Below are 288,358 nucleotides of genomic sequence, written 5' to 3' on the forward strand. Positions count from 1 at the left end.
ACAGCAGCTATAAGGCTGCCGGAAGACCAGTAGAGGAGGTCTTCTTACAGCTCCAAAGTTTCTATTCAGCCACTAACACACTGCATGTCCACAAAACTCTGGCTATTGCCCATCCTCTAGAGTCAGGTGAGGTCTGAAACTTTGTAACACAGCCCAGAATACGGATCCAAACTTCTGCAAGACAACATTAAAATCACAGAAGGATTTAGGCAGCAAGCTCCTTTCTTTGTAATATATCCACATTTAATGCGCTTGTCTCTCAAAACAAGGCAGAAACACACCCTGGAGGGAGCGCCAGTCCTCCACAGTGTGACACACACATTCACTCACGCCAATTTATGAAATACAGAAAGATAAGATATCTGAGATTAACATGGCTGACAAATGTAACACTTATTTGCATAACAGTTTAACAACCTGTGCACAAACAATAGCATGAAAAGAGTCTCCTGAGAGATTTGTTGGCCACATTTATTTAGCTGTTCCTTAGAGAGACTGGTCACAGCTTTACAAGTGAAATTAAATTACAGCTCTTATAGTATTATTAAATCTTAAATATTGATAATAAATAAATGTTAACGTAATGCAAAGAATTAAATACTAATAATTACCAGTAGACCGATAACAACGTAACTATTCTACAATATAGTACTTACAATACAGCAAACTATTCTACAATACTCCTCGCCAGTCTATTTTTTGTCTCCCAATCTTTATCTGGTATAATATAAATGTGTCAGCAATTATCTGTTTAAAATATTCGCAAAATCAAAGTATTGGTCTGATGCCAATAATCTTTAATGATCTGACAATACCAATTTAATTCTGATGTAATCATACATCACTATTTGAAACATCTGCTGCATTTTCTTTCACTGTAAATAAAGTTCTATTAAATTACCCTTTTTCAGATACATGTTTTTTTTAAGACTAGATACATAACAGTGTCTTCTCCCTGTGTCCGTGTGGGTTTCCTCCGGTTGCTCCGGTTTCCTTCCACAGTCCAAAAAACACACGTTGGTAGGTGGATTGGCGACTCAAATGTGTCCGTAGGTGTGAGTGTGTGAGTGTGTGTCGCCCTGTGAAAGACTGGGTGTATTCCTGCCTTGCACCTAATGATTCTGGGTAGGCTCCGGACCCACCGCGACCCTGAAGTGGTTACAGACAATGAATGAATGAATGAATGAATACATATTGGATCAAATATCATAAAAAAATGATAAAAAATGATAAAAACTTCACAACTTTTTCTGAATATAAAGAAAAATCAGCAACACTGATTATCATTAGTTCAGCAGGGAACCACATTTATCTGATGATTTTACGTCTCTAAACAACAGTGAAGGAGTGATTCCTAACTGATTCACTCATCTGTGATTTTCAAAGTCCTCTCTGGTGCACACCCTTACCAGGTCCCATGGCAGGAGGGGCCATCTTCTCCAGGATCACATACTCGCTGGGGTTGAGGAAGGGCAGCTGCTCCATCATGGACTGTTTTGGGATGAGGTAGAGCACCTCAGCTATGTTCCCATCTTCAATGATAGACATGCGACGTACAGAGTTCTTTCGTCTGGCGCGATCCTGGATGATGGATTCATCGCTGCGTCCAGAGCCACACAGCTTCCCCAAACTATTGAGGTTGGGCAGGTTGGGCATCGTGAGGCTTTCTACCCACAACTTCAGAATATTCAGAGGCAGAGAAAACACCATGCAGAGCTTTGTCTGGGAACTGTTCGCCCGCCCAGGACTGTGGAGACTGAGGACGGCAGAGCGTCTAGTAGCAGATTAAACCATTGGATGAAGGGAAAGGCTTCGGTTGGCGAAGCAGCTCTGAGCCACTGTCGTGAGCTCCTTCCTGCTCACCTTAAGCAGCTTAGGCCTGATGTATTTTTAGTAATTATCTTCCCAGGAGGGCAAAACAGAGCACCTGGGTCAGCCAGAGTCACGACTGATGACCTGTGTCCACTCAGCCAGAAGCATTTTGTAAAAATGAGACATTACGAAAATCCCAGAATAATAGGGAGATCTTTAAGAGGATTATAAAGCTCATCTTGCTGCGTTATTATTGTTTTTTATTACCATATACATCCGTTCTTTTATTAAAATCCAGAAAAATCTAAATCTGGACAAATCTGGACAGGTAAAAACAAAGCCCCAGCAAGCAATCTGTCCAGCAATGGGTTTGTTCATGAAGAAAAAGAGCTGATCACACTTGCTTCTGAAGACTTACACTGAACATGGAAATTGTGCTTTAAAGGATCACTGGGTAGTATTTTTACCTTCAAAAATCATTGTGATGTTTCACTGAATATAGAATAGTGTCTTTGCTACTCTGGGCTCAGCACTGCAGAAACTGCACTGTGTAGGAGGAGTGTAGGACACCACCTCCTGTCTCTTGTTTCTAGAAGGCAGTGCTGTAAATGAGATTTACAATCTACAACTGTAGGGGGAGCCCATGAGCAAAATTAATATAAATGCATTTTTATTCATTTCTGTAAAAGAGCTTAAGCCCTCATTCCTTCAGCCGCTCAACACATTGTCACGTTTCATACTCAGAGCACCAACTGCCCTTATCTGTTAACAAGAAGATATTGGCGAAGATATTTCACCTTCAATGCACTTATTAAAATACCAATATCACTAGGTAACCAAGCCAGAGCAGTTGATGATTACCCATTAAAAATGTAGGCGAGATTAAAATAATATCAGTACATTTTTGATTAACCTGGTACAACCATTGGTCACTGGTAGTACTTATTATTTGTACAGTATACTGAACTTTGTACTAATATATTAAATACATGTAAGTAAACCCTGATAGTGTTGATAACACCGCACTTTCAAGGCCATAATTATTTCCTTTTTTTGAACGGTATAGAAGTAATTTTTTTTTAGTAAAACCAGTCATATGGAAAATATGAGGAGGGTCAGAATGATCAAAGTACACAATCAAAAATTGAATAAATAACAAAAAATATTTTCAGCATTTTTTATTGTGCACCTGCGTGTTTACAATGAAATCTTTTGATTGACAGAATAGATTGACATTTCCAGGAAAAGCCGTGCATTTAAACACACTGTGTCCTCACTGCAGCTAGATGAGTATCCACATTTAACCTGGCATTTTACCAAGACCTCAGACAGGCACACTCACCATGGACCGTTCACTGTTCCAGCAAGGTCCTACAGTTCTTCAGAGAGCCTTTCCAAACCGGTCAAGAAATGTGCTTTTTGGTTAAAGCTGTGATAGAGGAATGTCTAATAAAACTGAAATAAGTTTCCTAACCTCTCCAGCTTTTTGGTATTTTTTTCTATCCACCTTAAATGGTGCAGTGGTTACATTTTGGTGCCCGATTCACCACAAAAAACGGTGCTTCAATTACTTTGTTCTGCCACTGTTCCACAGTTCCATGAATTGTACAGCAGTTACATTCCCTCACTACAGCACCAGAACTTAAATACTGCATAATTTTAGGTGGACCACAATGAGACACCAACGGATTAAGGGCCAACTCTAGCTTTGTCAAAAACTAGAATTACCTTCGAGTCTTCTCTAATATGTACATTAGACTGCTGTCTCCCGTCTGCTCTAAAAGGCTGGCACACTTCTTTAGTGCCATCATTTTTACTTTGCTCTGCTGTGGTCTCCTTCTGTGTTGAGAATTGTGGTCCATTTGTGGTAGAACTACATTTTTTTGATGATTTAATTCTGCAATCTGTGACCGAGTAACGGCTGTGATGTTATTCTCAGCTACACACTCCCTCTCGTGTTCTACTGCTGAATAGGCTGCTAGTTTTATGTGTGTGTGATTTGTGCAAGGCCATAAAGAAGCCTTTCCTCAGCAATACGTAGAAGAGAGTTAATTGTTAAATCAACTCACTTTGAGACGCTATTCATAGGGATTATTACACTGCTCATATAATAACAGTCGTCTCAGCAGGATATGTACAGTGTGTGTCAGTGCTTTTTGCTCGTCTGCTCACAGGAGGGCAGAGTGCATGATGTCACCGCAGTTATATAAACCCACACTCAGGATCAAATGTAACCTTATCCTGACGTAAAGTACACTGATAAAATATTCACTGAAGACGCTGCGTGAATGAAACCAGGCATTCAGAGGGTGACTTTGTTTGTGGGCCTTTAATGTGATAATCAGAATCTGCATAATCTAAAGTTTTTCTAAAGGTCTCCTTACTGTTGTAAATATTTACTATGGGTGATAATAAGCTATGGAGTTTTAAATGAAGCTGCTACTCCTATGATAAACACTGTGACACATAGGAATGACGCATGATGTTAGTCCAGAACCACTTTACCCAGTTCATGTACAGTGAAAAATATACTTGTGCATCTAAAAGCAAATTAGTTAGGGTGACCAGACGTCCTCTTTTACCTGGACATGTCCTCTTTTTTAGATGTCTGGGCAGAATTTCACAAAGGTTTTTGTTTTTCTAAAGTTTACATAGAATTTAGAGATTCATTTCGTTCACAAACTAGTCTCGCCCTCCCCCACTCCGTTTGGTTCGCTTGAGTGAGAAGGGGGAGTGGTGAAGTGGCCTAAAATCTTCGGATTGGACGGTCTGACTGTAGCACTACCATTATTGGTCGATAACCTTCTCTGTAAACATTTAATTGGTCAGTCTGCACGTCAGTAGTCCTTGTTTACATCAGGGAAAGCTCATGTACCCACCCTCATCTGGAGCAGCTATGCCGAAACGTAAATGTAAGTTCTCGGATGAGTTAAAAAAGAAATTCCCATGTTTTGTGTAGCAAATAAAAGTGTAAAGGACCTAAAAGCACACATAGGTTCAGCTAAGCATACAACAGCAGCGAGGGGTGAGAGACATGTCCTCTTTCACCATCTCAGATCTGGTCACCCTACATTAGTGTACATATAGGTGTCTCACAACATAACTGTGCATACTAAGAAAATTCCACTACCTCATTTTGGAGATCAGAGTTGCTAACAGACAGGTTATTTCACAAGCTTAACTAGTAAAAAACTATTATTAAATAAAAACCAACAACTATAGACTAGCTCATCGTTCCTCCTGACTAACAGTGTATCAGCCCACCTCATGTTAATGTACTATTTTATACAGTAAACATGTCATGTTTACACATGGCTATTAATATTCAATAATACATTGCAACCAATTATGTTAATAAGGAAAAAACTATTTTAAAAAACTCGTATTGTGATGATAATAATAATAATTTGTTTACCTAATGACGTCAGGCAGTTACAAATTATATAACGCACATTCATTACGTGAGTCATTTAGGCACAGCGACAAGTATGGTGGAAAGTGGAGGAGTTTAGTTTTGTTGTAGATTTACTGTTACATCATTTATTTGACACAAAATCAGAATCTTGGTAAGTTATTGCTGTTTACAAAATAACCAAATGCTTGCAATTTTATTTTGTTTCTACTAAAAGTTTGATATGGGGACTTTTAAAATAAAACAAAACTAACATTTATTTGGTTGCAGTTAAATATTCTTGAAATTATTCAAATGATTTTCAGTGTTTTGTCAAATTGCCAACTATACCTTTATCGCAAAAAATCCCTGATATATTGTGATGTTATTTTAGGGCCATATCGCCCACCCTTAACACTGATGTGAATGCGATTTCACCAAAGAAATTTTGCCACCTAATGTCTAGTGTGACCACAGTTTTATTGTGATATATATTGGTTGATATATGATCAACATTATGATTTTTCTTTTGAAAAATACTGACTCACTATTTTGTGGTGTGGTGCAGTATGTGAAAGAAATAAAAAAAAGAATTATATTATGCAGATGCATTTCTATATGTTTATATGATCATTCTTCCACATTGTCCTCTCTCAGGTCTAATGCTGAACTGTAGAGAGTGGGCAGAAGTAAACAACAGATGTAATAAAAAGCTTATACTTCTGCAAAGCCTCATCTGTTCTATTCTGACTTTGAACTAGTCCTGGTTTGGGATAAATATTGTGTGGGCTGCAATTTTGACATTTGCTAGTTGTTCTCAAAAAAAAAAAAACACACACACAAAGCCCCACACACACACATAGTTCAGCTGGATGGATACGTGGACCTCCATGTGAGGAGTACACACGTCTTGCATAACACACACCAGAGTAGTGGACAGGCAACCCCGTGTCCTCTTGGCATTTTGAGACATTGTGCCATTCAGTCATTGACAGCTGTACACAAGACTGTGAAGCATTCATTACAACTGACACCCACCCTCAGAGGAGCTGACTCGCAAGGTTAAACCAACAAACAAGTACGGGAGGTATGTGGAGGAGAGGTGAAGAGCCCCTCTAACCTGGTTGAACACCCCCAAAGACAACCCTTATTTTGGCTCTGCTTTTCTCAACATTTCTGTCTCTGTGACATCATACCCACCGCGACTCTGAACTAGATAATGTGGTTACAGACAATGAATGAATGATTTCATTTTACTAAAAAATTACAAATACGTTTGGTCCTATGTTTCCACTAACTAACTTCATTGTAGTTTATAAATATGTACCAATGTAGAATTTGATGCTTGTAACAAGCACACCATTGTTTTTCTTGTGAGATTCCCAGTAAGTTTGATGTGTCACATGACCCACTTCCCATTGAAAAAACAAATCTTCAAAATGGCCGCCATGGTCACCACCCATCTTGAAAAGTTTTCCCCCTCCCATATACTAATGTGCCACAAACAGGAAGTTAATATCACCAACCTTCCCATTTTATTAAGGTTTATCTGTATAAATGGCCCACCCTGTATGTTTTATATATATATGATAGAAGCTTATTTACTCCTGTATTACATCACCTTTCCTTTTCATCATTTGGGAAATAATAATACTAATTCTTAAAAAAATTGCAAATTTAGGTTTGCCCATTCTTGCTTGATACAAGACATCAGCTGCTCATAAATCTGTGGTCAACATTTTCTGATTCTTCTTGGTGTACCATACATTTTCAGCAGAAGAAACATGCAAGTCAGTCAACACAGCCTTCTGCCTTCCTGCTGAATCAAACATGGATTTCCCATGAAAAAAATGGCAGCATATGTCTCTAAAAATCTAATATACAATATATGCATCTACATCAGACATTGTCACATATACAAGTCACATGTGCTGAGCACTGATGCTTCCCATACCATGACAAATGCTGTTTATTGCACCTTTTCTTGATTACAGCCTGGTTCTCTTTGGTCTAGAGATCCAGTGGTGCTTCTGCATAGTATTCATTTATGGCTTTCTCCTTGCATAATCGAGTTTGCAGAAATACTAAAGAGCCTATGTTACTAAAGGTCATGTAAATTCCACAGTTATTTCAGAAATATTAAAAATAATATTTAAAAAATTCCAGAAATCTCAAAGCAAACTTTAAAGCATGAAGCCTAAATGTGAAGAGAATATTCAATACATTCATGTGAATTCCCTGTGGGTGTTGAATGAAACATGTGGCCAGCTTTCCTTTTCTGACCGCTTGATGAACATGCGTTGACTTAAGTCATTCACCATCACGTAACTCGCCCCAAAGCCTGTTCCACATATGTTCTGATCCAGGCAGGGTCAGCACAATCAAGCAGCTATAATATGCCCACCACAGCAATGTCCAGCAAGCTCCAGGGCCTGTTCCTATGTACCCAGCACACAACTCAATCACACTGCCACTGGGATTTCTACTCCTCTGCTCTCACTATATGGATGTGGCTTATTCCTGACCACATTCAACGTGCAACGTGACTTTAGTCTCCAGGGTTTTCTAGTTGGCACCGGACTTACTTGAAATGCCTGTGGGAACTCTTGGTTTGTGCTGCCTGAACATTGAATATCTTCATAAACCATCACACCAGTGCAGTGCCTACTTCCAAAGACGTATGTCACATAATAATGGGGCCTTCTGAAACACATAATCACAAAACAATCCGTCCTTCAGCTTAAACTTGGGCCCTGCATGAGTTGCATAATGTTAGCCCTAACATGCAACAAATTACGGCTAAGGAATTCACACTGAACAAGCCTCAAACCTGACAGTACACTGCCCACTGTTCACTGAGGCAAATTCTGGCTCACCATGTCCTTATATACGGCACTATGAGTGTTTGAACAATTTCAACACATATTATGAACCGTCCTGGAGCTGTTATTTTGAGATCTGTGGAATTCTTAGGGAGTAGTGAGCTATTTGAGATTGCTAAAAATGTCTAATCTCATTTTCTGTCTATTTCTAAGAAACAGATAATGAATCACTGACTATTCATATTAGAGATGAATATTACATTATCTCTCTTGCAGTTCACTGTAATAGAAAAATCAAAATTATAAATGTTAAACACCTGTTTACTTCTTTCTCCAAAGACGACTGGTTAGTTTTGTCTATAAATGTGGCTGCACATGACCAGTCACTTCCCTCTTGTAAAACAGGCATGAAAACTGCTCAGTCACTTCCAATGAATTATCCTCCACTCCACCTGGTGGAATGATATGGAACTGGAGGAATTTTAGAAACACACTTGGGCCCTGTTTACCATACCTAGATTAAGATTAAGCTTTTATATATATATATTCCTACCCTCTTCCAAAAAGTACATAGTGCACTTTCTCTAGTGCTGAGCCTAGAGTAGCAACAACAGAGGCTCGGTTCCTTTAAAACAATGCCTTATAAATTGAAGCAGTGGTCATTGGCTTTTACTCTGAGTGAAGGCAACAAGGCCAGGGCTTCAAAACACCTCTGTGATTCGAGCTTCACACATCATGTTTTAAAGTGAAGAACTTTAACTGACATCTCAAGGCTCCAAGACTGGAACATCTGCTTGTGTGTTTTTTCCCTGGTTTCATGACCTCAATTCAGCATCCCTGTGGGAATATAACAAGAATGAGGTTCTCTCAAAAGGCCATGACAGATATGTGTGTGTGTAACATGTAAGAGAGAGAGTGTGAGTGTGTGTGAGAAAGAGAGAGAGAGAGAGAGAGAGAGAGAGAGAGAGAGAGAGAGAGAGAGAGAGAGAGAGAGAACAAGATAGCAAGCATTCATCAGTGTTGAGAAATCTGGAGCAAGGCGCTTGCGTCATTAAGGTACACAAAGTTAACTCCCGTTCTCATAGCTGCTAACTCTAGAGATCTGAATGTTGCCACTGCAATCTCTCGATTTTACTCCCTAATAACACACCCACACACACATCACACACCATTCATTAGTAACTACTTACACAGTCACATGTGAAAGGCTTAATTCCAAAACCCATTACAGCCAACTTTCAACAATGTGGACTTCACACAAACACCATATGTCTAAAATAGTTGCAGACACCCCTTATAATTAGTCAGTACCGCTACTTTAAGCTGCACCAATGTGGAAACAGATGTTCAACTGTGTATGCACCGCTTGTACGATTTGCAGAGGCAAATAATGAAATGGGGCACAATGGAACCCAGGTTTGCCATGCTCAATGCCAAGAATGTGCGATAGAAAGCCCCTCAGGCACTGGGTTGTGGAGAAGGGCATCTCTGGATCTCTGGAGTGAGGGAGCTCCTTCCAGCGCCCATGGGATGAGATTGAGGGGCATGTGTGGTACACATTGGATTTTAAGACCACGGTTTGTAGCTTGATCACAATAATATAGATCTATAGTGCAGTTTTTGTAAAGGCTTTCATGGTCTGCTTTGCTCTGCTGACCTCTGCAGCCATTCTCACATGTACAGAGATGTGCGCTGGACTGGGAAAGCTGAGCACTGCACTTCAGGGAGAGGCAGCTGTGTGCCCTGACCACTGTGCTACTGTATCAGATTAAATGTGCTCATCAAGAACAGCCCTGCAGCTGACCAAGTACGACTGTCCCACATCTGTGCTGAGTAGCACTTCAGTTGCTTTCATACACACACACACACACACACACACACACACACACACACATACATGTGCATTAGAGAGAGAGGGAGGCAGAATGAGAGAGAAACAACACAGAAAGAAAGAAGTGGGTGGGTGGGGGGGGGGCAGGAGGTGGACACACAAGTATATAATATAACACTTAGTTGATTAATTTGTATCTGTACAGACTACTTTTACTCAAGTAGGAGAATATAAACAAGTGCCCTGCCTTCAGTCTTAAACCCACAGCTTCACCAATGCTTTACCAGGAGACCTCACTTTGCCTCGGAGTTCAGGAAATGTTGGGGAAATTCTTCCTTAATGTCGTCATCCTCTCCAGTTGAAAGATTGTTTTCTTCTTGCTCCTGTCTGTTTTTTATGGAAGGCTGCTTCAAATTAGACCCTAACTGATAGGTTTCTCACGAACCCTTTAGTGCAGGGCAGCAAGCACTTGTTGCCTGGCAACCAGGGAGGCGCGTGTATTTGTTTAGATAACCTTCACTCTAGCGTCAAAGCTTGATGACCCTTGAGAGTGTCCCTTCGGTGGTCTTGCACTCATGTCTGGCCGTTAAGAAACAGAGCCTCTGTGGGATAAGACTGAATGACAGCACTTAATCATGTGAACCATTAGACAGGCATACTACTCCCTAAATGTAGTGTCTTTAAATATATGGCAGAAACGTTTAAACTATCTGCAGATATGCCCTCAGGGTTAACTGTTCATGACGTGCTTCCACACATTAAAAGGGGTGGGCTTTAAATGGGACATAACATATCCGCTTTTCTACAAGTTAACACAGTCCCCTGTGGTCTTAAAAGTGATGTTAATGGTTTTATTTAAAAAATAATGATAATAATTTGATAGCACTCCAGTCTGCTTTCGTGCTCAAAATCAGACAGATATTTTTACAAAACCTAGTGTCTGTAAACAGCTAAAATGGTTCAGTATCTTAGGCTTTCTCTCGCTCAGTTCATGGCAGTAAAACTATATTTTGGAGGTTTTTAGACAACAAAGAGACCTTCAAACGTTGAAAATCACAAACCGAGATGAGTATATTGCCCTATTCCTGCTCCATATGTGAGTAATATTAAATTATTTTTGCTGTAGATGGAACTGAATATAAAATTGGCAAACTCTAACTGCATGAAAATAAACACAGACCAAATTCGCTACAAAGCTAAATTACTCAATTTTAGAAAGGAAAGAACTTTTACAGCTATTTATATATTTTCTCTTATTATTATTATATAATTATATACGTTGTTTTTTATACTGAGCTCCTCTCAGTGGGGGGTCCATTCCAGAAGAGCAGATTGTTGCTTGATACTGTTAGGTCCAGCTTATGTATCCCTAGCACTTCAACGCCATTTGATCGTCTCTTTTCAGCAGCAGGCCATTTATCTTCCAAAAACAAGGGAGCCAGCCATAACCCAAAACAACTGTTCTGTAATGAAAATTCCTGTAGAAAGAGGCATGCGTGAGTGAGGGAGTCATCTGTGTCACCAGTGTAACCACAGAACCTCTTCATAAAGTTCTGACTCCATAATTATTTTAATATTTGTAAATATATTTCATTTTCAAACAATGCCAAATGCAAAAATTGGACCCTAGTGTACCGCCCTGTCCTGTTTCTACCTTGTGCCACAATTTGGGGTAGGATTCAGACTCAGCAAAGGATTCAGCAAATCAATTACAGAAGAGGAATGTCTGTATCGGGCATTCACCCTGGGTTCACCAGTTTCCTCCCACGGTCCAAAAACACATGTTGGAAGGTGGATTGGCGATTCAAAAGTGTCCTTAGGTGTGAGTGTGTGAGCGAATGTGTGAGTGTGTGTCACCCTGTGATTCCGGGTAGGCACTGGACCCAACGCAACCATAAACTGGATAAGCGTTCACAGAAAATGAATGAATGAACGTCTGCATCTGATCTATGTGACTCGAAACATAATGAGTGATGTCAACAGTCAGTGTGTTGTCTGAAAAATAGCACTTTTTCCAAGTTATATCACGGATACACATCCTTTCAAACCCATAGCGCTGAGCTGTCTTTTCAAAATGGAATTATATTAAAAAAAAAATATATATATATATATAATATATATGTATACACACACACACACACACACACACATTGCTTCACCTCTAAAATTAAGACTGGATTGATAAATATGTATTTGTAAGATTAATAAAAGTCCATATTCTCCATATTCAATTATACACATGGCCCATGTCCTTTCATCATGTAAATCCAAGTGTACATGTGCAGTGTGCCGGAATATCTCTTAGTCTGTGACTCTATAGCTGAAATAGCTTCACTTTTAAAATGATGTGAGTCAGCCAGAGGCAATGGCCTTGTCCTATGCACACAGTCAGTCAGATCCTTTCCCTTGACCCAGTGCTATTCTGCTCTCTTCTTACTCCACTCTCTCTTATGTAATCACTGCTCAGATTGGCCAAGGCACGTGACTACTCACAGCCCGAGTCACAGGAGTGGCACTGAGCAATAAAATCCCTCTCCTGAGAGGCATCATAGGGGCATAACCCAATACACCTACATTCAGCAATAACATATCGTTCCTCAGCAGCTGACACTAATGTTTACTCTTTTTTAGCCTACAATAATATTACACTATTGATTTGGCAAATTCAGTGTCATCATCATCTTCCTCATCCATCAGCAGATCAGGACAAACTGACAAAAAAAGGAACAGGAGTTTCCAAATCTGGACTTAATAAATAATAATATACAGAACCGGACTCTCAGTGAGTGAAAAACCTAGAGCTGACTATCATCATAAATGATAAACAGTACATACACATTGAATCTGTTAAAGATACTAAAAAAATCAAATCATTGAATCAAACCAGTAAATGCAGCCAGCATTTAAGACCCTTCTGTGTCTGGAATGAGAGAAAAAATATATAATTACATAGACACTCGTGATGAATTGTGTCACCTACTAGCCCTACTGTAAACTACTAATGCAGAAATATTACAGAGGGAAAAATGTTCAAATGTGGCACTGTGGCTTGTAATTTTACTGCCACCACTGACCTTCTGAAGATATATCTGAGTACTGTGTACCATGCAGTGCATTTTATTAGTTCAAGTCCAAACGCCCTTAAAGAGCATCATGTCATTACGCATCACTGCAAATGGCTCTGAAACAAGCAGAGACACTCGTGACCACACATCATAATGATGAAGGAGCAAAACCCCCTGAACAAATGCACCATATCCACAACATATAATGCTGGCAATAACAAGTGCATGTGTAGCATCACATCAGGGCAGAAGGGTGAATGAACCCAGAAAAGGCCCTTGAGCTGCAGCTATGCAGAACAGGCCCTTGGTGGTTTGAGGAATGCTCAGCCCAGTGCAACGCCAGAAACACATTAAGGGAAGTCAGGGGCACTGGGAGACCCCCTCTGGCTTCAGTCAGTTCTGTCTCATTCCATTAGGGACATGTCCATGTCGCTAAGTCCCACTCAGCGAAGATGTTATTAATTTAATTGCACCTTCCTAAGATGTAATTAATGTGATTGCGCTCTCTCTCATTGACATGAAGCTCTGGGAGCAACAATTAAGTCTTCATACTGGTGCGACCTTGTGTACGCCAGTTCCGACTGGAAACTAGCATTTGCCAGAACTTCTGTTCCCAGAATACTCCGCAATTACGTTCCAAACACTGCCATTCTGACCAGAATCTGTCTTTAATTTGCATGCACTGTTGCTTGCCAGTGTACATAACATTCCCAGGCGGGTAAAAGAATTTTATTGTTATGCTACTGAAGCAATGCCCAAATACAGGCAATCTCTTTAGCACTTTTCCAGTCTATCGCATGAGCATTCGGACTTTTTCAAAAAACTGATTTTTACACTTTCTTGTTCTTAAACTCTACCTATATTCAGACAGCGCACAAGAGGCAGCGCGTTCTTGTGAGAACATCTGTGGCATCACAGCTGTGGCATGAGCCAGATCCTTTAATACATTCATTCATTCATTCATTATCTGTAACCGCTTATCCAATTCAGGGTCACAGTGGGTCCAGAGCCTACCTGGAATCATTGGGCGCAAGGCGGGAATACACCCTGGAGGGGGCGCCAGTCCTTCACAGGGCAACACACACACTCGCACACATTCACTCACACACGCACACCTACGGACACTTTTGAGTCGCCAATCCACCTACCAACGTGTGTTTTTCGGACTGTGGGAGGAAACCGGAGCACCCGGAGGATACCCACGCGGACACGGGGAGAACACACCAACTCCTCACAGACAGTCACCTGCAGCGGGAATCGAACCCACAACATCCAGGCCCCTGGAGCTGTGTGACTGCGACACTACCTGCTGCACCACCGTGCCACCTATCCTTTAATACAGTTATGCAAAATAAAAAATAAATAAGTAATAGAACATATAATGGCAGCAGTATACAGAATTGACATTGTGCAAGTTATAGAAATAGATAATGAAATTACACTATACATAAGAGCTATAAATATTAAATACTTGTAAGTACTAAGTAATGGAAAGAAACCCAAAATAATACTTCAAATCTACATCCAGGCAAACTAATAGATCAATAGAGGAACTAGCATCTGGTCAGATACAGATAACTCAAAAAGTCAATTTCAAGAAGCAGCTGCTCACAATCTGGATTCCTTTATGTTGCCTTGCTTCCTTTTATGTAAGGAACTGCATATGTAGATAACATTTTTACAATAAATAAATAAATAAATAAATCGGGCGGCACGGTGGTGCAGCAGGTAGTGTCGCAGTCACACAGCTCCAGGAGCCTGGAGGTTGTGGGTTCGATTCCCGCTCCGGGTGACTGCCTGTGAGGAGTTGATGTGTCCTCTCTGTGTCCGCGTGGGTTTCCTTCAGGTGCTCCGGTTTCCTCCCACAGTCCAAAAACACACGTTGGTAGGTGGATTGGTGACTCAAAAGTGTCCGTAGGTGTGAGTGTGTGAGTGAATGTGTGAGTGTGTGTGTTGCCCTGTGAAGGACTGGCGCCCCCTCCAGGATGTATTCCCGCCTTGCGCCCAATGATTCCAGGTAGGCTCTGGACCCACCGCGACCCTGAACTGGATAAGCGGTTACAGATAGTGAATGAATAAATAAATCTTTCTAAAAACTATTATTGAGTTACTGTAAACACTGATTTAGTTATAATAAAGTAGTTATAAGTAATAAGTATATATATGATAATTAATAATTCCCACCTCCTGGAATCAAAGGATCAATTTTATTTGAACTCCTTGCTCCACTCACATGAAGAGTTCACAGAATCCCGACACAGAAATACTACTGAATACTTACTGTTAATTAGCTTTATCCCCATGTACTTTCCTCCTCTTTAAGATTGTAAAGTCTTTATTCTTTTGAAACGAGAGTAAATCTGGTTTGGGAGGCTTAAGACCTCAGAGCCATGACTCTAGAAATGTGGAAGCCAATCAGCTTATTATGCAGCTCAGTGAATGCCTGACTGATCTGTTTTAGTATATGACCAGGAAGAGTGATCCATTTGCCTGAAGCCTGACCACTCTGTAGCTTCTTTACTAAATTCCCGTATGAACTGCAATGTAGCTGTACCCCAGGGAATGGCTTTGTGTCATGGAAAGTAAAGGACCATAGTTACATTCAATGAAGGAATAAAGCCCAGAATCCCAATCACAGGAGGGTTTGTATTGTTATTTAATAAATAACAACTAAAAGAGTACGTCCAATAAAGAGGTCACGTCAGAGATCAGGTGGCAGTAAAAAATGTGTAATGAATTTTTGGTTACAGGGCACAAGATAATGGCTCTGTATTATGAGCAGAATCACTGGGTTTAGACATTGCCACACCTCTGCAATAACACAGGAAATAATTGAGACGGAATAGTCTGGCTGCCAAAATCACAGACAGCCTGTCTCCCATGAGACTTCAAGTGGACTTGTGTGTGCCAAGTGATAATCTCGGGAAGCTGAATGGGCTTCAACTTGAAACACCACAGACCACAAGATAGTGAGCCCCGGAGCGCTCACGAGCACCCTGTAAGATAAACTGAGAAACGAAACAGAGCATTTATTTTAGCAGTGAGCGAGTGGCTTTGGGGCCTGGCGCAGATGGAGTGTTAGTCAGGAGGGCAGTTTTTTAGCGTAGAAGCACAGAATCAGCAGCCCAGGGGAATATAGAGCACAGGAGTGTGTGGTCAGCTAGAATCAAAATGATGGCCTCCATCCAATGCTCACACACCTGCAAGAAATATATATTTACACCCACACACACATTGGCCATAATATGTTATACGAATGTGGTGGTGGTGCATTGTGCTGGTACTAGTGCACTAGTTCAGACACAGCAGTGTATAATACAGTATACTTCATACTTGTGAATGCATGCATGAGTGAATGAATGACAGGTATGCTTATACGGACACCTGAATTGTTTTACATTCTTTAAAACGTTGTGATATTAATGTTTGCTAACGGTAGGAGTGTTTACAGTGTAAACTGGCACCATTGTATCCACAGGTTACAGACTATACATACAATGCAAAGCAGGGGACTTACCTTTGCATTGTGACTGGCCACTTCCAGGTGTAGCCCGTGGCATGTGCAGAGCAAGGGAGTAGCAAGGGTGGATTATCAGAACAGAAAACAGAACAAAATATCACATGAACTGGGAGAAACAAGACAAGAATACGTGACAACCCCTCATTTATTTATTTTGTGGGCCATAAATACAAGACATGGTTGATGTAGCACAGAGGTTAATATTAATATGAATGCTGCCTTTCTCACAAAAGATCGGGGGTTAACTCCCTGCTCAGTTCAGTACATCATGCTACACATAGAAGAGTCCTAGAGCAAGACTTAATGCAGCAGGATGCTGTAACAAGTCTAAAAATTATAAACTGCTCTGGAAAATAGAGTTGACCAAATATATTTATAGTAGTACACCTGTCTCCACTCTATCAAAACAGGTTCAATCTGAGCTCATCACCAGCACGCCACAAACAAACAGCAAACGGCCACTGATCTGGCTGAGGCCCAGCTCCTGCCATTGTCCAGACACAGGGCATTGATGTCCATAGAAGCTCGGAACAATGTGGTGTGGATAATCAGCATCTCCACACACAAAACACTGTGAGTGACACACAGAATGAGTTTGGCCTGGAGAATGTTAAAGGCCTGAGGTTGAGTAAAGGGGCACAGAAGTGGTATTTATCATCTGTTGAGTACTGGAACCTCTACAACCACATGTTTCTAAAACAGTCCTACAGTCATCATCGCTCATTGTGAGGCTGTGGCACTTGTTTTATGTGAATGACCTCATGGATGTTTCCTCCCTCTGTCACTAACAGGTCTACGCAGCAGTGCAGGGGGTCTTTCACTACTGTTCAGTGCTATATTTAGAGATTTGGGTTTTTTAAAAATATCACATACATTTAGTATTTAATAAGTGCACATTTATAATGACATTCATTTGCTGCATCTGTGCAATTTCACAGGGTTCCAATAATAAACTGAATAATAATTAATAAATCCTGATACAAGTTCAAATTAAGTTTACGACCTGGTAATGTAATGAGTAATTACAATCAAGCAGTGACAATCTTGCACAATAATGGGGTGGGGTGGGGGTATGGAGATACAGAGCAAAGCTTAAGTCATGATGATGTCAGTGGGAGTGTCAGGCTAAACACTATGGCGACTCAAGTGTTAACACTACTGTGCAGCAGGCACACTATTTGCTTTCTCATTTGAAAACAGAAAATGAATATTTACAAGGAAATTAAAACAGGAAAATACTCCGCCTCTTTTATTTACTGTGGTCAGCGTGACTGGAGACGCATTGATTAAGATCTGACCCCACTCTTTCCTAACTCTGTCCATGTATCTAAGGCTCTGGTTAAAACACACAGCAGCTCTGTGAAGTGATGCAGCCTTGGTTTCCATCAAGACTGTTGCAAACCTGGGTCAGTTCACTGGAGAACACGCGGGTTTATGAGTCCTGGGCTATGGTAGAATGGAACTAACAGTCCCGCTGTGGTATAACTGCAATAACACATTTGAGGTTCATGCTATAAGTGAGACATTGATCTTCACAGCAGAGCCAATATCTCAGGTTGCAGCACAAACCTTGAGCATATTATTGATTATTAAGTTTTTGCCTGTATATATTTATCTGGTCTGCCGGGGTACACTCAAATTTCAGACTTAGACGTGGGCTGCATTTCCTTTCAGACTCATAGCATTGCGTTGTCTGATCACTGATGAATTTTAACTCCTGTTCATTTTTTTATTTGTATGATTTGCTTGTGGGCCCCCATTTAATTACAGTGTTGTTCACTCTTCCAGCACAGACTTGAGATCATTTCTTCAGTCGTTAATTCATTAGTTGAAGGTGCTTGTCCATCACAGGGCTTCATGCGAAAAACCAGATCTTTCAGCTCAAGGGAATTATCTCATTCATTCATTCATTCGCGGTGGGTCCAGAGCCTACCTGGAATCATTAGGTGCAAGGCGGGAATACACCCTGGAGGGGGCGCCAGTCCTTCACAGGGCAACACAGACACACATTCACACCTACGGACACTTTTGAGTCACCAATCCACCTACCAACGTGTGTTTTTGGACTGTGGGAGGAAACCGGAGCACCCAGAGGAAACCCATGCCGACACAGGGAGAACACACCAACTCCTCACAGACAGTCACCCGGAGCGGGAATCGAACCCACAACCTCCAGGCCCCTGGAGCTGTGTGACTGCGACACTACCTGCTGTACCACCGTGCCGCCCGGAATTATCTCATATCTCAAAAAAAAAAAAAGAAAATGTAACAACTTGTACATAATGATTGCTTTGACGGTAAGTGAAACAAGCAGAGTTTTAAACAATAGTGCACAGTTTGAGATGATAACACTGAAGCTCAGAATTATTTCTTGTCACTGGCACTTCCATATCCTCTTCCACCAAACGACTACTTATCCCGGCCTGGCTGCCGAGAGGTGACATCGCTGTGACAGGAATGCAGTGGACCCAGGCCTTGCATACTGGGCACAGTTTATGAACAGAGCAGGAGTAAGGGGGCTGCTTCCTGGTGGGATCAAGCCTAATTAAGCCTGAAACAACAGCCAAAGCCCCACTGCTTTCACTGTGCTCCAACCTCAGCAGTCAGCAGCCCTGCTGCACATAAACGGGTTGGCAATATGGCCATAAAAAATCATAATAATTAAAGACAATTTTCCAATAAAAACATATTAGGACTTTTTTGTCATAAAGACACAAAGCACTGGGACTGTTACATTTAAAAACGTCATACACATAACTCTCTAAGGGTGGGGTTTGGGCCAATTCTTTCTGTATACAAAACTTGGAAAATTGCTCAACAGTCTGTGGTCATTGCTGTGTGATACTCCTCTTCATGAAGCATAACAGATTTTCAATAGGAGACAGATCTGGACGGCTGGAAGGCCAGTCAAGCATTGACTCTACAAATGAGGCCTGCTACTGTCCTGCTCAAAGAACATAGAGGTGACTAGGGGGAAAAGAAGTCATCCTGATGGCAGCATATGTCTCTCCAAATTACAAATATAAGCCTATGCATCAATGACACTTCATGAACCCCCATGACCTCACATATACACTTTTGTTTTGTAATAGTCTGGATGATCTTTTTCACCTTTGGCACGTAGTATATGACGATCGCAAAAATAAATAAATAAATAAATACATAAATATACAACCAACCAACCAAACAAATAAATATTAATAATAATTTTAAAAAATATATTTTAAAAGCTGAATCCTGGACTCATCTGACCACAGAATACATTTCCACTGTCTTTCAGTCTATTTCAGATAAGTTTGGTCCCTGAGAACTCTGTGCAAAATTAATATAAGGCTGCATTTTTGCATAACAAATTTTCAGGTTGCATTTCTTGATGCAGTTCGACTGTTAAGTGACAGAGGTTTTCCAAAGAACTCCCGAAGCCATGAGGCTATATTTACCATATTAACATGCTCGTTTCTCATGCGAAGGCTCAAAATTCACAAACATTTAAAGGGGTGTCACAGACTGAGATTTGCCTGGGTTTCATGGCCGTAACTAGCTGTGATGACACTGAGGTCCGGACCTTGGTTTATTTATTTATTTATTTTTACATTTTCCCCATCTCTTATTTCAAGGTCTGTTTTCAACAGACTTTGGTCTGGATATTTTTGCTGGACTTGGCAACCCTGCTCTCAATTTGCTGTTAGAATTGCCAACCTGCTCTCACAAGACCTTTCAATTACTGACCGTCTTTAAGTGCTTGTTGAGAGGTATGTTATGCATATATTAAAGACTATCATACGACACTGCTGCTATGACATAAACGTAAGGACTCTGTGAGGGCAAACTGAAGGTTTAGACAGAAATGTGTGTGTAGTACTGCTATTCAAAACCTGTTCTCCAGCTGCAGCAACGTTAACTGAGCAGACTTAATACCTGTCAAGTTCTGCTACCTTATCAGATCCTGCTACCTAGTGTGTATTCACAGGTTTAACTCCCAAAATACAAAGACATCTTAACACAGGATAAAAACGGAATAATACAAAAATGCTTTCAGTAGTTACATGTTTTATAGTTACATTATATTTATCTTAAATCACTTTATTAAAAAATCCAACACAAATAAAACCATACGTAATAAAGTTTGTAATTTATCTAAACATGATTCCAGCATCAGTTATTTATATAAGTTGCACATTTCTGTATCGTAATAACTTGTGTACAGCTTTAAACGGTTGTTATTAAAAGTAACGTGATATGACATAATCTATGCAGTATATTAGTACAATATAAGAACATTAACTGTTTTAATTACTGCATTAATACAGTCGTTTTGATTGGTCATGCAGTATATTACTAATATTATTACTAATATACTGCATGGTCAATAAATACAACTGTATTAATGCTGTAAACAGTCAGTGTTGTCCCAATCCTACATGGAGTACTACTGTATGTTTATGTTAATGAGGGACTAAAGACTTAGTGAATGTGATTGTGATTATTAATAGTATTTTATGTATGTTTTTCTTTTAGTAATCAGTAGGAAGAAGTGAGAGAGGAGGATGAGCACACAGTGAGAGAGAGAGAGAGAGAGAGAGAGAGAGAGAGAGAGAGAGAGAGAGAGAGAGATAAAGGTAAACGTAAAACAAAACAAAGTCTAAGTGGAGTCAAAGCAGTTTATGGGCGAATGGATGGGTAACACAAATTAGAAGTCAGCATTTGAAGCTGTAAACATTTGGCATTGTTAAGTGAAAGGGGGTTGCATTCCCGCAGTGTGGACCTCACTAAATTTTTAATTCTAGTTATGGCCCTGCTAGGATTCAACAATCTTTTCGCAGTACTTTTTACAGTTCTATGTTTGGTAGATGGTGAAAGACACACTGTTTGCAGGTTTGTTCTGAGAAATGTCTTCTATAAAGTGCCTGACAATTCTCTCATTGATTAAAAATGTGGTCAACCATGACCCACCTACACTTGCAAATGCTGTAATCTTTGTATTTTTTCAGTTAATCACAGTGTCACGTCCTGTGTTTGTTTTCCTAGCCATGTGCTCATTTAGCACATGACTCTGTTTATTCTTCCTGTCTCCGCCCTAGTCCCGCCTTAGCTCCGCCCTCTTGTCTGCGTCTCCTTTGTAGTCCTGCCCTCTCGTTATTGTCCCCAGGTGTTCCTTATCAGTGATCTGTGTATATATAGTCCCTTTGTTTCAGTGTTCCCTTGTCGGTTCTTGTTTGTGTAGATGTGTGTTTCTCTTTCTTGGCGTCTCCCATGTCTACCCCTGTTCTCGGTTGTTTGTCAGTCTTCCTGTCCATTCCTGTTTTGTTAGTGTGGTTAATTTGTGAAACTCCTTGATCGTCTTTGTTTTGTTTTTTGGTCCTGTTAAATAAAGATTCCTTGCATTTACGTCCACCTCCCTTGTCTGTCCTGCCCAACCGTGACAGAACAACCGACCACCTCTGCACCCGTGACTGTGGCCCCGGCCGCTTCAGGTCGTGTCCGTAGGTCGGCCCCAAGGACTCCGGGGCCGATCCCCAGAACTGTGCCCAGGCTGGTACCTCAGGCTTCCCCACAGACTTTTACCAGTCCTGGTTACCCTCCTGTTATTTTGGTTCCCGTGTCTGTCCCTGTTCTGGTCCCTGTCTCTGTCCTTGTTCCTATACCTGTGTCTGCCTTTGTCTCTGTTCCTGTCCCTGTCTCTGTGTTTGTGTCTGTCCCCATAAATGTCCTAGTCCCAGTTCCCCAGCCAAGTCCTGTCCAGTCCCCTGTTAATAATCCAGTCCAGTCCCTGTTTCAACCCTCTGTCCAGTCTCCAGTCCAGTCTTCGCTTCAACCCTCTGTCCAGTCTCCAGTCCAGTCCCCGCTTCAACCCTCTGTCCTGTCTCAAGTCCTGCCTCGTGTCCAGTCCCAGCACCCAGCCTCAGTCCAGTCACCTGCCCTGTCTCAAGTTCAGTCACCCGTCCTGACTCAAGCCTCAGTCCTGTCACCTGTCCTGTCCCCTGTCCAGTCCTCGTTCCCATCCAGTGTCCTGTCCAATTTCAAGCACCCTGTCCTGTCCCCTGTTTAGTCACCTGCTCCTGTCCAGCCTTCTGTCTCTAGTCCCGTTCTGTCCCCAGTCTTGTCTCAGTTTAATGCGTCTGTTCTGTCTCAATTCCCGTCCAATGTGCAACCCGTCACCCATCAAGTCTTGTGTTTCTACTCCTGTCCTGTCTAGTCCGTTCCAGTCCTTAGTCCAGTCTCCTGTCCTGTCAAGTCCCCAGCTTCATTTCCTGTGTCTGTTCCTGTCTTGTCCTGAGTCCTGTCTCCAGTTGGTTTCTTGTCTTGTTTTCCTTGCTCCTCTCCTGCGCCAGCTCCTGGGGGTTCTAGGTTTACACCCCATGAGTTAACTGAAGATTGACTCATGGGATTAATCCACTGTAGATTTTCCTGCTTATTCCAAAACACAGGTAAGAAGGAGTGACCGAGTATGGGGACTGGGGCACTGAGGGGTGGCCAGTGTTTGCTGCATTCCCTTATATAGCAATCCCAACCCCAACTTCACACTGTCAGTCACTGGAGACACATATAAACCAACTACAGCCAAAACTCCAAAACTCATTATGTCCCACATGAACTCAGTACATGCGTAAGGCCACTCTAGGGCTGTCACTATTGGATTATATATCAGAGATTAACATTAAGCCAATAACCATGCATTGTCTTTCAAAAATGTATAATATCTTATTGTGAAATCTTTTCAGAGAACTTCACAATATATTGCAGTCACACAATGCATTTAAATATACACATTATCATTATTCAAATTCCAAATGAATCATTAGTGATTAACCATGAAGGTATCATTATATCTATAATTAGTTTAAATTGAGTATTAAAGTTAAGAAAATATATTCATTAAAGCACCCACAGAAAACAAGTCATAACCAATATCCACAATTAATATCAAAATCCAAATTTGGTGTCATTTATTTTGGTGTAATTTGATCCTGCCAGGTTAATTATATACATTTATCTGTAAAAAACATTTACAATCTGTTATTTGGGTTATCAATGGTCTGTTGGGTCTACTAGACCCTGGTGTTGTTTATTTGTCACGATTACGATAACGCAAACGAGACTCCGATATCAACATCTGATACCTTGTGCCTAGTGCACTTTGCTGCACTAATGAGCAGACAACTCAAAATGTCGGTGATCTGGAATTATTTCGCAGTTAGTGATGGCAACCTAAGTAAAGTTTTCCTCTAACAAAATCATTTTTTGCGCTCACAAATTCTGAATTGGATCTGATGTCATTAGATCAGGCTGCTACTCTTAAATAAACACTCCTCAGTGCAGAACTTCCCAGGTGTTATTGTATGACGGAAACTGTCTTACCAACGATGTACAACAATGCATATCAAGAGCTTGTTGCATCTAATGTAACTAATTTATAGATCGATACTTTACTGATCCCAGAGGGAAATTCTAATTACTGCTGGTGTAATGTAATATGGGAAAATACTAAATAAAAGATGCGAATAAAGTTTTTAATTAAACATAAATGTTTTACCGCGTGGGTTTCCTCCGGGTGTTTCAGTTTCCTCCCACAGTCCAAAAACACACGTTGGTAGGTGGATTGGCAACTCAAAAGTGTCCGTAGGTGTGAGTGAATGTTCGAGTGTGTGTGTTGCCCTGTGAAGGACTGGCGCCCCCTCCAGGGTGTATTCCCGCCTTGTGCCCAATGACTCAATGTAGGCTCTGGACCCTGAACTGGATAAGCGGTTACAGATGAATGAATGAATGAATGAATAAATGTTTTAATTAATAACTACACTATTACACAATGTCCCTGATTGCTTAATTTTAAGTAAGTATTGGTATCAGTATGGGCGGCACAGTGGTGCAGCAGGTAGTGTCGCAGTCACACAGCTCCAGGGGCCTGGAGGTTGTGGGTTCGATTCCCGCTCCGGGTGACTGTCTGTGAGGAGTTGGTGTGTTCTCCCCGTGTCCGTGTGGGTTTCCTCCGGGTGCTCCGGTTTCCTCCCACAGTCCAAAAACGCAGGTGGATTGGTGACTCAAAAGTGTCCGTAGGTGTGAGTGTGTGAGTGTGTGTCGCCCTGTGAAAGACTGGGTGTATTCCTGCCTTGCACCTAATGATTCTGGGTAGGCTCCGTAGGTGTGTGTCTGTGTTGCCCTGTGAAGGACTGGCGCCCCCTCCAGGGTGTATTCCCGCCTTGCGCCCAATGATTCCAGGTAGGCTCTGGACCCCCTGCGACCCTAAATTGGATAAGCGGTTACAGATAATGGATGGATGGATGGTATCAGTATTTGGCAAATACAAAAATACTGGAAATAAATTGTATTTATGTACAGTGTTAATTATGAAAGAGAACAAAACAGAACAATCTAACCGTGTCAGGTTTGGAATCTCCTTTAGCATGGAGCAGCAGCACTCTAGAAGCTTATTAACATACACCTCTACAGTAATAGCATGATAAAGCTGGACAATATCATGATTGTGACTCATATCATTATCAGCCAGGACTAAAGAGAAGAAATAAAGCAGAGTCAGGAGTTGAAACGTATTAATAATAAGACATTGGCCATTTTAATCAAAACAAACGTGAAGCAAAACTGGCCTAAGACCAATAAAATGAACAGAGCCAATTGTCTGTGTGTGTGTATGTCTGGAGATTTTCGACAAAACTGCACCTACCTGAAAAAGTGTAGCATATCTTATTTTGTTAAGTCTCTACAACCTTAATTAAACTTTACTGTTGGAAGTCTGACAGCCTGAAATCCTGTAATAAACCAAGGAAGCAGATTTATTTTCATGAAAGCTAAGAGGACAGAACAGACTGATAAAATATTCATACTCCTGTATAAACACCAAAACACTGACTTCTAGAAATTTCCTCTCTGGATGTTATTAAAGGAGGTTTAATTTTCAGATCCATGCACTGATTCCATCTGACAGCTTTAACTGGGCTTCCCTGCGGGTTGACAATGATCCAGGGTCACAAAGAAAGAAACCTAGAGAGATAGAGTGTGTGTGGGTGTGTGTGTGTGAGAGAGAGAGTGAGTATGTAATTACTCTCTCAGTACGTATAGAGAACTATTGATCAATACATATATAAAGTGTGTGAGGGTGACACACACTCACACATAGAGCTATGGACACTTTTGAGTTGCCAAACCACCTACCAATGAGTTTTTTGGGGAATCTCCCAGAGGAAACCCACACAGACACGAGGAAACACAACAAACTCAAGACAGACAATCACCCGGAGCCGGACTCGAACACACAATCCCAGGACCCTAGAGCTGTGTCACAGCGACACCACCTGCTGCACCACCGTGCCACCCGTTATTGCTCTGGCAATGTTGTTCTCGTAACCATCATTCCAATAAAACAATCTGAATCTGAATCAGAGAAAGACATAAGACACAGCCAGAAGGGATGGATGTCCAGAACCATGTCCAGGAATGCGGCTAAGAAAAGGCCAACAGTTGTGTCAGTGTGGATTTATTTGTTTTGCTCGTAAGAATGTTTAAATGTTTGAGATGTTTTCTCAGTCTCACTGCAGCCTGGAGCCGAAAGCGTGACCTCGCTGATTAAACGTTAATGAGACGACACCTGAGTAAAGTGTTTGGGGCACAGAGGCCACAGGTCAAAAGTGAAACGTGTGATTTCCTGGCTTGTGGCTACTAAGGAATGAGGGTGTATTGCAGAAACACACACACACACACACACACACAGAGGCTGTTACATAGATCAGTGAGGGTTGTAACTGGGGCTTTGCCCAAGTCAAACAATTTGGAAACTGGACATTTCCAAAGCTAAACAGAACCTTCAAGCCAAAACTCAGTTCAGTGACCGTGATGGAGCCGCCATCGTATACCAAAGATATCAGAGAGAGAGAGAGAGAGAGAGAGAGAGCACATAAAATAAGCTTTAACTGGAAATATTTCAGAATTAATCCACTGTGTGGAAACAGACTTGGCACAAAAAAAATCCTTTGAATAAATGACAGAGAAAGAAAAGAAAGAAAATGTAGCATGCTGGAAAACCAATGACTTTTGGTCACACTATATTTAGACACATTCCATGAGTGCTCACACTGGCGTTCACCCACATTTCACTGCGTAAAACTCCACTACCATCAGTTCTTAAGGAGACTGACTTAAAAAGGCCAAAGTGCACCGATCAAAACAACAACAAAGAGAATATTTGGAGAACCTAAAACACAAATGTGATTGTTACAGTGCTAGCGTTTTTTGATAAATATCTGGCTGATGCTGCACTGGATTTCACACAAACTCTCAGACAAAATGGCAGTGTTTTGATAAACCTCTATCTCGCTAATATCCCATAGGAAGAAATGAAGTAAATAAGCAGTGATATTGATACTGTACTGGTACACACACTGCCACAGGCTGTTACTGTAAATAGAGTACGTACTGGTATTAGCAACTGGAGAATACTGATTCTATGAAACAATGTCTGACGCATTTCTGAGTGACACATGCATATGCACCACAGAACATATCTCAAGCAAAGCAACATGTCCCTGGGTGGAATTCTTTTACATTTGAGAGAAGCATTGGTAAAAATGTTCATAGCGAAAAGGATTCTAATACATCGAACCTAATTAAGTTATTCTAGATAAACCACACCAAAGAACAGAGTGAATTGTCATAACCATGAATCCATTAACAACCAGGAAATCCCATTCATTCATTCAATCTGAGTGCGTTTTATATGAGACAGAGTGACACTGAGTCATTTAAAAGTGGAATTTCATAAATATCAGGATTCAACGATCAAAAAGGATCAGTTTGCATTTGGTATCAGTAAAATCTTGAAGATATTTGTAGTGGCGCATCCTTAAGAGAAATGAACTACTAACAGAAAGAGAACACAATGCTATTTCAGCACAGATTTGTTACAGAATTGATTGAGATTCCTTATCTTTTTTTCTGCTCATATGGATACCCAGACTCGTGTATATGTTTTTAATGACATAATCATTCACAAGTTGCCTTTAGTGTGATTACCAATAATCAAGTCCCAAGAAATTATAAAGAAAATCATTATGAATTTTGAAGAAGGAGATTCATGTAGGGTGAACATAACAGTAGCTGCTGATAAACACTGAAAAAAACCCTCATAACAAAACACAGGGATATTATTCACAAGCTTATTCCACCACTAACACCTGCCACCTGCCTATGCAAGTTTATTATAGATCACTGCAGAGCCGGTACGCTGTAGGGTTCTGATACACTCAGGGCATCTGTGTGACGGCATAATAGTTTAATATGAGAAACTTAATGGTTAATAAGGGAACCATTATTAACTGCCGTTCATTAAAGCACTTATTTTATTAGTCTTATGAACATTAGTGTCCAGTTCCAGGTGGACGAAAAAAATGATAAAGGGCACAGAGCAGCATTAAACCCAAAGTTTGAGCTTGCAGAGGGTCTATACTCAAAATTAATATAAACACCATCTTACCTCTGGCAGACATGAGCACGGGACAAGAGGGAGATTTCCTTCTGGAAACAGCGAGTCTTCAGAGCTCACAGTAGTCTCCTCACTTCGAGTATAGCGCCGAGAACCGAGAAAGGACGAGCTTGTGTATTTCCATAAGCAGGACGGCGGTGTACCAATCCACACACGAGAGAGAGAGAGAGAGAGAGAGAGAGAGAGAGAGAGAGAGGCGTGGCCACTCTGACAGGATTTCCAATAAAATTTCTCGCCGTGTGCCTTTATTTCTATCTCATTTACAAAATCAGTTAGACTTACACTGGACCATTTCTGTACCACAATTCCCTCACTACAAAATTCACACGGATATCTCTACAACCGACTTTCATTAAGCACAATCCTATCGATATAAATACTGTTCCCAATATTTCCACAAAATGCCAAAAACTTTTATAGTCAGTTGTACCCGTTATTTCAACTTTAAACTCGTTAATGTGTAAACACCGCCCCCGTGTGGTCATTATAAACCTACACCGTTTTCCTATCTATAAATGTCATATATTCATGATTATTCATTTAAAACACTTAATTCATTTATTTATTTAAAATTGAATTATTATTATTATTTGGGGTGGTGTGGTGGCACTACAGGCACTGCTTCCACTGCTCCACAATCTCAGGGTTTGATCCATGCCGTTTTGAAGAGATTGGTGTGTTCTTCTCATGTCAGTGTGGGTTGCCTCCCACAATCCAAAATGCTGTATAACAACGTAATATAACATAACATATCATAACACGGGTGACACGGTGGCGCAGCAGGAAGTGTCGTTGTTACACATGGGCCTGGAGGTTGTGGGTTCGAGTCCCAGCCCGGGTGACTGTCTGTGAGGAGTTTTCGTATCCATGTGGGTTTCCTCCGGGTGCTCAGGTTTCCTCCCATGGTCCAAAAACACATGTTGGTAGGTGGATTGGCGACTCAAAATTGTCCATAGGTGTGAGTATGTGAGTGAGTGTGTGTCACCCTGGGAAGGACTGATGCCCCCTTCTGGGTGTGTTCCTGGATGATTCCGGGTAGGCTCCGAACCCACCGTGACCCTGAACTGAATAAGCGCTTACAGATAATAAATGAATATAATACAATGTGACTGTTTTATCCTCAAAACAGAAGCTTTGTAAGTCCCCCTTTATTCTAACAGTGAGGAATTATTTTATGCCATTAGAATTGATTATGATAATGTTTCGAGCTTTAAACAGTGCAAAATAAATTAAAATGGAGACATTGTCTGCATGTGATATAGTCATTTGAACTCTTGTTTTTAAAGTTTGTGTGTGGAGAGATGACTGAAGGAGTGTGAGCTGTCACCTCAAGGATTAACTTCTCACTGGTCGTCATATATATAGTTAAATGTTTAACAGTGTAGAGTTTCATATGTAATTTAACGCACAAAGGTAATTCTGAAAAAAAAAAATCTCCTTGAAGAATGAGGTTGCTTGAATGCTGCCTCTGCTTGTTTGAGGGATCTGTTGGCCTGATGTTGCTCTGCTCACTGAAAATCTAACCATGAATGTTGTAATTACATATATTTCTCATACTTAATTTACACAAAGAATTTGTATTTTCTATTCAAGGCGAAATAAGTGATTAAAACTTACAATCCATATGATTTAGAACATTTTCTTTAAACTTAAAAAGAAAATCTTAAATTTCATATATGAATATGAATGAGGTGATAACACATTTTTGAGAAGAGTGTCTTCCATTTTTTCCGTTATTTTCCATATTTGTAGTTTTGATGTTTTGCCGCGCAAACAAAACTACAAAACTACAAATACCGGCTTTATTTATTTATTTATTTATTTATTTAACATGGGCAATACAGCAACATATGCACACAAAAAAACAGATGTACTGTATACAGTGTTTGTAGCAAAATGCTAATTTTGATGTTTGTTTGGAAGGGAAAGGGGGAGGAAGGGAAAGAGCGGGAGAGGAGAAAAAAATGACATTTCAACAATATTGTTATACGTGACGTAATCACCGTGCGCCCGGTACTAGTAGAGCATGGATGCTACTGAAGGCATGGCTGCAGCTAGCAACGTTACGTTATCAAAGTTGCAGGCTTTAAATGGGATTTTTGCTATATACAAGAAACAAGGACCAACGTCAGCCGACGTGTTAAACGTGCTTAAAAGCAAACTTTTAAAAGGTGCTTAAAAGAACGGAGTACTTTGCTGCTGATTTGTGTAGAGAGCAGTAGCCTTTCAGTGGTCGGGGTGCAGCAGAAGAAATCATAAAATTTGATGGAAACTGGTTTGCTTTGGTTTCTTATTTTGTGCATTTCTTTTTCTTTCTATGTTCAGAGGCTGGTGTAGCTAATCCAAACCCTAGAAAGAGGAAGAAACAAGCATTAAAGCTCGGCCACGGTGGGACTTTGGACAGCAGTGCTTCAGGTGTTCTAGGTATGTATCACATTTGTCCCATTCAAACCAAGAACTGAAGACAAACACGTTGACCAAGGTGAAGTTAAAGTTAAACCAATTATGTTTCTCTTGCAGTGGTGGGCATTGGTGAAGGCACAAAGATGCTCACCACCATGCTTGCTGGATCAAAGGTACATATATTCCTACAGTATTTATGGGTGATATGGCAAAATATTGCTGGCATTTTTATAATACCCTGTATACATCTTAATATTCTCTTTTCATGATACTTAATGAATTGGAAGAGACAAAAAAAAGAAAACATTCCCTGCAGTTGTTTTTAAAATTCCGACAATATCATATTCGTAGATACATAATCCAGTTTAACAGGAGAAGTTATACTCTTATTTTGATGAAACTTGCAGTTTCCTTCTGTTCCTTAGTTACTGACAACATTTGAATGTCCGTGTTCCCAACCCATGTTAACATACTGGTTTAGTGATGCTATAATATTTTTTGAAGCTAAACCTCAAAACATTTACAGAAATACACAGCTGTTGGAGAGCTGGGGAGAGCAACTGACACCCTGGATAGCACAGGAAGTGTTGTTCAAGAAAAGGGCTATGGTATGTGAGAGCACTAATGTTTACTTAAAAATGCCAGCATGGTGAGATATTCCAATTTATGTGCGTTTTTTTCCCCCAAGATCACGTCACGAAAGAGTCTTTTGAAGAGAAGCTGAAGGAGTTCACTGGTGAAATCATGCAGGTTCCCCCTCTGTGAGTCACTGACCAATAAAACTAACTGATTGTTGATAGACAAATGGTAGATCCGCAGTTTATGCTCTGATACTAGCATCGATAATACAATTGTCTGGCTTGACATTATATCAGAACAGCAAAACCTCTGCATACACTCATGTTTCTGTGTATAGTTTTTGGTGTTGTTGAATTACTCTGTGTAGTGTAGTCATCCTGGTTTGTACTATGTAAGACAGGTCATATGTGTATATTGTTATACCTGGATGTGGTCAAGGCTGCAATAAGTTCCCTTTACTTTTCATTATTTTCTTAGGTATTCAGCTTTGAAGAAAGATGGCAAGCGTCTCTCTGTGTTGATAAAACAAGGGCATGAAGTAGAAGCTAAGCCTGCACGACCAGTGACTGTTTACAACCTTTCACTGAAGGACTTCAGTCCACCGCTTTTCACTTTGGGTTAGTAGAAATATTAAAGCCCTATTTGCTAAAAAGCTATTATACAAAATTCTTATGAACATGCTGCCTCTTCCAAGAGCATACCATAGGGATATGTTTGTTAAAGATATATGCAGGATAAGTCATAATAATAAGAAAACACATTAATGTATGTATTACATGTTTGCAATGAAAAAAGTATGGCATATTTTGCAGTGTTATGGTGCTTTTCCACTGCATGGCTCCGGCATTCGACATGGCTTGGCTTGGCACACTTAAAGCTTGTCGCTTTTCCAGTGGCAGGGCTCCACTGTGAAATGGAGCCTGTGACGTTGCAAAACCCTGTCTCTAGGAATTGCTGGCTTTGAAAACCACAATAACGGCGGCGGTAAAGTTAGGCTTATTTACTCATCGTGTAAACAAGTGTGTTGTTTTTGTTTTTTGGACTGAACACGGCTCCGCACCCCAGTTCTCACACAGCGCTAGTATTTGTTGCACGTTCGGCTTTCACTGGAAATTTTCTTCAGTCATCGGTCCAAGGAGCTTATAAACCTCTTCAAAACACCTTGAAGTAAAGTTACAAGCTGCCATTGTGAGTCCGATAAAAATAAACGTGAAAGCTGCTGTAACTTTAGAGATTTAACAAGTGGCGGTTTGTGCTGGATTTGAATGAGCTCTGCATTTTGTGGTGATAAACATGTCTCTCTGGCCGAGTCAAGTAGAGTGTTGTAGGTTCCATACAGTGGAAAAGTGCCATTACTGTCTTCTGTATAGTATAATATATATAGCGTATTAGCTTGGACTGTAGCTGGCTGAACAGGTCACAGGTGTGTGTGTGTGTGTGTTTTTAGTTATTGTTGAGATTTTTTAGTTATTGTTATCGGCCCAATTGGAATTTTAGCCGATATTACAACAGATAACTTGGGGCCGTTTTTGGGCTTACACTGTTGCCTGTAAATACACAACTATGTCTGCCGTGTGGATGTTTTTCACAGTTTTTGCAAAGAACAGTTTCTGAGATAAAATATCTCTCTGATGAAAACTAATTAAAGATATACATATGAACTATAAATATAAATAAATGAACTACAACTAATACACTTAAAATAAAAAGTACAGATGTTACAAATGTGCAAATACTGAAGAAAAGGCTTATCCTTTGACAACCTATGGTAAAAAGAATTAGTTTTGCTCTAATCCAGTGTGATTTAATTACAAAAAGATACAAATATTGCTTATTAATATTGGTATCGGCTACACCAAGGTGTTAATTATCGGTTATTGTATCGGCCAAAAAAATTCAAAATCCGTGCCTCCCTACTAATGAGTAAAATATGTGTTGTGTTAAAAGTAACACTGGGTATTTTGTAATTCACTTTTACAACACTGCACTGAAATATAGGGGGACGTGGTTTCCTACCTGCCTCCAAAAGTTACATAGTGCAGTTTCGGCAGTGTTGATCCAGAAGTAGGAACGACCAAGGCTCTATTTTCCCTATTACAGCTCAGTGGAAAATCCTACTGTTAAATTTTACATAATATTCCTTTAATCAGTAAGGTCACTTAAGTTTCTTATTATTTTGGTTAATATTTTTAAATCCTCTTTTGCTGTATTAAGAATTGTGTGGAACATAAATTATATTTCATTATAGTCTGTTATATTAACTGCTAAGAAATTAGTAGTATTCACTGAGTTTTTTTCCTTTTTTCATTGGTAGATATTGAGTGTGGCGGTGGCTTCTATGTCCGAAGCCTAGTGGATGAGCTGGGAAAAGGTAGGATGCTAAAATGTGTCCTTGGACAGTATTGACCATGCTCAAAAGTGAACGTTGTCATTTGCATTTATTGAATGTTTGTTATCCTGTTTCATTTGAGGTGTCTCTCTGTCTGTCCTCTACAGCTCTGTCCTCATGTGCTCATGTGCGAGAGCTGACGAGGACTAAGCAGGGGCAGTTCACGCTAGAAGAGCATGTGTTAAAGGAGGAGTCCTGGACCTTCCAGGACATTTCTCAGTCTTTACAGCCCTGCCCAGAGCCCACGTCTCAGCAAAACAACAGCAAAAAAGGCAAAACACAGGGGAAATCCGCCCAGGGTGGCTCTGAAAATGTTAGTGGAGATCACAGTCAAAACAAATCTAAGGGAGAGAGTGGAGATTACAGTCAAAACACAACTAAGGGTGAGAGTGGAGATCGCCGTGACTAGAAGTGCTTGGAAAGCCTCAGAATGCTGGAATGAACTGCCTTTATCCACTAATTCTGGATCATTGTTTTATTTCTGGTGATGTGCGACGTTAGTTCTTGTTATACTTTACTTTTTTAAATTCTTGACCAACAGTAGCCTGATCCCATCCATACAGTACCAAGGAGAGACTAAGATAAACTGTAAATATAACATACATCTTTATTTTGGTTTTATAAGAGTGTTCTCTTGGCTGCCATCCTTGTACAGAGGCACTGATAATTATGTTCCGTGAACTGTAAGCACTTTGTGGTGAGTCTAAACGGCTCTGTTATTTTTTTCATGGCAAAGCACCAGCTGGCAGCATTTAACAGTCACTGTGATGTAAGCAGCACTGATGTGTATGCAGTTTCTCTGTTTTGGTTCTACTTTGTTTGTTAATTAAGATCAAAATGTGCTGTAAGAGCATTGATGATATTTCAGTTGAATAACATTTGAAATGGGCGGCGCAGCAGGCAGTCACACAGTCACACAGCTCCAGGCACCTGGAGGTTGTGGGTTCGATTCCCGCTCTGGGTGACTGTCTATGTGTTCTCCCTGTGTCTGTGTGGGTTTCCTCCCACAGTCCAAAAGCGCATGTTGGTAGGTGGATTGGTGACTCAAAAGTGTCCGTAGGTGTGAGTGAATGTGTGTGTTGCCCTGTGAAGGACTGGCGCCCCCTCCAGGGTGTATTCCCGCCTTGCGCCCAATGATTCCAGGTAGGCTCTGGACCCACCGCGACCCTTAACTGGATAAGCGCTTACAGATAATGAATGAATGAACATTTGTAATTAAAGGATGATCATCACACTGTGCAAAAAGCTAGTACATACTGTAATACAGACATTAACATGCAAACACATATTTGGAATTAAATAGGGAATGCCACTTCATTTTATTTTGAGAAGAGATGCCAACATGAATGTGAAGAGAATTGTTTTCAGTGATTGTATTCAGTCTCATAAACATTAGTAAAACACAGTTCTGACCCTGCAATGTGATTTGCTGAGAGAGGTTTTAGGAGTGGCATTATTGCACTATAATGACACTGACCTATGCTCTTCTGGTATTACTTTTTTCAAAAAGTCTGGAACCAGTTCAGGTTTCTTCCTTAGAGTGAAGAGTTATGGCGCAGTGAATTTCGGATTCAGCTTTCAGATTTGAAAACACAAGAAAATCTTATTCATAAGCTCAGCTACATGGCTCTGGAGCCAACCTCTGAAGTACTCAATTTTATCTTTGAGAGAGAACTTGGCATTGTTTACGTGTATATGATAGATCACTACGATCTGAACCTGCTGTAAACAATGGTTAAAACATGACATTTTTCGACACTACCCATTTATCTCTGGCCCTGTCCTGATTTAGACAGTGAGAAGCTCTGAATAACACAGCCTTGGATCCCATCAAAACTGGTGCAAATGCAGACTGGCTTTGCTGGAGATAACCAAAGTTCATAAATCCTGGACTTCATCAGGTAGGCAGCCCACCCCTTATAATCGTCAATAACCGTAAATCCACACTGGACTCCCTGATGACTAAGGCTATACTAGCCCCACTGGCACCATTAAAGCATACTCAGTGCCACAAGTTCCATGTGATCTTTACATGCTACATCACCAAAAACCACATCCACTGTTCATTAAACATGCTAATGCCCTAAGCACCTGATTGTCTCCATGTATAACGACCCTGTGACAAACTAACCTTACATGTTGATAGAATATGCTTCAGCATGCCAACCACTCTATATAATCTACAACTAGGGTTTTCACCTACCCACTGTCCAGGACTTTGTTATGCTATGATCGCAGTAATACACTCGAAGTTCGTACTTTAGCATGAGATTTTGACACTGGTGTACTAAGCGCACCAGTGCCAATGTGTCACATTATAGAACTCCCACTCGTGTATTGCCTAACTGTAAATGCTGTATATATTGGACTGAACGCCTGTGTCATCACTGGGTGCACATTATACTAATGTAGCTTACTCAATAGGAGAGAACACAACATTTTTTACATAAGGTGTATTATTGTAAATAAGGCAATGCAGGTTAAAAAGGGTTACAGAATGTTGAATAGGAACAGTAAGACATATGAAAGTGTTCGGCAGAAATATAGAGTGTGCCACTTGGTGGCAGTACATAGCTGGACGTCGTTAATTCCTGCAGGACATATCACAAATGTTGAGCAGTGAGATTAAAGTCATTTTACTGCAGGAGCACGTGAAAGGGCATGGTAATCCTGCAGGTCACACGTGTTGCATCACTGACCTGCTTTGACTGATGAGCAGCACATGCCAGTACAGCCACTGTGCTCATGCCTCTGTGGAGAGTCATTCATCATGTTTAATGCTGAAATATGAACATAGTGATCTTAGAGCAGCATTAGTTCATTATAAAATTGTAGAAGCATGGAACATGTAGAGAATATTTTGCTGGGCACAGAAGTGCAAACAAAAAAATGCTTATGTCACTGTTAAAAGGTTCATTTCCAGTTGCAGGACAAATCTAGGCCTATATCCATCACATTTTCACAGCAATGTTTTAAAATCTAGTCAAAGGATTTTCAAAAGAGTAGGAGCTGTTACTGCAGAAAATAACCTAGACAGTCTACCTATTGATACACGTAATTTAAGACGGAATATTGCATGTGCTGCAAATGACTGTTTTTGAGGCCTTTTTATGAGGTGTTACATTTGACATTGTACATTGTTTTTAATACGGTGACCAGACGTCCTCTTTTACCCGGACATGTCCTCTTTTTTGGACTTAGAAAAAACGTCCGGGTGGAATTTCACAAACGTCCGGTATTTTGTTTTTCTAGAGCTTACATAGAACTTCGAGAAGCGTTTCGTTCACAAACTAGTCCCGCCCTCCCCTACTCCGATTGGTTCGCTTGAGTGAGAAGGGGGCGTGGTGAAATAGTCTAAAATCTTCTGCTTGGACGGTCTGACTGTAGAGCTACCGTTATTGGTCGATAACCTTCTCTGTAAACATTTAATTGGTCAGTCTGCACGTCAGTAGTCGTCCACATCCCCACTACAACAAATGAGTGTAAAATATTTTTTCACTGTAACTTAATATTTATAGATTCACGGTATATTAACAATATACTTCAATACATTTACTTTGAACACTGATGATATCACAGTAGTTCAGATTATTATTTCTAGAACAACTCAGCAAGATTTCTTACTACAAATATTTATTACAGGCATGATATAAAGTACAAACGTTCCAAAAATAAATAAATAAATAAAATAAAATAAGCATTGGGGTAGCACCATATGTTACTGTTGCAGAATGTGAGTCTAATAATAGCATAGCAGCAAGAGAACCAGCAGGAAGAAGGGAAAAAAAGTGTCTCTGTGTGGATGCTGTCATCCAGTATTGTGGTTGTAATTATGGCCCTAGTCTCTTGGTGTGGGTGGTGCACAGTGGAAAGGGCAAAGTGTGTTATTACCCAAAGCTGACCGAAACCTGGGGAGATGGGTAAATTTCCACAATTAAGACAGAGGCCTAGACCTAGGAGCAAAACAAAGCTCAAGCTTAGCTCACATCACTGTGCTGAGTAACTGAGTGTTTATTATTCCCAGACTATGAAATAATAAACTATATAATAAACATTAATCAACTATGAATGTTCTCAGCAAATGCTATATTGTCGCTGCAGCATTCATGGAACTGTTTGTCTGTCACAAAATAATTAAGGTGAAGCATTAATTTTTAAAGAACCAATAATAAAAAATGAATCAACAAACAAAAAATGGAATGAGCACAACACAAATCCATTGCACCACTATAGATAGCACAATACTCAATGACTGCTATTTAAATCACGCCTCTGACCTTCATTTAAAGGTGACGTTTATGAATGTAATTTAAAAAAACACTTTTTATAAAATTCTAAGTATATTGCCTATATTTGCTGTTCTCCAATCTGTTTTTGTGCTTGGAACTGGTCTAACATGTTTACGAAGACCCAGTGTCTTTAAATGGGTAAAAAAAAGCATCTCCACCCGGTATGCTAGGTTTTTTCTCTCTGCTCATTACAGAAAAGTGGCATTTTTTAATATTTTAGACAATGAAGAGACTGCTAAATATTGGAAAGCATGAACTGAGATGAGGATATTGGTCTGTTCCTGCTCCAGAGGTGGGTAATATTGACTTATTTTTGCTCTAGATGGAACTGACTCTAGATTCAGGACAGAACTAACTGTATGAAAGAAATCACAGACCTTTATGGTGCCATAAAACTAAACAGCTCGAGTACCAAATGAGTTTCTGTGGTAATTCAAACAGTGAATATAAACATACAGACAAGTTAAATTTCAGCCACTTTACAAAACGAGGAGCTTCTGAATGTAAACAAACAGAACAGCATTGGGCAGTGGAATGATGTGCAGTGTGCATGGACTTCATCTATTTACATAAGAAATACAAAGGGAAACAATGACTTTCCTCGTCTAAAAGTGACATAGACATTTGTCTATATTTTTAACAGAACTTGTTCTTACGATGTCTTCATACAAGTCAGCTCCATCAAATATTCATAGTCATCAGATATGCATTATAATACATTTTTCCGCGTATCCAGTTCAGGGTAGCGGTGGGTCTAGAGCCTCCCTGGAATCATTGGGTGTAATACACCCTGGAGGGGGCGCCAGTCCTTCACAGGGCGACTCGCACATACCTACGGACACTTTTAAGCTGCCAATCCACCTACCAACATGTGTTTTTGGACTGTGGGAGGAAACCCACGTGGACACGGGGAGAACACACCAAACTCCTCACAGACAGTCACCCGGAGCGGGACTTGAACCCACAACCTCCAGGTCCCTGGAGCTGCGTGACTGCGACACTACCTGCTGCAACCCCGTGCCACCCTTGTAATGATACAGTTTACTAATAACCTACAACCCTGTAGATTTTATAGAGAAACAGATACATCTGTTGTATTACAGCCACGCCTGCTGAAGGGAAGACAAAAAGCAGAGACCTCCATGCTGCTCAGGTTTTGCTGCACCCAGCAGGGTCATGATGTTTGACCTGCGTAACAACATCCAAATAACATGGTCATTTTGCTAGTAGCTGGTCTTTGCTGTTTTTTTCTAACAGAGAAAGGCAATCATTTTTGACAAGCATTGCTGGTTGTCCTGTATATAAGTATGGATGGCCTATGTTATCTCAGTGTACAACTGTGTGCCCCTGCTTTGCATCTTGTTTCCATTAAATACTCAAGTGCTAATATTTATCAAAATATCATTAAATGGCCTTAATTTAGGTTCCCACAAGATTAGTCAGAACTGTTTTTTTTGTGATGGTATATGAACCAGGGAGCTTCCCCAACTTAAGAAAAACATTTAGGAAACCTTAAGAAAAATGGACATTCTTGAACTCTGATATATAATCTGTATTTGATAAAACAGCATTCATAGCCTTGAAAGAGAGGCAAGGACAACATCTGCATTTAATGTGGTAACTGATATTTATTGAAGCTGGCAAACTTCCAAAAGCCTTTGATAAGGCCCCATCCAGTGCATGAATAAACACATGAACTATGTTTGAGGAGGGAGGCACAGCTGGAGAATGAGTACCTTCACAAAACACAATCACCGTTCCCATAAACAAAACAACATAACAAACATGACTAAAACTAAAGCACACAAACAACAACTGCAAAAATACTGCATATTATGCCTCTTCCTGGGAGGAGTAATTGGACATGCTGGGAGACACATTACATAGCTCCAACCTTTACCTTCTCCTTGGCTGCATGGAGAACTGTGGCAAATTTTTATTTTACTTTTATGGTGCACCCCACAGTGATGGTATTTCATAGAGCAGGATTTCTAACAGCAAGATAACTTATGTCCAAAGCTCACTGGTGTCTAATAAGTATGTCCCTCTTTTACAGGTTTGACTTTGGGCTCAAGTTATCTGGCTAAACTGAGAAATCCTGTATTGAGTATTATTTTATCTGTCAGCACAGTGGTTACATTAGGGCAATTCCTTCCTTCCTTCCTTCTTTTTCTGTAACCACTTCACCCTGGACACTCTCAGAGCATCACACAATTTTACACAGCCAATCAACATGAATTGCAGGAGGAAACCAGAGCACCTGGAGGAACCCCATGCAGACACAGGGAGAACCCTGAGCCAGAGTCACCCGAGGTGGGGGCTCCTCAAAGTAATACATAGTGCAGTTTTTACAGTGCTGAGCCCAGAGTAGCAACAACAGTGGCTTTGTTCTTGCTATTACAGCTCAGTAAACTATCACAACATTGAAGCTGTAATTTTAATGTAAAATTGTAACATAATGTTCAGTTAATAACCACTTCCAAAGTTGAAGTCGGTGTGATTGAGCAAAGGGCAATCAGTCAGGGCAATCAGTCAGGGCAATGGCCCAGCAGGTCCAGGACTTGGAACCACTGATCTTCTCAATTTTAGTGTGTATTCACAAAATAGATTATGTGGGGCATGAGGGTCTGTGACATGTGGCATAGAATGTTCATCAATGAATGTGACAGCCGCACTGTCTTTATCCTATCAGGCCTCTACAGAACAAAGTTTATCTGGTTGTAATTGTAGAGCAGCTGATTCTTAACATCATTTCCATGCCCTCAACGAAGCGCCCAACTGGTTAGCAGAGCAATGCAATATGGAAAGAAAACTGCAGGTGGATGCCTATCATAACATAAACACCAAAACAGAGAAGGTGGGGGTAACACAAAGGCCATACCCCTCCCCCCGAGCTCTGCACCACATGTGAAGCCATCTCTATCACAGTAGCTTTTTGAAATTACTAATAACCTACTTTAAAGAATGGCTATTGTGTTTTGTTTTGCTATTATTTTTTTGTAACTGTGAATATGTTATGGGGTAATACTTGTGAATCGGACTATTTGTGAGCAAATAAGTGTGTATATATATATATATATAAAATAAAAAACCTCAAGGCAAAAGTGCTCAGGGCGGCACGGTGGTGCAGCAGGTAGTGTCGCAGTCACACAGCTCCAGGTACCTGGAGGTTGTGGGTTCGATTCCCGCTCCAGGTGACTGTCTGTGAGGATTTGGTGTGTTCTCCCTGTGTCGGCGTGGGTTTCATCCGGGTGCTCCGGTTTCTTCCCACAGTCCAAAACACTCGTTGGTAGGTGGATTGGCGACTCAAAAGTGTCCGTAGGTGTGAGTGTACGCCCTCCAGGGTGTATTCCCGCCTTGCGTCCAATGATTCCAGGTAGGCTCTGGACCCACCGCGACCCTGAACTGGATAAGTGGTTACAGAGGATGGATGGATGGATGGAAAAGTGCTCCTACAACAAACCTGAAATATGGGTTAATGTTTGTTAGTTGCTCCTGATATATTTTGAGTCTAAAATGTCTTAAAACCCTCTCCGCTCAAAATCAGCACTTTTTAAAAACCTTGTTAACATATTTGTGCAGTGTTTTTCATTTTCTACAAAATGTATCATGTATGATATATTCAGTCAAAGGCCATGGCCAAGTATTTTGGCTTCTGTGTTCAAAGACAATCTTAAACAGGTGAATACAGAGAGCTAGGGATTCCTACGTCAAAATCCTAAGGCACTAATCCTGTGTCTGAGCTTTAGAGCTGCAGACAAATGGTGAAGGTGTAAGTGGAAGTGGAGGTGGAGAATAATTGCATATTCATAGCTCTGTAAATACCAAATGAAGGCGGCTGTGTAGAGTTACGTCTAAACTACTTTTGTTATTAGATGGTTATTCCTTTACATTTTTAAAAAGGTCATATTGATGAACAGGAAAGCGATTTTAGGGGTTTCGTCGATGACTGGAGGAGAACTTCACAGTCCGAGTTCCCTTTAAACGCACGGCGGCGCCCACTGCGCATGTGCGGTCTTGTCTGTGTTGAGTTTGCTCCAACCTGAGGAGCTCGCAGCGGCAGCAACAGCAGCTAAAGCCCTGCTAAAGCTCGCTGAAGCCCGCTAGCTCAAGCTAGTTCACCCGGGTTCGACTCCGGGGTCGAGGGACCAGTCCGCCGGAAAACTGAGGAGTTTTAAGTTAGAGGACTAAGTGTGAGTGCGACGGCGTATGGCTGTTCTCTGAGACGGGGAGTCCAGTCGAAACAGAGGAGGTGAAACGATGAGAAGATGTGCGAGTCCCTGAAATGCCCAGGTTCGCCACCAGCAACAACATCCATGTTATTCTGTACTGTCGCCACATCAACGTTACCGTGCTTCGGCCTCTTCTGCGAAAGGAATGGTCTTCTGTGTTTACCCGCACAATTTAAGAATATGTTAAACGTTGGTGACGAATGCTGCTGAAAAACAAGGGTCGCTGTTAAAGGCTGAGACGCTAGCTAGCTCTCTCGCTAGCTACACCGTTGGCTACAGTGATAGTTAGCTAGTTGTTTACGCTTTAAAATGGCTGCTGAGCGGGTCTTCTGCAACAACTGAATTAATTTTATTTTGGAATGCTGCGAAGGCTTTACATTTCCTATTTGTTCCCTGTACCAGCTGTTCAGAACAATGCGTCCCACTTCACATTTTTGCAGTAGTGTTCGCTACGGGAAATTTTCCAGCCGTAACTGCAGGAGGTAGCGTTAACTAACGGTAAGGAATTCCTCCCCCTTGTTCAAAAGACAAACAAAAACGTGTGTCAAAGCCACCAGCTAACGTTATCTGAGCACATGAAATGAATCCCACCACCAGCGCGTTATTTCTGTTATTTAGGATGGATTTTATTGTGACCCATGGAGTTTGTGCCACGACCTGAGCGATTAAATTTCAGGTAACGTAAAGGCAAAGGAGGATTCGGATTTGAGCTTGAGCTGAGCTGTCATTCACTTTGTATCTACGGTCTCTGGGCATTCCTTCCATTAACTGATACAACCACGAAGAGGAGAACAGAACACACCGCAGTATAATCATCACCAAGCGAGATGGATGGTGTGAACATGTGGAGGACTGGGCTGTGTGCTCTCCGACAGACCGCCCTCACACGCTTTGGACTTCAGGGCATGAACAGATACCTACTGCTTTGTGCAATGTTTTACCTGGTGCTCATCACAGATGCCTCACCTTCTAAAACGTGTGAGAAAAACTGTCTGTCTGGCAAATGTGTCAACGGATCTTGCGTCTGTGATCGAGGATGGGTCGGGGACCAGTGTCAACACTGTCAGGGCAGATTCAAGTGAGTATAAATATGACTTTCTGCTTCCCGTTGTATCCTGTTTCGTTTTGTTTTCCGGGGAAGGTGACTTAACTTCTGAATGGCAGAGCATGCGATGTTTCACGTCGTCTCATTATCAAGCTCTTCATGAGTTGCATCTATAATGGAAAGGCATAAACTTTGTGATGCAGTGGCACTCTGACGCATGAAATTGGTTCTTCTGTTTTTGACCTGTTTTTTTAAATACTCTGCCTACCCTCACACATGCACTGACATTAAAGTTTCATATACTGAAAGCTTTACAGAAGAGCAGTTGGCTTGCATTGAGTTGTCTTCTACAAAATTCAGAAGTAAATCAGTCTGAAGCAGTTTAGGAAGTCGTCTCTTCCACTGTGTAAAATAAGACCTCAGATGTTTGACTGTGTTTGGTTTAGTGAAGTAAAGAAGTAATCTTTTTGGGGAAACAGTGTTTGAGTAACTCTTTTAGTCCGGTCAAAACAGATGGTTTGGGGGAAAAATAGAATTACTAATTGATTTAATTTGTCATTAGTCCAAGGTTCCTACAATAACTACTTGTTTTATCTCCAAGGTGCTTCTGTTAACTTCTCACTTTTCTGCTGGTTCATTATTCCCATATAAAGAAGCAGCTTTGTACAAAAATATGTCAACGGTGAGAACTGGGTTTTTAGGATGTGCAAAGGTTCTTAGTCCACAGTTGCAAAGGAAAATCAAGTGATGCCCTGCCAGTCTAATTTGAAGCACTCTTAAAATGAGAAGTAAGGTGAAAAGGAGAAGTAAAGAATGACTTATTTAGATTTATTTCACTGTTTTTGATCTGTCTATAGTGTGTTTATTTACTCTCCAAACTGTGAAGTATCTTTCTTGTAATCTATTAGGAATTAAAAAGGAATGGATTGATCGTCCATTTTGTAAAAGTTGCTGTAATTATATATATATATAAGGTTTTTGCCTAAATCAACTACTATTACATTGACAACTCTTGGTGTCAAAAAGATTCTAAATAATTTGTGATATTTAATTTATTTTAAGCCCAAACCTATGCATACCTTTTCCAAATTTTGATCAAAGTGCATTTTTTTAATTAGACCTGGAAATTTCATCTGGCTGGAAATGACACAAAAAACGGCCATATATTTTGTGAATAATTTATGTTGGTTATCAAATTTATCTCCCACACTTCCTTGTTTCCCCTTTCCGATGAAGTGCTTGTTGGTGCTTGCCAAGCTGCCATCATAAATATATAAAAAAACATGTTCATGAATAAATTTAATTGAATTTGTTCATAAAAAAACAGAAAAGTTTTGTTTTTTCTAAAACATTTTCCTAATCATGCCATGTTCAAAGATGTTCATGCACTTTTTCCTTAAGGTTTTCTTACCATCATTCTGGTCTTTAATTTCCTCTAAAGATTCTCAATGGCTACTTGATGATGACTACTTTGACTGTAGGTTTCAGATCACTGTTTTATTAGAAGGTCCAAAGCCAAGTTATTCTGTAGACTGACTGCATGAGGTTTTTCTTATGAACCTTAATTCTTTCTTTTCATGATGCTGTTTATTTGATGAGGTTGCTTGACCCACTGATTGGGGGAAAAAACCCCCCCAAATATTACTTTCCTACCACCATGCTTGACTGTGGGGATGGTGTCTTGGGGTTTATTGCTTTTCCTTTCTTTCACCAAAAGAAAGCCACATCACATTTTCCAGATAACTATTTTTTTTGTTTCCTACAACCTCAGAACTGATGACCAAAAGTGTTTGTGTTTGTGTTCTGTGGTTGGATGAGATGGAAACTGTTTAGATACATGGACGTGGCTTTCATATATTGACAGAAGGAAGAAGCATTCAGTCCAAGTACACAATCCCCGCTGTCAAGCATGGTGTTGGAAATGTAATGTCTTATTTTCCCCCTCTTGTCAATCGACCAGGCAACCTTGTGAAAGTAAATGGCATCATGAGAAAAGAGGACTGCATTAATATTCATGAGGACAACATCATGCAGTCTGTAAAAGAATTTGGCTTCAGGCAGCATTGAACATTTAAATGAGACAATATTCTGAAATGGACTGTCAGGAAGTGGCAAAATGAAAATCATACAAACATTTTGGAGTGTCTCAAGCAGATTCCAAACCTGTATCCAAGACAGTCTTTCAAGGGATCTAAAGACCAGAGTGATGGCAAGGAAAAATTCAAACTATAAAGACACGAAGATCCTCACAAAAGAGTGGTCTGAAATCCCAGTGGTTTCATTGTGGTTAAGGCAAATAAATGCTTTGAGGTTAAGTACCTAGAAGCGGTATGCATGATTGTTGGGCATGGCAGTTTTATATAGCATAGTTTAAAACATTTCTATGAACATACATAACTTTCTTTTGTCACTTGGTTATGTCATTTCCAGCCAGTAAAGGATGTATCCCATGTATGTGGTGACAGACTGCACTGCGGTGTCAGAGTTTGAATTAGAACCTGTTTTATTTTCAGAGTTTTACAGATGCATTAAAATCTGGCTGACCAATCAGAGTGCCACATTTAAGTAGTCGGCATGTTGCTTGCTCTTTTAAGCTTTTGTCTTATTTGTAGTAGAACACAAAAGCTTAAAGAACAAGTGACACGCTGACTACTTAAATGCAGCAGTTAAAGAAAATATAATGTTTTTTAATCAGGAGCAAAACACAGAAGAAGAGCCTCAAACTCCCCCAGTGACCCATGAAAACGCTGCGGAACTTGATGTGTGGGGTAAATTCAGTTTGTGTCATTTAGTTGCACTGCTTAAAGAAAATGATAAATTCCTCATTGCTCCTATTCAGTGAATACATTTCTTCATTCTCTTTCAGTGTCTTCTTTTGATTTCAGAAACTTGAGACAAAAACATGTCAGTGTTAATAGACCCTTAATTATTATTATTTTTTAAAAATCTGAATAGGTGTAATTTATGGCTTTTAGCAAATAAATTATTATTTTAGTGACTGTTTTGCAGAAATAATTTCTGTGCATAATTTCTGATATCTTATGATTCAAGGATTTTTATTTTCAACTGCACTATATACCTAGGACACATAGGAGAATCAAAATGCCCTTTCTCTCTCACCTTCTACACAGATTTACAGACAGACATGTATGTCAATAATACAATACAATAAAACGAATGAAGGGGGAGGGGGGGGGTTGTTGAATTGAATGTGATTTTTAATTTTTTTTAAATATTTAATTTTCCTGGAAATCTGAATGTGTGGGAATTTATGATCTACATATCAATGCAGCAATAGGGATAAACTAGCAAGTGTCTAAAATTGACTTAAAAAGCTCCCTCAAGCAATGAAACTCTAAAAGATCATCATGTTACTTTGTGAGGTAAGAAATTATGGCTATCTGAATCTAGCTGTTGGCGACTATTATTAGTACATTTCAGCCTCAAAGCAGAGATGCTCAGCCATGACAATGCCTCCAAGCAGTTAAAACAAATAAAATAATTCCCACAATATGGACATGTTAACAAGTTAATGAAAATTATTGAAGAGGTTCAAACATAACCCGGGATGTTGGGATTGGTTGTTATTTAACACAATATTTTATTAAAAATAGTTAAAAATAGACTTTTATAAAAGTAAGAGAACATTTTACATTGGTAAAATGGGTGTCCATTTTTATCTTAATATCAGAAATAAAAAAATGTTGCCCTCTAGCAAAAGAGTCCCTTAATTGGCAATGTGCACATTCTCCTTAATACTGATATCCTATAAAAGGCAGCTGTTGGCCACTGAGTAATGTTGGCCAGCATCCTCTAAACTGTTACTCTAAACCCGTCTTTTATCGCTTCTGAATGTGGTTCCTTCTAATAGACTGTATGAGTTGTACTCTTATCATATGCCTGAGGGTCTATCACTTAGGACTCAAAGCCTAATTTGTTTTCTTTTATATGTATGGTAAAGGCTGTGTGTTTTTTTTATTTTTACACAAGACAGTTTGATTCAATTTGGCATTTCGGATGGCTTGGTAAGATTACATATGTGCAATTATAGGTAGGCATTTACAATACATTTTATTGGATTCTCTTGTGTTGCATCATTTGTGAATGGCTAGTTTACTAGGTACTTGAAAAGGTTCAGTATTAAATTCTTTGTCTACTCTTCTGTCTTTCAGCTACTCATTGCACTATAACATTTGTTCCCATTTCTGTGAAAAGAGTAGTATTGTATGAACATAAAAGTGACTTTGATTAAAGAGATGGCAACGCTGTAACACAGCTATGATTATTTTATTTATTTTTTTCTTGTGTTTTAGACAAAATTAGTTCCCTTGGATCGTTCATGAATTATACAGTAGAATATGTTGCCCTACTTGGATTGGATTATAAGTAATAATATATGCACAAATATTGCCAAAAGTATTTGCTCATCTGCCTTCGCAAGCATGTGAATTGAGTGACTCAATTCTTAATCTGTAGGGTTTAATATGATGTTGGCCCACCCTTTGCAGCTTTAACAGCTTCAACTGTTCTGGGAAGGCTTTCCACAGGGTTTAGGAGTGTGTTTATGGGAATTTTTGACCTTTCTTCCAGAAGCGCATTTGTGAGGTCAGACACTGATGTTGGACGAGAAGGCCTTTCTCATAGTCTCCGCTCTAATTCATCTCAAAGGTGTTCTGTTGGGTTGAGGTCAGGACGTCTTCCACACCAAACTTGCTCATCCATGTCTTTATGGACCTTGCTTTGTGCACTGGTGCCCAGTCAAGTTTGAACATGAAGGGGCCATCCCCAAACTCTTCCCACAAAGTTGGGAGCATGAAATTGTTCAAAATCTCTGGAACAAAGGGACAGAGCCTTACTCCTGAAGAACAACCCCACACTATAATATCCCCCCTTCCACCAAACTTTTCAGTTAGCACAGTGCAGTCAGTCAGTGCTGTTCTCCTGGCAACCACCAAACCCAGACTCATCCATTGGACAGCCAGAGGGAGAGTTGTGATTCAACACTCCTGAGAACATGTCTCCACTGCTCTAGAGTTCAGTGGTGGCATGCTTTATACCACTGCATTCGACGCAATATCTGAATTATATTTTAAAATTATAGTATGTATGTTTTAATATACATTTTGGCAATATCGTACTTTTTACACAACAACGTTAAATTAAATTGCTTTGCTAAACTATTGTGGTATGCAATTAAAATTTGTCACAGCGTATTTTATTTTATTTATTATCCAGATAATGGAAAAACTGACACTGAAAAATGGCAACATAATGGTCTTACTATAAAACTTTTATATGATTTTATATGTACAAAACCATCAATATCCTCACAGTTTAAGGTGCAGGCTCTGCTCTGGAGACCATAAATTCCATATTTGTCTAAACACAAACGGAGCAGTTCTGTTTCACAAGCTGTAAATAAATGGATGTCATTTTAGAGCAGTCTTGAAAGATAATAAATCATGTTTATGTTGTTGACGTTAGCTAATCGCTCACTTTTTTTGAGTCCCAATCGCTTAGATTTTCCTAGATAGTATGGTTGCACAGTGCACACTTTAAGTAAACTCAACCCAGTGTATCTGCTAGACGCTGAATATCTCGCATTAAGAAACAAACTGTCTGGATCCAAGCTTTATTTATTTATTTATTTATTTATTTATTTATTTTATAACAAAGTACACAAACGGTGTCTTCCCAAACAGTTAATATAAATATTTTAATATTATATTTAATCTTATATGAAATGATCAAATTCGGTTTTTTATGTATAAAGAATTACTTTGATTCTTAAAGTGGGTCAGTTTTAGTGCCATCACAGACGTGTTGAGGGAAAAATTAAATGTAGTTTCTTCTAGACGTGGTGCAAAAAAAAAAAAAAAAAAAGGTCTTTTTAAAAAGCACTTACCCGTTTCTCTCAGTGCTGCCACAAATCCAACAAACCCCTTTAGGCGGGACTGTGACTCCATTGGCTGCAGCACTGTCTGGCTGCTGGTTGGATACATAAAATGATGACCTATGAGAAGCTCATTCTCTGTTTAGAAGCCGTGGAGTATCTGCCCCTCACTCGGGCTGAGGGAGAGCAGCGTGTCTCGAATTATTCATGGTCTTAACAGCGCTCTTTTTTTGGAATTAAAGCTTTGCCACTGATTTCATTTTTGTCCTTTGTCGACTTATTCACAGTTATCAGACAGTGTAGACCTGAGTGTGAGTGATAAATGGGCTGGGAACTGCTCGAGCGGCATGCACGAACAATGGCAGAACAGCGTGGTGTGTGGGACATTTGTGCACTGTTTTAAATGTACTTAGATGGAAATGTGCGTATCCTCAGCATACTCGATATAATGAATATGGTCATTTTAAGAATCGTGTAGTAAAAAAAAAATGTGTAGGTATTTGTGATGTATCCCCCAGCTGTAGCTTGAGCTTTTGTTTCTATCGCGATATGGCAAGAGTCTTATCGAATTGAAAAAAACATACAGGCATTATCGTGAACGATATTATATCACCCACCTATGGGGAACACATCTGTTGTTGCCCAGCCAGTATCATCATTCCTTTAGTACTTACCCCAAAAGAATTTGGTAGACTTTGCTAAATGTCGTCTTTTGATCACATTTTATATTGGTGAGCAAGTGAAAGAAATGTCTTTCTGTATGCATGTGAATTAAATCAACATGTTTTCTTTTATTAATGTAAGCTAAAAGCATATCTTATTACAAACGATAGCAAAACGGTTCAGTTTTGACTACAGTCTTATCTTTTGGCCTAAACAAGAGCTGGGGAAAAATCCATAATAGGCATTGTATCATACATGTTTATTATTTCAAAGCTGAAATATGTGGTGCAGAGATGTATTGTCTTTTAGGCTTTGCGCCATTTAATCATTGTTTTTGTTTTTTCAATGCACATGCAGGCAATTCACAGAATTTTTTTCCCCCTCCCCTCAAAGGCAGCTTGTAGCCATATTTTTTTAGCCCAATGTAGCCAGCTGTACTGCATTTTCTTGGTAGATTAAATAAACCCAAACACACTTTGTCATGCTGCGTTTTTGGTGTCCATTGTTTGAGAACACTAGCAGGTCCCTTTGGGATTTGATTAGCAAATAGTTTTAAATATTTTATTTATTTATTTTCTGTGTATTGCTTTTTTCCTAGTAATTAATTTTGTTAGCTTGACAGATGGACAGATTAACCAAATTTTTGATGCAAGATTGGTATTATTTTTCTCCTATCTCTCAAATATGAGTGCTTTGAATATTGTTCATCAGATGGTGATATGTTTGGTTGGTCAGCAGTTGTTACATCGATACGAGGAGCCTCTCCAAATATCTCTTGACATTTTTGGAAACTCTTGTGTGTCTAATATGCGAAAGCTGGTCTCTAACTTATGCATAGTCATATTTTCTGCCTTTTTAAAAACCTCTTAATTTTTCCTGATTTACTTTTCTATTGAGTCTTACAGTTGCAGGAGCATTTCTGCTGCTGTTCTCTTAAATTTATTTGTCAGATGTGCTGTAGTTTCTTCCTTGATCAAGTGCCTGAGAATGTTGTCTGAGGTGTTGAGTAATCGACCATGCACTGCGCTGCTGACTAGTGGCTGAGGCAAACCAGACTAGTATTTGGGCTAAGCTGGGGCAGTTGTAGTTGTCATAGTCCCTATTCTATATTTAGGCTGATCTTTGCTTACGTGTGTCTAGGAAGACTTGAAACCCTAGTCAAGTTCACACACATTTTGCATCCTTGATTTTAAAAAAGGGAGCACAAACACACCAGATGTTGTGTTTAAAATACACACCAGATGTTGTGCTTAGTCATATAAATGTAGTCTATTCATATGTAGTTATACTGGTGCACTGTTTAGTCCTGAAGATTAGGGCAGATTTTCATCTTAAGGTCACCTAAAGGTTTTCACAGGGTTCAAATAGAGGCTAGTGAAGCAACAAATGATGTCAGATCAGCAGAATTTCATGAAGTCTCAATGTTTTTCTTAAGATTTATGGTGTTGTTTTTTTAACAGACCCTTGTTCAGCTGAGAGCACTTTCAGACACTGATTCATGCCTTAAGGACACTCCCTTTCGCTCACTTCCCAGATGTAGACACTCTTAACCGCCATAAACAAGCTTTAATTCTCCAGAAAATTAGCTATGTCGCTTGCCTCATTTGAATTAGTGTGTGTTGTAAATTTGCCTGTGAGTGAATTTGCCTTGAATGAGACTTTGAAAATTAGGCTAATTAAGTACTATACAAGTGTATTTAAATAGTGGGGGTTACTTACTGAATCAACCTATGAAGATGGAGTGCCTCTGTTGAACAGGCTGTTTATTGCTTTATTAACTCCATTATGTTATGTGACTCAAGTGTCAATAGGTGTGTGTGTGTGTCACCATATGAAGGACTGGCGCCCCCTCCAGGGTGTTCCTATCTTGCACCCAGTGAATCCAGGTAGGCTCTGGACCCACCATAAGCGATTACAGACAATGAATGAATGAATTATGCTATGTATTCGTTTTTTCGATTCATCTTGTGAGAGATGCCAGACTTTGAGTCACTGATTCTAGAGCCTTGGAAAAATCTGAGAACGGTCATGATTTGTTTACTAGTGCCTTACACTTTTGGAAATAACATTTTACATGATCATACACTTTTGAGTCTCAGTTTCAGTTAGTTCCAGGTAGAGCTGCACGATACTGGAAAAACGCATATTAAAAACATCATTTTCTACAGTATATATATTTAAATAAGGAAAAAATATACAGGACATTTACCACATGGTTTGAAAATCTCAGGTTGGAAAGAATGAATAATTCTAGAATGATTAGGGAGAATCTGTAGGGGAGGGCATTTGACTACTATTCATAAATGATTTTGGAAGGGAAAATGATTTAGATTAATGCCCTCTGTGTGGTTGGTGATGGGACCGCACTGGTCTACTCCTACAGCTGTTAGGAATAGAAATACATTTGTCCAGTCTCTCACTCTGTCACTTTCTCTATATTTCTCCTCTCTACAGCATAATAAGTGTTTGCCGAACATTACGGCTGAATCTCTTGAATTTAATGGCATTTTTAATTGTATGCATTATTCATGTGTGCATCCCCTTTCTTCACAAGTTTGAGAGTTTACGTTGCTTCTGTTTGCAGTTTGGTTATCAGTGTTGTCTCTCTTTAGTACCCACCATGCACTGTAAACAGTGGTCAAATTTTCATTTAACCGTAAAAGGATGACCCCTTTTTAAAGTGTAGATGTGTGTGTAACTAGTGCAGTGTAAAAGTCTACACTGATAATCACAGGAGCAAACTACAAGCAGGTGTTTCTTCTATTGATCAAATATGTGCTTTACCACTTTCTTCTATGATAAAATTGCTTGGTAGGTAGGTTTAGCAGTTATTCAAAGACAGTAAAGCCTTCATTATGGCATACTGAAAGGTTTGTTGTACAGTCAACATGAAACTGAGGTGCTGATGTAAATATCGTCAGCAGTATTCTCTGCAGTAATCTGCAAAATGTTAAATGAAATGCTATCCTTGTCATTACACTGAGTGTATATACCATCTGCAGTGAGGGGATTTCAAGGTGGTCATGGGCACTGATTTACAGGTGAATATCAACTTCTATATTGTTTGGCATGAAATGGAAGTTGTCTACTGCCACTGGGCCCAGAGTATCCACAATTGGGGCCTTGCCAATATGGCCTCGCTGCCAGAGTATACGCTGGGGTCATGAACGCTGTCCGTTGCCTTGACCTTTTTCCGTAGACCATCAACACTGAGGACAAGAGATGGTTTGTGTTATAGCACTGGGCATATGTTAGAATACCAGCCTTTGTGTAGCTCCTGGCCACAGTGCCCGAAGCCTGCCCAGATCCTGGCTTAGCAAAACTCATCCAGCAACAGCCCCAGAGCTGCTCAGCTAGATATAGGGTTCTGCCTGGAGGGTGTATCTGCTGTAAAAGTGCCCTATGAAACATTCATGAAGACTCTGTGAATAATTGAACCATCGACTCACCTAAAGTTCTCCTCACTATCCCTAGTCTCATGGCCAGTCTGTCTACTCGCATTCCAAGAAAGTGTGTTTCTTTGAGTGCTTTTTTCACAGCTCAGCCAGAATATGTCCTCCCCTTTGTGCAGGCTAGAGGAATCAGGAAGCCTTAATTATGGTCTTTCACTGCTCTTAAAATCTCTCTCTGTCTGATTATAGACATCAGAAATATGGGGAAGAGACAGCAGGGCTGTATGTTAATTGGCTGCACTTTGTACCAGGGCGTCAAGGCCAGCTTTTATATTGGATTAAATATTTGAATACAGTTATGTCTGTTATAATTTCTTCTCATAGCTTAATTTTTACTATATTCCAGGCTTGTGCAACAATGACATAAAATTAAAGATTCTTGATTTTGTTATATTTGTTGTAAACAAAGGCATCAAGTGAACCAAACATAGGATATGTACCTCAGTTTTCAGAGGAGATATGCTATCCGTTACTGTTTTTTACAAGCATTGGAAATATTGCCTTCTCTTTCTGGCATACATTCTTTGGTACATGCATTCTGAGGAATTTTTGGTGCTGTTTTTGGTTGGGTTGTTGCATGTTTTTGGAATATTGGTTTATTGTGTTCACCCTTCTAGCGGTTGTAATTTTTTAGCCCATGCTAATTGCCGGTGGGGATATTTGTACAGAGAGGAAAGCAGAGTCAGTGTATGGGTGAAGGCCTGGTGGAAAGTCTTGTTTTTCTTCCCAGAGGGTACCACTATATAGTGGGCCTCCTGGCTGTAGACACATTTTTTGAGTGCTGTTATGTCATAGACTATAAACTGTACCCCGTGTAAATCCAGTTTTAACACGTTTTCCTTTTGAGCAGGTTTTCCTTTTCTCTGTTTTTGACATTCTTTTGGTGTGAGCTTTAATGAAATATTTCCTTAAATCATCCAGTGGTCTATATGAGGTGACTCCCACTGCTTGTGCTGTGTTCCAGTTGAACTCTGATGTTGGCTTTTTGCAGTCCCCAGTAGGATATTTCAGTACCCACAACTCGGAATTCCTAAATTCGGGAGAGCCTCACAAAATCCAAGATGGTGTTTCCGCTGTATTTAAATGCATAAAACATTGCATAATGCGCTGCTATCCACTGCTATCACTAACAGTGCTAACTGGGATCAAGCTAACAATGAAAAGCTAGTGTATGCTTTCCATATGTTTAACGAGGACTTTCTCAGTTTGTGTTTGACGACATTCCCAGCTCCCATACGACTTCTGATGTACATGGAACGCAGCATTAACCTTGTGTAAATCCTACTTTTCCAACTTACAGTGACATGACTGGGATTAAACAGTGTGTCTCAGAGAGGCCAAGTCTTTCAGAAGTAAAAATTGAGGGTTCTCCTCTGTGTGAAAGAATATGCAGGCAGATCAAGAATGTTTCTCAACTTGAAAACAGCAGAGAACCTAAATATTTCTTCACCTATAGCACATAATTATTAAAATACAGAGAATCCAGAGTAATCTCTATATGCAAGGGACAGGGCTCAAAACCAGTATTGGCTGGCTGTGTTCTTTGGGCAATGGCACTAATACACTGCATTAAAAACATGCATGTATCTGTAGAGGAAATCACGGCATGGGATCAGAAACGCTTCTCAGAACACAGTTTGCAGCTGAATCCACAAATGCATCTGCCTTCTCTGAGACTGACCTTATTTAAGATGGACTGAGGTGAAATGTAAAAGTGTCCTGTGGTCTGACCAAAAAACAAAAAAAACTGTCTTGTGGGCTGTTGAGGAGAGGGCCCATGTGTTTAGTGATAAGCACAACTTTTCAAAGCCAGCATCTGTCATGGTATGGGACAGATTAATGTACATGGCATGGGCTGTGAAGTCACCATTTATGCTGAATGATATACACAGGTTACATGTATGTGTATGTGTATGTGATATACACAGAGTGACGTGCTCCTGTTTCTTGGAAGGCATGGTTTATTTCAGTAAGATGAGGCTTATTCACCTTCTGCATTGATTATAACAGCACGGCTCCTTAGTAAATGTCCAGGTGCTAAACTAGTCCAGACCTGTCACCCACTGAAAACAAATAGTGAGTTGTGAAACGAAAAACCCTCAAACAAAAACCTAAGCTGCTGAGCCGCTGAAATCTAATACAGCTACAGGTTTCCTCAGTTCCCATATTCTTACTGAGAATGGTTAAAATAAGAGGTAATGCAACACAGTGGTAAACCTGTGAACCTGTTACAACTTTTTTTTGCAATGTGTTGCTGGCATTAATATAAAATGGACAAATATTATAACAAAAACAATAACATTTCTCAGTTTCAAAATGTTAAATATATGGTTTAAATAATTTGAGTGATTGCATTTTGTTTATATGTACATTGTACAGTTGGCTAAATTTTTGAAACGGCTTTTGTAATTTCATTAATTTAATTTCATCAAAATTAAATGTGCTCTATATTTCTTGGCATGTAGTTTATGCACCTTCCACATCCTTGTACCTTCTCTTTTCCATAATCCTGTCTCTTGGTTTAAGTTCCTCCTACAGTAGTGTAATTTTTTTTTCATATATCACTCAAGTTGAAGGTGTAGTTCCAAACTACAGTTTGTCAGTTCAAAAAGACAACTGCTAAATTATTACTTATGCTTATTACTTATTATTACTTATATATAAACATATGCTTCATACCAAGGCAGTCACTTTGGTATATTTTGCAACTTTGTTTATCAAAGTATTTATCAAATGACTGCATTTATTTCTGCAATAATGTTCTCTAGAGTAATTTGCAAGCAACAACAGGAAAATATGGTTTATAAAGGAAGGCATGGTTTGTCAAACTTTTTATGAGCAGTGCAGTTCTATGTTTTCCTTTTTGTTATTTAGTGTCATTTTCAAAGCACAGCATGCACAGTATAATGTATTAGGCTGTTTCATCTGTTGAATATAAAGTTATCAATATTTCACGACTTGCTCAACTGAGCCGTGAAAGTGGTCAAGCTTGCAAGCTCTTGGATGCTAATTTATGAACAACACACCCCCTCCTCCTCATTTCAAGGTGTCTTTTACAACTTCAGCACACTATAGAATGAATTGTAGGGAGAAGAGGTCTCAGCAATGTCACTCTGATTGATTTCCTTTTAGAGTTAGCCTGGAGGAGGTTGTGGCTATCTGAGCGGCATTAAATGCGTTCAATTAAGAGCATGTCTCCAGAATATTGAGGTCATTGTTCATCAAGATTCGCCCTCTTAAGCCGACATCAACAAACAATAGGCCTTCTCTGCTCAAACAATGCAGCCTGCTTGCTTTGGGCAGTGAAGGCCATGGCACAGGCAGGTTGAGTGTTCTATGGTGATGCAACACAGAACCAAGCTCTGCCACTCCACAAGCTCCATGTCTCTCACTGGTGCAGCGTAGGGGGGCCCAGAAGCTGATTGGCTGTGTCTTCTGTCCATGCTGCAGTGAATCATCCTTGAATTTCTCCCACATAATCTTGAGTCCATCTGGTCATGAATAACCACAGAATCTAGCACTTCCATAATGAATACTTTTTATAAATAATTCGACATACTTCTCACTTTTGATGTGGGATTTTACAAATATAGTACTTTTGAGAAATTAGAATTTTGTTTAGCGAACCAAAAGTGATAATTCTCTAGTATCTTCTTAAAGGTATAGGAGTCATTAGGAGTTAGGGTATGTGTGTCCTTTTCTGTTCTACTGTAGACCTTAGGCATTACCAGACTGGTAAACTGAGTTGTTTCCTTAAGATGAGATTTTTGATTTCAGTTCAGGATTGTGTGGACATGTCAAATTCGATCTTTCCGAATCAGATTTGTGTCACTTTCATATGATGTCCCAGAAAAAATCTGGGCTGGGTTCCCCAAAACCATCCCAAAATAGCAGAGTCTTAAATGGGAGATCTCCCTGTTGAGCTGATCTTAACACTAAGATATTTTTGGAAAACTGGGCCCTGATCAGTGGTCATGCAACATGAATGTTAAATGTCAGATTTCATGTATCTGTACACCTTCACTTAATGCTGTGGTGATCAGCCAGCACTGACAGCATTGTGCAAGCTGTGTCTCAAATGGCTCCCTGCTTCCTACATAGTGCCCTGCGCAGTTGTGGATTTGTGTTACACATATTGTGCAGTGCTTGAGAAGAGCAGTCATTACTGAAAGGCCTACACAATGCACTATGCATAGTTGGGGCACTGTTCCTCTGCGTGATAAGAACTATACACGACACTACTCACTACGCTTTGCTGTTTGGCTTAGGTTACCTAGTAGCTATTCTATTAGCACAGCAACCCCCCCCCCCCCCCCAAGTGAACCGTGGACCTTGGATCTATTGCAGATGTAATGTTAAGTGCTGTTTACTTATTGTGCATTCACATGTTGTTTTCTGGGACTGTGTAAATCTGTGTAATTCCTTTGTTCCTTTTTGCACTGTCCATCTCTTGCTGGATTTTTCTCATCTGCCACCAATCAAAGGAACGATTGTACCTCTTTAAAAGCTGCTGTTGTGAGTTGGATAAAAACAAATGTTATCCCTTACCACAGCTAACCACTGCTTAATTTGTTTTGGATTTGTCAATTTTGTTGGGATTGACAAGTCTCTGTGGACATTCAGCACCCTGCAAGGTTTACATTTCATGTTAAATCCCTACTCTGCTCACCTGGACCCATGAGAGAGCATGTACTACAAATGTGAATAAAGGTCTCTTCTGCTTAGATACTGTATATCATGCCCAAATGTATTTAGAGTATGTCATCTATTTGTGTTCTTTGTATTATGTCATGTTTGTTCTTCTACTGGTGGTGTTCAACTTTAGTTTGTTTTACTGTACATTTGGGATTTTGTCTTTCAGGTTGACCGAGCCGTCAGGGTACCTAACAGATGGCCCCATCAACTACAAGTACAAAACAAAGTGCACCTGGCTTATTGAGGGCTAGTAAGTGTCCTTCTCTTGCTTCACCTAGTAGTTAACATTTGTATGGTCCAGATTCTGTACACCAGTTATTTACAGCCATTACAATAGTTCACGCAGGCTGCTATTATCTGTGCTTTGCTGTCAGAAAAGGTGTGGTGGGCCACGTTCTGAGTCATAGTGTCTGGACTTGGCAGAAACATGTCTGTTGAAACATGTTTTGAGAAGAGATGATTCAAGGAAGTTTGAATAATTAAGCCGTTGCTTTTGTTTTTCAGCCCAAATGCAGTCCTGAGGTTACGCTTTAACCATTTTGCCACTGAATGTAGCTGGGACCACATGTATGTCTATGATGGAGACTCCATTTATGCTCCACTAGTAGCTGTGTTCAGGTGAATCATCCAACAAGTGCTATGTATTAACATCTAGGTTTTCTACTCTGTTAATGAATATGGATATTGGTCCTCCACTGTATTGAGGATAAAAAGTTATATTTGGTTGACTAATGTACTTAATTGTTGTTGGCCTGCAGTGGTCTCATTGTGCCAGAGGTCCCAGGGAATGAGACAGTTCCTGAAGTTGAGACCAACTCTGGCTATGCACTCCTGCACTTTTTCAGTGATGCAGCCTACAACCTGACTGGATTTGAGATCTTTTACTCGTGAGTTCGATTTCCACTCTGAGCGGCCAGGTTAATGGTGTTCTGCTATGAGCTTTCTGAAAGTTACCAGTGCAGTGAATAATCACACAGGGGTCTTATTCAGTCTCATCCTCTCCCTCTACATCCATTGTCATTTAATCACAGGCTTATCCACATACTTTTCACCTGTCTCATCCTTAGTACAGCCCTCCCTCTGTGTTAGGAATTGATATTTTAATCTCTTTTGGTCTTAGATTATTCTTAAAAAAAAAAAGACAAACAAACCACCCATTTTAAAATTTCTCATTTACCAATCATATATTAATGTCCCATCATTTTTTTTTCAATCCCTTTGTTGCTATTTATTTAGTTTGTTAGATGTTTTAACAAAGCTTCCACAAATTGTACTAGTGGCACATCCAATTTAATCTTAATACATTGCTTTGCATGTTGTCTTTTATATATATTTCACAACTACATTATTTATTTTGGCTTAAGTTGTTTTACCTGTTTGTGTCCCATCTCTTGAAAAATTGCATAATACAGATTATCTGATAGTAATTTATCTCCCTATCATGCTGTCCCAGATTTTCTTTTCCCAATGTTCTCTTTTTTTCTGTATATCTTCCATAAGGATAAACTCCTGCCCAAATAATTGCTCAGGCCATGGAAAGTGCACCACCTTCAATTCCATAGCAAGCCGTGTGTACTGCGAATGTGATAAATACTGGAAGGGTGAGGCGTGTGACATCCCATACTGCAGAAACAACTGTGGTAGTCCGGACCATGGCTACTGTGACCTCACTGGGGAAAAGCTTTGCGTGTGTAATGATAGCTGGCAAGGTATTCCAGTTTCTTGCAGTTTTTTTCTACCCTCTTCATGCATTGTCTAGGACAGTAAGAATGTGGTGAAATCTATTTGACCACCCCCTCCGCCCCTCAAAGAGCAGTGGGAGAGCAAATGGCAAATAGTTATGTGTTCTGTCTCCTCCTACTGGTCATGCTGTAGCTGTACATACCCTTTCCACCTCTGCAACACTGCAGCATCCGCCTTTACCCTATGGACTCATCACTGTGTCATGATGATAACTATGTAGCAAAGCTCCAATTAGTTGTGTAATGCTATGACATCAGTCAGTCCCACTAGAACCAGCAAAGAGGGACTTGTGCAGCTTGCGCAGGCTGTGGCCCTGTAAGAGGAGACATGGAACAAAGACCTTGTTTGTGTAAATGGTACTTGTGCTTTCTGTAAAACAAAAATTCCCAGATTACGGCTCAATTTAAAATAACCCCAACTCCATAACACAGTGCAGTGAGAGGATAATGAAAAGCATTTTCATTAGAATTAGAATATCACCAGGTGATTTGATCCTTGTTTTTTCTTATCCCTTTCTCATAGGTCCAGATTGCTCTCTCACAGTGCCCTCTACTGAATCATATTGGGTCATGCCCACAGTGAAGCCTTTTGGCACCTCATTGGGAAGGGCGTCCCATAAAGCAGTAGTTCAAGAGAAGGTCATGTGGGTGGTCGGTGGCTATACGTTTAACTATAGCAACTTCCAAATGATTCTGAAGTAAGTATTATAAACCTGAATTTCCGTATGAATTTAATTGCTCTATGTTTTTTTGCTGTGTTCTTTCCCTGTTGTGCTATTTGAAGATTTTATTTTTATTTTCATTAGTTATAATCTGGATGCTGGAACCTGGAACACTGTATCCAGCAGTAGTCAGCCTCTGTCGAGATATGGCCACTCCCTCACACTCTATCAGGTAACATGACTATGAGCTTGATATACTGCTCAAGTAGTAATGTAAAGTATTTTAGGCTGCATTTTAGGCTTGCTTGCAAATTACTTGACATAACTAAGCTTTCTGGCATGGACATTTCAATTGCATCTGGAATTTATATCAATACCACCTCCAATTATTGTGAAACTATCCAGCCTGTGTTGGATCTCAGTTCCCAATATGTCTATAGTGCAATGCGATTGATTGATTATTGTTGTCATCGCTTCTGTTCATTTTCCCTGCAGGATGACCTTTACATGTTCGGAGGGAAGTTGGAGATGGGCTCAGGCAATGTAACAGATGAGTTGTGGGTGTTCAACATACCCAGCAAGTCTTGGTCTCGACGGTTGCCCAGCACACCAGCTCATGGGCAGGTCTACGCTGTGGAAGGCCATTCTGCACACATAGCTGAACTGGACACAGGAGATGTCGTAATGGTTGTCATCTTTGGCTACTCCTCCATCTATAGCTACATCAGCAATGTGCAGGAATACAACATAAGTGAGTGTATGATTAAGTCACCTGCCAGGAAAATTAGTACAAATAATTAAAAGCATTACTCAGAGGACCATATCCATTTTGGATTTTACGTGGAAATTGAGTGATGTGTTCTCCACTCCCCTCAGGCTAGAATCAATGAGCAGCTTTCGCTGTGGGTGTGATATTAGGCTGATTTATGGTAAAGACTGTTTAGGGTTATCATAAATCTTGTATGTGATGGTTGTGAGTTCACTGGGAATTGAGTGCACTTAATTACATGATCAGTAGATGGCAGTGTAACTCTGTTCTGTATCCTGTTGTATTCTTCTGAGCACTCTGGTGGTAAAGGTGAACATACTCTGTTAGTCAATTTAAAAAGAGTGAATAAAAATTTTTATAAACACTTATTTATTCACAGTGGAAAAATTAATGTAGTTTACAAACTCTGTGTAAGTTTCAAAATATACCATTCAGTCCAAAAATACTACCATGTTGCGTCTTAAAAAATTAAATGTATATACCTGACCCTTTTTACTCGCTCTGTCACTCACAATGATGCTATGAGAAGTGTTTCAGCTTGAAGTGTTTGTTGAATGATGGGGCAGCTCCACAGATCAGAACAGAGACCATATAATTGTATCAGTCTTAATGACACTAACAAAAGCAGCCTATTTAATTCCAATAGATAAAGATTGTTGGAAATTAGAAAATGTGTAAATGAGTTATTAGTATTTTTTGTGCGTAAAACAACACAAATGTGCGAGTCTACAGAAAAATTAAAATTGTGTATGGAAATTTTTACCAGCCTCTAGGCTTGTGTTGTGTGTTGGTATGTCTAAGTGCTATGAATGTGTATTACATATATTACAAAGCAAATAAATAGACTGGAATACCTATGCAGAATGATAAATAAGTAAATAGCCTGTAAATTCAGTCTCGTAACTGACAGTGATGTCTCTTAAGAGTGTAGGTACCATTCTAGGTGATGGAAAGTGTCAGGTATAATTGTGATTTCATTTATGAAACAGTATTTTGTTGGTTCTTAAACAATATTGTTATCATTTGAAACCTTTTAAGGCCAAGCATTGTCTTATTGCCATCAGGGTAAATCTTGTCCCTTTTTTTTAAACATATACAAACATACTCTGTCAGAACACTGATAATATTCATAGTTTTAATGGTGCAGTACATCCCCCTAAATCTTGTTTGCTACTCTGTATTAAATGTCATGGTTTTCCCACTCTGCCCACAGAAACAAACACCTGGCTTGTCCCGGAGACGAGAGGAGCCACAGTTCAGGGAGGCTATGGCCACAGCAGTGTGTATGATAGTGGCAGTAAGAGTGTGTATGTCCACGGAGGCTACAAGTCCCTGCCTGCCAACAAGTATAGCCTTGTGGATGACCTGTATCGTTATGAGGTGCACACTCGCACCTGGTGAGTGACTATGATAACACACAAGCACAAACAAGTGTCATAGATAACAGCCTTCTAATTGTGGATCATTACAGAAGAAAAGGTGGCACAAACACAATTTCAGCCAGCCATTTTTACATTTTCAAAAGGCTGTTTGTATAGCAATGTGTCTGCCACAAAGTCTAATCACTTGAATTGGCATTGATTTGATTGCAATTGAATTATCATTTGAAAACGAATCTAAATAAAAGAGATTTTGGCCTTTAAAGTGGAGACTAATGAAGAATAATTTTACACTGAAATAACGATGTACGTTTTGTGTAAAATGTCAGCAGAATATGTAATGTATATAGCCCTTAATTTTCTGTGCATAAGTGTCAGGAGAATATATATAACACAAACTTAATAACTGACTTTTAGCATTGTTCATAAAACTGCATATGAGGCACACTTTTCTTGTTTCAGCACCTTATCTCCAGAGGGTGCCGTATTTTTGGGTGTAGATAACTGGTTGTGTATGCTGTGTGAATTGAGAGAAAATTGTTATTCTGCTGCATTTTAGGACTATTCTGAGAGAGAGTAGTTACCCGCGGTACCTGCACTCAGCCGTCCTGCTGGGAGGCACTCTGCTGATCTTTGGAGGAAATACTCATAATGACACATCGCTTAGCAATGGAGCCAAATGCTTCTCTGCAGATTTCCTGGCCTATGACATTGGTATGTGGTTGGCTTGCTATAAACCTGGATTTTCAGTACTTCCTCGCAATGTTTAATTGGTTTTGTGATATTTAGAACAGTTTCTAAGAATATTTTTCCGTTTTCCACAGCATGTGATGAGTGGAAGGTTCTGCCCAAGCCAAACCTGCACAGAGATGTTAATCGCTTTGGGCATACTGCTGTCACCAGTAATGGGTAAGTAAGGAAGTTGTTGAGCTCCAAACACACATTCAGTTTAAATTTTTCAATTTAAACTGAAAATTTGTCTATAACACTTCAGCTTTATTATGTGTAGATAAATCTAGAACCCAGCTGGGTGGAAATGTATAGGAGTCCGCTTTCTTAGTATATAAACAAACGATTAGTCATTATTTTACCTTCACTAATTGCTTCATTTAGCTTTTCAAGTGTATAAAGCATACATATTCTAATGAATTTTTCTCTCTCTTTTTCCCGTCAGGTCAATGTATGTGTTTGGCGGATTCTCCAGCGTGCTTTTGAATGATGTGCTGATCTATAGGCCGCCCAGCTGTGAGGCCTTTGTGGGGCAAGAGCGATGTGAGGCTGCAGGTCCAGGGGTGCGCTGTGTATGGAGAAGATCACACTGTGTTTCCTGGGAACCCAGCTTCTCCAGTAACACCATACCTGCTGTCTTCTGCCCCGAAAAACCTGGTAGGTGTTGCCGCAGTTTCTGTAGTAGTTTAAACTAGTGAATGAATCCCATCATTTGGCTTATTAATATCAGCTGATATTGGTTATTGATTGATTTATTCACTTTGGCTGATATAATATAAGATTAATTATGGACCTTCAGATTATGAACTTTCAAATATATGAACATCTAATTGTCTACTTGTCTGAAGTGCAACTGTTTGTTTGCAAGTTTGTTTATATATTTGCTGCTTGATGACGTGCAGGATCCCATGCTTTAAGTAAAAGTTTATAGCAGAGTGGTAGATATATCATTGTTCTGTTCCCTCCTCCTCCTCCTCCATAAGTGAGTAACACATTTTGCCTTGTAACTCAAAGACAATCCTTGTACACGAGCTGTTTCATTTTTTTCAAGGTATGATTACAGATTTTTGACTATTATAAACTTTATATGGTGTAGTAACACTTTATTTACTGTACACTAATAACATTTTCCATCATGGCAAATTCAGTCCTATGTGCTCTAGGCTAACTGAAATGCTGGATGCCTTTGTAGGACTTGAGAATGCTCCTGCCTTGTGAGCGAGCTGTTAGAAAGGAACACTTTCATAAGAAAAGGACTGTATAAAATTATATAAAATCATGTGATCAACGGAAACAACAAACACAAAGTTTTCAAGCTAGCTCTGTCTAAGCCTTATAGTATTTAAGATTGAGTTTCTGTAAGAACTGACGAATATAACAAATTTAACTATTAAAATCTTATTTCAATATTATTTAATTAAAATTAAGTAATTACAAATCTATATGGTAATATATTGGTGATTCCTGAAACTAATGATCTCATAAATTTGGTATCAGCCAGTATTTATTCAGGCCCACACTTGCTGATTGTCCCATAGAGAAGTGTAAGAAGTTTAATGAGGATGTGTGTGCTGCTCACATCTATGGAGTTTTCTGTCAAGCATTTTACGCAAAATAAATCTGCAAACTACTTAAGATCAAGAGGTGAAAGTATATGTTTTGCGTGCAACAGTAAATATATTAACAAATACAGTGGAACCTCTACTTACGAACTTGATCCGTTCTGTGACCTGGTTCATAAGTAGAAAAGTTTGTTTCTCGAGTCAATTTTTCCCATTTAAAATAATGGAAAAGCAATTAATGCGTTCCAGCCCCCACCCTGAAAGTCACCCGTTTTGAACTGATATATTATTACAAAACTCTCAAATTAGTAAAAAAAAAATACATGTAGCATTACTAAAAATAAAAAAGAAATACAGTGCTAACAGTAATGAGGGTGAATGTGGGGAGACGAAGCGTAGATATGGCTTAACTTAGCATGAATTTCGATGTCTGCTATTTACACTAATGCTAAATTGATAAAATTACAATTTGCTAATCTAAAAAGCTCGAGGGTCGAGAGAACGAGAAAATGGGTCAATGACTCTAGTCTGGGCGCGCTGGGAGATTCGCCTATTGGTGTCAGTGGCCATTTCCAGCCGCCGGCTCAGCGGAGGCTCGGGTTCGTTTCTAGAGTCATGGTTCGTTGGTGCAGGCAAAAAATATTCAAATGCCCAGTTTGTATCTTGGAAAGTTCGTTAGTATAGGCGTTCATTAGTAGAGTTACTTTAATACTCATATTACTCTGGAATCGTTTGGATTTTGCCTATTTTTGGTATTCTTCCAGTAAGATCTTTTGCTTCTGGAATCTGTCTTTAGCTTTTGCTTTATTTTGTTACTTCTGAGCTTTTTGAGCACTTTTCACGGCTTGGTATGTCCTAGAAGAAGGCCTTACCTCAGTGTTCTCTCTTCAATCAGTTCACTAGACATTTAAAAAAGCTCATATTAGTGAATTGTGCTAAATATGGTCATGCGTAATGTAGTTATTATACTGTCTAGATAAAGGGTTATATAATTTGTTTTGTTGAATCTATACAAGGACACATTTATTACGACAAAAATGTAGCATTAGCGCCCCCTCCAGGATGTGTTCCCCGCCTTGTGCCCAGTGCTCCGGACCCACCGGGACCCTGAACTGGACAAGTAGTTTCAGACAATGAATGGATTAATGAATGAATAGTAGCAGGTTTGTCCAGAAAAGCCTTATTCTTTTAACTAGCCTGGGGTATGGAGGACATTAAATAAATTAATACACAAATAAATCATGAAATATATTTTGGTCATCAAAAATGTACAGTAATTATTTGAATTAGTTTCCAAATGTTAGAAATGTGGAAATAAATAATAAATAAAATCAAAACATTGAAATTGTGCCGTTTTTCATGACATATATTTGTTTATTTCAAGCTTTATTTGGGGTTATTGTGATAATTTTGTCCTCTATACATATACACCTGGCTAGTTAAGATATAAAATAGTGTGAACCCTCAAAACCTGCTAAAAGTTAAATTATTTCTGCTGTTCTCCAAAGCAGCCAACAAGCTGTAAAAATGCTTTAACCTACACTTTAATAGCTCATGTACCAATATTCTAAAAGAAAAAATAAAATGACATTGTTAGCCTATATGCGATTTTAATAATGTTTTTAATTTTCAGTGCATGGGTTTATTTCACCTTGCCTCTAAGCACTGCTAACTGCAGCAGCATTAAATACCACCTTCAGTTTAATTCTTGCTATAATTGCAAAAGTTGCCTTTTGGCAGTAAAACCATGAGGGTGGAGCTTTGCTACACTGGATACACATTTCAGGGCTGTTTCTACAGGTGTAGTGGCTATGACTCCAGATTTGGAGGATGAGGAGCAAGAGTATGGCATCAGAATAGGTTCTAAAATTCTGAGAACCAAAATACAGAATCCATAACCAATAAATGCCATTCTATAATTGAGAAAACTGTGATTAATATTGAGAGTTATGAAAACAGGTTTGTAAACAGAATATTTCCGTTTTTGCTTCCAATCCACTTGTTCTCGGTTGCGCTTCTCTCAGTCTCGCTTTCACCTCCAAGTTTCTTGCTTTTGACTTTTGATGGTGTCGGGATCTAGACAGTCATTGGCTGCTAAAGTTAAGCCCCGCCTACCCAGCTGATTCTGCACACCCTAACCCTGATTGCAAAATGACTGTAAACCTCTGAGGAGCTGTGCATTGCTAAAAGACATAATCGTTAATAAATATGTGATATGTCTTACCTGTGTTTGCCGGTCTTTTCCAATCAGGGTAAGATTGGCGCGCTCTCGCTGACGTAGCTGGGTGTGCTAAAACAGATGGGCGGGGCTTAACTTAAGCAGCCAATGACTGTCTAGATCCCGACCCCGTGAGAAAAAAGTGAGAAACTTCTGGAGGCGAAAGTGAGACTGAGACAAGCGCAACCGAGAAAAGGCGGAATAAAACAAAATGAAAACGTATTCTTCAAGAATATTAAACTCAGAATAGTGGATTTTATACAGAAATATTCTGGTTACAAAGCTGTTTTTATAACTCTGAATATTAATGTGGGCGGCACGGTGGCGCAGCAGGTAGTGTCGCAGTCACACAGCTCCAGGGACCTGGAGGTTGTGGGTTTGATTCCCGCTCCGGGTGACTGTCTGTGAGGAGTTGATGTGTTCTCCCCGTGTCCGCGTGGGTTTCCTCCGGGTGCTCCGGTTTCCTCCCACAGTCCAAAAACACACGTTGCAGGTGGATTGGCGACTCAAGTGTCCGTAGGTGTGAGTGTGTGAGTGAATGTGTGTGTGTCTGTGTTGCCCTGTGAAGGACTGGCGTCCTCTCCAGGGTGTATTCCCGCCTTGCGCCCGATGATTCCAGGTAGACTCTGGACCCCCCGCGACCCTAAATTGGATAAGCGGTTACAGATAATGGATGGATGGATCCTGTGTTTTGGTTCTCAGACCTTTACAACCTATTTTGACGCCATACAAGAGGCTGTGATTTTTCACTGGAACCCCCAAGCACCATTCATTTGAGTGTAATTACCTAAAGAAAGCAGTGTATGCAAAGAATCATATTTTAGAAAAACCTGCCTTCATGACTTTTCGCAGAATTAAAAAAAAAAATAAAAATAGGATCCCTAAATTCTTGAAATCATTTATGTGAAGACTATTTTAAATCGATTTCTCTCGTGTGACCCCCCCCCCCGCATTTTAAAGCTGAGAAAATAAGTATCAGATAACTTCAAAGAGTAATACATTAACTAAGTATCTTTTTTAAAATATATATATATATTTATTATATATAATTTTCTTTTTTGCATTCCAACATATGTTTTCTCCTCTTGATTCTAAGAATAGTGGTTTTGCTTTTGTTAAACTTTCGTCACAAAATGATCAAATTCTTTCCAAACTCCTAATTGAGAGGGAGCACAACTCTCTCATTCCCATATTTTTTTGGTTACGAAAGCCATCGCAGTATCTTCAGCTACATACCGGCACACAAACATAATTGGAGGCTCGGTGACTCTGTATGTACTGTTGTAATGCTAAGCCTTGCAAATATATTATTTTAAATTCCAGCATGTTGTTTAAAAATGGAGGCATCCCTGGCAGTTCTCAGAAATGTAGAAAGACCTTTAATTTAGAGGAGAGGAAATGAGTGCTTTTTCTGTAGTGAAACGGGGAAATGGGGAGAATCTTAATTATTGAATAAAGGGCTGTCTGGGGAAGAAGAGAGAGGTGGAGGGGGCGGCTTTGATGCCTTATTGAAGGCCAGCAGTATGAAGGCTGCTGATTGGAACTAAAGGCAGAGGGAAGGAGGGCGTTTCAAGTGCTGAATGCTTCTATCTTGCCTTGATTCAACCTCTGTGACGTTTAAACAGTTCCTGTGGAGGTTCATTTATAGTTCTTCCCTAAACATATTTGAGGATGTCTGGTTTTCTTCCTTAAGACTGTTTTGTTTGACAGCAGTGAGGCATTATTCCATTTTTAACCCGCCTTCTCTCATCTCTGGTCATTTCCTCATTCTTCCTCTGGACTTGTCTCACTTCATTTGTTTCTTCTGCAGCAACGATTGACGAGAGGTGTCACAGATTTTCCGACTGCACCAGTTGTACAGCTAACACCAATGGCTGTCAATGGTGTGAAGACAAAAAATGCATCTCGGCTCTCAGCAACTGCACTACTGTAAGTAGTCCTGTAGAGGGAATCAAAGGCCACGCTTTTTTTGTATGTTACTCACAAGCAGACTTTAAATGCAGGCAATTGTGGGATATTAACCCATTTAAAAGGCACATATCATGGAAAAATTGTTGTTCTTTGCTTTTTTAAAACTGTGTGATCTAGTGTTCAAATATTGCTGTAAGTCTATATAAACAGATACTCTCTTAAATCAAATGGTGTACATTTATGTATGGTTTTATGTCATGGAAAAAAAAAAAAACTTTACGTAAAACAGCTTATTCAGACTAAAATATTTTAGCCTCACCAATTTAAGCTAAAGTTATAAGGAGTGTTTTGGCTTGGATGGCATTCTGAATGGTATACAATTTAGGACAGCCAATCAGAATGGTGATGCAGGCTTGCAGGGCAGCAACTGAAACCTCCGTTTAATTCTAATGCATAATATAAAGTTTGGAAATACATGATCTAGAGTCATCCAGTGGTGGGAGTGTTGACCCTATGATCGGGAGATTGTTGGTTTCCTGGTGATACCTCACTTGATGTGAAATGGGGGAGTTCAGTTTCAACAGGGTTTTGGTGATGGCTAATAATTGGGTGACAATTAAGGTACTTTTGAAGAATACAAAAGCAGTTGGTTTTAAGGGAATTTAAAAGTAAAATACCAGAAATGTTAAGGTCTGTGCTTTAAATGGTCTATTATTGTATTCGTATTTAAACCAATTATGTGTTAAGTTCTATTAAATAATATTTTTACTTTAAGTGGAAAAGTATTGATAAGCTACTAAACGAAGTTCTGAAATACAATTCTACAAATTCTGACTTTTTTCTTCCCTGTTCTTGCAGAGTGTGAAAAACTTCACTAAATGCTCCATTAGAAATGAACAGATATGCAGCAAGCTGGCCAACTGCAAGAGCTGCTCTTTAAATCTCAACTGCCATTGGGATCACCAGCAGCATGAATGCCACGCTCTCCCTGGTATGGTGTCTGGACTGTCCGATGTTGTCATTACCTATTTAGATAATGTTTGCTTGGAATCGTTTAATTAGCAGTTATCTCCTTACCCAAGACCGGATAATGGGTTTGTGATCTAATTGCTTCCAAGTCTCAGTAATGGGTCAAATATTCAATGTGTCTTGATATAGTTGTGGACAGTGTTCTGTTTAAAAATGTTTTTTTTTTTTTCTTTTAAATTTTTAAAATTGAAAAGGCTCTGCATGCGCCAATTCCAGGTGGGTTAGGTCAAATAATAGACTTGGGCAAATCTTTTTCGAATATCGAATTTGATATGAAGAAATGATGCCGCTATCTGATACATAATTCAGACTTCATGCCTCACTGGCCTCATAGGAATTGTTGGTATTCTGTCTGTGATTCGGTTTTGATGCGCAAGACAGTGTGTGCCTCATGCGCACACACACACACACACACACACACACACACACACACACACACACACACACACTTACATGCATGCATTTTTGCTCTTCTTGTAGTGAAGTGGGAGAGCTTGTTTTGCTCATTTCATGAAAACTGGGTCTCTGCCGACTAACAACTTGAGTGGTTTTTCTGCTTTAGATGGATAGTTGAAGCTGGTAGGCTCTGTGTGATGACTAGCTTTGTGCTCAGAGCTGCTTATGTCTGCTCTCTGGCTCTCTGATTTCCCCACTAAAACCTCTTTAGTGGTGCATAGGAACCCAGCTACTGACTAAAGAGGCAATTACATTGAGGAAGGTTCAACTCTTTTCTCTCAGACTTCCTTTTCCTTCTCTTGTGACTTGTTCATTTGTGCAATCATTCAGTCTGTTGGTGTGCTTTCAGAATTTTCACCTATGCAAGTTCATTTTATTGGCCACTCAGCTCAAATTAACATTCGGTTTGTTGTTGACTTAGTTTAACGTGGAGAGTTAGTTTTGGTAATAGCTGAGGTTCAGATATTCATTATATGCAGAGCTACGTTATGAGTTCTTAGGATAGCACAGTGGGAGGAATCAAAAAGATTGAGTGAGCTGGACTGATGAACTCTGTGTAAAGATATTCAAGGGCCTCATGTGATTTGGTTTTCTGTTACATTCTACAGCCAAGCTGTGTGGAGATGGCTGGAGTCAAGTAGGAGAGGCCTGCCTGCGTATTAACTCCAGCCGAGAGAGCTATGACAATGCCCAGCATTACTGCAAGAACCTGGGTGGTATCATTGCCTCCCTCTCTACTGCCAAGCAGGTGGACTTTATACTAGAAGAGCTGCAGAAGTACCAACAGCAGGATAAGGTGTGTGCTAAGCACTATCAGAGCAACAGAAACCCTCTCTTCATTCAAGAAATCATTGAAAACCCAGCTCTTCCGAGAGTATCTTTTGCACTGAATGTCTTTCTTTAATGCACTTATTACTTCCTGGCATATTGCACTTAATGTAAGGTATTTTGTATAATTTGTGCTGTAGTTCGAATGTTAGATCCTCTTTTGTAAGTCGCTTTGGATAAAAGCGTCTGCCAAATGCATAAATGTAAATGTAAATATCAGGGGGTAAATCTATGACCTTAACCTTGTTTGGAAAACTATTCCGTGTTTCATACAATTTCACTTTTCACCCTAGTTTAATTTCATGTTTGGTACAGTTCAGAAATATAAAAATAAATTATAAGTTTCATTAGTTTTGTTTTGTTTCAGTGTCAATTACAATTAGTATTAATGTTTCAACCTTGATGCAGTTGAATTGCAAGTTTTGCCATGATTCATTGTGGTCTAGTGTGTGTGTGCACCTGTTGGATTCCATCAGTCTACCTCTATCTGCCCCCATGTGCAGCCATGCTATATCCAATGCTCTCTACATGATGGCTGCTGACCTGGAGTGTGTTTGTTTCAGAAGTTGTCCCCCTGGGTGGGCCTGAGGAAGATTAACGTATCCTACTGGGGCTGGGAGGACAACACTCCCTTCACAAACACGTCTCTGCAATGGCTTCCGGGGGAGCCCAGTGACTCAGGCTTCTGCGCCTACCTGGAGAGAGCGCAGGTCTCAGGCCTGAGGGCCAACCCCTGCAATGCCAATGCTGATGGACTCATCTGCGAAAAATCTGTTGGTCAGTCTCTCCTTCATGACAGTCTTTTATGGCAGTCTTTAACAGTGTAGATGGATATGGGCTCACTATTTGGCCAACAACTTTCCATCTATGTGTTAAAAATGATAATTAATGACTTTTAATGTGTTTAAAAATGAACAAATGGATTGGTATAGGTGCAGCCTATAAATATTTTTAACTCCTGTACTGTAGTATTCTCTTTGATGTGTATACCATGCTTTTTTTGTACAGAGAGCCGGAATGCTCGTCCCTGTAAGACTCCCTGCTCTCTTCATGTCACCTGTGAGAACTGCACCAGTCAGGCCACAGAGTGTATGTGGTGTGGCAGCACCAAGCGTTGTGTGGACTCGAATGCCTACGTCATCTCCTTCCCATATGGCCAGTGCCTGGAGTGGCAGACCGGAGAATGTGTGTGTGAGTATTTCACCTTCTTGACGACCTCAGTGTAATGTTCGTTGGGATGTTGAATATCTGTCAGCGTGCAGTGTGCACCTATCCCACTTTTTGCCAAGAATGTCAGAACGTGTTTGAGCAATAGAATGCCTGCCAGTACAAGGTGAGTCAGAAACAGGACAGAAAATATAAGTATTTGGAAAAGTGAGGATGTGATTTTCTGTTGGAGAAAGCAAGATGGCAAATCTGCGGCTGCTGTCTGCATTGGGTGATTTGAGTGGTTGATGGTGTCTGAAGTGAGACTGGCTGTAAATGTATTACACGGGGAAGAATAATGGCCTCAGTACTGTGCTGAAATGAGCAGTACATCAGGAGCTTTGCACAAGTGAGACATCAGGATCAGGAGTACAGCTCAGACAATGACAGATACCACTGGAGCTCACTCTGATCTTTGTCTTCACTGGAGATGCTTGATTTGGAGTCACAGCTGCACTTTTATGGCAGTAACTGTCTGGCTTATTAAATGGTTTCTGATGTCAGCACGCCAGCACCATATAGCCATTGGAAAATCCCAACCCGGGAACCCAGATCAAAAGTCTGGATTTGAAGACCTCTGGACTAGAGGATGACCAGCAGAAACTGCGTAGCATTAAAAATTGAGTATATACAAATACAGACAATTTATAACCTGTCAGTTTCAAATAATCCACAGCAGGTGGCATTCGAGTTTTTAATGGAAGATAAAACAGTACAATCATTATTTTCTATGTGCAAAATGTTAAAATACTATTGGGAAAAAATGTAAGATAAACGTGTGCTGAGTCAAACTTGAGCCATAACCTCTTAGTGTCGAAAGGACATGCTTCTGAAGAGGTCTATATTTCAAAAGAAAACTCCTCTGTTGCTTCATATTAGTGCAAACAACTGGCTTCAGATGAGTTCATAATGTGCAATTATCATTTCAATTTGTCAGATTTCCCTCCTGGCCATCTAAGAACAGGCTCTCATGGCATGCGCTGGTTCACCTGAATTAAAGAAACCCACGAGCATGGATACTTACTGGATTTATTTATTTATTTATTTTAATTACCACGCTGGCCTTGAAGGTGTTGCTGGTATATTCAAATACACAGAGGCCTAGTAGTGCTTTTAATTGCTAATTACAGTGCACAACTGAACACATCTACAACCAGTTCAGTATGTTCAGGGTAAAGGCAGTTGCAAAAGAACCTGTACATGTTCAGATGTTAAGAGTATTTGGAGGTCCTGTGTCGTCAAGGGTGACTCCAGCTGAGCTCCTAGTGTCTCACAGTTTTTATTCTCTTTGACAGAGAGACAATTTCATGGCAGACACAATGACACTGGGGTTGTGTGAGTGTGTGTGTGTGCATGACAGTGACTCCGTTCACTGATAGTCCGGCCATTATGTTCACTCTGATGGAAAATGAATTAAAATCTCTGAGCCAGAAGTGGGTGGTGAGTCTGTAAATCTGTCTGACTGAGGAGAAACATTTTGTCACCAAAATATATCTCTCCATCTTGCAAAGTGATGGTTATTTACCATTTCCTCAGCTCCCCCCAAACTCGGGCCTCCGTCACTGCCCCTTTTAATATTTGTTCCTGTGTGTCACTTTTCTTCTGAGCCCGGAAGGCACTTTGTCTTTGTCAGGGCACGCCTGGATGAATGAGCCTAGGTTTACAGCTCAACAGAGTGTATTTGTGACAAATATACTGTATCTGATAAAACACATACTGGGAGCATTTTTAAATATAGGTATTGCATGAAATAACCTGAAAACTATGTATTTTCTTGTCCTTATAGACCACTTAACATTTTTTGCTTAGTGGAATGTTTTTTCCATTTAATATTAATGTGTAAATATCAGTATGACATTGTGTCGGGCTTATTACAAAAGCTAAATATTAATTGAATACTTCGATTAAGATTTACTTTTCATCTTGTACAACCATTTGCCATTCTCAGACTGTCTTTCTGGATTTGTAGAAACACAGTTACATGAGTAAATTTTGTGTCCCAGTGTCCTCTTAAATGTATGGGTGAATGTGTATTAGATTTGCCAAGGAGACTCAAAACAAAAGGATCCTGTGATGAACAGCAGGGACAAAGAGCCCAGACACTTGTCCTTATGGCGCTGAAGGTTGTGTGAACAAGTGGTTGTGCCTTTTTGTCCTTGTTTTTTTTTTGTCAGATGGTTTGGTGTCACCTCTTTGTCCCCCACCCCCTCCCTCTCCCTCTTGTCCTGTCGCCATATGAATTGGCTGTGGTCTGGACTTGCATGTGGTCATGATTTTAGATGAGGAATCAGCTGGAGAGGCTGCTGTTGTGGGTGGGGTCGTTTGAGTTGTGCTCAGCATGTACAGCCACTATTCCACATGATAGGAAGGGATGCCTTTCTGAAAATGTGACTCCCAAGTATCAGGGTTTCTGAAATATATGGGATTTTTCTTGGTGGCATGCAAATACGAATTATTAACAGCTGGTTACTTTTCTCTACCTGTAGTTTGTACAGCGTCCCTAAAGCTTTACGAAGCAGATTTATCTTTATTTTATCAATTCAGTCATTGTAATTAAATGATAGCAATAATATTAATAAGATATCTGATAACAGTTTAGAGGTGACTGATAATTTAAGCTAGAGCTGCGCAATATGAGCGCATGTTCAGTATCACGGTTAGTTGTACATTTTACGATTAATGAATCATTATTTTGTTTTTGTATTTTTGACCCTCAGTTCATTGATGCGGCTTGTAGATATGCTCCAGTATTAAATATGGGATATATTTTCCAATGTTGCTGGGAGCTTGCTCTCTTGTTTTCTGAGCACTGTTTATATTTGGTGTGTGATTGTGCTTTGGTCACTGAAGCTGTTTTTTCTCAGCTTTTACATTTGGCTTCTTCTTGTTCATTGTCATATTAATTATAGTCGAAACACAACACATCCAAACCACAGACGCTGTTTTTTTTTCTTTGGTACTAGCTGCTCGAGTCGCTTGGTCAGCCTATGTGTTTAGATTGCTTCCATGTGGCAGAATCACATGAATACAGCTTGATTTAAAGGGACAGTACATAAACAAACAGAGAAAATAATCAATATAGACAAGATTGTGTTGATTATAAGTTCTGAATGTTGATAAATTTTCGCCATAATTTTAACCCTTATATGGTTCAAGACTACAATAAACACACTAACAATTAAGTTGTAGTTAAAGTAGGTCTCGGTCAGATTTCTTCATTTTGTAAATGATTTTTCAACAGTGATGTGCATATATAAAGAAAATGGTGAATATAAATATTGGCCCAGAATTCCCTTAGAATTGTATTCATAGTGATGCGTTGGTGCAGTCAGTGAGGATCCTGAAAAAACATTAATCTAAATGTTAGTTTGAAGGCGGTTGGGACACTATGGCATATGAAGAAACAGCGTGAAACCATAAATACAGTGATATTTTAAGAGTACAGCTCTGCAAATGAACTGTAGAGTGGAATCACTAACTAAGATTTAACAGGCAAATTTGTGAATTGCCATCTCACTCTTGACATTTATTATTTCTCTCTGTTTTGTCCTCTGTCTAACTCATTCACTCATTATTTATTTTTCCTTTTTTCCCCCCCAATCCTTTCAGCTCAAAATTGCTCTGGTTTCCGGACGTGTAGTCATTGTCTGGAGCAGCCAGATTGTGGCTGGTGTGGAGACCCCAGTAACACTGGTAGAGGACAGTGTGTGGAAGGCTCATACCGTGGCCCTATGAAGAACCCTCCCAAGGACCGTCAGGACATGGTGCTGGACACTGGCCTCTGTCCCAAGGATAGGGGCTATGAGTGGGCATTCATCCAGTGCCCTGGTGAGAATGCATATGTACACATGCAGTTATCATTATGCCACCAGACCCATTGACAATGAAAACTCTTATCTCCTGGGCACCAATGTTTGAATTAGTATAAAGAAGCAGCATGAAGGCTAATTTACTTGTGTACACGTCAGCTGATAATTTGTCTCTTTTACAGCATGTCAGTGTAACGGCCACAGCACATGTGTGAACGGCAGCATGTGCGAGCAGTGTCGTAACCTCACCACTGGCCCTCACTGTGAGACCTGCATGCCTGGTTTTCACGGAGACCCCACCAATGGAGGAAAATGCCAAGGTCAGTTATTTAACACTTTCAGCCAACAGAGGGCATTGTGAGCCTCTGGTTAGAGTGAGCGGCACAGACAAATTAATATTACACATAGCGATACAACTGAACCTTATTATTACACACAGTAACCAGTCCCTGGGTTTCAAATTGAAGTCATATAAAAGCCAGTGCAGTTAAACATCACTAGTAAGGGGGACAAGCTCCTTTTGTAGCAGAAACACACCCACACAGGCACACATTTTCATGTGTTGTTGTTGCCTGCAGGTGTTGTAATTGGAGCTGCCCATGTTGTGGTAGATAAAAGCGGTGTTGTGTAGCCTCTAGTTCTGTTCATTTAAAACACAGCTGTCTGGCACTGTGGTAAACCAGGTCTACTGTCTGAGCTTGAAGGCATAGGTAATGTCTGAAAAAGTGGCACAACAATTTCTTATCCAAATATCTAATTCAAAGAAAACAGGTTAATGTTACATAATAAAAGAATATTAATTTCTCGGCATCTATGTAGGTCGCTAGAATAAATTTGGCATCAGGGTGTAGGCATGACCAATAGAGCAGGGTTTCAGTGAAAGATGAATTGTAGTGGCAACAGGTGAGGATGTGACAGATACTTTTTTTTCACCAACTGCTGCCTTATGGGAATCTAAAAGGGCCATTTTAACCACAACTGAAGAAATAATTATAGTACTACTTTTCAGTAGAGGCTAAAGTAGGTTTCTGTTGAGATAAAAGGCTCAGGCACTCCAATTAGGCATATTTTACCAATGGAATCTTCATGCTTTGGTCCATTTATTTATTTATTTAAAATAAAATGTCCCACACTTCCTCATGCATTGTAACTGCATTATGGTACTGTACCTCTATACTGTGCAGAATGTATTGATTTTAGCGTGCATTGGAATACAGTAGATTGCATTGTTGTTGGAAATATTAAAATGGGTGAATCATGAGCCCAGTTAAATGAATCCTATTTAACTGTGGGCTGCGTGTTTTATTAGGCATCCAGGATATAGATTATTACTATTACTTTTATTAAGACTACAACATGTTTGCTCTTATAGCTAAGATTATCTCCAGTGTTTTCATAATGGCATGGCAAGGGGTATACAGAGAGAGAGCGAGATACAGCATTATGTTTACATGCCTAGCATCTCCTGACCTCAAAGGTGAAGTACAGCGGATTTATGAGTAGAGAATTGTTAATGCTTCCATGTTTGTTGTTCTTTGCGTTTCCATCAGTAAGATCTTATGGCCTGGGGATAGAGCAGCATTCTTCACTCATCCCCTATTGTCCTGCTTATCCGCAGAAATTCAGTCTTCCACTCTTACTCATGCAGGCATTCTGTGTAGATACAGTTAATAATGAAACAAGAATGGAAACAAACGGTGGGCCTTTGTCATGTTTGCCAAGGCTTTTTATTTTTTAATTGTACCACAAATAGCAGATTTTTCTTTAAATCAGTAGATCAGTAAAACCCAACGTTGAAAGGTACTCCTGTTTCATTAGTGGAATTTTGGGGCGGGGCGGGGGGGGGGGCAGATGAACTGTGCAATAAAATGCATATAAATACCAAAATGCCGTAGTCTTTCATTCTCTGTAGATGTTAAAGCCACTGTCCCCACTTTTTCATACTTCACTTTTAACCATGATCTTAAGGACTTAAGAGGAATGTGCTCGGAATTGGCTCAGAAAAAATGACCCAGATTTAGTCTGCAGCAGAACCAGTCCCTCACCTTGATAAAGACACTGCCTTCCAGCGCATTCCGCTGCTAAAGCCCAATTGGGAATGGAATTTTCGAACGTTTTTGATAAAACATTGAAACACCTTTATCTGGCCTGCATTATAATTACTACAAAAGGACTTTCTCAAAATCTGTTTCAGTCCAGCCCCCTCAATTACACTGGCAGTGCCCAGGCAGCATTTGGCACTCTAGATGTGGCATGTCTTCTCCACCATTGCCCGCCTTTGCTGTGTTTCTTTCGGCAGGCAATGTTGTGCTGTACTGGGGCAGTGTACAAAGCTGGTCTTCAGTTCACAGTTCATGTCACAGATGCACAGTGTTTTATCACAGACTACCTCTCATATCGCATGTGCTGGGGCATCCAAATCCAGGCTAAACCCCTTTTTTGTCCAGAGGTACTGGTTAACGTTAGCAAACTCCCATGGTGATGTCACTGTCAATCTTTGTGTTCATCAGTTCAGAGCAGGCAGGAGATTGTTGCAGCTTTTAACTATTATTAAATGACTTTACTGTATGTGTATTGTACATGATGCACAGTAGCACTTCTTATGGAGCAGTCTCTAAATGTCAGTGAGTATGTTGAATATAGTGCTCACTGGGGCAATTCCTAATATTGAGTTACAAGCCAGTTCTATGAAATGCTTTGCATGTAAATTGACAAGAAGCATGCACATATTTGCATAGGACTGTTTTAAGAAGCAGTGGGTCCGAGTCCTCTGTGATTTTTGCCTCTCACTTTTGTTCTTGTTGATCATATAAATCTTGGATTCTAGGATCTCTTTTACAGTGTTGACAACAAGGATTCAGCACCTAAATGAACCATTACATTTTCATTTCAGTGAAGGCTTGAGCTGGTATTTTTTCCATGCTTTTGTTGTGTAGTGCGGTTGAATGTGCTTTGGTGGCGCAGAGATGTATTTACAATAACATACTTTTCTCACAAATATAGTCTTTGTATTTGTGTAAAAAGCAAAAATACCTTAAAATATCTGAGGTCATTGTGGCACAGGGAGATTGCTTGATGGAGATGTTGACTCCAGTCGATGTGCCTCACAACTAATTACACTTATTGACTGTAATGTATAGTTATGTCTCATGTTCTTAGAACTGCAGATGTACCGCTGAGTCTTGACTGTTGAAGTAGCTTGTCGACTCATTTTCTGCAGTTAAGATCAAGCTTTCACTTGCTCAGAAGCCAGCCATCTGCAGGTTTAATTAGTTTAATTGCCTGAAAGGTGCTGGGTGTTCAAATAATCTAAACAGTTCTCTCTATTTCTCTCAATCTCTCTCTCCTTCTCTCTCTTTAGCTTGTAAGTGTAATGGCCACGCCAATGTGTGCCAAGTGCTGACGGGGAAGTGTTTCTGCACCACCAAGGGGATCAAAGGAGACCAGTGTAACCTGTAAGTCACACACACATCTCTCTCTCGCACACACCTGTTCCTATCTCAGGCATCCCTGCATCAGATTCTGCTTTCATTTACCCTTGGCTAAAACCGACTCATGATGTCACGTCTATAGTGCTGATACGGCAGTGTGGGTAAAGAGCTGACTTGCAGCACTGCAACGCTGCATGATCTTAAATGCCTTTAAGACAACTAATGGGGATAGCAGTTAAGTACACGTGTGGACTCTGAATGTCTGAATGTATTACATTTCCTTTAAAAACCTGGAAAACCTAACATAGATATCACATTATCACACAAATGAATTTGACAATAAATTAAAATATTGTGTGCATCTTCTTGAAGGGGTGTGTGTGTGTGTGTGTGTGTGTGTGTGTGTGTGTGTGTGTGTGTGTGTGTGAATGTGAATAATATTGTCAACTTGATCGTTGCATGAAATCCAGATTTCTATTTTAGTATAGTTATTTATTAGTTGTCTATGGGCATACATTATTTTCATGTGTGTATATGTTTGTGTGGCCACTTTGCCCTCAGGCAATCATTGGTGCTGCTGATGTATTTATGCACTTGTGTTCATCAGGAGGAAAAATGAGTGTGAAGGTAGCAGAGAGGAGGCTGATGCCTGTTTACTGCTCTCGTGGTCCATTTTTTTTCAATTCTCTCTCTCCCCCTCTCTCACACTCTCACTTTGTCATGTTTTTATTTTTTTTACTTGTTCTCTCACCCCTCATCACTCAGAGCAGCCAGATGCCATTTCCTGTCCCGTCCCCTGTAACGAGGCTCGTAATGAAGCCCAGGGACCGGTTCAGCCACATACAAATAAGATGCCGTTCATAAACGCTTGATTAAAACTTGATGTGCTGCAGTGGCCGCTGGCTGTGGCTCCTTTGTGTGTTCTGACATTGTGTGGTGGGGTGAAAATGTAATTCTGAAGTTTCCATTTAAAGCAGTTAGCCGAACCTGCAATGAAAAGGAGCTCATTACTGTGCTTTCAGAAATGTACAAGAGGGTGGATCATTGACAAAAAATAGATACAATTTGAAGAAAAAACATTTTTGATTGAGGCCTGTCATATAAGTGTGTGTGTGTGCACGTGTTCTCGTGTGTGTATAAAAATGGCAAAGGTGTGACCTAATTGGGGATTAGATTATAGAGGCGCAGAAAAGACAGAGGGCTAGTGTGTGTTCGCTGTGTGGGTGTGCACTCACTGGAGATTAAATTAAGATACATGGAGTAGAGTGCATTATGTTTCATTGCTCTGGTGTAGGTTCGCGTGTACGTGTGTGTGTATCTTCATTTCTGAAATGTCATCCAGATGAAAGGCAAGGGGAATGATGTGTTCAGGCTTTAAAACGCCAGCAGTGCGGTTTGTCCTCTGTTCTCTCTACCGTAGTCAAAGTACACTCTACCTTGTCCTCCCATATTTATCACACACTCTGAGCATGGTGAAGACAAATCAGAATTTTTGCACAAATGAGAGAGAGAGAGAGCGCAAGCAACTATGAATGTATCTGTTTAGGCTGCGTAAACTGCATAAATGACTGTGCTTATATAACAGAATTGATGGACACTTTATTTCTATATTCCATGTGACCTGGCTAATGACGATACTGCATGGTTTTGATTAAAACAAGACATTTATTTGATCCCTTTCATACAGAGAACAGTAGTAGAGAAGTGTTTAAGAAACAGTAATGCTTTGAATACGTTCTAGTTTTCTGGAAGAAATTAATTCTGTAACAGAAAATTTTATGAAATATATATTTTTTGTCACTGTAGCAACACTTGCCAAATGTATATTCAAATGTATATATGTTTGATCTTGATTTAAAAAAAACACCCTGCAGATTAAATTCCCAGTTCACCCAAAATATTAAAGGTGCAATCAGTGATTTTTCTCAAATATTTTTGTACATGTTATGAAACAGCATATATACTGACAGCTAGTGGCCTGAATGTTTCAGAGATTCTGTACTAAGCCTGATGGCTGCCTCCATGTGGGGGCTCTACTCTACTCTATGGAGCATAACCTGGTTCTTTCAGGGACTACAAAGCAGTCTGATACTTGATTACATGGTTTGAACTTAATTACATGTGTAATTAATAAATAAGCCCTTTCACAAAAATGATTTACTGTTTATACCATGTTGAGTAGACATTTTATTAATTATACCACCTACTGGGGTTGCATTGTTTAAACAATGTTTGCAAACAATCAGCATGATTTAACATTTGACTACAACTCTCCTCCAGTTTTATAATTATAGCTATGATTTATTTTAAAATCCTATTGGAAACAGTGCCAAGAATCAAACCCAATGGGGGGAGTGGTTCTTTAACCCTGCATTTAGGGAAGAGTCCACTCTCTAAACGGCTTACATTTAACAGATTTTCGCTTAGTTCACCTTCAAGTTCAGTATTCTACTCTTAGGCTCCATGCTGAGTCACTGGGTTAAGTGAGACGATACAGGACAATTAAAAAAAAAAATAATGCTGCACCTAATGACTGAAGTTAATGTAAATATTGTTCCAGGTTAGTTTATTTCAACTTTGTCGTCTGGTAATTTACTGCATAGACTTTTATATAGTTTCACGATTACCGCTGTTATAAATGCATGCATGTTCCTCAAGGCTCTGGATGTTGTGGGGCTGCCTTGGCTGACACATCTTTGCAACATCGTGTGGACATTGGGGGCAGTGCCTCTGGACTGGCAGACGGGTTGGTGGTTCCCCTTTTCAAGAAGGGGGATCGGAGTGTGTGTTCCAACTATAAGGGGAACACAATCCTCAGGCTCCCTGGTAAGGACTATGTGGGGTTACTGGAGAAGAGAGTCCGACTGATAGTTGAACTTCAGATCCAGGAGGAACAATGCAGATTCTACCCCGGTCGTGGAACACAGGACCAGCTCTTTACCCTCGCTAGGATCCTGGAGGGTGCGTGGGAGTTTGCTCAACCAGTCTACATGTGTTTTGTGGATCTGGAGAAGGCATTCGACCGTGTCCCTTGGGATATTCTTTGGGGGGTGCTCTGTGAGTATGGGGTACTGGGCTCTTTGCTACGAGCTATCCATTCCCTGTATAAACAGAGCAGGAGTCTGGTTCGTATGGCTGGCAGTAAGTCAGACAGGTTTCCAGTTGGAGTTGGGCTTTGTCAGGACTGCCCTTTGTCACTGGTTCTGTTTATAATTTTTATTGACAGAATTTCTCGCCGTAGCCCAGTCCAGGTCGGTGGTCTCAGGATTCCATGTCTGCTTTTTGCAGACTGATGTGGTCTTGTTGGCTCCATTGAGCTGGGACCTCCTCTTGTCGGACCAGTTTGCAGCTAAGTGTGAAGCAGTAGGGATGAGGATCAGCACCTCCAAATCTCAGTCCATGGTACTCAGTCGAAAGGCTGTTGGAAGTGAGATCCTGCCTTAAGTGGAGGAGTTTAAATACCTCGGGGTCTTGTTCACGAGTGAGGGAAAGATGGAGCGGGAGATTGACAGGCGGATCGGTGCAGCGTCAGCAGTAATGCGGGCTCTGTACCAGTCCGTTGTGGTGAAGAGAGAGCTGAGCAGAAAAGCAGATTTCTTTACTCAGACTGCTTCCCCCATGACCCAGAACCGGAAAAGCAGTGGATAATGAATGGATGGATGGATAAATGCATGCAGATTTTATGAACATGGATATAAAAATAAGGTTATTTAAATTAGGTGTTTTACGTTACATTACCACCTTCAGCCTGTGGCTAGAATTGTATTACAGTAAAACCTTGACTTACGAGTTTAATTCGTTCTGTGACTGGGCAAAAATACAAAATAAATAAATAAATAAAAAAGAATGTTAAGAAATAAAATGGTTCTGTTAAGTGTATTTACCTTGAAGATCAGACAAAGATGCTGGCGGATGTGTAGGAGATTGGGTGAGGTTTTCTTTTCGTGCTTTATCGCTGAACTGAACTTACTTGCTACACACTTAATGCTACAATGCTACAAAAACCAGCAATATAACAGATGCTTGCTTGGCAAGATAACCAAGTGAACTGAACACTCACTGGGCTACCTGGTGGCGTAAGCTCGCTCGCTCGCTTGTATCTCAGATCTCGGCTCGCATCATAAAGTCTCCATAACAGGCAACAAAGTTCCAAACAGCAGCTGTGCATTTTTTAACATGCTGCATATGCAGCACATGCACAGCTTCATGACCTTGCAGGAGATTTTGACTGTCAAAATCAGTGTATCGTTGTATGTGTGTTGGTCATCTCAGGGGTCAATTAGTTGTCTTGGCTGTAGATCCAGAGGAGAGCTTCAGCTGTGCCACAGTCTTGGACTTATGGCTGCAGATGGCATTTGAATTTAAGTTCTGGGGATCAGGCACAAACCCTTTTGTCCGTAATGCCACTCAGAAACCCATTATGTTTAATGAGTCTTTTTTTCCTTCCCATTATACCAAATTGTTTAACAACCATATTAAAATGAAATATGATGATATAAAGATATTCCAGACATTGCAATGACTGTATTCCCACTCAGATGGAAAATGCTGCTTTTAAAGCAGCTTAAAACCTTGAGTCAAGGCATTTAGAAAGAAGGAAAGACATTCTCTGACTATGTACATTAATGCTTGTAATTTTGTTACACTTCAACAATGACAACTGAGATAAATTCTTATGCGCAGGTATCGTTTGCTTTACGTTTTAGAGTAAACGTTCTAATAGTGAAAATGTATTAGAAATGTATAATTCTTGAACGTTCAAATAGAGAAGTGCGTCAGATAAATTCAGAGATGTTAAATTATGCAATATTTAGTGAGACAATGATCCCACAGTAAATAGTATATGTATTGCATACTTGAGCTAAATATAGAACTAGCATCATATGTCATGCTCTTGTTTGCTGCTCATCATTTGCATAACGCTTCATAATATAATCATAATTGTTTGTAACTTGAAAAAAATGAATTCCTGTTTTTACTTCTGGGGCGGCACGGTGGTGCAGCAGGTAGTGTCGCAGTCACACAGCTCCAGGGGCCTGGAGGTTGTGGGTTTGATTCCTGCTCCGGGTGACTGTCTGTGAGGAGTTGGTGTGTTCTCCCTGTGTCCGCGTGGGTTTCCTCCGGGTGCTCCGGTTTCCTCCCACAGTCCAAAACACACGTTGCAGGTGGATTGGCGACTCAAAAGTGTCCGTAGGTGTGAATGTGTGTTTGTGTGTCTGTTGCCCTGTGAAGGACTGGCGCCCCCTCCAGGGTGTATTCCCATCTTGCGCCCAATGATTCCAGGTAGGCTCTGGACCCACCGCGACCCTGAATTGGATAAGCGGTTACAGATAATGAATGAATGTTTTTACTTCTGCACGTGTGCCATCAACTTGATATTTGCATTAATATCAAAGTATTTTGCATTATCACATAGAAGAAAAAACTGAATAAAAGGGCAGTGAATTGCCTACAATAACTGAGGAGAGGTTACTGTGATTTCTGCAGTGTTTAGCACTTCTGGTATCCAGTGGACTTTTTAGGCACAAATGAGTAGTTGTTTATTATGTGGTAAAATATATTTAATTTATATTTGTGTTAACACAGATACAATAAAGATTTTTCATTAAGCAACAGCTTAATGTAAAATCAGCTTAGTGGATTCTGATTTGTTTACTTATTATTATTTTTTCCTTGTATTTATTTTTTAAATATATTTTTTGTGTTACAGTTGATTTATTTAATTTATTTTGTGGTTTAAAGAATCAATTGGGAGATTTTTAGATTGCTATCAAAGGTATTACACTGTTTGTGTTATTGCATTACAATATCCAAATTGTAACATAACATTTGAATTACTGAGGTGGTGGTAATTGGTTACTTATTTCCACATTGCATTAGTCCTTACTTTTCAGGACAATTATACAGGATTTAATCTTTCCAATCCTATCCCACAGGTTCCACCCAGTGAACACATCACAAACATTAAAGTATTTGGAATAGGAGCACAATACGAGATAAGCGCTAATGAGTCCTCTGTCTCACATTACCCCATTGACTTAATATGACTGCATTTACCATTAAGGTCGAACATAACATTTAAACGCTAATTCAAACAACAGTTTAGATGGGATTTATGGGCAGATAAAGCCCACCAAGATAGGCTCCCTACTGTTAGAAGATGCCTGGAGTTTTTTATTCCTTCTCTAAGAAAGGAAGGCCAAGGTTGTTGCACTCAGAGTGACTTTGCTCATCAGAGGCCGCAGACTTTAATCAGGCTTCCGGTTCTTTGCTCAGTAGAGCAGAAGGATGTGTAATCTGCTTAGTGCGAGAGAGCGCTCAGTAGGCAATGCGGTGTTAATTGTTTACCCAGTTTGTGGAGGAATCTAGTTTGTCTGACTCACTTTAACGAAGACCCGAAAATAAAGGAACACCACAGTAGACCTGTATTACATTAGACTGCTTCTCATGAGCCGAACGCTAGAACAGGAGGTCCCACACACTCTTAAGTGCCTATGTGTTTTGCCTGGGATTTCATAAATCAATTCCAAATTAACATTACTGACGTACATGACCAGGGAAATTTACAAGTTACTTCTTCCTAAGCTGCAATGTGATTGAGTCAACTAATGACCAAATCCTCAGTGACATGCAGTGTGGAAAATTGGGTTTCTAGTCCTGAAACAAACTGGCCATCCTTGAATATACATATTAGCTGTAATAGTTACAGCAGTTCAGGCACTGTCTAGCAAGGAGGGCACTTTGAAGGTGAAGCAAAGCAAGGCTCTATAGACCTCATTCTGTACTCCCACTTTAAATGCCATTGTGTTGTACTGTCATTTAAATATTCCATTTACATTTCTTTTGCAGCTGTGATTCAGAGAATCGTTACCTTGGCAACCCTCTGAGAGGAACCTGTTATTGTGAGTATGCTGTCCTTTAAATTTAAAGTTAAAAAATAAATAAATATATAAACACTTTTTTTTTTCTTCTTCAACCTTCGGTTACTGGTTTTGGCATTATATGTAGATATTTATCATCCTTACCTTAAATTAAACCCTGATATTTTGAGACTAATGTCAGTCTAATATTATGCATTGGTTTCATACCAATTACCTAGGCATTTGTTGAATTCCATGACCAGATATGTAACTACATAATGCAAGGCATCTCTCTCTTTCTCTCTCTCTCTCTCTCTCTCTCTCTCTCAATAGACTAGAACCTAATTTGACTCTTAACCTAATTTGCACTGCAGAATAGCTTGAGGAACGCAGTAAACGTTTACTTTTTAAAGTGCAAAGCACTGTTGAGTTTCAGCTTAACTGTACGTAACAAAGACCCTATTAGTCAAAAATAGTTGAACACTCCACTTGAGTGGTGCTGTAGCAGGGGAGGAGTGGGTTGATGTGTTCAGTTATATCACAGGTTGTGTGACACTGGTATGCACACTGAGTTTTACGCATGCTGTGGGGAGGACATAGAGGTGTAGCACTAGGTGGCAGCATTGCAGTTTGTCATAAGACGGAGTGAATGAGTGTTTGCTTTTTACATTCACTCTCAGCCGTCATCATGGAGCCCATCCAGCCTTAATGCAGTCAGGAGCATTTAGAACATCAGATTTCACTCAGTCTGCAAAAGCTGCCAACATTATCCCCAAGCTATCATCAATCCACATTAAACAAACCCATCAATTTATCAATCACTCTCCTGCCACTCCACTCCTAGTATATCTTTTAGATGGAGTGCGTAGGCTCTGAGCGACTGGTTCAATTACTCTGATTAGAGGAAAGCTGGTGTGCCTATACTGCACTTCCCTCAGAGTGTGGTGCTGTACTGCTGCTCGAGAGCAGTTGTAAAAGAGGAGTAAAGTCAGTGATTGAGCTAATTAAAGGCATGCGAGTAGAAATTAGGCATAGATGGTAGTTTTAAATAGCGCTCTCTCTCTCTCTCTCTCTCTCTCTTTCTCTGTCTTCTTTTAAATACTTGTTTCTTAAATTGCAGCCATGTTCACACAAGCTGCTTAACCCTAATCTGACGCAGCATTCTGCCTCAATCCAATGTCCAGCACTTTCCAGGATGGAGTAGAATTACTAATTGGATTGTTTACTTAATATCCCCCTTTGTGGGAACTCTCTCAATGTCAATATGAGATGGCGTAACTCAGTCTGGCCCCAAGGGGAAATCTATACTGATCAAGCTATAGATGTCCACAGTTTAGCTAGGGTCAGAGCAGCTCTTGACCGGAATGTAGTCTGTAAAAATCGGTAGGCATGATCTTTACTCTCTAGCAGTCACATCTGGAGCTTCACACTGGCATATCTGAGGAGGACATTGACTCACCTTTGTTCAGTTTAACTCTGTGGATTATGTGAGCTACCCATGCATGATATGGATAAGAAATAACAATGGATGCATTTCATTGGTGGACAGTTGGTGTGATGTTTTTCTAAGATTGCTTTGCCTGCATTATTTGTCAAAATGATTTATAATTGCCTTGTCCCAATAGGTTTGATATACATTCTTTAACTGTAGCAAGGTTGGGAGATGGGGTTAAAGTCTTCCAAAAGTGTTCTATATTTCAGTCATGTAAAATTGATAAGATTTATGATTTTTTTACATTTAGCGAAACCCCAACTGATGTCAGAATCAAATACAGCACATTTGAGGCTGCACTCTGTGTAAAGAAATATTTCATGAACAGGTTTTCACTATATAGTGTCATATAAAGCTGACACTGTGCTGCTTTTGTTTTTATGGAATGCTATGTGAGATTTGCTTTTGAGCTAAAAGAGTACTGGCCTTGAATATTCCATCATAACAGCCTGCAAATGGGGTGTCTATGTGTCCTTCACTTTATTGGACAGGTAATTACTCATTACCTGCCCAGTCACAGCAGTAGTCCAGATAGAGGCCATTCTAAAGACCGTGTGCTCTGTATTCTGATGGAGCACTGCCCACTGACTGTTAGGACATTGTTGAAGACAGAAAAACATAAAGAGAACATTGTGTCTGGATTATGAATGATTTCCTAGCTATTTGAGTGCTCTTTTTAGTATGTGAAAGATTGTTTTATGTAAGCCAAAATGTCAGAGCTCAGACGTTTGTAGATGTCTTAGAAACAATTGAGTTCACGCAGAAAGCATGCTTTTTAGAGCAGTGACGCATTCAGAAGGGGACATGTTTATTTAGAACATTTGAGGTGATGGATGACTCATGGTAGCGCTTTAAAGTAATCTTCATGTCAAATGTGCAGAAACAAACTCACACCAGTCTTTTATAATGCCGTATATTTAATCAGTGGAGATGTGAGGGTGACCCCAATCCTGAAGTGAATTGTTTTGCAGGTATTAGCCTTAGCAACAGTTTCTTGATTAATGAGTCTTCATTGAACTTATAATTGATCAACTGGATTGCTTACTGTGCTCCAGAGTGGTGCAGTTGTCTAAATGACCATCCAGAGACAGCAAGTTTGGTATATTCTAGGCTGGGAGCGCTGGTTTCATTCTCTGTGTCGGTAATGGTGCTGTCCAGTGGCAATACATTAGTGACAGTTCAAAAAGAAGTGCTCATAGCAAACTGGATGGACTACGAAAGCATTAATGATTAGGAAGAATATTCAACTATGCAACTTTTTGAAGTGTAATTAACACACACATGATTATGAAGCAATAACATTTTTTAATCTTTTGAACAGACAACCTGCTGATAGACTACCAGTTCACCTTCAGTCTGCTTCAAGAGGATGACCACTATTACACTGCCATTAACTTCATGGCCACCCCTGAACAGGTTAGTCATATTCAACTGGTACTGCAGAGTAAATATGCTACTCAAAGGCTGAGTGGTAGACTGTTCAAAGCTGCTAGTCTTTACGTACATGTTGTCAAATGCTCTGTGTCAGAGTAGTATAACTGCAATTTAAAAAAGTTATTCTGGATATCCAGTATCTATGTTCTCAAAGCATTTATTCTGAAGAAGAGCTATTGAGAATGGTTAGATTTTATACAGTTAATCGACATTATGAATAATTCATGTGCCACAGAATAATTTACTGTTAATTCTGGGCAGAAAATATTTCTAAAGAAATCTGTAGATATTAATGGTACCCTAAGCCAGCACTAAATGCTGTCATAAATATTTAAATTATTAGTGCTGTTAGTGCTCTTGCTTGTTTTTTTTCTCATTGTTAAAGTGACAGATGGTTCCTGTCTTTTTATTTTTTTTAATTCTCCTAAGCAGGGATATAATATTATTTTTCAGTTAAAACACCATAGAAAACACTTCAATATGCTTTTTAATTCTGTGAATAAAATCTACTAATTCACCAACTTAGGGTGAGTCTAGAGCTAGTTTTTGCCATGTGTTGCTATTTCACTCCTCAGTGGTTTTATATATAGCTTCTGAGTATTGTGCACATTCACATTTGAAATTAATTTCCTTCCCAGAATATCAGTATGTATCAGTATCATTGATGCCAAAAATGTTGTTTTTGCAGTGTATTGAATAGTGATTTTTTTTTTTTTGCATTTCTGAGTATGTGAATATTAGCACCCCCTTGTGGTGCAGTACTGAAGAACGAGAATTAGCTGCTATGAATACTGCTATGAGAATTAGCACTTCCTTGACGTGTAGTTCTTAGTCAGTGAGTGAGATACAAAACAGATCCATGAGATGCTTTGCTTTAAAAAAAAAACATCACTCTGAGGATTAGGATATGGGTATAATTTCCAGTGAGTTAAGATGGATGATGTGATTTATTTTGTACTTCCTTTCTTTTCATTCTTTTTAAGACCAACAAAAATCTGGACATGTCCATCAATGCCTCGAACAACTTCAACCTCAACATCACTTGGTCTGTTGGATCAACAGGTAACTACATCTTGACATGCTCCCTTTTCTGCTCTGTAACTGGATAATTTGGAATATTTCTGTCCTTTAGTATTGGGCTGTTTTAAATTGTTGTTTGAACAGTAAAATTAGTTTTGTCCATGTAACCGTGGTGCATGTTTACAGCTAAGATTTACAGAAGACAATCAAGAACATTGCTGTAATGCAATTATTTTCTGATCTTTTTTCACTAGCCAGTTTTTGCAGAGATTTTGACATTTTAACTCCTGTTAAACAGGTTCACCCTCTCTCCTCGACCTTTCGCTGCTCTGTCATTAATATTTGGTGCATCGACTCCCCGTTTTAAGATACTGTCCCCTGAGAAAGGCTCCTTACAATAGTCTGGCCCACAGCTCAAAATTCTGGGCCTAAGACGTCTTCAGCAGAACTGAATGATTTCAATTAAGATAAACCTTTCTACAGAGCAGCACTTGGGTTGTCATTTTGAGGGCTTTGTTTCATAGTGGTGGTTTGGAATTGCGAACATGTGGCTGAAAGAATAAAAAAAAGAAATAGAGGAAATTAAAACCTTTTTTTTTTAATACCACAATCTGCTTTTGAATAGTTTAGTTCTAGCACTCTTTTTGAAAGTATGCTTTCAGGTGCTGTGTTCTAACTGCATTCAACCAAATTTAAGTTCTTGTGGTCAAAGTATTTCTATCTTGGTGGTAATTTTTCGTATCCTGGGGCTCTTGCTTTGTATTTGTGATTGTATAATTTGTATTTTAGCATTCAGGGGTGATTATCATAGTAATAAAGCATTTTCTGTGTAAAATCTGGTCAAACTCTCACTTATATCTCAACCATCTTCCTAACAGCTGGTACCATCTCTGGAGAAGAAGTTCCCATTGTGTCCAAGACCAACATTAAAGAACACAGGGACAGTTTCTCCTGTGAGAAGTTCAGCTTCCGGAGCAATCCCAATATCACCTTCTATGTCTATGTCAGCAACTTTTCATGGCCAATCAAAATACAGGTACAAGCCCCACATGCATTGGTTTTGTTTTTATTTTTGTACTCATTTTAAGTTGCACTTGCTTAAATATTTACACTGTACCCTTCATTAGAACACACTTTATTATAGGATTTATAATTACCCTCTCAGAAGTTTCAAATTCCAGAAATCTCCTATAGTTAAATAATGAATGTTATTTAAACTCTGGCAGGTGAAGAGAGCTTTTTGCTTACTAAAGTTATTCTCACTGTCATCTGAGCTCACAGAATGTAAGTGTAATACAGTGGTAGCTTACACATCTTACAGAATAACTGATCATCTGATTCATCATAGTTTTTGGGGTTGTCAGCTATGGTTGCCTGACAATATGTTAGTCATGTTTCTGCTTCTTTGAGAGTTTTGGTATTTATTTAGGCTGTCACTTTGTCATGCTGTTTGATAATGTAGCATAGCCCACTCTACTGCTTTTTAAAATAAACAGCAAAGTGATTTGCATGCTTGTTGCATAACCAATGCGTGTAAATGCGTCACCCCAGTGTTTTTTAAGTCACCGAAGATCCTAAAGGGTACTTATTATGAATTATGCAGAAATTGATCACAGTTCTGTATTTTAAAATTATGTTTTTAAGAATGAATTCCATACATTCATCTGTGATTCCTTAAAAACAAAATTCACAGTTTACTGCTGACATTTTTTTCAATTATTATTATTGAGTCAGCATGCTGAGTTTTTAGATGCAAACTCAAATAGATTTGATAAAAATAGAAATGGAATTCCTTGATCACTCAGCAGTTAAGTTGGACTTGTATTGATCACTTCATTTTTAAAATGCTTCTAGACTAGAGACACTCTTAAGAAGATCCATGGCTTTGTACGTTGTAATGTAGACATCAGTTGTTTAGGTGTATGATGGGACAGGTTTAAGTGTTCATTCCTTAGTCTTATGATCCATAAAATTAGATCAGCCCTGATGTGAATGTGTTTTACATCCCCAGAAGCCTAGATGACTGCTACATAATAACAATCCCAGGGTGATGTTTAAAGACGGATGGGATTGCTAGGAAACATTAAATTTAAATTTAGGCTGATGTACATTACTCTTTATGAAATATGCTTACTGTCTTGATTGCCTTCAGGCATACACAGGCAAATGCACATATAGGAAATTGAGTTTGAAGTCTTCATCAGTGTTTGATGTTGGTTTAGTTTTAGAAGAATGAAAAAAGATCTTGGCATCAATAAGTGGGACTCGCAGCTAATTCTCTGATATTTTCTTGTCATTCAAAATGGATTTCTCTCTCTAAGTCACAAGAATGCACTTGGGAATTTGTCCTTATTCAGAAAATGCAGCACACATTTTGAGGTCCTTCTCTAACTGTGACGTAAATAACAGAAAGCACTGTAGCGTTATTTGAGCACATGGACTTCAGCAGAAGACTGTGTGTTCTGTCCAGTGCTGAGCCCTGAGGGGAGTGACCACACTTAGAGCCTCATCCATTCTGACTCCCCCCTCGCTACATAGCTCGGTGTCCTGCCTATGTTGTGCTGAGTGTGACGCCCAGGGCTAGCTGACATCACTGCTAGGTGGCAGTGGGGCCTGTGGGGGTTGAGCTCTATGGGAGGATGGTAGGGACTTGGCCATGTGGACGCATGATTTGATCAGGCGTTGTGAACTCACCTTTTGTCACTCTGGCCTTAAAATCATCGCACTTCAGTGATGGCGCATCAGTCAAGCTTGTTTTGACATACAGACACTAACCCAGGGTATCATTTTCAGGTTAGGTTGAGGAATTCTAGGGTGTAGAAAAAAACTCGGATTGCAGTAAGCTGAGTTACTTTAATTATTAGTTGGTTAATTGAAGAAGTACAGTGCACTTATATGGTCAGTGAAGCTGATGAAATGACAAATGAGTGTAACAGTAATTATTTTTTTTACTACATATTAAGTAGCTAACGAGATCAGTAGGTTGCTATACATTAATGGGTTCTTTTTGGATATAGCAAAGTCTTGACTTCCACAAACTACTGTGAAAAACCATACATATGATTTAAGCTTTGTGAACAATAATCTCATAATTTGTCAGTAACTTTAAACAATCTTAAATAAAAAATCTGACACATTCACCTATTTGAATTAGACAAACACAATTTTTTTTCCTCTAGTGTAATTATATTGATTATGCCAAGAGACAAAGAACATTTCAAGTAGCTCTTGCGTAATAATACCTTGGGTCACATCCCCTTTTTTTTAATTAGTTTTTTAATATAACTGAATAATAGGATGTAACCTAGTTAGTAGTTTTCCTAGAGCTTGACATAGTTGTCAGAACTCAACAGGACTGACTCCTCATGTTAGGTTTCGATGTTATCAGGCTTGTGTGGGATTCAAATTTCATGATAGTCACCCTCTGCTTCATACTTTTGCCCATTTTAAAATATTTTCCAATTATTCTTCGTTCCTACCCTCATTAATGTTATGCTATTTAATTTTTCTGTGATAAATGAATGATATCAGAACTTTCTGCTGTAGGTTGAGTCAAGCTTAGACAAAAAATGTTCAGGCTGTTAGTGGTGCCCCCACTTGAAATAAACCTCTCTTCTACACTTTATGAAGGTAACTACTTTACACTTCTTAATAACCTTGCACATGGTTATTACTGCTAATAAGGTGTGTCCTATTAAGCTTAGTGACATTTGCTGTCTATTAAATTGGCTGAGACACTCTCCACTAATGAAAAAGTGGCTAATATTGATCAGTATTCGTTTCCTTGCGTTTATCACATGCGAGATGAGTCTTAGATAAGGTTAATTTATTTACAGCCCTCCATTTCTGCTGAGTTGCATTCAACCAGTAATAGTTTTCTATTAGATTTTCCTAAAGCAGAGGTGCTTATTTACAGTGGAGGAAAAGAGCATCGTTAAATCATATGGCCTCTATAACACTATGAGCTTGTTTTGCGCTTGTGTTTATGATCAGAGTGTCCGATCAGCATTTATTAGTTGACGGGGGAAATTGAGATTGCAAATACAAGCGCAGGCGTTTATGTATGAAAACCTGACCCCTCAGAAAATATGTGAAATGGAATCTAGAGAGGCAGAGTGCTCAGGCTGTGCGGGAAACCCAATCTTACAAAGCATTTACTGCACTGCAGTGAGCAGACTGTAGCAAATGCTTACCGCTCACCAACCCCCATTTTGCTCAGATGAGGTCAGCCGCTGTGCTAATGTTTATGCTCTCAATATCTGCCACCTGTAGTTGCTTCGGTTTTGAGAGTATTTTGTATTTTCTGTTTGATAGCTTTACTTATTTTTTTTTTTTGTGCCCAGTATTTTGTAATGCTAAATCTCTTAAAAATATATATATAAATGAAAAAAATAAAACAAACCAACAAAGAAAAAAAAAACATATGGTAATTCCAGAACTCGTTTGGGGGGAAAAAATAAAAAAAAAAGTATTTTACTGTGTGAAATGTCACAAAAACTGATCATGTTTTTGACAGTTCTTCCAGCCGTCCCTGTGTGTATTCTAGCTCAGAATGCATTTTTATGCCCTTGCCAAAGTGAATGAATCATGAATTTTTGTGAGAAGTCTTGGGAAAGGTCCTGCTTATTGTTCCATTTAATGAGTAACATAAAAAATAAATATGTTTTCTGCCTCGCCTCAAGGCGTCCTATTGCACATAGTCTACTTTGAATAGGAATACAGTGAGATAGTCTTACGTTTTTCAGGGCTTAGCTTCAGAACAACTGAGACCTTGCACTGAGGACAGCAGAGAAAGGACTGATGCTCACGGACATGGACAGATCATCCGGCTTTTATAATGAGCCTTTAGCCTTAGGTTTACAGACAGACCCTTTAATGAAGGCGGAACACTAATCTGATGGTCTCCCACTGTCCCCCTCCCGTACTGCGAGTGAAATATTTGGACACACTTTACTGCAGGCTGCATGGTTTGAAACATTAATCTTAAACATTTTCATTTAAAAATCTCCACTAAGCATTACATAATGTTTAGTTGTTTTAGGTCTCTCTTAAGAAGGCTGGCATTGTCCTCATGACTGATTTAACAGCTTAGTTTAAATAGAAAAACACTAGTGGGTTGCATACATTTTGTATTTTTTCTGAAGACTTTACTGGTTTATATACAAATTGCGTTTAATTTGACATGAAAGCTAAAGGCAGAATTATTTTAAATACCATTACTGATTTTATGCTAAATAGATTGCTGTTGTATCATGGTTAGACACAATTATTAAGTTGTGGATAATTTTTCTGAGCATAGTCTTGCACTGGGCAATAAACAATTTTGATGTTATGGTCCCTCGCTTTCTCTTTTTTTTGTGCATTTGATCTGTTTGTTCATTACAATAATAGTATGTGTATATGCACCTGAAGTGTGCCGTGTGATCAGACTACTTCCACTGGCAACAAGCAATTTAGATATTTATTCCAACAAGCCTTGTAGTTTTCCAATGTATAGTTTTTACTTTCTCTACTGCTTTAAATGCTAGAGATGGTAACAGAAAAAATTAACGTGGTGACGTTTTTGGCCATATCGCACAGCTCTAGCTTTATGGCATATATTTACAATGAATACTCTCCAATATGTCTTAAAAAATCCTTCGTTACCCCCCTGTATTATGCCCTCATTTGAACCTCTGAAGTTCAAACATACAGATGAACTGTTCTTGAGAAGCGTGTTGTGTATGTACGTGCTGCAGGTGTAAAAATCATCCCTAACTCTTTCAGAACTTACAGCACATTGTATGACTGCGGTCAGTTGGTCTTTTCCGCAGAGGCATCTCTGAATGACCTTTCATGGAGAAGTAGAGTTATTGCACAACTGTAACTGTGCAGGCTTTCTAATATCCCTTCACATCCACCACAACATAGTCTCCCTGGGAGCTGTGCCCTAATGGAGTAGGCAGGGGTCTGGAATATAGCTACTCTTTTCAAGCTCAGACTCTTGCTGAAGGGTGTTTGCTGTGGAGATGGTTCAGCCCTAATGGAGTGTTAAAACTTTCTTTAGCACTCCCACTAGATCTGCCTCAGCTCAGCTCCTGTGACGGAGCCAAACACCTAATGAAATGAATGGTCTCTTCAGAGGGTCTGCCCACAGCACTATTGTTGCATTATTCATCCTCTATTTCGGGGTGACTTACAGACGCTTACATTTTGGAACATTAATCTATTTATTTTTGCTGGGTATTTACCCAGGCAATTCAGTGGCCTGCCTCTCGGGATGCTGTGACAGTGCACATTGTGACACTATACTTGCCAGACTCTTTTTAAGTGAGCCAATGCTGAATTAATGGCTCTGCGACGCTTGTTGTTCCACTTGTGTTATGCTGCTCTAAAACATCTACAGCGTCTGAAGGAATCATTTCAGCCAGTGAAGGATTTCATCACGTCTAGCTGACTCATGAATAACATTGCGGAGACCTAGAAATTACTGCCACACTTAACCTGCGGATAATATGTGGGATTTGGATTTTCTTCTTCACTCTTGCACTCAATGGAAATCTAATCCAGGCCATCAGTCATTTAAAGCTGCCCTCCAGCCACGAGCAGACACATTCCAGTCCATTAAAACCAGCAGAATTGTGAGCTTTTATGTTGTAGTGTAACTCTTTCTTTATCAGATCTTTGTAGAGCAGTGAGACAGTAGACCACAAGCCCACAGGAAATATTTCCAATGTATAGGTAATATACCTGAGAAATATCAGGTTGTGTGTCTGTAAGTGGCCTTAACGACTGCAATATTGCAATTACACAGCTGTGGGGAAGAATAAGGAAGCAGGTCCTGTTGGTGTCTTAAAGGCAGTTATTTCACACTCTTGTGGCTCTGGACCATAGTTAGTGGCAAAAATATTTTCCATGTTTATGTATATAACCAAACAATTTTTTTGACTCTTGATCTCCTGCCTTATTCTATCTTTCTTTGTCTGTTCCCTCACAGATTGCCTTTTCTCAACATAACAGTATCATGGACCTGGTGCAGTTCTTTGTGACGTTTTTCAGGTGAGTCCATTGCTACAGTCTAACATCCATTCACTGTATCAGTGATGAGGCAAGACCTGTCTTAAAAGGTCTGTTGGTTGGTTAAATCAATATGAAATGTATTATCAATGACCTACATTAAGCTATTTACCCAGTTTCTTGATATGTAATATAACTTGTGCACTCATTAGTGAGCTGGTAAATAAATATTAGGCAGGGCCTTGTGACTGATGTTCTCAAGTCTATGTTGCTGCTTTTAGTGGAGGACTGTGCAGCCTATATTTGCTAACATTCTTTAAACGTGTGAATGGTTTAAAGAATTATTTTATTTTATCATATTATGTGTTTTATGAAGTTTATGTGGAAAAAAGCCATCACTGATTTTTCCTGTTGTTGGTAAAGAAGGTTGTACACTGCTCATTAGTAGTCAAAAGTTTTTAAATTAGCTGGTTATAAACATGACAAGCAGTGGGAAGTGAATAAAAGAAATGTCATTGCTATGTGTGTACCTGTAGCTTACAAAGTTAGAGTTGTGTAAAATGTATATTCTCATACACTCATTAGTTTGTAGTAGAAGTAGCAATCACCTGAACATAACATCATGTGAACATGAAGCTAAAACTGCAATGCCCAATTGTAATCCCCAGTGTTCAGTGTGAACAACAGTGGCAGCATCTCCAACTCCATAGTGATGCTCTCTTGCACTCATATCTTAAAATGTTAAAAAAAAACAAAAAAAACAGCAGTTTAAAAAATAAATTGCTGATATGATCAGGAAGCAAGTAATTTCCAAAGAAACAAAAAACCCTTCTAAGTTTTGACACTTAAAATATTGTCTTTATACTATTTTGTCTGAGTTGCCTATTGCTGCATGTTGTTTACATTTTGCACAGCATCCCCACTATTTATATTTTTTATAATGTATTTGCAGTTTGTTGATGTTTTACAAGAGAAAATATATATAATATGTAATGTCAGGATTATATCTTACATTAAGTCAACTTTTAATGTGGTCATTTTAACATTACCACTAGGTCACGCTTGTTTTAGTCTTACTTAATGGATACTACTTGCTTTCATTGCTAAGAGGGTCTGTCAGCTAAATGTGTTCATTTCAGAGCTATTGATGCTTATATTCATTTACACTTTATGCTCATTACATTTGATTAAATGTTTGGAAACGGACTAGACCCATTTTGAAAGTGAACAGGTCATAGTCAGGCTGTAAAGAATCCCTTTGGATGAATAAATGTCACAGGGAGTTCAAGTACATCTGGAGGAAAAGCTTGATTCAAGGGCCATGTGTGATGACATAATGATGACATGTGTGAAGACAGGGAATTTCAGAAAAATAATTGTATTGATGCTGTGATATATACCCCTGTTTTGTCATCTTAACCAAAGTCACCATCACTACGTCATACCATCACAAGGCAAAACATGAAATGCAGTAAGCGTTATTTGCATCATGTTTTCAGACGTAATTTCTCAAGGCAGGCAAGGCCAAAATAACCAAACCAAAAATGTTTGTTTACAGATGACCCCTTGTTCATATACAATATAAGGTGCCAATTTCCAGAGTATGCTTGCAGCATTTGGCTTTCAGCTAGTTACAAAAATCAGCTTTCAGGGGTTCCACATTAATGGCCTGCTCTGATATAATTTTAGTATGAGTGAAATCTGACTGCAGCCTGGCTGTGTAGAAAACACTTGGCTAAGAGCAGTGTTTCAGCGTCCATCTGCTGTGTTTTGCACGTTATTTGTGAAACAATGTGCTTTTGCAGACAGAAAGATGGTCACAAATGCAGTAACTCTCCACACAGATGCCCTTCACTTGGACATCTCCCCAACACACAAGATAATATTAGCAGAGAAAAGAAAACATCAGTAGTGATGAGCAAGCGGTTTTATCTTAGCTTCTGTCAAACATCGCTCTCTGTTCACTCTCCGCACCTGATCTCCGCATTCATCATCCCTTCAGGTCAATACAGCCACAGCATGAGCAGAAATAAATGGCAGTGTGGAAATACATATCTGCTGCCCACATCCTCTCAAAAGATTTTTTTTATTTTATTTTGCGTCCTGGCAGATGACCAGATGTCTGTTTGGTAGGTGCCCGTTGAAAGTATCAAATCTAGTTACTACCTTCTCAGCAAAATGCTGCATTAAAACATTGGCAATGGAAATTTGCCATTAATTAAGAATCATGCATTGTGTAACCTGAAATTACCCAGTGTTCAACAGAAGTGAAAGCAAACTCAATTTTTCCTGCCTGAATGGCTTTTTAACAGTCACTTTGTCATTTCTGCAAGTTAATGCGTTTGGTTCAGTGTCTGAAATCCATTTGCTGTGTTTGTCATCTGGCTTGTGCTATTAGGGCCTCAGAGTTCAACAAGAGCACTTTTCCTGACAGAGTAAACAGGTTTTTTAAAGGTGTGCTGCAGTCTCTTTTTAAGAAACGCTGGTCTGCATCTCTTTATATCATCCTCCCTGCCATTTACCGAATGTGTTTGGGTATATCCATTACCTCAGAAACTCTCATATGTGATGAGTAAAAGCTAGGACATCAGTCCAAAGATATCGCCACCCCACTGCTTTAACCATGAGCCTAAAATGACTCAGTAAATGATATTTGTAGTGTGGTCCTGCTCCCATGACTCACAATCTAGAAGTGATGAAGGGTTTGACTGGAGACTGTAGTGACAGACTCAGGGCTTAGCCTAGTCTCTATTCATCTTCTGGTCTTTGGCCTTTTATGAGCTGGGTGGAAAGATGGAGCCAAGAAGAGACTAGTCGAGTAAGAATGCCAGGACAATACTTGGAAATAATAATTTTACCTTGCCTGTAAATCTGTAATGAGATATACAGCCAGCTGTTAGACCTGAGAGAAGGCAGATTCAGGACATGAAACAATGAAAGAATGTGTGTGAGACTTTTTTCATGCCTAATCATATCTTGGTACATTTAAAATATTTTATTCCTAGTAACATAACTGCCTCAGTTAACAGTAAAAACAACTGAAACCTTGCAGTGAAGAGCCATGTACGCGAAATTGTTTATAACTACCTCTTAAGCCTGAAATTACATTGTTGGATGCCTTCTATTTACAGTTACTACAGCATATCTTCTGGTTATCTCCACTTCTAAAACTGAACAAGCAAGCAGTGCTGCTAAAAATGGAAGTGGCTGATATATGGAGCTTTGTTGCAAAAGCTCAATTAAAATCTTATTTATGGTCGTGGTCACAGAGATCCACTGCACACTGTGCCAGACACTCAACAACAGTACCAATGAAGAAGTGTGAGCTTGCACTCCTACATAAACCAGTTTTCTGGGCTTCTGAGGATGTTTGGATCTTCCGGATTGTAACTTGTTTGTTTAATATTGTGACATCATATAAACATTGCAATGGTAGTAGTTTTGAGTTTTCCTTTCCCCCTTTTTAATATGGTGATGCCAGTCCTTTGCTACTTTCTAATGATACAGTAGAAGATGTGTTTTGATACATCAGATTTAGGCCTTTTGGTAGAATTTACGTTCTATTGCCAGATGATTTTTAATATTCAGTACAAAACTGACACTGGAGGAAGACACACTATGTTCCTTCTCCATTAAGCTTCTCTTTTAGCCTTAGAGCTCTGAAAGTGAAAGTGAGTGAAGAAATAGTTTTAGTGAAGAGCATTATCTGCCTAATTGCTGCTAATTAGCAGAATAACGCTTGACTTTACTCCAGCCATTGCTGCTTCCCTTCTTTCCAAGATTGCGGTTTGAGGCTTGGATCCTGCACTGGAGCACTTGTGATTGATGGGTGGGGGCTGCATTTGAGAGTCCTGGGAATGAGTAGCTGTGTTTTTTATTTTTATTTTTTTTTTTTAATTATAAATGATTCTTCACATGAACTTCACATAGGACTCTGTTTCCACACTGTTTACCTAAATGCAGCCAGGTTTTACTTGCACCTTTTGTCACAGGTTAATAGTCTGCAAATAGTCATCCTCTGTTAATATGTCCCCAAGCTCATTCCAGCTAAATCACATTCTCCCTGGCTTTGTGCTCGCCTATGGACCCTTTCCCCCTGCTTAATTTCCTTGATTCCCCCCAACATATTTACTTGAATCTCCTCATCCGCTCCAGCAAGAGAGGAGAGAACCTTTTAATTGCTTTATTTCTCTTATTAATTCTGATTCCAGGTGGAACTGTGGAGGGGATTAAATCCTGTTTACTGTCTGAAACGCTGGGGATGAAAGAGACAGATCTGAAGAGGGATTTCTCTCGCACTGCTACTTAATCGAGCCATTCAAGTTTTCTCTCTTCCCCCTTCGTCTCCAGTTCGGCATTATCTTCAAACGAGCCCAAGATGGCGTGCGTTTGAAAGCATTAAAGGGATTTCATCATTCAGCTTTTTTTCCCTGTGTGAACTGTGAATTAATTTCACTCTGAGATGTTTACGAATGCTCACATATCTCCACAAATACAGATGCTGAAAACCAATTTGCCTGCAGTTCTTGAGTTCACCGTTGGCATGCTTTTGAGGAGTTGCTTTTTGAAGTGCATCACCTGGCTTGACTCTTGACCGAGACCCGTAGATTGCTTTGCTTGATCTTGGGCACACAAAAATTCATGCCGTTTCAGGTGTCTTTGTGTATGTGCAAGCTTACTGTTGGGTCATTTCAAATAATAATGAGTTTGCACTTGGCAATGCTTTTTGACTTTTTTGCCCCAATTGGTTTATTGTCATCACAGGCATGGCTTTCAAGGAAATTAAAAACATGCTCCTTATGGAAATGCCTTCTGCATTTATGCACTTAGCATTTATTTGCTGTGTTGAAATCATGTAGCCGTACATTTTTGATTTACCAAGTTTAACATTTACGCTATCTGTGCATCTGTTTATAGTAGGGATGCATAAATATCATCTTTTTTTCCCCCAAATGAGGAAGAGTACAAGTATATGTATTTTGTACTTGCCGATACCGATACTTACTTAGAATTAAGCAACCAGGAGCATAGTGTGGTTATTAATTAAATATTTTTTTAAATTAAAATCTTTATTGTTAATTTCTGGAACTACCCATTTATTTCTCATTTTCCCCACATACCATTACACCACCAATAATTAGAATTTCCCTCTGGGATCAATAAAGTATCTATCTATAAATTAGAAACATTAGATGCAACAAGCCTTTGATATGTACAGAGCTGTGCATTTTTGGGAAGACCATTTACATTATATGATAACGACTGGGAGGTTCCGCAGTCAGGAGTGTTTATCTAATAGCAGTGTAAATTTAAGAGTAGCAGCCTGATCTATGGTGTCAGATCCAATTCAAAATTCACGAGTGTAGAATATAAATAGGAAAAAACAAGTCGGGCAATGAACAGTGCTCTCGCAATCGGGAAAACAGTTCTTGGGAGGAAAATACACTTGGAGTGAAGAAAACCCCACTTGTTTGAGGACGGTCAAAATTCACTTTGTTCGAGGACACTGAGGCATATTCACTGCTCTCAGGTTCTCCCTGCAGTCCACTTTGCTTGGGTTGTCGTCACAGATTGTGAAATAATTCCAGTTTGCCGACATTTTGAATTGTCTGCTCATTAGTGCGGCAACGTGTGCACTAGGCACAAGGTATCAGATGTTGGTACCGGAGCCTCATTTGCGATTGAGTAAATGAACATGGTATCGGGTAAATACCTGATACCAGTATTGGTATTCATGCATCTCTAATTTATAGATTGCCTTTTTTCCCCCACTGTTCTTACATGTAGTTTCTGGGAAGCCCTTTATTTATTATTTTTTCAAAACTGAAGGTGATTAACACATTGTGTTTGTTTGACGTGACACACTGAAAATGTTTGGGGAACTATTGATCATTGCGTTTATTGGAGCTGTCAGCAGGCACTGTCTAATCTCAGTATTTTCACTCTGAGGTATTTCACTCTGAGAAGAATTGCTGCAGCATTGCAGGAAGAATTCCTCAGCTGTATGACAGATGTTAGGGCGAAGGGGCAAAATTATATTAAGTATGAAACCCTTTATTTGTGACTGCACTTTGAAGAATCCTGCACATTGCAACTGCTGTAGACCTATTTGTTTTTCGTTAAACACCCTGTCCCTCCCAGCGAAACTCAGTTTAAATGCCAGCAGAAATGGCACACTTCGTAATTAAAATAATAATGGCGCATGCAGAGTGATCATATAGAGGATCGTCTGGCAGTTGTTCCCGTTTGATGTAAGGTCTTTTACATTTGATGAATCCTTCCCAATATGCGGATTGAGTACACGTGAATATTTATTTCTGCCGTGCACCATGGCCCTCTCTTTGTGGTGGTAAAGTGCAGTCCTAAAACCCATCATCATTGTCTGATGAATACTGATAAGCTTGCTGTGTGAATGCAAATAAGCTGCATACTTTGACCCTTTTTAATTAACAAGTATGTTGTCCATTCTCTCTTCATTTCACAGATCCACCAGTATGATAACTGTCAGTGTTGTATCATCGATATATTTTACTCATAGAAGTGTTACCTTGCTACATTCTTCAGAATCCTTCCAGAGAGTAGTAGTCAAAAGCACATGCAGAGAGAAAGTTTATTCACACAGAGACTCTCAGGGAAAACACTAACACGTGTTTACTAGAGTCACCTGGCAGAAAGCAGTGTGTTTTAAGTGCCTTGCCTCTTATTTAAAAGTCTAGTTTAAGTTCAAACTGGGTTTTGTTTTGATGAAGGTGATGAGACAATAAACACACAGTATATGTCTGAAGAATAAACCCTTTCTCCCCCCCCCCCACCTATTTCTCCTACAGCTGCTTTCTGTCTCTCTTGCTGGTTGCTGCAGTGGTGTGGAAGATAAAACAGACCTGTTGGGCATCAAGACGGCGAGAGGTAAGTTACCATTGTACATCCCCCCCTCTGTTTATAATGAACTTAATTAACTCTTTCTCAAACTATATTAGCCAAGGTAACAGCTAGGGATATTCTGGTTACCTTTTGCCCCAGTCTACTCTCTAATCAATACAGTTGATAATTATATTTAACAGTCACACAGTTTAGGATAGACCTCCTTGCTGTTGTAAAATGTTGTTTCATTTTCTGCATAGTTTGACACACTGTTTTGGACTTCATTGTTTTTTAATGTTGACTTTTGATTGGCTGATGTAATTTTGTCCGTTTACAATACTGTAAAATTAATTTTGGGGATGATTTAGGCAAAATAACCAATTTATAATGTACTAAAAATCTCTGTTGCACATTGTGAATTATATCCATTTATGGAGCCTATGTAATATTTATCCATAAATAGTAAACCAGAAATTAGCAGCATGTATAGTCTTTTAAGTCATGACATATCAATCTTGTGAAATGTCACATCCGGGTCCACCGCTACTCAGTATTGCCAACGTAGTGATTTTACTGCTAGATTTACTGAGCTATTTAAAAATAAATAAATAAATAAACAAATAAATGATGATGATGATGATGATGATGATAAACTTTAGTTTTTATAGAAGAGAATCGCAGATAGCAGAACTCGTCAGTACGCTGGGACTGACCATGAGAGGCAGACACTCTCTGTCTCGGTCTCGGTCTCTGTATGACACTGCACCAAAGACTTGACCCAGAAATGACGTCACACAGGTGTGAAACGTAGCAAGCGAATATAGGATAATATGACCTCTACCCAGTCCATTTAAAATGTCCTGGGATTGGCCGGGATGTAACTTGATTCAGGACATCCCTTGAAATAAAACATGGTTGTCCTCACCATAAACTTTTGATAGGAAATGTGGGTATACAATTAAAAAACTGTGTCAACAACATAATTACAGTGCTTTATGCAGGAAAAACATCCAGTGCTCATCTTTCTAATTAAGGGGTCCTTATGAACCAATTAGTTTTGACAGTAGTTTTGAAAGCAGAGTTGACTGAATAGAGATAACAGCAGCTTCCCTTGTTTTTTGCATCAGAAAATAGAACTCTAATGTGTCATTGGCTTTTTGTCGTCAGGAACATTTTACTCAGTGTGATAAAGGTGGCTTCAGTGAGGGATCCAGGTCTAAGAGGCCTTCAGGGACAAACAAATGCACCGTGTTCTCAAGCCACAAGCTCCGCTAATGTAAATTACAGCTGCAATAGTCAATGTCATGATCTCCAGTTTGCTAATAACTGTATCATATCCTGCATGCTGTTTGTCCGTTTGGTAGGATGGAGCTGACATTGGTAATCAGAGAGGTTGATCTCTTTTGCTCCCCTGCTAATTGACATATGAAAATAAACATGAGCGATGACTGCAGTGATCCAGAACCATATTCATCTAAAGAATTAAAGCCAATAAGGCCTAATGTGGGCAGATGGGCTTCAGCTATTAGCATTCCACTCGCTTCAACACTCCACTTCCCCAATTCAGATCATCTGTTTGTTTCTGCCCTCCAGCACCCTCTTGGGAAAAAAAGAGGTAAAGAAAGCCCTGAAGTTTTATCTTTTAATTTGAAATGATTGAAAAGTTTAAGGGAGGCACTCTAGGAAAATAATTGCTTCCAAAGATTTATTTTCTTCCCTCTGTTTGTCTTAGTTTTGATCAAGAAAGTGGCAGAATAAAGTGCCCATCATTTTGCCATGAATCATTTGTCAAGGTCGTACCTGTGATTTGGCCTTTGGAGTTTGTGCTAGAGAAATGAGGCTAGTGGTGTTTCTGTGCAGACTCATTTTCTCTCATTCCCTCTTGGTAACTAGCAGTTATTTATTGTCTTGTTCTTAGCATGGCACTTGATATTTAGTTGTCAGCCACAGCAGTTTACTCTTGGCCTGCAGACCCATCCTCTAACCTGTTTGTCCTTGCTGATGGAATGAAAGTTTTTCAGGCTGTGAGATCAGAAAGTGCAAGTCTAGAAAGCAACAAACATGACAAACATCAGGAGCTGTTTCAGTAAAGCACAGATAAGCAGTCTAGTCTGAGTGCAGCCTCAGCTTAAATCTCACTGGCTTTTGTTTGTCAGAGTTATCAAAGTATGTCTAGCTCATAATTAATAATGAGAAGTAAGCTGCACTATTATGCAGTTTCTAACTGATCAAGGTTATTTCTTTAGCACAAAAAATTAGATAAAGTAATTATATTTTTGGAATTTGGAGTAATTAAAATAGGTATAAATACTGACAGATTTTGTTAGACACTTTCCTTACATACTAACATATTATTATAATATTGTGTATATTCTTTAATCTGAAAGCTTTTTAAAGAAATAAATGCAATAAATTTTGTTAGTTAATTCTCCTAATTACACACAGTGCCACTATCCTGGTTGTGAGTTAGGGCAAACACATGCTTCATCCGAATCACCTGAAGCCAGCTACTACTACTTTTTCAAACTGCAGCAAACACAGCTCAGTGTGTTTAACTGCTTGCATGTGTTTTTTTTTTTTTATACTTTGTACACAAACTATCATTATAGTGATTTAAACATTGCTTTTGGTGTTTTTGCATTTCCTATGTGACATTTTTGAGCAGCACATTCTTTTGAGTCTTTTTATTGCGTTTGAGCAGCTTGCAGAGTTATAGGATAATACATTGCATTCGTTATAGTTGATTTTAATTGAATAGAAGAATGCACGTTTGTGGTGCGTTTATCTGTTTGGTTTAGCATAGTGAGTGCTGTGTACATCCCTGCATATATTTACATATAAATATTCTCATATTTCTGTGGATGTCTTGTCAAGCAAAGCATTTTGTTAGTGTCAGTGTCGAGGATTTGGAAAAGTAGCATTTATTTACCTATTAACTCTGCTATATTCTCATTTTTGAGAATTTTATTCAGTAGAATTTTTTTTATTTACTTGGATTTATGCATGTAGGCATTTCAGATTTTATTTTGGAGATTCCTCCATGTGTTTCAGATACTTACCATTTCTGCTGTGCTCATTTTCAAATTCAGTGCCCTTCTCTACGAAGAGGTAATGCTGCATCAGTCCTTTGCCTGTCTCTGATTTAGTGCACATCTGTAACAATGAGATTTGTGTGAGGTTGCTGTATTGAGAAGTAGCAGGATTTTAGATGGGAGAGTTAGCTCTTTGCCTATATGAAAGTGTGTATTTGTTAATAAAAATATTAAGTCCTTCTGCTATACAGGAAGATAAAAAAAAAACCTTGTAAAGTATGCTTGACTTGAAAATCTTTTGTACATTTTTATACAGTTGTGAGGGCACTTTTGCTTTATTTCATAAATAATGGACTGCCGGTTTATTTAATTTCCAGTGGCTGAAAATTGAATGAGAAGTTAATTTCGTTTTTCAGGATGTAATTATGAGGAGTTTAGATCATTAGTAGTAAAAGAGGGGAGGTTTCAAAAAAGAAGTTTAGAAAAGCATTCAAAGACATAGGCACTCTTATCTTCCATGCAAAGCAACATAAGCTGTCACCATATCATAATCTACACTTAAATATTCCATCTTTATAAGAGAGGATACACGCAAGCTGTATTTTCTAACTAAAGGTTTTAGCATGTAAAATAAAGGGCAAAATGCATCAATAAATTAATACAAAGAATGTGATTACTGGTTTGTAGAGCCATTTCTGCCCTGTCAGTGTCAAAGTTTTCTTTTTTTCCCCCTCCTGTGTATTTTGATGATTTTGTAATGCTAATGAAATCATATTTCATACAGACTAACAATCATAGCTCTCTGACGAAGATCATTATTTCCTGCTATAGACCATCAATCAACCTTTTGTAAATGAAGCATCTGTTGTCTTTGTTGCTCAAATATTAATCTTTCCTTTTTAGAAATTGACATTTTAACAGCCTGGTTTGTTTGAGCTACATAATAGGCAGAGGAAAGGAAAGCCATAATCATGTGCAATTAAAAGGCTTTATCTTTAGTTCTCCAAGGAGAGGCAGACGTGGAAATCTTTGGCTAGGGGCAGTACTCTGTCTTTTGTTGTATTTACTGATTTGTGGAATCGAGGAGACTGGACTCCTGCTGTTTAGCCCTATAGTTTCATATCCTGCAGAAATCAAAAAGATTAAATGTATGAAATCTAAAAGAGGTTGTAAAAATAAATGAAAATGTTCAGAAGTGCTCACTTCTTTCAGAGTACAGTCTTGTACTTGACAGATTGAAGGACCCATAGAGGAACTAACGGGCAGATAACAAAGTAATAAAAAATACTTACCAGTCTTTAATTATGATTTGTGTTATTAAAGTGCTCCTGAATTAGGCTGAATTATTTCTGGATGCACTGAGAAAGCACCTGTATTCAGTGGAAATGTGTGAAAATTGTGTCACTCTCATTATTGTCATCTGCATTATTTAGCCCTAAATTCAGTTATGCTTGTATGGTTACTAAATGAGGATGTTGGTAATGTAAGAATAGCTAGAATAGTGTGGTTTCTGGAAGTAATGTACAGAGATTTCAGGAGCTTTGGGTGATTGAGACTGTACATGTAGGCAAAACTGATCAGTCTGAGCCGGCTGTTGGGGGTCTGTGCTGTGAGCAGATGGGTCAGATCTGTTTCTGGGACTTGCCTGGATATTGACATATCCACTAAATGTCACCACAGAGCAGGAGGAATGACTTGTTGATACAGCCAGAAGGGACAGTGACATTTCACTACAAGATGTCACATATATGGCACACCCACATGTGTGTAGGTTATATTAAATTCATAGGCTGGTTTGCATACTGCTTTACACTTGAAACGCGTATGTTCATACCAGTAGGATTCATTGCTGTAGATGTGGAAGGCACGCTTTAAAATCAGTAGCATTTTTGCAGTTGAAAAAGCACTGAGTGCATCATGAGCCTACAGATAAATGGCTGTTTGCGATGTGCGGAAAGGCCAGTGTCATCACCTCACTTGATGTGCCTGACAACCGAGGGAGTGCAGCATGACACCTAGAGGCAAAGGCAGAAAATATTTGCTAGGAACTTTCAGCTAACAGTAGCAGCAGAATTAAACAAATATAAGCCATAAATTAATCCACTATGGCTCCATTTGCCATATAGGTGTTACCCTTCGTACTTTAGTTAGTCCCCTTTCACCCTGTAATACAATGGGAAGGTCTCCCTCAGCATAGCAGTTACTCTGACCTGGTGGTGGTGAAGTTTATGTATGTTGCCCTGCTACAAGTGGATCAAACATAGCAGTGCTGCTTGAGTTTTTAAAGTCTGTGCCCACTCACTGGCAACTAGGCAGTGGATTCAATGAATTCAATAAAAATATGATGCTAATAAAAAAAAATCAGCCTGATATCAGAGTTAGAAAGTTAAAGGAAATTAGTTTTAATCTGAAATATATATTTTTGGAAACAAAAATGTATTAGCTGTTTGAATATTGTTTAATATGTGCAATATGTAGTATTAGTAATGTTACTATAGGATCTTACTTTCTTTTCCTTGGGATGCCAAGCTTTGAGAAAAGAAGGGGGCTAAGGGCATGCTTCCTTTTTCCAAGAAGATGCTACTTTGAAAAATGAAACGGTAGAATAAAGTTTTCTGGGCAATAACCTATCTCTGTGATAGGACCATACATTCTTACAGGCTTTACTCTCAAGGACATCAGCAAACCTCAGGCCAAGAGAACCTTGTGTTCTATCCCTTTCAATAATTTGAGATTGTGGATTCTGCATCAAAGGTTGAATCAGTTTGGTCAAAATAATTTTTATTAACAAGTTTAAGTGCAGATGTGCTGGAACAAAAGAGAGAAAAACAGTTATTAACATGTAGAAAGCTTTTGTAAACTGATACCACTGAGACTGGTTTTGGACTCTTAATATTGTCCAAAGCTGTATATCCTGATGTAAACTGCTGTATGTTCAGTGTATTATGCACAGACAGTTTTGAAAATGTTTAAGGAGGGTATAGAAAATATCTTAAGATGTATACAAGATAGATATAGGAGTAAGGCTCTGGAGGTGCTTCAACCCTGTTTCCAAAAAAAAAAAAAAAGCTCTGATCAGTTCGTAAAAATGTTCCCTCTCATAATTAGTGTCTGGCATATGGCTTTAACCATGGGCTCTGAACACTGAGTCATGTCATCCAGTTCATTCAACACATTCTCGCCAGGGAACATTTATGACAAATGCTCTTGCTGAGTTTTAAAACTGTGCTCCAAGGCTCATGCGGTTGACTCATTCAGTTCATTAATGCACAAGTCCACACAAACTCCTGGTGGCTACTGGAGTGCTGTAGAATAGCGCAGTGTAACAGATCAATGCAGGTCGTACCTATGGACATGGTAACATTACAAGATCAATATCAAATACAGTTCTGAGCCAAAGAGATTGACCTGTCTTCTCTGACTTCACTCCTGTCAGTCAGCACTTCTTGAATGACCATCAAGACCCATATTGTAATCCTATTAGGTCATTGACAGCTGACGTTCTTTAAGAAAACATTCTGTTTCAGGGTCTGAGCAGATTTCCGCAAAACAGATTATAGCACAAAATATGGTCATCATCAGCTCACAATTTAAGTCTTTAATCGTGAGACAGAATGGCTTCAATTCTCTGAAAAAACATATGTAAAACCATGTCTCAGTTCTTCTACAGTGGGTGAAATGGACTGTATGATTTTACCTCTGTCAAAATGGCTTCAGAGAATAAAGCAACAGTCTTAAGTAAGCAGCCTCTGACATTGTGCTTTTCTACCAAAGAACTTCGGTTTTTGAACTGTTTCCAGTCCTAATTCTTGGAAAATCAGTTCTCTCCAGTGAACCGATTGGTGTGGGTTTTTTTTTTTTAAATAGGTATACGGAAACCATGTATCAGTGGATGTGTGTTGAGGGGTGCTCTGTTCCAGTACTGCTGTGGCTGAATTCAGCGCCAGCTCCAGAGCTGTAGATAAACAGTGTCATTGTTTATTTTTTGTTTACAGCGTGGTCAGATCCCAGTGGGATGTGACAGTGTAAATGTGCAGAGTTTTCATGCTTACATCTGTTTACTCTACATACTTTGGTAGGCCCTTTTCACACTGTTTTTCAAAGTGACACTGACATGGTAGTTTTGTGTTAGTGTGTGTTGTGCAGGCGTGGATTGGGTGGATCAGTCAATAATATATGGGGCTTTGCACACACAATGTGGACATAAGTAGAGCAGCCAGTGAGTAAGCACGGTGGTTAGTGCATTGTCAGTGTCACAGCAGTAGTGACAAGGCTGTATTTCCCAAAATTACCTGCTTTTTATTATTGCTCTGGGGGGGTTCTAACCAGTTGAAGAACAGATTGGAGTGACTAAATATGCAGAGCAACAGATGGACTACAGTCTCTAATTGTAGAGATACGCAGTGCATCTGGACTGTGAGCTTTAAAAAAAAAAAAAAGGGCGGGGGACTTTTTAATGTTTTGGCTGATTGGTTTAATTATGTATAGCACACCCACAACTACTTCTCAAATTTTCCAGTCAGAAAAGTGACCCATAGTAACTTCTTAAATATTTATTTTGTTATATTTTATCACAGTAAAGTTGCTATTTGAAATGTGTAGAAGCAGTGATTAACTATTACATTGACCCACCAGAAGAGAGCCCATGGGTTTAACTGCCTCACTATAATCTTGCCATTCTATTTCCACTCTAAGATAATGAGTCCTACTGAATGAAATAGGTGTATGCTTTAGCCATCTGTGCTGTGTGAGATAGCAATATGATGGTTGGATTGAGAAGGGGGATCTTCTCCAAGGAACACTGCATTAAAGCCTCTTGTTCTGGCTAACAAAGAGCCTACATTCATCCTGGAATTCACTTTCACACCAAATTAATCAAGTGTGGATGCCACATTCCATGCACATCCATTTTCATGCTCTGGACTATGTCCAACTTGGCTGCTGTAGCTTTCACAGTGTGGCCTGCAGTTGGACAACTTTTAATTGGTTAAGCTTTGGATTCATGAGGCAGTTGTCCAGAGCATGTTGTAAACCTGAAGAATTGGAATTGTCTTTTTTGATTGATGATCAAGCTTGTGCTAAGAGATTAATTTAGAAAAAATGTTCTACTAGTTTTGATGCTTCTTGTACATTTAGCATTCACACTTAGATAAGCTTGCCTTTATACTGTTTTTTTTTTTTTTTCTTCCACAACACAGACAAAACATTTCTCTGCTTTTGGCCTATTTGTTTTGTCATTTTTGGAAAGGGCAAAGCACCTAAATAAAGTTCACTATCTGTGGCCAAGATGTCTGTTGGATTTATAGTTCTTGTCCAATGTGTAACAGCAAAGTTCTAATTCTGTAGAGCATTTTGAGAGCTTAACATGAAGCCCTCAGAAAAAAATCGATGGCCGATCAATCTCAATTTCACATCAGTGAAGGTATTTTTTATTTTTTTATTTTTTATATAAACACTGCTACCCTCGGGGAAGGTTTTAAATGTGATTCAACAAACAAATAACACGGATTTGACCTGAACCCTACCCTTGCCTGAACTACAGTGTTTTCTTTTTTTTTTTTTTTCTTTTTTTTTTTCCCTTTCTCTGCACATTTACTTTTTACTGTGTCTAATTTCAGAAAGTGTTGCTATTGCAACCTTTCCTAGTGGAGTGTGTTTGAGAGAAAGTGAGAAAGGTGGCAAACCTGTCACTGCAAGTTATGCGGCTTTGCAAATATTTTTTCTCCAGAAAGATCCAAAAAATATTGGATGATTAAAGGGTTCATACCCAAATTTCAGAACTTTAACTGTGTTTACGTATTATTTCAGTCTATTTTATTTCAAAGCAAGGGAAGGTAATTAAATATATTCAATGTACCTGTAGTATTTCTAAAGGAATTTCTAAGGTGAGATTGTGGCATAGATATCAGATAGAGATGGAATGGATTTATCCTGAATAATTGTTATGGAGATGTGACGTGCTAAAGAAATTGGGCCTGATGACTAATAGGAGGTGATGGAGAGAGATGGATAAATTGCAGATGGTACTTTTTGGCTGTCAACAAAGCCAGGCTGTTGCTGAAAGTGTGTCTATTAGCACAAATGAAAGCCCTCGCTGTTTTTCACACAGACACACAATTTTACTTTCCTCATATTCTCACTTTCACTCTTTCACACACATGTACACACAGACGTTCACACACACTGATCAATAGGAATGAATGAGAGCAGGCAGCCCATCGATAAGCTTAGGCTTAATTTCAGATGTGGTATTACTGGTAAACTCTTAAATCTTTACAGGTTTGGTCCCTGAGCAAGGGGCTAGGTTGGTGCAAATGTCATCGGTGTTTGATGAGTACACACAATCATGATGGTATTGAACAGCTCAGCAGGGGCAGCATTAACGCCTTCCTCTCTTGGCCTCATTCATTTCCTTAGTGGTCACTCTTTTTCTCTCTCTCTCTTTCTCTTTCTGGCTCTAAACCAGTGGTACTGCTGGCAGGCCATTTATTACTGCAGCAGCAGTTGAACTCCTACATCACCTTGTGTTTGGTCAAGTTATGGACAAGTGACCTGTGATTGAAGCCTTTTGGCCTCACCCAGGGCCGTTGCTTCTCTACAGCCTCATTCACACATTACATTACAGTACACAAGACATACTTCATGCTGAGCTCCTTTGTTCCACTTGTACCATTTAAGAGAAGCTATGAATTGCACACTGTATAACTTTAATAATTTGATTAAGAATAAGGTCTCTGTGAAATCAGCGTTAACACTCGTCCAGTGGTGATTAATAAAAAAGATAATGAATGATTAATTACTGTGAAGCAGATGGAATTCCTTTGAGGAAACTATGTTTGCGTAGGAGAGATGCTTTCATGGACGGCAGCGTATGGCTGAAAACCAGTGGGTGAAGGACATAACCTCTTATGTACTTTTATTTAACTGTTTGGTGTGGGTGGAGATAACTGTTACATTTGTCCTTTTCTTCAGTCCTTTTCGGGCTAGCAAGTGTTGCATTTAGTATTTAGTTCTTCAGTGTTTAATTTGATTCATGCTTTTAGCTTCACAGTTAGATATTATTAAAATATGTTGGAGTTTTAATGAGGGAAAATGAAAAATTCTAGCCTTGTTTTTGCACAACCTATTACTGAGACTAAATCTAAATTCCATTTTCCTCTCTCCTTTTTTAAAAAACATCCCCATCCAGATGAATAGAAAAAAGGCCTGCATTATCATGTCAGTCCAATTGGGACATATAGTACCTCTTAAAGAGAGAATCACTGTGGTTTAATCTCAAAATCACTCTATAATCCCAATGTAGTGCACTACACAACTCATGAAATTACTGAATCTGCATATTATATGATGCATATAGCATCATTTTTTCAAACATTAATATGTGGGAATCTGAAATCTAGTGCTAACTGCATATATATTGAATTTGAATCATGTACATCACGATATAGTGAGCTGGAAATCATTTTCGCTTTAGCCGGAGACAGGAACCACTTACTTTCGTCCACACAAGAACATTAACATTAACATTAAGAGAGTTTTTGATAAGTTTTCAGTTACTTAAGCTGGCATTTTCATATGGATAGGAGGCGAAACCCAGACAAAACAATTTTTAAAAATAAACAGACCCAGTGGCCTAGAAATAGCTTGTGAGGGTTATGTGTGTGATGTATGTATGATTGGCAATTAAAAATACAGTACTTTTATGGTAATTCAGTTAGATGCTGATAATTAGTAGTGGTTGAGGTGATTCCTTAGTGCCGTGTGTTGTGTTCATTATCAAAGTCAAGTTATTCATATGTGTATCAGTATGTAAACAATTGCTCCCCTTCCCTACTGACCTGATGCTAAAGGTGCGGCTGTAGGGTAGGTGAGACGTGCTGGTGGAGGAAGTCCTGACGTGGGTTGTGTGAAGCAGTCGTTATTTAAAACACGTACATACCGATTATATGGCATCATCAGTAGGATCCAGTTGATAACTGCCATCTACACCATTCAAATTTGTTAGGGGCACAATGTCGCGTTTTGACACAGCTGTTTATCCTGTCACAAAATTACACCCTTAGCCATATTGTCAATCAAGAGTTGATGTTTAACTTGATCACTACAGCTGTCAATTTAAGATGTGCTGTTGTATGACAGACAGTGTTGCGTGTTAATGCCTTGACTATTGATACATTCAGGCACACCTGATAAACTGCATTGAGCTTGCATTGATTTCTGGTTGCCATCCTCCATACTTCACAACAAGGACTAGGTCATTAAACGTATTTGTCTCCAAGCAAATTGCTGTTACAAACAATCAAGTGCTTTTTGCACATCATTGAGCTGTAATATTTCATTGTGGTCCTTCTTTGTAGAAATGATGAAGGGGGGAAAAAAAAAAAAAAAACAACAGGGCCCCTATGCAGCTAAATGCTCCCCAACAGCCGGTATTTAATTTCTTATTAAGCAGCCAGCACGAGGCTTTACTATTGACTTCCCTTTGTCTGCTGTGCTCCATACGGGCAAAATGGGCATGATTGCTTTTTTTTTTTTTTTTTTTTTGCACAGAGATGAAACGGCCCGTGGAATTCATGACTTTCGTCTCTGCTGTTTGTCTGCAGCACTTAGCTCAGTTGTGTGTGGCGTGATATGTGTATGTGTGTTTACAAAGAGGGGGAACCTGGGGAGTGTCTGAAGCAAAACAGTTTGCTTTGGTTGCTAATCTGTGAAACAATTAGCTCTTAATGCAGCATACTCCTCCTCATCACAAATCCAATAGCAATCAGCCATGTCCTTGGCACTCAAATCAGCCTGCGTTTAAATATCGATTGGCTGCAAGTAGCAATGATGCTGTACTTTGCTGTTTTACACTTATCGATTAACCGCAGACGATGGAAACATCACCTGCAGCTCTGTCATGCCAAAAGGAGAAAAGCTTGGTGGAGGAAACCTTCAGATGTCTCTTAAGTAATTTATCTTTTGGAAAAAAAAGCAGCTTTCTGACTTTGCCTTCACTGTCCTTATCTTCTGGTCCTTGTCCAAGGCTATTTTGAGGACCTTTCAGCTGTTCGGTGAAGGTCTTAAAATCTGCATTGCAGTATGCTCTAATACCAAGTTAATATATATTTTGATACTATGCCACATTTTATAAAGCCCCTAGACAAAATGTTTGTATTTTATCTCTGTAGGACTAGTGACCAGTGCATTCTGTCCAGAAAATTTAATGCTCAGAATTATAGTGATTATTATTATAGGGTTGTCTATACTGTTGTGAACATTACAGCAAATGATACTAGCGCTGTCCTGTACGTATCATATTTTGCTGTGAATGCTATTGTAAATATATGGATGCGCACACGTGCCAACGCTTACTTACCTCTGAGGACATTTATGTCCTCAAGGCAAATGATCCATGTTATTGGTGTTAGATATTAGTCTCTGGTATACCAGCACTTCTTTTTGCTTCTTCAAGCACAGACATTTTGATTTAAGACTTGAAAGAGTGGTATAAAGTACAAAATTTATTTCTGTTTTATGTGACGTGTCGTATTTAGTTAGAGCGGCGAATCCTATGCCAGTGTAGTGTTAGCAAGTCTGTCAAATGGAGAAATTAAGCCAAATGCATCATTAATTAAACCTCAACACTGGAATACTGATGCCCACTAAATCAATGGCAGAATGATTGCTTGTCATGCATGTTATGACAAGGGAAATTTGGTTCCAGTCTCTACAGACATTCGTTGAGCCAGAACCTGTAAACATTTTTTTATTTGGAACAAATGAATTATTCAGCCATCTGTTTTTGTCTGCGCTTCAAAAATAAAAAAAATGGCAGTTTACTATCAGTAACCTGTCCCTTTCTTTACTAGTGATTATATATTTCTCTCTGTCTCGCTTTTGCCGCTTTCTCTTCTGCTCATTGCCTCATACCATGAGGTGCTGCTTTGAATATTCCATTCTGTCTGAAACTGAAACAGCTCTTTAGGATGACTGCTGTAGTGTCAATTTGTACTCTCCTATATTCACGTTGGTTTATGAGTCTTTCTTTATAGGTTTTTCTTTTTGGGAAAATAAAGCAAGGACGCTAAAACAAAAACAAATCTGACTAAGAACATCTGAGTTCTTAGCTTATATAAATGAATAATATGTCTCTCTCTCTCTCTCTCTCTCTCTCTCTCATATTCTGTTTTATCCAGCAATTGATGAGGGAAAGACAGCAAATGGCGAGCCGTCCCTTTGCTTCGGTTGCCATGTCACTGGATGTGGGAGGTGACCAGATGGACCTGTTGCAAGGAGGGTTTGAGGTAAGCATTTTGTGTCCTGAACCCACTTTTATTTCCTTCATAAGTGATGTCATCCACACTATATCTAGCCCCATGCATATTGTGAAACTTTACACAATACACATTGTTATGAATAAACACCAGTCTCGATCTCTCAGTGCCATAGGCTTCCTATACAATGTTTTTCCTTGATATAGTGCGACCAACACACACATATTAACATCTGTGAAAGCAGGGCTACCTGCCGCACGGTACAGACGTTCAAAACACATGTCAAGCAGCTTGAGAAGTGCCTCTTCTCAATCCATTAGCAGAAAGTGCAGTGGCACTCAAAATGCATTATGGGCTGGTTGAGGGCACGGCAGAGAACAAGAGAGGAGAGAACAACATACTCTTCAAGCCTTCAACTGAATGCTGTTAAACACAGCTCTCTTTAAACAAACTTCAGCTCTTGCTCTCATCCGCCTCTGCCTCTCTTTTAGGAAGCTGGCATCAGAACCCACAGTCTTGCATGAAGAGTCACTTAAGGTCTATGAAATTATGCCAAAAACAGGCTGGTACATTTGGAATGAAAAAAAAAAAAGAAGCTATTTTCTATTTTAAATGCTATTTTAACCTCAGGTTTAACCCCTCAGGGCACACAAACTCTTTTGTTTCAGGACACCCATCTCATTATACCCTGCACCATGACAGACTGGAACTCGAAAAGGTTTCCCATCTCTCATGGGTATATTTTAAAGTAATCTGAGATGACGTGTTGCGCGCTAATTTCCTCTGCCAGAAACGTTCAGATGTCCAGTTTCAACGCTCCGTCTTTGTCACCTTCATATATGGAAATGTTTCCAACTCGAAAATTCATGTGAGATTAGATTCCACCATTCTCTCGTCAGCCTTTCAGAGGCTCTATTTCCACCGGCACAAATTGGCCAAACAGCTGTGGCCACAGACAAACCGAGCCAGCTCAGGCGACCAACAGTGAGCAAACACATTTCAAAGCCTGTTCTTTCAACTTTGACGTCTGTGCTTTCAGAGGTTTGAAAACCATAGTGTTTCACGCTAAGGTTTAAGATACAGAGCTTACACTCGGAATAGCTGATGAACTCTTCACTCACAAAAACTCAATACTAATTCAGAATTCAGAGGACTGTTGCTGTGACCGCCACTGTCCACTATGGATTTGCTACTTTGTTGGCGGCTTGCTAATCAGTTGCCCCTTGTGGAGAGTATGAAGTTCATCTCATCTTTTATTTAATCCTTTACAGCTCCTGTCCTAGAGGACCTGAGCACTGCAAAATTTAGTCTCTGCTATAACACAAGACATTGCTTTTGACAAGTCTTTCATTTGATGATTCAGTAGAGTAGGGGATTCTGTCTCGTGGAGCTGCACAGCCCTCCAGGCATACAGGAATGGATTGAAAGCTGCATAGGTAATTATTTGGCAAATGTAAGGGTTGTCTTCAGGTTACACATTTTATACAAAACAGGGAAAACTCTAGTGTCTAATGGAATTATAGTTAAACCTTTACAACCCACACAAGAAGCTGGACACTGAACCAAATATTACACTTCTTTGGTTCAGTACAAACTCAGTAATATTGCACAATCTTTCTTTAAGGAGAAATACAACAAAAACATAAAATATTATGCTATTTAAATGTTCTGTAGTGTAGGAGTAGCAATTTATATAGAATACATTCTCATTTGGCATAAAATGGGATCTGAAATGTGTGTTGTCATTAGCTGCTGAAAACATGTATTAGATTCTACTTCCAGTTATTTACTTTAATGAAATTTGTCTCACACGATCATTACATCCTTCAGTCATCCTCCAGATTCTGGTTTATGGTGAGACTAGTAAAATGTATAGATTTACTTTGTAAGTCCTTTGAGGAAATTGTCAGAGCACATGGTCCCTTTGAGCACATAATGAGGTGTACACCAAACTGAGGCATCCTAGTATTACATTTATGTTGTGTTTATGCCTGTCATGGCCTGTAGATGGCTGTGCCTGCCTACTGGCACTGCTGGAATCTGCAGAGTCTTGGGTTAAACCATTCAAGCAGCCTGTGTTGTTTTCTGAAAAATCAACATTAGCATGTACCTGGGGCTGTGGAGGCCGATCCAGATGTTGGCCCCAGTTTTCTTGGATCTGGCAACAGCTGAAGGTGAAAGATGGGGAATGAGTGTAATTCTGCTCTATAAAGGTTAATGAGACAGCATCTGGAGCTCTTCAACTGTTTACCGTTACCTGCTAATCAAACAGAGGACAATCCACAGCCCTGTCCGCATGCTAAGCTCTGCATTGCCATTATTATCAGCCATTACTGAGACAATAGCACAGAATAAGATGCTACTGGCTGTGTCATGCTTTATTGGTTATGTTTCAACTGAGTTGAAATGTTTAGCTCCTTAGCAGCTGTTTTTAATTGCTGTCCTGGGCAAGATGACACTAGCTTTTAGATTAAACAAATGCAAAGAGTGGAAAATTGCTTTTAGTTAGGGTTTTTTTTTTTAATAAGTTTTGACTTATAGTCAAATGTATTAAATAATCCCCTTTTAGTCAAAACTTTTCCCTGTTGTTTTAAAGCAACAGAGAATATAAAATTGTATTTGCTTTGCTGAATGAATACATTAATATGAGACTTCTGTAGGTCTCTGTCTTTATTAACGGTGTTATCAGAATCACCATCACCCTGATAAACAGTAAAAATTTTATTTCATAATTAACTGTAATTTTCTGTTTTTCTTTAAGGTAATTACTAGTGATTCACGATATATCGGCGGCTGATGTACTATTTGCTGATATGTGGATTTTTTTAAGTTATTTTTATCAGTTCAAATTTTAGCCGATATTACAACTGATAATTTGGAGCCTATTTTGTGCTTGCACATTTGCACTGACACCTGTAAATACAATGTCTGCCTTGTGGGTGTTTTTTTAATTTTATATATATATATTATTATTATTATTATTATTATTATTATTTTTTTTTTTTTTTACAGTTTCTGCAGTTTCTCTGTGTTTAAATTTCTCTAATTTAAAATGTTAGTGAAACTCAGTACACGCACACACCAATAGCAGTAAAAATATATAAATAAATCACACACACAGAGAGAGAGAAAGAGATCAGGTTAAACGACAGAAAGATACTTTCAACCACCACAGTGCAAGAGTAAAAATTGTATTGCTTTAATTAAATGTGAATTTGCTTTAATTACAAAGAGATACAATTGTCCGTTATTAGTATTGGTATTGGCTACTCCAAGGTGCTAATTGTCGATTATCCCAAAAAATTCTAAATCACTGCGTCCTTATTAATTACTAATATTGAAAATATATGTGATAGGTTGTAGCCATCCAGTTCAAGTACAGGAAGAGAAAAGGTGGGTGCATAAACTACATGCCAGGAAATGAAAGAGAGACAGAAATCTATAGTTTGAAAGGAGATCACTTGTGAAACTATTTTTGGAATTTCATGTCTCCACTTAAAAATAATAAATATTATATTGCCTTTGATTTCCTGGTCATTGCATTCATGGGTGCGATTTTGTTTGACACGGGGATGAAGTGAGAGTGAAGGGGTATAAATGAAGCTGTAGAGAGGTAATTGGGGCATGGTCTAGCTCCCAAAACTACGTCACGTGGTGACTCCACATAGATAGATAGATGATTTGGGCCAGCAAAGTTTATATCGCAAAATTCAGTGATCTGCAAAAATTAACATACAATTGTGTTTGCTGATGATGTCATAGCTACAATTGTCCATGTAGAAAATGATCTGAGCGTCTATGCTGTCCTGTGAGATTTGGATCAGTTTGAAATCTTGCATCTATACATCAAGTAATCTGCACTCTGTACTGCAATCTGTACTCTGCACAGTTTTCTGGCAATCCACTTAAGTGTGGAGGTCAGCAGCTATGCAGCATAAAGCCAAAAAGAGGCAAGCATTTGGTGCTGATGACACAGATGTTGCTTCGTCACCATGGCTGGCACACAACATATGGAGCTACTAACAGACAGAGTGTGATGGATGGACGTTGTCACCAGGACCATCAAAGTGTGTGTGTGTGTTTTCTAGTGTACTCTTATCTGTAGCGCAGTGCTTATGTAAAGCAGAGACACATCCCTCCATTCGCTCCTCTGTGGGCTCTCCTATTAGCCATGCAAATGAGAAACGCTACAGCCATTTAAAAGCTGGAGGTAAAGCAGCCTATATATGTGTCCTACTGCTTTATGACTTTATTTGCTTTTCCATTTTCCCTTCTGCCTTTACTGCATATAGCAGTAGAAGCTTATTGACATCATCTAAGCCATATCCAGTAACAGAGATACGTATTTTCAAGTTGAGATACATGAGTCGGCCAGATGAAATGGAGAGAGGGAGAGCAAATAAGAGTAATAAGGCAAATAAAATAAATGCACACAAGTAGCGGAGCTGGGAGTAAAGGAATGGGAAACAGAAATGGGGTGTCTGGGTGTGGTAGTAGATAATGGAGTGTAAGGTCACGCAATAAGATTTAAACGAGGATGAATAAAGCACACGTATGGGTTTGAGTCAGACTTGTGCTGAACTTTAGACATGAAAACAAATGCTCATGAACAGAACTTATATATGTATGTATATGTGTATATATATATATATATATATATATATATATATATATATATATATAAATAAAAGTTCTGTTTTATTAAATTGGTAGCTCATCTACAGGACAGTTTACTGGTCCGCTTGCCTTCTAGAGGTTGTCATTTGCAGGTTCGCTTCCCTACCTTTTTTACCAAAACACCAAGAATGATTTAAATGATTTTAGACATGACTTTAGAGAGCTGACTTAATGTCTCCCTCTTGTCATTGATTAAACCCCTAAAATGAATCTGTTGATCAGAATTACATGTTTAAAACGTATTTTGTAGAGGAAAAAATCATGCCCTAATAGGTGTAACTGTGCACCTTAGCCTTTATTTAGTACCTGTGGGTCTATAAATATGTAGTTAGTCCTCGCCACTATCACTGCTCACATAGTTGTTTGAATTGGCCCCTTTGAGAGGGTCTTGGTAGCACTGCAGTTTCAAAGCAGAAATGCTCAGCCATGGCATTGACTGCATATTTCACTTATGATACCACCTCAGGCATGAAAACTGTTCCACAGCATGTTATTGTGGTCAAAAACCTGGTTTTGACTGAATTAAAAAAATCAATTATCAATTGAATTACTGGTTTAATTATGAATTAATATTGCTAAAGCTCTCTGATCAACTAATGGTCCCATGTGCAAGAGCTAAATGTTTACTGAACTTCATTTTCAATCTGAATTTCTGGGATCAATTTCCTTAGCGATATTTGGGATCTGTTGATGAATGACTTAAGAAATAGTGTGATTATACTTTTTAGTTGTATAAGAAAAATAAAAAGAAATGATCTGAATAGTGGGGCATATGTATTCTTCTTTTTTACTTTTATACTGAAAATATAAAGCCCTTCCCTAATGCCCTCACTAAACTGATGCACAGGGTTTAGTTTTACAGTAAAAGCATATTTGTCATAAAGGGGCCAATTTCCACTATAATTTGACTTGGCAATAATGCTGTTATCATCTAGAAAGTAGAGAAAATTGAGTGGCTGATTTATATGCTTTCTCATCGGTTCAGATTCAGTCTAAGTGTCCTGTCTTGTCTTGCATCAAACATGATACATTTACCCTGCTTGTGATGTTCTTTCTTGCAGACTTTATCTCTCTTCATTAGTTCTGTCATTGCATTGTCCCCAATTGGATTACTATATCTATATGGAGCAAGGCTAATGTGAATGAGCGGAAATTTCACATAGAATTTGAAACCAAGAGTGATATGAGCAAATGCATGAAAGCGGATTCACCTGATTATTTGGATTTGTTAGATCCAATTTCATGACTCCATTAACTAGTTTCTACTTGGGAGGCATGGCCTCTAAGCCATAACAGGCTAATGAGATTCATTTAGGGAAACTGTCTTGACAGAAATTGAGATTTTTTTTGTCCCCCTCATAGCTTTAACTCTTAGGGTTTTGTTGATGCCAACTTGTTCGGCTCAGTGTTGGTTGTCAAAATGTATTGTCAAATTTTGTAACCAAGGTCTTTAGTCTTATGCAATATCCTGTGTCTTTTTCCCAACATCCTTATGTGTCTTTTCTTGTTGTTTGATATATTTCAAATTATGGAATTTATTGGACATTTATAAGTAATGGACATAACTTATACAGGAGTACATGAAATCTCTCAGTTTTGATTTCCATGTCATTTTTCCTTAAGCCTTAGAAGTTAGAGCTTCATCAGTATGTTTATATTGTTCTCTTACAAGTTATAACTTGGTGAAAATGAGGAGTTGAGTTGTTTGCTTGTTGTTAACAAGAAAACCTGATAAATATTTTGTCTCACAGTATTTTTTTTATTTTATTTTAATCAAATTACATAATGCAGAAAAAACCTGAGAGAAAAATAACACTTGAAATTGTTGATACAGAATGTAAATTAATTGATTATAAAATGTTTAAATGTAATTAGATTATTCAATTTTAAGTAACAAGGCAAAATTACAATTACTCTTGTATGTGTTAACATTATTATCATTAAGTGTTGTATACAGTCACATCTGTTGACTGTATTGATTGTGTTTCGTCAGCATATCTTTTGTTCTTTAGGTTCATTTTTTTTGTGTAACCACTTTGTTGTGGCCCAGATTATTGTAGGCTTGGAGCCTGCACAGAATCACTAAACCCAAGACAGAAACATGGCATAGGGTGCCAGTCCATCACAAAGCTCTTTAGCTTTCTTATTTATGTAATTAATGTAAAGTTTAGCTGATTAATCTGTTGACATCTAAAACCCTCTAAGGATGTTCTACCTGGGCCACTAACTGCCTGAGTAGGTCTGTCCTCTCTCCTGCTTTGTAGCCCACATGCCATTCAACATATAATCTAACTGGGCTGTGGTGCTATGTCGCTCTGCTGCTCCCAGCATAACTAGGATGTATTCTAATGATCTGTTTGGAAGGGAGATGTATATCAGTTGAAAATGCAGGTTACTAAGGTTTGGGACACCTTTAGATGCGCCACTACCTCATTTCTGCTTTAATGCTTATATATACCCACTAAAAAGGTCAATAAATATAATCAAGAGAGTTTTCAAATTCATTGGTCTGAATTTGAATGTTTTCAATAATCCAGGTACCATACGTTGTGATAATAACATTTAATAATATTTCAAATATAGCTTTATAACATTAGCATAATGGTTTCATTATACAAATGATCTTGATTAATGTCTTAGAATGATGTTGTCTTGGTTGTGTCATATACCTAGAATGTAATATGTAAAACACTGAAGAGAGAACATGTTTCTTTTCTTTTCTGCACTTCAATTATAATGTACTTTTGTCTGCTGGAAGGTGGACACCCTCCTACTCTGAACAATGTAAATGTATTTTTGAAAGATTCAGTCAGGGTTTGACATTCAAATAGATCTTTAAATTATGCATACCTACTGGGCTTAGACAATGGCAGCAGCCATAACTTGACATCTATGTGTAGATTTAAAGATTTGTGGTAATTAACTGTGATTAGTAGGTTTTGTGGAATAATATATTATAGCAGGTCATTTAAAAGAAAAAAATCTAAACTTGCTTCAGGCTAAAGAGCAGGCCTCCATTTAGACAGCTGCCAGAGCAATTTATTATTAGGTATGATTTTTTTTCTTTCTTTTTTAAATGTGGTGGAGGCTGGACTGCTTGTGTCTAGAAGGCACGACCAAGAATTTTATCACCAACTCGGAACCCCATGGTGGCTATTATCTACAGTAAACACACAGTCAGTCTTACTCCATGGTGGAGGCTGTGCAGTGTCCTTCACATCTGGGCGCTCTCTCTGCATGGCTTGCCCAGGAATTTCAGGACAGGGAAGAATATCCAGGGGCGACAACTGAGTGACTGAGGGTTTTTGTCAGGGAAATCACGTCTTTCAGCAAATGCTACATGCTGCAATAAAGAGCGAATGAGAGTTCACAGAGGAAAATAGAAAAAGAGAAATTCTGTACACGCAGCAGTGGAGAGGTTGAAAGGAAAGCCAGACGCCCCCTGCCACCCCCCATCACTCCGAAACAATGGCTTTGAACTTTTAAGTGCAGCACAAGTGGCCTCTTTTCCTCTCAAAGAGACAGATATTGCTCTGATAACAGCCTCTGTCCGCTGGGCCTGATGGACGTCACTGTCAGCACAGGCTTAATTTGACCTTTCACAAGCCCCTCTATGCTTGGGCCATCTAACACAATAAATACACTTACAAAGTGTGAGAGTGTATGTGTGTCTGAGGGAGCAAGAGGGAGAGAGAGAGAGAGAGAGAGAGAGAGAGCAAATGAGAAAAAACTGTGCTTCAAGGTGTTTCCATTTGCGCACTTGCTGATGCGATATTGCTCTAAATCCGTCATCTTCTGTGTCCAATTTTTCACTAGCTTTCACACACATGTTTATTAGGTGTCATATGACCACTACGTTGAAATCCACTCTGTTACGTCTGGCTTGGCTGGTCCGCTTTTTTGCCTCGGTGAAGCTTCTTACTGTAACCTAGAGTCAATTCTGAAACGTCATTCAGAGGAGAAAAAAACAATTTCCAAGTTAAAACAGCCTAGTTTTAAGTGACCCAACATCATCTTGTAATAAAAACATTTTAATAAGAAATCTGGGATGTATTTCACTGGGATCTCAGACCCAAAGAAACAAAATGTGAATATTCCATAACAATCCAGTCACATGCCAGTGCAACGTCTGATGGCCAATGAGTGAATGTAGCATAACTTACTTCACTATGTCTGAAATATCCTTACAAATTTGTACTTTTGGACAATTAATGAGGGGTGACTATATGAACTTGGTGGGTTTTGGAGGGAGAATTCTTTGCAGTGCATGTCACCACAGTCCCAGCATCAAAAGTCAGTTCTACAATTCCAGACTGTTGCTTTGATACTTTTAGCCTCCTTTTAAGCATGTCTGTAAACGGAGCCGATATTATTAAGGTAACAGATCAATCTCAGAGTTGCAGTGACAAACGTGGTGGTACTGTGTTAGTGTGTGTTAGGCTGGTACGAGTGGATCAGATACAGGAGTGTTGCTGGAGTTTTTAAACACTGCACACTCAGTGGCCACTGTATTTAGACCATCATCGTAGGCCTATCTTATAGATGTAAAATCAAAGACAGTAGCTAATATATCTAGTATCTGTTGCTGCACAGGTTGTGTTATTCATCCTCTAGTGCTTCATCACTGGACACAGAACACGGTTGGCTAAATTTTTTTTTGGCTGGTGTATGATCCTCATTCCAGGAGGCACAGAGAGGTGTGTGAAAATGCCATGTGTTTTAAGTGTCTGATCCACTTGTATCAGTGTAACACACAAACACACCGCCTCCACACTCCGTGTCGCTGGAGTCCTGAGAATATTCCACCACCCAGATAATGCTCTTCTATTTGTAGGTTCATTGAGGCTTCTGACCAATGAAGATCAGGGTTAAAGGGGGCTAAAAAAGAATGCAACAGGAGGGCTACAGGCTGTAATTGATGAATACACAGCGTATCTATGTTGTAAATTAAGCTGATCAAATAGACAATGAATGTAGAAGTGTTTTGGCAGATCGGTGTATCTTGGTTCATCCTTTATATGTTGTCACTTTCCAAAGAGAAACATGGATATTGATAATTCGTTTACTACATCACAGCAGCTATCTTCACATTGTGTGAAAATGTTATCACGAATGGGTCAATAATAAAATCTTTCTATATTGAATTCCACTGAAAGTAAAGGTGTTTTTCCTTCTCATATAAAATTCCTTTTTTTTTTTTTTTTTGGAGATACATACTTTTCTTTGGACAGTGAGGGTGTTATTACGTCATTTTTACAGGACTGCAGTTAAATTATTTTAAAGGATGTCAGTGTGAATTCTTTCCTAGAGTTCAATCAAATTCTATCCTATCACACTGAAGTAACAGTGCAGTCTGCTGCCTCTTCATTGTAATACTATTCCATTTTGACATTTTTTATTAATATTATACTGCTGAGGTCAATGTTACATACATCCGGAAACATGTCATTAATGGTGTGACTGTCATCTGCAAGATGTGATAAGGGTTCAGAATTTCAGAGCAAGAGAGCTAATTACAATGACAGATTTGTGCTTAGGTAATTATGGTGATTATAGTCTGGGTAGACAGGTCTCACATGGTTGAAATTTGTGGTTCACTGCAAGTGTCTTGATGAGATTGTCTCAAGAGTGTTCTTAACTTGAGTGTAAGAAAGCAACTGCTTACTTTTGTACCATACCATATACTTATCAACACATGACTGACTGATACTGGTTGAATTTTCTTACATGGAAAATTAAGCAATATTTACATGCCATTTTTGAAAATGATTTCTTTAAATAATTGAAAAAAGCAAGCCTCTCCAGAGTCAGAGTGCAACAAACAAGACACTTGTCTGTATCTGCATCTTTATTTAAGTACATAACGCAAATGAATGAGTTTGTGTGCTGTCTTGTGTTATTTTTTTTTTTCTTAGTAGTAACTCCGATGTGTATAGCTTTTTATACAAGCTGATGGACCACATGATGTGTGACATTGAACTCTCTAAGAAAATGCTCTTCCATTCATTTAGAACTCTATATACCCTCTGTGTCATATTACAAAGAAACTGACCACAAACTTTCAGACTGTCCAGGCCACCACCCTAGGACTAACTGAAACAACTGATAATATCCCCTTCTCCAAGTCAGCAGGACAGACCACTGATGTGAACCACACCTGTAATACTTTCAGCAGAAACCCACAATTCATCTGTGAGAGGTCAACCAAAAGACAGCTTTTAGAACAGTCTGTTTCCTGAAATATAATCTGCTCACAAATCCAGATGGGATCCCTGCAGGCACAATAAAACCTTGAGTGTATCTGGCAAGTGTGGAAGTAGCAAAGTAGTGAGTTGATTTAGCTTTTGAGATATGGGAATTTGGCACAATGTAGAACTATGGTGGATATATAAACCAAAAATAAATAAATAAATAAATTTCTGAGTTAATGTCAAGCTTAGAGACCACAAAGCTGCTTTCCAGCAAAAATTGCCTTTAACAACCTGACCACCCCTTTTTCATGTAAATTAAAAGTCAGTTGCCTGGCCTTTGCGTTCACTTGGATATACCACAAAAAGGCACTGCAATACTCTACATATTACACAATGCAGATCTTTGCTATCAATCTGTATACACAAATGAATTTGCTAAGTTGAAAATAAATACCATATAGACATTTCATAAGCCAGTATAAAGTTGCTGATGCAGTAGCTAGAAGAAAGAAAGAGACAACAATAGTTCTTTAAAGCTTTAGTGTTAACAGTTCTTTATCCCTTATCCTACCCTGCTTCACTTTGAGTTGAGTCAAAACGTTTGCATTGGTGTCATAGTCATAGTGATGATGCTTATGGAACTAGTGACTGTAACTGTGAGCTCATTAACAGTGTTTAATACCAAATATCTGTGACCTGGCCTGTGTCCACTTTGCTTGTATGACTGATTTGTGCTGTAGTTGAGTTATTTGTAACTGGACGTGACGGTAATGTTCCCTTCCCACAAAGTTGTGAATTATCACACTTGGCACATGTTGGGAAGTATGACGTTAAATATGTGACTGCGTGTTCTGAATCATTTGGATTTGTTGGTTAAAGAGTGCATAATTGCTATATTTATACATATCGTCATTTATTTTCCAAAGGGCCCTCCCAAACCTGTTGCCATGGAGCCCTGTTCAGGGGGGAAAGCTGCAGTACTGACGGTGCTTATGTGCCTCCCTCGAGGACCATCAGGGGTTCCACCACCAGGACAGTCAGGTATGTGACGTTACGTTTTATTTATGCAACACCAACACACTTTATAAGATTAAAGCTTGTAAAGAAAAATCTTTTTTCTTGGTTCGTACAGATCAATTTCAATAAACTATCTATATTATTGGCATAAATTATTGGAATCATTTGAGAATCAAAATTTCAACAATTAGGCTAATGGAAGAATTGCAAATGTTGACTATGTTCTGAGTATACCAACTTTCTCAAACTGTGAAAGGACATCAACTTCGTTCAGGGAAGCTCACTTGTTAGAAGAAAGCTCCTTTAAGTTTGTCTTAGGGATTCAAATGTAATCAGGTTAAATGTAAAGATGAAACAAATACATCTTAATCATATAAAGAAAAGTATTACAGTGTGATTTTATTTAAAAAGTATACTACTTTAAATAGACCTGGTGCATCCTCCCCAGATATCAGTGTTATCAACTAGCAGGCTCACTTGATCTTTCTCTCTTGATCTATAGCTTCCACTCTCTTACTCACTCCAGCCTGTATTTGGAAACAAAGCAAAGCCCTCTAAACCACCTCTGCATTAGTCCATCTGTTAGTGTATGTGAGTGGGTTTGGTATTCTAAATCCAGCAGCTGTCGGGTCTGGTCCAACAAATGCAGGCATGGGTCAAGTATGGTTTCAGTTTCATGCCTTATATATTACACACACAAACCCACATTACTGAAGACCCTGGATCAGTCTAGCAGGTTCTGTGACAGTAACATGGATATATTCTCTAGATAACTTAGAAGTACTTCAGACTCCATGATTTTCAAACATTCTAGAGCAAAATGCATTTGCCTGTGGTTTCAGGCTAAAGTTTTTGATCATCTGACATAACAGCAATCCAAAGAACTACTCAGCATCTGCACATATATCTGACTGACCAGAAACTTACGCCTTTTCTGGGATGACCTCTCCTTAATGCTGAATGCTCAAGGACTGATTTTAAAAGATCTAGAGATCCTCAACATTTTTATGGGATATTTTACCTTATTAAACATCAACAGAAGTGTGAGAACATATTGCACTGCTGTATACTCTGATTTGCTATCCAATAGTACATATTTAATTAAGGATTTGCCAGGCTGTGCAGTCTGGTATCTGGCCACTGTGGGGACAGCTGGCTTTAGTTTTTATGGCAAAATCATGAGGATGGTTCCTCTTAAAAATATGTAAATCTTAGAGCTTTGTTTGTTAGGGAACATAAAGACATTTTTAGACATTATAGAAAATATATGTCCGTTATAGTAGAAATCAGGTAATTAAAAAAATACGTGCTCTTGGTGTGCTGCCCTGTTGAGAAATTTCTGGCCAGACAACATGTACAGTCAGTCACCAGACTGTACCGCTGTGTTCTGTCAATAGTGAAATGACTAACCCAGATAACACCATGTGCACTGTTCCTGCTAGATTTCTCCCAGTGCTCTCTGCAGGGTCCGGAGGTTGTGTGTTGTGTGTTTTACGTATCTTTTCTTTTCGAGTGCATGGTTGTGGTCACTGCTTTCAGAACCTTCCTCCCACCATGTGCTCTTTTGACACTGATAAAGACTTGAAGGTGCTAAAAGCATGGCCAACACCTCGTAGTCATTCGGTGTTAACACCAAGACCTCTTCATCACTGAAAGATTGGCTATAATTGAGTCACTAATTATGCCTAAAAACAGCATGTGTCTACTTCGGGTTTTTGATTTAAGATGTTAAACATGAGGTTGTCTTGTTAGTACCAGAGTCTTCTACGTGCCCTGCCCAAAGAGTTGATTTATAGGGGTTAAAAAACATATTTTCACTGCATGTACACATTCATTTGAGTTCCAGGGATGTCAACCAACCAATAAACTAAAAACTAAAAAAGACAATGACAACTCAGTCCGGTTTTGTCTGGTCCGATTTTTATAGACTGTATGTGTGGAGTTTTGTGTGTTCTCCTCGTGTCTGCGTGGGTTTCCTCCCACATTTCAAAAACACATGTTGGTAGGTGCATTGGCGATTCAAAACTGTCCTTAGGTGTGAATGTGAGTGACTGTGTGTGTTGCCCCGTGAAGGACAATAAGTCATCCTGAATTTGCTCTGCATCTGACATCTCATCCTCACAAGGATGAGTTTACACCATGGGTGAGCATTCTTATTTAAGGGGCCAGTGTGGCTGCTAGATATTAGTCCATTCAGTCCAGAGCACACCTGATTTCACTTCTTTAATTAGTTGGCCTCAGTAAAACAACTGATCATGTGACCCCCTGTTTGGTTGGAACAAAAACCAGCAGCCATACCGTCCCTTTGGGAATAAGGTTGCTTCCCCTGGCTTAGACAGTGTAACCAAGACACTTAGCAGGGTGAGAACAGTGCTGTGGTGCGTGATCTTTGTGGAGTGTTAAACATAATCATGTAGCAGACATTAGATTAAGGCCACATAGAATGATGGTAATCTGTAGAAAAGGGGTAGAACATGTCCAGTGTTATCTAATGGAAAAAATAAGTTAAATTATGTTCTGTAATGCTGAACAATATTATTGTAGCTAATCAAAACTAGGGAACAATGTCAACTTTGCCCTAATGCTGTCAAAATTAACGTGATAATGCATGTAGGACTTCAACATGTTAATTATTTTGTTTAACTACACAAGTTCCTCCCATAATACACTCTTTTTAGAGTTTAGTGAAGTATTAGCGGTAAACACTGGTGAGTTCATTTTCTGGTACATTTTATTCTGCGCTGTTGTGTTAATGTTCTCAATTAAAGGAATGCAGAAGCATTCCCTGAAACGTTTACCAAATAAATAAAAGGACTCTAATAGAAAAATCATCAGAACTACACTTTGTACATATTGTGAAACAAAGTAAACAAAGATGGTTTCCTCTCCCCAAATTGTCAGGAAAATGGCACTACACAAAAACACTAGTAGCATATTAACTTTGTTGTGACTACATTTTTAATTCATTACTATTTACTAATAAGTAAAAACTACATTTGTAGACACTATGGAAAAATATAATTTGTGTTGATCTTACATTCATTAATTTTACATTAACATATAAATTATTAAACGTTCAGTCCTAAAAAGGGACATATTTGATTAATTTCTGTAAATTGGGCCGTTAACTCATTTTTTTTTTTTTATTTATTTTTTATTTTTTTATTTTTTATTGATCGACAGCACTAATTTGCTCCTGTGCTAGCATTAGCTCAGTTACACCTACACACACATTTTTTAAGTACATCCAATGTGTTCTATGACTTTAGATTAAATTCTATGGTAAAGAAATGTATTGTTTTATATATGAAAGTTACATTCTGTGTTATAATTTGGCATTGGTTGAATCACATGCTTCCTGTAAAATTTGAATTACATATGGTGCTTCCCATACTGGGAAACATGAACTCAGACAGGAAGCCAGACCAATAGATACATGTCCCTGTGGTGATTTGGTGTAGCTAGTCTGTCTTTATTGGCCATATTTTGTTACCCCTTAGTGGTTAATCTCCGCTGTAGTCTGTGTTTCTGCTGTGGGTTAGAGCAGCTCTCTCAGCCCTTGTGGCTAATTATTGCATGCAAGTCCAGAGATTCATTAACAGATCTTGTTGCCACTAGTCTATGTCCTTGAGTTTGATGGGGAGGGTTGCTGTGTTCCCAAGTGCAATAACCTCTACAAGTGTACAAAGTGGGATCAGAACGATCAATGACAGCAATAGCTGTGTTTGGTTCCTGTCTGGGGCTCAAATCTTTACTTGGTTTCAGCCTTATTACTGTGTCTCCAATCCACAGCCTTCATCTATATCCACTTTACAAAGGCCTTTTCAGTTACAGGACTGTTAGCATCAATCTAACACACCAGTACTTTAAATTTTCTTACGGAAACGCTTGTCGTCTTTCCACTTGCACTATTTCGAGGTTGTTGTGCTTTTAAGGTGCTGTTCTGAAGGTCTGCTTTCATAGATTTATCTGCTAAGAGCTATCCGAGTGACAGTGTGTTCCAGAGAAAAGCCCATCTACCCCTCCCTCCCACAGCAGGTCTGTCAATCAACGCGCTGCTTTATGGAACCTCAGCCCTTTAAGCTCGGCTTCCTCATCAGAAACTGACTGATGTGGAAAAACTTCAGTTTCAGTGCATCTTTTCTAATAGTTGTATCTTGACAAGCACAACAGCTCAAATGTGTAACAGCAGCAGCTACCGCCGCCATTGTACAACAAGAAAGGAAATGAGCTTTTTATATTGAAAGATGGCAGCAGCACTTGTTTGTTGTCCTGTTGTGGTTCATCATGGAAAGTTCTGGCGAGAGGCACTTCAGAGAGAAAGCAAGCGAGAGTAAGAGCCCCGGCTTACGTTCAACAAAGAATATTTTAAAAGAAAAAGGACCTGATAAAATGGCTCTAGTGCTCAGCAGATGTTTCTTTCCTGTCACAGTTGAAAGAAGCCCATTTTAGTTCAGCTGATGTGCTTTTTGGAAGTTACAAAGCCATAGTGCTTTGTGAGTGTAATGTTTGTGAGGGTAAAAAAAAAAGAAGCTTTACCTACACAGAACAAGTTAGTGCGTGAGTGATGTCTGAATTGACTTCACCGTAAGTCAGTGATGTCTGCTGTCACCATGCTGCTCCTGAACATGAACTTCACACTGTTTTATTCAGACTTGAGTGAACAACTCCTTGCTCTGACTTCTCACTTCAGTAATGCACTGGTGACTTTAAAAAATTTGCTTCAAGTGTGACTGACACAGTTTACTCATATACAGGTTCAACTACATCCGTGAAGTTTCTGATCTTGTTTCAGAGTTATTATTAGAGTGCTTTGGAGTTCATGTTGCTCTTCTGCACTAAAGCCACTCTGCAAGTGTGAGGAACATTTTATTTTTTTTTTTGTCAGTTTACTTTTTATTATATATGTTTTTTTGACAACTACATATACATTTAGATCCATATCATTACAAGGATACAGAGACACTGTCTTTACGTTTTTGCCTATATCTTGAAGAGTCTTGCTAGTAGTCCTTTCTTATTTTTATTTTGCAATATATAGGTAGGCGGCACAGTGGTGCAGCAGGTAGTGTTGCAGTCAGCTCCAGGGACCTGGAGGTTGTGGGTTCGATTCCCGCTCCGGGTGACTGTCTGTGAGGACTTGGTGTGTTCTCCCTGTGTCTGCGTGGGTTTCCTCTGGGTGCTCAGGTTTCCTCCCACAGTCCAAAAACACACGTTGGTAGGTGGATTGGTGACTCAAAAGTGTCCGTAGGTGTGAGTGTGTGTGTTGCCCTGTGAAGGACTGGCGCCCCCTCCAGGGTGTATTCCTGCCTTGCGCCCAATGATTCCAGGTAGGCTCTGGACCCACCGCAACCCTGAACTGGATAAGTGGTTACAGATGAATGAATGAATGAATGAATATATAGGTAAATCTAAGTGCTGTTTTGAACATTCTTGTTTTTCCACTTTCTTGTGCTTGTGAATAATCTCATCTACAATATCTCCTGGAAAAAAAAAGTCTGACTTGTAATCAGTGGCTGATTTGACTGGAGTTTAAAAATTTGTAGAGTGCTTTGTTAGGAAATGAGTAACGGACTCTGTGATTGTAAGAACCTCTGTGAAGTGGCAGCACTGAAAAAAAAAAATCTAAGAACTAACACAGAGGAGTGTCAGAAACAATGTAGAATAACCTCACTCACCTGTAGCACATAAAAAAGCTTATTACCCATGCCAGTAACGGTGACAGTAACTGCTTTCATAAAACTGACATCAATGGCATTGAAGAAATAAACCCATACTACCTGCTATCTGCCACATTTAGAGCAGCAAATGGCAGGGCCTCTATGGAGACTTCATGAAAAAGTGTCAGCACGTGGAAGTACTTTACATAAAAATGAGCCGTACACATTCAGCCACTCAATGGGGAAAGGTCAGACGAAAAATGGTACTTAAAATGGGGTTTTTTCAAAAACGTGAATTAAACAGAACATTAGCAACATTAATTGCAAACCCATAAGTGGCTTTGACTATAGCATTGGGCTCATCTCCAGTATTTACAGACTCAAGTTCTAAGCACAGAATTTGTGGAGTCTGACAAAAAAATGAATTTGAAATCACAAGGAAGTGTCTCAAACAGAAGGAGAGGAGCTGTTGCTCGTATGTTTCCAGCCTTTTATATCTGTCCTAAAACGTATTCGCATTAAGACTCTGAACATTTTGGATTTGTGCATCATTTTTGGATTGAGCTTTAAGCTGACTGTGTAATAAAGGGTTATGACTGAAAACATGAGTGCTTTTACTCAGCGCTGCTTGGGAAACCACATTTGTTGACATCCCCTTTGCTCCAACCCAGGTGTGATGGCTAATAAATCGGAGCAGGCCAGAGTGGCTCTCGGCGAGTCAGCTCGTTGTTGGATGTAAATCGTGTTCACCTGAAGCTGCTGTGGCTTCGTCTTGACATGCTAAATGCAATTCCTTTTGGCTGGCCTGTCTTGGAGTAATGAATTGTTCCCCTCCAATAATTGTATTGCTTCAATAGCAGGGAGGGAGCAGAGCCAGGTCAGTGCAGAACACAAGTGCCTGTTTTGTTTTGGGGATGATTTGTGAGATGGTGCTGTAAAAAATGGCTGGGGGTTTGTGGCCATGGTTCTTGCCATAGCATTCTCCAGCAGAATTCTGGCATGGAACACAGCGGTGGAGCTCACTCGGCACTGAGCCAAGCTCCCTCCACCACAGAGATAGTGAGTGAGGGATGTCCCAACCGGCACAAAAGACTGGAAACATGCAGTGTGGGACTTTTCCCACAAAATGCAACAGAATGCTCAGGGCTCAAGAAATGCTTGATGCAATTGTTCATCTGTTTCTTTGTGATTATTGTTTGTTTTATTTTTTTAAACCAAACACATTCTTTGTTTTCAAATAAAATTCAAATCTTTCTTTATTGGTTTTCTATAAAGGTATAAAATATGTATATGTACAAGTAGCTCACCTTGAAGACTAATGGAATTTATAAAACAAGTGTGATTTACTAGTACAGTGGAACCTCTACTTACGAACTTGATCCGTTCAGTGACCCGGTTTGTAAGTAGAAAAGTTTGTTTCTCGAGTCAATTTTCCCCATTTAAAATAATGGAAAAGCAATTAATGCGTTCCAGCCCCCACCCCGAAAGTCACCCCTTTTGCACTGATATATGTTTACAAAACTCTCAAATTAGTAAAAAAAAAAAAATACATGTAGCATTACTAAAAATAAAAAAGAAATACAGTGGTAACAGTGGTAACAGTGGGGGGGGAGTATCGGAGAGTAGGCGGGTGAATGTGGGGAGACGAAGCGTAGATACGGCTTAACTTAGCAGGAATTTCGATGTCTGCTATTTACACTAAGGATAAATTGCTAAAACTACAATTTGCTAATCTTAAAAGCTTGAGGGTCAAGAGAATGAGAGAAAATGGGTCAATGACTCAAGTCTGGGCGCGCTGGGAGACTCGCCTATTGGGGTCAGTGGCCATTTCCAGCTGCCGGCTCGGCGGAGGCTCGGGTTCGTTTCTAGAGTCATGGTTCGTTGATGGAGGCAAAAAAATATTCAAACGCCTGGTTCGTATCTTGGAAAGTTCGTTGGTATAGATGTTCGTAAGTAGAGGTTCCACTGTATTTCTTTTCCATTTAGATCAACGCCTTTATTGGTAAGTGATATGTTGCACACCAATATATATATATATTTTTTAATAAATAAATAAATAAAAAGTCATCATTTTTAGGTTTTGCAGGCTACATAAACTCACTCATCCACTCACTGATGTCTCTAAATGTTTGGTAGAACAGATGGTTGGCTGCATCCCAACCACTAAAAATGTCACATGCGCTGCTTGTTCATACTGGGTGCATTACATTATTATTACTATTATCACTATAAGTGCATTTATTAATCTGATCTTAATGATAATCAGATGTATGCATTTGACTGGACAGAGTATGGGGCTTCACTGACACATTCTGAAGTTCTCTGAAAATTCAGTAAGTACACCTTGCTCTCGCTAGTCTTTAAGTCCATTTTATCGTCGATCCTGTGCCCTATGGCATAGCCCGACACGCACCTCTACAGAAATGTTACTACGCGTCACGACAACTCAGACTGCAAGGACTGTGATTGGTCAGAAGTCAGATGGACATTGTTTATGAAGAACTGAAGAAGTACAGAAACATGAACTACTCTCCTCCACATACAGAGATGCAGACAGCAGCACATTTATAGAGAGAAATTTCCTCAGACATTGTGTGGATTTCAAGGTAAAATACCGTCACCGGGGAAAAAAAAATTCGAAGAGAAGCAATGCGCAGCAGAAAAAACACGCTGGCTTTGTATTAGTTACTTTCCTGGCACCTCATGTAAACTATGCGCTGTCTCAATCGATGACCTACTCCCTAAAGATTTATAAGAGTATTTCTACTACACCACTACATTGTGTACTACAGAGTGTAGAGGAAGATGTTACAGATTCAGCTCTAGTGGTGTGGCGGTATAATTGCAGACACCAATGCAGAAGTATAAATGCTCACAATGGCGTAGGGCTGTTACGTAGTCTACAGCATAGGCTCTGTGTCGAGTCAGTGCAGAAGTATAAATTGGCCTTTTCTGTGAACATTTGTCCAGCAGCTCACGTCTTTCTAATGCTCTCCTCCAGCTAACCTTTATCCTTTTCTTTTTCTTTTCTCTGTTTGCAGGTATTGCCATTGCCAGCGCATTGATTGACACATCTCAGCAGAAGCCCATGGACTTCAAAGAGAAGAGTCAGGGCTTGAAAAACCGCAAAGCTCTGCCCACTGCTCACCAAGGCACATGTGTGTGAGAGATCCGTGGCCGCCTCTTGCCGGGCCTCTCAGAGAGTGCCCTGCTCTGAGTGTCCACTGCTGTAGACCTTTGGCAGCTTCTGTGTCCAGAGAGAGGCCCCCAGTTATGGGACTTAATAAAGAAGCAGAGTGCTTTTTTCTTCTTCCCTTTCACCGTCACACACACAAACACTATGGGTCACTGAAACACTATGCTTACCAAACCTGTCCCACGCCCAGCTTCACTTGTGCTCCAGTACACCTTTCAGCAGCGCTTTTTTCAGCTCCTACTCGGCTTCGACTCTGCTTTCAGTGCTCTCAACAGTTCCAAACCACATTGTCACTGCAGCTCTCCTCTGTCAAAGTCTGAATTCCCCTTCAGCCGCATCTGATTTTGCCACAGCTTACACGACGTTTCCTGACAGCACTCTGCAGGCCTTACCTGAGAGACCTCATGGTGATTACCAGCAGCCCTTCAGCCCTCTTTGCAGAACTGCATTCAGCGAAAGGGCCCGTTCCACTGACATCTCCCGTTCACAGCCTCGGTAGCCAGTCAAGCGCGGTTTTGCTTCTGTTCTGGCCTGGGTTCTCCTTTCAGTGAATGAATATATCCTAACACTGGGGTGTCAGAACAGAGGACGTGTATGATACGTGTCGCTTACCTAGCGGTAGAGCTGTTGGTTTTATACATATATGGACTATTGATGGCTTCGTATAGGGGTGTAAATCCCATCTGTTTGCTTGCTAGGTAGACAGTCTGTGTTTGCTAAGGAGATGCTTAATCACAGTTAAATACATTTCTAGCTCTTTTGGGCATTTTACATAAAATCCAACAAAGTCTGCCATACATAGCACAGAAAAGCTACTGGATTTGTTTTAGGCTAAAGGAGTTCTTGGATGTGTAAGGATTTGGAGAACCCAAAATTGTTTAATTAACAAAAAAAGAGAAAAAAAATCTGTTATTTGCTAGCAAAATCTTGTTTCATCTGTTCGCTATTCTGGCAAAGTTTTTTTTTATTTTTTATTTTTGCATGATCTGCACACTAGATGCTTTAAAAACAGTTTGTAAGTTGTGAGTCACAAAGAGTTTTTACTCGGTTGGGTGTAAGGCTGTACAGCCATCCACAGCCCACTGCCAGTAGCTTAGCATTCTGGTGAAGAGGGCTGCATAGGAAATGATGGGCGCATTTGAAATAGGGCAAGAAATGGAACAACACCAGGTGTCATTCACCAGTCACAGAAGCAGAAAAGCTCGGTGGTGACCAAGGAGAGTATTAGAATTGTATGTAATTCAGGGGCTTGTGCCTTTGTTGTATAGTGCTCTTGTTAAATAATGCTAAGGAATAGGCTACTGCACAGTTTTTACTTTTTCTTCTTTTTTTTCTTAGTTTTTTTTTCTCTCCTTTTGGAATAACCCAGTACCGATTCAGACGGATCGAGCTGTCTATAGACTTTGCAGTAAAACGCTTTATAATGGATATTTTTGGAGATCTAAGTTTCACATATTGTGAACGGAGAAGATGGCCTTTGAGCGAGGACACTTTTCATCCACTGAAGGCCAGTTTCTTCAGCACCATTCTCCTCCTGTACAGTCGCATCCAAACACTACTGGCTCTTCTTCAGCCCCCCCACAGCTTGCCCAGCCAGCGAACTTCGTCCCAGAGGCTGAGAGAGCCCATATGATGCTGGGAGAAGAACGGGAACATTACCGGACCTGAAGAAGACCAACCTGGTCTTTAGGACAGTGGTCAAGAAAGTGTACAGTGCCCTTCCCTTCACTTGTTTACGTTACATAGATCTGAACATGTGAATCAAATGTGAATCACGCCGTTCTTCATCTAGCCGTTCTTGTTCTTTTGTGTTTTTGTTTAATTCATTACTTTGCTGTTTTTAATAAAGTATATAAAAAGGTCACATTTATTTAGGGCCCACTCTCTGTATAATACCCATGATGACGATGACGATACTGATGAAGGAAACCATGTCTTTTACAATGTTTGTGAAATGTTGAGGTTTTGTTTGATAACTGATTCCTGTGTAATACCTCTGTTATTATAAATTTAGTCATTGAAATCATGTAGCTAACTACTACAGAGTTATGTTTTTTTATGTTTTTGTAGAATTGCAGTTTGTTGCAGCTGCTCTTGTATAGTATTTTGGGCATTTGTAGTTTGGCAAGTCACATTTAAATATGAGCTACATTTGACCACGTTTTGTTTTTTAAAAGCACCTGTGAATGAGAGTAGCTGTATGCGGTAGTGCATAGTGTACGGTCTTATTACACAGGAATCATCTCTCACTGTAATGTCATAAAGAAAAAAAGAATGGAGCGTTCATTCTTCAGTGCATATCATTAATCTTCAATGTATTTTAAAGATGGACAGGAAAATAAAACACTTGAATATTCCTAGCACCATGGATGTTTTAAGCTTATTTGGGATCAACTTGAAGAATCACTTCTTTGATATTTGCACCATGCAGTAGTTGGTATCCTGAAAAATAAAAGCCTCGTCATAGTTTTGGGGAAATTTACATTAGTCTCTTTGCTCCAAATGTAGTTGATCAGCAGAAATTTGCCTGTTACATGTTTCAGTGGATCTATGAGGATAAGTCTTCCTTGTTGTAACTTACCATACAGTTCCCACCTTATAATTTGGTAGGCTGTTGTACTGTGTTTGTAAAGCCCACCATGGACCAGACTCACTCATTCATTCATGTTTAGCAAAGTGGAAATTCTCCAGAAGGTGTCTTTTTTTTTTTTTTTTTTTTTTTTTAGAAATCTGACCTCTGCATTGAACAGATCTGTGGCAGCAGTTTGGATTTCGGTTCCTTGCTCCAGGTCACTTCAGCTGTGGGTTTGAGGGAGAAAGAAGCACTGCTACTTCACTCCCTCTTTCTCTGCTGGTACCAGTGATCTAACCAGTGACATCTCAGGCCCATGTGTCCTCCTTATAGACATGTTCTACAGTGTCTGAAACCACATAACCACTATTTAATGACTGAGGAAAGTGTGTATTTATTTGGGATTGCGGATGAGGTAAAAGCATTACTTTTTAGTTAGATTTGTCTTGTAAACGAAAAGACTTAAACCTCAAACATGACTTGTCTGTTCCGCTACAAGCACAAATCCATAGCTACTCAGACTGATTAAAATACACACCAAAACCTGTCAAACTTCATGCTGCGCCTCATTAGGTCCCAAAGCATGTTCAGTATGCTTGTATGATTTATGTGAACTACAGAAGCAAGCATCCAGTGTCATTGATGTAGCACCCCCTTGTGGAGCACTTCCTCAATTTCAGAATTTAGAGTGGGAGTGAGTTACAGACCGGCTCCATTAGGTGTGCAATATCTATAAACCTGACACTGCATTCTGCTGCACAGTGAAGTCGGGTGTGTCCCTGTGGCTTGCAGTAATTGATGCTTAACCACATCAGTTCGTCTGACCTTAGGCTGAAAGAGGTTTTGTGGCTGTGGTAGAAATATGTCGGGGCAGTATTGAGTCATGTTTGTGAACAATTAGCCTCACAGGTGCCATCTGGTGCCTGCCATTAAGTTGAAAACTATTCAACTATTGCTTGGATTTTGGGCTTGAATCATGGCTGGGGTGGGTTTTTCTTTTTAATGCAAGTCAAATATGCCATTTAAGTGTCGTGGTCACATTTTTCTCCCAGCATTCTATAGCAAAGGTGAATTGAGTTTCTGGGAGAGTTCAGGGTCTTTTCTTTTCTCTCCCTCACCTTTTCTGACCCATGCACCTTGCTCTGTGTGTGTGTGTGTGTGTGTGTGTGTGTGTGCACGTGCGAATACACACTTCTTAGTCAGTGAGTCTGCTCAGGTATGCACACTGCCCAGAGTGACAGAGACAGAGCGAGCTGTCACTGCTGACTAATGTCCGTAAACACACTCTAGGGAGCAGTGTGAATAACTTGATGTAGATCTGTGTGTGTGTGTGTGTGTGTGAGAGAGAGAGAGAGAAAAAAGGGAGGATGTCTGCTGGAGAATGACGAGAGACATCCGGAACACTGCGCTGTTCCAGAGGCTTTGATGAATAAGGCCAGTGAGATATTCATACTTGCTCCTCCACTCTCCAGCAGACTGACCACTGTGCTGTTATTACACTGTGACCACAGCGAGTGAGCCCCTCAATGCACTACTGTTAAAGTGTATACAGCATTCAGAAGCATTTGAAAAGGTTCTCATTCTGTCTCTTTTCATCAATTTTCTCTGTAGCATTCTTTCATATTTTCCCAGGCATTCTCTTAATCTTTTTTCATTAATTTATTTCTCTTCTTGTAATTTTCTCATACCTGTTTTTTTGCCGTCTTTCTGTCTTTGTCTAAGTCTTTGTTTCCGTTCTTTTATCTCACATATGCACTTTCTCCTTCACTTTTCTGAAACTTTCTGTGAACTAGAACTGTGATATAACATTCACATATATATAATTATTCATTCATTAATTCATTCATTATCTGTAACTGCTTATCCAGTTCAGGGTCGCGGTGGGTCCAGAGCCTACCTGGAATCATTGGGCACAAGGCGGGAACACATCCTGGAGGGGGTGCCAGTCCTTCACAGGGCAACACAGACTCACACACACACTCACACCTACAGACACTTTTGAGTCGCCAATCCACCTACCAACGTGTGTTTTTGGACCGTGGGAGGAAACTGGAGCACCCGGAGGAAACCCACACAGACACATGGAGAACACAGCAACTCCTCACAGACAGTAACCTGGAGCGGGAATCGAACCCACAACCTCCAGGTCCCTGGAGCTGTGTGACTGCGACACTACCTGCTGCACCACCGTGCCCACATTATTATTATTATTATTTTACTCTATTACAAGATGCTCAGTTTGCTCGGTTGGCCTCAGTGTTTAGGTTCTCCTCCATGTTGCAGATTCACATGTCTACACAAAGTAGTATGGTTTTAGGGAGACACTGGGAGACATAACAGAACTGGCCAAAAAGTATAACAATAATAATAATAATTTTAAAAATATAAAATTGAATATAAATATATAATTGATTTATTGATAAATATATAATTGATTTAGGCAAGATAATATCAATTTTGAATTAAATTAACATTGCCCAGCCCTACCCAGGCTTCTCACTGTTGTTGTTTTCATTTTCCTTACACTCTCACACTTCATCTTTTAACTCCTTTACTTTCACCTTCAGACACGTCCCTTTCTTTCTGTTCCTTCATTTTTTGTCTTTACATGCATCCCCACTCACTGCACCCCCTCCCCCACCTCCCAATGTGCTATACAGCTCTGAGCCAGTGTATATCGTGTGTGTTGAGGTCTGCTGGAGGTGTCAGTGGACGTATGGAGTGAGGGATGCCCGGCGTCTCCCTATTGCCTTCTCTGGGCTGAAAGAGCTCACTGTAAATCAAGGTGTCTGCCGCTAACATTAAGAGATATTAATGAGTGTGTGGCTTACTGGTAATACAGAGGGTAAGAGAGAGATTGAGTGGTGGCATGGCTCCATCCTTCATTCGTATGAAGCCTGGAGCTCAAGGAGCCATGAATATCAGTCCTGTGCTTGGTAGAACGTCCCCGTCAGTGTCTCTGGAGAAACAAATCTTTTTCCTGTGTGTAAAGCAGATCAGTCAGTCATCTGAGACAAGCTGTAGAACTCTAGCAAACGGCAACTCGCCAGTCATAGCTATTAACAGTGGAGTGTATCCCTATTTGCTGTTGGAACACTGCTGTGAAGATTTGATGGCAGCCATTAAAGCATTAGACTCCATTCCAGAGGCATTAGATAGGGCTCGATCTCTTTGGAGAATACAATTAGTGTATACCTCTTTAGCCAACACTGAGCACATTGACCTCACTCTGCTCTTCTGTGATAACTTTAAAATAGATGTTGGGACATTGCTGTGGGTTTAATAGCAGCCATTAAAAATGACTATGGTCAGGTGCTGATGTTAGTTGATTAGTTCAGGGTCTTTTGTGCCACTCCACTGCTCCTCAGCCCAATGTTACTATGCTTTTTACCTCTTTGACATTCCAAATGTACCACATGGAAACAAGTGGACATTTGAGTGCAGTTGAGGAATCAGTTTCAGCATGTGAAATCAAGCATTGCCAACTGGGCCTTACATACATATCATTTATGTAAAAATGCATTGATTCATGTACAACAGGGTTGTGAGTCAGAAATGCAATGCAATGTTCTAAACTGTTGACCTCATTTTAATTTATATTTATACAGCATAGCATCACAAAATCCACCAGGTTACGCATAGGCCTTACCTTATCTTCATACACCCCTAAGCACCTACTACCTCACAAACCTTTCACATGGGTCATGATTTAAGCCCATGACTCCAGTGGGGTCTGATAATCGCAATGATAGCGATTCTGGAAAACAACTGTTCTCACAGCAACAACACCAACTCATGTTTGTTTTTGTTCAGAAGCTCAGCATCTTTTAAGGCGGAAGGGTATGTTTGAGTCAGAAGCCAAGTGTAGCATGTACATGGCTGACATTTAACTTACTTCATAGTTTTTATGAACGGTTTTCACTGAATTACCACCAGAATCTCATTGGAAACTTGAGCTGTTTTCATTTGGTATGTGTTTAGTTTCATGCAGTTAACACTCTCCCCAATTTGGAGTCAGTTCCACCTTAAGTAATCTGTAACAGCAAACATTTAATCGTAGGAAGTCTCTCCAAAATCCAAATGCCACTTCTAGGGAGGGAGAGAACTCAGACTGAGACCCTTAGTTTTCTCCCGTTTTTGAGCTAGGGCTGTGTGCATACACCAGAGCTTTTTTTCAGTGCGCAAACAGAATAATAATCTAGCAAAGACACAAAAGAAAACTTGAATTTTTTCTCAGAATTTTATATGCAATGTTTTGGATTTAAAAGAGCCTTTAACCAGCCTCTTACATGTAGACCCACATTGGCCTCCATGGTGACTAAGGCTGTACCTAGCCTTACTGGCACCATTAATGCATGGTAAGTCCCACCACTTCTATGTGGACTTTACATGAAACATGGACAGCTACATCTTAAGCAAATGCTAAAGATTCCCTATAATTACCCACCCTGTGACACCTGCACAATCAATCACTTTCCCAACCATCCTGTGTCCTTCTTAGCCATAACTATTGATTTGCCCTTTCAGCTACCTCTGACAATTCCTTGAAGGCTGCCCTTAGCACACAGCAGCTAAATCCAAATTTATCCAACAAGGATGTGGCAGACTTTGCTACAAATCCCTACACAATCTCCTATCTCTTCTGGCCTAATGTATGCCTGTCGCCTTCAGTCTCTCACCTGAGACACTGCGTCTGCATACCACTATGCTAATATATGCTATCCACTATGCTATAATGACCTAACTGTTTGCTCCCATGTAGACGTGGCCTCTTGTAGTTAGTTAAAACCTATTAGCCAAATTTAGGAAAATCGCATGTAGATCCCTGTACCCTTTCTGTGGCCTGTTCAAACACTGTAAGATGTTTTTAAAGTCAGACGGGTTTCTTGTCTCTATACACTGTGTCGTTTAGTCCAGCGTCTTCCCACGATTTCACACGATAAATCCACCCCAGTCTACAGAACAACAGCAGTGTTCCTGAAGGTCACTGGGGGAGTTCAAAGCTCTGCTTTTGCTTGTTGCTACTCTAATTTAAAGGTATTATACAGTTTTATTTTAGACGTCAGTGTGTTCATTGTTTTTTAAGCCTTTGTGTTATGAAAAGCTCCTACAAACACAACGAGCTGTTCAGCCTCCATCTTCTTGCTCATTTGTTTGGTCTGCAAACATGACAACGACCCTCTGATCTGTCTGATTTTAATGCACACGTAAATCGCAGAAAATAGAACAGGTTTTAATTCAAAATCTGACACAGCGTCGCAGTCTGTCAGTTTTGGACTCGGTGTGAAAAGGCCTTGAGGTGCCAATTCATATTGATACGCTGAAAAAAGTCTAGGAAACCTGCCTTTTGCAATGAAGTGTAAAATAGCCTGTTTGCTTTTAAGAATGGAGCAAGTCCAATCACACCCAACAAAACATACCCTCCACATTAAGTAAATTTGTAGTGAAACTTCTCAATACTCACACTATCCTTCCTTTTTCGGTTTGAATATACTGTATATATATATATTTCACTTCTTTCTATGTATATACAGTATATCATTTAAAATGAAAGCAAAGTGTAATCCCAGTAAACAATTAGCCATTTATTCAACGTTGAAATAAAGTAATGACTGCCGTCTAATCAACGTTCTCTTAAGGTTGAAAATGAAAGTTGAAAAGACGTCCAAACACAGACATTGAAAAGACGACTATTAGACATATTTTGGACGTCTATTGGCGTTATTAATTGGTCCCGAAATAAATTACTTGTATAAAACGCGTTTTGGACGTCCACTGACGTTATCGATTGGTCACCACTTAACTAACTTATTAAGATGGATTTTGGACATCCATTGACGTTTAAAATATGTCCTTGACGGGCAGACTACTTTTAGACCTATTTTGAACGTCCAGGGACGTTCCTTGTTTACTGGGATATTACTTTAGTGAATATAAAAAAATATACAATTGCATCCAATTTTGTACCGATTTTTCCCAGGAGTTAATATTATTTGTTTTATATGTTTATACATATATAGTAATATATTGCTGTAATATATTTAGATTTTTTTTTTTACATTCTTAAACTGTCAGACTCAAATTTTCATGCACTTGAACAAGGCGTGAGTTTGGCCTTAGACTTTCACAAAAGATGACACTGATGAACATCAGAAGGCTCAGTGTAATGTGCATCTGCTCATGTTAGAATACGATTGGAGCATACACAGTTTAATGAACAAATATGAATGCATTTTGGATTGCTGAGAATGCTTTATGATCGCGTCCTGAACCGAAATGCCATCATCTTGTGAGAGCTATGCTTTACCTGTGGGCCGAGTAGTCTGATGCTTTTCTTCTCTGTGAAGTGAAATGTGCTCGTGGTCAATCACAGAAAGGCTCCTACATAATAATTTTCCCACTCCCTCAGGTTTTAGAGGCTTTCTTCTGCTGTGAGGACACCACATATGTACTTAGCTTTTCCTTTGTTCTGCTTTGTTTCCTGGTAGCTCACTCTGGGCCTTTTTTATATTATTTTTTTTTGTGTCTCCCAGCTCCTTGAACTCAGAATGGAGAATTCAGAGCCAGCTGAGCTAGCACTAAAGACAAGCACTCCATCTGGGCCCTCCTTCTCCTGCTGTCATTTCCTTCTTATGTCAGGGGTCATTTTTGCTCGTTGACAGCAAACGACATAAACGGACTCGACCTGGTCACAAAGGCCTTACTTGTACTGGTGCTTTTGAGTGGGTTGAAATAAGCAAGCAGGACGGGCAGCAGAAGTCTGTGTGCTTGGCTGCTCTAAGGGCTAGACAGTACTTTCATTTGTAGGAACAAAGAGTCCCCTGTGTTTTTCAGTTGTCCTCTGACTCATGTCTCCTGTCCCAGCTCAATGTCCTAGTGCTGCTCTTTTATGAATTGGCAGCTGTTTAGAGTATGGGGGGTTTCAAGATTGTCCAGTCTAAAGGTGGGGGTTGGGGGTTCACACTCCGGAACACTAAATTGCCAGAGTATCGGCTGATTTAATTCCTACATTAAGAGGACGCTTGTCACGTCAAGTGCTGGTGTTTATCACAAACAAACCTCCATCTCATCCCAAAGGTATTGACTGTAGCTCCATAGCCCAAAGCTGGAGGACTTTTTAACCTCATGTGCAGCTGCTTTAGTGTGTCCCATTTTTAATGGACATTTTACACACTGTGAAAGCACAGTTAAACATCTGCCATTTTACAGTAGCTGAGTTCAATAATTATATCTGGTGCCTATACATTTGAATGTATTAATATACTGTCACTGTTCAATTAAAAACATGTATCACTGTGTTTCTGGATTTGTAGTTAACTACATTTGAATACAGCAGCTGTCCTTGTGTGAATATTTCATGATAAATGAACCAATCAAAATGCTGCAAAATGACTTGGAATATAATCTTTTTACATTCACTTCCATTGAAGTTAAACAGATTATTCCTTCTCCTGTAAAGTTACTATTTTGGGAGATACCTGTTTTTGATTGGACAGCGACCATATGTTTATAACGTTATCTGAGTAGCTGTTGGTGCTTCGTAAGGACTTTGCTTCAAATCAAAATTATTTTGTTGTTTTAACAAAATAATATGGGAATCTTTTTCATTTTTTAAAACCAGTGTAAATGATATCACCCATTGTGATCAGATATAGCAATTGAAACGTTGATTCACACAAGAGCCCTACTGTAATACTTCAATTTAATTCTCGCTTTTAACTAGAAGGGTCAGGATGTGGACCGTCCCATCCTCAGTCTCATTAGTACTCATTGCCTACTGCACTTTTATTACTAGTTAATTACTGGATATTATTTCAGTTAATAGCGGAATAAGAAGCCTGCTATTGCAGACACATGCTCTGTGCAGTTGAAAAGGCTAAATATAAGCCTGCAGGGTTAAAAGGCTCTTTAGCAGCCACTAGTGAGCTGTCCATGAGCTGCTCTGAGGCATCACTTTGCTTTATCATCTTCCAGCTTCAGAGTTCCAGGCAGAACTTTGTGGGAATTTCATCATGGCTGGAGTCAGGAAGATTGCAGAGGAGTCATGGCATGTTGGTTGCATTTTCCTCTGTTATTATTGCACTCCATTTCTGTTTCTAACCCCCCCCCCCCCCACCCCCCAATCCTCTCTCCTTCGTCTGCTCTCTCTGCTGTGAGTGTTCTGTAATTGTCGCCTGATCTTCTGTGGCTCTGCGCATGAAGCGACAGCGCTGCTCTTATCGCACATATGAAAAGCTTTCTGTGACTCACATAAACACTGTCTCCCGCTTCTTTTTGTTTCTTCCTGTTCCAAGTAATTTTGTTTTTCTTCATCTCAGTTGCCTGCAGAGTACGTTTTCTCCTTTTTAAACATATCTCCCTCCTCTCTCTCTCTCTCTCTCTCTCCACTCTCTCTAACTCTCTCTCTCTTCTCTCTAACTCTCTCCCTCCTCTCTCTCTCTCTCTCTCCTCTCTAACTCTCTCCCTCCTCTCTCTCTCTCTCTCTCCACTCTCTCTCTCCACTCTCTCTCTCTCTCTCTCTCTCTCTCTCTCTCTCTCTCTCTTCTCTCTAACTCTCTCCCTCCTCTCTCTCTCTCTCTCTCTCTCTCTCTCTTCTCTCTAACTCTCTCCCTCCTCTCTCTCTCTCTCTCTAACTCTCTCCCTCCTCTCTCTCTCTCTCTCTCTCTCTCTCTCTCTCTCTCTCTAACTCTCTACCTCCTCTCTCTCTCTCTCTCTCTAACTCTGTCTCTCTCTCTATATATATACTCTCTATCTTGGTCTCACCCTCTCTGTAATTCTAATCAATCCCACTTTCTCTCCTTTCTCATCTCTCTACACCATTTCTCTCCCCTGCTCACTCTTTTCTCCAGTTCTCTTCTGTTCTCCACTTTACTCTTTTCCTTACATTCCATTTTCTGTCTTCACTTTCCCTTTGTCAGTCTCACAGTCTGCACCCACTTTCTCTCTCTCTCCCCCTAACTTTCTTCTCCTTCAGTTACTCATTATTCACTCTTTCTGTCTACCAGTTTTACTCTCTTTTGCTCTCTCTCTCTCTCTCTCTCTCTGTCTCCTCCCCTCAATAAGGCCTCTGTTCTCAGATCAAACATCCTGAGGTGAGTTATGTGTCATGGCTTTAATGGATCTGTCTGTCTCTCTCTCTGTCTGTCACTTTCTCCATCTTCATTAATTCTTCTCACACTCCCTCAGTCACTTTCTCTCTCTTGGCTCTCATATTTATTGTTTTCTCTATTAGCTTCCTCTCTTCTCTCACATTCTACCCTCTGCCACTCTTCTTCTGTTTCTCCTCCCTTTTCTCATTCCAATGTCTCTCTCGCTTTCTCTCGTTCTGTCCGACTGCCCCTCCACTCTCACTTAGTGGCAAGAGAGAAAGAGAGAGAGAGACCCCCCATCTCACTCTAGTTTGAGTTCGGAGAAGAGAGGGGTTTTGTACATTGTCAACATTATCAGTGAGTCAAATCATTATCCGGCTTATTACCTGTGCCCTTCTCCTGCGCTGGAGGAAATCACCTCCACACACAGCCACTCGGAGCACATCCCTCAGCCCAGATACACACAGCCTGACATTTACTGCGCACAATAAGATAAAAAAGCCAGGTAATAATGTTGGAAGTGGCACTTTTCTGTGAAATGCTAAAGGTGAGTGCTGCAGCAGGGGGGCTGCGGGGAACAGGGCGGGGGGAAGAAAGAAAAGTGTTCTCTGAAAAACAGTGGGCGATGTTGTCAGGCGCCAGGTTCAGAGGTGAAGTAATTAGATATAATTTCCTCTCTCTCTCTCTCTCTCTCTCTCTCTCTCTCTCTCGTATAGTAGACACTGCACTCTGATTACATTGTCTCCTGTTCTTGGCTCCTTTCTTTTATTTGAGGGAAGTCATTATTTTATGGTGGGTCTCACTCTGTCTCTCTCTCGCTCGCTCGCTCAGGCTTTAAGCTGTTGCATTGATAAAGGTGTATACAGGAATGTATTGCCTTCTAATCAGCTCTGCTTTCTTATTGAGCGGTTATCTGAGCACGGAACAGAGTGCAGCTCTCCTCATAACATCATTCATTTATTTGCTAGCGTATCATTTTGATTTTCAATGGCTTTAGCAGCTCATAATGTGGCTCGATGCTGATCTGTGCAGCAGGTCTCAATGAGGCATTGGGGTTCCTCACAATAGACGGCCTTATCATATTAAATCTCGTCTCAGTTTTTGTTCTGCAATATGAATTTAGCATAAAGTCACTTTCCTGCGCCTTGTGTAGGCTCTGTCTTTGACACATTCTCACATTTCATTCACTTTCCCTAAAGTCTGCTCATGACGTTTCTGCATGTTTATGTAGCAGATACAATCCTAATTAATTTTTACATGACATTTGACCTGCTTTTGTGCTTAAAGGCAACAAAGACATAGACAAACATAGCATTTGACTTCATTCAGAAGCTCCACATGTTTTAAAGAGGAACTGCATGTTTGAGTAAGAACTGACTGTAGCTTGTTTGAAGATGAGGATTAACTTGGCTGTAAGCTTTTATTCACTATTAATATTACCACAGACTCTCATTTGTAACTTGAGCTGTTTGGTTTTGCAGCATTTGCATCATGAATTTAGAGTCAGGTGCAAAGCAATAAAGCAACTTCCTATTGTCTTTTCATATTTTGCAACATTTCTCATGTCTCTCCACTGTTCAAATGCCTCCAAATGCCATTTCTCAGCAAGCACTACTAAGAGAAGATGTCTGAGCCATTTCAGTATGAGACACTTTGTTTTCCCTATTTGCTGAGCTAGGGCTGTATACAAACACCAGAGCTTTTTCCAGTGTGCCAACAGACTGGAGGGCTAGAAAATTGTGAAGAAACATTCTCAGAGATTTACAATAAGTGTTTTAGATTAAACATTTAAAGGCGATGTTCATGTTTATAATAATAAAAAAAACTTCACCTTTTTATAAAATTCAGATGATGTTTCCCCACATTTTGCTAGCTCTCAGGTCTCTTTGCATGCTTGAAACCAGTCTAATGTGTTTTTAAAGCTCTGGTGTCAGTAAATGGCTAAAAAAGAATAGCACCTTGGTCCAGTATGCCAGGTTTTCTCCTTCACAGCAGTGAAAAGGCATCTGGAATATTTTAGACAACAGAGAGGACTCCAAACATTGAAAAACATGACCCAAGATGATATTATTGCTCTATTCATGGCAGAGAAATTTTCTCCTAATCATTAAATAAGATTATTTAATGTGGAAATATCTCCAAATTTGGGAAACAGCTGTACAGAGGGGGACCATTTATATGGATACACCTTAATAAAATGGGAATGGTTGGTGATATTAACTTCCTGTTTGTGGCACATTAGTATATGGGAGGGGGGAAACTTTTGAAGATGGGTGGTGACCATGGTGGCTATTTTGAAGTCGGCCATTTTGGATCCAACTTTTGTTTTATCAATGGGAAGAGGGTCATGTGACACACCAAACTTATTTAAACTACAGATACTGGAAGCCTGTGCTAGCATTTCTCCTGCGATGTTGCTATCAGTGTGTGAAGAGTGGGAGAAGAGGGTTGCATTGACAATCCAACACAATGAGCAGCATTTTGAACACATTTTATAAATGGTCAGAAACTTGTAAATAACTCATGAAAGAATAAAGTTATGTTAAAACCAAGCACACCATTGTTTTTCTTGTGAAATTCCCAATAAGTTTGATGTGTCACATGACCTTCCCATTGAAAAAACAGAAGTTGAATCCAAAATGACCGACTTCAAAATGGCTGCCACGGTCACCACCCATCTTGAAAAGTTTTCCCCCTCCCATATACTAATGTGCCACAAACAGGAAGTTAATATCACCAACCATTCCCATTTTATTAAAGTGTATCCATATAAATGGCCCTCCCTGTACTATACAACTCCAGTTACAAATTAATTTCTCTGGTAATTCAAATTGTGAATATAAACTTACCGATAAGTAAACTTTTCCTCAAACAAACCTTTCCACCTTTAAAAAGACAAAGCTTCTGAACATAAACAAAGCAGAGAGAACTGTAGTTCCAAACAATCGTAGATGCTCCCTTTAAGTATTAAGAATTTCATTATTTGGAGTGGAACACCATTTAATACCTTTGAAGTGAGTAAGAGTAGTGTTAGTGAGCTAAAACTAATCATCCAACACCAGTACCTGACCTCGCTATGCTCTCATTGCCATCTAATCCATACAGACATATTCCAATATTTAGAATAAAGCCTTCTGAGAGCAATAGATGCTGTTTTTGCAACAAAGCAGGGTAAACTACTTAATGAACCCCTTCGTCTAATTTGGTTTCTCATGATACGATCCCTTCAGTATAATCCTGACCTCATGCCTGGACACATGTCCCGTCATGTTGCCTGAGGTAATGACGAGCAGCTGTTGTTAACTTACAGGAAAGGTTGTCCGTCAGTCTGGTGTTTGGGGAGTGTGTGTTGGGGACAAGGCTGTGTCCTTGTGTGTGTTGTTGTCTCCGGTGGATGGAACTGATGTGATCTGACTGGCAATCATGCCGTGTCCCCTATTATCACTTAATCCTGCCTGCTAGTAGTCCTGAGAAAATACGGGCTGATAAGCAGAGCACACACATTGAGGTAGCTCTCCATCCGCAACAATGCAGGTGGACGTCATAGGTAACACAGCCCTGAGGCTCAGAGGACGGCAATACTGGAAAACTCTATCTCTTTCTGCTCTGAAAAGGCCAGGCTCGATTATGGCCCTGGATAAGGCTCTAAGGTGTGGTCGACGAAGGTAACCACACATTTCACTCCTGTGATTGTTTGTGATACTACATTGTCTCAATTATTTGAATCTCACAAGCTTCTCCTCTGAGGTTAAGTACCTTTTATATGTCTTTTATGGCACATGGTGACCCATATCTGCGTGTTTTATTCGCCCACATCTAAAACAAACAGTGCATTAAGCTTTTTACAGCTGAGAGAGTAAACTTGAGTCATCCATCAAAGTGATAGGACGTCACTAAATACAGAGACAGCCTTTATAACCCCATCCCATTTACGTCTCTGTACATTTATGACCTTTACAGGGTTACTGTGCTGCCAATTTTAGAACATTTTGACCTAATACAAAATGACCTCTATACATTTGAGCAGCTTTAATTATAATGCTTGTGTATTTTATATTTCCACAATTACACATTGGGGGGGTCATTTTCAGCACTGCAGTGACCATGGATCAGACTTGTTTTTCCAGAAAATCCCACAGATCACAGATCATATTAAGATCTGAGGAATTTGAAGGCCACTTAACACATTTGTCATGTTCCTCAAACCATTTCTTGACAATTACTGCAGTGTGGTGGAGTGCATTATCATATGCCCCTTTTAAACGTGCCCGGAAACCCCAAAATGTTCTGGTTTACCTAGAGGAGCTGTCTTTGTCCCGGACTTTATCCGGACTTCATCCTGCTAGTCCCCTCGTAGAGATCCTGGTTAAAGTCAGAGTCAGGGCATGTGTGAACAAAGCTGCTAAAGTTAAAGGAATACTTCCTGCATGCGCTGCACAGGTGCCGCACCATGGCTAAGCACATTTGCCACTGCAAGGGCGTGTCTGACATAGAAAATCTCCCTTTATGCGCTGCATGTGTGAAAGGACAACTCCATGACATCTCCGGACACAATATCCAATGAAGTTTCTCTAGGAATTCACCTGAGTTCATGTGTGAAAGAGGCTCCAATGGAAGAAGCCACTTCCATTAGGGCAGGGTTTTTCAAACCCTGGGTCATGACCCTTGGATGGGTCACCAGTCAGAAAAGTGGGCCACAGTAAAATATAGTATTTATGAAATAAACTCATTTTAACAGGCACTTAAACACAAAATGAACATATACTTAGATCCACCTTGTGTAGGATTTTAATTACGCTGCAACCCAGACTGAATATTCAAAAGTGGTCTATATCAACTATATGTTGTTTTGTGATGTAGTAAATGTTCAGTGTGAATTGCATTATTTGTGTTGCCTGGGCCCTTATAAAAATCATGCACAAAATGAGGGTTGAAAAACCTTACATTTGGGAAAACTGTTTCTATAAAGGGGTGTTCTTGGTCTGGAACAATGTCTGGATTGGTGATAAATTCCTAGGTAACATTCACATAAATTGAATGAATTGAAGTATTTCTATCGTTACACTTATATAGTGCCTTTCTAGATACCCAAGGACACTTTACAATCCACACTGCTCAGAATGCTCAGAACACTCAATCCACACACACTGGCGAGAAGTGGCAGCCAAACGCGCACAGCGTACTCTCGACCAGGAACGACCGTCCACCTGGAGGACTGCATCGGGCACTAGGATTTCACCCAGGACAGAGCGCCAATCCATATCTGGGCACACACTCATTCACTCACACATGCAGACATTCATTCACATACACACTCATTCAGTTATTAAACAGAAGCCAATTCACCTACCCTCCATGTTTTTTGACTGAGAAAACCGGAGACCCCGGAGGAAACCCATGCAACCCTGAAAACTCCACCCAGATGGGAACTTGAACGTGCTAACCACTAAGTCACCGTGCCGCCTAAATGGAAATTTCCAAAAGAACATTACTCAGAGCATCACACATCCTCAATCAACTTGCCTTATTCCCACAGTTTATCCCGGTGTATTCTTTTCCCCCAGTGACGCACATACACTGAGCCATCCACACGGTGTAAAAGAAAAAATGTGACTCATCTGACAAGGCCACCTTTTTCCATCGCCCCATGGTCCAGTTCTGATGCTAATACACCTGATGTAGGTGACTTTAGTGGTGCTCTGGGGTCAGCGTGGGCACTCTGACTTGTCACAAGCTGTGATGCACTGGGTTTTAACAGCCTGTATTAACGTTTTCAGCAGTTTGTTCTGCAGTAACTCTTCAGCAGGATCAGACCAGATCAGGCTAGCCATTGGTCACCTCACACATTAGTGGGCATTAATGTCCATCCATGAACCTGGTTACCTGTTGTTCTTTATTTGTCAACTTTTGTTAAGGTAGCAACCACTGCATAATGGAAACACCCCACAAGAACTGTTGTTTTGGAGATTGTTTGACCAAAACCTTTTGATCGCTACAGTGGGCCCAGATTTTCTTGGATGCTTACGTTTACTAACAAATTAGCCTCAAGAACTGACTGTCCATTTGCTGCATAATTAAAGGAACACACCAAAATATTGTTTTAACTATAAATGAATTACCCAATGGTGAGACCTAGGAGAAAAACAAACAAATCTTACTTAGTATTCCTTTAATCCCACCTCATGACAGGTGCCACTGTAACTATATAATATGTTATTCCCTTTACTTTTATATTGATATTTGGAGTGGGCAACACAGTGACACAGCAGGTAGTATAGCAGCCACACAGCTCCAGGAAACTGGAAATTGTGGGTTCAAGTCCCTCTCCAGGTGACTGTCTGTGAGGTGTTCTCCCTGTGTCCGCATGGGTTTCCTCCGGGTGCTCCGGTTTCCTTCCATGGTCCAAAAATACATTTCGGTAGGTGGATTGGCGACTCAAGGGTGTCCATGTGTGTGTGTGTGTCGCCCTGTGAGGGACCGGCGCCCATGTGTTCCAGTGATTCAAGGTGGCTCCGGACCCGTTGCGACCCTGAACTGGATAAGCGCTTACAGACAATGAATGAATGAATGAATGAATATTTGGAGTAGCCTACATCATAGATTCAGTTGTTTGTTTTATCTACTGTGCTTGGTTTATAAAAAGAGCCTCTTCTGCTTCTAACAGTGTTCTCTTTGTTTGTAATACTAATTTCTATCTGGGAGAGAGATCTCCCTTAAGCATAAATAACAGCCCTGCTTTTGTGGATGTTGTTTTCTTTTCCTCAGTGGAAAGTCCTTGGTTGAATCATTTATAAATAAAGTGTTTTTAATGAGGGAGTGAAATGTTAAACACATTAGAGATTAACGGGACGTGTCTTGACGTATTTAATGTATTCTTCAGCCTCCTGACGTTTCTTACAGCCCTGTATTTATACATGTGTTTTTCTTTATTTATTTACTCTTACAGTTAACAGTACCACAACAATGCTAAAATGCTTTTAGGCCACCTCATTTCAGAGAGAGAGAGAGAGAGAGAGAGAGAGAGAGAGCGAGAGAGTGAGTGAGAGAAACCATGTTCACTTACTATACAGCACATTTTACATAGGGGTACAGTCGATTGAGTAATCAACCTTTGTACATTTTGTTTTGCAATACTCTTGTACATTTTTAAAACACATCAGATGGTATTGTACACTTCAGATGATAATGACATTATGGCTTTGATGGGCTAAATATGTTGCAAAAGAAATTGCTAGGCATTGTAAACAAAAGAATCTGTTTCTGTACAAGCAGGTGAATGGATTAACCCCTGTCCCACCAAAAAAAAAAGGAAGTCAATGCTGAGCTTTCAAAAGAAATCGTCAGTTACGTGACACTAAATGAAAGACAAGTCCGTAACGGTAAGAAAACTGACGACCTCCACTCACTATTGCATTCCTTCCTTAGAGCTGTTGAGTGTTTAGACAAGCAGAAAATGCATACAACAGAATAAATGTACACTGGTGGTGTAGGGGCAGCTGCGTGGCTCAATGATGACTCTATCATCTCCAGTGATGCTTCAGCCATCAGAAGCCAGGAGTCCAAGAGAACAGACAAATGAGTGGGAAAGATTACTCCACCTCCCCATCACTCAGCATGATGACAGCCTACATGGGTGCCTTTTATCTCACATAACAGTATTGGCAGTTAATGCTCTCCTTCAAGCATGTTGAGCTGTTTAATAACGCTGCTTTGTTGGCAGTTTGAAAAGATTCACGTAAGGAAGGTGCCTGTGCTAGTTTCCCCCTTCCCAGCTTAGTGGGATTGGGTTATTGAAACAGATCTAGTTACCTAATGCTAACATTAGCTCAAATACATACTAAAAAAATATTCTGCAATAAAAAAACAAACAAACAAAAAAAAAACAATAATTGTGAAAATAATGTGGAAAAAGAATAATAATCATAGCATATTTTTTTGTTCATCACAATATTATATTTACTAGGATTAGTCTTTTATGCATAAGCAGCATTATGAAGTAATTTAAGACAAATATTAATAGACTTGTGCAGTTGTGAATGGGAAGAATGGCATATAGTGGCATTAATAATTATCACAATGAGCAAATCTAATGATGACCAATGATTAAAGAGACAGGGAGACTGTCATAAAAGAATAATCAAATAGCATTATGATGCGCCGTATACAACACAGGAAAGGGTTTCTTAAGCCCAGAACCACACATAATTTTAGCCTTTTATTTCCTCAATGAAATTCTTCTTTAACACATTTATTCTTAATTTTGAGTTTGTGTTCTAGGTTGTGTCCTGAATCTGAAACTAGAAGAGAGAATTTCCACAACACGAACCCTGGTCTTTTCATACAATTAAAAATGAATAATCAGCTTTAATTTTGAAGTGCCCATCAATTGCTCATTTGTTTGAACAGATTTTTTTTGGCAGTATTATGCAAAAGTGGTTCTATATAGCATCACTGGGTTTGAAAGAATGTATTAATGAGTGCACTAGATCAGTTCTGAAGTTTTATAAGGACTTTCTTTGTGTCTCGCATGGGGTTCTCACATTGAGTCCTATGGCCCCTTATGTTTCAGTCATGCTAGAGCCAGACAGAGAGAGAGAGAATGGAGAAGAAAAGTTGGACGGTGCTTTTCTGAGAGGTGAGTGGCTGAAACCAAGAGTTTACAAGCTTGTCTCTGATATCTCTGAAAGAGAAAATTAATGTCTGTTCCTGTTAGGCAGAAGTTTGAGGGTCTTCTGATTGCCTTTAGTGATCCCCACTTTTCACTGTAGCTCCTTCTCAACAACCTTTATGGACCAGTACAGTGGCCAGTGAAAACATGTTATTTCCAAAACATTACACCCCACTGGGAATGTTAGACAAATCCAGTTTCAGGTTTCAAGACAGGTTTTCAAGTGACCCCACTCTTGTCCATGTCAGTAGCTCCATTACCGTCCATCATCACGCGTCCTCCATTGGTCAGAAAGAAAAAGCAGCTTTAGCACATGAAGACATCACACCTCATACAGCATCACTTGCAGGAGAAGATCAAATACGACAGAGTGGTGAGTATGATACACGGCAGTCTGACAGGAGCTCGGCTACAAAAACAGGGCCTTGTGGAGCTGGAGAGTAGAGAACAGAAACACCAGCAGCATAGGGGCCGACACAGAGTGGGCAAAGCCAGCTGAGCCTCCTGCTATAGCGTTGAAGCTGCTGGGGTCTGCCAGGGGAGGGTCCTGTAGAAACACAGGAAGGTAAGTGCTCATATATTATTTCATCAGCTAATTGAAAACACTGAAACACTGAAATCTAATCTTTAAATGAAGTAGACGCAAGCTAAAAAAATAAAGAACACTTTCTAAAAACAAAACTATGTGAGATTTCATTAATTTCCAAGTGGTCATTCATGACTTCTGCTTTTCCTTGGGTAGAGATATAATGTAACACAGGACAGATTCCCTCATTGATCAGCATAGACAATACACAACTGTAATGAGATAAAAGTGCATTGACCTAAATAAATCAGACAGTGGTTATAAAAAATATCTACATGCCCTTGTTCACTGTAAAGATAAAAAGACTTGGAAAGCCTAGTTTTATTGAATCCAGCATATTACAAGTCGTTGTGATTAAGACATTTAGAGTCTGTCCCAACAGTGTCCTGTGTTGCATCTAAAATAACATCTAGTATGTTCCATTCAAAATTTCATGTGACCCTGCCTATTAAAGGGCACAAAGCTTTTACTCAGGGCCTGACAATGTAGACCATAGGTTTTAATACACATGATGAAAATATATGATCATCCGAAGAGTTAAATCATAATGTCATTGTGATGTCACTGGAGGCGGGGTAATGAGACTGAGCCATTACTGTGTTTTAAGCAATCTTTATTAAACCCTTATTTAGGCTTGGTGTATAGTGTCACCACTTAATATCGCTAAGAACCGCCAACTACTAGAAGATAAGAAATTTGACTGACATGCAAAAGGACCAATCACAAGTCTGCTATTTTCGGATAATGTGTAGATGGAGGCGGTTCACTTTGGACCAATACCAGAGCCAGTACAAAAACAATATACGGATGTTCGTAAATGTGAATGTACATATTGCTAGTCAGAATGTAACCGGCTGAATCCTGACAGTGAGGCCAGATTAATGCACTGTATCAGACTCTCTGTGAACTTGTGGGCGGAGCTTCTGTGGCTGAGACTACTTTGTGTATGGCACAACTCACACATCTCCAACACGTCTTTTTAACAAATATGGTCCTTTTGGAATCAGAAGTGGCTCTTCTATGGCAATTGCTCAAAGAATCCTTTGTACCGTTGCAAAAATGCCCACAAAGAAGCATTTTGTCTCATTTGAATCAGTTCATGAGAACAATTCTTTTATGAATCAAACATTAGTGGTCAGTAATCCAGGTATTGCAGGGCAATTTAAAAAAATCACTCAGTCAACTCTGCATGCTACTCCAGTGTGATTAAACCCATTCTACCCACACTGGGAGCTAATCATTTGCATTTAAAACTTTCTCAGTCCATTTGGGAGCTACATCTGTGTAATAATCATTAAGATGGCCCACTCTGTGAGCTACTGTGGAGCAATGAAAACTCAACTGGTCTGCTCCACACACTAACTTCATTCAATTAAACCTTAGATTACTCTGCCTGCTCTTGAATGAACCTCATTATGCCTGCTTTGTGAGTTACCTTGCCTTCAGTAAAGCTCATAAACAAACATGTAACAGCTTTTAATACACGCACAAACACACCCACATGCCCCCTGTCCCACACCATGCCCCGCCCCCTTGCAAGATAAGCTACTCACACATGCACATTTAAAAAAGTAAATCGGTACGTCATCCAGTACTATATTATATGAAATGTTAAGAGATTAAACAGTAGATGAACTCACCATGCACAGAACTTGCATTGTGGCATTCACCATCAGTTTCTGAGCCTAGAGAGAGAGAGAGAGAATGACAGAGAAAAACGATTAAGAGACCAAAGGAAACTGAATGAATTGTCCATTAACAGAGGGAAGCATTAGGTTTGAGTGACAGAGATGTTTTCTCCAGCTGTAGCTGCAGGTGAGAGTGATTTCGGGCTCCTCTGACTCAGGCCAGCAGGGTAATGGTCTGCTCTTAGCAGTGGTCAGTGAGCCCTGTGGGTAGAGCTCCCCTAAAGAAGTATAATGTTACCATAATGAGTGCTATAGGCTGCAGTGACTGCAGTAAACCCTCGCCGGGCCTATTGCTCCCCGATCGATCGGTCTCTCGCTGTGTGAATGTGTGTGTGTTTGTGTGTGTGCTTGTGTTCCAGTAGCAGTGACTGCATTAGTGTGTGTGACAGACCAATACATTATAATGGGCGGTTTTTATGAAACTTTGCTGTGCTGTTCACTTTCCGTACACACACACGCTGGGAGATGGGATTTGGTGGCATGATAAAGTGATTCCATAGAGACTTTAGAACATAATAAACCTGCTGCACAATGGAGAGAATGGAACTAATTCTAGGGGAATAGGATTGTGGGAAAGAATGATTAATGGCCTTCCCGGAGGTCTCTCCTGCTGAAGAAACAGCGCTTGCTAATAAATCATATTATCACTATTAAAACAATATGATGAATAGTTGCACTAAAGGTATGGGAGTATATCTAAGGCCATCAGATTCAGCTGTAAAGGTCTACACATTTGGAATATTTCGAAAGGGATGCACTGATTTGGAAATGGGTTGTAGACAATATTTTTCATGGGTCTCTTTTATGTGGAGTTGATGCTGACATCGTGAACATCAATAAACTGTGGAAACTGTGACTTTGTCAGTCTTAATTAACAGAGACCTAAAGGGGAGAGTGGGTGAATTTTATTATTATTTATTTTCTTTTGCTATATTTGTTTCAGTTATTCAACCAAACACCAAACTCCTCACAGACAGTCACCTGGAGCGGGACTTGAACCCACAACCTCCAGGTCCCTGGAGCTGTGTGATTGCGACACAACCTGCCACCACCGTGCCGCATTAATAATAAATACGATTAGCCAAATGTTTATTACAGTAAAGAAACTTTTAATTGAATATGCCATATTCTTTATGCATTATCTTAAGCATAATATTTTTTTTATTCAAAAGTTGTTTAATTAAAAAGTTTTGAATCCCAGTTTGGACAAAAACCGCACACTATATTTATCAGAATTGAACACTGTATTAACCTCTGTAACTTGATTAGAATCATCAGTCACATTGTAAATATCGGCAAAGCTGCAACGGCAGTCATATCTTTGGTAGACTTTTCTGCTGATACCAATACCATCCCCATATCAGTCCCACTTTTTAATCATCTTTGGAAGTTGTGAAATCTTGATCTCCCAACAGGCCTCATGGTAATAAAGGGAGTCTTCCCTGAGTCTGGGGGTGTGTTCCTCATCTCTGTCTGGCGGAGTCAGACGAGGAAGATGAGGGAGGAAGATATGCTCTCAGTCTCAGTGCTGCTGGTGTGAAGGGAGAAATGCTATGGGTGGGTAGCTCATGCTTAAGGCTTTTCCTTATGTTAATGCGACAGCCAATTAGGCGTGACATGGCAGCTCTGGCAGTTTGATATATCTCATTTCAACCCCAGGGGCTTGTGTGTGTGTGTGTGTGTGTTATCATTGTGACAGTCCCCTTCCATCAATCAAAAGTGAGCGACTCAGTGGCTGAGTGAATGGCATCATATGCAAAGCTTCATCTGTAAACAAGCTTCCGGCTGTTTGTAAAGTCAACACAGGTCACACACCGGCTGTGAAGGGCCACCGCTGCTCTGGGAGTGTTGGTGAGTGTGTATATCAGGCAGAGACAGAACATTGCACACATTGACTGAGCTGTGGCAGTCAGTTGTTGGCCAGTACACCCCCCTCCACACCCCCCTCCACTCACACGCGATGAAGTGTCCAGGAGAAGAAAAAAACAAAACCTCTGACCTGCGCTAGTACTCAGTGCCACTCGGAGGGGCTCTAATGGACAGCTGTTACTAATTGTGTGTCACTTACAAGAACACACACTGTGTTACCGTCACTCAGGTGACTTCATCTACAATGTCTCTGTAATACTGTATTACTGTATAACTGCTTTACTATTTTATATTTTTCTTTAATTACAATGAGATATAAAGTGAAAGAATCTTATCAGTTTAAGATTCCTCATTTCTTTACCATATCTCTCAGGGTCTCCGCAAAACAAGCCCCTGTGGGTGGGACTCTGGTGCAATTGGCTACAGCATTAAATGATAGACAGCTAAATCCTGGCTGCTGATTGGCTTAACAAAAGTGACGACCAGTGAGAAGCGCGTTCTTTGTTTAGAAGCCGTGGAGTATCAGCCCCACCCTCCGGCTGAGGGAGAGAAGCAGAACTTTTGTGTCTCTCAAACAAATGATCGTCTTAAAAGTCTAACCTCCAAAATACAGGATAAAACATGTGCCGCTCTGAATTCAACTCGCGGGTTAGCGAGTCCCCTCATACCTGCAGACTTCCACAGAAGCTGTATAATTGGTCACTGCTGGGGTCCAGCACATTGGACAGCGTCTGGTCATCCAGTGCGTTAGAGGTCCTGTCCTGTCCTCTGTGAGGGGGGTTGGGCTGGAGGGCATTGGGTGGGATCGGAGGCTGCGGTTGCCACACCCCAACGTCTGTGCCGTTCCCAAAGGCCTGGATAGCATTCCCTACAGGAGAAACACATGCACACAGAGACACAGGTGCATATTACCACCCAACACACGCACAGCTACTGTGCTGACAGAGAAATTACATTCATCTCTGTTTGTTTTGTGTGGAGCTAATATTAATAGGCTGCACCACTCCATTCAGTGCCAGAGCCGATAAGCTGATAAAGATCCTCACATTGCACACAGTCTCAACACAGGAGCTTTACTATCCCAACATACAGGCCTCAGGAGAGCTGGACAATATTTAGATGATAACACACAACATCATTACAATGTTCTTTAAACCACCTTGAAAGGACGTTCTGTTTTAATCTGTGGAAAAATCATAAAGGACACACGAGGCACTGACAACATGTCAGTAGTAGCACAAACTCAAAATGAAGCCAGGATGTACTTCAACAAAATGAAAGCCCTTTTTACAAGAGGTTAAGACATGTCTGTGTTGTTATGTAGTTAATTACTAGGTGTGTTAACCTTCATATTTCAGTCAGTATATAAGCTTTACTCTGTGTGAATTAAATATTTCACATTTTATGCTATAAAACCTTCTTTGCAGCCCCCCCCCCCCCCCCCCCCCCCCCAAAAAAAAAAAAAAACATAAATAAAAATGACAAAAGAATACCTTAAGAATATAAGAATGTAAAATAAGTCATTTTGGAGTAATGTTTCACACAGTATAAGGACAGCTGTTCAAATTATGTAGTAAATAAATTAACAAAGTGGAGATACATGTTTTACATTGGACAGCCACAATATGTAACATCAAACATACTAATGTTAATCTGCTCAGAAGAGATTCAGCCGTATTCTAACCAGTGACAAATGCAGAAGGAGGACTTTGGTAAAAGTGGGTGAGCACAGCTTTCCCTCCATAAATGCAAGCCTTCTAAACAGGGCTCTATATCCATGACTAGGAGGTGGCGTTGTTTAGGAGTCCATTTTGTAGACTATAGGGGGTGGACTTCAATGTTGTCACCAGGGAGTGGGCATCTCCATTATATTCAGATGTGAGGAGGTGTTCAAAGTGTCATGAACGTGTCAAAGAGTTAATCAGCATGAAGTAAGAGCACACACATATGCTCCGCTGCAGTATTTACACTGTTCACAGGAAGTGTGTCAGTGTGTTGTGTGCCTTGCTCCCCTCACTCTCCAGCTCTGAAATCAACTCACAGACATGTGTGTACATGCAGAACAGCCAGAAAGGATACTGTATCAGGGTGCATAAACTTGCATATGGGGATTAGTTATGGCTGACTGGATGGGCCTGGGTCCAATTTGGCTATGATTCTGATTCTAATAAATAAGAGAACTATGAAAATAATAATGTAAATCTCTAAATTAGTAAATTAACAGAAGTAAATCTGGGCTATTTCTTGTAGTTTATGTGTCATGACATTTTAACACAATAACAATTCCAAGGTCTTTACACATATTACACCCAAATAAATTCAGAGAGCAAGAATATATATCATACACAAACGTCCTATATCTATATTTGTAATATAATGTATAGGTAGATACATATACATGTTGTTGTAATTACAATTTATTTGTATGTATGTCACAATGTATGGCCTTTTGTCCTTGCTGTGTGTAAAAACCAGTATATGTGTGTGTGTGTGTGTGTGTGTGTGTGTGTGTGTGGGAGGGTGTGTTTTATGTTCCGGTGAAGTGGGTACAGCTATCTAAACTTTGAGTGTATGGCTCTTTTGGCTGGAGTACAGCAGCAGTGACGTAGTGTGACGCAATGACTCAGAATCCGTGTGGTTCCATTGTGCTTCATCACTCTGCATCAGTGACTCTCTAAGTGTAATGTCTGCCTCTCGGCACAAAAACCCATCGATCAATATCTGCTCTCTCTATTCCCCTGGCACTGTGTTCCAGTAATCTCATAAGCAAAGTTAATGATGTCATTCCAGGTATATAAAGGAGGCTTGAGGGCTAAATTATGTGATGTGGATTAGTCAGATCGACTGCTTCCATATTTCCCCTGTTTATTATCTCAGCATGTGCTATAACAGAACTCTTCCCCAGCACTCTGTCTGGAGCCATAGCTTCACTACTAATGTGAGGGTTTATGAGTTTCTACTGCAGTTAACAAACAGATAACAATATACAATTAACTATATAATTACCAAATAAATTAAATAATAATTCTGTAATGAATTACATTTGCATTCGGTTGCCATTCTGTGCAGGTTTTTTTCATCTGATGTTTACTTTTTTATTTTAACACTAGAACTCCAAATATGAGTGATGAATAATGTAGCTGTAACTTGCCCTGATTTATTGCATGGAGCTAAAACGTAATCTCAACAGACTTCCTCTTGTGATTCTGTTATTACATATGAAAAGATATACAGGCTTTAGGGTGGCTATTACTCCTGTTATAACTTTGAGAACATTTTGTAGATATGAAGTATCTCATGGAACTGTACTCACATATTCACTCAGGGGTAGGACTTGAGCCACAAAGGACAGCTTCACAAAGAGGTGGCATACAGTGTTTTCCATCAAAGACATGGGGCCACTAGGAATACTAGGAAGCCAACCACTGCTTCTGTTTTTTTAACTGCCGCAAACCCAACATTATTAGATTGTTCATCACGCTAGGAGGAGAACACTAACTGCTGAGGTGATTGGTGATTTTGATTGGTCTCCTGCAAGAAGAGTGCTTCTGGCAGTGCTGAGATTTACAGTGGTGCCTTTTTAAGTGTATTATTATCCAATCATAATTTGATTGTGTTTATTGTGGTAATGTATTGTAGTAAATTAACAGCTTAATCATGCTAATGTAACAATAATGTGTAATAGATCTTGGTGCTGAAGAAGATAGCAACCCTCGTGGGGTTTATTTTATTTCAAAGCATGTTTCTGACTATTTGCAGTGTTTTCCAACAAAATTCCAACAGCTAGACGCTTAATTAGCATAACCATGTGTCTTGTTCCAGTAAGGTTTACTGTGATCTGCTGTTTTTATATAAAAAAAACTGCAAAGACTATTTTCTTTGTACTTTACAGTTGGTACAGGTTTGTGTACCAATTTATAAAAAGTGTTATATTGTTACTGCCAAGAAAATGTCCCAGCATACGCAGTGTAGTATGATTAACAAACCTGTCCTGTCATAAACACAAACTGAGCCAACAAGTAATCAAGAGCCAGAGTTCTTATAAAAGGACCATATCGTCATATATCTGTAATAACCCATAATCATAATGACCAGTATATAAATACTGCCACTTCTGCAAAGTTGTGTTACAGTACACTGAATGTGATTAAAAGCTTTTATTCCATGTAGATAAGTATAACAGAGCTTGTTTAAAGGAATCATAGCATGGCTCAGTGTGTGTTTATGACTGGACAGGTCTGTGAGTCATAAAGCACTGGCACCTGAGTTTATCTGGCACAGAGAGTATAATCTGTTATGATCTCTGCTTATATCCCTGCAGTTTCATGGTCACCTGCTCGTGCTTTGTTTTGAAATGAAGGTAGCAATAGGCAGTTTGACCATGTTTAGTAACTGATAATACTGTTTTGGGAAGGGTTTACATTAGATATTGGAACATTGTTGTGGAGCATTAGTGAGGTCAGGTACTGTTTATGAATGATTAGTTCTGGATCACACACTCAACCCCAGCAACTCATTCCACAGAGATGCTAGGTGTTCCATCACTCCAAAGAACATATCTCCACTGCTCTAGACCATTACTGGAATTGTGCTATGAGAATGCAGGCTCACGTGTAACTGCTTCAGAGCTATTACTATTGTGATTACACAAAAAAAGTTATGATTCTATGATATTGTTCTAGATTTAGTGCTCTTTTCTACAGTATTTAACCTCTGCACATTCCCAGCTCCCTCTCTTAATGAATCTATGGTATGTAAAATGTCTGTTATTGTTGTGACAGAACTCCAGTGCTGTTATTCTAAAGGCCAGAACCTCATAAACACACATCCTCCATCTCATCTCCTCTCTGTCCGTCTCCGATCACACTCGCTCCGTCTAACTGATGGAATAATACCTGTTTTTCCACATTTCTCCAGCTCTGACATGTGAATAATACTTTATTGCCTTTTTATGTCAAAGCCTGGCTGTCTCGCCCCACTTAAGCGTGATTTCTCTGTCTGGCTGATGTCCGAACGTCTTTCCCCATTTACACAATGCTCTGGACTTTAGATTTACAGGTGTTCCTAATGAATAACCGCCAGGACGCAATAAAACAGACTTCCACACTGCACTTCACACTGTGGTGCTGTCAGTCAGAGCACCGTGAGCTACAACTGCCAGGACCTGAGTGAGACATCAATCAAAGCAGAGTGGACGTGTAGAGGCCTGCTGATGGGCAGAATGAAGCTGAGCAGGAGACTTACGCAGGCAGCGGTTGTTAGTGAAGAATTCGGAGAACTTGTCACACTCTGGCTTGCTGTTCCCACTGCTGCTGCAGTCGCACCAGGGAGAAACGCTGATGCCCGGGGAGCGGAGATAGTTTGGGGTCATCACAGTACCTGCAGCATCAAAACACAACAAAACAGTCAACAGTAATTAGAGTCTGTTTTAGAATGATCAGAATCCGCTCATTTCGCTGTCAATCAAAAAGTGATTCAGCCTCAGACAGATCATCCAATCATCATGCAGAAGCTGAGCTGCCCCATAGACCCCCAGAGATGCTGAGCGTCCGATGGGCGGGACAAAGCCCAGCATTTATCCAATGACTCGTCTCGTTTCGCTGCACTTCGCTGCTTCGCTACTGAACTCTGCGGACGCTGTTTAAATCACTGTGAAGCTGCGGGAATGATTGAGAGGAAAGCCGCGTCTTTACCAGTGATAAGAAGCTGATTCTGAACAAAAGTTGAGCGCGTTGTAGTGCATATTTATTCAATGACATGTACACACAACAGTATATATTTGATCACTTATTTTTTGACATTTTAGGGGAAGCTGAGCTTCCCTTGCAGTCTTAGAGCAATCGCCTCTGCTTCCAGGGTTTTCAGCTTTGGGTTTGATCACACTGCAGGGAAAATCAGATTTTTTTTCTTTCTAATATCAGATTATTGATTAGTGAGCAAATCCAATTTGTATGGTCAAGCCATGGTCTCTCTCTCTCTCTCTCTCTCTCTCTCTCTCTCTCTCTCTCTCTGTCACACACTCACACACATACATAGGCATTCACACACATAAAGCATATACTCTGGATTTTTCCTCAGACAGGCAGCTTTATAATATATTCATATTATATAAAATATACAATAAAATAAAATATAATAAAAATTGTATATTATATAGTCTTTTTCCATTCTGGACAACAGTTTGACACCTCTGTCTCAGAGTCTGTTACTTAGCAATAAGACATGATGTTTGATGTAGATAGCTTTCTAGTGTTACATAGTTTATACCTTATCCCGGGCAGGTGTATCAGTATGGATCTGTTTTCAGTTACACACTCCCTGTGTAGCTGTAACTCACCTATAAGACCAGAGTAGGAGAGCAGACAGTCAGCATAGCTCTCCTTCAGACAGCCTGACACTGAACGAACCTCTGGCTGGCAATTGGTGAAAAAGTCAGCGAGGCGAGATCTGGGGAACACGAAGAAAAATGAGCAAATGTTCTTTTTAAATAACCTGACTTCACAAGCCTTGGACACAATGTAAGTGACAAGCCACCATCCTTTTTCAGACACTCCTACACAGGAAAGAAAGACGAGCTCAGGCAAAGTGATAATTTGCCTGTTCCCTGGTACCTGTACCTGTTATCACATGGGGAAATGCAATGGTATCTAGTGACCTGTTACTACTCAGAGAGGCAGAGAATTGCCATATACCAAGTAGGAAACCAGTAGAATTTGTGTATACCCAAATAAAATACATAGCGATACATTTCCGGCCATTATTAGGTGAACATTTTGCCATGAACATAAACTCTGCAACAGTGTGACAGACATTAACAACAAACTACTGCTAACAGCATTTCCATCTTAAAATAATAATTTTCATTAAACTTCTAGTGGTACGGTGGTGCAGCAGGTAGCGTCGCAGTCACACAGCTCCAGGGGCCTGGAGGTTGTGGGTTCGATTCCAGCTCCGGGTGACTGTCTGTGAGGAGTTGGTGTGTTCTCCCTGTGTCTGTGTGGGTTTCCTCCGGGTGCTCCGGTTTCCTCCCACAGTCCAAAAACACATGTTGGTAGGTTGATTGGCGACTCAAAAGTGACCGTGAGTGTGTGTGTTGCCCTGTGAAGGACTGGCAGGCTGTATTCCCGCCTTGCGCCCAATGATTCCAGGTAGGCTCTGGACCCACCGTGACCTTGAATTGGATAAGCGGCTACAGATAATGGATGGTTGGCTCCTCCTCCATTGTGTCTGGACATAGTTCTGTCCTCCCACACATGCTCGCCACTCCCCTGTTATGTGACTTCATTACACTCAGGTGTTTTGTGTTATCATAAGGTTTATAGTCTTGGTTTCTTGTCTTTGTCGGTTGTCCACAATTTGGTTTTCTTGGCTTGGCTGTTTCTTTGTTATATCTTGTCTCCTGGATTTGTCTTTGTCCTTGGTTTGGCCCTCTGCTCTGCTACACTGGTTATGCTATTTTGTTTGTGTGTTTAGCATTTGTCTCAGATCCTGATCTCTGTTTCTGTTCCCTAGTTTCTGTATCCTTCAGTCTCAGTCACTAGCTCTCTCTCTGTAGCATGTGTAGTTCTAGTTCCTTGTGTGTAGTGTAAATGTTTTTTTTTTTTTTTTGGCTTGTTGTTTTAGTATTAATCAGGGTCTCTGTCGTTCTCTGTTAGTTTTCTTTCTCTTGCTCTTAGCCTTTAGCTCTCTAGCCCTTCTCTTTAGCTGTCCTTCTACTTTTAGATTGTGTTCTCTCTATCTCTGATTCTCTGTTTGTTTCCTTTTTGTTATATTGCTCTGTTTAGTTACTGTTCTATCAGCTCAGTTTACTTTTTCTTTCTTACTGGTGTGCCTTTTATTGTATTGATCTTTGTGTCCTTGGTCTTGCCTTGAATTAAAGTCTCTTGCTGTAACCTCCGTCTCTTTGTCCCTTGGGCGCATCGTGACAATAAGCTGCATTTTATTTCAAATGAATTGTTAACTACAAGATCACATGTAAACCCACAGCTTCTCTAGCTTCTCATTTGATTTTTCAGTTTGCTAATGTAACCATTTAAAAACAACCTTTTTGTAGTTTTTTAACTTTCCTTTTTGTAATTTCTGTATTGTACAGTATTTGTCTTTTCCATTCTCTTCAGTGTTAGCATTTAGTAATATTCACACAATACAGCTCTAATAATCAGGTCCTGCTGGGCCATAACCCTGCATATATTTTCCTTCATCATGAAATTAAACTCTATGGGCCTTGCTAATTAACCAGTGAGCTGAATTTATTGGATGTGAGAACGTGTGTAAAACTATTCATTGCTGTGGATGTTGAATCTGCATCTCTCCGTTGTGAAACCTCTAGGTGAATATTGTATAGAGTATGGAAATAGTAAACAGAGGCCAAACTGAGGAAGCAATTGTAGAAAAATGTCCAGCAGCTAGAGATTCCAGCAGATTACCAATGAATTCCAGCAAATGGTCATGAATATTAATACATTAGGGCACATACAAATAATAATGTTCTGTTGAGTATAACATTTGTTTACATATTAAATACCACTTTAATTTTCAGCTTCAGTTATTTCAGTTGCTTTACATTTTTCATTAAAAACAGTAAATATGTAAAATAGGTAAAGGTCATTGTTTATGACAAGCATCTTCGATTTTGAAACCACTGGAATATTTATTAACAATTGTTCATAGTCAACAATGTGCTTTCTCATATAGTTAAGGCATATGTAAACTCTTAAACTGAATGCAGTCCAGCCATTCAGTGAGTGGCAAACACTGGTACATAGAGTTGAAGGTGGGAACATAAATATTAGCCATCATGCTTATGAAATTTCAGCAAAGGCATGTCTAGGCCTGGGGAGCTGCTCTGAGAAAGTCCAGTGTGGTGTAGGCCCCTCCGTTTATTAAAGTCGTACAGTTTTTATTTCAAAACCACTCATAAACAAGACTATACACCAGGGGATAGTCAATTAAAATTAAACGATGTCCAGTTTCTATCATTTCCTCCCAGTAATGGGCCAAACTTGATAAAGTCTATATAGCATCTTATAGCCTTCGCATATGTCCAATAATCAGCAACATTTCCTATTACTTCAACATTGTTTCTTGTCTGTTTTTAAAGCAGGAGACATGTCATGCTCACAGAACTCTGCATACTGATTATGGCAAACTCACATATCAAACAAATAGTTAAATATTCACCAATCAAATCTGTCATACCCCAATAAACGTAAATCAAGAGTGATTTTTTTAAAAGTGCGAACAGAGCCTTAAATGACTTCTTTTCTCTTTATTTCTTCATTATTAATATTTTTAAAACATTTTCTCTTATTTTCTCTTGAACGGGCTGAGCAGGGTAAACAAACAAGTTGATTGGCTGAATTCAGTGAAGATATTGCCATATTAACTGGATTAGCTGTGCACCACGTCTCACTGTGAACATCTGAAAAAATATTTGTCCATGAATATTATTGTTTATTCTCTTTCATTTATCAATAATTGGTCACGGATCCTGATAGAATTGTCCCTCTGTCTGGTCCCAGATTGTGGGTCATTTGGTGCTGCCTGGTGTGCTCCGTCACGCCTGAGTCTCAACAGGCTTATAGCTCAAATAGCATAATTTAGGATTTGCTTGTTCTTTAAATATGATGTGGCAGAGTCGGAAAGTAATCATCCTTCCCAAAATTTAGTTTCAACTGCCCTGACAGCCCTGAGACTGGTTTGAGATGATTTGAGAAGGCAGTTGGAATGAAAGAATGTTTTTATTTTACCACCTCTGGTTAAATGACAATATTAATTAATGTGCTGTGTTTGTAAGGAAGATGTGAGAGAGGTTTATGGAGTTTCGAAACAAAAATATTTTGTAGCACAAATGAGTTTTGAATGTGCGCTGTTTTGAGTGGAACCAGATTTTTGGTTGCGCAAATATGAATACATTTATCTGCACCCTCAGGGCATGTAAGAGCATTCAGTGTACTAGCTGTAGACCACTAAGAGTGTACAACTCTTAATCTCCATATAAACATAACCATAGTGTAACCAGTAAAAAACAAAATAGAACACATTTTTCCAGTGTACCTGCAGATGTAGTTGGTCTTGCAGGAGGCCTGTAGGTTGAGGCAGTTGGGTTTGTCCTTATCCTCGTAGGAACAGGCCGGTACGATGGTCTGGCGTCTGCGCTCAGAGCAGGCTGAGTGGTCACCTGACGGACAGGAGCAGAAGAGCATGCCGTAGCTGTGCTTGGCCGGCACCTTGTCGAAGAACTGCCGCAGGGCTTTGTGACACTTGCGCTTGTTGCAGACCTCGGTGGTGGAGACCCGGCTGGTGCAGGGGCTGATGTAGGCTGAGCGGTATTTCTTACACGTGTCGTTGAGGTTACAAGCCTTAGCTGCACTCAGGCAGTTGTTGTCCTTGGAAAATGCCGCTTCACCTGCACGGAAAAGAGAGGGAAGCTTTAATGCAAGAGTCATGAGAAGCAGCCATGCCTGATCTTCCTGATACTTATATTTGTGCCTCTGCAAATGTCACAGAGAAAGAAACCATTTCAGTGACCTTTCTGAACTCACTACAATGTCCTCTAGCTCAGGATCAGCAGTCACTTGTAGACTTAATACTATATTGTGTAAAAAGCCTTACAGGCACAGCCTTATAACAGAATTAAAATTTAAATTAAAAACAACTTCACAAAAAAATCACTTAGTTTAATTTTCTCTCAGCTTTTGTGTTTCATTTACACTTCTGCACTCCCAGAGAAGACGCTGAGGCAGGCAGCAGGATTCTCATGACACTAGATGTTCATCAAACAGAACAGAAGCGAGTGTATCAGTGCATCAGGGAGGCTGTGATGTCACCTGCAGCGCCCCCCCCCCCCCCCCCCTCTCACACACAAATGGCTTAGTGTTAATCCTTATTTTACCCCTACCCCTTGAAACTGAGTTACAAGGTGTAATAGTCAAAAATGGCATCAGAACACAAATAAACAAGAGCGTGTATTTATTCCCAGACTATTATTAGTGCTTTGTAGGCAGCTCTGCCACAGTCTGCAGTGATATCAGAGGAACAATCCTTAGTTAAACTTATGCCTGTAGAAGTGTTTGATGCTATTTTATCACCCACTCCTGATTTCAGCTTCCTTCTCCACAGTTTTTTTTAGGAACCTATCAGTTCCACCTTAAATATTGCAGTAGTATGATGAAGCGTTATAATTAGGGTGACCAGATCTGAGATGGTGAAAAAGACACGTCTGGGGGGTTGATGGGCTCTCACCCCTCGCTTCCATTGTATGCTTAGCTGAACCTATGTGTGCTTTTAAGTCCTTTACACCTATATTTGCTACAGAAAACACGGGAATTTCTTTCTTAATTCATCCGAGAACTTACATTTACGTTTCTGTAAATTAAGTTTCTGTACGTCATGCTGCTCGAGATGAGGGGAGGTGCATGAGCTTTGCCTGACGTAAACAAGGACTACTGACGTGCAGACTGACCAATTAAATGTTTACAGAGAAGGTTATTGACCAATAACGGTAGCTCTACAGTCAGACCGTGCAATCTGAAGATTTTAGGCTACTTCATCACTCCCCCTTCTCACTCAAGCGAACCAATCGGAGTAGGGGAGGGTGGGACTAGTTTGTGAACGAAATTTCTCGAAGTTCTATGTAAGCTCTAGAAAAACAAAATCCCGAACGTTTGTGAAATTCCGCCCGGACATTTTTTTAAGTCTAAATAAGAGGACATGTCCGGGTAAAAGAGGACGTCTGGTCACCCTAGTTATAATACACTAACATGACACCAGACTAAGATGATATAATAGTTAGCATGTATTTTAAAGGAGAAAATGCTAACATTTTGCTCTAGCTTCTTATTTGCTAAAATTTTAATTTCAAAGGCTATATAATGTTAACCCTTCACCGTTTCCCCTCTTTCCTAACAAGAATTGAGACTCTGTACCTGTAGGCAAAACAGAGGTAGTAGAAGTGTTAGAGGCAAGGGGCCAAGGGGTGAATTGGGATTCACCCTTAGATTGTGCCACTCATCTGTGACGAAGAACCCCAATATATAGTATATACAGTATATTGTACTTTGATAATATCTTTATATTAGTGCTTTTTTGTTTCTTTTTTTTTGTCTCTGTGAACTCAGCTTTTAAAAGATGCTATCTGCAGTATACAGAACCATATTAATATTTATTAAAAGAAATCTGTAGACATTCAAATTCCTTGAGCGAATAGACTCTCCTTGAGCCTAAGCTCTGAGACTGTTACTGCACAGTACGAGGGAAGTAAGAAGGTGTAGCTGATGAGTTAAGAGTGCTGTAGAGTTTTAGGTAATTTTTTTCTGATGCTTATATTTGTGTCTCTGCAAATGTCACGGAGCTCTGCTGCAGAATGGGGCCATCTGAGTGACCTTTCTGAACCCGCTACAATGTCCTCTGGCTCAGGTTTCTGCACTGTTTTCAGAGCACAGGGCTATGAGTGTCTCCACATGGTGTCTACATGGGCGGATGAATAAATCATGCGCTTGTAACCTAACACATGCATGGAAACAAATGAATCCGCTTCTGTATGCATGCAAATAATGATTTAACTGACATTCACTAACCCAAAGGCCCTGTGTGTGAATTGGTTTGCATGTCAGATATTTTGTGTAGTGCAACTGCTGAAACATGTTTACAAGACTGATATTGTTTTTTTTCCCCCTCCTCTCGCTCTAGGCTTTGTATAGAAGCTGCTGGCTGATAGATTCTTCAGAATTTATCCTGAATCTCTACAGCTCTCTTCCTCAGGCAGTTTGTTTGCACTGTAAACCCCTGACTGATATGCTTGAACTATATTAGGTAGTATGTGTACAAGTGTGTAAGATATGAGTGTATGGCTCTTCAGTACACAGCTTTGCCTTCAGGCGTCTCTCTCTCTCTCTCTCTCTCTCTCTCTCTCTCTCTCATTCTCCTCTTCTTTCTTTCTCCCTCCCCACTATAACCCTCTCATTTTTGACCTCTTTTTCTCAACTCTTACTTTTGTCTTCTACTCACCGTCTTGCTCTTATATTTTCTCCTTAATTATTTTCCTCTGTTATTTTATTTTTTATCACTTCCTTTTCTTTCTTCTCCCATTCACTCTTTCTCTCTGCCACCTTTACTCTTTGTCAATTTTCTCTTGTTTCACTCTATTTTGTATTCTCTCTCTCTCTCTCTCTCTCTCTCTCTCTCTCTCTCTCTCTCTCCCCTCAATAGGGCCTCTGTTCTCAGATCAAACATCCCGAGGTGAGTTATGTGTCATGGCTTTAATGGATCTGTTCCCTGGCCCCCACACAGCCCCTGTGTTTGTCTCATGCTCATAAACGTGATCAACAATCCTGATTCCTCCAGCTCAACACCCAGAAGCAGCTTTCCATTCTCTTCTCAGACTGTGCTCACTATGTAGTCAGCTGCTGAAGAGAGACAATGATGCTGCATTGACTCTAATGCTTAAATTAGTAAGTGTGCAGTATTATGACTTTGTTAGAAATAATTTCATTATTCAGAGCTTAAAAAGCCTAAACAGTGAAAAATGAAAAGTTTATGATAATTTTCTGGAAAAGCAATCAAATATATTTAACACATGGTGTCTTGGTGATGTTACAGGTAGTGTTCCTGTGACACAGCTCCAGGGTTTAATGCTTGCCTCAGCTCACCCTCTTTAAGGAGATTTGTGTGTTCTCCCTGTGTCTGCATGGGTTCTCTCTGGGTGCCGTTGGTTCCTCGCACGTTTAAAAAAATGCATGTTGGTAGATGGATTGGCTGTGTGAGTGGGTTAGTGATTGGGTGAATGTGTTGTGTCCAGTGCTTCTGGTTGAATTCCAGACCCACTACAACCCTGATCAAGATGATGGTGTGGTGAATATGAATGAATGAATGTATCACTCAGTACTATGTCGATATGTTATTTAAAATAGAGTCAAGCAATTAGCACTCTCCTTCAAGTATGCTGAGTTATCCAGTGACATCACAATGGTGACCGTTTGAAAAAGAAGCTGTGGTATGGCAGTTATGTGAATGAATGGTACTAGTGATTACTAAAATATTGGGCAGAAACCTGTAAAAAAAGTTTTTTACCTCTTTAATGAAATTAAGATTTTACACAAATAATTGTGGATGAATGATTTCTATTGGTCCATTATGTATGGGCTTCTTTCTGTTTAAAATATGCTCACGATCTTAGAGATAGCCAGTCAGTAATTACCAATGAATGAAAAAGGTATGTTTGAATCAGTGCTCTTTTTAAAGTCTAGGGCTGAATTGAGTAATCGTGGTGGTGCTAATTGGCTGTTATCTTTGTGCTACCTGTGTATGAAACTGGGTGGAGGCTGAAGATGACTCAGAGTGCTCCATTATTGTCTCTTTTTTAGTGGAAGTGCTTAGCGCTTCACTAATTCCTCCCCACACTCAGACGAGCCGGAGCATGGAACAGTGCGTCCTGTAATTATGCTTTTTGAAGTGGAATTTCAGCTTATTGTGGCCTTTCATGCATCGTGGCGTTAGACATGATTAAATGTGAATGCCATCTTGAACCATAGGTTAATCACATATTACGAAAACTATTACATACAGCTGACAAGATCATAAAGGTGGCTTTAGAGATTATTATGGCAATGCTTATTGTGTATGATGTGTTCATTATTATGTCAGGTATTATTAATTGTTTGACATAAGAGGGAGTAACATTCCAAACAACTGAGCTGTGTAACTCAGGCACGTTATTGATTAATAGGTTGCAATTTATCTTGAACTTCATTAGTTACACTGCTGCTGTTATCTGCGTCCTCTCAGCTAGAACAAGACACAAACACCGCACGAGCCCAAGACGCCTGCTTTTAAATATACCTCCTGAAATTACAGGTAATGATAAGGATGTTGTCTCTATTTGCTGCAATAGCACTCTCTGCTCTTCTGGGATACTTTAGAACAGATATTTGAATATTTCTGCCTGAATACTTCAGCCACAAGAGCATTTGTGATTTCAAATATCAAACCCCACTGTATCAAACACCAACAAACATCAGTGTTCAGTCTAGAGAAAGCAGTTCCAATAGTGAACAGTCTCTAGAACCTCTCTAGACAGTGACTGTAGGCTCTTGTTTGGCTGCTCCACGGTGACCCTTTCTATTTGCTTTTTAATACTTGTAGTTGGCGAGTCTGTGTCCACAGTGAGCTGAATTCATTCGTCAGAAAGGATCTCATAATACTGTAGTGTATTTTGTTTTCAGACTTGCAAAATAAATGGGTGAGACTATAGAACTCCCTGCATTATAAAACTGCTTCTGTTCATTACAAGGTTCTGATATTTTTCTTAAAGTATAGAAAATGCCATTCCAGACCAGAAGTGTTCTCTTCTACATTTTTCTTTCTCATTACTTGTTTTTTGTTAAACAAACTTGTAACATTACTTGTTAAATAAAAAATAACATAATTGCTTTGGTTGTAGCCTTGAGCTCTGGACATTGATACACCCTGCACCATGTTTAACATCAGTGAATGTATGTACAGAATGTAGGGTCGCAGTGGGTCCAGAGCCTACCTGGAATCACTGGGCACACGGCAGGAACACAGCCTGGAGGGGGCGCCAGTCTTTCACAGGGCAACACACACAAACACATTCACTCACACACTCAAACCTAAGGACACTTTTGAGTCGCCAATCCACCTACCAAAATATTGTATGACTACGACACTACCTGCTGCGCCACCGTGATGCCCTAAAGTTATTTTCATTTCAGCCGGATTGGAACCAGCAACCTGACAGTTCAACCCACTACAGTCCTCTGCTCTACCAACAGAGCTGTTAAAGGTGATTGAATGTACAGTACTTTGCAAAAGTTATAGGCACATGGGAATATGAGATTTAGTTTAGTTGTAGTTATTTATTTGAGCACTAAGAGTTTATTTGCCCAAATAAATACATAAATAAATAAATAATCAATCAACCGACCAAACAAAAAGCCTCTAATATTAGAAATTTAACAAATAACATTCTTACTGTAAGCAGTGATAATATGTTTGTGAATGTGTTGGTTTCTAAACCTTTCCTGGTGGCAGTTGAATATTATTTGAGGTTAACATCAAATACATAGTCATTATGTTAAATCAATTGTGCTGTTGATTTAAAAAATACACACAATCAAGGAGAATATCTGGAAACAAGCTTTGTTCTCATTGTTAAAGTAATAGCTCACGTCTGATACTTACAAGGGGAATTTTGTCTTAATTTCACTTACTTTACTTTTTGTGTGTGTGTGTGTTTGTATGTGTTTTGATGTATGTATATCCATCTACCCATCCATCTACCCATCCATCCATCCATCCAAAGTAAAAAGAAGTCAAGAGAGCCAAAGCTGACTCATATCTGCTGCAGCTGCCATTGTTCACACACACATTTCTGCTCTTCTGCTGGTTCTTCTGTGTGCAGTGTGTTGACAGCTGGACTGGGTGTCTGAGCAAAGGCAGCTCAGAGAGCACCACTCCAACATCACATCATCAACCCATCAGTCATCAACCATGTGTGTGTGTCGATGTCTTTGTTTTTGTATATTCTCAGGACAACTAAAGAATTAAAGTGGCTGTTACTTTCTTTCTGAACTAAGGTTACACACCGTGTAGAACATAAACTTCAGTGTAATTTTAGTTCAGAAAGAAAGCAACAGCCACTTTAAATTTAAATTGTTCTGAGAATATTCAAAAACAAAGATATAGAGTTGATGCCTCTTAACCAAGAGAACATCAATGAAGTTAAACCATCCCAAAGATATTGGGAGGTTGTTCCACACGTTCGTCACGGAACACAGTTCCACCTCTCTGCTGCACAATGCAGACACTCAACATGGGTCATGCGGATCTGAGGCTCAGGTGTCAAGGCTCCAGGGAATCCAGTTTCAATCCAGGCTTTTCTATAGAGTATACAATCAGTGCATCACTAATAATAAATGGTGACTACAGGGTGAGACCTTGATACTGTATAAAAAGGTAAGTGTGTGTGTGTGTGCTTGGCACAGCCGTTGGTGCAGTTGGCTAGCTCAGGCTGTAGATGGCTGTGGTGTGGGTTTAAAATAATAAGTGCACTCCACAGCTGGCTCCTTAAGTGGACGAGAGTGCAGCGGATGTTAGAAAAGTGCTGATGGAGGGCACCTCCAGCTCTTCTGGCTGCCACTTAATAATCTCACTGCTTATCCCCAACTAGGCCCCACTCAAATAAAAACACACGCCACTGCGGCAAATCAAATCATACGAGGACTCGACCTCCATAATTGACCTGACACTCTCTCTCTCTCTTTCTCTCTGGGTCTTTGTTGTTGTCTCTCGCTCGCTGTCACACTCTCCTCTCTCCAGCACTCAGCGCTTCTCTATTTTCTTTTCCCATTGGCTCTCTCCTCTCCTTCTCCACTTATTCACCCCTCTTTCTTCATTAGTTTCATCTCACACACACCAGCGTTAGGCTGGAAATACACACACAATCTTGTGCAAGAAAGAATTACAGCAATCGAGTCGATATGCCTCCAGGTCTCCATCAATCGGAGAAGAGTGCTGCTTCAGCACATGGAAGCTTGTTATAAGACCAATTTTCCCTGTCTGTCTGTCTGTCTGTCTCCCTCACCATATCTTCAGTGCACTAATGAAGAAGCTGCTTTACTTAAACAGGTCATGTGCTCAAGGCTGCAGATGGATCAGCTCTGCACAAACGACCACTCCCCACAAACAACCGCCCAGGGATTCTTAATGGACCTCTGGAGGGCTCCCTGTCGATATATAAGCTTTGTAGAGCTTATTAAAAGAATGAAACATCCCAAATTGATATTATTGAATATTTTAATTGTCGCTGTCCTATAAAATACATTTTTAGTTTACTACATCATTTGAAAACAGCAGCTATTCTTCATATTGTGTGAGGAATGGACCAGTGGAAATTATACACATTTTTCCTTCTCCTATAAAGTTGATATTTTGCTGTTTTTCACTGGATAGTGATGATATATCTGATGATGGTCCACTAATGACTTCCACTGATATCAATGTCTTTTAGCCTAATAGCCAGTCAGCTCTATGATATATAATGGTTTATAGCTGGGATAAATGTGAGTGAATTGTGTGGTTTCAACCACAACATGGTGGTACAGCAATTTTAAGCAATGATCAATTGAATTAAGTGAAGTTCACCCCTCGAAGGAATGGTTTTCACACCAATAACAGCAGCATGATGTGGCTTTATAATCCAACTGCATTCAGATTACGACAGGAAAGAGAAGTTTAAACATATTTTGACATCTGCACATTTGAGCTACAAAATACACAGAAATACACAGGCACTTTTATGATAGTGAATGTTAATAGCACTGTAACAACTGTCTTTACCATTACAGTGTCAATATGCACCTAATGTCATTCACTCATTATCTGTAAGTGCTTATCCAGTTCAGGGTTGCAGTGGGTCTACAGCGAACCTGGAATCATTGAGCGCAAGGCAGTAACGCACCCTAGAGTGGGAGCCAATCCTTCACAGGGCAACACACACACTCACTCACACCTACGGACACTTTTGAGTCGCCAATCCACCTACCTACGTGTGTTTTTGGACTGTGGGAGGAAACCCATGCGGACACAGGGATAACACACCAAACTCCTCACAGACAGTCACCCGGAGCGGGAATCGAACCCACAACCTCCAGGCCCCTGGAGCTGTGTGACTGAGACACTACCTGCTGCACCAGGTGTTATTATGTCAGCTGATTTTTGTCTTCATTTTTTGACTAAAAAGTTGCACTCTAGTTTCAATCCATTAAATTTCATCCATTCATTAATTCATTCATTGTAAGCGCTTATCTAGTTCAGGGTCCAGAGCCTACCTGGAATCATTGGGTGCAAGGCAAGAACACACCCTGGAGGGGGCGCCAGTCCTTCACAGGGCTAGACTAATTTTAGTCATACCAAATTCCATAAACAACAGCTTAAATTATATTATGTTTACAAACAATAAACAGAGGCTGAGGTGATTCCAAGATTTTCAGCTCTGTTCTTTGGGAGTGGATTCCTCTTTACTGATTGAGTAAATGTTGTATGATTTAAAAAAAATACCTGCCCCATGTTGCAGGACTATGTAGAGATATAGATAACTAAAACCATTTTAGAATCGAATCTGCTCTCACTACGGAACAAAAACCCTCTTTTTACAGCAGAGTCGTCTGAGCAGAAGAGAGAAGAGAGACATCTCTGAACAGAGAGAGCAGCAGGAAAGGAAAACTGAACGTCCCTCACCACACTGACAACATAGAACACAGAGCATTATTTTTTTGGGATGCTTGTTTCTTGGATTGTATAAACATCAGTTTCGACACTTCATGCTACTGACATAAAAACAGGACGATATACATTCTGACCTGAATCTTTAAATACATTTCATGCAAAATTCATGGTGTAATTAAACATGTTATTAAACATGCATAACCAAACATGTAACATTTAACTGAAAACCCATAGGCGTCAAGATGGATCAGTGACAATTAAGAGCAGTTCATGACAGGCGTTAACTCTACCACTGGCTTTTAGAAGGTGCTACAAACTGTGCGTGGAAATGTAATCTCCTGATCTATAGAAGACTGATGTAATGGCTTGGGTTCTGGACATAAGTCTGGTCCTATACAATTAGCAGAGGCTCAGAGCTATTTGGTTATTGATACTTGAGCAGTGCAATGGAATTTAAGTGACAGCTTTAAGATTTACCCTGCTGCTGGGTTTCTACTGTGACACTGTGTCAGACTGGTGGCTGTCAGGTCAGTGCCCATAGCTAGTGTGTGTGTGTGTGTGTGTCTACGAAGCAGACAGAAAGACAGTAAAAGCAAACACTGGGGGTATAATGTGTGTGTGTGTGTGTGTGTGTGTGTGTCTGTGTGTGTGTGTGTGTGTGGAGCCTGCAGTAATCATGTCTCTGAGGTCACTCCAGAGACCAAGATTATATAGAAGGTATGAGAATCCTTTCTGCCATGAACTCAAATTATTCTTTTACAGACACACAGGTGGATTGAGTTCCTTTGTGTGTGTGTGTGTGTGTGTGTGTGTGTGTATCAGCCCTCCTTCACACTGAGACCCAGTACTAAGCCAATGTCAGAAAAAATATTTTTAACAGAAAACTGCACAGAAGCATCAACAAGTAAATCTAATATCATTTCCCCTCTACGGAGTGTGTCCATCCTGACCTTGTTACAGCTTAAAGCTCAAGGTCAAAGGTGTAGGAAGGTGTGTGTGTGTGTGGAGGGTGGAGGGTGGGGTACTTTTTACCTTCTCCATAGTTCAGCATCTAGAAGCTGGCTGCATTTTCTGCTTCTCATAGTCCAAGTATCCGCAAACACTTTGAGTGACTGATGCCTGGACTCTAGGGTGGACTGTCCATTGTTCTGAGAACACTACAGACAGATTCTTTGTCTGAGCTGCTAATTTCCTTCTTTTTTGTCCTTTTCTTTCGTAGCAGCTGCTTTGTGATAGCTACACCTCCTTTCAGACCAATAGCGTGTAAATGTACATTCACAGCAGAAAGATGGACATAGACAGGGTGCAGTTTGCTGTGCTCCTCCCTCACAGACAATAGCTTTCCACAATGTTTATCTGACATGATTATTGGGTCTTTAACAGGTTTAACAGGAATCCTTTTTTATATCCTTTAACCATTAGTTTAACTCCAGTTTCGAAAGATCTTGTTTCCCCTCTTTCCTCGTCCTTATGTATGAGGATTACAGAATATAATCTTCTCTAAAAACCCCCTTAATAATGAATAACTTACTGTACACTTAACGGATGTTGGAAATCAATTAAATGCCTTGTACATTAAAACAGTTAAGCCATGTACATACACAGAGTTACATAACTGTTACAAGTCTCATTTATGTGATTAAAGAGCATCTGCTGTGGATGCTTTTCATTCCTGAGCAAAATCAATGTTTAGTCAGCTGTTGTTTCATTTACCGTTTGACCATTGGTGGTTCTCAAGCCTCTCAAGCCATCATTTTTGTTCCACCCATGGGTCCCCGCCTTCAATTTCCTTGCATTAACAGTGAAAAATAGGGGACAGTATTTGTTAATCAGCAAAAAATGAAGCCAAGACCAGGCCATTAGTAGAATGAGAATGAAATACAGTCACACTACTGACTAAGCCCTTTTATAATGGTCATATCCACTGCTCTAGTTATTACAGAAATGTCCTCTGGTAATACGACACAAGAGACATGTGTAAAGATGGATAGTGATGGATATTACAATATCTGAGTGGAGCTTCAGAAGATTCTGAGTTATGCATTTTAGGAGTGGGTGATATGACAAAAATATTTCGAGCTTCATACAATAGCACTAAACTGTAATGAATTAATGAAATAATTACATCAGCAACTAATCAGCTATCTGGGAATTCCTGCTGTTACTGTAAACAGATGTAAAACAGCTGGAGCTGAATCACAACATATTAAGGCAATGTTCACAGTTTTCTTTAGGTTTCCTCACCATTTGCTAACCTTCCAATGTATTCGCATGCTCCAGACCAGTCTACTGTGTTCTCTCAGAGAAAAGGCATCTGGTGTTTTTTAGACAATGAAGAGAACGCTTTGAAAATCATGACCTGAGATGAACATATTTCTTTATTTTGGATTACTTAAGGTGGAAGGTCACCAAATGTTGGAGACGGCCAACTGTGTTAAAAAGTGCTACAAACCTGAGTAACAAATGAGTTTCTGTAGTAATTCTAATAGTGAATAAAAATGTACAGACAAGTTAAAATCCAGCCACGTACAAACAAAACTCTTTTTTCCCCCTCAAACATACCGTTCTACATTAAAATCATTAAAATTATTAACAAACCACTCAGAACTGCAGTTCCCCACCATCATGGACGTCCCCTTGAAGGGTGAACATGTGAAATTCCTAAAGTCTAAATATCATATTAACTTTTATCAGAGATGTTACAAAGCAGAGGGAGACATCTTACTTCTTGAAAAACTTAGGGGAACACATGTAAGTCAACATGGCATCTGTTTATGAATCTGTACCTGCATCTCAAACAGCAGTCCATCTCAACCCAAAGCCACTTAATGGAGGTCCATCAGTCTAGAGAAGTTACATGTAATGGTTGTATTCTATTAGCAGTGCTTGATTATGAAACACTATTTTTGTGCAGTAGCGTATATTTGAGCCTGTGCTTGCAATGGGTGAATCTTAAAAAGGCTATGTTCTTTAATTAGAAGGGAAATTAGTGCAAATTCAAAGAGAGAACCTAAATGAAGAGTCTTTAAAATGTGTGCCTAGCTTCATACGAGTTAAACCCAGTGTCTCATCAAGACAGCAGTAGGTGGTCTATTACACAGGTCTGAATACCAGAGTCATTTTAGAGTCATGATTACTGCAGATTGCATACAGCTCTCTCTCTCTCTCTCTCTCTCACACACACACACACACATATATAGAGTGGTTTCAGTCCTCAGGGCTGTCAATGTCAGCTCAGCTCATCGGAAAAGAAAAACTGCTCTATCTCTCCTTCCCTTAGCTAGTTTTGAAGCCATAATCTTAATGACACACATTAGATCTGTGTGACAGTCAGTTCACTCACACACTCCCAGAAGAGTGTACATTCACTAGCTGTCCACACACACCTCAAACCATGGTCTTGTGATTCCCCAAAACTATCAAAGAACATTTAATAAAAATCATTATCATTATGATTATCATCATCAACTTCATCATCATCATTTTCTTTAAGAAATCATTATAAAACTCATAAAGACCCAGAAGTATGATGCCTATTTATATCGCTGTATCATAAAGTCACATGCTTTTGTGAAATACATTTATACACAAACATGAACCCGGGTTTATTTTTATTTCAATTATAACTGAGTCATTTTTTTAAAACAGAAGTAGATCTACATCAACGGGGTTAATGCTACAGCACTATCACATAGTGGTAGTTTAAAAAATAGTATAAAACTTCGTTCCTTGTGGAGAGTACGCTGTGCGTGTTTGGCTGCCGCTTCTCGCCAGTGTGTGTGTGGATTGAGCGTTCTGAGCAGTGTGTATTGTAAAGCGTCCTTGGGTGTCTAGAAAGGCGCTATATAAGTGTAAAGATAGATAGATGGATAGTATTTGTTTCCCTCACATGTTTGGTTTGTGGCCCCCAAGGCTATTGTCAGTCAGAGGCTCCTGAGCACAACCTTTCATCTTTGAGAGAAAAGAGAAAATCTAGCTCCTCTCTTTGCTTCGGTTCAAAAAATTCCCATGTATTTCTGCCTGTCCTTCACCTGTGAGAAAACAACTCAGTATTATGTGACATCTTCCAGAAGACTGATTCCACATCATTCTTAGTGCTGCAGTGACACTGACGTGGTGGTGGTTGTGTTGTCTTGGTACGAATGGATCAGTCACAGCAGTGCTGCTGGAGTTTTTAAACCTCTTAGTGTCACAGCCGGCATGAGAATAGTATGTTAGAAGTATCCTGTGTCCACTGATGAAGGACGAGAGCATGGCCAACACACACTGTGCAGCAACAGATGAGCTACTGTGTCTGACTTTACATCTACAACGTGGACCAACAGAGTGGACAGTAGGGTTTAAAAACTCCAGCAACACTGCTGTGTCTGATCCATGCGTACCAGTGCAACACACACCAACACACCGCCACCACCTCGTCAGTGTCACTGCAGCACTAAGAATGATCCACCACCCAAGCCATACCTGCTCTCTGGTGGTCCTGTGAGGGTCCTGACTGTTGAAGAACAAGGTGTAAGAAATTACGAAGTGCAACAGATGAAGTAAAACTACAAAGTGCTCCTGTATGGTCAGTGGAGATGATAAACTGGATGGTGAGTGTAGATACAAGAAGGTTATTTCAAAGTTTTCACTGGGTGGTGTGTACATGAAGGTCACCTTGTATTGCCAAAGTATAAATGCCAAATGTGATTGTGTGTGTGTGTGTGTGTGTACGATTTACTACCTACATAAAACACACTTCTAAAATGGCATTGTGTTTATCCTTAATCTTTTTTTATAAACTGGAGGTCACAGTGACTTTAACAGCACGGCTCTGTGGACTCTCTGTGTGTTGAACTAGCGGTACTTCCACTGTTTATGATGGACATAATGTCAAGCATCAGTGTCGTATAGTGACGCAATATCGCGTCTCAGCAGTGTCAATGGATACACGGTGTGTTCTTAAAGAGCGTGTAGGGATATGCAGTGTTATTCTTAGCTCAGAGTGACCTGTGTTAATGGAGCGATTAATTAATAACCCTCATCACTTTGTTATGGTGAGGTTAATGGCATTAGTAGAACTCGGTGTGTGATGAACTCCTCTGTTTGTGACCTGAATTATATCACTGCTTTACAGTACATGCACAGCAATAAACAACTAACTACTCGTTAGGAGGGTGTGTATGCTACTGAACGTTTACTACAGACCTTCAGAAGAAGGATCCTATATTATGTGCTCTTTTCACAAAGAAATAGACTCAGTGAGGCAGGAATAATAGAGTATATCAGTCTAGCTCTCCCTAGAAGGGGCAAGGACTAGCTCTTGCGCCTTAGACACAGACGAGAGAGCTAAAGCTCATTTTGGGTGAAGTCAGTGAAGTTTCATGTGGGGTTACTTTCTTGCTTTATATGTTATACAATGAAACATTTGTCATTTTAACCGCTTTTCCAGTTCAGGGTCGCGGTGGGTCCGGAGCCTACGTTGAATCATTGGGCGCAAGGCGGGAATACACCCTGGAGGGGGTGCCAGTCCTTCACAGGGTGACACACACTCACGCATTCACTCAAACACTCACACTTTTCGTCGCCAATCCACCTACCAATGAGTGTTTTTGGACCGTGGGAGGAAAACGGAGCACCCGGAGGAAACCCACACAGACACAGGGAGAACACCCAGTTCCTGGAGCTGTGTGACTGCGACACTACCTGCTGCACCACCATGCCACCCTCTCTTAGTTGTGGTACTTCAGTAATTTAAAAACAACGCTGAGTGTAACAACAATGCATCATATGGTAGTATAATGTATATAATGTGTGAATTATTTAATTTGCACTTCTTACACACACAAGTGTTCATTTGCACACACACACACACACACACACACACAAACACACACAAATCCTTGTATAATTTCTCTAGAAGACAAATAAAATTGAGAATTCTGATGCTGCTGTTTTACCCAGTTACACTGGAATGAGTTATAATGATGTTTATGATCCAGAAATAAGCATCCAATATCAGTACCTGACAATATACAATCGATTGCCCACAGAAGTGTAGTGAGTAATGTTCAAGGCCACGTCAGAAGATCCCTGGAAGTTGCATGATGTTCAGGAATACGTCTGTGATTATAAACTCTGCACACACTCTCATGAATCTGCTGGTTATGGTGTTCCCTCTCGTGTGGTGATGGTGTGAGGTCAGTGGTCAGAGTCCACAGCATTTATATCCTGATACAATACACTGAGCAGTGAAAGAGAAGGTTCAGAGAGTTTATCTTGCAACATTTGTTTTATTCCACACTAATAAACTCCACATTTACCACATGCAGCAAAGGGCAGCAGAGTACAAATACACTTATCATGCTTAAAGGGCCCATAACCCATATTTGACGTATTTAGCTTTGCTCCAGAGAGAGTTAAATGTATTAAACACTTCAAGGATTTGGAAAAGGTTGTCAGTTTGCCTTAATGGAGTACAAAAAATGTAAATGACCCCTGACGTGATTGGGTGAATAGTAAAATGGGTGCCTCGTTTAAAATGTAGGTCAGGCTTTAACATGCTTTACACCTTAAACATAAACATTTAAATGTGTTGGTTTGAAACATCAGAAAAAGAAGACATTTGACATTTCAAAGAGGATGTTTTAATAGCTTGGTTCCCAAATATGTTTAGTGAGCAAGAATTTGGGACTATAACATTTTCCATTGTATTGGCCCTTTAATTTGTTTTTCTGAACAGCTGGACTTAATACAGAAGCTAGCTGCTTGCTATGTTCTATGTACAAATTCTTCCTTCCTTCATTGTCTTAGTTTGTTTCTCTCTCTCTCTCTCTCTCTCTCTCTCTCTCTCTCTCTCTCTCTCTCTCTCTCTCTCTCTCTCTTTCACAGGCCTCTGGCAGCTGGCTGGTTGGCATTCATGAACAGCCCATGCCTGGTGTCCATATCAATGATGTGAAATGAGACTGGAAATCAAATTGCACTTCCAAACGATAACTGCTGACAGGGCCATATTTTCATATTTAATAAAACCCTTCCCCTCGTCGAGCGGCGTGGAGATTCATGCCAATACCGGAGGAGTTTGAATGGATTTCTTCAAACAAAAACGCGCCGGGTTCTATTGACTATTACATTCAGGGGGTGATTTAGACCCAGCCCAAAACATTTAAGACAATGGAGGAATTTATTCTGAATGTCCGGAGCACTGAGTTATAGCCTCAGGAGTCAGAATGAATGAAGGCGACAATAGGCACTGGGAACATACGCGAATCCAGAATCAAATTAGAGACGTATCAATGGCCTTTTAACATGAAACGAGAAGGAGACATTAGAACGCTCATTTGTATTCGCTCGGGCTGACAATCTCTCTCCTGCATTGAGCAGATTTTTATTAATCTCCTCAATGCCATTCTCGACGTTCATTAGCTAACCTGGGTTTGAGTGACAGTTCTACCACTTCCAGTGTAATTGCTGATTGAGAAACTGACCTTCTCTTGTGTTCTGACAGTGTTTTAAATGGACTGGTCATGCTCTGGACGCTCGCTCTCATCTCTTAAGAGAGAAAGGCCTTGTGGGACTTGTTACTGTGTTGTGGCTAAGCTGCAGGGTGTGAATTATTCAGCAGGCCAGTGCACCCTGAGCTCCACTCTTTAGAGGATAAGCACACTGCTCTTTATGTGATTTTTTTTGTTTTTCACTTCTCTACTCCTACAGGGGTCAGAAAGCAATGTTTTCCCTGCAACATTTTCCAGTAGACTCAGGAAATTCAGCACTGTGCTGGTTGCAAGACAGGTGTAACACCTATTTGCACACACAAAAATGTTTGGATATTACTTATGGTTAATACATTGTAAGTGAATCATAAGGCATGGCTGAAATAAAAATGTCTGAATACATATAAATATAGATAGATGTACATTGAAATATATTAGGTTATTATGCATTAGGAATTGAACCTGTAATAACTTCTAAGCTGATTTTATTTAGTTCTAAATAAAGATGGGAATATAGTGGAAAATGTACTAGACCCAGTTTATCCAATTGCTTTAATTCAAACTATTAAAAATCAGGAATTTAAAAAAAACACAAAGAACAAAATACAGATGTTAAAGGAAGTTAGTCACGTTTGCGTGGTGTAAACAAGCAGTTAAAGATCAGTAAAACCTTCCACCTGTTGTGAAAGCGAAAAGAGAACACAGCTCTAGATACACAACAGTGTTCTTGTGAATGCTGAGGTCATGCTCAAAACCTCACGTTCTACACATCACATACAGTGCAATCAAATATCTTATCTCCAGCACTGTAAACCATATCAAACCCTCAGAAATCCATTTCTTGTTTGTTTACATTTGTTCATACCATTTGGGAATGATAGTGATGGCCATGTCACAATAAATAGATAAAAAGAAAAAAATTAATGAATTTATTCATTGTTTGTAACCGCTTATCCAGTTCAGAGTCCGGAGCCTATGCGGAATAACTGGGTGCAAGGCAGGAACACACCCTGGAGGAGGTGCCAGTCCTTCACAGGGCAACACACACACACACATTCACAACTATGGACACTTTTGAGCCGTCAATCCACCTACCAACGTGTGTTTTTGGACTGTGGGAGGAAACCGGAGCACCCGGAGGAAACCCACGTAGACACGGGGAGAACACACCAAACTCCTCACAGACAGTCACCCAGAGCGGGACTTGAACACACAACCTCCAGGCCCCTGGAGCTGTGTGACTGCGACACTACCTGCTGAGCCCCCATAGAAAGAATTGGCCCAAAAAAAATCCATAAAAAAACTAGGGTACATTAATTCATGACAGCATTGTTAAAAAGATATTTAATGATAACATCTCAAATAATGCAAATTAAATAAATAATAGTTTAGAGAGTAAAGTACTAAAGTTAGAGAGTAATGTACACAGACACACACTAATTAAATGATTAACTATTTATTAGATCTAGGCTTAATACATATGAAATAAATCAATATAAATCAATGTGTATTTTTAGCTGTTTTGTAGCTGTAGAATTCAGTTAAAACATCAGATACGCAGGTGGTGTTTGCACAGTTTTAAAAACAAACAAAAGAAAAAATGCAGAGTGCTTTATTTTATTTATTAATTATTAATTTGTGATAGGCTACAGTTAGAAATGTATAGTCATTATATTGTGATTATTTGCAAAACACCACACAAAACTGGCAATTTATTCACTAAATGCATACCATACTCACTCACTCACTCACTCACTCACTCACTCACTTACTCACTCACACACTCATACTAACTTAGGAAATGCACCACAGGGGGCGCTGTTTCGCTCATACTGACACAGACTGAGGGGCGGCTCAACAAGGCCACAACTACAGCACTTCAGTCACATATAAAAGTGGAGTTTTGTTTCCAGTATTTTCAGCCGGTGGAATTCACACATGAAGAACTACAGAACTACTGAGAGCAGACTGTGTTCTGGAAAGATCTTTACATCTTAATACTGAAAAAGTTAAGACAAATGTTCTTCTCCTGTCCTTGAAAGCTGTTGTTTGAGATGCAGAGGAATCTGGTTTAAACCTTGACACATACACACACACACACACACACACACACACACACACACACACAGGAGCTTAGGGCTGATAGAACAAATTAATGGTGCTTTGTGTCTGCTCCATTACTGGCCCAAAGCTCACGCTCCAAGAAATCAATTAACAAGTCTTGTCATGAGATTCATCACAGTCTCAGCAGCAAAGACCAGTCAACTTGTAAACATGGTTCTTTCATTCTGCACAACACTTCTACTTCAGGCCCTCCTTCCATCTTGTCTCCCTTCACGCACACACACACACACACACACACACACACACACACACACACACACACACCACCAGTTGGTTCCACTGTTGTTCTCAGTAGGTGGTAGATCCTTCAACGTTTCGGCCCCAAATTGTGGAATACCTAGCTGCAGTCTCTCCGTCATTATCCCTCATTTCATTCATTCATTATCTGTACCCCTTATCCAGTTCAGGGTCGCGGTGTGTCCAGAGCCTACCTGGAATCATTGGCGGGAACACACCCTGGAGGGGGTGCCAGTCCTTCACAGGGCAACACAGACACACGCACACACTCACTCACACACACACTCACAGACACTTTTTGAGTCGCCAATCCACCTACCAACGTGTGTTTTTGGACTGTGGGAGGAAACCGGAGCACCTGGAGGAAACCCACACAGACACAGGGAGAACACACCAACTCCTCACAGACAGTCACCCGGAGCGGGAATCGAACCCACAACCTCAAGGCCCCTGGAGCTGTGTGACTGCGGAACTACCTGCTGCACCACCGTGCCGCCCCTATCCCTCATTTGTGAAACATTTAAAATCTTTTCTCTCAACATTTCCATTTTTTGAAACATTGACTAATTGGTCAGGTAGCGAGTGATGGTGTGTGTTGTCAGTACGACGGTGCGACTCATGGTGGATGGGGACAGTGTGATCATTTCTCTTTTCGTTCAAGGCCAGATGCCCCCCCCTCACCCTTTTGATTTATGAAGGAGGTGTCTTTTAATTCAAATACTTCCTCACAAATTTATTCCAGCGTTTATTGGTCTGCAGTGTCACACACTCCTCTCTCTGGATTAATGGTGTAATAAACACATCTGAGGAAGGGCCAGAGTCGAGGGAAAGTCAAGGCAAGTTTACAGAAAGTAAACCACTGACCGACTACACCAGAAAACCTCACCAGCTGTTGGCCTTGGAGGGGGTGGACACAGCTAGTTGGACATGCCTTCTGTTCTTTGTGGCCAGGTCCATGGCAGTGCAGTACAAACAGAGGCAGATATGTAGTACCTTAGGGCACTTTAGCACAGAAAGCCTCAGCCTTGTAATTGTCTATAATTGGACGACCCACTGGCAACAGGCACACATTTTTCAATTCACTTTTAAGAGCTGTTTTTTGCTCTGGGCTCACCATGGCTGCTCTGGCTGAACGTAGAGCTTGCCTTTCTTTCTCTCTCTGTCTCTTTCTCTCTTTCCCTCAGCTTATTTTCACTCCTCATTCTTGTGACTGAGGGGGATCTGTTACTAAAACCTAACGCTGACAAAAGCCTTGTAGAGCTGGCGGGGGTGGCGTCACATCAAAGAGCAGAAAGTGGAGATACAGCAAAAGGCCTCCACAGCAGCAAGGAGTGCACTTCCTCTGAGCTCTGTACATGGCCTGATATCTGAGCCACGTCTCCAGAATACCAGCCTATAATCACATCCTTTTATTAGTCAGCTATAAAGGAGAAATCATCTCCATCACGATGTACCCTAGCCCATTATTTTCCGTGATGAATTTGTAAGGGAGGACATTAGGTTTGTTAGACTTTTACGTGATATAAGTTAATTGTCTTGCTCAGCAATAAACAGTTTCCTAATGCAGGTATTTGTATTGATCTCAGCCCTGTAGCGTTCTGGGAGGAAGTGTAATTTGAACACATTTACAGAAATAAGGGTGTTTTTTTTTTGCATTAAGGTCTCTAACTTTAGCGAATTAGAGGAAAAGGCATTTCTGTTGATCACACAAGCAAAATGAGTTGGTAAAAGCGGATACAGAGCTTCAGGTTTCCTCTACAGACCTGCTGTATTGACTTGTGTTACAATGCATGCTTCATTAGGCTGGGATACATTGCTATGGTATGTACAGTGAGAAGCTTTAGGACATGTCCCATAAGGGATGGACAGAGAGTAAGGGGATTAGGATCAGTTACACATTGTCTTGGATGGACCCATCTGTCAGGTAGCTGGGTTTCCTTGGGAGATATAGGGTGTACAGTACAAAGAGCTGCAGGAAATATCACTAAATCACTATACTATCTGTTTAATTGGCATAACATACATTCAGTATGCTTAGGAGCTCGCTAAAATATTGCTAATAATAACGATGATTTCACCATGAAACAAAGCCACACACATGACCCAACAGAAGTAAATACTGGTACATAAAATTATATATATATATATATATATATATATATATATATATATATATATATATATTAAAAAAACTTTATTTCTGTGTATATAAGATTCTGAGAATTGTCTACAGATATTAAAAAGCATTTGATGTAGCGTAAGAGACAAAAAATATCTGAAAAATGTAGGCTAATAGAAATCACAAGAAAACAAGGCCATTTTTGAAAACAACAACAACAAAGACCCTCAAACATTAAAACAACTAAAACCATCAGAGGAGAAGGTTTAAGGCCGTAGTCTGAATTTAAAAAATATATTTGGTTATGATCATCTAAGGAAAACCAAACCTACTCTGAAGCATGGCGGTGGTAGCCAGTTTATTAATTATTTGATTGATTGACAAAGAATCTAGCAAAACATATTCTATTAACTGAAGGCAAGTACAAAGGAAGATTGGAGTCTAAGAATCACAGATGGAGTCACAGCCCAGATCTGTCATGGCCAAGGAAAACCTTTTAAAACCTTTTAAAAGACCAAACATGCAGGAAATCACCTGAAATCAAGACTCGATAAGAAACCACACAGTGAGCCTCACTGAAGCAGTGCTAAAAGTATTAGCCGTGGGGCTGAGTGCATATTTTGGTATTTTGTAGGGTTTTGTTTTCAGTTACTGCTTAATTATTACCTTTATTTTTTACTGTTATTTAAAAATGTATTGTATAATTCATCTTTATACAATACCTGGAATTACAAAACGTCTGCCATTTCAATATGAATACATACACTTTTTATATCCCAAGCTTCATGGACGGAAACCTTTTTATCCTCATTATTAACCATCTTTCTCAGCTGTGTGCTTTTAGCTTGAGAACCCTCCAGTGTTTCAAGTGCTCTTTCACGCAGATCCTAGCTGCCTATTTCGGTTCTACAGTGGAAGTGTAAAAGTCCTGCTTCCTCTGTGGGGAGAGGGTGAGCCTCTCGCTGCACAGCTCTGGCAGATGGACTCTGGGCAGAGATATGTGCCTCTAAACCAAATCAATCTTTTATTGAAGCCATGATGGCAACACCCATAAAAAATGCCGCTTGCTGCTGCCTGGGCCAGCTGTGAACGATTACGGGAGGATGCTGCCATCCGCCAAGCCCACTGCAGCCGTTGTTCTGTGGCCTTTTATTCACCAAAAAAATCATGCTAGACTTTTAAAGGGATACGCAAACAGCCCCGTGATTGGATTTGGCTCTAGATTAATATGCCTCAGCGTAATGCTTCCAAATATGGAGATAATTCTGCTAAGTGCATTCTCTTTCTCTGCCTCACTCCCTAAAACTCCACTGATTTACTGCACCTGCGGTCTACAGGCTATATGATTTTAATAGAACTAAGGTCTGAGAGCACAGCAGCAACCCATTCTTAATGTAGGGTCGTTTATTTCCCCCACCAATGGGCCAAATACTAAATAAGGGGACTGGCCATTTAAGGCTGTGTTCCTACAGCCGTAGGGTTTAACTCTGTGTTCGCCTACTCCATGAATGACAGAACCCCACGATGAAGATAAAGAACTGTGTTGATTTTTAAGGGTCTGGAATGTCACCTGGTGGTCCCAGACCCTCAGTTCATCTGGCAAACTCCCCGGCACAAAGCCAATTTTAAGCCAGTTTTATATTTCTTTTCCCCGCCTTGAACTTTTGCCTGCATTGATCGCTGCCTAAGCTGCTCTTTCACTTAAATGTCTATTGATTGGAAAGGGTATGTGAATATGAGGAGCAATGTGTTTGTTGTTCATAAGCCCCACAAACCCAGGCTTACACTTAGGCATTTCATGCAACTTCATTAATCTGTATGTAATTTAAGACATAATGGAGATACATTAAAACACAATTTAGAACCAACCAACATTTAAAACCAAAGTTTTCCATCAGCCATTTTCCCTAGTCATTTTGCCCATGCTGATCATACCCATCACCCCTTTCACCCAACTTTAACCCAGAAAGTTTCCAGACTTTACCCAGAGGAGCTGTATGTGTGTACACTAACACTTTACACAGACTTTATCCTGCTAATGCCTTAGTATTTCAGAGTGAGCACATGTGTGAATAGAGCTTCTAATGTTGCGGGGAATCACACTGTGTCTACTGCATACACTTCACAGGTGCCAGCCAATGCCTAAAGGATCTAGAACATTCCCAAACTACATTGAAACATTGAAACATTGGAAATGTTATGCCTCTCTTAGATTCGGTGCAGACTAAAGTTATATGAAGATTGTAACAGACATATTGGCAAATACTAAATTCACCTGTTTTACAGTGTCTCCTTCAGTAGAGAGTCCTGGCTTAGACCTATCACCACTTCTGACAACTGACTGACAACTGGCCAGAGTATTATGTTCTTTTTTTTACTTATGGTATATAACCTTTATATTATGTCCTATAGGGAACAAAAAAGTGGATTTTCTATGACATGGCTCTTGGGAACCCTCTTCAGCACTTTTATTTTTAAGAAGATAAGCCATTTAAAAGATAGTTAAGCCCAGTGCAGCTTTGAAGAGTCTGCGAGATGAGTGTTCTACTGTGCTGAGTGACAGATTACAGTCAGTCTTGTCCTCATATTCTCCTGCACTCTTATTATTCATGTGGGCAGCAGCGTTCCAGGGGATGAACAGCACCATCTGCAGAGCATTACTATCCTCTCAGACTGAACCCCAGCACAGCCTTTGGTCTGCTACATTCCCAAATAAAGCAGAGAAGATAAACAGCCTGTTATTGCTGATAACCACTCGCACTTTGGAGACGATTATTAATTGCTCTAGGTCCATGTGTTATATACCAAAGAGTATGATAAACGACTTTGTAGTGAGGGCCTGATTCGGGCCATCATAATGGCCACTTGGGAAGATAAAGAAGTGGAGAAGAAGCAAGAGGGTCTCAGAGCCAACGGGTGACCGACATACGCTTGGTCTAACGAGGACAAAAAAGGTCCAGAAGAAAGTGTAGTTAGACTGAGAAAGCTGCTCAGTTTTGTCTCTTCTGTTTCAGCAGGCTATGTGATAACCACAGCAGGCTTACCTGATATGATGGGTGCCAGGCGGAATATATCAGACAGACGGCTGTTCACTGGCTCATACGGAGAGTCCTCCAGCAAATCATTGCCTGGAAAATGAGAACAAACAACTCAATTAGTGCACTAAAAAAAAATGAAATAAATAAATATAAAAAAAGAGGGAGAGGATTCAGCAGAGCTTAGATAGCATTGCATGCTTCTCCAGGCATTACATACATGAATGCGGCTCGCAGGTGCATGACTCCGATTTAGATGTAAATGTGCTGTTCAACAGTGGCCTTGTTCTTATCACTACTGCTTTTTAAAAAGTCGTTAAAGGCAAGGTCAAAATTAAATCCGTACACTTAATAGACACAGCCCCACAGCAGGGAGCGACCTAGGCGCATTCTCACAAATACAGCTGCCAAAAAGGGTTGCTAGTGTGGTGTTATTGAAAGAAGAACCTTGAAATCTTTTTGAAGCTTAAAGAACCCACGCAAGTGGTATACGTTCTAGGAAAACACTTTAAATAACATTTTGCTCACGTAACGTTTCCGAGTATTTTCACTTGTACCAATAGCAGAACCATTTTAAAGCCATATGCATCCTTTTCAACAAACTTTTATGGGTGTAGACAGCCAAGGGAACACTGTGTAGCAGAGGTGTCACACCCAGGGCCAGTGCCCCCTCAGGTTTATGGAAGTCTGATATTTTTGCTGTAGTTATATGTTTTTTGGTACTGATAATTGCAATTAATCACATAACAGAGAGGTATGAAAAACATCTTCACTGGGGCATTATTTCCAACAGTTGCCACTACTGACAGTAAAACAGGTTACAAGACTTCACCAGTAAACACCTCTAGGTGGTAGAACCTGTAGACTTTATAGTCACCAGGGATGTGACCTCGCACACTCCCTTCACTCGAGCAGTCGAGAATGAGATCAAATGTGAGCTATTTAAATTCACCGTTGTGCCATTTTTTAAAATATACGCCGGTGATTTGTACCAATGTGAAGGGATTGGCTTTGGAAACTCACAGACAGGTGCTACCCAGATGTGTTTTGGTATGAAACATTTTGATCCATGGACCTCATGTCTGTTTTATGTCTAGGAACAGCTGCCTTAAGAAAACGCACCTTCTTTAGTGTGTTTTTATTGTTGAAGTATATCTATGTAATTATGTTCTTAGCTGTTTTTAGGTGAACAAATAAGTTAATTTTGTTTTTGTCGTGTAACACATAATTCAAACATTCTCTGACACGTAAAACTGATGCCTAGCATTAAATTACAATTTTTTTTTTTTGTATTAAAAAATACAATTATATAAAAACTGAGTATTAGTATGCTATGTTCACGGTCGCTATCATTAACATCATCATTCAATTATCTAAACCAAACCTAACACCAAGTACTTTTGGATGCAACGTTGTCTTCAAGAACAGAACAAATCAATGCACATGCCTTTGCAGCACTTTTTCCTTGATTGAAGTGATATCCGATGCCCTTTAACAGAACAATTTAAAACACATTTTCTCTCAAAGAGAAGACCAGATTTGGCCAGACCTAGAGTCATTTAGGAATTCATGTATTCTAACTATTCTGTGAGTGTTCATGATTCTCTCTTCACTAAACAACCCCTGAAAATCCTCCGATTTCAGACACGGTTCTGTGGCATCGCTTCTGTTCCATCTCTCAAACCACCCTCTGAGGCAATTCTTTTAAAGTGCATGTGTACCATATGCAGCCAAACCAGTTTGATAGGTAATAGAGGGACTTTATTGTGCTTCTGAAAACTCAAAGCAGATGGATTTCCATGCATGAGGCCTTCCCACTCACCCTGAAGGCTCTGGTAGATGCTCCAGAAGATGCGCAGGCAGTTCTTCTCCTTCTTCATGCCCCTCCTGCACTTGCAGTTGTAGAGCGGGCTCTGCTTCATGGACTCGATGGCGCTCCTGCACTCGTCCTGTGCCTCAGGCTGGGCCAACATGCTCAGGTTACCTGCTCCGCCGGCCACACACTGCCTCATGGTGCGGTACTTGGTGCTGCAGCCATATTTGGCCAGACACTGTTCATGAGCCCTAACACAGTCCAGACGGGGCACACGAGACTGGCTCAGCTCCTCACACTCCGAGAAGGACAGCACATCTGGACAAGAAAGAAGGACATTTTTAATTTTTATTTTTATTTTTAACTGTAAATGATTTCTACATGATTTCTATGAAAATAAAATGTGTATTTTAGAACTTAAATTACATTATAAAGCACAGGGCACTGTTTGTGCTTTATATGCGTTTCCCAGTAAGTTTAAATATGCACAGTAACAGCGCATTAACCTTCCTCTTGTGTTAGGGTCTTGACCGACCCGTGTTTAGGTTTTAAATGGTTTTATTTTTATGTTTTTTATTTATTTAGTTTTTTTTTAATAAATTATAAAATGCTTTTACTAACATTTCTGTTGTTAGGGTCAATTGTGACCCAGGTATTTTTTTTAATCAGAAAACAATAACAAGTGCCAAATCTGGACTCTTAAACACACTATACACCAACAGCCTACAGCCAGCTCTTTTTACAACCACTCAAGCTTCATTTAGGGGCTTCTGTCTTTGCCTATTTCACAAAACAAGGATAGACAGACATGTACACACATGTAAGGCCAAGTTTAGAGTTTGTTTTGTAGAGTGTACATCTCCAGTTTACAGTTTGCAACAATGAAAAATTAAAACCAATCCTTTCGTGAATGATGAAGCCTCACAAGGTAAACAAGAGCTAAGAAACAAATTGGTTGATAATTAATTGTTTTTAGGGTCTTATGGCTGATTTAAGACACGGGTCAAAACCGACCCATTAACATAAGAGATGGTAACAGAAAGCTAACACAGGAGGAAGGTTAATGTGCTTGTTCTATTGGGAATGTGTTGACCCATTTTTGATTAGAAATTCAGCGCCGTATACAGTTTGATCAGGGGTTCCAAAAGCTTTGCATAGGGCCGTGTTTACTGTGCAGGAGCACTGCATTTCAGGGAATGTCTTTTACCACGAGCAAACAATCGCGCGCGTGAAACCATTCGCCAAACACCGCATCTCCAGCTTTGACAACGCACCCGCGCACAATCCTGAACGAAATTAACCGCGTCATTCAGTAGTGAAACAGCTTCACAATAACGCCACCCTTAATGAATGGTTTATAAACAAGCTTAATAACGTCAAACAATTAGGTTATAGACACCTTCAAATCATTAATAAACCACTATAACACATACACAACAGTGACCTGTTGCTTGACAAATAGTGACCGTTTTTTCCCTCAGCAGACAGAATTATTAACCATTCCTCAGGTGTTCATGCTCATCGTTATATTCATCACTGACTCAAATACGGTTTGATTCCCTTGTGTAGATTAGTTGCTATGACCCAATTACTGTCCTTTATTTTCACTTTTGAGCTGCGTTAATATCATTTCTTTGGTACATGTGGAGCCAATACTCACACGTGAATGATTTAAATACAAACAAACACGTTTTTAGTGAATAACAGGTGCTCCTTGCTATTTTACTTGTTATAACCACTGATTAATGCTTTATAACCGAAAACCATACCCTATAATAAGCGCGTTTTAAAGGACCACTTAAAAGGTGGTCTAATTATGAAGCGGTATCCACAGAACTGATTACAGGTCAGTCAGAGGGTCCATTTCCACTAACGTGTTTTAATTCTCACGCTATTTGCCTTTCGCAAACGCGTCTTTGACCACGGCTTTCCAACTTACCCAGAAGAGGAAACAAGGTCCAGAAAGTGAAGAAGAGCATCGTGGCTGTGGTCCCTCGATTCACGCAGCAGAAAAACTTTTTTTCTATTTTCCTTTTTCTTTGTCGTTTATTTTTTCTTTAGAAACCGCAAAGCATCGCTGTTTTCCAAATAAATCCAGTGCGCGCGGAATGCGCTACGGACAGCGGCGAAAGCGCGAGCATGATGCTGCTGGACACAGCCTGTTGTCCAAAGCTGGACGCACGGAAGGAGCAAACCGCGGGTCCTCTGGGTTTAAAACGGGGCAAACGGGAGGCGGACAGCAGCTCGGAGTCCGTGCGTAAGTGTGGCCATTCCTGCGCGCGCGTCCACTTCTGCAGAAACCCCCCTCGGTCCGCGGAGGAACTCGTCCCCAAGAGCAGGCTGTTGATATTTCTAAGTAAACGCAGTCACAACACCTTTCCCCCTCTGAACACACTCACTCTCTCTCACACACACACATACACACACACACACTCACGCACTCTCACGCACGTGCGTCTCATGCACTTTCACATCCAAGTGGACAGAGGCGAGCGTAATCCTCCCCGCGCGCGCTGTCGGCTCCTTCGTCAGTGTCTCACGGACTGGACAGCGTCTGGGCCACTTTACTCCTCAAAAAAGCTGCTGGATTACTCACTGTGGCGCTCAGCTTCAAGTTGGGTTCACTTCTGTCCAGCTCAGCGCAGGGAAACAAGAGCAATAGCGCCCCCTAGCTTCCAATATCTGTCTCCCACTTTAATGTCTGCACGCTGCAGCTGAAAAAAAAAAGCTTTCAGCTGACAGCCACACTATTCCAAACAAAGGAGACACTTCCAGGACTAATTTCCTGTCATTTCGTGCATTAGTCTTTTTTTTTTTAGTCGAATACATTTGCGACGTGATTTTCCTAAGATAACACTCTACAGTCTCTAATATACTGCCTTCACTCATTCTTTCAACAGGAAATGAACAGACTGCATCACTCGGGGCAGGGACTCCATGTTCTGTAACGCAGGTTTAAGTACTGCGCTGACCACTGGATATATGTCTGAGAATCACACTGGTCCTCATTCATCAAAGCTTCATACCCCTTTAAAAAACCATTCTGTGTAAAGCAATGGTCCCATTCTTAATAGAATCAAAAGTGTGGAGACATGTTTCCATGTAGAACCCTTTGAAAAATGTACTATGCAGGAACAAAATGGGCTAGGCTTTGTAACAATAGAAGAACTCTGGTTGTCTTAAATAGAACCATTTAACTCATACAATAGATTCCCCAGCACCACTGAAATGACTCTGTGCAGAACCTCTAACTTGAACCATTGCCTTTACTAGAGAGCCCTTGAGTGTTTTAGGGCTGACTGTAGAGTCTGATGATAAAATGAGCATACACCTGGAAAATTCACTGCCTCTTTTGATGTTCATCAAATTTACTTTTACACATCACTGTGATCAAACTGTGACACATAACTGGAGGTTGTGGGTTCGAGTCCAGCTCCGGGTGACTGTCTGTGAGGAGTTGATGTGTTCTCCCAGTGTCCGTGTGGGTTTCCTCCGGGGGCTCCGGTTTCCTCCCACAGTCCAAAAACACACGTTGGTAGGTGGACACATAGGTGTCCGTAGGTGTGAGTGAATGAGTGAATCTGTGAGTGTGTGTCGCCCTGCGATGGACTGGCACCCCCTCCAGGGTGTGTTTCTGCCTTGCGCCAAGTGAATCTGGGTAGGCTCTGGACCCACCGCGACCCTGAACTGGATAAGCGCTTACAGACAATGAATGAACAACTGGGATCTGACTTTCACAAAACATGTTTGTGAAAGTGTATCATGGCACAAACAAAAGAGATGTTTGAGGACTTCAGAAGAGTTGTGGATGCTCATCAGACTGGAGAAGGTTACAAAAGCATCTCTAAACAGTTCAAACTTCAATCCACAGTCAGAAGATTGTGTAAAAGTGCAGGGAATTCAAAATCATCTTCACCCTCCTTTAGAAGTTGTTGACCAACACAGATCCCGTCAAGAGCAAGGTGTGTAATGATCCACAAGGTCATAAAAGTACCTACATGTTAATGTTAATGTTCATGTGTCCAACATTGGGAGGAGAGAACATGTTGGTGAGTTACAAGTGAAGGTTCCATGAGGTCCTTTGTGCCTAAAAATCCTGACTTGTAAATGTACACAAATCAGCCGTAACAATAAAATTTCCTCATTGTTTCTCTCCTCGCTTTCCACTGTAACAGCTCCACTGATCTTACAGGAGCACTCTGTAGTTGTTTAAACCCTGTGCCCACTCCCTGTCCACTCTCTCAGACACACCTCGGCCCACCTTATAAACCTGAAATCAGAGACAGCAGCTCATCTGTTGAGGCATGTGTTGTTTGTGATGGTCACATGACACTGCTGACAGGATGCTGCTGGCTGGACAGTTCTGGTGGATGGACTATTATGAGTCCAGAGGTGATAATGAGGTCTGATCGACTCATAGCAGCTCAACACACGCTAACACACCACCATTACATCAGTGACAATGCAGCGCTGAGAATGTTCCACCACCCAAACCATGCCATCTGTACAGTGGTCCTGTGGGAGTCCTGATCACTGAAGAACAGGGTGAACGGGGGCTGACTGTGCAGAGCAACACATGAATGACAGTCTGTAATTGTAGAACTACGAAGTGGACATATTGTCAAAGGAGCTTTTAAAATATCAAACTGTTAATGAGGGAAATATGGCTGATCAATAGGTATTTATTACTCATTACTCATTGATTATATTCAGTAGGTGCAAGTCAAAAGACAGAGCCTTTCTTCTTTTTGATTACAATAATCCACTCACCAAAACTAATATTTAATATTGAATTAGATCAGGGTTTTTTCCCCTTCCTTCTCTTTTATTGAGGCAGCATTGCATACATTTCATCACTTTCCCTTTTGAAGAATTTAGACCAGAGCTTGAAGGCACATATTCTGGGATATAAATAAATATGGGATAATAAGACATTATGTGAGGCATTGCTGTGTTTTAGGCAACCTTTATGGACACAAGAAATAGGGTGCAGGTAATGAACCCCACACATTAACACATCTCACAACACACCAAGACCAAACACCCAAACACACACACACACACACACACACACACACACACACACACACACACACACACACATATATCAATATTGTTTTTTCCAGATTATGAAAAGTGCATATTCACTGGGGTGTATCCAAACTTTGTAGAGTTTTTTAGAAAATAAATCCAAGTGTGCCTCAACCACCAGAACAGAACTCATTATACCAGAAATATAGAATTCCAGCTTTAATTCCATAAGCCAAGTCTGTGTTCGATCCTGTGTCTGAGCCGGGTGCTTTGTGCCGTGCCCTGATTGCCTCTCAACACTGTGTTAACAAGATCAAATTTATCCAAGATCAATGTTCCCTGTGTTTTATAAAACATACAAACAGCATAAGGCATTTATGATTTAATATGCGCACCGCTTGATGGCTTGCACTGGGATAAATTAGGCAAATGAGATTTCATTGAACACGCTGAGCTTGATTGAAAAGTCAATATGTGATCAATACAAGGCGTCGATAGAGGAAGTGAATGTCTTCCTGATGGAAAAGCCATCTAGGAAATGAAGTGTGTTACGCGGAGAAATAAAAATGTCACTGAAGACACCGGCGCGTGATGAGATAAAGAGGGCCACAGAATCACATTAGCTTGTGCTATAGCAGCTGCTTTGTGTTAAAATAATTATTATATTATATATTACTGATAGACCACCAAATTGAAGCCAGTGAACCATTTTCAATCGAGCTTGCATTAATCTCAGTGTCCAGATGTTTGTAGACATTTCATACAGTGAATTATCATTCAATAATGCGTAAAAATATATTAGAGCAGCTGCACATGATCCTAAGGTCACTGCCCAATGCCAAGCTAACCCTGTCCTATGGTATTGTTTCCTCTGGTTTCAGAAGGATTTTGTTTTTATGAGCCAGCCCTAATCGTGCAGTATAAATACTCTCGTGGCAGAAAGCCACCAAATCCTTACAGCAGTGTTCCAACATTTAGCATAAAGACTTCTCAGAAAGGTAGATGCTGCTACTGCTGCAAATGTGAACAAACTCCTCATTTGCATCATGAGCAATCGCCCACAATGTTTTTATGCTGTGTATAGTCACCCCCCCCCCCCACACATATTTCCAAATGAGGCTGGTGATGTGTGTTCGAAGGACTGCATAAGCACCGCATGTTCTCATTTAAAAAGTGCATTTAAGCATGTTTAAATGAAGCAAATGTTCATTACCCCATAATGAAACCAAGAGTGTGCACATATGGCATGCAATTCCCGCCCTGCAATATACAGATAGTTTACATTTAAAATTATGCTCAGTTTCAGTTCATTACACTGTTAGAAAACGAGGTAGTGTGTATCCACCTTCATTCACTGCAGGAAAGTGCTTGGGACAACACTGGGACACACCACCAAATGTTTGAACAATTTTATGCACCTTCAGGTGGGCGTCAAGATTTCCCTCCCTCTCCCCCCACAGCTGATACTAACCAATTTGTGAATTGTATCACTACAGACTGGGCCTGGGTTTCTCTTAGTGGTCAGTGTCATTAATTGGTACAGAGAGTATTCAGAATGATGCATGCACCACCATTGCTCTTCCACGAGCAGAAAGAGTGGAAGCCTAGTTTGACCAAACACCTTGTTTTTTTATTTTTTTACCCATTTACAGTCAGACAACTGGGGCTTTGTAAACACATTAGACCGGTTTCCAGCTAAATCTTCTACATTTTATAAAACAAGTCAACTTTCATGAGCATGAGTATGAAGCTGACTGTAGCTTGTATGTGGTAAATGTTTAACTTCTGTAAGTCTGTAAGCTTTAATTCAGAGTTCAAGTTCCCACAGAAACTCATCTGTAACTGAGTTGTAGCAGGAGTAAAGAAGAAATAGAGCAACACCCTCATCCCTTTTCATGCTTTTAAACTTTCAAACGCCACCACCATTCGTTTGTTACAGGATTAGAGTTGTGTACAAGGGCGGCACGGTGGCGCAGCAGGTAGTGTCGCAGTCACACAGCTCCAGGGACCTTCAAGTCCTGCTCCTGGTGACTGTCTGTGAGGAGTTTGGTGTGTTCTCCCTGTGTCCACATGGTTTTCCTCCCACAGTCCAAAAAAAACCACACGTCGGTAGGTGAATTGGCGACTCAAAAAGTGTCCATAGGTGTGAGTGAATGAGTGAATCTGTGAGAGTGTGTCGCCCTGTGATGGACTGGCGCCCCCTTCTGGGTGTGTTCCTGCATTGTGCCCGGGTAGGCTCCGGACCCACCGTGACCCTGAACTGGATAAGCGGTTACAGACAATGAATGAATGAATATTAATTGTAATGTCATAGAATGTAACAGGGTGACTGTCTGTGAGGAGTCGGTGTGTTCTCCCTGTGTCCACGTGGGTTTCCTCTGGGTGCTCCGGTTTCCTCCCACAGTCCAAAAGTGTCCATAGGTGTGAGTGTGTGAGTGTGTGTCTGTGTTGCCCTGTGAAGGACGCCCCCTACAGGGTGTATTCCCGCCTTGTGCCCAATGATTCCAGGTAGGCTCTGGACCCACCATGATCCTGAACTGGATAAGCGCTTACAGATAATGAATGAATGAATGAATGAATGAAGAGTTGTGTACAAACCCTGGATCTTTCTCAGAGAGCTAGCAAATATTTCATAAAATTGTTTTGAATTAAAATCATGAACATTGCCTTGAAGTTCCATGAATAGACCACCTTGTTTTTTTTTAAGAATGAAAAGGTAGGATGTTTTCTTCAATGAATCTAACCTAGCACTTAACAGTAAACAGCGGTGTCATGGTGTCAGTCAAAGCCCAGCACATTTATTAAGTGGATGACTCCAGTTAAGAGGTCGGTTAGCTTCATAAAAGCAAATAATCAGGCTAATTGAAAGGCAGCTGTATTTAAAAACTGAATGGATCAATTGCAGATCTTTGAGTGCAAAATCAATGGTGTGTATCCGCTGGATTACATTAGGACAGCAATAAGAGAGTACGTTCTAGTGTTGCGCTGGAATTTATTGTGGCCTGTGCAACATTTAAATAGGACAGCGCACATTACCATCTTAATTTATGTGTTGCAAAGAGCAGTGAGGAGATCTAAACAATTCCTTGATGTACAGATTGGCAGCTGAGGTTTGTGTGTGTGTGTGTGTGTGTGAGATAAAGAAAGAAAGAGTGTGTGTGTGATGAGGATGGAGCCATCATTCGTGCAGTGGCGTCTGGTTGTGCGTTCACCAGGGATATTGTGATTTGATTGAGAATCTCCAGGAACGCATTATACAAATTTGATGTCCCCACGCATCCAGTGCCAGGCTACAGTGCCAGCCAGTCTCATCAGACAGAGTGCTACAGTGCCTTACTCTCCGAGTGTTGATAACAGGAAAATCAATGGCAGATTTGTGGCAGGAAGTATCGCTTATAGTGCTTCAATTATCCAAACAGGAGAAAAGGCCAGGGGCTATTCTACATGCCTCAAACCCACAAATCTCCAGCGACCACTGCAGGGGAAAGGGCCCCAGCAGCCGGCTCCTGAAGACAATCCTTCAAAGCTCTTCCCATTCATCACACTTCCAAGCCTGGGCACTTTTTCCAGTTTGTATTGATTCAGGGTTATTCGAACAGGATCATCTGTATAACTAATTGATCGCTCGCTTCAAATTCCAGATCGACATGTAACAGAATCTGGCCTTTACTAGAGCCTATTAGGCCCACGTCTTTGATCCCACCCAATCGTATTAATTCGAAGGGAAAGATGAAGTGCCGCTCATTTCCCTTTTCATGTTGTGTGTCCTGTGCGATCATAAAAGGGTAATTTCTTCTTTCAAAGCAATTGTATGTAATTAATGCGATTAGGTTTGAGAAAGCTGTAATTGCTGTCTCTGAAATGCCTTTTTTTTTTTGATGTGTGATCAAATCTACACAAGACAAATGGGCTGCACTTTCAGTTGCCTCACTAATTGACTCCACAACACTGGAATATGTAACGCTGAGAAATTACACTGAGGTCTGTAATACAGAACGCTGCCGGTTTAATAGATTAAAGTGCACTGAAAGTTGACAAATTCATTACCGCAGTTCAGTGCTGATTGAATTATTGATGGTTTCATTGCATTCTTCTCATTTTCCATTGAAGCTATGTTCTGTTGTTATTCCTGCATATAAATAATTACACAATCTTTCCATAGAGGCAACATTTAAGGTTCCATATTAGCATTTTTCCATTGCGCATTCAAAACATGAGCTGGCCCATGAACTGGTTCTACAGTTACTCCTCTCTCTGCTTAAGAAACAGCTGGACCCATCATAATGAAGGTGTCTAACGCTTGATATGTCTTGCATTCTAATATGGATCATTTGGCTAATTAGCTCACCTGGTAGTTAAACCTATCGGCAGATGTGTAAAAAATACATTATACTGTTCTGTGCAAAGACTTTCAAACGTGATTCTGCAGCCACACAGCATCATGTGCTGAATCACAGTGAACTGTAGTGAACTTGCAACATGGCGGCTCTAAGATAAATGTTTATTGAACAGTCACACATATTCCACTCAAACACTACTCTGCTCAGAACTTTATACAACACAAACAGTCTCCCTTAACTAACAGAGGGGGTGCACATCATGTGGGTTTGTGCTAAATGCTTGTTCTATTGGTATCAGCTTTGAAGCTGGACGTACTGTTACTGAACCAATAGTCAATGTGTAAAAACACAGTTCTAGTGTTCTGGCACCAGTTCTGTTTGCAGTGGACTAAAGCTATATACGTATATATACTTTATCAGTCTGAACACCCCACAGTCCCTTGGAACCCTCTACATAATTAGACTGATCTACACGCATTAACAGTTCTCACTAGGACCATCAGTCCTAGCTGAGAGCCACGTGGAAGCCTTTAATCGAAGGATCAGTCGTGAAACAGTGTTTGTGTCCAGTGCTTTTGCAAAGGACATAAACTATTCATGTCATTTGCGCTGGATCTGACTTCTTGAGCTCATTGTTCATTTTCAGAGGGGATCACGATCTGAACTTCAGTCACTCCGCTGCCAGAGCTGACACTTTGTTGTGCTGAAATCCTGTGGCTTTAATAAATCAACTGAAGTCCGCAGCCAAGTCATGACGCTGTGGCAACATGCCACATCCAGCATGCAGGGTCTCCACCTAGTGGCCATGCTCTGATTAGCAGTTGACCAGATTAGACACACAGTGGTTCCATTGGTATTCATCATGCGTTAAATATCACTGCTGTGATATTTAAAAAAAACAAGCTGTGAGCTGTGTCTCTAAAACGACAACACTCTCTTTACATCTTCTAATGTATGCTCACGGACTTTATTCTCATTGTCAAGGACATCGTCTGAGTTCAGATGATGATGTAGAAAAATGAAGATATATTTTATGATATATTTTTCTTCATAGTTTTGAAGATATTTCACCAAATATGTAGTTAATATAAAGCAAGAGAATATTTTACCAGTAGAGAAAATCAGAGTTGAAAAAAGAGGATATTCTCTCAGTGTCTGCATGGGTTTCCTCCAAGTACTCTGTTTTCTCCCCCCGTGCTGGTAGGTGGGTTGGCTGTGTGAAACTATCTAGGGGTGTGGGTGTGAATGACTGTGATGCTGTATGATGAACTAGCACCACATCTGGGGTGTGTCCGTACTGCAGCGTACCCAGTAATTCTGTGTGAGCTCTGGACACATCACAACCCTGTGCAGGATTACAGTGGTTACAGAAGGCGAATGTTGAATGAAAAACATGCTGTTAGAAATCTTCTACACAGGTTTCAGTGAGTTTATACAGTCAGGAGGCTGTGAACGTAGTGTAAATGAAAGTGTAGCTCAAATACAAAAGTCTGATCTTTTTTACTGAAGCAAAAACAAGTGAAAGTAACTATTGATATAACAAACCCAGTGAATCAAATCATCAAGAGAAGCTCTCATCCTGAACTGGGATTGGTCAAACGCTTCCAGCACCCAGTAAAACCTGTTGTAATTGGTTAGAGGAATAATTGGCATATCGTAGCCTTATTAGATACTATTGCAAAGGCCAGTAACGTGGTAATGATTAATAGACAAAATATAATGGAACACGTGCATATTGACTATGACCTATTGACATCAGGGTTTTATCAGTGAGGACGGCTGGTGTCCACTGTGGTGGGGTGCATGGCTTGTGACTCAGACTGCAAGTGATCTGAGGCTGTGTGTGTGTCCGTCAGTGGCATCCTGCTGCCTGGGAAAAGACTCCTCCAGCCGCTTTAAACGGGCGCCCCACTGAGACAAGAGGCATCCCTCCACTGCTGGGCTGCAAGATGCAATCATGCTCTATCTCCAGGCCTGTCTCTTTAAGTGATATATTGTGATACACAGCGTGTCCCCTTTCTTCTTTCGTCTCTTAAAAAAAAGGGAACGAATTCCACTCCCCCCTACCCCACCTCACACCGTTGGTAGCCTGTGGCATTATGGTGGTGTACCAGCAGATGGCAGTGTTGTACAATGTGGCCACCAGATCTGCATTCCCATCACGAGTAACTATGATGCAAGGAGACATCTCCCATATGCCCCCATTCACAGTCTGTCCAATTTCTCCTTAGCTCTTCGTTACGAGGCATATACAGTTGTTGATATTGCGTATCGTTGACATTTTTTTACTCTGCTTTTTCAGGCTCGGCCGAGGACTGACTGACGTTGAACAGCATAATCAGGCCTCTGTGCTGCGCAGCCTGACCAATTTTGTATAGAACCCACTATAAATATCGCATATCACTTCTCAAATCACTTACATAACATACATTTCACAGCATAATAGATTTCAGTGTGTGTTAACAGAACACTAGCATCATTTTTACCTTAAAACTACAGCTTACTCCTCTGTCATTGCTACTCTGGGCTCAGCACTGCTGAAACTGCACTATGTAAATTTTGAGGAAGATAGGAACCACCCTCCCTCGTCTTTGGTTTCAACACAGTGCGGTAAAAGTTAATTAAACTTTGCAACTATAGGGGGAGCCCTGGAGCAATAACACTTGATCTTTCCTTTAAAGGAATTTTCTCTAATATTTTCGCATAAACATTTCCGCCACACTTGTAGTTTACAGTCAATTTGACAAGGTTCATTGGGAAACATGCTTTGCATCTTTAAAGTGTACATTTGTGTAAAGTGCACTGCTGGCTGCTCACAAAAGAGTGGCATAGGTCAGAGCTGACCAGTCAATATCAATGACAGTTAATCTATGGTCAGTCACTCATTCAACACGGAACAAAAGCTTGTTTCTATTCATATTTCTGCTGCATTTATATGTTCATTATTATCTATTATGTATGTATCTATATGTATCTATATCTATATATAATCATTAATATCTATATGTATGATTATATGTATATGTTTAAAAACATAAAGTGGCCATCTTGGAAATCAGAGATGTTATAAGGGTAGAGGAGACATTTTGCTTGCTGAAAAATGAATGTGTGCAATATGTATAGCACTTAACATGCCATTTGTATACAATGGGTGTCCTGCCCTTCAAAGCAAAGAAAGAGGTTTACCGTTAAGCTGTAAATGACACATGCCCTCTTTTATTGTGGAGACATTAGCAGTATCCAGTGCATCATGAAAGAAAAAAATGACACTTAAAACCACATTTGATCTGATTTTACCTGTGATTTCAAATATGGCTCTTGGGATCTTACTGTTGCCGTGGGGTTGTGGTTTTATTTTATTGATTCCTGCAGAACATTCCAACTTTCTTCTAAGGGCTTCCATTGTGTTGTCACAACTAGCTTTTTTGCATTTAACTCCTAGTCAATCAAATGTGTTAACCCACCCCCTAAGAGGAGCGTCTGCTTCATTTTAAGCACGATTCACAGCGCTGCATGTGTTTGGAAAGGCGTTATGTGACCGCCTACGGATAATGAAAACCACTGAAAAGTCTACAGTAGTAAGTGTGTTTCAGTCTGTTGTGTTTCTCCTTCTTGTTTTCTAAGTACAGTGTAATTACTGTTCATAATAATCAAACATAGCATGGTTTCTACGTCAAAGAATGTGGGAAAACATAACTCCCAGGACAGTGCTTTGTATTGACCAAGCAGCACAGGACAGGGGGACACATGGACAGTGGACAAAGAGAGAACAACTAAACTAATGCTGTACACACAGAATAACCAATTAAACATAATCATATTGACTATAATATGGTGGCGCAGCAGGTAGTGTCGCAGACACACAGCTCCAGGGACCTGGAGGTTGGGGGGTTCAAGTCCTGCTCCTGGTGACTGTCTGTGAGGAGTTTGGTGTGTTCTCCCTGTGTCCACATGGGTTTCCTCCCACAGTCCAAAAAAACACACATTGGTAGGTGGATTGGCGACTCAAAAAGTGTCCACAGGTGTGAGTGAATGAGTGAATCTGTGAGTGTGTGTCGCCCTGTGATGGACTGGCGCCCCCTACAAGGTGTATTTCTGCATTGTGTCCGGGTAGGCTCCAGACCCACCGTGACCCTGAACTGGATACGCGCTTCCGGACAATGAATGATTATTAACTATGATGTCATATAACGTAACAGTCTCAACAGATGCTATACAATGCCCTTCTAGTTGGGATGCGGCACATGAGGGGAGACACTCTGCACGGCCAGGCCCCCCTAAGCTCCCCATCATGGCGGATGCCAAAATATGTGCGACAGTTTAATTAAAGGTTAAGAAAAGGAGCAAGTCTTCTCTTTAAACAGAAAAACGCTGAGCTTCCACTGATTTTCCTGACATGGGTGAAATTAGCAGAGGGGGTGAGAGTATCCATAGAACATCAGGAGTCCTTCATTGTGCTTTGTTAATTGACGCTAAAAGAAAGAGGCTGTTCTGACAGGAGGTGCTTAGCTGTTATGTTTCCTCCTCCCTCCTCATTTTTGCCCTCAATATCACACTCTATATTCACTCCACACTTCCAATTATCTGTGATGTGATTGCACACATAATGTGACACACAAGGGCAAGTGGCTGCTTCCCGACTGAGAGAACCTGCCTCTGTTCTGTCCCAGGCCTGCAGAGACTCTACTGGGACTGCTCTGAGCACAGCTTATTACAGGAGCTCTAACCACTTTAAACTCTCAGGAGAAAGCTTTCAGAGTTCTTTAGCTTCCCTCTTCATGTAAATGAAGTGTAGCATTCCATAGTTCTTTATAGAGACACTGTTTCATTCGGGCAATAAGCAAATATTTTTTGGAACCTTAATGAAAAGTTACTTCAGCTTTCTGTTAAAACCATAAAAACGGTCTGCAGTGTGTGGGCATCTCTGCTCTCCTCTCACCCCATTCATTCAGATCTAGAATGTTCTACATATTTATCCACATTGCTGTTATTCATTCACACTTTCTCCCTTTCACACCGTTATAGAATGTTTCTTCCAACTAACTTGGCTTTAGAATGTTATTCACTAAAACACTGTTATCAAAGGTTATTCTCCTTTCACACTGTTCTAGAATGTTCACACCTATTTACACTGTCATCAATCACCCCTTTCAGTAAAGTTCTGTCTACACTCTTCCCCTCACACTGTCTGTAAAATCACTATTCAAACGGATTCTGAAGGTAGGGCTTTGAGGCAGATTGAATATTATTGGCTCAGAGTATAACCAATTAAAGCAAACACTATTATTTATGCAATAATATACGAGATGGAGTGCTGATCAGTACACCAGTGCCAATATCTCTCGTTATAGCACAAACCTCGAGTGTATTATTGTGATTATACCACAGTTCGTTATCGCCTTTTATTATTAGGTTTTAAGATAAAGAAAACTGTGAAATATGTATTTCTTTCTTTCTTTATTTTAATTAACTTTCTGCGAGGAAGAATGGTTCTATTCCATCACACATTCCTTTCAGCTCTTCTCAATGAACTCTGGATCATTAACTTGTGCAAAGTTTGGAGTTTTGAACTTTGGTTCTCTCCAGTGAGCTGCTCCATGTTTACACCGGATTTGTTGGGAAACAAGCCTGCATTATTTAGAGCTGCTCTTTGTCTAAATCCGGAGAGAAGCCGAGATAAACACATCAAGTCAATAAAATGTCATGGTTTACCCATTGTTTACAGCAGAATCAGATCGTACACTAAATGATGACAAGTTCTCTCTGTTTAAGTTAAAAGTGAGTATTTTAGAGTATTGCTCCAGAGCCGTGCTGCTAAACTGGTGAACGAGGGCAGCGGAGAAAACAGACGCACCTCGACTTGAGTTAAACACAATCACAGAAACCACATAGATGTAGGCAATTACTTTTGATTCATTTCTGATAATGGTCCATTGCGTCATAACCCTTTACTCTGTTCAAAATAATGTGCGTGAAAGGAAAATTAAACAGATCACTGTTGGGTGAAAAACTCAAAGCGCTGACATCGTTGCTAGGTTACGTGTATTCTGCAGAGTGATACAGGAAGAGCTTCAGTCAGAGTGAAATTCTCATGTAATATTGACACTCTTGGAACATCTCGCAGCCAATCACATTGCAGTGTCAAACTAACTGTGGTATAATTAGAAACCAGTCTTTGTGTTTCATATGTAATGCACTGCATAAAATTTTGTTTGTATTTAGTAAATTGTTCATTTAACAAAAATTGTTTCTCTAGTGTTACGATGTCAAGCTTGTTACAATAACAGAAGACGTTTAACATATCACATTCTGCATCAATCTGAGGAACCTCTTCACGATGCAATGAAACTTTTAATCATGCAAAAACATCTTTTACAGTCCATTTCTTTATTAAATAACCATTGAAGAACCATCATTTAAGTGTGTTTAAGTTTAAGATTCTAAAACAATATCTGGTGTATGGCACATTATTAAAAAACATCTCCTCCTATAATGTGCTAACCAATCAGGTTCATCCCTGCTTTTGGTGTGTAATCAATTACATTTGCTCTTTAGGCCGCTGTCTTCAGAACCATTTTGAGTTTGACAATTTTCATCCATTCTCAGTCTCCTGTGCTCCAATCCTCCAATTGCATGATCTCCTAGCATTCTACTTATGTCCTGTTTAGAGATGTCAAATGATTAAATATATTTTGGGAACACTATGTACTTAATCTATTTAATTTTTTTATTTGCTCATATTTGAAAATTTCGGAGGGCAGCCCAGACTCATTAACTACAGCAATTTACAGAACGGTCCTTCAGAGGAATAATTATTATCTTTTACAGTTATAATATACTGAAACACTGATGGACACAGAATGTAACTGTTTACTCCTACATACAGTTACAATGCAAATATATTTAGTTCATGCAACTGTAGAATCTTCTATCTCTTATTTTCATTGTTCTTGAATGTTCTCCAGTGTTCTCAATGTTCTAGCATGCTCCTTGTTCTATTCATGCAAGTCTAGATTATTCTCCTTCATTCCCACTGATTTACCATGTACTCCCACACTGAGAGTGATCTGTAATGTTCTGCTCTATTCACAGAACTTCAGTTGAGTTCTCAACTTTAATAATTACATCATAAAATCAGTTGTTGGCGGTAGAATATTTGCTGTTTGTTGGTGAATGTTGTTATGAATGTTGCCCCCTGTTCTCACTGTTCGAGAATGTTCTGCACAATTTACACTCTTCTAAAAATAGTCATCAATTCACACTGTTCTTCAAAGGTGTAAAAGGTTAATCAAGGTTAAATGACCTTTTTCAATGGATGTGTGCCACTGAAAGCATGTTTCAATCTTAAGTCTCTCTTTTTTTGCCATATCCTCACACCTCATAACTGGGGACATGCTGCATTGGAAACATTGGAATGTGAAGCACTGTCATATTTAATCGTGTTTCCACGCTTTACCATGAAGGGATTTTAAACAGTGTGGTTAAGGACTGCATTACCAAAACCTCATATAACACCTTCCAGAATTATTTAATGTAATTATCAATGCTATGATGCAGACTATTGATGACCTTACAGAGCCATTCATGAGGACAGAACGATTTTTCCATTTAAAAGCCTTCATCCACAGCTACACATTAAGACCCACGCTTTGAAAAGCTTGTATGGCGAGTGAAACGATCCACAGAATGAGCCTGTGGCTGCACAGAAAGAAGAGAGAGCTTTTGCATTTTTTGTTTATGGTGCCTGCCTTTTATTTGCTCATTCATAATGGAAGAGAAAAAAGGGGCTCAAAGAAATATCCAGGTTTCACAGCTTTGCAGTTGAGCCTGGTGTGAACATGTTTGAGAATCATATCTTTAGAATGCATGAAAAATGAATGACCTACATCACACCGGTGACCTCACAATAACTCAGGCCCATATTCGCACAATCCCTCCGAGCTTAACCTCCAGAATCAGCCCTTTCTGGCCAAGAGGCTGGGGCTCAGTTCCTCTTTGCTGCCCTGCTCACTGATGCGTCCAGCATCCGCTATTCTCAGAGAACACTTCCCCGATGTCGTCCGCCTGCCTCTGAGAGGTGGGGAGAGCACTCAGGTAACAGTGAGGACGTTAAAATAATAGTTGTAAAAGTGTAAAAATAATCAACCGCACACAGTTTGGAGAGTGTGGGGGGTGTGGGGGAGCAGTGTTGTCTCCTCCCTCAAGATCCACAGCTTTCCACTTGCCCTTGCACAGTTCCACTGAAACATGTTCACACAAGTGGACAATGGGGCAAAGAGGGGCGGGTTTTTCAGTAGGAACACACTCAACCAAACACAAACAGGCATCCTGCCAAATTGATTTTTCTTGTGATATGCACATTACTTTTGCTACAGTGTTTCAACAAGTGAAGATTTCAACAAGTGAAGCTTATATCAAATAAGTGATTTTTCCACATTTTTAACCAATGCACAGTGTAAAATATATATTTTGTAACAATTTATTAGTGTTTTCAATATTTTAAGCATTGTGAAAACAATTTGTTTATAAACTGCTTTTTCCAACATTGTTTTCTAAAAAAATAATGTCACATCATAATGCATTCTGGGCAAGTTCTGCTTCACAGTTGGACATCAGGTTTGACTCGTTCTCTCGCCTCTTCAAGGGCCCATTTAGTACACTTCACTTCAGCTAAAGCAGAAATGGAATGGCCCTTAAGACGGCATCCAGGAGTCCCCATGAGGCAAAGTGGGCAAGTGTGAATTAAAAGTGACATCTATGTTTGTGGGGAAACACAATCCTTTCAGGATTGTTTATGTTCAGGGTTTGAGTCTTCTAAGGTGAAACGGTAACTTTGAGAAGAAAAATAACTGTTGTTTGTACACGGCTGACTTTAACTTGCCTGTAAGTATTTATTCACTGTTTGAATTACCACAGAACCTTGTTTGTAACTGGCATTGTTTAGTTTTGTAGCACTTTCAGTAAAGCAGTTAGCATTACTCTCTCAGTTTTAGGGACATTTCCACCTTAATTAAAACTGATTTACTAACGGGTGGCGCAGTGGTGCAGCAGGTAGTGTCGCAGTCACACAGCTCCAGGGACCTGGAGGTTGTGGGTTCAAGTCCTGCTCCAGATGACTGTCTGTGAGGAGTTGTGGTGTGTTCTCCTAGTGTCTGCATGGGTTTCCTCCAGGTGCTCCGGTTTCCTCCCACGGTCCAAAAACACCCGCTGGTAGGTGGATTGGCGACTCAAAAGTGTCCGTAGGTTTCAGTGTGTGAGTGTGTGTTGCCCTGTGAAGTACTGGCACCCCCTTCAGGGTGTATTCCTGCCTTGAGCCCAGTGATTCTGGGTAGGCTCCGGACCCACCGCCACCTTGAAATGGATAAGCGGTTTCAGACAACGAATGAACAAATTAATAATTTACAGACACTGGGGCTTTGTAAACACAGTGGACTGGTTTGTGGACGCAAACAAATGGTGAGGAAATCTTCTGAATTTTATAATAAGCGTCCTTTGATTATATTCTTCGCTTTTTATTATAAATGCCACTTTAAGAACCAAAATTGAAATGCAAGGCTTGTATCTGAAAACAATCAAATCCTCACAGCAATAGTCCTTCAGAGGGACAAATGTCCTCACACATATGCCCACAGCCATATAGTGCATTTGGATATGCACTCAGGAATATTCACAAATACATCCATTACAGTCATAAAACCATAATTACAGAAAGATAGGGCACAATTATGTTCTTCAGCTGAAGCTCCTGAAGATGCGCTCCTGAGACCAGTGTCAGTTTAGGACCTACCTCTGCTCTGTTCTGTGATTGACACTTTAAGTGAAATAAATAATGAAGAAGAAAAAGAGTGGTGGCTTTGTCTGTACCTGCCGGCTGCTGTAAAACAATGGTAGCTCCGTGGGGGGCCCAGTGCATGTCAATAGGTTTTTACTTGGAGCTTCTTCATTTGCAAATGTCAGGGTCTCAGCTGCTGCCCAAGTGTTGACGTGGCGTTTGGAGACCACTCTTTCAGGCGGAAGCCCACCCCTGTGCCGCTCAATGCTCTCCGCCTCAGCGCTCTGTCTCCCTGGCTCAGGGAACTGCCTTTTGCCTCCTGGTGGGAGGCCGCTGCTTTCTGCTGTGTGTGAGCTTCTCGGCAGGAGCCAAGGCGACGTGCTATTTCAGAGTAAACACACAGATCGAGCTTGTTTTATTTTCCCTCCGTCGTGTCTGAGTGTGATATAGAAGTCTTTGATAACTGCCAAGAAGACGGTTGGACTTAACACCTTAATGTCCATATGTGAAATATTCAAATTCCCTTGGTTGGTGTGTTCTCCAGGCTTCCTAGATCAATCCAACATGTGGGTTTTAAATCCCTTACTGAATGGATCATATCAAATCTAGATCTATGGCTACATGGGGCCCTCTCTTACATTTGTTATGTTTGATTCTCAGCTTGCTCATTTGCTCATTCATTCATTTATTCATTTGTTCTTTCATTCATTCAATGAAGGCTGTATGACAAGCTCTTTCAAACCTCATATATATCAACTATTTAGCAGGTGCAGACAGAGGCTTAGAGTTTTTTACCGAAATAAATCTTGTCTGCCTGTGTATGCCAGAAAAAAGGAGGAGAGGCAACCTTACTGTTGGTCCTGGACTATGGTGGTGTAGTTTATAGACATGTGTCTGCCAGTGCCCTCAAATCACTAGAATCAATCTATCACTCCGCTCTGCGGTTCATTACCGGCAACCCTACAACACTCACCACTGCAGACTGCATGAAAAAGTTTGTTGGTCCTCACTCCTCACTAGCAGCAAAAAATCTAATAAATATAATAAATATATAAACCCCACTCTCTGGCCATAGGTCAGTTTATACTGCATGTATGATCTCTATAAATAGCAGTAATCATCAAACCCACACTAGTGACCGAATCACCTGTGAGGTACTGAGAATTTTTAATGAATTGGGAAACCAGGTGCTCTGGTTTCCTCCCACAGTCCAAAAGCACACGTTGGTAGGTGGATTGGCGACTCAAAAGTGTCCATAGGTGTGAGTGTGTGAGTGAATGTGTGAGTGTGTGTTGCCCTGTGAAGGATGGGCACCCCCTCCAGGGTGTATTCCAGCCTTGCACCCAATGATTCCAGGTAGGCTCCAGACCCACGCGACCCTGAACTGGATAAGCGGTTACAGATAATGAATGACTAAATGAAAGTGCCAGTCCATCACAATACAAAGTCACATATTCTTGAATTTATTATAATTGCATGCAATAATAACAGTGACTTCAAGAATGTGTTAAACCTTCAGGTAAACACTCATTCATCCACTTTCTATAACTGTCACATCCAAATAAGGGTTGTGGGTGGTCTGGAGTCTACCCACATTATTTGGCCACCAGGGAGGAACACAGTCTAGCCAGAGTGCCGATCCATCACAGGGCATCACACAAGTGTTTTACAACTATGGAAGGATACTAGAGCATTGGAGGAAACCAGCACAGACACAGGGAGAACACTACATGTAATTAAACCACATCTAATCACCATGGTGATTGTATTTAAACTCCACATGCACAGAAAGGATTCTTACATTAATTTAGGTTAATGTTTTATTGGACACAAATGGGTTAAAATCTTGAAATCCACAATGAAGTTTATGTTTGTTTTTCTTTTGTATCTAAGTGGATACAGGTTAGTGACCTCTCCTATTGGTTAGAGCTTCAGGAGATTAACTGAAAGCCTAAATGTATCAGGTTAACCACAGCCATAATTATAACCATTAGTGGAATTAACCCAGTAAAATCATGATATACAGTGATTGGGAATAATTGTTTGAGCATTAACATAAATTGTAGTTTTGTAACAGCGCAGTGTTATCCACTGTGCTATCCAAAATGCTTACAAATTAGCTCCTCCTCCATCCCATCTAAAACCTCTACTGGGACTAGTTTTCTCACCTCCTCTCCTCCCCTTCTCCCAGAGCTCCCAGAACACAGTTCTATTCCTTCCTCACACAAACTCTTCTCAAAATACCAGATGGTAAAGCTATGTTGAACATTAGAGGATGGATTGCCTTCCTTATCAAGTGTATCACAATTGGAAAAAAAAACACATTTGTTGTTGATATGATACCATAATCAAACTCAATCTGCTATCATTTTTAAATGAAATGCTATACAAAGATAGACTGAAGAATGCACTGATTTAAACATTATGTAAAATGGCAACTTATTCTGCTTATGCTGTTGTATGCAATATTGTTTAATACTGTGCTGCACTGTATCAGAGACTGAGCCACAGATCACCCCAGAAACACTGACATAGCTTCATTCTATAGATAAAATCTACTGATTCACTGACTCCATCTCCTAGAAACCCACTAATCTACTTCACTGTACAGATACTGTACTCCACCCACACCGCAGTATACTTACTCTCCAACTCCACTCCCCTCTATACATCATCAGAGACACTCATCTACTTCAGAGTGTAGATTCAAATACTGTACGCTCCACCCATGATAATAACCTGATTCACAGACTCCTCTTCTTTTATACCCAGGCAGCAGGTAGTGTCACTGACCTAGCTCCAGAGTGCTGGGGTTTTGGGTTTCAACCCTGCTTCAGCTCACTGTCTGTGAGGAGTTTAGTGTTTTCTCTTTGTGTTTTGTGGTTCAGGGTCTATCGCAAGCCTTTATAGGATAAAGCTGTCAAAGAAAATGTATAAATGAAAACTGTCATTGTAATGATATCTTTTGTTGTGGTACCCTCAAGCATGGGCAGTTCATTCATTGAGGCAATGGGACGTAGACCAAATGACTTTCAGTTCATTCCTTATGGGTTCCAGGAGGGCTGGCCAGAAAACCTTTATAGTGAACTCCTGGATAGATAGATAGATAGATCTAAATAGTGTACACTATGTAGATAAAAAGAAAGCTTTTTGTGCATGAGATTTTTGTGCATAAGATTTTAAAATTGTGTTGATTTCATACACCCAATGTCCTTTTCAGGACTTATTTTTTGTATTTTATTTTACACATTTTTATAATGAAAACTTACAAATTATATCTCTCCTTCTGAGAAAGAGAATGTAACATACTTTAAAAATGGGTATAAATTGGACCAGAAAAAACTGGACTAATTTTAGAGTGGTTTGTATTACTTCACTTTAACACTATAGATATCTTAGGTCCTACAGATATTAGAATGATCATTCAAGACCTAAATAGATGTAGATATGTGGGAATATCTAAGATATTCCTTTGTTCCCATCATGTAATTGAGCACTTTAAAAGCAGAAAAAAAGTAAAAGAAAAAAAGCCTATTATTTTAAGTGGAAAATAATATGTTATTGGCTGATGGGGACAACAGACTTGCCATTTCTTTACATTTACTTATTCACTAGGATCCTGTGGTGTACCCCTCCCTCCGGTAACCACCAGCAGCGGCTCATTGCTCCACAGCTACACTGAAGGGACACACTCGGTTTTGAATTCACAAAGAATTTACGTAAAAAACTGCACATTGCCTGGTACAAGAGCTACGCTGTGCTACCATTACGCAGGAAATAAAGGGATGTTTACTGTAGTGTGGTGAGCGAACAATTACGGAGATTTACTGATGTTTTAGGAGCTTTTTACCGGAGCAGTTCCTCTCCAGAGACTCTAAGTGACATTTTGAAACAGAAACGGAAGTGATCTTATATGTTTATAGTGGTTTTAATGTTCGAGTTTTAAATGGCACCCTGCTCTAAACAACCAGTACCGAGCAAACTGTGCTCTCATTGTTTTTTGTAAATCGTATGACTTGGCTGAAAAATGGCTGTTGCTGTTGAGGATTGTGTGATCAAAACATTTTATTGACAATATGTGACAATAATTGTTTTTTTTCTGTGAGTATACACATACAAGCTATGATTTCAAATATGCTCATAGAGACTTTTTTCCCCTTTATGGATAATGTAGCTGTAGCTCCACCTACAACAACAATAACTTGATTCCCAGGCTCCAGCTCATTTTCCATACCAACACTTCCTTCATCATAATTCTTAGTTACTGTACGCTCACTACGGTGGTGCTGTTTCACTTTCACTCAATGTCTCTGTTCTATTCCCAAAGCTAGAAATACAGCTTTGTTTTCTGCTTTTCCAGCTTTCTGGAATCTGGTATTTAAGTTAAGTTTGTTGTTAATGTTAGGCTTTGGTTTAGGTTTTGTTAAAGTTTTATGGCTGCTTTTTAATGTAGGTTTGCTGGATATTCACATCTAATTTGCCGACAATTTACAAATCTCTGGAATTGTCTTTTAGTAAATTATATACATTTTCATTTTAAACCTATTAATTGTTTATACATTATCAGAAAGAAACTCCTGCTAACTCACTGACTCCTCCTCTTCCAAACCCCATCAGAGACACACTTATCTACTAAGGATGTATATCTTCACCACTAAGGTCGATTCGATACGCATCTTGATACACTGCCACCGATACGATATAATTGCGATACACTGAAAACCCTTGTCGATACGATGCGATACAAATCACTCCTGTTCAGGATACAATGCAATTCAAAAATGATTTGATAACGATATGACTTAATTATAAGAGGATTTGGTTTGATAAGTAATCATTCGATTCAGTTAGTTGAGGTTTGAGGATGTATTAGCCTAACCCATCAGTTTTCTTAACTTAATAGCACAATTCTGCTTTACTCTCTGTAACGATCTGAGGGATGTATGCATCTGGTTGTTTTCAATGGAGTAAAACCAATACATAATATAAAAAATGCATAATTCAATACATTCAGACAAAGAATTACATTTTATTCAGTTGAATTACTCAGTTATATTCTTTGTCTTTATATATACAAAATGTATAAAACATATAAGATGAACAGTTTTCAAAAGTGCAGTATTAAAAACGTGCATAGAGAAAATTATGATTTGCAACACATACTATTGTCTGCTAGACTTGTCTGCTACTCCACACCGTGCTTTCGTGGAGGTTCGTCGTGCCGTCACCAGGTTTGTCGTGCTACTAACGTATTTTATAGCCCCACGGCATCGCTTGCAGATTGAGTGCATCTTGTTAAGTTGACCACCTCGCTTAAAAAACCCAAAATATGGTCACACGTTTGATTTGTGTGTCTTTTTTGGTGCATTAAATATCTCTTTGTCGTTGCTAATGCTCTCGTTTCCTTCCATTTTTGTTGTGTACGTCTGCGTGCTTGAGTCCGTGCCTGAGGACATGATGGTGCATTTATGTTGCCTCAGAAAAAAAAAGAAATCAATAAAAAAATACGTTGACTCAGAAAATACGTTAGAATAAGGAATAGATACTTCAAAACAAAACACCTGATTTAACCATGGTATTTGCCGATGCAAAAAGGCTAGAGGATATGCACCGTAAATTCACCCGCAAATTAAACCCGATGCAACTTGAATCTACCGGTGCAGTCACATCGCAGACATGTGTGCCGAACCACCGATGTGAATCGGTGAATCTCCCCATCCCTATTATCTACTTCACTCTGTAGATACTGTAACAATGTACTGAGTCCCTGACTCCACTTGTCATATACACTATCAGAGACGGGCTGGTCTGTACTTATTTTTTAAGATCTTGTTGACTCATCGTCATCCTCCTTTAGTATTTAACTCATAGATCATATTGTCTCTTCATGACATGTTACACATTGTCCAATTTGCAAACCAAAGTCCTCTGTTTTTCACATTAAAGGTCTGAAGAAACTGGAGGAAAGTCTGACACAGTAACTTCTTATGGGAACTTACTGACTCCATTTCACTCCCCCAGTCACGATTATGGAGGAGAACCAGAGTTTGGACTCTCGCCATGCAGTGAGTCCTCGTGAGCCTGTGACAGTTGCTGCACATTTGGTTGGAGAATGGAATGAAAGGTTCAACAAGTGGGAGGCTGGAGCACGAAGTCTACAATTAAATTAAGTCTGTCTGCGGAGCTGCTGCTTCTCCTGCTGGCCTCCTCTGTCTGCTGGGTGCTGTACTGGCAGGCTGGTGTTCCTCAGAGCTTTTAACTATGCTAAACATGTGAATGACTTCTGTTTCTGCAGCCTAGCCGTGACAGCAGGAGAGAGGTGAGAGCATCGCCATGGAAACGCACCACAGGCCTGAGCGCGAGTCGGAGACGGTTATTGTCAGCGTTTCATGTTTTCCAGGAGCCGGCCGTTCCCGTCTCTGAAAAATGCATCAGCTGGCCGCGGCAATACCGGATCTGTTTAGAGGCTACGTGAGGAGAAGTGGCCTAATGTTTAGTTCTGAGGCCCATAACAAAACCTCTTATGACATCTAAATAGGTCATGTCTTAAAAATAAAAAGCCCTCTCGGTCCTGGAGCATGCTTCGCTGGCGCTTCCCTTCAAAGCTGCAGTCGCTTTCTGGAACTGAGTCTGCCTTGTCCCTACTAATTAAGCCCTGCGCATAATCTAGACTTTTTATACATGCAAAATTATACACGTCATTACATTTCACATGCTATGTTATATTCGGGCGAGCTGCTTTTAGCATGGAGCTGTGGTGTCAGCCACACAGGGAGAGGAAGACTGCCTCCTTCTAAGCTCCACTTCACTCAAGTGAATTACCATTAAATGCAATTGAGCTCAGGCTGAGTGATTCCAGTGGTTTCGCTGTTGAAATGAATGCAGCTGACTAGTTTGATGGCATGTCTTTGAGTAACATGAGTGTGGGTGTGTGTCTGGGGCGAGTGAGGTGTAATAAAGGGGGAGAGAGAGAGAGAGAGTCTGTAGTTATGTGGTGGCTGTTGGAAATGTGGACTGTGGATCTGGGGAGTGGAAATGAGCTCTGGCTTTGGTACAGTCAGGACCTAAGGCAGGTGTTTAAGTAGTTCGGAAGCAGTGCTCAGGAACTGAGGAGGCCAGGAGTTACCTTTATTCCCCCCTCAATCTAGTGAGAGCAAGTACACTTGTGAGTCCCCTCGGTTGCTCTGAATAAGTGGGTTATGAGGGGTAGTGGGTATTTCAGGCCTCCTTGGCGTATCCTCTAAAGAGATAAATAATGCAAAATGGGCTGACTGTGCTGCATACTAAGTTGTCAAAACCAGCCTCTTTTGTAGAGCTTTGGTTGCTCTGATGTGACATGTTTGGTAAATGCTCAAGCTCCTTTTGAATTCTTCAACAGTTCCAAGTACATGAGAGTCCCCCCTATTTGAGTGGGCGGTTTTAACCGGTTTGATCTTGAACTCTGACTTGTGCGTGACTCCTGAGCCTGTCCTTGCCCTTCTGACACTGCTTCAACATTCCCCGCTCTATTTTTGAGTGCATGGATGGGAAGTGTTTCTAGCTCAAGCCACAGGAGACATGGGTTTTGTTATGGTCTGTAGCACCATTCCTGCTGGATACCATGCCATGGCTAGAGGGCCACTGGACAACAAACACGTGATTAACCCTTAGACAGCCTAGTTATTACCAGTGATAACAAAAGCATGTACATGTTGGATACAAACCACTGTTCCTAAAGAGTTCGTGAATCAACAAATCGAAGGAACAATCTTGTTAGTACATTGATAGGAGACAACACTTATAAAAGTGTATTAATGGTTTACAATCAGTGTATTAATAGTTAATAATGAGGTTGTAAACACCTTTAAAAATAGATAGAAAAGGCAACAGGGGCTATTCTGCTGTTGCCAAACCTCATTTATACTGTTAACCTTAGATCTTGCTGGATGCTTACTGTACTTTATCTTCTTCATCATAGACATTAAGTCTGTCAGCTTCAGCACATATATCTTAATAAATTAAATTATTTAACTACAAATTAACTGACCACAAACAGAATGTCCTTTTATAAAGAATGAATATAAATCGTGAATGTAGTTCTAGACCTAGCAAAGTCTTAGTGTGTTCTACACCTTGACATTTTAAATTATCTGGCACTTTCTGTATTAGAAAAAAAAAAGAAAAAGAAAAAAATTAAAACTTTGTGTGTTTCAAATGATTATTAAAGACTATTAAGTGATTTATAGTTAATAACAATAACTATACAGATAACAATAAATATAGATAATAATATAGTTAATAAAATGAAGTTAAACCATATCTTTGAAAGTGTAGACCTATTCAAAAGTGGTGCCAAAGTTTTGACTGGTGTAAAACCATCACATGGTATATTGGTTATGTAATTATGTAATATTATAAAAGGTTGTATACACACACACACACACACACACACACACACACACACACACACACACACACACACCACACACATCATTCATCTTCCACAAAGGCACTTTATCAAAAATATATTTTCGATGGCACTGCTCTTCTTTAGCCTTTTTATTTTTGGTGGTAGAAATTGGTGGTTTTATATTCATCACTTCTCACTTTTAGTACATTGACATTTGAGCAGGAATTCTGATTGAAATGCGGATTCTAATCTTTTAATTAATATTACATTTGTGTTCATCATTAGTGGAGGAAATGTTTGAGCTCTGCAGCAAATTCAGTCTTGGTTTCATGGAAGAGCAAAAAAGTTATATTTGTGTCAATGCATTACAATTGACAAAGAAATTGAGAAGAGCAGATTTCTGTTCAAAGATAATATAAAGATGACACTTAGAGGTAAAAAAAAACCAAGTAATTGCAATGTAATGAACATAAATGTATACTTTTACTTTACAGTTAATACTATGTAATAATCAGTTATTTGTGTAAGACCTAGAGGTACTATTAATTAATATTAATGAATGAATAACCAACTATTAATGGCATAGCTACTATTATAGTACTTTGACTAGCTGTATTTAACTTTTAAATGCTTGTTACAGCATTTAATATTTAACTGTTGAAATGCTCATGAATTTAACTGTGTACAAAATACACATTGCATTTTTTTGAATTTCTTGTGTTGGATGTGAATTTCTGCTATAAACCTAAGCTTAACCCTAACAACACATTTTGAATATAAAATAACTATGAATCATAACATATCCAAATGTAGGAATGTGAACATATGGGCTGTTACTTTTAGTAGTATATGTATCAATAGATGATAAGGTAAGATCATTTATTAGTCCCACAGTGTTAAAGCTGCTGTCCCTCAAGTACTCAATAATAATAAAAAACTCGTAGTAATTCCAATAAACATAATCAATAAAAATGTAGTAAAAAAAATTAAAAAACATAAGAAATATTTGGAGATCATGTAGCTTATTATTCATCAGCTATGAGCAAAAGAGTGCAAACTGACTTCTTGAATAAGGAATGAACCCCCACTCTTGGTCACTGAAGACGCAGTGAAATGAGGCTAATAGCTTTCAACCTCCAAGGGTTAAATATGGCTATGCGTGAATGGCGAAGGCAGAAGGATGAGCAGCATGAGCTGACAGTTCTGAGAAGAATATGGGCCAGTTTTAGCCTGAAGAGACAAACAATTTAAAGGCAGGTCTACCACCCCCACCACTCCCCCCACACCTTTCTGTGTCACTCTAGCAAAGTGTCACTTAATCATCGCTCCAACAGCGGAGCAAAACAAATCAGCCTCAACAAAGTAGAAGCATTATCAAGAAAGATGGACGCTCGATTTCCCCGCCGGCCATCAGGAGTCCTATTGTCCAGATACGCTGTGTCCCCGCGGCAGCCGAGCGTTCATGATGGATCGATAATGACATCACATGTCGAATGCCAGACACTTTCAGCCTGCCCATAGCGCCTACAGTTTGGATGTTGACTGAGGGATCGGGCACTTCTTGACCTTATTGGCTTCTGTCACATTAGTGTCACCTCACTGTCTTTGGACAGGATGCCGTCCAGGGGTTGACCCAGGGTTTAATGAGCCAGCCTGAGAAGCTCGTGTCACCCGCCGACTTTTTAATCGGAGCTACGAAATTAGCATCGTTTTCCAAATGCGCTGCTTAACCTCCTTCACCTTTAATAGCCAAGGCCTTCTTCCTTTATTTGGTAATATAATGAGAGCATTGCTCACAGCTCATTAGCTCGTGCTGACATGATATCACACAGGAGAGCCTTGAGCAAACAGGGTGCAATCAACCGACATTTTCAAATACACGCAACATACACCCCTCTAATTCCTGGTGGCACCCTGACTTGGGGCTAGGAGGACAAGTCAGCCCCCAGAGCCCGCAGGCACAGTGTGAGTGGAATGTGTGTTGTCTTTTATGCAAGAGAGGACAATGGCAAATGCCGAACCAAGCATGTAAACATGTAATTATCTGCATGCTTGCGTGCCTTCCTCCATCTTCTGTTTGAATAAGGAGTGTGCTTCTAAGAGCTCCCCTGCTCTGGGAACAAGAAGTAGAATATGAAAACGTCTCACAGAATCTTTTGGCAGAAGGCCCAGATAAATAAGACAAGGCTCAAGAAAGCAGTGCAATCCCTTCCCCTTCGATGGGAAACAAGGCATATGTCACATCTGAACTTTTCATCCAGAAAGTGGCTGAGAAGTGAAGTCCATTTTAAAGAAGATCAGACACAGATGCCAAATACTAGCCATGTCTCAAAAAATTGTGAAGAGCGAACTTTGCTGAAGGACCTGGCTTTGAAAAGAGTATCGAGATAGCAAACACCAAAAGATGTACTTTGTAAGAAAGCATTTATCAAATTGGCAGATAGCGTCAGCACCTCCAAACTAAATTACTCTTAGGGTAGGAAGGAATTTCAATTACTTTGACTAGTAATGAAGGTCTGCCAAATTGGCTTGATCTACCAGCGTGTGAAAAAGAGATCAGAATATGGTAGAGAATGGCTTTAATGTTTTTATGAAGACAGAGAAGGGCAAAGGCATTTGTCCATCATGGCTGGACAGTACAGTTCTGCAGCAGTTGCATTCATATGTTGAGAGTAGTTAGTTTAACCCTCTGGAGTCGGTGCTCCCACTGGTGGGGTAAGTCAGGACTTGTGCCAAAACACTAACTCAGTTCAGCGAATTTTTGTCCTAGAGACATATGAAAAATACCCCCAGAAACCTTAAACCTCCTGCACATTATTTGAAGTATATATATATATATATATATATATATATATATATATATATATATATATATGTATGCAAATATGTTCCCTAAACAAAAGTACTGTATATGTACCCCTGAGGGTACCACCACAGTGACAGTTGTGTACATGGATTTATATTTGGATTAGGACTTGTTTATCTTGTTTTTTTATATTTATTTACCCCCATTTCTTTTATATAGAGATGCATGAGAACATAATTGAACACAAAGGTGTCACCTAACTGTCCATGCAGAGGACAAAACTTTAGTTGGCATGTCCTTATTGGCTCAATGTGTCCTCGGGTGCTCTTCCTCTGGAGTGGTGCCAGGTCAGAAATTGGTGGCGGACGAGTGAAAGGCATGATGGAGTGATAAAGGGAGTCTTGATGGGGAGTGAAGAGTGATGATGAAGCCCCTTCAGGAGAGTGCGATTTGTCACCAGAACTGTTGGAACAGTAATTAGAGGCCTTGGAAATGCTGTGTTGAACACACAGGGACAGCATATTATAAATCAGCAATCTTCTCTAATTTGGTTAGAAATGCAGGCAATTACAACACAGATGTGCACAATATGGAAATTTAGCATCAATTAACTATCACTTGGCATGTATCACATGCCAAATTGAGTGAGAGGCTCACTAATGTCAATGGCAATCTGGAAGTCCTTCTAATAGTGTTAATAGACTGGGAACAGCTACAGAGGAGAGGAAAGCCCCTCACTGTCCAAAGTAGGGATATTTTGGAACCAAGTCTTGCAGAAGACTTTGTAGTCCTTGAATGAACCAGTTTATACTCCCTCTACATGGGTGTGGCTATGCTGTAAATAGTACTAGCACAAAATTTATATTCAGCCAAGACACTAAGAGTCAGTAAAATTGCAGTTTCATAACACAAGGAAGACTGCGATGGTAGAGATCTTATATATATTTATAAATAGTGTGGTAGTGTGGTGATTCTACACATCTGCTTTGGAAGTTTTATGCATTTATTTTCTTTAGTGTTACCTGCTGGAAATATGTAAAGTGAACTTTATGTGACTTCTCCACAGCAAATTTGATCTACAGCTTCACAAAAAAGCAAGCAGGTTTATAAGTGTTTAGTCTAAACGGCAATGCATTTTAAAATGTTTATAGCTGTGATCAATCTCAGTCTACAGAGGTGAGAACAGCCCTTTCCCAGTTGGCACAAGACAGTTAAACAGACATTGTTCCTTATGTCTGCTGATCGTCCAAATATGAATGCGTTTGGAAGCATTTTAAAATCTTTTTCCTGAAATCCAGATGAGGTTCTTGCAGTTTTCTGTGTGCCAAGTAATTTCAAAGCATTGTGACTTAACTTATGCCAGGTTAATATCAGATTTTTACAAACCTGATAATATACTGGAAATAAGTATGTTTGCTAGATCTACATCTACAAACAGAGCAAAGAGAAAAAAACAGGCAAGCCGAAATGCCATTAGCTATATAGCCATTGTCACAGAGGTGTTTCTGGCATTTCAAAACAGGAAAGCCCAAAATACATACCCTTGTCATTGGAAGGTCTGGAGAAGCTTTGGTGCTTCATATCAATGTCTTTGCTTACAATAATAACAAATAATAACAAACTATAAAAATAGTTTATCTTGTCAGTTTCTGACAGTGTGTGTATGACCATTGAAAGCCTGTTATGCTCTGTTCATACAAAGCTACAAAACTGCAGCACTGTGTTGAGATGACATTAAAGCTGCTCATTTTTCAGAAACCAACAAGATAACATTTATACATTTAAGTTCATATTAATGTACTGACTTGTATAGACTATAAGGGTATGCCTAATAAAACGGTGCTGTAACAGATTCACACCTCGCTCTGGTGTTCTGACTGTAATAATCCAGAGATTTTGTCACTTTTGTGTAAAGTTAAAGAAAAAGCTGTGCAGATGCAATTTACTCATCAGAAAGTCAGTAATGGTGAAATGTGTCCGTGTATTCATGTTGTTATAGGGACAGACAAGATGACTTTCTGTTTGTTAAATATACAGTCGAAAACAAAACACTGTATCTCAGAAACATTATGCAAACATAAAGAAGAGACTATGATAAATATTACCTCAACAACATTCAACACATTTCTGTTTGAGGCTCCAGTAAACCACTGAGCTGCACCACGGTGGATGGTGGACCTACAGTGCTGAAGCGACATGAGTGTGTCCCAATTCAGATTTCAATATACTGACCCCTTGAACACTTTAGCCCTGGCGCCTTCTGCTCACCATTTATCGTCATCAAAGTGAACATTTTCATGAAGGATTTAGGGGTTTTGGCAAGAAATGAGACAGGGAAAAGCCTGCAGACAGCAAAAAAAGGTCCCAAAAAGTGGACTTGTCTGGGGAAAAGAGGATGATTGGTCACTGCTGAATGGTTCCAAATTTAGTTCACAAACTGGAATGTGAAATATGGCTGAAGTATCAACAGATGCTGTAGGGGCGCCACCTTAAGTTCTCTCTGTGAAATACGGCTGAATTAACAGTTCCTGCTTGCGCATACACGTTTCAAAATTAGGAGTCAGTCAGTCAGTCAATAAGTGAAAATGCCACTTCTAGATCACACCCAGGAAAAAAAATTCTACGCTTTTATATAAATGCAATATTATGTTATATACATATACATGTAATATACATACAAATATTCAGCTTTCAATCTGGAAAAGAGAACATGGTGTAACTTTAGGGAACAAAACTCAACAATAAGTCAATTTCTGTACATTTAAAGGAGCATTACATTCTTAAAAATAAAAGTGCTACTAAGGGAATTTGGGGACCGCTGCCATAGACGAACCACTTTAGTTTCCACGAAGAACCATGTTTGTTTAAGAGTTCTGTGAATGTGGCAAATCTGTTAAAGATTTAAATACCTTTACTCAAATTTAAGGTTCTTTACTAATTTAAATATTATTAGCAAAAAAGGTTCTTTGTGGAACCAAAAGTGGTTCTTCTATGGCATCACCCAAAGAAATTTGTAGCACCTTTGTTTTAAGAGTGGAGTGCAGTGCTGAGCCCAGATTAGCAATAACAGTGGATCTATTCTTACTGTTACAGGTCAGCAGATTTTGATGCTGTAATTTCTGAGGTAAAAAATATTACATAGTGTTCCTGTTACAGGTACAATTTATCTGTTTGTACCTTTAAATGAACATTTTATCTGTAAGGGACAGTTTGTTTAGACAGTTATGACACAACCATCTGAGAACAGTTATAAATTACTTTATTTAATATTTTAAATATGTAAAACAAATATCCAGTGACAACCAATAAATGTGTATCATTTTAAAGAGGGTCGTAAAAGTGGCACAAACATAATATATGTACAACATGAGACTAAAAAATAATTCTACTGCATTCATACATGCATGGTACATTGTGAAGGCAATAATTAAATTAAATTAAATGACTTTCATGACACCAATGCACTGACAATTTGTCACGCCCTCGTCTTGTCATGTCTGTTTTCACCGCCATGTGCTCTCTCTCTGCACATGGCTCTGTCTGTTGTTGTCCTTGTCTCCGCGCATGTCCCGCCTTTGTTTCCGCCTCTATGTCCACTGCCCTCGTTATCTGTCTCAGGTGTGTCTTGTTTGCATGTTGTATTTAAGTCCCCTTGTTTCACTTCCTCTTGTCGGACATTTCTCCTTTGTTTTGCTCTGTCCAAATCAAGTCAAGTCATGCCGTTTCGTTTAGTTTCCCAGTTGTGTTGTTTCACCTTTGTTTTGATCTTTCCCAGTCCAGTCGTGTTGTTTCACCTTTGTTTTGATCTTTCCCAGTCCAGTCGTGTTGTTTCACCTTTGTTTGTTCCTGTTCCTGTCGTGTTGTTTCTCTCCATTCCAAGTCCTGTCGTTTAGTTAAAATTTCTAGTCTTGTTGTTTCCACTGTTGCCTGTCTTTGTTTTGGTATATCTTTTGTTAAATTAAATCTCACTGTGTTTAAGCAAGTGCGTCCGCCTCTGTCTGTCCGCCCAGTGATCCCTGACACAATTCTGGGTTGAAATAAGTTGAGACTCATGAACGGCTGTGTATCTGATCTTCGACTAATTCTTCCAAGCAGTTTTCCAGAGCTGGACAATTGTTGCTTTGTATTGAGTGAGGATTTTTATAATTATAATTTGTAATTATAATGATATTATTATAATCATTATTATTATTATAGGGCAGCACAGTGGTGCAGCAGGTAGTGTCACAGTCACACAGCTCCAGGGGCCTGGAGGTTGTGGGTTCAAATCCCGCTCCGGGTGACTGTCTGTGAGGAGTTGGTGTGTTCTCCCTGTGTCCGTGTGGGTTTCCTCCAGGTGCTCTGGTTTCCTCCCACAGTCCAAAAACACACGTTGGTAGGTGGACTGGCGACTCAAAAAGTGTCCGTAGGTTTGAGTGAATGTGTGAGTGTGTGTTGCCCTGTGACGGACTGGCATCCCCTCCAGGGTGTATTCCTGCCTTGCGCCCACCTATGGACACTTTTGAGTAGCTAATCCACCTAACAGTGTGTTTTTGGACCGTGGGAGCACCCGGAGGAAACCCATATGGGGTACGGGGAGAACACACCAAACTCCTCGCGGACCCTGTAGCTTTGTGGCAGTGACACTTCCTGTTGTGCCACTGTGCTGTACAACACACTGATTAAAACATGTAAATTCAGCTCAACATTACATTCTCAGTAACATTGCTTTAAATGCGGAAAACTGCTTCTGTTTATGACAAAAAAAAAAATGACCAAAATTCAACCAATAAAGAAGTTATGCCAACATTGTGTGTGGACTAGCTTACTGACCATCCAGAATTAATTTAGAGCCAGTGATAACAGAGTCATGTCTTGACTCTTTACTGAATGATAAAACGTGGTGTGTGCACTGTTCAATAAGTGTATAGTATTGGCAGAAATTTGTGAAGCCTGTGTGTGTGTGTGAGAATGTTCATTACAGCTAAAATATTTAAGGCTCTCCCTGGATCTGATTTTGCTTGACATTTTCTATTCACTTTAGAATTGATCAGATGTCGGAAAGATGCAGTCAGAAGTTTCAGAGACAATCTGGCTTTTTCATGGTACTTCTAACATCTGTTTGAGCGTGTTCCTACATAATGCATCCCCCAATCCAGAGGGAATCCCCCCACCCTCGCTCACTTCCTCCAGCTCATTCAAGCTGTCAGACATTTGAGAACAATTCAACAAGAGTATATTTGAGGACATGGAGAAGTGTCAATAGCCACTGACTGACACTGTTGGCATGTTGTTGATGTCCTAAATAAAAAAAATATATATCTCCATAATTTCAGATATTTAGTTTAAACTTTTACTGTGCAGAGTGTGATCCTGCCTTGTACCCAATAAATCTGGGTAGACTCTGTACTCCCCGAAACTCGTCAATGCTCTGAAAATATATTCAAATTTCAGATATTTTTCCAATGTATATTTCATTTAAAAATAACACAATCTCTTCATTTTTGTGGAGATTTCACAGTAAATGGACCAGTAGAAATCAAACAACAGTGCTTTTTAAATTTCTTCAAAGTTAAGGAGGATTTACACTTCTTCTGTGAAATTACCGTTTTGTAGATACTTGTTTATTTATTTGGTTGCTATTTATGGATTGCTTGTAAAAGAGTAATAATGTGGTCATTTTATTGTAGCATGTTGTATCTATCAGTAAATTAAAGTTCAGCCCAGATAAGCAAGTAATGATGACTATGGTTCCAATCCCTGCTCGGGTAAAGATCAGAACTGATGTTATCAGCTGGCATGAGGTGCAATTCATCTGTCAGTACACATGACCTTAAAGAAATTACAGATCATTACACAAAGCAAAGACAACTGACAGAGCAGTTACATTAACATCACTTTCTTTCAGCAGTCCTACTTATGGTTATTAGGATTAACATTAAATTACTATGTTATTACCACATTATTACATAAATATTAACAAGCTGTATTTATTTATTCATTAATTTTTTTTACATTAGCTCTTCATCTTCTATTTATTGCTCCTAATTGGTTTCTCCCTCTCTTTGGCTTGTGTAGTTTACATATTATTGATTACCTGTGCTTTGCGGGAAACAAATGCCATTTTTTCACATTTATATTTTCACACTCATTTCGTGTCCTGTTGTGCTCATGTAGAGCCTATTTAAAATCAACCTTCACATGCCCCCTCCCCCCCCCCCCCTTCTCTTCATAACGCAGCGGCTAATGACGACCGGCTAAATGCTGGTATGAATCATCTGCAGTGGGTGCATATTACAGCATTACCTTCCACCATCTTAGCGACTCTGGGGTGTAATTATGTCAATCACAGGGCCTCTAACGAACATGAGGCTCGTCTCTGTGTAGCTCACCCCACTGCTGATGATGCCTGTTTTCAGCGCACATCCATTTGTCTGTTTTGTATACTCAGTGGGAACGGGGATATGGGCTCATTAGCATGTTTGTGATGAGAGAGGCTGCCTTGCCGGTGGGGAGGAAGGGGGATCAAATGTGAGATGCATTAGCAGATGGCACACCGAAGTAATGAATGATGGAAGCACAGGAATTTGAGCTAGAATCCGTGGCAACAATGGAACAATAGAATTCGTTACTGGAAGTGCTGTAAAGTCAAAAGTTTACTTTTAATTTCTGGCACAGGTTGGGGTTTGGGGAACAGGTTTGTGCCCACCTCGGTGTTTAGAGAATAATTCTTACATCCTTGTGACTAAAGCTTTTAACAGTACAATGTGATTGTTTTGGATTTCAATTTGGCAAAAACAAACACTCAAGCATGTGGTGTGTGTTTATTTGGGCACAAAATAGATGCACTGGAAGATGCAGATGTTCAGGCAGCAACAGCTTTCATGAAGCTACAAATCTGAGAGGGTGAAGGAAGAACAAAAACTCAAACTAAGCAATGTGAAGCCAGCCACTGCACCTCAAACTATAGCTGTAGCTATAACTATAGCTCGGTGTCGACCCGAGGAGTATAAGTTCCCCGTATGAGTCTTGGTTCCTTCCAAGGTTTCTTCCTTGTGTGCTGAGGGAGTTTTTCCTTGCCACTGTTGCCCCTGGCTTGCTCATGAGAGGCTTGGACCCGGATCTCTGTAAAGCTGCTTTCTGATGACTTCTTGTTGTGAAAAGCGCTATATAAATAAAATTTGATTTGATTTGATTTGACAGCTCAACACGCTTGGAAGAGAACACTAATTGCCATTCTGCTACATTAGCTACCCTTTAAACCTGTTTCAAATGTGCCTTAGCTGTCAGGTATAAACAAGGTCATGTGTTTTTAGGATTGCTCTTCTGCAGAGTGGTAGAGTAAACTGTGAAGCAAGATGTAAAGAATAAACTAAATGTGTGAATGATCATTTGCTTATTCAGTGAAAGTGTAAGTATGTACTTTGTCAAGGTAAAGCTTTCCAAAGCAGAGCTCACTGCTGGAGTAAGGAACAAGATGAAGACCTCGCCTATTTCTTTAAAGAATAACAAACAGCCTGGATTCAGTGTGAATTTCTGCAAAGGTTTACTGCAAGAACATTCATATATTTATAACATGTGTATCAATATAATTGCACTGGTAAAATATGTATTACAAAATGGATAGTTCCGCTCCTAAATCTTACTGGCTGAGCCAATGTTTTGATGCACTACGATATATATATATATATATATATATATATATATATATATATATATATATATATATATATATATATACGCACTCCTCTGACCACCTCACAACATCAAGGAGCATGATATCGGGAAAGAAAATCATGTCATACATTGCTCGGTTAAACCATTTCTGCTTCCTGCAACTTCTAGTTTAGACAAATATCTACCAAATCTATCAAATAACTATAGTTTATACAAATATCGGTTCTTTTCTTCTCAACTTAAAAACCCTGAATACACATGAACAGGGTTTGTACCATGGAATGGTTATGCCACATTAATATAGTTAAACCTTCAGGCTCATGTTGCCGAGCAACAGTGCTCACCATTAACAGACTGCTTTGGGTGGCATTGTTTTCGTAAAGAAATACAACCTTGATGTAATTTACAATATTTTATATTGAATATTGTTTTATAAAAGCAGTAAGCAACTCTGGACTTTGAAAAAGTTTGAAGCACTTAGCATCATGCCAGAACCACCCTTCCCCATGATCAAATCACAGTAACCTGCGGCCTCTTATGGCTCATTGCTTTATTGAGTATATTTGTTCATGTTAATGTGGTTTTCTGGCAATCCAGTGTAATCAAATGAGCTTTAAATTTCTCCATAAACCTAACTTCAATTAAATTTAACTCTAAACCTAACCCTAACCTTAACCCTAAATCTAACTAACTGTAATTACGTTTGGATTTGTTTGGACTGTTTGATTTTGAAATACACTGGTTTTTCTTTTGCAGCAGAAGTTCTTTTACAGCACTTATGAACAATAGCACTTGATTTTTGATGATGACGAGGGCTTCCAGTTTCACTTCAAAAACAGAATGTTTACAGAGTATAAAATATATAAAATAACTTGTGAAGTCAAAGTACATATTTGACATCAGATGATGGCACCAAAACGTATGGTTGCATAAGATTAGCTCTACCAGTGAGCTTGTTTAAATTCCCCAGCATTTAAAGAATTTCTTTGTGTGTTTGATATTGAAGTCAAATATGGAAGGGGAAAAACAAAGAAAGATCAGGGGGAAATATGTACAATGTAAAGATAAAGATGAAGGACAGGAAGAAAACATGGAGAGTGAAAATTCTAGGTCAGATATACAGCGCCCTCCATAATTATTGACACCCCTAGTTAAAATGTGTTAAAAGCCTTTTTTTTTATTGCAGAAGCATAATCTCACTCTGAAAAAATAGAAAAAACAACCTTCATCTCAAGTAAAGAAAAAAACTTTAAGAAAAAAATCCTGACTAAGAAATAATTATTTATGTCATTTCTACTGTAGTGTATAAAGTTGATCAAAGTATCTAGGAACTTTTAATTAGTAATCCATCACTTCCTGTTTCCCTGGGGTATAAATATGGCGCTACACAGAGGCCTATTTCTCTTACTCACTCTTAAGCATGGGAAAGACAAGAGAACACACTATTTAAGTAAGGCAGATGTGTGTTGACCTTCATAAATCAGGCGATGGCTACAGGAAAATAGCCACTCACCTGCAGATGCCCTTATCTACAGTCAGAGCAATCATCAAAAAGTTAAAAACATCTGGAAATGTGACAAACAAGCCTGGAAGAGGACACAAGTGTATCATGCCCCCAAGCACTGTCAGAAGGATGGTAAGAGAAGTAAAAAGTTCTCCAAAGCTCACTGTAAGAAAATTTAATCAAATGGTAGCATCTTGGGGTTACGAGGTCTCCCAAACAACCGTCAGGTGCTATCCACATGCCAACAAGCTGTTTGGAAGGCATGCATGGAGAAAGAATTTTCTGATTTTGCCAAGTGGTACTGGGATTTTAACTGGGACCATGTGCTTTGGTCAGATAAGACCAAGATAGAGCATTTTTGCAACAAACACTTTAAGTGGTATGGCTTAACACCAAGGATGAGTACGCAAAAAAACACTTCAAACCCACTGTTAAGTATTGGGGAGGATGGGTGATGCTATGGGCCTGTTTCTCCTCCAAAGAAGAATATAAGAAAAGAGTTCACTGCCTTCAAAGAGGACATTAACCAGAAAATTAATGACACAGCTGAGAAATTGCAAACAACCAATTCTTTCATAGAAGAAGTAGAAGCCAGAGTAGCCGAACTCAAAGAGGTGAATAAAGACCTAAAAGCACCGATAGATGCTCTGGATAAACAATAGTTTTTTTGGCTAAGTTAACAAACTTTGAAACCGCTCAAGGAGGGAAAAAATTTACATTTATGGTGTACCCACTTAAAGAGGTGTTGCCATAGCCTTGTGGCATGTCTAGTTAGCACACAACTGAAAATCTGGAATGAGTTAAACATTCACAGAGCACTCGTACTGATGCTGGATGGTGGATGGTGCTGCATGGAGAAAACAGGATATCTACTACGAAGACAAGTGAATCAACTTTGACTACGACCATGTACCTGGAATTTAGCCTTTTCTTTGGAAAAGAGAATATGTATCCCTTCAAAAAGAGGTTTGTAGCTAACCTCAAAAGTCAAAGTCTTGTTTTCTCTACAGTTCTTTTTCTCTTTTTGTATGATTGGTTACTGTACAAAGTTCAAATGTCTGTCAAGGGATATAACGGTGAACACATATGACAAAAGGATGGATCTGATATATTTATGGAGCAAGAGAAATATCAGATAATATCACTAAATGTCAGTGGGTAACACAGTGCAATCAAAAGAAGTGAATTAATTACCAAATTTAAAAAAATATATACAAATTGTATTCTGGAAAGAAACTCATTCAACAGATACAGACCATGAAAAATGGAAGAAAATGGGGTTTTGTCCTCCCATAAATCAGGACGCAAAGTATCAAATATCAAATAAGATGTATTTTGAGTATATCTCTCAAACAAAGGAGAATAATTTTGGTAAAAGGGAAGTTAAATCATGAGGAAATGACTTTGTTTAATATTTATGCCCCCCCAGGTAGCAAAAAATTATACTTTGAAAGAGTTTTTGATCTTATGGTTACCGAAACATATGGAATATTGGTCTGTAGAGGTGTTATGAACACACTGCTTTAACCAAACCTACACTCTAATAACCCACAAGCAAAATCTAACCCACAGATTCGAATCTTTAAAAATATATATCAAGAACTGGGTATGGTAGACATATGGAGAAAGTTACACCCTTTAGGAAGCTAATATACTTATTAATCTTCAAGGCATAATACATAATCAAGAATTGATTACTTTATAACGTTTGACTCTGACAGGCATAAAGTTATAGATTGCTCAATAGGGGCATTTGACTTATCAGATCATGATGGGATATATTTGTTAATACAATTGAAAGGTAAGCCAAAAAATAAATGATGGCGTCTTAACCTGGGTATCATGAATAATGACATAATAGCACAACAAATTAAAAAAGACATAGCAACTTATTCAGAATAAAATAATATTGGTGAAGTGACTAATATTCCGTGGAATGCTGCAAAAGCAGTACTTTGTGGCAAAATCATATCTACAAAACAGATTAAAGAGAAAAACAAAAGATACAATGCATTTCAAAATAAATCAGGAATTAGGAATGATTCTTGCCAATAAATTGACCCCAAAACACTGAATCAAATCAAAAAGCTAAAACAGGAACTTAACAAAATGCTTGATGAGGAGATGGAAAAACGAGCTAGGTTCATATAACAGAGATTCTATGAAGTGAGTCCAAAGGCAACAAAGCTTCATTCATGAAGACTATAGAAACAAAAGGCTGAGAGCACTGTAAGTGAAATTAGAAACCCTGAAACTAATATTATTAGTAGTAAAATGGAGCATATTCAGGAATCATTTGAGATGTATTACACAAAACTATATAATCAAACTGATGAGGCAGGGAATATAAAATCTTTTTTAGACTCGCTAGATCTCCCAACTATAGAAGTAGTTCAAAATTAAGAGTTTACTACAGATATAACCAAAGAGGAATTGGAGAAAGCCATCAAACAAATCCCTGGAAGTGGTGTCCCATCTGAATGGTATAAGGTATTTAAAAATCAGCTAATACCTATGTTGCTAAGGTGTTTCAGCCAAATACTCAGAGGGGGGAGAATACCACCCTTGTAGAATGAGGCCATAATGTATGTTATCTCTAAAGAAGGGAAGGATAGAAAGGATTTCTCATCCTTTTTGACATATCTCACTTTTCAATGTGGTCTATAAATTATTTGCATCCATTTTATCCAAAAGATTAGGATGTATTATCCCAGATTTGGTAGATTTAGATAAAACAGGCTTTATTCGGAACAGACAAACCCAAGACAATATATGAAGAACATAACATACAATTAGGTTCATACAAAAAAAAAATATTAGTTTAGCTTTGATTAGCTTGGATGCAGAAACAGCGTTTGATTCAGTTAAATATTTCTATTTAACACTCGCCAGAATGGGGTTTAATGATAAAAGTATACAATGCTAACAAAAACGATTAAGTTGATGAGAGGAACATGCCAAGGATTCCCGTTATCACCAGCTTTATTTTCTCTTTTTATAGAACCTTTGGCCCAGGCTATGAGGGAGAGAACTGTTTATAAGCACACGATTTGCTCCTATCTCTGGCAAACCCCAACTCCAGTGTTCCAGAACTTTTCTCAGTTTTAGAACAATTTGGATCTTTCTCTGGATATAAGTTAAATATGAATAAAACACAAATCCTTACATACAATTACCAACATGTGAATGAAATTAAAGAAAAATACACATTTAAATTGAATACTACTTTCATTCAATACTAAGGAATAAATTTACCAAAGGATATTATAAATGCATTTCAAAGTAACTATAATCCCATAAATAAAGCAATAAAGTCAGATATAGATAGATGGTCAGTATTGCCCCTATATATGTCCAATCATATAGAAATTATAAAAATTAATTTTCTGCCTCACCTGCTATATTTATTTCAGTCATTACCAATCGACATCCCCCAAAATCAGTTTAGGGAATGGGATAAATAGATATCAAGGTTTATATGGTCTGGGAGAAGACCTAGAATTAGATACAAGACACTGCAACTCTCTAAGGAAAAAGGTGGGAGAGCCCTTCCATGTTTACTGGATTATTATACAGCAGCACAACTTAGAGCTTTATCTTGTTGGTGTGACACCGAATATGAATCTCGAGGGAAAACTTATGAAGTAAAACAGATATCTATTTCCATACAGTCACTACTTGTAAATAGTAGTAAGCTAAATAGATGGACTAACTTGTCTTTAAAAATATGGTTCTGCAATTAAAGGAAGTAATTGTGGACTGTGCTAGAGAAGGTGTGGTGCCCAAATGGCAGATCATTTTCATATTTTTTTGAAGCTGTCCGAAAGTGGAGTATTTTTGGCAACTGGTTGGAAATGCTTTTGGGGAATTATTTGGAATAATATATATATATATATATATATATATATATATATATATATATATCCTTAAACTGAAGTGCATGTTCAGTGAAAGCTGGTGGATCAATGTAGTACTGGGAATTTAAAAAAAAAAAACTTTAGAATTAAAGATATTGACACTGAAACCTAACTTAACCAGTTCTGCTGAACTCTATGATTTATCTTGGTAAAATAATTTTAGTTTCCTCTTTTTTTTCTCTACTTCCTGTCCCGACATTTTCAATTAAAAGTGTCAGAAAGATAAGACAATTCAAAAAAATAAAATAAAAAAAAAAGATAAAATTTGCTTAGTAGAATATAATAGGCCAGTGCAATAAAAGGGATATAAATCCTAACCCTGGGATACTAACACTAAAACCTAACTAGTGTCAGGGATCGCAGAGCGGACTGACGGAGGCGGACGCACTTGCTAAAACACAGTAACTTTTATTTACAAGACAAGACAACCATACAAAGACAGACTAAGATAACTAGCGAGAAAACTTAAAGAAAGACTGAGACAGAGAAACTTGGAAACAATGACTTGGACAGAGAAAGGGAACTGGACATAGAAACCTAGGAAGAGAGAGCTAAACATACAAAGAGAGAAACAGACTAATCTTAGACAGAAATAAATCGACACTTGAACAGCTAGAACTAAACAGACTAAACTTGAACTTAGACATAAACCGAGTAAACACACAAACAGACAAAAGAAATACAAAGGCTGACTTGGAGGGTATAAGAAATAAGCAAGACAGACAGAACAGAGTGTACAAAACAAAGGTGAAAGGTCCAACAAACAGGAGAGACACAAGAGAACTTAAATACAAGACACAGACACAATACACCTGGACAGCTAACGAGGAGGCAGATTAACAAATGACAGACGAGGAGGCGGAACAAAGGGGGGACTAGGGTAACAACAAACAGAGCCATGTGCTGATAGAGCACATGGCCGGAAAAACAGACATGACAAGACGAGGGCGTGACAACTAGTGCCATTGTATTTGACCTTTTTTCCCCCCCTTATTGAGTAGTGCAGTGTTTCTCAAACTTTTTAGACCAAGTACCAACCATCAAAACAAAACCTCCAAGTACCACCTATGATATTTACCTCAGAAATGCCTGTGATTCTGTGTGGGGCACAAGGCACAATCTTGCTTGAATTTTTGCATGTTTTTGTTGCTTTTTATTTACTTGAAATTTGCATGCTTAAAACAAAATTATCTAAAAATTGCTAAAAAGTATAGAGATAATACAAATAAACTAGGCCTAAACTGAATGTGACACAATTATACATTTATGAGAACATCTATGGGCAATCATATTTAATTGAAATAAATAAAAACAAGGAAAGGTCAATTTAATATCAGTTATGTGCTTTAATAGGCTCTCTGCACTTTTGCTCACATTTGTCTCTAGCCTTTGCTTATGTCCAGTAAGCAACCGAAACTGTGCTTTCTTTACACTGATTTCTGAAAAAACTGGGGCATTGTGTTCCCTCCCTGGCAATAAAAAAACAGAGGAACGCTGTCCCCCCTTCCACCATTCCCTTATATACTTAATCACCTATGGTGTATGCGTGGTATTTGTCGACAACAATTTAATTTCATTGGTGCATAATTATGTAAACTGTGAAATATTATGTAATTTACACATAAAAACTTTAGATTTTCAGTTATGAATAAATAAAATAAAGTATAAAATAATTAAATCCTTAAGTAGTCATTTTTCGAGGTCGTTTGGCCACCTCTTGCTGCTTCACGTACCACAGTTTGAGAACCACTGGGAGAGTGTATTGGCTTCTTTAGTCATTACTTCCTGTCTCCAACTTCTACTTTTTACTAACCAATCAGATAGGCAAGGGTTTCTCTCCCATCTTTGACTATTTTGAACATCCAATCACAACACAGCAAAGGTAATAGACACATACATTCACCTATCAGACAAAAAATAGGACATAGCTCTACCCCAAACTTTAGATTCCTACATTTTCATCCATTTTAAAGCTGAAGGAAATGCTACATGGTTCTCTGAAGAATGGTAGAATGGTCCTTACTTTGTGAAATGTCAAGACACAAATAACTTCTTGTAGCATTGTTTTTTTTTTTTGTTGTCCAAAAAAGAATATTTTGCCTTTTTTTTATCCTATCTCAATAAAGATGGACTTTATTGGGCAAGAACTACCAGAGAAGGGGAGGCCTCCTCTCATCAGCAACAATCTTACAGACTGGGGCAGGGGATGTCCACTCTTAACTGTCAACAAAAACATTTAGGTTATGCACAAAATGAATGTATGCACAAAATGAACAATATTTACCCTTTATTAGTAAATCAAATTGGACACTATATCGCTCAGATTTCACACCCAAAACAAAAAATCTTAAAGGATAAATATAAAATCATGACTCACCTTGCACCTAAAATAACAGAAAATGATAATTTAACACAACAGAGGTCAGCATTATCCCATCTAAGAAAGAACACTGATATTATCAAACCAGCAGACAAAGGATCAGCTATAGATATGTTAGATAAACAGCAATATCTTTTGGAGGCCTATTGTCAACTTAAAAATGAAAATAATTATGTTCCATTGCATCATTCTCGTGTTCTCCCCGTGTCCGCGTGGGTTTCCTCCGGGTGCTCCGGTTTCCTCCCACAGTCCAAAAACACACGTTGCAGGTGGATTAGCGACTTGAAAGTGTTCGTAGGTGTGAGTGTGTGAGTGAATGTGTGTGTGTCTGTGTTGCCCTGTGAAGGACTGGCGTCCCCTCCAGGGTGTATTCCCGCCTTGCGCCCAATGATTCCAGGTAGGCTCTGGACCCCCCGCGACCCTTAATTGGATAAGCGGTTACAGATAATGGATGGATGGATGCATCATTCTCTGTAGACAGAAACTAAAATTCAACTGACTTCTATTTTTCAAACTTTACAAGAAATTTCAAAGAAAATTCAAGATCCCCATACGTGGAGAGTACCATTTGAGGTCCCTCAGGGTCTTGTGGCAGCGAATCATATAATTACGCACAATATAAAGATTATTTTCTAAATCAATTCTCATAGATTCACAATAGTTATTTAAAAGACACTTAAGATTTTGTCAATAAAATAAAAAATAAAACCTTTCCCAATAAGGCTTTTTGTAACACTACGTGAACCCAGCATACGCACACAGAATTATAAGGCGTTGGTATTTATTTACAAGGCAAACAGGGAAGACAGAGTTCAAAAACTGAAAGACAGGCCACAGTAAAAACCTAGAATCAAACAATCAGCAAACAAGTACAAGGAGAACCCAAAAGCCAAAAAAACAGAAATAAGCAATGGTGATACACAATAACACTGACCAAAAACAAGGAAACATTCAGTATGCAACAGAGTTCGCAATATTTTTGCAAAGTTACAGAGGAAACCAAGGAGTATATATACAAGTAGTTCTAATCAGGAGTAGGTGACATGAGTTAGAACTCAGGGGATGATGAACGGGAAGATTGTTGCTGGTTGGCTGGTGCTAACCATGTGACAGTAATGTCATGACTTGGTGCTTTCTGGGAAATGCAGTTCTCAGACATGGAGGCAGGGAGACAACCTGGAACCGTGAGAGTACTCCCCACCTCAAGGAGTCTGAGACAGTCAGGGAGCCAGGACGACCATGGTGACCAGCAACCTCACAACCAGAATTGTTGCGAGACAGACTCCCGGAGCTGCTGCGACTCTGGGCAGGGTTTCTTACCCTGGGATGACCTTGTTGACGATGTCAGAGGAATTCTGGTACAGGTGCAGAGTGGATTCTTGGTGGTGACCAGATAATGGGCTCAATGACAGCTGTTTGGGCCACCCTCTGGGACATGGAGCAGGATGGGATGGGTGGTTTCAGTGGAACTCCTCCACCAGGGCAGGTTCCAGCTCTTCTCCTCTGGCCTATAACCCTCCCAGTCAACTAGGTATTGCAGAACTCCACCTCTCCTCCTAGAGTCCAGAAGCTGACAGACAGCTTACACAGGAGCACTCTCAACCATGACTGGAAGGGGAGGCATGGCATTGGGCAAGGCCTCGTCCAACAGACCAGGAACAACTGGCTTAAGCAGGGAGACATGAAAAGAGAGAGAGAAATGGTAATGAGCAGGAAACTCAAGCATGTAAGTAATGTCATTGTTCCTACTAAGCACATTAAAAAGACCAATGTATTTGGGCGCAAATTTCTTGCTTACCTCAGATAACCGGAAGTCCCTGGTTGATATCCAGACTCTGTCCCCTGATGTGTAAGAGGGGGTGTCACCTCTATGCTTCTCTCCCTGGTGTTTATGTTGTCATAGGACTGACTCAGTGCACTGGTCACACTGATCATTGGATTGAGGGTGGTGACCCAAGGTTAAACTGACTGATTTACCCAGTTTCTCCATGAATGTCAGCCATACCCAAGAGGTGAACTGAGTTCCCCTATCAGACACAATATCCTCAGGTACACCAAAGACATGAAAAACATGAACAAAGATACTCTCAGTTAAGATAAAACAGTTTGAAAAGCTGAGGGTAGTTAATGTAATGGAATAAACCAGATGCCATGAGAAAAGCGATCTACAATAGTGAGGATTACAGTGTTTCCCTGAGATTCAGGGAGGTCTGTGAGAAAATCCACTGCAATATGACACCATGGTTGTGAGAGTACTGACAGAGGTAGTAGTTTACCTACAGGAAGTGTGCAGGGTGCTTTACATTGAGAACAAGTAGAACATGAAGATACAAAATGATGAATATTGGACACCATATCCTCCCACCAATACCTATTAGCTAACAGTTGATGAGTTGGATGACCTGATGTGATGGATGAGTGAGCCCAAGTAATTAGCCTATGCCTACGTGATGGGGTACAAAATTTTTGTGCAAAAGGCAATGTTCAGGGAGTGGTGTTTCTGTATTGTGTTGCTCAATTTGCCCATCTATTGGGAGCTCACACCACAGTAATCAATAATCATCCTCCTGGGTCAACCCCCACCCCCACACACCCCAACCCCACCTTTTTTCCTCCTCTTCATGTGTGGTGGATGGAGACAGGATAATTGAGTGAAGGGGATGATGGATGAATGCGGGTTGGGATGGACCGTTTCCCTGCCCTCTTGGGATATGCAGAGTCATTTAGTCAGTAGCCACTGTATAATAAAATCAAAGTGAACACCCATGGAGAAATCCCTAACCACACCTGTTTTTTAATTTATCCTTAACATAATTCCAATTTTAAGCCTATTTTTTCTATAGCTCTAACTATAGCTCCTAATCATGGCTCTAACCTTGATCACATTCCTATCCCTAGTTTTAATCCCTTTCACATTCCTAATCTTAATCATATTCCCATCCCTATCCCTAAACCTAACACTAACCTTAGCCCTAAACCCTTAACCTAACCAAGTGGTCTTCAAACATTTTCTGCAGGTCCCCCTTTTAAGATGCCCCACTGAATATTTTTTAACCCTGATGTACATATATACATCTTTTGCTTTTGCTAATATTTGAATAAAATATGTAAAATATAATATCATGGAATGTTATTGGTTTGGCTGCTCCTGTTTTTCGTATATTTATTCATGTTTGCAAATGCAGTAGTGGAGACAGATAGCACCGAGTCGTGTTTCTGTATGAAATGGTTTGGGAAGGTTTGATTAAAACATCAGATACATAGAGCTCAAGATAATTTTTGAGAAAATGCTTCATGTTTAACACAGATATTTAACCTAGCCAAGCTTTCTACCATTCTCAAATAGGGGAAGGATTCAGTTGCAGACTGTGACAGATTCAAAGTGTAGCAGGAAAGTGCTGTGACTCTACACACTTGGATTTCCAGGGTTATGTAAATGGAGTTTGAGGCTTTCTCAGTGACGGTACGATGTGTATGGGCCTGGATCCAGAAACACTGTGGTATTCTATACAGCACACTGTCTGTTTCGCTCTAATGTTGAGATAGTAGCCTAGCAACAACATAGTAGGAGTTGCAAATGTAACATAACACCTTTCTCCTCACCTCTGCGTTCTTCTGTCTCCCACATCCTACTCTTACTCAGGAGCATGTGTCGGTTCTCTCTCACCCTCTATGTTTTCCTCACTGTCTGCCTGTACCTCTCTCTCTCTCTGTCCCTTACCTATCTCTCTATTTCTCTCATTTTCACTTTATCTATATATCCCATCTATTATTTTCTCTTGATTATCTTTTGGTATAATCACTTCCTTATTCCTCACGTTCTGTATCCATCTCTCAGCATGTTCTGCTGCCCTCTACAGCCCTATCATACAGTGCCTTTTAAAGCCCCCTCCAGCCCCTTGCAGCCCCCTGCAGCACTTCACTTTACCCTAAATCAAGCTCATAGCCCAGGGATAACGTCCAGGTCAAATAATCAATCAAGTTTTGCCCCAAGAAGAGGGGATCAAAAGGAATAAAATCCTTTCATTCTCTTCTTTTCCCTCTGCTCTTTTTGCCACTGGCTAGGGCCCTCCTCCAGGCCACGGCCCCAGCACATCCCCACGGCTTCTGCGCTCTGCCTGAGGTTAGTTTCTCTTTGAATACAGCTCCCTGGCTCAAACTAGCCACCTCTGATTAGAAAGAATTTGTTTGCTAAATGTTTCAAAAATCACAGTAATTACTTCCATTTTGAGAATGTTATTAATTGCACCAACGGAATGGGCTTTGCTTATTTATGTACAATAGAAATGCAATAAAAACAAGATTCTGTGATTTGTTAACTACAAAGAAGAGATTTCCAGGTTTCACTGAACAACTTGACTTTATTCTGTAAACACAAACCAATTTAATATTTGATTCATAACTCTCCAAAAAAGTTGGCACAGGGAAAAAAGAGTGAAAAGTTTACAAATTATTCAAGTATCACCATTTTCAGACATTCCACTGTGAGCAGGTGAATACAAAAGCAAACAGCATCCACTGAGGACTCAGTCTTTGTAGCAGAGGGGTCATGCCTCATTACTTTGTGCCAAACTTTGGGAGAGAACTGTAAACATCCTGTTCCAACTTTTTTTGGAGTGTGTTGCAGTAGTCAAAATTTTAAATTTGTTTATATTTAAAACAAATAGAAGAATTAAGTGCTTATGTCAGTTATGTAAAGCTTTATGTAAGGACTTAAGGGTTAACAAATTGACAATTCCTAATTTCATATATTTCTTTAAAACATCTCAATGGAAACAGAGTAAATAAACAGCAAATATTAAGAAGTGGCAGTGATACAGTCCTTTGTAAGAGTTTAAGGATAATGAAACCTAAAGAGGAGAGTAAGAAATGATTGGTGGAATGGCTGCTCTGTTTTTGCCAAGTCAGGAGATTAAGAAACTCTTGTTCCGAGACTGTCCATTGGTGTCACTTTTCACAGAACAATGATTAATCACTGTCACTAAAGAAATCACACTTACACTCAGTGCCCACAGCATCTGTTCTGCTCCTTCTCAGTGTATTGAAGTGTTGTACTTATTTTATTTTCTTATGAACCACAAGCTACTGCAAGAACTGCTTTGCTTCATTTATTGTCATTTAACCCTTTATTCTCCAGCTGTATCTATTATGTGTTCAGTTTCAATTCTAAAAGGGCATAGCCACACATTATTTACATTAGAAAGTGCTGATGAGAAGAAGAATGATAACAATCTTAATTATATATGTTCATTTATACACATTTTTATATCAACAGCAGTCCCTGGGTTTATCTACATCCAAATCAAGTGAAGGTCTAAAAATCCAAATTCCAATTACATTATTAGTTATGATTAGTTAAGCTCAGATCATATAATGATGTGATATATATATATATATATATATATATATATATATATATGTAAATCACACACACACACACACACACACACACACACACACACACACACGCACACACAAATAAACCCAACCAAATAAGCAAAAAAGGTGAAATTACAGTATTCAATAATGAAACTAAATGAGAACTAAATATTACAGAATAAACCAATAATTAAACGATTATCAATGCCATAAATATATAATGTCAGTATTATTAATTGAATAATTATGAAATCCAGTCTAGTATGCAGGTTAATAATTTTGAAGATGTTGAAAAACATTGCTGCAGAAGTCCCCCACTGGCTGACGTGATGAGGCCTAAAAGAGCTTCACCAAACTTGCAGTGTGCCGTCCTCTCACACATGAGCTGGCACTTCAGAGGAGGTCAGGCATTACAGATCCACGGCACATTCCTTGGAGGCAAAGAGTGAGCGAACTGGCTCTCGGGATCCCCTCCAGCAAAAAAAAAAAAAAAAAAAAAAAGAGATGGAGAGATGGTGAGAGAGGAAAAAAAAAGGAATAGACTCAATTTTCCACATATAACATACAGAAGAGCTTCTGTGCTCTGGGAGCTGGTGTGAGGCTGCTTAGCCCTGTGGCCAAGAGCTGGGATGGACATGCAACCGCACTGGCCTTTTAGAAATTGATAGTGAAAAAGAGACAGAGACAGAAGGGTGAAAAACACCATAAGAGAAACGATAGGAGAGTTTCACCATGCGCAATTAGAAGACTGTGAGTCAGAGCACACTATTTATAAAAGCCCTCTGCCATGAATATAAATCACCCTGTGTTTGTGTGTGTGTGTGTGTACGACGCAAGTGGACGGAGCTTTTATCCTTACTGAACACTCCTAGGCACATGTAGACTCTGTCAGTCAGAGAGACGGACATCATGGCCACTCATTAAAGCATGGATTTCTCTCTCACTTCACAGATCTAGCACCTTCCTAATGTCCTCACGCTCAGTAAGCCGTCTTGTCATATTTCCCGTCACTCAACGCCAGACCATTTTTAGCCACGACACATGCTTTCCAAGAAATAGTCGAAGGCACCAACTAAGGGCCGTGACTACAGATTTATGGATAACAGGGTTGGGGGTGGGATAAGCCCTTCTTGGGCTGGCAGCATCCTCCCCAAGGAGGACTGATTAAACAAAGCAGAAAAAGAAACAGTCTGCTCGTTGTTTCAAAAGTCAGAGACCATGCATATCCTTTCCAGTCAAAGCCATGAATAAACATAAGCAAAACTGAAGAATATATTTAACTTATATTTACTCTCAACAACAAATTCAACAAAATATCAACACCACACATCCTCTTTCCTTTCAGAGACCTGCATTCATTTCTCAACAAACTAAGCACGGATATTTTTCCACACCTTCACTCTTCAGCCATAGAAGATCATTTCATGTTCTGTTTCTCACCATCCGAGTAATCCCAAGCATTCTTAGTGTCCACCTCCATTCAGACCCACATGGTTAGGTTGTCTTTTTCAATCTAAAACGAAGGTGGAGCCACAATAAATGAATTAATAAATAAAGCTTGAGCTCTCAAACTCAATGGGTCCCATTTTCTTTTAATCTCTTAATGAAAACCATAAAAAACGAGTGTGCTTTAGTTCTGTTAGTTGCTTTTACATGTTAAAGATTCGCAGTGAGAGAATTTCAGGGTCAGAGTGAGTTTGACAACGTCAACAATAACCTCTCTCCATTACATGATTTGTTCTTCCAGTTGCAATTATATGAAATATAAGGGAATCAGATTTCTACTAATTCTCTATTCATTTGCACTGAAATGTGAACTCCCACTCATTTTCTTTTTTTTTTCTTCTCCCTTCTTTCCCTCCACAATGTCACATTAGTCTCATTAAGCAATGAAACATAACTGGACACTCTTTGCCAAAATATGCTTTATAAATGATTAAAAAAGATTAAGCACTATCTAAAAATAAATAAATAAATAAATAAATATTTTAAAATGTGTCAATGAAAATTAAAGTATTGTTAAACAAAAGTTAACTGATGTCTCAGTTGATAATTACCAAATGATAGCATTAATAACTAACATTATTTCACATCTTATATGTAGTTAATAAATGTGCATAACATGATTGAACAGCAGGGAAGGGAGTGTGACTCAAAACAAATTACATTTTGTGACAATTTCATTGGAGGACATTTAGTGTCGTATTAGTAAAACGTCTAATGCCTCTTCAGTGCCAAAAAGAAAAAATACATTCATTACTTAAAGATTAGTTAAGACAGGATTAAAGGGGACATCTATGGGGGGAAATGCTGTTCTTTTGGTTTGTTTATGTTCAGAATCGGCACATTTTTTTACGTGGAACGATATGTTTGAGGAAACATAATGATTTTGTTTGTTTTGCTGAAGTTTAACTTGTCTGTAACTTTTCTGTTTGTTTTTTTACTGTTTGAATGATGACTGTTTGAATTAGTTTTGTGGCACTTTCAGTAATGCAGTTAACTGTCTCCTGAATTTGCATACATTCCTCCTTAGGTGATCTGAAAGAAGAAAAATAAGTCAGTGCCACCTATGGAGCAGGAATAGAGCAATATCCTCATCTCTGTACATATTTTTCAACATTTGGCATTCTCTCTGTTGTCTAAAATCTCCAGATGCCTTTGCTCTGCAATGAGCTGAGAGACAGCCTAGCATCCTGGACCAAGACAGTCTGGGGCTTTGTAAACAAATTAGACTGGTTTTGAGCATGCAAAGATATTAATGAGGAATTTTGATTAAAATCGTGATATTTATAAATAAATATAATATAAATATAAATAATTAATTCTGAATATGGTTACGGTTAGGTTTGGGGGCAGGCTTAATGTTAAGGTTAGGGTTAGGGGTGTGGTTACAGCTGATTTTTCATGCTGAATATGCATCACAATTTCATCCAAAATGTGTAAACTATATTTCATGCACATTGTACAAACACCAGAACAGCCTGTATGAATCCATATTGACACCAAACTGATTCTCAGACTAAGGGAGCTACCATCTGCTTTTATCTACTGTACTGTTGCCTTGAATGTGTATTAAGATATTGAATTCCTCACAGTCACTTTAAGTATGAAGTCCATGCTTTTGTTTGATCTCTCAGTGAAAGAGAATGTTGATTTATAGCTCTCTTTAAATGGCCACTTCCAACTGCCAGCTTTGTGCAATTAGACTGTGTACACTACACGTTGTTCAATATAGTTATGTGCAGTTCTGCACACGGACCTATTAGAGACCACCACTGGAACATGCCGCACTGTCCTTGAGTCCTGCTGGAGTTTTGTTCTTTTGTATTTTTATGAAAAAGACAGGAAGCTGATCACAGCTTTCTTTTTTTTTTCTGTGTGTGTGTGTGTGTGTGTTTGGGGGGGGGGGGGGGTGGGTGGGTGGATGTGTATGGTATGTGTGTGTGTGTGTGTGGGTGAGTGGGTGGGTGTGTATGATATGTGTGTGTGTGTGTGTGTGTGTGTGTGTGTGTTTGTATGTGCATGCATATAAGTGCTTTTAATATTAAATGCTTTTACTGGAGCAGGTGGTGGTCAAACCAGGGGTGTTTCTTGGCTACATATTATATGGGGTGCACACGGAATTTCTAGCCATTGCTGCACCCCTCTGCTTGGCAACCAGTCGTAGGGGCACAAATGTGCCTTTAGTAAAAAGCCTGTGAAACACTAAATAGCTTGAGATTTGAACAATATATAAAAGTCTTTAAATCAGCATGTTCCTGAGAGTGTGTGTTGGGTGCTGTTACCTGCTCTTACATTTATTTTCTGAGGGCAGGCAATGTCTTTTCTCTAGTGGGTTATTATGTATTTTAGTTTTACAGTTATAAGTCACTATAACTGAAGCTAACTTTAAATATTTATGAATGTTCACTACTCAAAAACAATGGAATAATCTGCCACTGACTGAAAAGCAACTGCTCAAGCTTTTGAAACGATGCTGTGGCATTATGGGAAATGTAGTGTCTGGATTTGTGCAGCATCCTGTAGTTCTGCTCATATATCCTGGATAAAACAGAGTTCACCGCCGTGATTTTAGTGGAGCAAAGCAACAGTTTACTGGGGCATGTGAAACCAGTAAAATGGGTCTAGCAATGCCCCTGTGTCAAACTTCAGGTGGCCTGCTGGGTCATTCCACAACAACATTTACTAAGGAAACAAAAGCTGTGAACACAACAGCATTAAAGGAGAACAGAATGCAAATAAACACACCAGAAGAGAACTACAGTCCTGAGAACAGAACAATTACAAATACCAGAACAAAACAGCATGAATGGAAAAACTGCATTTAAAAAATGTTGCATTGGAGGGGGGTGTGCTAAATTTGACACCCCATTAGGAGCGTGCACGCCTTTTGTTCACTCTGTGAAAAGGCATTGACATGGCATTGTAAAAGGCATTGAAATTGACCTTATGTTGTACAGTTGTACAGTACTAATATCTACAGTTCTTGTAGATATTAGTAACATAAAACAAGGATTAACTTCTCTATGGAACAAAAGACATGCACTTGCTCCTGATAAGATGCATCTCGTGACAGGGTGCTGAACTTGGCACAGTTGTAGTGGCCGGGGCATTTACAATGTGCCTCTCCAGTGCAGCATTTTCTAAATCTGTACAAACTAACTTTCCAAAATGTCCATAATCTTTGGCCACAGAGTGCATTACCCTGCTGAAGAGTGTGATGTAATTACCACGGTATGAACATGACTTGTATTGCTGTTCTCCGCAGCAGGTGTGGAGCAGATCTGCAGTAGATTAAACTGAAAGTCTGACACTACAGCAGTGTGTTGGCTGTTTATCATTCGGAGAGATCCTCTCGTTTCATTTTGTAGTTGCAGAGAAAGTCAAAACATGCAATCACTCTAAATGCACCTCCGTCTTACACAGCTGACATTTTTTTAAAAGCTGCCAGAGAAAATAAATGAAAAGTACAGATGTGTTTTCATTATGTTAGCAGTCACTCTGCCTTAGGGGCAGGATTTAGTTCCTTGTTCAACACTCTCCTCCTCATTGCTCTTAGCAGCAAATCAGCAAAGATTACACAGATCAGCCAAAACATTAGAATAATATGTTTCTAAAGTTCCTTCATCTTCACTTTCCATGCATTTCCAATTTGTAGTGGTTTAATTACAGACAGGGGTCCACCTGTTGCTCTCCATACTTTGCTAACTCACTCCCTGTTCTTCAATGGTCACAACCTCCACAGGACCACCACAGAGCAGGTATGATTTGGGCGGTGGATCATTTTCAGCACTACAGCGACACTAATGTGGTGGCATGGTAATATGTCTTGTGCTGGATCAGACACAACAATGCTGCTAGAGGTTTTGAACACTTCAGTATCATTTCTGGACTGAGATTAGTCCACCAACTAATATATTTCCAGCCAGCAGTGTCCTGTGGGCAGCGTCCAGTGACCACTGATGAAAGACAAACACAAACTGTGTAGCAACAGATGGGCTACTCTCTCTGACTTTCCATAGCAACAGAGCAGAGGCTTCGCAGAGCAACAGATGGACTACAGCTACAATGTGAACCTGTAAGGAAGACGGAGCTGGCTTTAATATTAGGGTCGATTTACATATATATCACACAATATACACCATGCTCTAATGTTCGTAATCCCCTGGTAGAATCTCAATAGAAAATAACGGAGCAAGCTCAGAATCTCTGGAGCGCATGCACATGAGCTTAAGCTCAATGTCAAATGTCTGCTGGAAGGGTACTGAGTGATGGATCATATGGGTGGCCAATATGGCCCTAAAACAATAAAATCATAATATTTCAGGGTAATTTTGCCGTTCTTGCCCTTATGACAAAACACTAAGATTTTTTTTCAAGACCATATTGCAACAACATAATTGTTAAAGATATAACTGTTTCAAACATCCCGAAGAAAAGTTATTTTGTAAACAAGGTAAATAATAAATATACCACAACACAAAACTCTTCCACCACAGAGCTGCTTTCCGCCATACATTTTGCTGTGTCTACATGACAAATGTAATAAAAAGTCAGAATATTGCTAATATATATCAGTGGCGGATGCTTGTCTTTCAAGGAGGAGAAGCTCAATTTTGGCCTACATCATAAAATGTTTTATTTATATGGTTTATTTATACGTAAATTCTACCCTCCGTTCCTTTTCAAGAAAATGATCTGTGACCCTGTCGTACCAACAAGGCGTCTTTTCAAGGGACTTGACTAGTGTCCTCTCAATGGCCAGCAGAGCTAGGCTGCTTAAACGGCCTTGGCCCATGTGAAGTGTGTCCGCCTGTGAGTGCTTTGTGACGGTGGAGGGGCTCAGCAGCACCCGCTGGACAGAAACTGCGATAGAAGTCAGAAAGAGTGATAGAAGTCAGTCTCCAAACACAAGCAGCTACAAAAAAACCCCACCAGAAATAGAAGCTTGATTTGTCGCTAGTCGTTTTTAACAAAGAAAATGCTGCTAAGAGGTTTAAGAAAGTCTCCGGTTCAACTCAGAACAGAATGAAAATGTAATGCTCCCACGGATCTTTACACCAAAGGGTCGCTGATTCGCTCATTTCGCTGTCAATCAAAAAGGATTCAGCCTCAGACAGATCATCCAATCATCATGCAGAAGCCATGCCTACTGCCCCATAGACCCCCAGAGACGCTGAGCGTCTGATGGGAGGGACAAAGCCCAGCATTTATCCAATGACTTGTCTCGTTTCGCTGCACTTCGCTGCTTCGCTACTGAACTCTGTGGACGCTCAGCGTCCTCACTGTTTAAAGCACTGTGAAGCTGCGGGAATGATTGAGAGGAAAGCCGCGTCTTTACCAGTGATAAGAAGCAGATTCTGAACAAAAGTTGAGCGTGTTGTAGTGCATATATATTCAATGACATGTACACACAACAGTATATATTTGATAACTTACTTTTTGACATTTTAGGGGAAGCTGAGCTTCCCTTGCAGTCTTAGAGCAATCGCCTCTGATATATATATATATATATATATATATATATAATTTTTTTAAAATCATTTTGAAAATGAAAATGATATTTTCATGAATGATACGTTTTGGCACAGCCCTACATCAAATATTTTTCAGATCAAGAACTAAATATCCAGCATCAGCACCTGACCTTACTGAAGTGTATGTGCTGAAACACAGTCAAATCCCCACAGTCACAATTTATTTCAAAATAAAAAAGTGAGGATTAAGTGTCCACAACTTAGGAACCTTAGGAACAAGAAAACCACGAGACCATGTGTGTCCAGACTTGTGCAGACATGTGACCAGACACGTTCCTGAGGGGGCTGGGGGGGCGTGCTTGTATGTTGTGGAGTTTAGCCATTGCATGCACTTCTGTGAGTGGCAGTCGTGTGCAGTTTGCCCAAGTGACTTCTGTGATGTGTAAATGAGCTGTGTGTGACTATGCGAGCGGTGATAAAGATGAATGGAAAAGGGGAGGCAGGAAAGTGCCTGGCTGGTCACTGCTAGCTGTGCTCCTCTGAGCTGAATGTAATCCAGCAGTGCACAGTCCACACGGTTCAGGCTTATCTCCAGCACGCTGCAGCTCACAGAGAGCCAAATAAAGTGCCAGCTCAGCAGTACATCAAACAGCCAAAGGCATGCTTCCTGGCTTCAGGGAAGCTCTAATAGCCAGGTAAAAGCTAATGTCATTATAGTCATTATAACAGTGCGTGACCCATAACTCATAACTTCACATTTATGGATGGAATATTCCTTATCAGACATTTGGTGGCAAATGAATTCCAGTGCAACCTGATATATACTGTTTATATTTGTGCTGCTCTGGCACACATTTATTTCCAATACATTCTACATGTTTAATAAAGTCAACAAAAATAGCACTATGTAAGTCCAAGGTTTGCTGACACCCCTTATAATATGTGAATTCAACAAGTTTATATGCCATGGCTTATAAAATCCCAATAGAAAAGCATATGCTGAGCAGCTGCAAATGTTTTTATGGTCAGCATGTCCATTGCCACTATTGACTAGGGGTGGATAGCTCTCTCCAGTGCACTGTAAGACTATGTTCCCTGGAGAGATGAAGCACAATTCAACCCCAACGGGATGAGTTGGACTTGAGTTTGTAATCCCGGACTAATCATACCAGACTTCTCTAATATCCTCAGGAATGAATGCCATCTGAGCATCTACTGTAAAGACTTCCATGGAGATTTGAGTCTGTTACTACAGCAAATATGGAGGAAAACTACCTATTAATACTCCTATTTTCAGCTGAAATGTTCAATAACAGAGGTAGATTAACTCTTGGCCTTGTAGTGTATGAGGCAGCACATAAATGGCAAATAAAAACAAAAAGCAATTGTTTACAATCCAACAGATTACTTTTATTTCACTACAAATGTTTTCTGCATACTCTATTCTCATTCTCAAAATGAACGAATTGCCATAGAAGTGCTACCATTGTACGGGGGCTCACTTGATGAATGTACAAAAGCTATGAATTATGATGAAAAATATACAAAATATTTTTATGCTATTAATGCCCTCATGAATTTGGCTTCATTCGAAACAGCAAAAATAAGTCAACGTAAGCCACCTATGGCGTAGGAATAGAGCATTATCCTCATCTCAGTTCATACATTTTATTGTTTGAGTTCTTGTCTAAAACCTGATACAATTTCTGTGCCATGACACTGGAGTAAAAAACGTTAGACTAGTTTTGAGCACACAAAAGACCTGAGAGCTATCAAATGATGAGGAAACATTCTCAGAATTTTATAAAAAGTATTTTTTGATTAAAATTGTGAACCTTTAAGTCCACACCATGATTTGAATCCACCTATTGGTTACTACATCATACAACAACTAAGGCTCAACATGTTGCTCAGAAAAATACTTTTTATCTGTCTATTTTGTATTTTTAATGTTATATTTCCAGAAAATTTACACGTGCTAATATCAAGCCATCACTGTGTAGCATATAAATTGATCCCCGAATGCCTATGGCCTTGAAGTATTAATGTGTAGAAAATTCAATAAATCTATGCAATTTGTATTTATGTCAGAATGACAAATGGACAGTCAGGCATATACAAAAATAGATAATCTTACATCAAAAAGGATCAATACAAATTTGACGTGTGGAAATTGGAGCCAAGACCTTTATCATTTGTCCTGACCTGTGCCTTATATATCATCTTTAGAGTCACTGAATGTGGTAAATGATTGTCTATTGCTTCCTATAGTATGGCCAGGTGTATGTGGTCCCTGCCCTTTTATCTCGTTTCTGGCCCCCAGCAAGATGTTATTGTAGTAAATGTTTTTTGTTGCAGTTTGCTGGTGGGTGACTGGCTCAAATCGATGGAGTGCTACGCTTGAAAAAAGATGGCAAGCCATCTTTTTTTCTCAGGCCAAATAGATATCCCGTTGTCCCTGTAGCCTCATTTAAATTTGTGATTAATTACCTTTTTATTTACTCATTCTCTCCAGGGCTGGTCAGATTCAGTGGCCCCTGTCTTCTTTTCTAATTTGATGTGGTGTTGTAGTTACTGACCAGAAATTACTAGCTACAGACTTAATGAAAGGAAAAAGCCTCATCTATTCAGCATACATTGTGGCAATTAAAGTCAGTTGAATGCATCATCAATGACATTCCACCTCAATAAATGCGATGTACTGATGAGTACATCATCAGTTATGGTACACGCGAGACAGAACTAAAGGAATTTGCAGAGCTGTGATCTGCTTTAGCAAGCTCACACATTTAAAACAATATGAGAATACTTTGGACACACTATATATCCAAGCATTTGTAGACACCCTGTATAGCGAATCTTGTTTGAAAGTTCAGTTGTGCATGAACAACTATACAGTATAAAATAAAAAGGCATTCTCAGGAGCAGCTGCACATGGACTTAATGTGACCATGCTGAATGCCATATTTTGGCTAGAGGGTTATAACACCCCCCTGCCCTTCACTGGGTTGTGTAAGCTGTGTTATTGGGAGTGAAGTAGACTCATGCTATATTTCTGGGATGATTTGGAGTGGTGTTTGCAATCCAGGACTAATCATCCATTGACATCATTATCTCTTGTTACAGTTCAGAAATATTTCAACATAGAGCTGTTACTATAGTGTAGAGGGCATTCTGTATAAATCTAATATACATTTATATTTTATTTTCAGTTTTATTTTTAAAACAACAACCAAATAATACTAACAATAACAATTAATAAATAATATAAAATAAAATAAAAAGTTGGGCGGCACACAGCTCCAGGGACCTGGTGGTTGTGGGTTCGATTCCCGCTCCGGGTGACTGTCTGTGAGGAGTTGGTGTGTTCTTCCCGTGTCCGCGTGGGTTTCCTCCGGGTGCTCCGGTTTCCTCCCACAGTCCAAAAACACACGTTGGTAGGTGGATTGGTGACTCCAAAGTGTCCGTAGGTGTGAGTGAATGTGAATGTGTGTGTGTGTCTGTGTTGCCCTGTGAAGGGCTGGCGCCCCCTCCAGGGTGTATTCCCGCCTTGCGCCCAATGATTCCAGGTGGGCTCTGGACCCACCGCGACCCTGAATTGGATAAGCGGTTACAGATAATGAATGAATGAATGAATGAATGAATGAATGAAAATAAAAAGTTATATTTTTCAATATATTTTAATCCTTTCATGTTCTATTTGGACTTTGTTGAACGTGTCTTTGTAAGTCTAGCCTTCAAAGCCTTCCCAGACATTTCTCAATGTCCTCCAAGCTTTGCACAATGTCCTAAAGCTGTTTTTCTGAGAAATAAAGAGGGGTTTTTGGGATGTTACTTATTATTGCTGTTGGAAAAAAAACCTTCTTTTTCTCCTAAAACTTTACAGGAGAAGGAAAAGGCCTACTTGGCTTTTTTTAATGTAATGAAATTTAATGCTATGGTATTTAAAGCCTTTCATAATGATTCATTTATCATGACATATTGACCCAGTTTGAATGATAGCATAAATGTTAAATCATAAATGATAAGGAAAAAAAAAATTGACATACAAGATTTTATTCCTACCGTGACTTTAAGCATCACCTTAACCCCCCGGCTTCTTTTCTGTCAGACAAACCATGCTGGATACTGACCATCAAAGATCCTTTGACTGGAATCCATTCCTAAAGCCATTGGTTCAAACCCTTCACTATTCTGAAATCCTCTGTATTTGATGCAAAGTGTTTAATGGAACTGGCTCCTATCTTTCTCATTTCCCTCTCTCACTCACTTACTCTTTCTACAATCTCTTTCTACACTTTCTCTTTCAAAACTTCTACAATCTGAGACTGAATTATTGTGAATACTTCACAGGATCAGTGTTTCAACTCAGTGACACTGTGTCCTTGTATGGAGAGTAACCTCTATTGCAGAAAAAAAATCCTGTAAACAAACAAAAAAATGTCTGGCAGCATTCCAGAAATTACTGTGAAGAAGAAATATATTAACACTGTAAACATCATTTATAAAAAAGATTGAATACCAGTATTTTTCCAGTGCATAATTCACAGTCACGTATTAATTAGTTTATACTTTTCCTCCTAGAATACTACTATTAGAGTGTCCTTCCAATAATAATGTAGGATTCTTTCGTACCCTATGTAGTGAACTAGTTTGTTTACGACAGTAATTTAACATAAAAACCAAGACAATCAATGAGAAAGACTGGACAGAGATGTTTTCTCCTTCTCTGAGAATAGTTTTCTATCAAGAAATGTTCACTGATGATGTAGTTTTCACTTAAAGGTGATGTTCAAAATTGTAATAAAAAAATACTTTTTATAAAATTCAGCATGGATGTTCTTTAGACCTGTTTTAGACATAAATGTTTTTTTTAGCCCCTCAAATTCTTACATTTTCAACAACGTTTTTCTCTCTCCTTATTAACAATGTATTAAAACTTGGGCACACTAGGACCTGAGGGAGCTGCTGCTTACCCCTTTGACGCCATTGGGTATCGGTCTGTATTGCTTTTTTGACAGTATACGCACATGGTGTATGCAGGGATAATGTGTAGTGAGTTTCCTGACGGTGAGTGTCATTTCAAGACCAAAAAAAGAAATAACTTTAATTGAATGCCTGTTACAATAATGCCTGGTTAGTATAATTAACCAAACTGAAATGCCACTGATGCACTAGTTGAAATAGCATTACGCTAACAGAGGAAACCTGATCATTAATAAATGTAAAGTAAAAGCCACTTACAATGTTCATGCATTTAACACTGCAGTATTTAGGGCAGACTGAATTAGTGTTTGTGATTTTTCCTGATGTTATGACTGTATATTTTACCTGGATATAATGAGTTAATAGTAGTTCACAACTTGGTTTAGTTTTTCTACCTGTGGATGGATATTCAAAATGATTTTTTAAAGGCAGCAACTCCTCCAAAAACCAGTGAAAGGATTTTTTACGGTTTAAAGAAAATATTCTAATTAGCTCTTGATAAAAAAGAAAAGAAAATATTCTAAATTATTTGGACTATATCCTTATATGAAAATAAATAAACATTTAAGTGTGAAACTCTTTCTGTTGTTAAATCTCAGACAACAGTGTTTTACCCCCTCAAACACACTTTTACACCATAAAAAATGCATTTCCTACAATCATAGGCCCTCCCTTTAAGGTAGAGTGGTTTGGTTCTGGTACTGAGTTCACAGTTAAAATAAAGATTTTACATGCATCTTTTTTTGGTGTGAGGGCAGTAAGTAAAACACCTGGTCACGTCCTTCTCTGTATTTTATCATGTTTTAACATTGAAGTCCAAATCGTCCAGAAGAGTTCAGTTTGATTCGGACCGAGACCACCTCATTTGGTCTGATCAAATTTTGGTCCTTTGTTCTGCACCTTGGTCTGAGGCACATTTAACCTGTTAATCTGGTTCAGACCAAAATCAGAATTTCAGCACCAGGGAACGCACCTTTAAAGCTGTAAGCCTCCAACATGACTCTGAACTGGCATTCCTTCTCCATCCATCCATTCATTACCTGTACCCACTTATCCAGTTCAAGGTCCCAGTGGGTCCAGAGCGGGAATACACCCTGGAGGGGGCGCCAGTCCTTCACAGGGCAACACAGACACACTCACACATACGGACACTTTTGAGTCGCCAATCCACCTACCAATGTGTGTTTGTGTTCTGATCACCGGAGGAAACCCACGCGAACACCGGGAGAACACACCAAACTCCTCACAGACAGTCACCCGGAGCGGGAATCGAACCCACAACCTTCAGGTCCTGGAGCTGTGTGACTGCAACACTACCTGCTGCGCCATCGTGCCGCCTGCGTTCCTTCTCCTTGATGTGTAAGTAACTTGATGGCTGGAGTCACATGGTTTATGAATTTTATGAAGTCTATTGTGCTCATCTGATTGATGAAGAGTGTGGTTGAATGCGAAGCATTTGTTTTGGTCTGAGATGCTGGTGCCTTTTGTGAGATGTCTACGAGCAGAATGTCAGAAATAGGACATTTTAATGACTGTGCTTTTTGCTTTTTTTTTTTTTAATTGCCTAATAATATAACAGTGCACCGACATGGTATTAAAAAGCCAACAACCAGCAATTTTTTTTGTTCCAGTGCAGATTAAAGATACTCAGTCTGCACAAGTGCTCTGCTTCACACAGGTCTTTTGTTGTTTAGCAGCTGGGTAATAGCGTATTAGTCAGCGGTGGGATATTTGAGGTGGAAAGTTCAGAAAAAGAGCTTTTCAATCCGCATAGTTCAGTTGTCCATATGGAAATGCTGTAACGAGTAGCAACCGTGTTTATTTTTAACCCATATGCAGCCTCCCACCATCCTTGGTGGGTCGTATTGGAAACAGATTTGTTCAGCTGACAAAGCGCAAGGAGATGAACAGCTTCTCTTCCCTTTAGCCACAGAACTGTTTCTAGATGTTTCATTAGCTTAGAATGCCATTTGCACCGGCTGGTGTGTCAGCAGTACAGAAAGGGGAGATGAAAGGGCGGGCTCACCCATTGGGAATCAGCCAGGAATGGATTCCAGAAACCTCGGTTAACTAATCATTTTCCTAGTACATGGATCATGGCGAAAAAAAAAAACAGTGCTCAGAAATCCTATAAATCTGCTCCACCTTTGTAATGAAATTCATTGACACTTGTGCCAAAGAACAGTGGATATTTCAATTAGCCGAAGTGGGGTGGTTTCTCTCCTCTGTGAAAACGCTACAAGACGGATTATTGGCTTCATAGCCCGAGGGCTTGTCGGTGTTGTCCAGTTGACCTTGTGGCGGTATCCTGATCCTCCCTGCTTCATGCATCCTCGGTCGGAAGTTGGTGCACAGAGTACATCATTGATTTTTCAGCTTTTTCCAGCAAAAATCATCTGATGAATCATAATTGTGTAACGGAGGGAGCTGGACTCCTCCCTGCCTTATTTAAGCCTGCTGCTCACCACATTTGCGTTCACAATTGATTTAGTCACGCAATAATCTCCCTCGCCCTCTTCCCTTCCCTTTCGAAACTCTCAGTCTATCTGCCACCCTGCTTTCTGTCCTACTGCGTTTCTATTCCAATGATTTCAGGGCACACTGCTAGCACTGACCTTATTTGATTGCCTGGAATCAGCAGCGAGTGGAGTGTTTTGCTCTATTTATGAAAATAAATCCATATTTGTCAAGTTGTAAACCGTAATCCTGTTAAGCACACCATCGCACTGATTGCCTGCTTCCTGTGTAGAACTGGCTCGGCGCTAGTGGAAGTGTGGAGACTTGCAGATCAGGAGGTGAAGAGAGACTGGGTTTGCCAACATCCATTTGACAGCAATTTCAAATTTTTGGCTCAACAAATTAGCCACCTTCTCTGGAAAAAGAGAGCTAAACTCATACAAGGTTGGTATATATATAAGGGAGGTTAGTATTATATACAAATAGAGCTGTATAATGATGGCCACCATGCCAGTATTGATTATGCATTCTACTATAACATTAAGAAGTATATATATATATATATATATATATATATACACCTGTCATTTTAGTGTGGGAGGTTTAATGGCTAAATTGGACCAGCCTGGTGGTCAATCTTCATTAATTGCACATTGCACCAGTAAGTGCATCCATGTGCATTCAGTGGTTCAAACATTGTGTCCTGTTTGAACACGGCAGTGCCGTGTATCAGGATGACAATGCACCAATACACACAGTAAGACTGGTGAAAGATTGGTTTGATGAACATGAAAGTGAAGTTGAACATCTCCCATGGCCTGCACAGTCACCAGATCTAAATATTATTGAGCCACTTTGGGGTGTTTTGGAGGAGCGAGTCAGGGAACGTTTTCCTCCACCAGCATCACGTAGTGACCTGGCCACTATCCTGCAAGAAGAATAGCTTAAAATCCCTCTGACCACTGTGCAGGACTTGTATATGTCATTCCCAAGACGAATTGACGCTGTATTGGCCGCAAAAAGAGGCCCTACACCATACTAATAAATTATTGTGGTCTAAAACCAGGTGTTTCAGTTTCATTGTCCAATCCCTGTATATGATTAACAGCACATTCTAAATGTCTGTATTTGACACAACTTGCTGCCACTGCACTTTCTCATTAAACTGAATGGGGTTGTTGCCAGTGTTCCATAAAGCTCCCCGACCTCAGTTCCTCAATGCCAAACCCAGAGATGGTAACCCTGTGACAGTATGAGTGAACTAGTTTGACCTGAGCAGAGGTGAAAGGCTTATCAGTCCCTCCCTGATTCCAGAACAACACAGGCTCTGTATCTGAGTGTCTGACATATTTCACTCTCCTCTCCCCTATCACGTCTCTCCGCCAAGCTCACGATGATCCTCTCGCCGAGGCAACATGCTATGAATTGTCACAACTTCGGTGCAGCAGAGATCTTCACTTCCCTCCACTCAAATAGCACCTCGTAAATTCTCTGATGGCGGTAATGCGATTTGGAGGCTGAAATGATTTTTTCCCCCCTTTTTGGGCGCCCTGGACGGAAAATAAAATAAAGCGTGTAATTGCATAGTCACCCCCCCACTCTCTCTTATCTCTAGCCTCGCTCTTTCTGTGCTGAGGAAAAGAGCTCCCCTGATTGACGGACATAGAATAGCTCCCATTTTGAGGCAATCCGCTGATAAGGACTAGCAGTGTTTCTGCCAAATGAAAACATGGTGGTGATTTAATGAAATTCTACACGAGTAAGCCTTTGCTATCTCCTCTTCATCGCCGCGCTCTCCAAGCCGAATTCCCCGCATAGCAGAGGAGTGGGCAAATCAAAGACTGCTAACTGAAGCAAGTTCAACAGCTCTGGAGGTAACGCCGCCCTGTAATTCAGCTGCTCAAAGTGTGCCCTGCAGTGAAATCCTCTTGAGCTTTCAGGGGAAAAACTCTGAAACAAGGAAACTGTCTGTATCCAGGAGATCTGACCAGGTTTCCTCAATGCTAGTCATCAGCAGTGCTCACTGGAAGACATGGCCGTGTTTCTAACCACAGAGATTAGTTTGAAGTTTGCTGTTCAGTACTGCTTTTAAACCCTTAAATGGTGTGCTCCTGTAAAATCCTATAGAAGTCTATACTGTTAAACAATACAGTCCTATACAAGATAGGAGCCTGTATACCAACCTCGTTTGCAGAAAAGTTAGGGCATTTTGAAAAATGCAATAAAAATTTAATCTGTGATGTGTTAATTCTCTTGAACATCAAAAATATTTAATAGAAAAACTGAATTTGTTGTAAATTGTAACAGATTTTGATGTGTAAAAATAGTTTATAGAGTATTCAAGATACATTTAAACTTTAAAATATTTTATAATAAGCAGGTGAATCTGTAAGAGGCAAGGGCATCATCATTTGAGCTGGGGTTGTGGGTCAACACTTGACCCACAGACTGGCCAAGAGTGAGAGAATGGCCAAAGAGTTCAATGCAATGCAATATATTAGTTTCACTCTCCACTGTACATTATATTCTAAAATGACTGAGGTAATCCAGAGAAATCTCTGTGTGTGTAGAGCAACACTGTTGAAGTTCATAACCTTTGAGCTCTCAGACGGCATGGCAGGAGAAACTGTCATGCCACTGTGATAAATAAACACTCTCAGAAAAAACGGCCATTGTGGTGATACCCTCAAGGGTTAAAATTCAGTACCTTTAGTTAGAGATCGGATTTGTACCATATTTTATTTTAATTGTAAATTCTAATGTTGTGTTGTTTTCATATGACACATTTAATCTCAATGACTTCTATTATGTTGTTTTATTTTACATGGTTCTACATGAAATATTATAAATATTCACCTCTCCTTCTGGAGAAAACAATGTAATGCAACTTTAGGTGACCCAACTGGACTTTAAAACCACTGTTATAACTTTTACATTTACATTTACACTCTGTATGTTCAGTGACATTAATGTAGCTGTAGTGTACCTTTTTTTGAGAGCGTAGCCTAATGGGCTTGGAAGCAGTTTGAGAAACCCTTGTCACATGACACAGTTTACTGCTAAAACAACCAGTGCAACCTGAAACTGTATTAGGACATTAGGACAAGGAAAAAAAGGTCCAAGCTCATTTCAGACGGTCCAAAAGACCATCGCAGACATGTCTCGGTGGGTTTTTACGAATAATGGACCTTGTTTTCCATGATAATGACAAAAGGGACCATCCATTTTGTTAACAGTGATAGGTGCAAAAGTCAACTGCTGTGAAGACAACATCTTATCCCGGGGAGTCCATGGTTTTTTTCAGAAAGACAATGACAGGATTAATCTAAATAATAATAATAATAATAATAATTCCCCATATTGGTATGCTTCTATTCATTTGGAGTGTGTTTATATAGAAAATATAAAAAAGCTGAGCAGTGAAAACAGTGCAAATTTTCCTCATTAGTCAGTGAATTAAATCTTCCGAGCTGCTGAGGTGTGTAATGTTTAATATTAACAAAGGGAAGACAAACATAAGTTAGGACAACCACAGCACGAATTAAAAAATAACACAAAATGAATGGCAAACAAAGAAGACAGGACAGGACAGGACTAATAATAACAAGAGGATACCTTTGTGAGCTCAGTCACATGACCACCTCACAGTTCACAGGTGCAGGTCATAGCTAAGAAAGACAAGGGGGAAATGGAGGATTTGACAAGTATCCCCTTATAACAAAAGATATATTGTTTTTTTTTTTTATCGCTTTGTATTTGTATAACCTTAGTGACTTAGTTTTGAACTATGCACTTTACAATTATCAGGAGGTTTGGGGTTCAAAACCCAATTGAGCCACAGTTGCTAACACAGAGCAATTAATATGGTGCTCATATCCCTGAGTCTTGCAAGGGTTGATGCAATGCAATGGCAATAGCATTGCCCTTAACATGGCACGCTGGTGCTCTAATTCCCAGCCCAGTCAAGAACATGATGTTATACCAATAAGAGTATTTGGGCAGGACCATTAACACTACTTTATCTACTTCTGTATCATGATGAAATTGTACATGATTCTGGAAAAGTGTATCAGCTAAATGCATGAAGTTACAATGTGTGGTTAATTTAATTTAGAAAATCAGTAATAGTTTCTGAGAATGACCTGCTTATAAGAGTTTCCAAACACATTATAGCATATTATAACATATTTGTAAGGCAGTATTAACATAACATTTATAAAAGTGCATTGAATTTTAAAAGCATGTGCATTATGCTTTATAACAACGTAATTCACACAGTAAATACTGCTCACAATATTGTTATAACATTTTGAAGTGGTTATTTAACTTTAAAGCACAGATGAGCTGGGGATTCCAGACTTGTGTGAAAGACTCTCCTGGTGCAACCTGGTGAGGTGGCCTTGACCAGCCTATTTGTGAATGCCCATTTGAGTGAAAGCTATTTATAAATCTGCAGTATTGATTCTGATCACTGTAACTGCTCAGTAATTCCATGCCAGGAAGTAGACTCAACATTGAGTCAGTGTCCTGACAGCAGTGAAGAGGGGGCGACAGTCTGGTCCATACGCTGAAAGATGCACTGCGTCTTATTGACTGTTTGATCGAAGGCAGGATCAAAAGCACTGGGAGAAAAAGAAAAGGAAAAAAAAGCCATCTGCCTCTGTCAAAAGCCTTGTGATGTTTGGCACTGTGGATCCCCCCCCGCACCCAATTCCCATAAAAGAGACGGCACACCTGCATCCTGACAAGTCCACCTGGGCCTAGCACGTATAGCTGCAGTCGTCAGAGTCAAAATATACTCTTTAATTTCTTCTACATTTGAGTCTCGGCAGCTTGTGCGTTTCATCAAAATGCTTCGCCCTCTTGAATATAAATAGGGTTTTTAACTCACGCTCAGGAAAACAAATATATCGCTTTGAGTGTTATCTTCATGCTGCGGTAGATATCAATTAGGCGAACCAGGCATGTAATTGATTTTCACCCTGTTAACTTTGCCGCTGTGACCTTTGACGCTGTGCCACTGCTGCCCTAGCCCGGGTGGCTTTTCAGGCCTGATTTGTCTCCTTGCATATATCTATAATGAAAAACAGTGTATAATCTGGTTGATATTTAGAGTCAAATATTTTCTATTTTTGATACATCCCGTTTTCCGCATATTAAAAAGCTACAGCATTTGAGATCAAACAAAGCAATATTTAAAAAAAAAAAAAAACACTGAAAACTCTTTCATACAGGTGTTTATGAAAAATACTTACTTAAACAAACAAATAAACAAACAAACATTCCCAACATGTATAATTATGGCTCCCAAACCTGCAATATGGTCTGTAATAAATCCTGGATTTACATATTTGTAGTTTCTCCTTCAGCTTCTCTCATAAGTTTTCGCAACAGTGGATCACCTGCCAACCCAGCTGACAATCCACACCAAATCTAGGCACAGTTTTTACATCTGCAGCAACCCTCCCATTTCACCTGGGTTTGGGACGCACACTAAGGCCAGTACTTGGGAGAACACTTCAAACACAAAGGCAGTGACCTGAGGTAAGGCTTTACCCCAGGCCCCCATGCCTCTGGAGCTGTGAAATCCATTGGGATCATTTTCTAGATATTTAGGTAAATTTGTCACATTCAACGAACACACAATATTTATGATTGATCTTACTGATGTCATATGTCTTAAAATGAGAAGTAACTGATTTTAACTATGCATATGTTGACAGGAGCAGTCATCCATTGTTATACCAATGAGTCTTCTTCATGTTTTGAGTTGGCAAACCTACTGACACCTACTGGCCTGGACGTTTCAAAAATTCAGTCCTAAAAATATTTTATACATGGACATCCAAATTTGCAGGGGCCCACCCTATGGAGCAAGAAGTTGATTTTTTTTTCTGGAACAAGGCCAATTTTATAAAAGAATGAATTACAATAACTTGCATAAATGTAGTTTGCTAAATGACTCAAAGGTATAGAAAACTACTCTTTTAATATTCTTACCAACATTTAAAGAAGGTCTAGATTTAAGTAGATTTCACCTGCATAGCCCTGATTTTGTACAGGGTAGACCTCCAGTCTGCCCACAGGAGCAGGATAAGCTCATATGAATCTGCCCTACAAAGATGAGTGGATGCTCTCTTCATGCCTGGCTAAAAGCATGAGCGATTGGGTAAGGTGATGGCCAGAGGGCCTGGGTCACTAGAGCCAGCTCTAGATGAGTATGTGCAGCTGAGATAAGAGCTGGAGTTTTCCAGAGCCTGGGGCAGGTGAGGAGGTGAAGAGAGGCCCAGCAGGGGTCACCCAGCTCTGCCCAGAGACAGCACTAATAATACAGATGCAGACATGCCAACTACTGACATTTAAAATGTGCCGCTGCCACCGGGTTTCACACGGCATAGTTTCACACCCTTGGAAAACCCAGTTAATTGTGAAACTTCACAAAGGAAATATTTGTTAACACTCCTTAAATTTTAAAGAACACAAATCTGTCTTCAGTTGTTCCTATTACACACATACAAATGGTTCACTGAACGTTCATTAAGATTTATATGTTATAATCTGTATTACTGTATAATAAGACACTTATTTACATTTGTTTTAAATATAATCTATATTACTGTATAAGTAGACACTTATTAATGATTTATAGTATATAGTATATCTATTACACTTAGTAAATTATATTATTATTCAATTAAAAATTTAGAATATTTATTCATGATATAATATGATTTATTATCTATATAATGAAGTAATTACACAATCATTCCACTTTACTCGTGCTACATTAAACTTCATTTGTTGGGTGTTAATATTAAATTACATGAATAAATAGTTTATTTGTAATACAATACTGAAAAATTGTTTGAAAAATATCTTACAATACTGAACATGTTCATGGAATTTTCCCTATTATATAAATTGCTATGTAATTACTTACAGATTCATTCTTTATATATAAGACTTTATACTTTATGGGTTGTATAACTATGTAGTTAAACGTTTAGAAATTGTATTTTCACTAAGTAGTATAATATAGGTAACGCTCTGTATTATCATATAATCAGCATTTTACTTGTGTTCCTAATGCATTTGGTTTTTATTGCGTAATTGGAAACACTTAATGAGAACATTATTAGTATTAAGACACATTAAACCCTTCTTAATCAAATGACTGCGCAAATAAAAAATGCACTTTAAAAATTCCATTTATTTTTATTTTTATTATTATAATATATCATTGTATTACCATATAATTAGCTAAATTTTATTCGTATGTGTTTAGATTGTGCTAAGTTACTATTGGGATTAATTAGAGCTATAATATATACAGGGGTTAAACAATGAAACTGAAACACCTGTCATTTTAGTGTGGGAGGTTTCATGGCTAAATTGGAGCAGCCTGGTGGCCAATCTTCATTAATTGCACATTGCACCAGTAAGACCATGTGCATCCAATGGTTCAAACATTGTGTCCTGAAGGCGGTGCCATGTATCAGGACGATAATGCACCAATACACACAGCAAGACTGGTGAAAGATTGGTTTGATGAACATGAAAGTGAAGTTGAACATCTCCCATGGCCTGCACAGTCACCAGATCTAAATATTATTGAGCCACTTTGGGGTGTTTTGGAGGAGCGAGTCAGGAAACGTTTTCCTCCACCAGCATGACGTAGTGACCTGGCCACCATCCTGCAAGAAGAATGGCTTAACATCCCTCTGACCACTGTGCAGTACTTGTATGTCATTCCCAAGACGAACTGATGCTGTATTGGCCGCAAAAGGAGGCCCTACACCATACTAATAAATTATTGTGGTCTAAAACCAGGTGTTTCAGTTTCATTGTCAAACCCCTGTATATCATATGCTATCATAAATTTTGAAATAAGAATGTGTGTTTATGAACTCAAAAGAAACATTAATAAGAACAATTACAAATAATATTAACATCATTAATTACGCTTGTATGTCAGCATTTTCATTTGACCATTTCCACATATCTTTGAGACATCCCAATATAATTTCCTTTCTCTAATGAACATTTCCTTGATTCAAACCAACTCTGCAGGTCATAGAAATATGTTGCATAAATGTATATAGAAAACATGCTTCTCAGTAAAGCTAGAACTGAGTATTCTTTTTCAAGAAATGATCAGAAAATAAAAAAGACTGAGCAAAACACTGTTCAGAGTCACTGATGTCCCTTAGAGGTCATATAATGTCATAAATTTTAATTACACATTGCTTTTAACAGATAACTGCAGGAAACTATTTTTGGAATCTATTGATTGATTGGATGATTGTTTAAATGCACAAAATAACAGTGAGACATTCATGATAGGGCTCTGGGAGTGGGGAATGTGAATGCTGGAATTTTTCATGGTAATTCTGAAGGCTAGACCTTCTTATGTTAATGTTCTGAGAGTAATTTTTTTTCCTGTGAATACTCCAAAAATATTAATAAAAATACGTTGTGCTTGAAGGACTCTGTGAAGGATGAAGAAAACCATGAATGATCAAATGGGAAAAAAGTAAAACTTACTGGCTTTTAACATACATTACTTCTCATGTTCTTCATCACGTTGTTTAATATAGCAGAACGTTATTTTTACTGATGTGAACTCAATTATATTAATACGTGTTGATAATTTTCCCCTAAAATACAATCCTTTACCTATTTTATATTAAAGTGACCTACACCACTCAGTCAGAACATTAAAATGACCCGGTTTCCACACTCACTGTCATTTAATCAGTTCCACCGACCATATAGGAACACTTTGTAGTTTTACAAATACAGACGGCAGTCCACATGTTTCACTGCATACTTGCTGCCACAGCTGGGCTTGAGCAAAATCATCCAGCCGACATTGTGTTGAGAATGTTTTGCCACCCAAATCATAGCTGCTAAGTGGTGAGGGTCCTGACTATTTAAAGACCAGGGTGAATGGACAAAAACTAATCATGTAGAGATACAGATAGACTTGTGGCTGATTGTGTTTAAACCATGTAATCCGACCTCCAACTGACTGCGCTGCCAGCTTCCTCATGTTTATGAACCATTATATATTTGGATGGGATCATGTTACATAAAGTTTGTGTTTACACACATTTACACAGCTAGTGTTTGCTACATTTGTGACCTAATACTACTCCCAAAACAGTAGTACTATTAGTTCAGGACCTAAATGTTGTTTACATAAGTTTTACTTGTGAAATACATTTGCCATGTTAATTACATTCAAATTAAGAGAATTCGTTACAATTTCAAAATTAAAATTAAGTTGGGTTCCAGCTTAATGCACGAACCTGCATTTCTTAATGCAGAATTCCATAAAAACCATTGTTTTATAAATATAATCTATCTATCTATCTATCTATCTATCTATCTATCTATCTATCTATCTATCTATCTATAGAGAGAGATAAAACATCCAATTTTCCCATTTTTATGTGTTTCCCCTGTATCCTGTATCAGAGATGGTTTTCTCTGGGTGCTTCAGAGGTGTGTTTAATTTGCTATTGAGTTCAAATATCAACAGCTGTTTTTCTTAGTCATATACAGCACCTTTGATTCCTGGGTGGGGTTTGAGGGAGGTTTTGGTGATGTATGTTTGGGCTGTTTTGTGTGACTGTTGGGTTCTAGACTTTGTTAGCAGTGTTAACCTTGCAGCTCTTGTTTGTAACTAAAGAACCACAGTTCTGACTCCTATACATGTGTTGGGCAATCAACTACATCTAGGATAATTGGAAAATGGTGTAAAATTGGATTTTGATTTTTTTTTTGGAACTATCCTTTAAATCTGCTGCCAAAGAGTTGCAGTGAGTGCATATATTTGTACTACCCACAGGGAAATGATGTGAAGTGTGCTACTCTGTGAAAGATACTTGAAGCTTTGTTATTGGCTGGATGCATTGTGAATGTTTAACAATGAGTGAGCCTGCAACCTCATTCAGAATGGAAGCACTGATAGACTTGTTTCTTTAGAGCACTAAAATACCATGAGTGATATGTGATTTTTAATTTGTGATATTCCTGTTCATATAGTATGGATTTTGGTTGGATCTCATTCTTACATAGCAATCAATGCAAAAGCAGCAATGATAAATCCAGTGTTCATGAAAGAGAATTGAAGACGCTGCATTTGTGAATGTGCCCTAATAGAGTTAATCAGATTATAAGATGTGGGAAATTATTGGATTGCTGTAATTGTATTATATAAATGAATTTATATCTATTCTATTGATGGACTGGCCATTAGGGTCCCTGGAGAAAGAGGCCACTGAGTATATAACCGTGTTTGTCTAACATCACTTTACTAATTAATTGAACTGTTTAATAATTTGGCAACAAACGATAAAAAGACGTTGCATTTTATGAAACATTTTTATATTATATTATTATCTAGTAATGATTGTAGTAGTGCTAAATAATAAAAAAGCTGTCTTTAAATTTAAAAAAATGGAATTTGTTCAAGCATTTGACCACTTCTTCGTTGTCATTTTTTTATAATGGACTACTGTCTTCACTAAAGAACAGTTGAAGCACCCTCTGTTTGAAGAGAGCAGGTATTTGCTGTTACCAAGGTTCTGAACATATGGGATGGGGGCCTGTAGGAAAACAGTAGCAGGCTTGGATTAAACCACTCCTCACGCTGAAGCACAGGTCATGTGTGAGGTCACTGTGGAGGCTAAAGGTGAACCAGCTGGGGATGAAGTAGCTCAGAGACTTAGCTTTTAAGCTTCCTTGATTTTTAATGTTGTTTTTCAGCCTTTGGGAAGCTGTTTATCATCTCCATTTTCCTCACGCTAACTCCAAAAACGCTGAAAATTAGATTTTGCACAAGTTCACGCACACAGCGGTGGGTTCTAGACGTGCTCTGCTGCAGCCGAGTGAGTGGACGCTCTCCCACCACTGTCTCTCGCCTCCTTTATCTGATGGAATCCCACATCTGTGCGAGGGGGAACGTGGAGAGACACAAATAAACATAAACATATCTTATCTGCGGTTGATCAGAAGCCGGTGCTTCTTTATTAAGTTGAATACATGGTGATATGAGGGAATTGAGGGGAAAATAGGAGAAGAGAAAAAGATAGCTGAGATAAATAGGCTTTTTTTTGCCTCCACATTCTCCATGTTCACGTCAGCATGCCTCCGCCTTAATTTGCTGTCATTATAACCTATTGGGAGTTAGCTCTTAGCAATAGAGAGCGAGAGAAAGGGAGACAATTTCACTGTCAGCCCCCTGGCACAATAATTTGATTTGTGGCTGTGGCAGGTTGGAGTGTGCCGACTGACTCAGCCGTGCTCTGTGTTTCAAGGTTACAGTGGGAGGACTGCTTCATCTCCTGCAGAGAAGCTTCCATCTTACCCCCCTCCACCTCAACCTCTCTCTCTCTCTCTCTCTCACACACACACACACACACACACAAGCAAGCTTTGCATCCCTACAAAAAGGCCTACGTGACTTTATTACTGCTCCACATCAGCTTTTCTCAGCATGTAACCATGCAGCACTAGGCTCTGAGTCCCTGCCCCTTTTACCCTTCATATCTCCCAGTGTTAGCCATGCTGCTAGCTTATGAGTTATGGCACTTCCAAATGCACCCTTTTTCGCAAAGGTTACGAGCTGTCCAGTGTTATATGATGACGCATGCCATGGAGATGATAAGGCGATAAGTGGACATTTTGTTTCCCAGTATACTGAAGATGTGCAGGCCATGAAGTATATACAGCATAAATAGTCAAACTGAGCATTAGGTAGAAGTTCCTTATTGTCAGTGAATATAAGCAAATTAGACAATAATCCACTTGCATGGTATCACATCTAAAATATAAACAAATATACTACTGAAAGACTGCACTTAGTACAATATTCTCATTTATTTGTTGAGAACACTTTGCTTCATCTTAATTCTTAGTTACTGCATGTTCACTAAGTGAGCCCCCATCCACTGGTGGTGCTGTTTCACAACATACACCCAAAGTCCATGTTATTTATCCCAAAGAAGAGCTACAAACATAGCAGTGTTCTCTGTTAGTGATAGCATTTTACAAATACAACTCTGCTTTCATAACTTTCTGGTTTTGGACTAGATCTGTGCTCATGTTTAGGTTTAAGTCTGCTTTTTTGCACTGGGTTGCCAGATATTCACATCCCATTTGTAACCAGTTTACAAATGCTGGGAACAATTGTTCGTTAAAATCTGTACATTTCCACCTTGATACCAATCTGACTCTAAAACCAAAAATCAAATGAAAACCAACAAAATAATTACATGTTTATTACGGACATTAATATGAAATGGGATGACATATTACTATCAAGCATCTCAGAAATACCTAACATTTGTATATTTTTGTTCACTAAATGAGCTCCATTTCCACTATGTACCTGAAAGAGATGTCCTAAAAAGAGTCATGGAATCTGTTTGGACTTTAGCGATGACATTTAACACATGCAATTTGCCATTTATATGGATGTGTTGTCAGGCATTCAAATGAACATCCACTGACATAAATATTATGGGAAGTTATATTTTTTGAACAAAGTATGTTGGGCTTGGTATTTTCGTCAGATTTGTACTAATTCACCTTCATCAGCTCTATGGAGGTTTTAAAAATGTGCCAGCATGGATATCCCAACGACTGATTAACAGCTTAAAGGGTTGTATTACTTTAAAGTAAGATATTATTCCGTTATTGCTGCTATTCAATGGATGAAAGCAGTAATTTTTAGTGCCTCACTCAGGGTGCTAGAAATGAGTAAATGTTCTACTAAGCTTTATCGACTCCTGGATGTTCTAAAATTTTAAAAGCATAGACCTACTCTTCTTCACTTTGTGTGCTGAAAATCACTAAGTTTAATCTTACCTTTAATTGTAATTATCCATTCAAAAGCCTTTCTGAGGGGGTAGGTCTCAGAATTAATCTTATGTTTCTGTTTCTCTTTATTCATATTTCCATGGTTTTCTTTCTATTCTCCCACATCTGGTATTCATTTATTTTCTCATCTGTGAAGCACTTTGAATGACTGCGGCGTATGAATGGTGTTATGTATAAACGTGCTTGCCATGCCTTGCCTTGCCTTATAATCTGGGTATATAAACATCCTTCAGTTGGAGAATCACCTGTGTGTGGAGTCGTTCACTTGGCTCTACACATGCACACCAATAGAAGCTGAGGAAAGTATTAGAAAAGGCTACAGAGAAGAGGTCATATAATCAAACAACAAATGGTGTGGTCTTTCAGTGGGAACCTGAGTTGAACTGAATGGAAAGCAATGCTATGGTTTTTTTTAATGGGGAAAATTGTTATTACACATTTATAATTTGATAATTTGATAATGTTAAGTGTTCCCTTAGATGTGCCTAATGATGGTTTTGATCTTATAGCATTTCTGTATTTCAATAGTTCCCGCTGACTCTTAGTTGGGCGTGGTTGGGGTGGGGTGGGGTGTGGTGGGGGGTGGGGGGGCTTCATAATATACTTATGTACAAAATAAATACAGAAACAGATGGGAATGTTTTATGGAACAAGCCCTTGCTAGTGTAACATTTAGAAGATATTCCTATTTTCTATCATAATTTATAATATTGAATTTGTTCTTTGAGTTGTCATGATGTTGAAATCATGTGGCAGTTTAATACCGGTGTGAAATTTACAAGCTTATTTTACTCAGGTTACAAAGCACAAATCGTGGCCATGATGTATACAATGAGCATAAGATGATAACTAGAACATTTTTTGCTCTCTCAGAATTCACATTGTAGCAGTGCAATTTATAGCCATTCTCACCTATTTTCACATAGCTCTTTTGTTCCTTTATTCAGTCAGAGAAGTTATACGCAGATAGTTTAGCATAAAGTAAAATGAGGAACTCCATTCTCACAGGCCAGACTCCTGCACTGTGGTGGACTTTGGCTCTCAGTACCGCAGGCCTGATGTAAATCATGCAGCAGATATTAAACTGATTTATTTATTCTTTCAATCTTTTTAACTTCACCTTCTTCCCTAAATTCTCTTTCATTTATACTTATATTTTCATTTAAATCCATTTTAATCCTTTCCAGCTGGACCCATTTGTTTCCTATGGCCAGGGGTGTGAAGGATAACGCTTGCTTTCTCTAAGGTACATGAAACTAGCCCCTGCTACGTTTGGCAGCTCAACACAGTTGGAGGGGGAACACTAACTGCCCAGCTCTGTCATATCAGCTAATCATGCTTAGAGAACTCTAACTGCCCGCTCTTGTTATATCAGCTAACTGGTTGCCACATTGCCTGTTATGAACAGTAGAACACGCAGTGGGTAAGTACACATGCCTTCCATTTCATGTGTGTAATTACTAGAATATTTTAAAATGAATTCTATAATAATTACATATAAATGTAAAAACTAAAGTTGAAGCATATAGAGTTGTGCTACAGATATCCACATAAGAGTCAATTAATCAGCATTTTTAAATGTATTATTAATTTGTAACTATAACGTTATTACAAACACAGTATGAAGAGATGGGTATAAGGGCCCAAAACAGAGAAAACAATAAATAAATAAGTAAATAAAGTAAACTAACACAAAGCTAAAAAGTACAGGTATTAGGCACCACATATTTTGATTAAACTCAGGCCACTTATGAGAGTGAGAGAAAGAAAGAGAGAGAGAGAAACCATCTCTCTCTAACTGCACAGACCACTGACCTACAGACACACAGATGGTCAAATTCAGTGACCAAACCAATTTAAATCTCTATTTCAGCATGGTGAAAAAAAAGAAGCCCTGCATGATTTCAGCGTTAATGAGAGCACTGCTGCATCTCAGTAATCTGTTCAATACATCTCCCCTTTAATGGTTTCACAGAGAAAAAAGAAAACCTGTCCACTCCCTTGTTGCTGCCTCACCCGAACACTTTAGCCAAGGGTCTCTATTAGGGCTGTGCCGTAGCTTATCGTGCGCAGTAGTATCACAGGTTTACACTTTGATTTGTTGTCTCTTCTGAATGTTTGAAACTACTAAAATAGATTTGTAGATTTGTACTAAAATGTCCAGGGACCTGGAGGTTGTGGGTTCGATTCCCGCTCCAGGTGACTGTCTGTGAGGAGTTGGTGTGTTCTCCCTGTGTCCGTGTGGGTTTCCTCCGGGTGCTCCGGTTTCCTCCCACAGTCCAAAAACACACATTGGTAGGTGGATTGGTGACTCAAAAGTGTCCGTAGGTATGAGTGAATGTGTGTGTGTGTGTCTGTGTTGCCCTGTGAAGGACTGGTGCCCAATCCAGGGTGTATTCCCCGCCTTGCGCCCAATGATTCCAGGTGGGCTTGGGACCCACCATGACCCTGAATTGGAGAAGAGGTTGCAGATAATGAATGAATGAATAAATGAATGAATTAAATATATGATTTATTATATGATATGATTATTTAGTTTGATATAACTTTTACTTTGTTGTTATTTTAGTGTATTCTTGAAATTAATACAAGTATTTTTTATTGTTTAGTTGATATTGCTAAGAATATTGTTATCGCCAAAGTACCCTGAAATATCATGATATTATTTTAAGGCCATATCGCCCAGCACTCGTCTCTATTATTTAATGCATTTTCTTTACAAACAACATTTAAATATGTTGGAGGGATATTCTGTTGGATTGTTTTCTGTTCTGTGTGTGTTGTGCTGGTATTGATGGAGTGGATCAGACACAGCATTGCCTCTGGACTTTTTAAACACTTCACTAGATGTAAAGTCGGAGACAGTAGCTCATTGGTTTCAGCAGAGTTTGTGTTTGTCCTTTATCAGTGGACACATAATGCTGTTGGCTGGATATGTGTATTCAAAAACGTAGGCATTAGATATTAGGTGCTAGAGGGTGGAGCTTCTTTAAACCTCTAAAAGTTTTTACAGTCACCTGTATCTATTTCAAACACATTTTTCTTAGAGAAGCAAAAGTGGTTCTTTGAGGGGCCCCACTCAAAAAACTCTTTGTGGCAGTCATTTTCAATACTTCTACCACTAGAAGGAAGTTGGCTTATCTCACACGGCATGTGCACACTGCTTTTACATCAACCATTTGAAATGTGACAATCAGTAAGAGATCCTTTCAGATTTTTGAAGGTATTTAACCATAGCCTGTGACGTAAACACTGCTCTGGAAGAGACTTCTTTCACAAAGGAACCCATGTGTGCACAGATTTCACATCGACCACATGCCATTTTGGCTCAGTAAGAGATTCCTTTGCTTTTTTCTTTCCTGTAATTAACCATAGCCCGTGACACTTTTCAAAAGGGAGTGTGTTTTACAAAGAAGTGGCTGACCCAGCGAAATGGGCGAGTGTTTGGGGTGGCTTCCCACTTAATAATAGAGATGATGGCACTCTCTTGTTTGCCTGTAATGGAGCCACTCTGCATACAAAGCAGAGTGTGTATGATATTACAATACACTACACGCTGGTGAAGGCAGGGGGTCTCATATTGAAAGCTGAGGAATGCATGCCTGGGCCACCCTAGCTGAGCACTGTACTGATATATACGGTGCTGTGGAGCACATTGATATTTAACAGAGCTTTCCTCTGAGTCATCTCACCGATGCCATCAGGCTGATGCTCGGCATTCAATGCTGGAGGCACTGCTATTGTGCGAAATGTCAAGGTGTAGGAGGGATTGACACATGCACAATAAAGTGCAGACATATATGCACGGAAATCACACACAAATACCACCTTATGTTCAATGGGCTTTTTTTTTCTTTTTTCTTTTTGCTAAGGCACGTAATTGATGATATGTACCTTTGGCCTTCAACACTTGTGTACATGTGACTGCACCAAGACAGACTCCATGACAAAGGTTTCCTAACCCAGTCTACCTTAAGATCCACCCAATACGATTCTCACTACAGCAAATAAAGACCTTAAAACTGTCCCACGCATTTTAACTCATGTCACCCATGTCACTCATGCTGTGTCCTGTTGCTCATCCTTTCTGCGACACAGCCCTGCATGTGAGCGCTGATTTCCCATGCAACCTTGCCTCGCCGTGCTGTGAAGCACTAAATAATTACTGAAGCCATGTCCGCCTGTAGCTCTTTCACCTTCACACTCACCTTTCCTCTCCCTATAAAATACAGAGTGATCAAAGTGAGCCTGAGTTTTCTCCTCGTAATAAAAAGAGTGGCTGCCGGGGTAACAGGAATGCTAGGTGTTACCTTTTAACCATTAGAAATCTATTTAAAATGGGGTTCGAGGTAAAAGTCAGAAATGTGAAAGAATCAATCTTTGTTTATTTATATATTTCTGTTAAAACCACCATTGAAGACACAGCTCAACAACAATCTATATTTCTGCAGTGTTAAGTACACATGGGTATCAAGTTGAAAATGTATTGTGTGTGATTGAGATGTGAATATCTGGCAACCCTGTGTGAAAAACAGCCTTGAAGGAACACTATGAAATATGTTTACATTAAAATGTCAGCTTCTAAATCAATGCGATGCTTCACTGAGCTGTAATAGAGAGGATAGGACCTCTGCCATTGCTATTCTGGGCTCAGCACAGCAGAAACTGCACTATGTAACTTTTAGAGGAGGGTAGTAAAACACCCCTTCTTCCCTGTTGATTTGAGGACAGTTCTGTAAAAATTAGTCACACTAGGATGAGAGCAAACACAAATCTTTTCTAACAGTTATAACCTACACCTAACCACAATCCTATACTTAACCTGAAAACCTAACCGCAAGGTCCAGAAAGTTAGAAAACCAGTGCTGTGTTTATGTAATGCTATAGCTAACAGAGACTCTTTTTGGGAACATTACAGAGATTTTGAGAGTCTAGTAAAATAGAGCGACCAGTGGATGGGGCTCATTTAGTGGTAGTAGAGTTAGAAACAAAGTGTCCTCAACATAAAAATTACTACATTTTAGTAAGTATGGTTTTAGGCAGTACATTTACGTTGTAGACGTGATAAAAGATAGGTTTATTGTACACCCCTTGTCTTTATTACAGCTTACATTTGCAAAGAAATCAGCAATCAACACCTCCAAAATTCAACCTTAGAAGTTGGTCACATTTTCTGCTTTTCACAATCCTCATAATTAGTCCATTGTTCTGAGAGCACTCGCGGGTTCTTTGTTTGATTTCTACTTTTTTCCCTACTGTTTTCATGTTTTTCCTTTTCTCAGTAGCAGCTCCGTGACAGCTGCACATCCTTTCAGACCAAGGTTTTCACAATGGAAGAAAGGATAGACACACCTGTGGAATCATTCTTTTGGGAAAAAGACATGAGCCCCATTTGTTTGGTGTTCTGGCACGTTTTATTTTCCTCATGGTGCATCCAATATCTCACCATTTTTCAAATCAATATCACACACAGTGCACTTTTATATACATTGAAATTAATTTCCTTTTGGAGGTCAGTGTTCTTTATATGTCTTGCACTGGGCACATAAAATTTTATTTGTGTGTCTATATTGGTCTTAAAGAAGGCCAGTTGGTCTTTTTACCTTGTTAATATACGTATAATGTTTTATATACGCTACAACAGGGGTTCCCAAAGTGGGAGGATCTATAGATGGAGGAGGCAACAAGACAAATCAATGAGACATTCTCAACGTGTGGAAACTAATGTGCTAGAAGATATACCACTAGGAAATAATCAGTCAACACCCAGGCTAAGAATTTCTACCCTGAAACTGCAGTGTACACTTCATTCAAAAACATGGAAATTAAATGGACAGATAGGTGCATAATCATAGATCTGTTCATACTAAATACATCCATTCATTCATTGTCTGTAACCGCTTATCCAGTTCAGGGTCGCGCGGGGTCCAGAGCCTACCTGGAATCATTGGGTGCAAGGCAGGAACACGCCCTGGAGGGGGCGCCAGACCTTTACAGGGCGACACACACACACACCTATGGACACTTTTGAGTCACCAATCCACCTACCAATGTGTGTTTTTTAACCATGGGAGGAAACCCACACAGACACAGGGAGAACACACCAAACCCCTCACAAACAGTCACCTGGAGTGGGACTTGAACCCACAACTTCCAGGTCCCTGGAGCTGTGTAACTGTGACACTAACCTGCTGCATCAACGTGCCACCCACATATTAAATACGCATTAGGATTTATAACTTAACTGCCAAATATGAAATACCAATAATTAGACATGAGTTTTTTGAAGAGGTGGCACACTGGTGCACCACGACCCTGAACTGCATAAGCAGTTACAGACGATAATATACAAACATGTATATAAAGCGAAGTCAGTGTGAACAAAATTAATTAAACACAAGAGAAGATATACCACTGAGGAACACCCCAGTGGTTTTGCAGTCTGAAAGTCCATACAGACATATAATTGCATTACCCTAATATATAAAGAATTATGTAAGTGGCAGTGTGAGAGTTACAGAGTGGTAAACTGCCTCAGATCACAAATTCCATTCCCTTCATGGCACTCAAAATAGGATTAAATAGGAAAGAGCTGCAGGGTTGAGTGTCCCTGGCCTTCCACCGCATTTTGTTTTCTCATCCCTGAATAAGACAGTTTCGCAAATTGTGATGAAAACTTCACTTGACATAACAGTGGCCAATTTGGGTTTAGGTTTTTGGGAAACCTTTAGAGCAGAGTAGAATCATCCCTTCATGAAGGTAGAATCATTTCACCCGAGGCACATACCAAGCATCTATCAGAGAGATTCTATGGTTCTTATTCTTTTATTTTACAAGAGTTAATTCCATCCAAAGATGAGTTGTGCTGTAATACTGAATATCAGCAGTGCTGTGGGGTTATTTTCAGTACATACCTAGTCTTGGGCCATTGTCTGAATTATTACTGTGCTGATATTCAGTGCAACATCACATTTAATATTGTGTGTGTGTGTGTGTGTGTGTGTGGAAAGTAAGAGATTCTAATTGAAAAATCATCAGAACTGAAATGTGATGTTAAAATAAAATAAAAGAAGGGTTTCCTCTCAACAGTTTGTCATGGATACCACACTGCACTTTTATATTCCTCATGTCCCTCCCCAAACTGTCCAGAAGTACTAGCATTAAAGTTGTGATTAATCACAATTAATATAAAAAATGTTTAGAATTCTGTGGTAGTTTTTATATCACTTGACACCACTAAAATAAATATATAACATTTTGTTGATGTTACATTATTTGTTTATATTACATTGGAAGAAGAAAAAAGAGAAAAAAAGAGAAATCCCCTTGATTGATCCCCTTAGGAAAACTGTTTCTCTGCATTATATCCATTCAGAATTCTTTTTTCAAAACCAATGTATCCTTCTGTTGAGCCACTGCTAACAAATCTCTTTATGTTTCTGCTCCTCTTAAGACATCTTTCACCACTAAATAAACTTCAGATCAAGTTTCACATCAATAAACTTCAGTTTAGAGATAAAAATGATGCACCAATAATTTGTACAGTTATAAATACATAGGTTTAACTTATTTCCTGTAATAAATGGAGACTGAGGGCAGTAACTAGCACTAAACAAATTTTATTCAACACAAATACACAACAAGACTTTAATTGAGATTTAAAAATCTATTTTTTCTGAGCAGTACATGTTTATTTGCTAAAAAAACAAACAACAAATAACATTAGAATAAAACCAAATAACATTATTCCAGTGAGTGTGATATTCTGTGTGTGAATGTGTTGGTTTAACATTTTCCAAATCTCTCCTTGTAGCTGTCCATATTATTTGGGGTTATCATCCAATACCTAGATTTACCACTTAATAAATTACGATTTTAAATAACGTGCTGTTGTTTTAACAAATTCATGCAATCAGTGAGAAACTGAACAAAACATTATTCTTCAAATTCACTCACACCTACTACTTTATTTTGTTTCATATTATTATTATTATTTTTGTATTTTCTGTGATTATATATAACTTCATAGAAGCACCACACTTACTGAGAAGGCATTAGTTTGAATATATATAATTATCTTTGGTGCCTAAGACTTCTGCACTGTACTGTGTATATAAATATATATATTATCACACACAACACCCAGCAGATTCAATCAAAGCAGTGATTTAGCTCTACTGACCGACCCTTCCACTCCACATTTCAAAGCATGACCACAGACATGGAGTTGTGTGTTCCAGCACACTACTAGACCCAGCACAGTCTTTCAAGATTTCAAAACACTGGACATCAAAAGAACTTTCTTCAGGACATGTACTGAAGTATTACAACTGCTTCTCAAGGCTGAGAAGTCAAGGCTAGACAAACCTGAGGGCTGTCAGATGTAAGATGTGACTCTGTACATCTGTAGCAAAACACATCACCAGAAAGAGCATAAACTAATGAAGCAGTGGTACAGTTAGCATTGCAACGTGTCAGAACTGGACTGCCTCTCAAATCTATATCACCTGCTTTGAGAAATGTAAACAAATGTTATGTCCAATTTTTAGTGGTTAGCTAGTTACATTCAGAGATGTGCAGATTAGCCAAAAAACTGTAATCTTATTTTATATGTGTATATAATATTTACTCAAGTAAATACAAGTAAAATTAAAAGTAGAGAGGTAAAATGTCATCAGAGAAAAAGTAAAAATGTATCATGTGATAAAGAATACTGCAGTAGAGTTATTTCAGGACACCTTATTTAATAATCAGGACTGAGCAGCAGAATCACAGTCAAGAAATGTACACAAGCACAGACCAGGTCAAAACACGTTCAAAATAAAAATGCTCTTAAAAAAACATCGTCAGAGAACACAGACTTTAAGACAGAAGACAAAATAATTTTTGTGGGTTTGTGAGAGTGTGTGTGTGTTATATTTTTAATGTAATCACTTTCACATCACATGCATCCTGATTTGTTTGCTGTTGTGTTAGCCTTCTCTCTGTCACTATTCTAAATGTTCTAACAGGGTGTGTATGCTGGAAGCCATTTTAGAGACAAGTTCTTCGTTTCTGGGAAGAAATGCTAAAATTCCAACCCCTTCAGTGATCTACCAGCTTTCATATTCAAATGTTCCATTCCACCTTAAATGATGGATGGACAATTTCAAACAAACTGGGAATTTGAGGTCAGCTTCAAGCTTGTCTTCATTGCAGTAGACTAATGAACCTGAGAGCTAACTTTGACAGCACTAGGACTGAATGTTGAGAGCTAATAGTTGAAAACTGTGATGTTCATTTGAATTTTCCTCTCCATGTTCAGGTACTGTGGCTCCTGATCACAGTAAACAATCATCAGGGATTGAGAACGGATAATCTGTGTTCCCACCTTCAGGAGAAACAGTACAGGAGGCTCATATCTCACCTGCACAATAGATGAGTAAAAGGACATTCTCAATGTTGCAAATTGTGCACATATTGTAAAATTCAATAAAAACAAGAAGCTGTATTTTCTTAATTTTCTTGAACCATTAATATCTGACCAAAGCCCAAAAACAAAAAAAAAATCTAAAAACATTTAGAATTTGACACCTACAAAATATAGCAATAAATAAATAAATGGGACAGAGGCATTTTTACTCTTGTGTTACATCCCTTTTCCTTTTTATTACACCATGGAGACATATATAGGCTGCAGGCAGGACAGTCAAGCATACAGGTGTCTATGGTGCAATGTTGTTGTAGCATATAAGGTATGAGGCCTGGCATTATCTTGCTGAAATAACCATGGACTCCCCAGGATAAGGTTTCACAGTGACAGCAGATTTCTAAAATCCCAATGTTCACTTTTACATCGATGGAAACACATCTCCTATGTGTAATTTACCCATGTTATTGGCACACATGCACCCTGATATATTTATTATATTTGATGCATTGAAGAGATGAAATGTTTATAATTGTTTGAGAATTCTCTTGCAAAGCTTAGCACAAAGTGTTGAGCCACTTCACTTTGCTTGCAATCTGTAAGCCTTTTGTGGAAGCTCCCTTTGTAACCAGTCCTGATCCCATCTGTTATCAGTTCACCTGCTCAGTTCACCAGTTCAGATATATCTCGAATATTCTATTTTTCACTTTCATTTCACATCTGTCCCAACTTTTTCTGGACTGTGTTACAGCATTGAATTCTAAATTTGTTTATATATACAAAATAAAAGTCCATTGTTCACTTGTATGGGCCAGACGTGGGCTGAATATATTTGGTCCACAACAACACCTGATATCTGGCCTATTTAAGGTGGACCTGTGGTTGCACTCTCCCTAAGTCAACATCATCATTCAAGGATAAATGTGTGCCAAAAGAGAACTGAGATGTGGGCCACATTAATTAAATGTAACTGAGTAAAAGTAGCCTATGGCCTGCTTTGCAGATCTAAAAAAACAAACCTTTAATCTTCAGCACGTCTTCTTTTAACAAAGATCTCAGATAATGAGAATATATGTGACGGACAGGAGCACCTTAGATATTTATAGCACTTGTTAGGACATTTATGTAACACTTGTATAAAGACAATTCTGACAAAATGTCTGTTGTGTACCTGAAGAGGAATTGCGAAAGAGTGCTGTAAACTGCTGGGAGAAGGTTATTTTTGCTCTGCTGTGGAAAGAAACCCCTGCTGCTTGAGCTTAGGATTAGGGTTAGGGGTGATTTTTCACACTGGGCACATCAAAAAAACAGGGGTTTTCTGGGTACATGCACAAACTGCAAACTACATTCGCATACACACTGCGTGGATCCTGGGAATGCTCTGTTATATACAAGTCAATTTAATGCCTGCAGTCAGGAGAACAAATGGGTGTACTGTGTAGGTGGAGATACTGTCAATCATTTCTTGAATCAGCAAGTCAAAAGTCTGAAATACCTCTCTATGGTTTTAAGGGAAGTGTAGTCTGGGAGGAACTGTGGCTCACAATGGAGCTCATTAACTGACTGTTTAGGGGTCTTTTGGGGGTTCGGCGTTGTGTAGGGGTTATTTGGTGTGTTGTGTGTGTGTTGAGCTGGGTTTTTTTGTGGCTGGTGTGGGCAGGACATTAAGATGTTTTAGGTTACATTGGATAACAGTTGGTCCCTGCACATAACAAGCTTATTACTGTTGATAACTTGTTTATTTTCCTCATATCTGGGTTATAGCCTGGCTGGTGGAAGTCCATGTGATTACGAATCTCTAGACGTACATTTTAAGGTTTAAGGAGAGTGGAGTTCTCTTCACATAAAGCTTGTTGGAGTGGCTGATGCAAAAAATGACTTGTCAGCTTGTTCTAATCTGTGATTGGCCAATGCTAAATGTGATTATGGCCAACCACAGTTTTTTATTGGCTGAT

General features: G+C 39.6%; 3 protein-coding genes across 6 annotated transcripts; 2 read left to right on the forward strand and 1 right to left on the reverse strand.

Annotated features, from left to right (window-relative positions):
* The first annotated feature begins 29,934 nt into the window (after positions 1 to 29,934).
* trub1 (TruB pseudouridine (psi) synthase family member 1) lies at positions 29,935 to 35,378 on the forward strand. 2 transcript variants are annotated; one of them, XM_066665336.1, is made up of 9 exons: positions 29,935 to 30,103; positions 30,258 to 30,356; positions 30,453 to 30,508; positions 30,862 to 30,943; positions 31,024 to 31,096; positions 31,392 to 31,531; positions 33,229 to 33,285; positions 33,411 to 33,629; positions 33,666 to 35,378. In XM_066665336.1, exons 1-9 carry the CDS (start codon positions 29,959 to 29,961, stop codon positions 33,710 to 33,712), a joined length of 918 nt encoding a protein of 305 aa, XP_066521433.1. In that variant the 5' UTR covers positions 29,935 to 29,958; the 3' UTR covers positions 33,713 to 35,378. The 2 variants fall into 2 exon arrangements, with proteins under 2 accessions (XP_066521433.1, XP_066521432.1); XM_066665335.1 differs by having other exon boundaries at positions 33,411 to 35,378.
* Positions 35,379 to 41,617: 6,239 nt separating this feature from the next.
* atrnl1b (attractin-like 1b) lies at positions 41,618 to 140,347 on the forward strand. Of its 3 annotated transcripts, none has more exons than XM_066664159.1 (29): positions 41,618 to 42,902; positions 57,739 to 57,822; positions 58,077 to 58,190; positions 58,331 to 58,459; positions 59,073 to 59,281; positions 59,838 to 60,012; positions 60,121 to 60,208; positions 60,472 to 60,727; positions 61,959 to 62,142; positions 62,684 to 62,838; positions 62,949 to 63,033; positions 63,299 to 63,510; positions 68,444 to 68,562; positions 69,403 to 69,535; positions 70,638 to 70,825; positions 71,421 to 71,634; positions 71,866 to 72,048; positions 75,673 to 75,891; positions 76,055 to 76,192; positions 79,234 to 79,327; positions 86,153 to 86,205; positions 88,977 to 89,071; positions 90,073 to 90,151; positions 90,988 to 91,145; positions 97,086 to 97,147; positions 103,933 to 104,011; positions 117,177 to 117,284; positions 129,049 to 129,163; positions 137,841 to 140,347. In XM_066664159.1, exons 1-29 carry the CDS (start codon positions 42,652 to 42,654, stop codon positions 137,963 to 137,965), a joined length of 4,104 nt encoding a protein of 1,367 aa, XP_066520256.1. In that variant the 5' UTR covers positions 41,618 to 42,651; the 3' UTR covers positions 137,966 to 140,347. The 3 variants fall into 3 exon arrangements, with proteins under 3 accessions (XP_066520256.1, XP_066520257.1, XP_066520258.1); XM_066664160.1 differs by having other exon boundaries at positions 71,424 to 71,634; XM_066664161.1 differs by lacking the exons at positions 103,933 to 104,011; positions 117,177 to 117,284; positions 129,049 to 129,163; positions 137,841 to 140,347 and adding an exon at positions 101,317 to 101,518.
* A 17,243-nt stretch (positions 140,348 to 157,590) lies between these two features.
* gfra1b (gdnf family receptor alpha 1b) lies at positions 157,591 to 200,852 on the reverse strand. The gene is made up of 9 exons (XM_066665078.1): positions 200,452 to 200,852; positions 198,522 to 198,830; positions 196,709 to 196,792; positions 172,524 to 172,875; positions 168,805 to 168,914; positions 167,712 to 167,846; positions 163,136 to 163,335; positions 160,551 to 160,595; positions 157,591 to 158,871 (listed from the first exon to the last, which is right to left on the reverse strand). The coding sequence occupies exons 1-9, from the start codon at positions 200,489 to 200,491 to the stop codon at positions 158,734 to 158,736; spliced, it is 1,413 nt and encodes a 470-aa protein (XP_066521175.1). The 5' UTR covers positions 200,492 to 200,852; the 3' UTR covers positions 157,591 to 158,733.
* Between the last annotated feature and the right edge of the window lie 87,506 nt (positions 200,853 to 288,358).

This window comes from Hoplias malabaricus, chromosome 3 (assembly GCF_029633855.1).
Source record: "Hoplias malabaricus isolate fHopMal1 chromosome 3, fHopMal1.hap1, whole genome shotgun sequence".
In the NCBI taxonomy this organism is placed as follows: Eukaryota; Metazoa; Chordata; class Actinopteri; order Characiformes; family Erythrinidae; genus Hoplias; species Hoplias malabaricus.

Bases quoted from the DNA above. Each gene is read 5' to 3' on its own strand.
- trub1 (XM_066665335.1), top strand. From the start codon at position 29,959: ATGGATGCTACTGAAGGCATGGCTGCAGCTAGCAACGTTACGTTATCA. The intron at 31,097-31,391 runs GTGAGTCACTGA...TTATTTTCTTAG, and splicing joins ATCATGCAGGTTCCCCCTCT to GTATTCAGCTTTGAAGAAAG. The intron at 31,532-33,228 runs GTTAGTAGAAAT...TTTCATTGGTAG, and splicing joins TCCACCGCTTTTCACTTTGG to ATATTGAGTGTGGCGGTGGC.
- atrnl1b (XM_066664159.1), top strand. From the start codon at position 42,652: ATGGATGGTGTGAACATGTGGAGGACTGGGCTGTGTGCTCTCCGACAG. The intron at 58,460-59,072 runs GTGAGTTCGATT...ATCTTCCATAAG, and splicing joins GGATTTGAGATCTTTTACTC to GATAAACTCCTGCCCAAATA. The intron at 69,536-70,637 runs GTATGGTGTCTG...TACATTCTACAG, and splicing joins TGAATGCCACGCTCTCCCTG to CCAAGCTGTGTGGAGATGGC.
- gfra1b (XM_066665078.1), bottom strand. From the start codon at position 200,491: ATGCTCTTCTTCACTTTCTGGACCTTGTTTCCTCTTCTGG. The intron at 168,915-172,523 runs GTACACTGGAAA...CGTGTTCCCCAG, and splicing joins AAGACCAACTACATCTGCAG to ATCTCGCCTCGCTGACTTTT. The intron at 160,596-163,135 runs GTATGAGGGGAC...CTCTCTCTCTAG, and splicing joins GCTTCTGTGGAAGTCTGCAG to GCTCAGAAACTGATGGTGAA.